This window comes from Heptranchias perlo, chromosome 37 (genome assembly GCF_035084215.1).
Source record: "Heptranchias perlo isolate sHepPer1 chromosome 37, sHepPer1.hap1, whole genome shotgun sequence".
In the NCBI taxonomy this organism is placed as follows: domain Eukaryota; kingdom Metazoa; phylum Chordata; class Chondrichthyes; order Hexanchiformes; family Hexanchidae; genus Heptranchias; species Heptranchias perlo.
This window is the reverse complement of record NC_090361.1, coordinates 10,800,293-11,040,376: the sequence shown is the minus strand read 5'-3', so window position 1 is coordinate 11,040,376 and position 240,084 is coordinate 10,800,293. Positions and strand designations below refer to the sequence as shown.

Here is a 240,084-nt window from a genome sequence, read left to right as displayed (position 1 = left end):
GGTGCTGCGTAATAGTGAGTGATCTTTGCAGCATGATATGACTTGGATCAACGGAGGGAAAAAGTGGGAGCATTAAGATATATTGCTATGCCATTTCACTGACCATCAGGTTGCTCGCTTCCTCGCTCTATGACCTGTTACTTGCTTGCCTGCTTACGGGCTTCTATGTTTTTTAATTTTAAGCTAAAAATATAGCTTTTGAGCTGCACCTTCTGAAACCCCTCTGCCTCTCCACCTCCCTCTCCTCCTTTAAGACCCTCCTTAGAACCAACCTTTTTTTTTTGGACTCTCCTAATATCTCCTTTGTTGTCTTGGCATCTATTTTTTTGATTCTGTGATGCTTTTCCTGCGTTAAAGGCATTATATCATTGCAAACTGTTTTGTTGTTGCTGTTGCATACTATCTTATAAACGCCCATGACAATTTCTCCCTCCCCCTCCTCTTCTTAAGGCAGTAACTTATGGTCGGATATGCTTCCATGGACGTTTTTTGTGTCTCAGAGTGAGACATTAAATCAAGGCCCCATCTGCCCTTTCAGGTGGAGATAAAAGATCCCATGGCATTATTTCGAAGAGGAGCAGAGGAGATTCTCCCCGGTGTCCTGGCCAATATTTATCCCTCAACCAACATCACTAAAGCAGATTGTGTGGTCATTTTCACATTGCTGTTTGTGGGCGCTTGCTGTGTGCAAATTGGCTGCCGCATTTCCTAAATTACAATAGTGACTACACTTCAAAAGTATTTATTTGGCTGCAAAGCGCTTTGGGACACTCTGAGCTTGTGAACGATGCTATATAAATGCAAGTCTTTCTTTTTTTTCTATGTCCAAAGAGGTATTCTTTAGAGAATTACATAAAAATGACAATATGAAAAGAGGCATTTGGCCCAACCAGGCTCTGTTGGTGTTTATCTACGTGAGCAGACATCCCAATGCCACGTGTCCACCATGTTGCCATATCTCTTTTATAATGTTTGTGTCCCAGCAAATACTAAGCCCAATTATCACTAGTTCCCAATCACCCAGTTGATTTAACAAAAGCCAAGAATTGAACTTGGGACCTGCCTGCTGTGTTTGAGTTCAGGACTACTAAACCGATCACAGTTAGTCAGTGTCGTCTTGGGAGCCAATGGAAAGGTTGTAACTTTTTTTGGTTCAGGCCCCCCTTTTATAAGTGTGTGTGGGGGGGGGGGCGGTAAGGGTGTAACTTCATATATTTAAAAACAACACATTTAGAATCAAAATAAATAAAACAAGGTCAAATAATAATTTCATTCTCCTGATCGGGGATGCACTCCAGTCCTTGCGGTGCCCACCAATCACGGAAATCTTTGTAGCCATTGCACATATGCAAAGTTACAATTAATAAATACATCTAATAAACCATGGACCATACAGATCTGCTCCATGAACAACAAACTAACAACAGTAGCTGCACTTTTCCCCCCAGATACCTGAACATAAGTTGCTATGGAAACCGATTTCTCCTCTTTTATGTGCAACCCATAATAATAACCCAAATCAACTAAAGTGCACCCGTTTTAGAGGACCACAAACAATAATCACCCAAAAAGATAAAGAAAACTTATCAAATTAAATCATAATATTATTCCTGACGTCGACTACTCTTTTAATTCAGGTCCCCTTTTTTTGAAAGGGGGGGGGGTTAAGTAGTAACTTGAATTTTTAAAAATAATTTTTTAAAACCCACAAATCAGACCCAAAGAAAAAAACAAATAAACGAGGTCAAAAAATAATCTAATTCCCCCGATGGAGGATGCACTCCGGTCCCCGCAGTGCCCATCGTTCGTGGAAGGGTAGTTGCACTTTTAAGCGAACGAACGTAGCAACTTTCAGCTCGCATCTTATTATGCAAATTAACAGCAAGACGTAATCTGATTGACGGTTTCGTGCTACCAATCAGAGATCGGTTGCTGCCCTGAGTCGGCTCACAGAACACACCAATCAGCGGCGGTGGGCGGTTCTTCCGGAGCTAGAAAATTCTGCAGGAGCGGGGCAAGGGCTTTTTTGAATTCAACGAAATCAAAATGGATTCTTGGTACTCGGGTAAGCGTTAAAACGGTTTTCTCTAACTTTTTAAAACGGTTCTCATTCTGTTTACAGAGACGTCTTTAATAAGTTCCGCTTTTAAGGGGGAAAGAGTTATTTTTGTGCGTGTAGGAAAACAAAAATGATTTTAATTTCCGCCTCAGGCGCGTCATGCTAATGTGAAGCCAACCTAACGTGTTGGTATTAGTTGTCCAACCCACGAATTCCCTGATTGGCTGGAGGCCCGCTCGTGTCGTGAATGCTCCTGCACGATTGGTTGAATGGGGTGTCAATCAATACTACTACGTTAGGTTGCTTCAACGCTTTTGGGGTTATGTCGTATTTTTTTTTAAAACGACTTGGCTTTTATTCCGTTTTCTTTTTAAAAAGGTCGTGTATCGAAATATTTAGCTCCTACATTTTTTTTAATAGGTAGGAACAGTTATTCGATCTTGAAGTAAATCGTTCACGATCAGTGTTCGCATGGGCGGTTTAAGTATTTCGATTCTAAATCATTTCTTTTATTCGCCTATAATTTATTTTGGCGATGTGTGTCTTGTTTTTTTTTGAAAAGAAAGTTCGTTTCCCGATGCTCGATGAATGTTTCGAGGCCTAGGCTGGAGGATTTTAAAATTTCTCAAGACGCTACAAAATGGCGGCACCTAATCAGCGTGGATTGTTCCAGTAGCGCGCGCGCCCCGCGCCGTGTGCGCGGGCGCGCTCTGGTCAAAAAGTGACTCATGCGCGCGCCCGCGTCCAAGCCGTGCATATTGGGGATAAAACTGGGACAAAAATCTAGTGGCGTGACTTTCTGAAACATGCACTGGAAATTCACATAGGCAGTTGACATTTGTCTTTCCTGATCAACTATTCTAATCGTACTCCCTCCTCAACACGTTTGCCTTTACATGTGCATTTTATCTAACCTAGGTATTCTTTTAGATTGTAAGAACATTTTGCTAAACTGGGTAGATAGCCTGTAGCACTGAAGGTTGCAGGTGCTCCGGGAAAGATGTGCACGAATTATATATTCTAAAAATAAAATCTTGATGTTGTAGTAGGCTGCTGTCACGTTTGTAGGGCTATTTTTTACATTACCTTGGCTCCCAATGCAGTCTTGCTCTTCCACAAGATTTAGCAACCGAGGGTATTAGGATACATTGAGTTTCAATGCTGCAGGCTTTAGAAATATGGCAAAGATGGCTGCTTGATGCTTAAGTGTTGCCTTTGTTTTTTAAAGGGGTATTATTTTATATTGGCGAGCTCCTCTCGGTCAGGGGGTTAAATTATACTGTTTGAGAAAACATCGAGGACAAATCCCTGATCTGTCTTTGAAGATCTTGGCTAGGAGGGTCCATGACCACAGTTGTGCTCCAGTTGGTTTGTGTTCCTGATTAGAATAGGGAAGACTGGCTAGGATTCCTTTTTTAATATGAATATGGATTCTGGCTCAACAGAGTGAGCATTGATTTCATGCTCTCCATGGACCATTGTTGAATGGTCTACTGGTACTTGATATTCAGATTCAGTTGGGGCTTCTCCTTGAGCTGTATCCAGCATATGTTGTTGCCTTCAGTAGAGGTAAGGCAAGAAGAAATCTGATGGGGAGGGATAGAGGGGAAAAAAATATGAAACAGCATTTGTTACCGGTACATAGAAGATGATCATTTTACTTGGTAAGAACACAAAGTATTTAAGATCTGTGTACATCTTTATATATGATTTAAAACTATAGGAAAAGTAACTTTCCCTGATGGCTGAGAGTAAATGCAATGTCTCCGTCTTTGCCACTGGAATCCTAATCTATGCCTTCATCACCTTGAAGCTAGACATCTCGCCTGCACGAAGGTTTGCATCCCTATTGCCTTTCCCTTGCCCAGCTCCACTAGTTGCTTGTGTCCCAGACAGGTGATGTTACGATTCTTGTCCTCTCCTTTATGTCCCTCCTTAGCCTTATCTCTCTGTCTCCATGACCTCCAACTGCATTTTTTTAATTCACTCATGGGATGTGGGCATCGCTAGCAAGGCCAGCATTTATTGTCCATCCCTAATTGCCCTCGAGAAGGTGATAGTGAGCCACCTTCTTGAACCGCTGTAGTCCGTGGTGAAGGTACTCCCACAGTGCTGTTAGGTAGGGAGTTCCAGGATTTTGACCCAGCCACGATGAAGGAACGGTGATATATTTCCAAATCAGGATCGTGTGTGACTCGGAGGGGAACATGCAAATGGTGGTGTTCCCGTGCATCTGCTGCCCTTGTCCATCTAGGTGGTAGAAGTCGCGGGTTTGGGAGGCGCTGTCGAAGAAGCCTTGGTGAATCACTGCAGTGCATCTTATAGATGGTGCACACTGCAGCCACGGTGCACCGATGGTGGATGGGATGCCAATCAAGCGGACAGCTTTGTCCTGGATGATGTTGAGCCTCTTGAGTGTTGTTGGAGCTGCACTCATCCAGGCAAGTGGAGAGTATTCCATCACACTTCTGACTTGTGCCTTGTAGATGTTGGAAAGGCTTTGGGGAGTCAGGAGGTGAGTCACTCGCCACAGAATACCCAGCCTCTGACCTGCTCTTGTAGCTAGTGTTTATGTGGCTGGTCCAGTTAAATTTCCAGTTAATGGTGACCCCCAGGATGTTGATAGTGGAGGATTTGGCGATGGTAATGCCGTTGAATGTCATGGGGAGGTGATTAGACTCTCTTGATTGGAGATGCTCATTGTCTGGCATGAATGTGACTTGCCACTTATCAGCCCAAGCTTGGATGTTGTCCCGGTCTTGCTGCATGTGGGCACGGACTGCTTCATTATCTAAGTGGTTGCGAATAGAACTGAACCCTTTGCAATCATCAGCGAACATCCCCACTTCTGACCTTATGAAGGAGGGAAGGTCATTGATGAAGCAGCAGTAGATGGTTGGGCCAAGGACACTGCCCCGAGGAATTCCTGCAGCGATGTCCTGGGGCCTGAGATGATTGGCCTCCAACAGCCACTACCACCTTGCTTTGTGCTAGGTATGACTCTAGCCACTCTAGCATGCCCTTATGTGCATCCTCTGCTCCTGACACTGCATTACTACTCTCTCTTATAATTATCTTCAGGTTCCTGCGTAAATTCATCTCATGGTCTTCTAAATGACCCTGCTCTTTTGAGCTTGCGCCTCTTCCATTCCTTCTTGAAAGGGCTTGACAGGGTGGATGCTGAGAGGCTGTTTCCCCTGGCTGGAGAGTCTAGAACTAGGGGGCGTAGTCTCAGGATAAGGGGTCAGCCATTTAGGACTGAGATGAGGAGGAATTTCTTGAGTTGTGAATCGTTGGAATTCTCCATTCCAGAGGGCTGTGGATGCTCAGTCGTTGAGTATATTCAAGGCTGAGATCGATAGATTTTTGGACTCCATGGGATTATGGGGATCGGGCAAGAAAGTGGAGTTGAGATAAAAGATCAGCCATGATCTTATTGAATGGCAGAGTGGGCTCAAGGGGCCGTATGACAATAACTAGGAATGGAGGAAAAATTGGAGATGTGCCTGAAGGTATAGCTGAAGATGGGGAGAAAATTAGCATGGCAGTGGGGGTTAGGAAGAGAACTTCAGAGTAATGACTGAAGGCACCGATAGTGGAGCAGAAGGGAAAAGGCTTTGAAATCAAGCTGGGTGAATGGAAGCCAGTGGCAGTCAGTTGAGTTCTGGGATTAATTTTTTATAGCCTTAACACATTTTTTTAATTTGAAAAGCGGATTCCTTAGAACCTGCAAAAGATTGGCTTCAGTGGGTTGTTATAAAATAGTTTTTATGGGTGCTGGCAGAGCCTCGATTGCATTTACAGGGTGAGCCTCTTCCCTGACATCAATACTTTCTAGCAGATGCCACTGGAAAGCTGTCAGGAAATTTAGCTGAATTGTTCCTTCCTTTCATCTGAGGTACTGAACTCCATTGTAATAGCCTTGGGTCCATTCAGCTAACTTGGGATAGACCAATAATCGAACAAATCTCTTGACTATATGATTCAGTACTAATACATGTGTATTTAACAGCTGAGCCAGCAGAGAAGTTCAAATCTATTTAGAGTTGATCGTAGGCAACTTTTTGGGTTTCAGTAATAACTGTTCCCTGGTGGAAACGTATTCTAATTGTGCCATTGCTTGTATGTATTGTATAATAAATGAAGTTAACAGTAGTGAGAAATACTGACTAGATAGATGCTATTTAAATGCTCTTGGTTGTGTTTTATTGCAGGCTATGGCGGTGATTCTTGGAACACTGGAGCCACCAATTCTCAAGGTAAGATTTTCCTTTGGTTTCTTGGTTGTGTATCTCCTAATCTCAATATATTTAAAAATGGGAATATCACACTTCTCTACTAATGCAAAAAGAAATTAAATGCTAGTTGCTTTTGAGTTCTAACTAGCAATTGATGAACTGATACCACTCTGCAAAGTTCCCTGAGCAAACAATTAAACTCAGTGATATGAATCTTTGCTCCACTCAAGACGTTTGTGTTTGAGGGACACTGTTCCATCTTAGCATGGTAAAATGCTCATCAGATGTGGCTGAGCAATGCTATGGGAGGTGTGTGTGTCTGCGTGTGCATGTGCATCTCCGTTTAATGTACGACCAGCACACTTTGTTACAGATGCAAAGCAATCTTTTTTTAATAAAGAATTGTTCAAGAAATCATATTGTGCTGTTGCTAACTTGGAGGAAACAATTCCATCTGACTGACCTTAGAATATGCCCAAGATGTAGTGAATGCAAGTTGATCTCATGCGGTATACTTAATCCTTGTGGCCTAAAGGGACAAGTCACAAGTTGCACCCTGTCTACAGAATATGATTCTCATTACATGAAATAATGATTCTTTCCTACTAAAACAATGCTAACTCACTAGGGATCAATGTCTCAACAAGATTATGCAGAGTCATGGACTCTTCCAGACCAAGAATGTTAATTTGTTGAGCTAGCTGTTCTCAGCTGGGTGACAGTGGGAGGCCCTCCCAACTTGCCTCAGTGACCCTGGGTTACAGAGTGAAAAAATGATCAAGGATTCTACTCCTCCTCATTTTGTGATGGCTGATGGGTGTCTTTGTGGCTGTTGGGTGAGGCCAGGATCCAGCTTTTCTGTGATTTCATCCTTTGCACAGTTGTATAGCGTACTGTTACCTGGGCATGTTTCCTTTCATTGTGTTATGTCATATAATATCTTCAATTATGTAAATTTGATATTTACATAATTTAAGGGCTCATTGAACAGTTTTCACTAGTAGGTTTCCTTTGATGTATTGAAACCTCTCCTGCAGGTGCTGACCTCTGGTGGGGCATGGTTCCATGCACTCTTCCAGGTACTCACCCTATTCTTCATGTGAGGGCACCACAGCAGAGCCCAGTCCTGATTGCACCCAATGTCCACATGTACCTTTTTAGGATTTCAATACTACTTGTGCTCAGCATGAAGAGACCGTTTCAGAGGCATGCCCCTGATTTAATGAACTGATACGTCACAGTTTGCATGTATTAAGCTCGGAGGTAGTGTGACCGCCATAACCTCAACACTGATTCTCTTTGAGACACTGGCAGATAACGCTCTTGACAGACTCTATATCTGTGAAGTAAAGCTTAGAAGTAAAATCAGATTCTCACTATTTCCACCATAAGTCAGCTGTCTGGTGTGTGTAAGTTCACTCCAGAGCCTAGTTATGGGTCAACAGTTATACCCAAACTGTTGTTTTGAAGCCAGAACTAAAATATTTTTTATATTTTTGTCTTTCCCTATTGAATACAGCTATCCTACACAGTAAGGTCCTACCCCATTCAGGACAAAGCCAAGCTGGTAACATCTTTTTACAGGACCCTGTGTTGTGATAGACAGTCGTAGATGATTGGTTGTGTTTCCTGCAGCCAGATAAGCATTGTTAAGACATTCTTTCATTTGTGTGACTTGGTTATTAATGATGCTTTATTTGGAGTTGATTCTTTTCCTCTTAAATTACCCCCCCCCCTTCCCCTTTTTTAAAACAAAAAGTGACAACATGCTTGGCAAAGTGTCCAATCTTTTGGAGCTGGAGGCATAAAGCAATACATGTCAAAACCAATGAGTGGGCCACATTTTATTCTGTAGAAGTGCATTCTACTATAAACAAGAGTCTTCCCCCCCGCCCCCAAGCTTACACTTTCCTCACCCCCAATCCCAAAAGCTTGGAAACCTCGGCGCTTTAAACTTCCCAGGACTGCCAAAGGCTACTCTTCAACTAGCAGGCAGCCTTTTCCACTCTTGCAGTTCCTAGAAGTTTAATGAACTATAGTTAAAGTTGGCAGTCTAGCAAAGGAAACAGAAACCAATGGGGGCTTTTGAGACTTCATTTGGCCTGGGTGTCTCTTGCAGATTTTCTATATATCTGACTAGCATTTTGTGCTTCTTTCCCCTCCCTTCGCTCCATGCCTTCAGCCGTCTAGATCCAGTGTTCTGGAATTCCCTCCCTAAACCTAAAGCTCTCCATCTCCCACTTTTAAGGCCATAGAACCATAGAAAAGATACAGCACAGAAGGGGGCCATTCAGCCCATCGTGTCCGTGCCGGCTCCAAGAACAACCAGGTGCCCATTCTAATCCCACCTTCCAGCACCTGGTCCGTAGCCCTACAGCTTACAGCACTTTAGGTGCAGGTCCAGATACTTCGAGAGTTGAGGGTCCCTGCCTCTACCACCAATTCGTGCAGCGAATTCCATACACCCACCACCCTCTGGGTTTTAAAAAAATGTTTTTCCTCATGTCCTCTCTAATCCTTCCGCCAATCAGCTTAAATCTATGTCCTCTAGTTCTTGAATTCTCCGCTAGGGGAAACAGGTACTTCCTGCCTACTCTATCTGGGGCCCCTCATAATTTTGTACACCTCAATCAAGTCTCCCCTCAGCTCCAAGGAAAACAACCCCAGCCTATCCAATTTCTCCTCGCAGCTGCAATTTTCAAGCCCTGGCAACATTCTTGTAAATCTTCTCTGCACTCCCTCTGGAGCAATTACGTCCCTCCTGTAATGTGGTGACCAGAACTGCGCACAGTACTCCAGCTGTGGCCTTACCAGTGTTTTATACAGTTCCATCATTACAGCCCTGCTTTTGTATTCTATACCTCTCCTAATAACGGAGAGCATTCCGTATGCCTTCTTCACAACCTTATCTACCTGTACTGCCACCATCAGAGACCTGTGCACATGCACTCCAAGGTCTTCCACTTCCTCTACCCCTCTCAATATATTCCTGTTTACTGTGTATTCCCTTTTACTGTTTGCCCTCCCTAAGTGCATTACCTCACACTTCTCCGGGTTGAACTCCATTTGCCACTTTTCCGCCCACTCCACCAACCCATTGATAAGTTCTTGGAGTCTACAGCTATCTTCTTCACTATCAACTACACGGCCAATTTTTGTGTCGTCTGCAAATTTGCCAATCATGCTCCCTACGTTCAAGTCCAAATCATTAATATATACCACAAACAGCAAGGGACCCAACACGACCCCTGTGGTACACCACTGGAAACAGATTTCCATTCGCAAATACATCCATCGACTTTTACCCTTTGTTTCCTGTTACTGAGCCAAATTTGGATCCAATTCACCACATTTCCCTGTATCCAATGGGCTTCTACCTTTCTGACCAGTCTGCCATGTGGGACCTTGTCAAATGCCTTACTAAAATCCATGTAGACAACATCCACTGCACTACCCTCATCGATCCTCCTCGTCACTTCCTCAAAGAATTCAATCAGATTTATAAGGCATGACCTTCCCTGAACAAATCCATGCTGACTATCCCTGATTAAACCATGCCTTTCCACGTGACAGTTTATCCTATCTCTCAGTATTGATTCTAATAGTTTGCCCACCACCGAAGTAAAACTGACCGGCCTATAATTGTCTGGCCTTTCCCTCGAACCTTTAAAATCTCCTCCTTTAAAATCTATCCCTTTGACCAAGCTCTTGGTCAGCCCTCCTAATACCTTCATCTTTGTCTCGGTGACCGCTGTTGTCTGATTAAGCCTTTGTCAAGCACTGTCGAGCATTTTTCTACATTATATAAATGCCAGTTGTATTTACTGGCTAGTCTGTTTTCAGCCAGCAGTAAATAAATTGCTGTGACTGCTGCCACAAGTTTCCATAAATAAAAACGTTGTGTTGAAATGAAATGAAACCATTCTTTGGCTCTGCACTGTGACAGACCAATCATCTCAGCCCCAGGACATTGCTGCAGGAGTTCCTCAGGGCAGTGTCCTCGGCCCAACTTTCTTCAGCTGCTTCATCAATAATCTTCCCACCATCATAAGGTCAGAAATGGGGATGTTTGCTGATGATTGCACAGTGTCCAGTTCCTTTCACAACCCCTCAGATAATGAAGCAGTCCATGCCTGCATGCAGCATGAGCGGACAACATCTAGGCTTGGGCTGATAAGTGGCAAGTAACATTCACGCTTGGCCAGTAACATTCACGCTAGACAAGTGTCAGGCAATGACCATCTCCAACAAGAGAGAGTCTAACCACCTCCCCTTGACATTCAATGGCATTACCACTGCCGAATGCCCCACCATCAACATCCTGGGTGTCACCATTGGCAAGAAACTTAACTGGACCAGCCACATAAATACTGTGGCTACAACAGCAGGTCAAAGGCTGGGTATCCTATGGCAAGTGACTCACCTGACTCCCCAAAGCCTTTCCACCATCTACAAGGTACAAGTCAGGAGTGTGATGGATTACTCTCCACTTGCCTGGATGAGTGCAGCTCCAACAACAGTCAAGAACCTCGACACCATCCAGGACAAAGCAGCCTGCTTGACTAGCACCCCATCCACCGCCCTAAATATTCACTCCCATCTCCACGGTGCACCGTGGCTGCAGGACAAGGGCAGCAGGCACATGGGAACAACACCACCTGCACATTGCCCTCCAAGTCCTAATGACGTTCTTTCAAAGAGACTAATTTCATCAGTATTGAATAAGTTTATATTTTCCCACATTTTATTTTTGTTGTGTTGAGACCTAGATGCTTGCAGCTCCAGCTGCTCTTGACCATTGTTTTAAATTTGCCATCATTTAAAGAGGAATCAAATTTATCTCATGCTCTGACCTCACAAAAGTGTGCCATTCTGGGAGTTCAGGAGCCACAGTAATGCAAGTTGTATTAATGGATTTAATGTGTTTACTGTTAATGTATCATGATATCCACACAGTAGGATTAAGTGATAATCCAGTTTAATTCCTGTAAAACGGGTCTATGTCACAAAAGTTGCTTCTGACGCTTGACTTTGGAGGTGTATGTGTACATCTGGGATAGCTTTTAAATCTAGGAGTTATACATCTTTGCTAAAAACAATTCTCCTTTCTCCTTCAGAATATGATGGCTATGATTACAGTTATACCCAGGATACTATACCCAGTTCGGCAACAAATTATGGCTACAATGCTGGCAATAAGACTTGGGAACTCCCCAAAAATACAGCCACAGACACGATCATTGCTAAGATCAACAAGCGCTTGGACATGCTTTCTCAGCTAGAGACTGAAAACCAGGTGCAAGACACTTACCAGGACAACAGGTATTTTCTGGAATGTCGGTGCAAACAGGAAGAGTAATATATGTAAATATCTTTTAAAGGCATTGCACCCAGACAAGAACACATTTCCTCTGTGTATCAGTGTGTTCTTTGATGGAGAGTTTCAATTGTAAAGGTTTAAAAGTAAACATTCAAAATAGTTAATGGCAAACTTTTAAATTCTGGAGAAGTCAAATCTTCTCGACTAGAATAGTTGCTCTGTTTTAAAATCAGCTGTTCATCTATCGTTCAGTCTCTCCCACACTGGTTATCTTTTCAATGGGACTGCTCATTTGACAAATGTGGGTCATTGTCATTGGAGTCTTTCTAAAACTTGCTGTAAATTTTAGGATTTAGTGGAGACATTTAGAGAAGTTTCCTGGAATTCACTTCCAGGAAAAAGAACAGGATTTCACAATCATTTTTTGGGTGATGGTGTCTGACTTAAACAAGCTCCTCTTGACGGTTCCATGCAGTTTTTGAATTGGTAGAATTAAAGTTTGCAGTGAAAATTATTCCAATACGATATGTTTGTTGGTAATATTGATGTTTGTTAAAGCTGACATTTTTTACCAAGTAGATTAATATTTAGATCTCTGTTCTGAGAGAATCCAGTAGCTGAATCAGTAAAATTACTTTTAATTTATTTGCAAAATGATTAAACAGGTTGTCAAAAGGCTTCTGAATTGTAGATCCTTTAAATAGTTGGTAATTACAAAAGTTGCTATCTTTCCAAGCTAATTGCATAGCCCCAATCTCTGGTTAGCATTTTTTGAGAAACTCTAGGTGAAGCAGTGTGATACAGGATACCACTCAAGTTGAAAAGAGTAAAAAGAGGGACAAGTAGCAATTAGGTGAAGCTTGGGTTTTGAAAGTCTGAAGATTGTTTGAGGAATAAAGGTTTGAACAAGTCCTGGTGTCAGGAAACTGAGATGAGGTGATTTCTAAATAGTGTGGATTTTTGTTAGACAAGGGTATTACGGGTTACAGAAGCAAGGCAGGCTGATGGAGTTAAGGTACAGATCAGCTGTGATCTAATTGAATGGCGGAACAGGCTCGAGGGGCTGAATAGCCTCCTGTTTCTATGTGGGGAAGAGACTATAAAATCATTTTGCTGTTGCCGGCACAGTGCAAGCCTGTTACAACGTGCCTTAGGTCTATAGCTCATTGATGCATCTCGTCCAAACACTTCAATTGAATTTTCATCAAATTGAAGTTTTGTAAAACTTGTCAAGATGGACCAATTATCCAAAGGAGAATTTTCAAGCTGTTGATAGGAGTGTTGTCTTGCAGAGTTGCCAACCATCAGTTTTCAGGGACATGACCCCTTTTTTAAACTTGAATTTAACATTTTCTTTTTAGCATTAATCCTAGTTACATGCAGGGTGATAGTTCCCCAGATGAGTACTGTTGACCCAGATTTTAGTACATGTAGCTGCTCCTTATCCCATAGGAGATTTGACTATCAAATTTTAAAATGGGAAATTTGAGTCATTGGCACAGAAAGAGTGGGATGGAGAGAAAACAGTCACCCTAAATGCTTGAAAGGTTGGCAGCTCCTGTGCTGTGCACACCACTCAAGTTTTTTCCTTCCATGTACTGCATGTGCTCAAACACCCTGGTGTATTTACAACCCCATTTACACAATCTGATTAGTTACTGATGCAAAACCAATTTGCTTAGTGCTCTGAACTCCACTGCTTCTTCCCATTGTCTTGGAATTCAGACAGGTAGTCCAATATAACATAAATGATCCATTCAGAGCAAGATGCTACATTTAAAATAGTGAAATTAATTACACTTGAAGATCCCCTTGAAGCTGGATTTGAATTCACTCTAGATTGGCAATGTAAATGGGGCTTTAGCAGGGTATCTGCAGTAATATCTGTACTTGGTGGCATAGAATGTGTAGCATGGTGGAAAAATCCCCATCATTTCTGCTGGCTGTAAGGAAGAGATCTGGTTCTCAAAGGTAATGTGTCCAATATTGTCAGGTAAATGATGTAAACACAAAAGCTTATAAGCCAAACAATTCTGTTTTATGTCATTTTAAGGTTGCCATTGAGTTCATAGCTTCTGTAATTCCATTTCCCCCCCACATATATAAGGTTAACATGGCATACAACTTTAAAATGGCTAAAATCCAAAAACTGGTGGATTTTTCCATTCTGCTGTTTACTATATTGCAACACGCTAATAGATGGCAGTGTGTACACAAGAAGCGTGACCGCACTGCCAAAAAACTATAGAACGTGGTTCATTATAAAGTATGTTGCAGTTTGTTAACCCATGCTGTGAGATTTATCCATTAAACTTTTCAGTGACCCATTTTCTGCTATTGTAATCAGCAGTTTAGTAAATGCAATAGAAGTGTTTTAGAGGCTGGCCATTTCAGCCAGTGCTTGTTTACTTATTGCAAACCACATAGGTTCTGTGATTAGCTAAAATGTCATTAGCTGAAACTATGTTGTTTAGTTTTTTTAGTCTGCTATCACTTCTTGGCAGACTTACATGGTACTTTCCAGCTACTGACCAGATTCCTTACTTGCTGTGCGACTCTTTCAGGTTTACACCTTACGAGTCCTACGACTCCGGGTCTTCACTGAATGACCGTGATCTGTACAGATCTGGCTACGGTTACAGTGAATATGGGGCTGATTATAACGATTCCTATGGAGGTCGCTATGACCACTACGACAGCTCCTACGGGACCCGCAAAGATCAGTTCCAGAACAGAGCACGTGACCCATACGGCCCTACTAACCAGTGGGGCCAGAACTGGTCTAGAGACCGGCCTCCATATAACAGACCCAATCGGAACGACCCCTTCATGTCACCTGCAAGTTCCGGGCGAATGTCTGCACGCTGGAATGAGCTGTCGATGGGAGGCAGGGGCCCCAACGCCGCCACCGCCTCCTCCACCAGGAACCTCCCTTCGCTCTTCTCCCCAAACATTATCCCCATGGACCTGTTCAGAGTTCAGGGATCGGGAAGACCATTAGGAGGTGGCAGACAGCGAAGGAGAGACAGGAATCGAAACAGAGGCGTAAGTACCTTTTTAATACTTTTTATTTTATCCAGTAATGAATAGGTAAAATGAGGGATTGGGAAAGTTAATCATGTTTGTTTGTAGTGGGACAGTCGTCTTTGTTTTTTTTTGTTTAAGTATAGGGTTTTTCATTTTTTTTATTGAAATGGACCAATGTGATCTTCCAGCAGTTTGTCCAAAAAATTTCATTTTCATGTACAGTATTTCAACTAGTGCAGAATCGAAGGTGCTAAAAGAAAAACCTAGGATGTCTATAATCCAAGTCACAGCACCCCTTTGTTAAAAGCCAGAAATCTTCAGTGTACTATCATAGCATTAAGTGGTTATTTAAGTCTTGAAAATCATTAACAGTGAACAATACCAATTTTCACAACCTGCATTCAGTATTAAATCAGCTATGAGTCAATCCTACTTCAAACTAGGGTATTTGCACGCAGATGCTTACTAGACTGAATATACAATTTGTGAAACAGATTTTATAGTTTCTGTCTTGGATTACAAAATGAACATTTCCTCCTCTAGTGTCTTCATATTATAAAATTCAGGAACTGAATATTGAGTCCTGCTTGTTAACTTTTTTCATCAATTGATTTTTTTCCCCCCTAAATACTGTACTAAATTTATGTATTAAAAATGTTACCTCTAGTGCTCCCAGACTGTTGGTGATGCAAAATGGTCTTGAAATGCTGAGTGTTTCTGATCTGTATTTTTTTACTTCCAGCCTGGAACTGACCAGCACATTCCAATTTGCAGATTAAACAATTAAACCGAACACAATTAGCCTTTGCGGCCTGTAAAGGGGCAGGGCTGCACTGTAGAATGTAATATGTTTTGCATTAAACAGTGTAATGTATCATCTGCCTTACCATCAGCAGTGCCACTGCAGATCTGCTACTTATTAGTTGAGTGTGCAGTGTAATTTGAAAATACAAGGGCTTTTTCATCATATTGTTGTAGCAAAATTATCTAAAATGTCTGTTAAATGTTTTGTGATTAATTTCTACAGTGTAAATAATGTTCTAGTTGAAGCTGCTTAGTAGGCTGCAGTATCCCTTCTCTAGTCACATTTTCGAATTTGAATTCATTTTCAGAAACTTGATTTGCCAGCCCTCTGAATTCGGTAACTTTTTAAAAAGAAAAACTAATTTACAATGAAATCTTTCCACTCACAAAGGTAGCAATGTTTGTTTCAGCATGCATAATAATGTGATAACCATTGTCTTACTGAGTTTAATAATGTGGTAACAGTTTCAGGCAGGAGAAGCTCGTTGATCCATCTAGCCTACCTATCCACAGTATTCCCTTGGAGCATTTCTAATAACCCTGAATCCTATTTATTGACATGAATCTGTCTAATCTCTTGAAACCCAGTAAGCTTTCTTGTTCCACCTCCCATACCAGTAATCTGTTCACATACTCGCCACCCTTTTAGTTTAAAAAAAAATCCTCCTGCATTTTCTGTCTTTTGTTGTTCTAATTTGTAAATATGAACCCTTGTGTTTAAATTCTGTACACAGGAGAAAAGATTACTTGGATCCCATTTGTCCAAATCTTTCATGACTTTAAAAACTTCTCTTGAGCAAAAGACTCTGTCTAGTCAATCTTTCATCATGCACCATTCCCTTGTTATGGGATCATCAGTGTAGCCATTCTCTATCTCCTCCAATAACACTATAATTTTTGAAGTCGGGAGACCAAAACTGCATGCAGTACTCCAGATGTGGTTTCACCAGGGTCACATACAGTTTTAAAATTACCTTTCTGGATTTAGATTTTATACTCCTTGCTGTGCATCCCAACTTTCTGTACTTTTTCTTTTAGACAGCCTGGGAACCTTGTGCTGATCATTTTAGTGACCTGTCCACTAAAACCCCAAGATTGCTCTACTGCTCTGATGCCTCCAGTACATTCCCATTTGGCATATAATCCACATCAACCGTCCCTCTGCCAAATCTCATATCTTTATTAAATTGCATCTGCATTTCATTGTCCACTGATCCCAATTTGGTATTGTCTGCAAATTTGGACACTTCGGACATGATTCCTTCCCCTCTCGTTAATAAAAATTATAAACATCATCAGCCCCCACACTGAATCTTACGGCACTCTACTGGTAACTGACTGAGATCAATAGATTTTTGTTCGGCAAGGGTATGAAGGGATATGGAACAAAGGCGAAAGAAATAAATATTTGCATTTGTTTGGCACTTTTCATGACCCCAGGACATCCCAAAGCACTTTACAGCCAATTAAGTACTTTTGAAGTACTGTTGTAATGTAGGAAACACAGCAACCAATTTGGGCACAGTAAGGTCCCACAAACAGCAGTGTGAAAATGACCAGATAATCTGTGTGTGATGTTGGATGAGGGATAAATATTGACCAGGACACCAGGGTAAACTCTACTCTTCTTGGAAATAGTGTCATGGGATCTTTTACGTTCACCCAAGAGGGCAGATGGGGCCTCATATAACATCTCATCTGAAAGACAGCACACCCTCATTACTGGGCTGGAGTGTCAGCCTGTATTTGTGCTGAAGTCTCTGGCGTGGGACTTGAACCCACAACCTTTTGACTCGGGTGAGAGTGCTACTCACTGAGCCACAGTTGACAGATGGATGGAGTTGAGGTACAGATCAGCCATGATTTAATTGAATAGTGGAACAGGCTCAAGGGGCTGAATAGTCTACTCCTGTTCCTACACCAACCAGATACCTACCCATCCACAACTGCTTGTTATCCACCCACCCACCAACCAACCAACCATTTGTCAGTCCATTTCAATACTTGCAAATCTATCCCATGGGCTTGCCCTTATGTAGTAGCCTATTATGCATGAAGTGTCAAATGCCTTCTTGAAATCCAGGTAGATAATATCCACTGTTCTCCCTTATCTAATAAGCCTGTTATCTCATAATCAGGCATAACCTGCCACTCCTAAAACCATGCTGACTGATTCCCCTCGAGATGCTTCCTTATGTTATCTATCTTAATACTTTCAAACACTTTCCCAACAGTGGACACAAGGCTTGCAGAGCTATAATTTGATGATTCATATCTTGCCTCTTTTTTGGAGATGGGAGTCATGATTGCTATTTTTCAAACCTTTGGGATTTGGCCTAAATTCGGTGAACTCTAGAAAAATATCCACAAGAGGATTCTCAGTTGTTTGAGCCAATTCTTTCAGAACCCTGGGATGAAAGTTGAAATTAAATTCTACCTTGAATTTCAACAATCTCCCCAATATGCGCGCTGTCGTGATTTTAAAACTTTTCAGTCTACATTCACCTTTTAAACATGCCTCCAATTCTGGCAATTCTCCCCCATTTCTTTTGTGAACGCTGTTGAAAAATAACCTTAAGTACTAAGGCAATTTCGTAATCCTCGGACACCACTTCTCCATTGTCATTTTCTATGGGCCAACCCCTCTTTGCACCCTTTGCTTACTCTAGTTTGTTGCTTGGTTTGCAATTAATCTTTATGAATTGACAGGCTAGAATAAATGCACTGCATTACTTTGTCCTCTAGTTTGCAGGATTTGTGCATTATGGAGTGTTCCAAGGAAATGTTCTTTTTGAGCATAACAAGTAATTTCCTTACAAGAAGAAAGGTATTAACAAATTGTTAATAGTGAGATAATTTTATAAGTAATATGGGCCTCTAGGTGCCAAAAAAAGGGATGCCAGATATTTTGCCTTGCGATCCAGGAACCACCAGCTCATCGGCTTGATCTCCTGATCCAAAATAGAATCTGCTGGACATTTCACTTCACTTTAGTAATCGGTATTTGGATCCAGCCCCGCCACTTTTTTATGTGGCTAAAACACTTTTTTGTTTACTATTTTCATGTTAGGAAATTGCACGTAGGATGTTAATATCTGTTTTTATGTTGACTTTGAAAATTCGTTCTCCAATTCCAGTGTTTGCCAGAATTTAGTGCTGACTACAGGATTTTGCTCTACTGAACCTTGTAATAATTGTGAATATTTGATCTTTTAACTTTTTTTCCCTCCTGTCTTTTTCCATATTTGTGTCAACCTATTTTGTAGAGGTAGCAGATTATTGCTGGTGTGTTGGCACTTTAGACTACCAGTGGCTGGCACATAACATGAGCGACTACGTTGCTAATGTGTTGTACTTAGTCACAGACAAGTGTCGATCTACTATTCTATATTCCATGAAACTGGCAAAAGCATTTTCATGGTATCCATGTTTCCTCTTTCAAAAGAAGTGAGTGCTTTCTCTGTGGCGACAGAATGGTGCTCATCACAGTCACGAGTTGACAAGATCCAGAATATTATAACTAAGTTTGTGGGAGTGTGAGATGCATTGCACCATGCAAAGCTACTTTCATGGTCTGTATATAATGCATTTGATTAATGTATTTCTAATTTGTGACTGGCATTGACTATGAAACAGGGAATGTAGTCTGTCTTGTACTGCCAGACCAAAAAGTTAAGTGGTTTAGATTTGAAATCTCCACTTCTGAGAAGTGTTCAAATGTGATCAGTGATATATAATCTGACTCTTGTACAGCACTATCACTATTTCAAACAGTGGTCTTGATGTTGTCTTGGGCTTAACTTCAGCTTGGATGGGGTTTGTTCTGTCTGGGAACAAGCCATCCCGAGGGCAAAAGTCCAAAGTTAGAGTGCACCAAATTTATTGAATGGGAAATGGAAACTGCACCTAGTTCGACTCCTGTTATCCATGGAGGCCACAGCATTAAATACTGGAGTGATTGGAGACAGCTTGCACACATCATACAAGCAAGATGGGAGACCGATTTGACACGTGATTTTTTTTTTAATGCTTTCAAACTACTCATTGGTGCCTGAAGTGTGGGAATTGAAATGTCTTTGATCTTTAACAGATGAAGAAAAAGGATGCAGGCTTTGGTAGGAAGAGGAAACAGTCCACAGCTAGTACTGATGAACCAGAGAACAAACAGGCAAAAACTGAAGATCCTAATGGATCCGATGCAGGTATGCTTACATCCCACCCCAGCCAATTTCCTCCACTCGTTTCTGTCCCTCTTAAACTTCTCTCTCCAAAAATTGTTGACTTCTTGATGGGGTATAGTTGTTGTAAGCTGGATAGCCCGGTGGTGAAGGATAGAATACTAGAGCCTGGTCTTCAGTTGCTTCCAAGCCTTTATTCACAGAGATCCACATCCTAAATAAGCTCTCTTTTATATATTGATATGAGGGCCCCAATTGATACACACCACCTGAATACAATTAACATTAATTGATGTAAATCGCATGGATACAATTAACTATGATTGGCAGGCTATTTGAATACACATGGCATCACAGCCCAATCTCCCCTCTTTATCTGATGTGTACACGTCAGCACTTCCAGCAAGGTTTCCAAGATGGCAATTGGGAGTGGGAGTCTTGGCTGCTTCTCCTTTTGTCTTCACTTCCCCTGTATGTGCCACCCCCCCCCCCCCCCCCCCAAATCAAACTTGGAGGGGGGAATACCCTGGAACTTGTCCCTCTGGCATGTTGAAGTACAGATGATACATTTTTGGGCCTCCGTGTGAGAGTTATTTTTTACATTCTCCTCAATCATCTCTTTAAGGCACTGACTCCCTTATTGGAGTATAGCTCCATATGAGATCATTTATGAGCAGTGAATGAGTGTTGGCAGGGCATTAATACTAGCATGTAAATGTGGATGGAAAAAGTTGGCATTAAACTTTGTTTTTTGTTTGGCTATCTGATAAGTAGTTGCTAATTGGGAATAAAGATTGAGTTCAAGTCAACAATTGTGGACTGGAAAGGATTAAAAGTATTGTAGGAGAGTCCCAGGTTCAACCATGGTCTGTTTAGTTAGCTGATATGACCAGAACAGCAGCAATATAGGGACACATCACCACAGACAGGGAAGGGAAAATTGGTCGAGTTTCTTCCTGATTGTATTACAGTGACCTCTGCTGGAAATTCATGTGAATGCAGGATGAAAACAGGATTAGACTCGCTGGGAGGTACTGTACAGTCCCATAGCCTGTCAAGAATGATTTTCTTTATCTTTGAACTGTTGGAAGAGCTTTGGAAATAGCTTTTGCTCAACATGCCAACCAATATGCAACATTCTGCATGCAGTCATGTGCTGGAGCCCATACCTGTCATTCTGTGGCTCGCCGACCGTAGCTCTGCCATAAGCAGTCTACATTTTTAGCTTCCACTATTTTGAAATTGCATTCTTTAGTCTTCAATATTTTGAAAACTTCTATAAGCTTGTTACTAATAGTTATAGGTATGAATGTTTGTAGAATGATTAAATTGATCTGTTGGGATGAGAAGCTACCCCATTTTTAATTGTTTGGACCTCCTTAATCATGTGCATCAGCATTAATTTAAGTTTAGGTGAATGATCTGTGAAATGCATCATCCAACAGCATTACCTGTTTCAGTGTACATCCTCCTGTCGTCTTAAAATGACACTTTCTTTCATCTCTACAGAAGATGATGGTGGTGAATCTGGAGATGGTGCTGTAAGTAATATTTACTTTCTGCTACGAATGATAATTTCCTACTAGTAAAAGCAGAGCTTGCCCACAGTTGCTTGTGAGGGTGGGAGATGGATCTTTAGGTTAGTGTTCTGCGAGAATGTAGCTGGCCTATACCCTGTATGGTTGGAGAGGTTTAATTCTGATTGATTGGTATGAAGAAGTTCAGCCTCTGTTCTTCCATTCGTATAGGATTGATTCTGTCATCCAGTGGTGTTGAGAGAAAAGTGAAAGTCATATAATAGTGTACTGTACCACTGTTAAGTGACCAATGTATTCAACGTGTGGTCTAATATGCCAAATAGCGGCAGCGAACTATATGAATGGGTTGAGGTGATTTTACCTCTAGTACTTTTGAGGTGAACAGTCAAAGTCTTGATGACCACTTTTATATTGTGACTGTTGGTCCCTGATGTGGATTTGATTCCATCAGTGATGTTCCCTAGTGTGATCTACCTTGTTCCATTATCAGTCAAGACTTAGTTTTTCATGAATCTCCAGATCTACCTTTTCTTTGGACCCTGTGGGAAACCATTAGCGGGCTTCAAATGTAAAAGTGGGAGAGATGCAGAGAGGTATTTCTGATGCCACTCTCCCAGTATCTGGACACCACCATCACAGTGAGGGAAAGTTCTGAGGTTCTTCAGAAATTGACGAGTCTTTGAACACTGGGAGATGTTAATTAATACTGGCATGTGAATGAGAAAAGTTAGTATTATATTTGCTTGGCCATATTATATAGTCCATTACTAGTCAATTTTTCTTCCTCCATTGCAGGGATGTATTCAATTTCTGCAGTTAATGTTTACAAAACTAATTGTTATCACCAATGTGCTTGCTTTGAACATTGCAAAGAACATTAATCACAAACAGTTCACTTGAGCAAAGCATCAGACGCTTGTCAGTGGGACTATTTGCCTTTTGTGTAATTTAAACCAGATCTTATAATGAATCTCAATGTCTCTGAATACAAATTAACTGCCCACAAATGGACCATTACTGGTAGGGAGTGTCTGTATCATGATGCATAAGGCATCACAACTATATAGAATAGGCTAGGTGGACCAGTTAGTCTTTTCAAATAATCGTATATGCGGTGTTTCCAGTAGCGTAGTGTTCCTTAGAGCATAATCACTTTCTTACCCTGATGGGGGTCCAGTTTTAAGAATAATGCTCATTTATTTTTTCCAGACTGGTGAGGGCAAGGAGTCGGAGGACAAGAAACCAAAGCGCTGTAAGATCAGGTTTCTTTTTGTGAAATTCCATCCTTCTCCCTCCTGCCACCCCCACCCAAAATAGCACATCTGAGTTTCTCTTCTGTTGAGCTTTTTATGTTGCTCAGTCTTCTCTTCTTTCAAGCACCCCCCTCCCCCCACCAGGGCAGAGTGGCATCTAAGTGTCCACTGTTGCTTTTTGTTGCTGGCTTTCTCACAGCCAACTTCCCTCCACTTGGGAATTTGTCAAACAAGTTAGTAAGATTCAGAGCTTGTGATTCTTGACTAGCATACCCCGTTCTGTGATTTTTTTTTAAAATATTCTGTAAATGTTAGTCAAATTCCTAACTGGCAATTTTTGCAAATTAGTTCCAAATCAAAGAGTAAAAATAATGTTAAAATTTTGCACCCATTTATGTTCTGAATTCACACAAGATCTTTTTTAAAGAACTGTTTGCTTTTTTAATATTGCTGTATAATATGTAACTGGGTCAAAATGTGATACAAATGAAATGTCACTATTTAAAATGTTACAGTTAACAAAATGGTTTTAATAAAAAAAAGTGTGTGTGAGGAATGATATATGGCAGTGAGTAGATTGACTTCCCAAATGGCATAAACCAGAGCTCGAGGAGCAGCAACAACTTGCTTTTATATAGTGCCTTTGAGGTAGAAAAATGCTGCAAGGCACTTCAGAGGTGTATCAAAAAAAATGAATGTCGCGCCAACAAGGGTACTGAAGGGGTGACCAAAATCTTAGTCAGAGGTGGATTTTAAGGAGGGTCTTCAGAGGTGGAGGGTTTAGGAAAGGAATTCCAAAACGTGGGGCCTAAAATGGCTGGTGGCACGGCTGCCAATGGCAGGACGGAGTGGGGGAGGAGGAGAGATGCACAAGCTGCTTATTAACATCAGCTGAACCCCAAGGTAAATCTAACTCAGTACTCTGCTAAGAATTTGTTTTATAATCTCAACAGTAGAGAGTGGGAGGGGTGGAAAAGTTGACCTGTGTTTCTGATTTTGGTCACTGTCCACTGACTCCTGCTGGAGTGATTAGTATTGTATAATGATCACTCAGTGATTGGATAGTCTACTTAGGTTTGTGAGAAAAATAGCCACTTGGGTACGAACCCTGAAGAATGCTGGTGCCCATGGAACAGTACCTCAGCTGGAGTTGGTGCCTTTTAGGAGCGCCCCAGAAAGAATTCACAGGGGAAGGAGGGGGGCTATGTAATTTTAAAAGGGTAATAATTTAGATAATTGGGTAATAGATGTTAGTAGTGTGGGACCTTAAGATATTTTGATGTGAACTGTACCATATACTAATTGTGATATAGGAAGGATTAGTCTTGAAGGTAAATGCGGAGGAACTGGATGATTACTACCTAATGTGTCTGAAATATTGTGGTTTTAATTAGTTCCTACGATGCAAGAAAAGAAGAAGGCGAACAAACCAAAGAAAAATCGGGATCGTCTTGCAGAAAGGTGAGTAGTAGTGGCAGTGTGAATAGATTGGTGCTGCTTCTATTGTTACATTGCTCAACCTGTGACGTTTCTCTTTATGCACCATGTTCTTTTGTGTTGCAGAATAATGTATGCCTGCTCCGTTTGCAAGTTCCGAACCTTCGAAGATGAGGATATTTCTTCCCATGTGGACAGTAAGTTCCACAAGGAAACTTTCAAGTTCATTGCGACCAAACTTGACAAGCAGACTGCTGACTTTTTGCATGTATGTATCTGTGTGGTTCTTTCACCTTTTGGTTTGCATAAATATGGCTACTTTTACCATGTAGTTTCCAAATTCCCTTTTTAAATTACATTTGTGTATGGATAGTCAACATCAGTCTAATTGTATATTAGAGACAATATGTAGCTCTTAAAAATAATCATGTAATTGCTTTTTTCAAACAGAGGCTGTTAATGAAATATAAAACACTGTCCATATGAAATGTGCTTATGTTTGAATCTCTTTCAGGAGTATATCTTAAACAAGATTCAGAAAACTCAGAAGCGTCGGGAGCAAATTGGAGATAAAACTATTCTGAAAAAGCAGCTTATGCAGCAGCAAGACTTGCTGCAAGGTATGTTGGACTTTGTGTAAATCATCCACTCTATATAAATGATGCAGACTTGTTCCTGCAAATGGGATGATACGCTCAAATCAGAATGTTAGCTGAGATTTGGCTTTTCAAGATTAATGAAATGCACACAGCATACAACAAGGCAGTGTTACTCAGACTTGCTGCTTCTTAGCCGCTGGGTCGTCTTTCACAAACTGGTTGTAGAATGTTGTATTTTTGCTGGTGAGGAAAGGAAATACTATTGAGATATGGGGCTATTCCAGTGCCCATGCAGAACTCTGGGAAAAACCATTGGTCCAATATTTTTAATTGAGCTGTGTACCCTGCTCTCTTTTCCCCCACGCTGCTTCCTGTGGAGAAGAGCTTGACCTTTGCGTAGCACGTGTCCATTTGGACATGGTCAAAATCCACAGGTCAGTGAGGAATAGCAGATGCAGATCCATATCCCATCACAACTACTGCTTGGGATTGTATCCTTGGCAAAATGTTACAATTAGTGGTGAAGAAATAGTGGGCTGTAGACCCAAAATGAAATTTTGCATTAAACAGTCTCTGCATACGTGTCAATGGCACAGGTTATTGCATATAAATTATAGTTTGGTTACAAACTGCAATTCCAGTAAGTTTCAAAACATTTGGATGGCACTTTCACAGCATTGGAACAAGGTTTGAACCACGATGAGTACTGAGTTCCAGTTTACTCTTGATATATATCAGGACAACATAAATTGGTCTTGACAGGGTTTTAAGATCAGACTGATACAATTTGGAATTGCATATATATATTCTCATTTTTTCAAACCTTGTATGGAGGGAGGAGATTCTTCATTTACTTACAGCAGTACAGTGTAGATCTATATATCCTTATATAAACTCCTTATTTTTATATATATACATTCTAGTTCTGCAGTTTGGAGTTTGTGTGGGAGAAATGGGGAGAATCCAGAGTAGCTTTTAAGATGGTCACTGTTGAATATCCAACCTATGCAATGGCTTGTATACTATATTGTATAATTCTTCTTATTGGTCACCAGCTAATAGAGGAGTCTGGTTAAACTGGTAGACTTGGATAGAGGCCTAAATGATCATTAGCTGATCAGTATAAGCCAGTGTTGTCCAATAGAAACTGCTGCCTAGCCATAAGTGTGGCTATGGTGACACTGTTTTAGCCATGTGCATTAATTTTAGTGGAAAATGCTGTACACAATACAGATAAATGTACTTCACACATGTATATTTACTTAACAAACACCTACCAGCATTGTGAAATTTTGCAGTGTGTCTCTCACCAACATTTGGAATTCTGACATGAATTTCAGACACAACACATCTTTGTGCAGCTTCTGGGTTTTTGTCCAGCATGTTGCAAAAGGTATTTTGACTTCAGTGATTACAGAGAATATTGACTCACCAGGAGATGCACCAGATCGTTGGTTGGTTTGGTTTCTTCTGGCCTAGTGTGGTTATTAGTCACGCTGACAACGATGACCGCTCACCTCTGTCCAATGTTGCTGGTGTTTCCATGATGCTGAAGTCCAGCATTTTTACCCGTGTTAGGAACATAGGAACAGGAGTAGGCCATTCAGCCCCTCGTGCCTGCTCTGCCATTTGATAACATCATAGCTGATCTGTGATCTAACTCCATATACCTACCTTTGGTTGCCAAAAAGCTATCTTATCTCAGATTTAAATTTAGCAATTGAGCTAGCATCAATTGCCATTTGTGGAAGAGTGTTCCAAACTTCTACCACTCTTTGTATGTAGAAATGTTTTCTAATCTCACTCCTGAAAGGTCTGGCTCTAATTTTTTAGACTGTGCCCCCTACTCCTAGAATCCCCAACCAGCGGAAATAGTTTCTCTCTATCCACCCAATCCGTTCCCCTTAATATCTTAAACTTCGATCAGATCACCCCATAACCTTCTAAACTCTAGACAATTTGTGTAATCTCTCCTCATAACTTAACCCTTGAAGTCCGGGTATCATTCTAGTAAACCTACGCTGCACTCCCTCCAAGGCCATTATGTCCTTCCGAAGTTGCAGTGCCCAGAACTGCTCACAGTACTCCAGGTGCAGTCTAACCAGGGTTTTGTATAGCTGCAGCATAACTTCTGCCCCCTTGTACTCTAGTCCTCGAGATATAAAGGCCAGCATTCCATTAGCCTTATTGATTATTTTCTGCACCTGTTCATGACACTTCAATGATCTATGTACCTGAACCCCTAAGTCCCTTTGGACATCCACTGTTTTTAACTTTTTACCATTTAGAAAGTACCCTCTTCTATCCTTTTTTGATCCAAAGTGGATGACCTCACATTTGCCTACATCGAATTCCATTTGCCACAGTTTTGCCCATTCACCTAATCTGTCAATATCCCTTTGTAATTTTATGTTTTCATCTCCACTGCTTACAATGCCACCAATCTTTGTGTCATCAGCAAACTTAGATATGAGATTTTAATAAATATTGTGAATAATTGAGGCCCCAAGACACATCACTGCAGGACTCCACTAGTCACATCCTGCCAATGTGAGTACCTACCCATTATGCCTATTCTGTCGCCTTTCGCTCAGCCAACTTCCTAACCAAGTCCGTACTTTTCCCTCTATTCCATGGGCTTCTATCTTAGCTAACAGTCTCTCATGTGGGACCTTATCAAATGCCTTCTGGAAGTCCATATAAATAACATCCATTGACATTCCCAATTCCAATGTCCACTACTTTAGTCATCTCTTCAAAAAATTAAATCAGGTTTGTCAGGCATGACTTACCTTTCACAAATCCATGCTGGCTCTCTGATTAACTGAAAATTCTCGGTGTTCAGTCACCCTATCCTTAATTATAGACTCCAGCATTTTCCCCACAACAGATGTTGGCTAACTGGTCTATAATTCCCTTTCTTAAAAAGCGGAGTGTCGTGGGACGGTTCCTGAATCTCGAGAACTTTGAAAGATTATAGTTAGGGCATCTGCAATGTGCTCACCTACTTCCTTTAAAACCCTGGGATGGAAACCATCTGGTCCTGGGGATTTGTCACTCTTTAGTGCTATTATTTTCTTCATTACTGTTGTTTTACTTATGTTAATTTTATTGAGTCCCTGTCCCCGATTCAATGTTAGTTTTCTTGGGATTTCCGGCATGCTATCGTCTTTTTCTACTGTAAATACTGACTCAAAGTAATTATTCAACATGTCTGCCATTTTCCCATTGTCAATGACAATATCCCCACTTTCAATTTTTAAGGGGCCAACACTGCTCCTGACCCCACCCTCTTTTTCCTAATATAACTATAAAAGTTCTTTGTATTAGTTTTGATATCCCTTGCAAGTTTCTTTTCATACTGTTTTTGTAGCTCTTACTATCTGTTTTGTGACCCTTTGTTGATCTTTGTATCTTTCCCATTTGCCAGGATCTGTGCCATTTTTTGTCTTTTTGTATGCCCTTTCCTTATGTCTTATACTGTCCTGACCTCTTTAGTTGTCCATGGCTGTTTTTTTTGGCAAGTAGAGTTCTTGCCCCTCAGGTATAAACCGATTCTGTATCACGTTAAATGTTTCTTTAAACATTTCCCACTGATCATCAGTCGTTTTACCCATTAACAGATGTGCCCACTTTACTGTGCAAGGAATCTTACAACACCAGGTTATAGTCCAACAGTTTTATTTGAAACTGTTGTTGTAAGATTCCTTACATTTGTCCACCCCAGTCCATCACCGGCATCTCCACATCACTTTACTGTGGACAGTCTCTGTCTCATCCCATTGAAGTCTGCCTTACCCAAGTCTCGAATCTTAGCAGCTGACTCACTTTTTTCCCTTTCAAACACTACCTTGAACTCGATCATGTTATGATTGCTATTGGATAGATGTTCACGCACAGTTAAGCCGTTAACTAAATCTGGTTCATTACTCATTACTAAATCTAGTATGGCTTGTTGCCTCTAGAACATACTGCTGTAGAAAACTATCCCAGACACACAAGAAATTCACAACCTTTCTGACAGTTGCTCGTCTGCTTTTCCCAATCTATGTTACACAACATTTTAACCAATAATGAAGGAAGTAAAACACACAACGATGAAGAAACACTCGGCCACTGCTTTTCGTCTTACCATTTTACCAACAAATGCACAAAATGGTTAACGTACACATGGATATGCTATGCAAATGAACATCAAGATCACATGGCCAACAATGATTTCTATTACTTCTTAAATTGCATTTTTGATTAGCAAATTATCCACATGTGGCTAGTGTCTAAGGTGTTGGACAACATGGGTATAGGCAATCCCTGATTATTGCTGAGCAATGCTGGTCAACACTCACTGCTACTTTAAACAACTGCTTAATCTTCTCCCCATCAATGTTGCTTTCATTACATCCTGAGTAATGAGTGCAGTGCTACTCAGCACTAACCAACACCATAAACTGTTGGGACAACCTGCTCACTGGCAAGATCAGAAACTAGGAAACATCATCACGGGGTGGCATTTGGGTGAAGAAATTGTGAGGTTACCAACACAAACCTTAGCACAACCAGTGGAAAATTCATAATTAGTGTAAAGGGGTTTTATTTATTGTAATTCGAATGCTGTGATCACTGTCAATCCCATAGTACTGATTCTCTTTTTTTCTTTCCTGCCCCCCCCTCTTCTTTCTCTCCTACCTGTCAAACAAAGAATCCATTTGAATTTGTTCAGCTGTCCTTTATGCTGCATCTAATACTTTGTAATTGTGTTGTAGATGTTGGTTTGGAGCATTTCATGAAAAAGGTGGAGGCAGCACACTGTGTAGCCTGTGATCTATTTGTACCTATGCAGAATGCCCTCCTTATGCGACATCTGAAGACGGCTGATCATGGCAGGAACCGCAAAGTAAGTGCTCTGTAGGACAAGCAGTAGATTATCCAGGTGCCTAATCTTGTTTTTTGAGCTGCCAAAAACCATCTATCAAATTCCTTCTCTTTCCCCTGACCTTCCCTCATGGCTTCCTTACTTAAACCAGCTCTGTATGGACCAGAGGTCACAGGTTCAATTACTAGTCTGTAGTGAGTTAGCTCGAGTGGCAGCAAGGGCACTGATACTGGCCAGTCTAAGGTCTCCTTTTCTGATGGCTATCCATTGACTGCCTTCTGGGAAATCCATAGATGTGTGAAAAAGGATTGAGCATGGTTATGACACTGACAGTTAAATACCCGACAACAATCACTGTTTAGTACTAGAGAGCATGCGATGGCTGTGGATCTGTAACCCAGCAAAAAATCAACTCTTTCAAGACAGGAGGGCAAAACAAGTGCCACATTTGTATGCCATGGGTTTTTTCCGGGCTGTGATTGGAACCACAGATTATGAGTGAGACCTTTTAGACAATGCATGTATATGGAAAGGAAGGCAGGATCAAGTTTGGTTGCGATGCCTCTTCGTGAAGGTAGCAGGCTGACATGTACTGTCTAAACTCATACACAAAGAATGGCTGCTTAGACACGCTACAAAAGGGTTCCTGTCCTGTCCCTTCACGGGAGTGCTGTAAATGATACTTGGATAGGTTGGTTTTGTGCAACAAGTGTCACTCTTTGGAGTTGTTTTGAATTAGATCTGTATCTTAAGCTTGTCTTTAGTTCTGCTTAATGTTATATATCTGAGGATTTGTGCAGCACAGAGCATAATCACTGGTGCTACTGTATGAGGTGCATGGGAAGTCCATGAATGAGAACAAATTATCTTTTGATATATCTTGCTCCTTTTGAAGTTTATCCTTAAGTTTCTGTCCTGTTGCTGTTGTGATTTGGAGTGCTTGTGTACATCAAAGTACTACTTTGCTGCAAGTACAATTTTTCATGTAGGCTGGCTGCATTTAACAGTTTCCCTCTGGCTGCACTCGTGTCAACAAGCCTCTTTCCCTTATCCAGGGCAGCATTGTAAACCCATGTTTTCATTGGTTTAGGATTCCGGCCAGTATCATTTGTGTAAATGTGGGGAACTGGTCCCTTGAGTTTGGTCTCTACAGGTCCCAAAATGGGCCCCAGTCCACCTACAGAGTACACGCCCCAATCCAAATATAAAAACAGAATAATGCTTTCCCAAAAATGGACTAAGTACCTCAAGGTCTGGCTGTGCTACATGGTACCAGGATGGGGTGGGTTAGAAAAAGGAACAGTCGTGTGCCTCTTTTTAATTCATAACTGCCTATCCTAAAATATGAAATTAAATAGTTCTGGGTATAGTCTTTATTCTAACTTGACTTCCTCAGGTATGGTGAGGGCAGAAATTAAGCACTTTGTATCTAATCAGCCAGGCTTTCTTTTGAATGTTGTTTCTACTATCTATAAGAAATGAATTGATTTTAAAAAGTGACTAGCTTACTTGGATTGCCCTTTACCATCTCTCTTCCTTACCAGGCAATGATTGAGAAAGCCAAGAAGGGCAGCCTTGTTGTTGCTAGGAGTGTCCTGAATAACCGCAACATTGCAGCAATGCTAGAAAAGTACAAAAAGGTAACTGCACCGTTTCAAGCGTAATTAGTTCTATTATTGACAACATGGATAGTCTTTAGCACCAAACTGTGATTTCATATAGGCATTGGTATATGAGCACTAGCAAAATTAGTTGGTTATTCTGGGTTTGAAGCTTGGCCAGATTATACCCTGGTGATCACATTGCTATCTTGAAGACCTTGCTGCCTTACAGATTTTGTTACTGCTGAATGTAAACCACATGATGGGACATACATTCACTTTGTGATTTGGGCATGTTCCAATGGTTATCTTAACCAATGTTTGTCAGTGGTCAGTTCAGTCAATGGCTAAGCCTGAACAATCTGATTTAACTGCTGTCCTCTGGTTCTCCTCTTTAGTGTTTAATTTAAAGTACAGTTCAGGCTTTTTGATGCCGTGTCTATGTAAAGGTAAAAATACAACCAATTGGTGTCAGAAAAGTCAGTGTTCCTACGAATGCCCATTAGCATTCTGAAGAGTTTCAATGGCAGCCAGCAAAATCTAGATGGCTCACTAATAGGTTTTTAATTTGTGATTTATTCTATAACATTTTTTAAGAACTTGTTAGGTAATGGTCATCTCAATGCTTTATCTGGAGCTTCCTCTCAAGTCTTGAAGCTCTTGAGTGGGAATGCTATGAAGCCTTAGTGAATGAATTCTATTCCTCATTCATGATGGTCACAAGTGAAGGGTGATTTGAGACACTAATGTTTGCTGGTATCTCCAAGATCAATTCAGATATTTTTCTGGGGGGGAAATAAATTGGACCACATTTCAAATGAGAGAGACACAATTTTTGGACTTTAAATTTAGTGATATGAAAAAGCATTTGTGTTTCTGGTTTTAATGGAGCCTCTTGAAAAGCTGACCACTTCATCCCCGTTGGCATTAATAAGTCTCTGAGTAAAGAAGTCTTACTACAGTTGTACGAGGCATTGCTGAGACCTCACCTGGAGTACTGCGTACAGTTTTGGTCTCATCTTAAGGAAGGATATTCTCGCCTTAGAGGTGGTGCAATGAAGGTTCACTAGATTAATTCCTGGGATGAGAGGGTTGTCCTATGAAGAGAGGTTGAGTAGAATGGGTCTATACTCGCTGGAGTTTAGAAGAATGAGAGGTGATCTCATTGAAATATAGAATACGAGGGGGCTTGACAGAGTAGATGCTGAGAGGTTGTTTCCCTGGCTAGAAAGTCTAGAACTATATGGGGCATAATCACAGGATAAGGAGTTGGCTATTTAAGACTAAGATGAGGAGGAGTTTCTTCACGCAGAGGGTTGTGAATCTTTGTAATTCTTTACCCCAGAGGGCTGTGGATGCTGAATCATTGAATATGGATAGATTTTTGGACACTAGGGGAATCAAGGGATATGGGGATCGGGTGGAAAAGTGAAATTGAGGTCGAAGATCAGCCATGATCTGATTGAATGGCAGAAGAGGCTCGAGGGGCCGTATATATAGCCTACTCCTGCTCCTATTTCTTGTCATGTTCTTTCAGGACTTCTATTAAAGCCTGCTAACTATACACCTTCCTTTTGCAGGGTGAGAATCCATTCACTGATGACCCAGACAAAGATGAGGAGGATGCTGTTGATGAGACTGCTGATGGTGATGGTATGAAGGATAGCACTCTGAATGATAGCACCATGGATGTTGAGAACAAAGAAGGGGAGACTGAAGATGCAGAAGACAATACCATCACTGCAGACAGAATAAAGGAAGAACCTGAAGATGTGGAAGATTTCACAGAAGAAAAAGCTGGGGAGGCAACAGAAGAGGAGACTGGGGAGGCAACGGAAGAGGAGACTGGGGAGGGAGAAGAAGGAGCTGGGGGGGAGGTGGCAGCAGTAGGAGGGGCTGGAGAGGTGGTTAGTGAGGCAGTTAGGGAGGCAGATGCAGCACCAGCAGAAGACAAGGAGTTGGAATTGACAGCTGAAGAGGAAGATGAGATGTTGAAGGGAGATGAAGAACAGGTGGAGTAGATTTTAGTACAACTTTCTGCAGACATGCAGATATATATAATTCTATCCCATACCAGCTATTGAGGTTTATACTAGTTTAAAAAATTCATTGTTTTTAACTTGCCAGTAGATTTGTGTTCACTTGCTGTATTGCAGTTTCATCTGATATGGCTGATATGAAGTCCAGTTTTTTCTTACATCTGATGTGAATTTTTTTTTAATAAACTTCGGTTTCTGTAATGTGATTAACGTGGTGTTCAATTGACCCTATTAACTTTTCTTTAAGGACTGGCATGGTTTGTTTGCAGTAATCGAAGCTTAAGTGATCTTTAGTAACTCATAAGGAAGTCTGGCTGTGTTGATTCCAAGCTATCCAACCCAGAATTATTCCCAAGTGGTCTGATAGAGCAGTTGCAAAGCTAAGATACTGGTTTTAAATTTCTCATTTGGTTTGTGTACAGATGAGGTGTAAATATGCAGCAGGATTTGGGTAACTGAAATATTTTGTTGCATTAATTTAGCTCTTTTGCATGAAGATGGTGGTGAATGGCACTTCTGAGCATGTTGCTTTGTTTTAAATCTGATTTTGTAACTGCAACAGCATTGCCTGTGGTAAAGCAGCTATTGTGAAAATCATCTAGAATGCATTCCTGTAAGGTATAGGCTGCCTCTTAAGGGTTCGACTGACCTTTTACATGCAAAGGGGTAAACTCCTTTCCTGGTGAGTCTGATGAGCCTGCCTTTATTGAATTTGCACCTCCTTTGTTTTCAAACCTAATGCAGATCACTGGCTTGTGAACTGGAGGGCCGGGTGATTCAAGTACACTTCAGTATTGAGCGACCTTGAAATGAAAACAGGTATGGTTTGGCTCAATGGGAATGCAGTGTGGTTTAGCATTATATAAACTGCAGGAAGTAGTTGCATTTTTTTCTTCCTATGCTGGGTTTATTCCACCCCTGCTTTTCTATGCGACAGTAACTTTATTTAGGCTATTTAAACGCAATGTACTTGGACTCAACTTCATTGTTTTCAATTTTATACACAACTGTAAATCAGTTTGTAGCAGTGTTAATTAAAACTTCCAATGCAATCCTCAGTGTCTTGGTTCTTAAAGTTCCCTAATTGGTCTATTTCTGTTGACCTATTGCATGTGAGTGTATTGAGATTTTACTGGTCTGTTTTTCACTGGGAATATAGGACACTTGGCAGCCAAGCTGGAAACTATCACTCCTGTACACTAACAACTTGTATTTACATAGCCCCTTTTTAATGTCTAAAAGACAACCCACATTGCCTCAGAGGTACAAGAAAATGGATGTTTAGCCAAAAGAGATTAGTGACCAAAAGCTTGGATGGCAGTGGCTTCTTGAAGAAAGGTGAGGATTTAGGAAGAGTGCCAAAGATTTAAATGAGTAGCAGGGACAAAAGTATGGGAGACTTAATCTGGGATAGGAAACAAGATTATGAAGCCAGCTAGGAGTGCAATGGAAGAAAGTTCCATCAGGGTTTGGCAGTAGATGGGCAGAGGGAGAAGCAGGTGGTCTTTGTAATGGGGAGAGATTACATGGGATTCAAGCTCAGCTTTGGTGTCCCAGTTCCTGATTCAGCCTGAGTCAAGGCAGAAGATGATGGCCTCAAAATAAAATTGCAAATACAGGTCCTTCAACATCTGGCAAGAGAAAAGATGGACAAAAGGGTTACAACCATATTTTGAGTAAATGTTCATACTTCATTTTTCAGTTCAAAGATGTTGATGGGCCTGTGTATTTTCAACAACTGTAGCTTTATGTAGTTGTGTACTGGCATACTCCTGTACCCCTGCTTTGCTATCTTCAAAGAGTGAGATTCCTGCTTCATCTAGGAATAACCTTCTGAAGCAACAGTTTATCAATTGAGGTGCAGATAAAAATCAACATGTGGTTAGTAGAATATTTTATTCTACATTTAAACACACTGCCTAATCTGGGTGTGTACAATTCAAACTGCTGGTGCAGTCACAATATCTTGAGCACACAATTCACAACTTTAAAAAAAAATACATTCTAATTAGTACTAGTTTGAACAGATTGATTTCACTGTACAGACAAACTTTTCATAGTTTTATTTATTTGGAGTAAATGGATACACAACCATCCGTAACATGTACAGCAGTAACAGTTTGTAGCTCTGAGGCACCAGCTTCTAGTTTGGTTTGTTTAACCTCAACAGTTCAAAAACAAAAAAAAAGTTAGTGTGGAAAGGTGAGTCAGAATGGGCTGTATACATAAATGTCTGTCTTGAAGTTTTTTCTTGTACTAAATTTATAAACAACTCCCAGTAAATACAGCCCTAAATAGCTGTATGCACAATCAAGTGTACATATTTTAAAAATTATAAAATGCAGTGTCTACCTAATTACAAACATGTTCCACTGAACCCAGCAACAGAAGCTGGACAACTCAGAGGATAGGAGTAAGCAGCAGCAGTGAGACTAAAGGATACACTAAAAAAAAATGGAAACACTTTTCATGTCAAACCTGAGTACAAGAACTTACACCATAGCGATCAGGCATTGGCTTTGGATATCAAACATTAACAGCCTTGTTCTTACAATGATTAATCTCTAATGGTCCTCATTTTCAATCTGATCTGTATTTAGATTACCAACAGCAAAGAAAAAAATGCCAATTAATTTGGGTTATAATAAGGTTTTATTGTGCCCTGTTTGGAGAATGTTTATATACATTGCCAAAAGAAAATCATGTTAGTTTAATTTAACTGTGGAGGTAGACCAACAATGCTGGCTACCTAGTACCCAATATATACTTCCTGCCATGGTGTGCAATGCCTTAGTGTTCCAAGTGCAGGGCAATACTGAATGAAGACTTGCATTAGAAACACAGATTTACAGTAATGGAGAGCCCTGGCTTTCACATCACACTGTGCTAAAGAATGGAAGGAAGCATATCTGTGCTTGGAAAGTCACTACACTAAAGGGTTTGATCTGCCCAGAATAAACTGAAGATAAGCTTGTGCACCTCCTAGAGGCTAAGAGAAAAATAAAGTTGACCTAAGGAGAGGGAGGAAGAATGCTGACCTATAGGAATGTTAACACCACACGAAGCAAGGTCAATAAATCCTAGCAATGTTCATTTGCTTCTTGACAGTTTTATTCTAGCAATTACATGATTGAGGCAAAAACATCAATACTCTTAATACTTCACCTGCCTGGCCAGAATGCACCATCAGGGAGTTTCTCTATGTCCCACCATACCTGAATAGTGGTTTCATGGTCAGAAAGGTGCATCTTCCCATGCATGTGCTCCATTAACACTAGTCTTTCATCTGGTCCATGAATCTTGCTATCAAGCTTATGACATGTACACATACCAAACCTTGGAGCCTAACTACTGCCACACCCCCCCCCCCCCCCCCCCAAATATGGTGGGACTGTATTCTAGTCACTATAAATTGGTTAAGTACTATAATTGACTCTAGAAAAGAATAAGACACAGGTAAAGCACAACTATTTTACACAGTACAATTGGAACTAAAATATCTTTTTAAAATAGACCTCAAAATGCAATGGCTAATATAGGGATATATGTTTTAAAAATCTTTGTTCTATGCTGGACATTCTTGCCTTTATATAAAAAAGCTTGTCCAATTATTCCTTGTGTAGCTGGCATCAGAGAAACTTCATTTAAGACCATGAATTAGAATTACAAGTGTAAAAGTGACTTTTAACCTACAAAATACGTATATACAAAAGCAGAATTTGACAACCTTTCTTTGAACAGTATTAAGGGAGGGGTGTTTAATAATAGAATGGACTGGGCATCACTCACACCTACAGGTAAGCTTTGAAAATTCAGAAATGCTACCACAAAAATTGCACAATCAGGCTACACTTCACTTGATATTTAGCATTCTTTAAAAGAGGTTTGTTTTCCCCAGAGGAGAGGAATACAAAAAAGGCAACCAAGTCCCAGTTGATGTCAATTCCCGAATAAGTCTCCACATCCCCAAACTGAGGAATTCAATGGGGTTGATAAGGAAACCTCTAATTGCTCAGGATTTCTTTTGACACTGCAGCTCAGCAAAATACAATCTTGGCTGGCATACTCTGGTCAAATGTAATACCACTTACTCCTTACGGCTCTATTCGAGTCAGTTCAGCCTGTAACTCATGACTCTCCCGCTTCCAGTGAAAGGCTGTTCTGTGGCCGAGGAACCAAACATTTCAAGGGAGCAAAAATCACGAGCACATCTGCCAGGCAAGTTCTGTATTCTGGATAGAGTACCACAATTTGTTTTTACAAGCAATAGTTCACAAGGTTTGCAGTGTACCGGTCATTAAAAAAACACCATGGCTCCAATCAGTATCGAGGACAAAGTGCCATTCTGTTCTACACAGCAACACGTGCATTCACAATGGTACTCTGTAGAACTCTGTGTACTGGAATAACAGCAGCAATAAAAGCTGGAAACGCACAGCAGGCTAGTCAACACCTGTAAAAAGAAAAGACAGGTTAACATTTTGGGTGTGTGTACTAAAATAATCAGCACTCAAAGATATACACCCTAAACGTTAACCTGGATGTTCATTTTACAGATGGGGACTGGCCTGCTGAGTATTCTGGCATTGGCAGATTTTTTTTAAAAATATGTTTGCAGATACAAGTCAACAACCAAACCCACTCTGAATGAAGCACTAGGGGGGTTATTTGGGGGAGGGGGCAGGTAACTGTGAAATTAATTCTCATCAAAGCTCTGTGGTAATTTTACGTCCTGATTCACTACAGGGATCTCCAAGCAACCCAACCCCCGCCATCTGCTCTACACTACACCACAGCCTCTAACGGCTTATGATTGGAAAAACATTATCAGCAAGCTTCTTCCAACGATTTCTGCAACCACAAAGCAGTAAGGGGGACTGGAATGAGTGCAGGGGAAAAATAAATTGAGTTTCTTGGCTTTGGGTGCAGTAGAGGGCATCCCTCAAAGCAACAGTTCACATATCAGCAGCTTTTGAGAGGCTACACAGTCCAAAAATTCACAGCTGTGCATTCGGACTTCCCAAAGATAGTGGATATCACTTCCTCGTATAGGATCATTCTCGAGAGATTCATCTCGAATGTTCCAGATGGTGGGCAATTTCAGTTTCAGACTACGCGCCCAAGAATGTTAACAAATCAGATCACTCTCTGCTGTATTTAGGCCTGCTAGGTAAGTGGGTGTCTGTGTTCAAGGAAGCCAGATGCTGTAAGGGCACTGCCATTAAATCACTTGCACAAATCCCTATCATTGTGCGGCTCACAATCTCCTCTGATGTAACTGACTAACCCAAGAGATCCTGAGGGCAGCTGGGACATTTTAATTGTGAATCCTGTTAGTTATTACACAGCAACACGAAAAGTACTGACAGTCAGCATCCATGGCAACAGCAGCTGTTGGCCCAGTAACAAGCCCAACATCAGATAACATTAAAACATTAAAAGTATTATCACCAGCAGCACACCACAGAGAGATAACAGGGAAGTAACCGAATCTGTGGTGGTTACAATTGCTCCGTTTATACAGCACCATCAGAACCTCTTGATCAGATCCCTCATTGTAATCACTCCTATATATCCATCCATTCCATTGAAGCATCCTAACAGAAGTGATTTAAATAGACAGGCTCAATCTATGTAATTTAAAAAAATCAACAGGTATTACACATTGCCTTTAGACTCATTTGTATAGAAAGGGTTAATGCTAAAAATTCCCATGCCTGCATCTAAAGCATCTTTAAATTACCTTTTTAATAAAGTTTAACAAAAAAGAAATTACCTACTACTTATTAGTTAGCCAACCCATTATAAGCAGGGAAGTGACTAGACAGCACAAAATCTTCAAGGGAAAGGATAACCCATCAGCCCACTGGATCCCATGCTGCCTGCAACACAATCCGACACACGACCCTGTGCCCCACAAACTGGCAACACCCATCCCACAATCCGACACAATTACCACGACTCGCAAACCAGTCTTAACACCTACGTACTACAACCGAGGGGAGGGAAAAAGGAAATGAACAAATGCGAACTTTCTGAAATACCACTCATCTGTAAGGGCATTACCCCGTTCAGATGGAGACAATGCAGTGCCATGTTTCTGCCAGCAGATGGTGATATAGCAGCGCTGATACTGTTTTACTCAGCACCCGGAAACAGGAGGCAAAATTTACCTCTAAAACATAGTGGGTATGAGCACAAAAAAATTTTAAAACTGTGGTGCTGCAAACTACACAAAATGCAAATCCATTCTCACTGTGGTAATACTTGTATTAAAAAAAGGATTGGGTTAAAATACAAACACAGTTGAGAATCAAAAATATTCAACAATACATGAAAGAACCAGGTCAGGGTACAAGGAATAATAAGCATTTTAAAAGTTACCACTGCATCAATAAAACAACAATAAGAAACGCAGCAAAATACCAACACATCAACCACCAGTATAGGCACCATCTGTATAATCCAGCTCCAAGAAACTGTAAATGTTCTGAGTCCCAAAATATTCCTTTAAAATTCCTCTCAGACTCTTAGAACAACCACGAACGCCTCTCACTTTTAAAGTTGGTTGTTAGTTTCTTCCTCCATCACATCGAGTTAAGTCTGAGCCTTGCCAAGTCAGTCACAGGGCTCACCTCCGCAATAAGCAATGACCTACACAAAAGATTCAATCCTCAAAACCAGCAGGCTGTTCATTAACAGTCAACGCCAACTACCCAGACGATTCCTTTAAAGTTTGGGGGAAAAAAATTAACTAGTCATCTCTACAGCATTTCAGGGACTGACCACTGAAACTTCAATAGTAACTTTCAAAAGGGAATGGGATAAATACTCGAGGGGGAAAAATTTGCAGGGCTATGGGGAAAGGATAGGGCAGTGGGAATAATTGGATAGCTCATTCAAAGAGCCGGCACAGGCACGATGGACTGAATGGCCTCCTGTGCTGCATCATTCGATGAAACATCACATTGCTGTTTAAACTTATACCTGGTAATTCCCCTGTGCTTATTCGTATCGAGATTGGGGGGGGGGGGGGGGGGCGGGGAGAAGAGGAGTTGGGAGTTAAAGCTAAACAAAGATATGTTATACTTCAGGGTCCAAGCCGAAAGTCCCACAGAATGGGTGATCACGCCAGCCACTACATAGCATGGGGAGGAAAGGTTTAATGAATCCCGTCCAACTATTAATTCAAGGATAAGGACATGAGGCCTCCAGCATTCCGTTAAATGCCAAATGAACCACCCAGTGGGCTGCTGACAATGGGTCACAAATCTGACTGTTGCAAGGCAAGCCCTTCATTATATTTAACTAGAACTTCAGCAAAAACAAGCTTCCACTTCTCTGCCCAGCGAGTTATTGTTTGTCCTAATAAGGCATTTGCCCTGGTTGTGCATTTTGCACCTACACACTGCGAAATACTTCAACTGCCATTGGGCAAGGAATGGAAGGGAGCCAGTTTTATAGCCATAAAACAAGATTTCCAATCCATTAGCCAGCACAATTTAATGCCCATCTTTTCACATTGCTGCACTGTAACTGAGCAGATCTTCTTGGTGTGAGCTGACCGTAACAACCGGCTCAACACAAGTTCCTGCATTGGCAGCCATTTGTGATCAGAGGCGCCGAGTGAAACCAGCTCCGAAGGTGCATTTTGGTGTTTCCATCAGCACTGGCACACGGCTGTTTACCGTCCCTAAATAAACATCTTTTCTGAGAGGTAATCCTGGAAGGTAAAAGGCAGTTCGCTGAGATTCACCTTAATCCTGATTTTTTTTTAAACATAGAATGTACAGCACAGAAACAGGCCCAACAGACCGATGCCAGCATTTATGCTCCACCCAACCTTCTTCATCTAACCCCATCAACATATCCTTCTATTCCCTGCGTTTATCCAGCTTCCCCTTAAAAGCATCTTTACTAGTCGCCGCAACCACTCCTTGTGGGAGCGAGTTCCATAATTTAACCACTCTCTGGGTAAAGAAGTTTCTTTAAAACTGGGAATGTAACCAGAATTTGATCCCGTTACGAGCTGTACCAAACTTCGCAACCCGTGTGCTCGAAAGTAGACAAGCACGCTGACTCAATCAGAGGCTGGTTCTGGGGGGAGGTGCCTTCCTGTAAATGGCAGCAACTGAAACCCCAGGGGAGATTCAGTCAGGGTTTTCAGGGCTGTCATTCGGATTTCAGTAAAATTTAATGGTGGGCATGTTTAAATCTTGGTATACAACGTCTATCTGAATTGCGAGAAGCACCCAGCACTACAGTGATGGGTCTGCCTCCATGTTCCAAGTGCAGAGCATTTTGAGAGATGCAACACTAGAGTGAAGCACTAGTGGTGACAGGTTTGGCAGTGAAGGAAGCGATTTCAGGTGCTGAATTAAGAGCATCACACAACATCAAATGTATTAAGTGTGAGTTTTCCTAAAGAGCATTGACACCAATACACTAAATAACACAAAATTAAAACTATTTCTACTGAAATGAATGTTGAAAGTGGATTGGTGGTCTGAATTTCCACCAGTTCAGCCGAGGAGCTTTTGTAAATGTGCTGACACACAGCAGTCCATTCTCAAAAAAAAACCTTATTCTGGGATACCCAACAACCAATCTCATAGCACCTTTGGTTATGAAGGTATATTTCAGTACACTCCAAGTTACAACAATACATAGTCACAGCAACAAACAGGTAACAAGATTATTTTTTTTTTTGGTCACAGAGTGTCTGATTGCATTAGATGCACAGACCCACATCACAACACTGAAAATAGATAGTGACCACAAACAATAGGTTTTAAATCGAACAGTTTCAATAAAAACAAACGGCCTTTTGTGTCCCGCTTACAAACCAAAAGAGGCGTTTCTCATACAGACAGGATTTTTTTTTGGTGGGGTAGAGAGGGGAAGAGGAAAAGAAAAATTTGAATGTGACGAGCATCTTTCTGGTCAGCAGCCTCGCGAGAACTCTTTCCCCTCTCCTCCCCCACAGCTACATTACCTGGTTTGCAAAGGACCGATGACTGGTGCATTATTGTGGCAGCAGGAAGGACACTTGGAAGTGTTACCGTTTACTGAATGGAACGAGTAACCCTGACTGTGTTCGTTTAGGCAACGGTGAGCGTAGCGCCCGTCGGGAGGCTCGGCCCATAGGGGAGGGGGGGGGGGGGGCTCGGCCCGTCAGGGGGGCTGCACCGACACTGTGGCCCAGTCAACCTAAAGCTGCATCTTTCACGGCCTGCTTCAACTCACAGCAGGTCAGACACAAGACAAGAGGTCCTCGGGTGTGAAAGGGAGCACAACTAAAGATTTTAAAACCAGTTTTTACACTTAGCTAAGACTCAACCGTCATCCAGCACATACAAGAGGACAAAAAGAAAAAAAGCACCTTTACAGTACGACTACCAAATACACTTGCATTTTTATGCGCAGATGTAATGCCACTTTGTGACCTAAGCACTTCTAAAAACAAATAGGTCCTTCGCTAAATATTAAAAGAGCAACTAAACTCTATAAAACATCCAACAGGACGGGTTATAAACATGTCACTGACCGAAATGCAGATTTAGTAGCTCGGAGTCAGAGGAATAAACTTGCCCTTTTAGCCCCATGACCGTCTCATCCATCTCTCAAGCCACATGCCCATGGACAGTTGCAACACAAAAGGACATAGCTTGGTCTACACGTGGACAATACAATTCTCCACACGGCAGGATGTGGTAAGGGCGTGGCAGCTGCGGAGTTACCATTTTAAAAACCTTCCTGCGGATTCGAACCAGAAAGCAGTGCTTTTTGCTCAACTTGTACAGGTGTAAGGGTGTTAATATTTTTTTATTTGGCTGCCCGAATTCGGTTTTTAAACACTGAACAGGACTACATTCCTGCTAAGGTGGGAAGTGTGTAATATTTAATGTGGTCCAAGCTCCCCTCTTGCAGACAGCGTTAAAATACACGTCTGGTCACTGCTGTGCTGTCCAACCAATCTCAAGAAGGGTCCCAGCCGACATGTTAACCCTTCAGATGCCGACAGGCCTGCTGTGCATTTCCCGCGCCTGTTTCCGTGTTCTAGTGTACCGTTGCAGCACTTATCTCCATTTCTGCTACTGCGGGCTGGCAGCATGCAAAGTAACCGCCCCAGCAGCACCCCGAGGGCAAAGGTCAGGTACTCCAGCGCACATCGTTTAATACCGAACCAGCCAGGCATAGCCGCGTCACTGCTCAGACCATTACCCTGCAGGTTTAGGTGACCCACGCCCACGAGACTGGCAAGATTTGTGATCCCTCAGCTTCACACGACATAGTGCTCGTCATATCCAAACCTTCTGCTCACAGCTGCTTGGTTTTGCCTTAGTGCAACGATCTGGAGCTCAGCATCAACCATGCAAATGGTTTTTTTTTTGAAAAATTATTTTAAAACTTTTATTTCCTGCTGCCCTTGATGTGATTTACAAGGAGAAACACTTAATAGTTTTACTCTCCTCAACTGGGCAGAGTGTTTAAAAAGTGGATTTTAAAATAACTGCCTTTTTGTTTCCCTTCTCTCTTTCTCTCTCCCCCAAGGCATGGATTGATGCACTAATCTATTACCTGGGGGTCCGAATGGGCGCAGTCAAATGGATCTCAAACAAACCATGCCACTGCCCCAGATTACATAACTGCCCAATTACAATGCTGCGTGCCCTCTGCCCCGTCCTCATGCAGTGCGACTCCCCCTGAAGTGCACTGTGCTACGTAGCTGCTTCTAGATTATATAAAATTAATCAGGGCCAAGTTGTTCTTCTGAACATTCTAACTGTATGAGGCGAATGCAGAATTACTCTAAGGAAACCCATGTAAGGCAGATACTTCCATCACTACACAGAGGTTTAAACGTTCAAGGCAAAGAAGAATCTTTCCAAACTTCACTAAACTATAAGAACATAAAATCAAGTTTGTCTTGGAGACAGACTGTGACCGAGGTTCTGCCCCATTGTACCCACATTTCCAGGTGGGCAGCGGATTCAGCCTATTTCTCTGGCTCGGCGGATACAGAGATCTCTTCGCGGGCAGTCTCGGCCTTTGGGAAGTTCATGTCCAGGATATGTCGTTGCAAGTGTCTCACCCATTCTTCCTGAATCGAGAGGGGACCGTGGAACTCCACATCACAAAATCTGCACAGGAAGGAAGATGCATTAGGAGCTGATCCAATTAGCTAATTTCTTTGCTAGAAAAAAATGCCACCTTCCCCGGTTTTCTCGCCCCGTTACCTCACCCAAGTGGCCAGTCTCCATGTCTAAGCCAAGACACTGCGTGGACCAGCAGGATATTCAACTGTGAAGGGCATCACAGCCAAATTCCACCCTCTCCTGACGTCTATGTGTCATTTCCAGCAGGGGTTATTGGAGTGAGGACCGTGGCTCTTCCATAGCCCAGGGACATGAAGGTCAATGGTAGCACCCCAACTGCTTCCCCAGCTGGGATCAACTAACTCAGAAAAGACTAAGAATTGAATCTGGGACCTTCATGTCTGTATAGTTTAATGTTGATGTGGAGATGCCGGTGATGGACTGGGGTTGACAATTGTAAACAATTTTACAACACCAAGTTATAGTCCAGCAATTTTATTTTAAATTCACAAGCTTTCGGAGGCTACCTCCTTCCTCAGGTGAACGATGTGCTTGTGAATTTAAAATAAAATTGCTGGACTATAACTTGGTGTTGTAAAATTGTTTACAATAGTTTAATGTTAGACTGGGCAGTGCCTTCACACGTAAGATCTCCATGGTATGATATTAAGTAGTACGGTTTCACATTTCAGGTCCTTGCTTTGCTGACAGCAGGTGTTATGGCAAACCGGTCTATTTAACAAATCACTCGGAAGTTTACAGGTGATAATGAACACAGGATTACAGGGACATAATTCAATAGATATTATACACAGGATAACACAAAGGTTGGTGATGGTTTTACATCTGGAGGAGGTTACAGAGATAGGGGAGGAACAATGCCATGAAGGGATTTAGACAAGAGGATGAGAATTTTAAATTGGAGGTGTTGGGGACTGGGAGCCAATATAGGTCAGCAGGGACAGAGGAGATCTACAGGTGAGCGGGATATAATACAGGCAGCAGAGTTTTCGATGAACTGAATTTACGGAGGGTGGAGGATGGAAAGCCGGCCAGGAGAGCATTGGAATAGTCAGACTAGGAGGTAACAAAGGCAAAGATCAGGGTTTCAGCAGCAGATATGGGAACACACACAGGAACAGGAGTAGGTCATTCAGCGTGTCGTGTTACAAACTGCATAGCCAGGTGGTGAAGGATAGAATATTGTGCCTGGTCTTCAGTTGCTTCTAAGCCTTTATTCACAGAGCTCCTCACTACACCCACACCACACACTAGATTAGCTCTCTTATAAATGGATACAAGAGAGTTCCTAATTGATACACACTACCTGAATACAATTAACACTACTTGATATAAATCATATGGATACAATTAACACATCAAACCCATTCCGCCATTCAATTAGATCATGGCTGATCTGTACCTCAACTCTATTTAACTGCCTTTGATACCCTTGACTAATACAAATCTCTGTCTCAGTCTTGAAAATTTCAATTGATCCAGCACCTACAGCCTTTTGGGGAAGAGAATTCCAGATTTCCACTGCCCTTTGTGAAGAAATGTTTTCTGATTTCACTCCAAAATGGCCTAGCTCTAATTTTAAGATTGTGTCCCCTTGTTCTTGACTCCCCCACCAGAGGAAATAATTTCTCTGTATCTACCCTATCTAATCCTTTTAACATTTTAAACACCTCAACCTTTTAAACTCAAAGTAATACAAGCCAAGTTTATGCAACTGGCCCCCATAATTTAACCCTTTAAGCCCTGGTGTTATTCTGGTGAATTTGTGCTGTACCCCCTTCCTGGGGTGCAGTGTCCAAAACTGAACACAAACATAGAATCATAGAAATTTATGGCACAGGAGGTGGCCATTCGGCCCATCATGTCTGCGCCAGCCAAATCCCACTTTTTTGGTTCGTAGCCTTGTAGATTACGGCATTTCAAGTGCATGTCCAAGTACTTTTTAAATGTGATGAGGGTTTCTGCCTCTACCACCCTCTCAGGCAGTGAGGTTCTGACCCCCACCGCCCTCTGGGTGAAAAAATTTCTCAACTCCCCTCTAATCCTTCTACCAATTAATTTAAATCTATGTCCCCTGGTTGTTGATCTCTCGGCTAAGGGAAATAGGTCCTTCCTATCCACTCTATCGAGGCCCCTCATAATTTTATACACCTAAATTAAACCTCCCCTCAGCCTCCTCTGTTCCAAAGAAAACAATCCCTGCCTATCTAACCTTTCCTCATAGCTGAAGTTCTCCAGTCCTGGCAACATCCTCGTAAATCTCCTCTGTACCCTCTCTAGTGCAATCACATCTTTCCTGTAGTGTGACCAGAATTGTACGCAGTACTCTAGCTGTGGCCTAACTAGTCTTTTACACAGTTCTAGCACAACTTCCCTGCTCCCATATTCTATGCCTGGGATAATAAAGAAAAGTATCCTGTATGCCTTCTTAACCACCTTATCTGCCTGTCCTGCTACCTTCAGGGATCTGTGGACTTGTACTCCAAGGTCCCTTTGTTCCTCTACACTTCTCAGTATCCTCCCATTTATTGTGCATCCCTTGCCTTGTTTGCCTGCCCCAAATGCATTACCTCACACTTCTCCAGATTGAATTCCGTTTGCCACTTTTCTGCCCACTTGACCAGTCCATTGATATCTTCTTGCAGTCTGCAGCTTTCTTCCTCACTATCAAGCACACGGCCAATTTCTGTAGAATTTTCCAGCCCAACATTCCATTAGCTGTTTTGATTGCTTTTAATTATTTGTGTAGATGGACACCCAAATCTCTCTGCTCCTTCACAGTTCCTAGTTTCTAACCATTTTGAAAATACTCCAATTTGTCTTTCTTGGATCCAAAGTGGATGACCTCATAATTGCCCACACTGAACACCATTTGCCACAGTTTTGCCCACTCATTTAATCTGTCTATGTCCCTTTGTAACTTCCTGCTTCCATCCAGACAACTTATTGTGCCTCCTTAACTAAGTGTCATCTGCAAACTTGGATATAAAACACTCTAGTCTTTCATCCAGTCATTGATAAATACGGTGAAAAGCTGTGGCCCCAGTACTGATCCTTGGGGAACACCACTTGCCACATCCCACCAATCAGAGTACATTCCCTTTATCCATGCTCTCTGTCTCCCACCTCCCAATCAATATCCAACCCATGTTGCTCTGATCCTGAAGCAGTGGACGGTTTTGGCAAAGGAGAATGAGGTCCAATAGTGCTTGATGTTTGTCCAGGCAGATGTGGACTAAAACCAGTTGTATGCCAAATGCACTCAAGTCTGCACCCCTTGGACTTGGAGGCCAGGATGGGGGCCATTCCAAGGGGAACGACCAGTAGGAAGAAATTAAAGGTTCTGCTGCAGACAAGGGCATCAAAGGTGTAAGGGAGTAGTTGATTAGATCAACAGCTGCAGATGTATTGTGGCAAATGGAGAGTAAAAGGCTAGGTAGTTGGGAGTTTGTAGAACAGTTGTAAATGACTTGGGAGAGAGATTTTTCCAGGGGCAGACGCAGAAGGAAATGCAGTTGGAGATTGCCAGTGGTGAGGGAGACAAGAAAGTGGTCAGAGATGGCCTTCTCTGTGATCAAGATCACGGCAGTAGAGAGGCTATGTGAGATGGTGAGGTTGAGGAGGTGGCCGTGAATATGGAGGGACAGGTTTATGGAGTATAGAAGGGCAGTGCAATCAGAGGAAAGAGGCAAGTGGAGCTGAGATGGAGAATGAAATCATCAAGGATGAGCCACTGCTCAGTACAAAGGGTGAGGAAGGAAAGGTGGGAGGATATCCCGGAGAAAAATTCAGGGTGGCGCTTGGGAGAGCAGTAGACAACAATGATTTTCAGGAAAAGACAAGAGGGGTGGAACAAGGTGAAGTGCTTGAAGGAGGACGCGGAGGTACCAGAGGAGTCGGGGAAGAGACCAGGGTATGATTTGGTGATAAGGGCCACATCTCCACCCTATTGGTTTGGGCAGAACAGGTGATGAAAAGTTAAGCCAGGTGGCAAAGCTTCAATAGGAGGCACAGTGTCACCACCCAACTGCCAAGCTTTCGTCAAAGCAAGGATGTCCGTGCAATCATCCATTATAAGGGTCTCGATGGCAAGGGCCTTGTTCACGAGTGCACAGACATCCTGGAGCAAAGTGCGGAGAGGAGCTGTCATTGTTGATCCATTGGCAGAGTCAAAGGAAGCAGGAAGGAGATGAATGGAGGGGCTGAGATGACAAAAACTCAAACAGTGAAGGATAAGTCTTTTATTAATGTCAGCTCACTCCCCAAGATGCATTACTTGAAACACACTCCACCCTAGTGTTACACCTCATATGGAGTGCAGCGTTGGAGATTTGGGGGAATGCTTTATTCCCTCTTGGCAAGTTATTTTGTACTAATAGTGGTATAATTTAAACATTGACATTTCTACAATCAAACTATTAATAAATATTAGGATTTATTTCCACTGTGTTACTGGAGAGTAAACACACTTTTAATAATACCTTCTTACTGTTAATATCTATCCAATATACGCAACCTGGCACCACACTAAAGGTCCCATTGCATCAACCATTGTACAGAAAGGTGGCATAAACCAAGCTCCCTTTTTGTCCCACTGCTTTCATCTTCAAATAAGTGACTGCAACAGCGATAAAGCAGCAGCTCAGTGGATAGATGTACTACCTGGTGCCAGGTCCCCGGTCTGTTTTGACCTGGCGGCTTTCAGCTAAGGTAGGGACTAGGAGGGCTAAGAAGGGCCTCAGCATCCCACGAGTGGAAGGAAATCTGTCAGGGTTCCTGCTCCTAACCGCCACCCAGTTATTACCTGCAGAAAAGGGAGCGTGTGGGCAACAGGCTCAGACAAGATTGAGCTCAGCTATGATGCCTTCCAAAGTTGAATAGTCTGCTGACAATCTGTAGGCTCAATTGTGAAAAATGAGCCCCTGGATGAGATACAGGAGTACAATCAGCATTGGTGGAACTACAATCCCTACGAAGTTCAATTACCCCCATCACTAGGCTCAACATCCATCCTCTCCATCTACAGGATACACTGCAGCAACTTACCGTTATTCCGACAGTATCTCTCTCCCTCCGACCTCTACCACTGAGAAGGACAAGAGCAGCAATGTCGTGAGAACACCAAGTTCATCTCCACGCCACACTCCATCCTGACATGGACATGTATCCCTTGGTCCTTAATGGTCACTGGTTCAATAAACTGGAATTCCTTACCCAACACCATTATGGGAGCACCATCCCCACAAGGACTGTAGTGGTTCACGTAAAAGGCCCAACACCACCTTCTCAGGGAATAGGCAATAAATAGCAGCCTTGCCCACATGCCAAGAACAAATAAAACAAAAGGCCAGCTCTGATTTCCCCAAGGACACCGCGGATAAATGTATTCCATTGCACTTACCTGCATTTCAGAGTGTAGATGTTTCCTATAAACTTCACCAGTGAGAGGGGTTCAGGTTTCGGCACTGGAAAGATCACAGGTCTTACTCGGAGAGGTCTTGATTCCTCTGATTTTGGCCTGAATGTCTTGGGCACCTTCCCTTCCTCACGTTTCGGTGACAGGTTCTCTGTGCATACCACTGGCTTTTGCTGCTTACGCTCATAGTCTGGACACGAAAGAGAAGCCGTTAGCTTGTCGTCTCATTCGATGCGTAAAAGTCAGATCCGTTTCAACCTTATTTTATAAACTGTTGGGAGACGTTTTCAAAGGTAACTTCAGATGTAGTCACAATTTACTGAAAACCTGCCAGTACAGTTAAACCCTCCAAAGATCACATTGCTCAATAGCAACTCAATAAGAAGTCCTATTTTACTTTCATGGAAAACCACAGCTTAAGATTGCATAGAAATATATCTGCCTATACGTAGAGGCAGTCAGAGGCATCCGGAATGAGAGACGCCCTGCCCTTATCAAGGAGCTGATCGTTGCTACACGCCTGATCCAATACCCGTGGGCAAACGAAAACACACAAAACAGTTTAAGAGTCGGTAGGCACCTTTGTTCATGGTGGATATGTTTTAAACAGAGAGCGTACTCCGACTACATGTAAATGCGAACTATGTTCAATCGATCTGTGCAGGAACATATCAAGTTACTGCACCTCTCAAGAGTTTTAAGATATTCTGAAAGTATGGCTGCTTCCAATACTGAGTATTGGGAGGAAAAAAAATGATTTTCAGAACAGGTATGATCAGGGCACAATATCCTTCTGGTCCATGCATGCGGTCATTTAGAGGGTTTAACTGCACTTACCGGACAGGACGGAGGACCATTCCACATATGCCATGAATCGAGTGGGTATAAAGAAGTCATTTATCAGAGTTATATCCCCGCAAAGTGTCTTTTCACATTTAGCGCCACACATTTTTTTTTATTACAAGTTATGCTCTAAACAGGAAAGAGAGAATCGGTGGAATTTCTTCTACTTCTTTTCCAACTGTTAACCAACCTTTCACTGAATTTGTTGAACCCTGAAAGTTATGTTTGCAAGGTGAATATTATGCAGGGTTTTCTAAGCTGCCAAACCGCATGCAAACGGGGCTTGATCTTATCTTAACACCGTTATAGGCTTACTTACACATTACAATGATTTATACACCCTGGCTCAGTTTCTATACAGGGGAAGAGTGCGAGAACAAAAAGGTACAATAAATACAATCCACTCACGTGCAAATTAAAACAAAAAATTATATACATAAGCAAGCAAAAGCTGCAACTAGTCCCTGAACTTCTAGGGTTAGGCTTTGCGTTCTCAAGCACGTCATGAAATGGACGCTCATTAGGGGATCAACTTCGTGTCGTCTGGATCACAGCATGTATATCACACACAGTTTCCTTTACAGTGCATTTCAATTTAACAAGCTTTTTTCTTCAGCACTGTCAAAGTTTACATTGTTTTTTTTTGGTTAAGTTATACAAAGCCAAAGGGTCTCACATGTGTCGGTGAGTGTAGGTTCAGCCTTTTCGTGAAGTTCCTCGAACTGAGACAGACTCGGTAACTTCCTTTTCAATCCAGATTTCAGATGGCCACGCATGTGGTTCGAGAGGCCTACACCCGTGGTTAGTGTCACTCCACAATACTCACAGGTTCCTAACTTGACTGGGTGCTCTGTTGTCCAAAATGAAATTAAGATTCAGTTACCACCCTGCCTTCCACAGTTTGATTCCTAATTTAAATTGAGGTTCTGGCAGGTCTCAACCTAGTTCCCAGTGGTCATGAACCCACAGCACAATAAAGGCTCTCAAATTTAATACTGACTGCCTGCAGTCTCTTTACTGGGTGCCATGGGAAGTGGAAATAGAAATGTCACCATGTACCATTAGGGGCTGCTCTTGGAAGTCAAGGATTGGTAAAGACAGTAGGCGTCTGGGGTGGGAGGGGGCAGGGAAAGAGAGCTAGGGTAAGAGCTCTGTATTACGGGTGATGCCCTATCTGACTAGGGGATGCTCAGCATGGTCACTGAGTGCAAAGCAGAAAGATGCTCCACTTCCAATCACTTATCTCTCACACAGACACACACACACATACTCAATCACTCTTCAACCATGCATCAAGCCAGGTATTTGGAGGAAGGGAAAAAAGTTGCAAAGTAAAGGAAGCCCCAGAGTCCACTCAGTGATTAATCCTATGACCAGCATTTACCACTGTACAATTATTTCCTTTCAATTTTTCCAACGTTCTTCACTGAATTTCCTTTCAAGATGGTGTATTGGATAAAATATGGATGTAAACTTTCATTTCTTTAAAAAAAAATCAGAATTTCATGCTTTTTGATTGAGTCTTCATGTTGATGTTTGAGACTCTAATGGATTCTTGTAAGCAATGTAGACACAAACCAATGGAAATGCTGGATCCTCAAAAAAAAAGGCTGAGCAGCTGAAAGACTTCAATGTGACAGATGAAAGGAGCACAAAGCTCATTAACCAACACCACTATTACTACCATGCTCTAGAGGCATGGAAATGATTTTGCACCTGCAGTACAGCAAACGAACAACCACAGTCCCACAATCAACGGATTACAGTGCAGCTCCTCCCCCAGAATTGACCATTACAGTGCAGCTTCTCCCCTAAATGCCCATTACAGTGCAGCTCCTCCCCCAGAATTGACCATTTCAGTGCAGCTCCTCCCCTTAAATTGCCCATTACAGTGCAGCTCCTCCCCTTAAATTCCCCATTACAATGCAGCTCCTCCCCTTAAATTGCCCATTACAGTGCAGCTCCTCCCCTTAAATTGCCCATTACAGTGCAGCTCCTCCCCTTAAATTGCCCATTACAGTGCAGCTCCTCCCCTTAAATTGCCCATTACAGTGCAGCTCCTCCCCTTAAATTGCCCATTACGGTGCAGCTCCTCCCCTTAAATTGCCCATTACAGTGCAGCTCCTCCCCTTAAATTGCCCATTACGGTGCAGCTCCTCCCCTTAAATTGCCCATTATGGTGCAGCTCCTCCCCTTAAATTGCAGCTCCTCCCCCAGGATTGACCATTACAGTGCAGCTCCTTCCCTTAAATTGTCCATTACAATGCAGCTCCTCCCCCAGGATTGACCATTACAGTGCAGCTCTCCCCGACAACCGCCCACTAGTGCACTTTGGAAAATGTTCAGAGTCCCACTCCCAATCCAATAGTATTTGGGCTGGGATCCTGACCTGTGCTTAAAACCCCAACAAGCTTTTGTTGCATGTGTGTGTTTCAACGAAGCCTCGGAGCTGTAATTAAAGTTACATCCAGCGAGTGCATTGAGACTGTGGCTAAAAGTTCTCATATATCAGTGTACAGCACAAGATAAAGCCCATTTTAAAAGCAGCGTTAAGGAGAGTGAAACTAAACCAGAGTAAAACTTCAAGCCATGAACAAATGGGGCTTCTTTCTCCCCCCAATATGGAAGTACCTTCTGGTCTGTGTTTGGTGGACAGTTTATACATAGAGGTAATCTTATAGCATAACCCCTTTGTGGACCAACATGCTGTGTTATAGAAGGCAGGATATGGGTTGGCACCTAATATTTCTCATTGACAGATTACCTCACAGATTACCCAACCTCGGAGAGAAAATTGAGTTCATGTCCTCGCAAGGGAGCAGCCAGGTGAAGAGTATGGGAAGATACCTGCTCTCAGCCCCAGTGATCTTCATGGCTACCCATAAATAGCGGGATATAGTAACTCTCAAAATTTTGAGGGGTATTTGGAGTGTATTAGATGAACTCCCTCCCTTCCATTCCGCACATTGCCCAATCCGAAGAGAGGCAACTGCTGATGCTTGTTCTCTTCAGCCAGCCTCCAGAAGGGAGTGGGAGAACCACTTAATTTTCACAACTGAAAATTCAACTGTCAACCCACTGGTGCACAAGCATGCATACAGTCCGGGACACGAGTTATAATTCCACTTGTTGTAAATGACCATTCTTGGCTCTTGGTTTTTAGTGGGGAGGTTTCAATACAGAAGCCATGTGCTTACTGTAAGGATAGCAGGGAGGGGGAAAACGTCAAAAGGAAGAATCACTCCTGCCACCCTCTCACGTCATCAGGTCAACTGCAACAAAAGAAGCCCAGGAGCAGGATGCTTAACCTACTCAGCCAGGTTTGGTGCACGAAGGAAAAAAGAACCTTAAACAAACACACTATTCAAAGAAAAGTGCACAGAGGCGCTCACATGCATGCTATCTCAGCACGGCTGCTGATCAACAATCAGCCGTAAGAGGCATTAAAAGATACTGGGCCAATGAATAGTGACAAAAGCAGAATATGAAGGTGCAATCCTATTCATTTAAGAATCACGTTTTAAAATGGAGCATGCAAAATAAGAGATTAATGTCAAAAAGCAAAGAGAAGGATAACCAAAGGGTTGGTACAGAAAGTAACCACTGCACAACTATGTCAAAGCAACTGATCCTGACTGGGGCAACAGCACTCTAAACCAGAGCAGCAGGAATGCAAAGTAACTATTTCCCCCTAGTGGTAAGTTCCCAACTATAATGGGACCTCCAGGAAAAGCAGTAAACAGAATAGGAGAGTCTCGACTAATATTTACTCCACTAATCAAGTTAATTTGAGCCAATTTACAAAGCTGCTGGAGACATCAAAAAAATGTTATGCTAAATGTTTGTGTTCCTTAGCTCAACAAATCTTTGACAACAAATATTACAGGTAGTCTAGAAGATGCAGTATATAGGCTGTGATCTATCTCCTTTGTTGTATAAAGCCACTAATCACCCTGTTTAACCCAGGTTATACTGGGTAGGATACCAACTCTCCTATCCCACTGACGGCTGCTGCTAACTTCTTGGTAACAAGCTGCATGGGAGGATCTCCCTTGGGAGGCATCTGTATTGATACAGATATCAATATTATTTTATATTACTAAAAGGTTATTGCAATTTAATCAGATCCAACCCTTATTAATTTTGCATATTTAATTTCTTGTACTTTCCTGTTTGGGGCTGAGATCTATTTAAAAAGGATAAGTTTAAAGGAAACTAACTCAGTATTCAGATGAATGTTTATTGTGCCATTAAGGCAAAAGGTATCAGTGCCAGGCACAAGGTTACCTACCTTCAGTAGGGTCTTCCTCATTCTTCGAATGTAATTTATCCTCCATGTACGTTAAGGACTGACAAACCATCCAACTAGGGGAAAACTACTGAGAAACTCATTTTCTACACTACAAAAGCCACACACATCTTTCTGTTCTGCATAAAATTGAACCTACAAACCAGTCTCTCAACCTAATTTTTTCCTTTCCTGCTGGGGTACGGTTTCACAGGGGTTGTCAGCCTTCCACTGCCTTGACCAAAAGACCATTCTTCATGTATAAACCTATTCAACTGCAGGGGCATCACAACTGACCCAGTTCTGTTCTCACCCAACATTCACACATGTATATTTTCCAACAGGGGTAAACTGGTCAACAAAGAGAGGGAACCCTGGTGGATTTATTTTCCTAATCCATAGCCGAGGGTGGCTAAAGCTAACTTGTACTGCAATTGCTAGGATCCGCTAACTAAGCACAGACTCGGGATCAAACCAAAGACTTTCTGGTCTGTATGATTTAGTACTACATTAACCCATCTGCGTGCTCTCCCCATTTCTGTTTCACAATGAGAAAGACCATACTGAAGATAGGCCCCTTGCCCTTTTGTTCATTATCCATGTACAGCAAATATACTGAAGTAATATCAGAAAACAAAGTGGATTAACTATGATTTGGCCCAACGGTCTGCCTTAAGAATCAATGTGCCAAGAATGGAAGTCTCTTCTTTTGAAAACCAATCCAGAATAGACTGGCTCCACAGGCATACTTTATAAATGTGATTCAACACAGCTCATGTAGAATGAGCTTTCACTGAGGGATGCAAGCTATGACCATCAGAGAATACAAGATGGTGTCTAGGTTTATGCAATTCTCAACTGTTGCTACAATACACCAGAGCTCTTGAAGTCATGCAGTGAAATCTGTACTCAATTTCTGCATTAGAAACAATTACTGCACAACAACCTCATAGGAAAGATGAAATTCCAAGATAAAATTAGGTAACTCTAGAGGGCCAAATAAAAACACAGTGGATCTGCCGTGAGAGCTTGGAAACGTCTGGATTGATGTGCCGAAACTAAATCGCAGGTGTGATAGCCTTAAGTGCAAAAAACTTAAGGTCGTCAATTGAAACAGGCCCAATTAGGATTACGGAGGAGGTGCTGGAGGCCCTCATCAATGTTGAGGGTCAGACAAAGGCTTGATTTTCCTGACTCCTTTCATGAACTTGATGCCAGAAGATACTCATCTCTAAGGTTGAGATTTTAGTTCACTTGCTGGAGACATACTGCCTTGGTCATAGAGAGATGGATGTTTTCAACTTCAATCCAGCAGACAGTATAGATCCATATCATTGCCCAGTGTTCTTGAAACAGGTCAGCCCTGCAACTGAGTACAACGTCTTGCTCTAAACAAATCTCATTTGGGGCGCCTGGGCTCTTCTTCAGATAGAATGACGTCCTCCAATCTTCAAGGAAATAAATCTTCCACAGCAGAAGGTGTGATATTTGAAGCCTGGTGCAGCCATATAACGGAGCAGTTTAATGCTCCAATCAAGAGACCACATTCAGGACCAAAAACTTTCATCAAGTCAAGAGGAGGACTCCCTGAAGCTTCACAGGTTGGAGTCAGCCTATTTGAGTTCAAAGTTTACTTTTGACTTTTTCTGGGACAGCAACCACTGCTTGCAAGACTTTTGTGTAATGTGGGATGGAATGAGTAAGAGATGGGAGCGCTCGATGCTCACGATTTCTGAGTAAAAGCACACACATTCTGGAGTGCATTTCACTATTGCAGAGGGATGTCTCCACTACACAACATCCCTTAGTACCTTGGCTAAGATTTTTCAATAAAGCAAATATTATTTTCTCTTACCCAAGTACAATGCACTAAATTAAATATTCTCTTTAGATTCCCCTTTCTATAATGTTCTATTCTCCTCTTACAAAAATGTATCCAGGAATAATAAATTTTGGGAGCTTTCCCCCTTTTTTGAAGAAGAGGGTACTTTGCAGGAAGTAATAAACTTTCTAGATTGTATTTCTGGAGTTTCCCTTTAAACCTTCTTTCGTTGATAGACTGGTTAATGATAAAAGACAAGTAACTCAACGGCACTGTTAGAGACACTATTGGAAAAGGCATATGATCCATACACAATATAAAAGCACCTTGAAAGGTCACCAATATTGCAATTTTTCTTTCTGTTTCAGTCTTCCCACCCAACTTTGCCAGCTAGCGATAAACTTGGGACTATATTTTGCACAGTATGTGCAAGATACTGTTAAAAAAAAATTGGACTTTCACAAGGTTTATTTTAGCAGATTTCAAGTCAGGTTAAAAAAAACCATACAAATATTTGTCCCATCAATAATCTGACCATCATGCACTTGCTAAGGACAGAAACTAAAAGCAGGAATTTGTCTCATTCCCTCTGACAAAGACAATTTAGCCCTACATAAATTTTTCAATTTATAATATGGTCATTCTGTATCAGTTCACCATTTCACTAAACATATCTGATAACTTCAACCTTTGATTAAAAAGTTCTGAGCACAAGACTGGCTAATCAGACCAAGACAGTTTTGGCCGCTGCTACTGGACATCAGTTTACCCACTGAACATGGTAGCTACCACTCTCGTTAGATATTAACACGTTGCTCCAGACACAATCCAAGGGCGCTTTAGTTCAAGTGGCCATAGTACTGAAATTTCACACATCCACTGAAGCCGTAGTAACAACACTGCACAAGGCGGAGACATCTAGGGTATTATTAATGCAGAGACTTGGGAGATTCTCCTAGAGCATTAACCGCCCGTATAACAAGTTTCTCGTGTGGTTCCCAAAGACTGCTTTACATAAAACAGAAAATGCTGGACACGCAGAGAAAAAGCAATGTTTCAGGTGGGACCCTTCAATCAGAACTAGGTTGAGTTCTGATAAGCCCCAACCAAACCGTAACCTCATTCAGATGACCTACTGTTACCCCAGTGTTTTCTGTGTTTATTTTGGCCATTTGTTTTTTTAAAAATTTCTAACCTATACTTTTTTTTATAAAGACAAATTAGATGGTGCCTGAAACCTTGCACCAGCAGGAGCAAAAGCTCCAAAAAAATAAGCTGCCACGCTGTAAAAATATGCTCAGGGGTTTCATTTCCCTGTGAACTTTATCTGGACTCCAATGTAAGTATTAAAACATTACAAGTAAAGATCTCACACATTTACACTGCATATGTGTTATCTATATATTTATTCAATTCAAGAGGCTGACCAGAGTAATCCAGGGCTTGTGAGATCGGCTTTTTTCTTCGAATGTACATATGTACTGTCAATGTAAATTAATTCAATGAGTAGTACCTACACCACCAAGGGATTTCAAACAGAGAAGTGTTGTGCCATGCCCCAGGAGTCCCCGGAGAGGCAGCAGGGGGACCAAGGTGGTATCACATTCTCCTTATATTCTATCATAGCCTAGCAATGACACACAGATACCACCATGGGAGGATGACACCGTTTCTGTCCACAGATAAGAAGTGTATAAGTCTTCTTGGGACTACAGAGCGATCACAGAACAATTACTTTTATAGAATTCCTCACAGTAAGAGCTTCCAACTTGCTGATGACCCATTTGCTAAAGGCAATGAGTAGCTGAGATATACAAACCAGGAAGGTGCCAGGTTCGATTCCCAGGTCTGTGAATCGGGTTAGCTGAAATCAACCAGGGAGGTAGGGACATTCCAATTGGCAGCAGTACCCCTGAGTTTTGAGAGATGGGGAAAAGGGGAAAAAAAAACAAAGGATAAGGTTCCTGCTCCTGATTACTATCCAGCAACCTCTAATAAAAGAGTGTGTGTCTCTATGTGTGTGTGTTGGGCACAGCTGTAATTCCGTTTCCTTCCCCCCTGCCAAATCCCGGGGAGCTGCGCTCACCATCTAGGGTCGCACATGAAGAATAACGACTTGTATCAAAATATCAGAGAGTTACCAGCGCCCATCAAGTAGTTAATATCTTCAGGAAAGCAGAGGGAAAAGACGGACAGAAAACTAACATCAATTCCACAAATGTCAGCAGCTCTTCTATACCTCACCCAAATGGCCATTCTTCATATATGACCTAGACAGGTCCTAGACAGTGTGGTTAAATGACCATGGGTGCGATGCACATGTTGCAGCCAAGCCCAAACCTGTCCTCACTCAACAGGCGCAAGAGAAAAAGGTTTGAATTTCCTGGTTGTGTGTGTCTTGGTAAACTGAAAACACATATTTACTATTGCAATACTAATATTACAGATGTCACGAATACTGGCAATACTCTAAAGTTTGAAACGGTCCACTACATTTAAAAGGGCGCTGTTGTGTGTTTTAACAAGAACTATGCAATTACAACAATGTTTGGTAAAGACAGTCAACACATTTTAATCAAGACAGTGTGGTAAATATGATTTCCTTTTAACGCCAACCCTTTCTCGGAGGGGTTTATGGTAATAGTTACTAGCTAACTGTAGTCCTCGCACTCCAGGTGATTTCTGGCCTCGTTCTCATGCTAATCTGTTCATTACTGACCTAAATCATCTCAGTTTACAAGGAAGTTTAGCCATTGTAAGTTCATTCTTCTCCATTTGGCCATCATCCAGTGGAAGTGCAGAACATTCGTTTGAATATTAACTTTAAACTGATGACTATGTAATTATATTACAAAGTGCTTGGGCTTGTAATTTGCACTTAAAAACGGGGGAAACATGAATGGTAATAATCAGATGATCAAATCCAAGAATGAAACTGGAATGGCCATCTGAACCCAGAGCAGAGATTACAGCCCTTTAATCACTTGCCTACCTGTAATTTATGTAGTTTTTTTTTTGGGGGGGTGGGGGGGTGGGGTTGGGGAGATCTGGGTGGCTGGGGGAAAAGAGAAATAGGTTGATTAATGAGTTTTCGGTGCTTATTTGATGCCCTTGAGCATCACTGTGCATGTGTATGCTTTAGGTATAACGACTGTGATGCAATCACCACAAGCAATGATGTGCAGGGAGAACAGCCCACAGGCAATGCTGTGAATTATTACACAAGCAGTGCTGTTTGGACAGAACACACAAAAATTTCAGACATCAAAAGCTGGAGGCTTGCTGGGTGAGACAGACTCCAAGCAATAGCCACAGTACTTACTTGGCTTAGTTCAACTATTCAGTGCAGCTATCTATTCAGATATTTAGGGTCAATTAATGTTTCAGAGCCCTGGTGTAAAGATAACTGTTTGCATGTTTCTCCTGAGTTAGTCTGAGCTTTTCTGTACTCTTACAATAGGTTAACATGGCTGTTTTCAACTACAACTGCTCTCAGTGGACAAGTCTTTGTTGAGAAGGTAGGGAAAGGTGGGGGGGGGGGGGGGTGGTGAGAAGGAGGAAGAAAAAAGTGTTCCCACTTCTAATTACTATTCAGTGACCCTGCACACCGTGGCCATCATGAGCATAGAATAAGGCTTGGCTGCGACATCTCCCACAGTCATATAGCCTGCTGTCACACAGATCCAGGTCCACAAAGTACTGCCACCTAAGTCAAGATACTGGAAGACTGTTCATGGCCAGGAATTACATGCCAGCCAGAGTCACTATCTTGAAGGGGGAATATGAGAGGGGGAAAAAAAAAATCATGAATAGCAAGCGAGACAGAACTTCATTTTGGAGGAGTCAGAGTTTTGGAGATTTAGTGCAGTACAGCGGCGTGATTACCTTACAAAACGTATGTAACCCAGGAGAATGCACAAAAAGGTGCAGAACCGCAGTGTGGAATTGAATTACTGCTCTTATTCCAAGGTAAATTAGGAGTACCACAAAAGAGGTGCTATTGCAAAATCATAAAAGAAAATGTCATTAAAAAAATTATTTCAAAAAGAGTATAGGGAAAAGACTGGGGAATGCGACTGAGTGACAAGATTTTCAACGGCCAGCAAAAGCAAGACGGGCCAAACAGCCTCCTTCTGTACTGTAAAAGTCTATGATTCTAAAGCACACTTTCTCTGATTCACTAACAGATGGTCAAAAATCATTAGCCCCCATTCATCCCTCCCTCCCTCCATCCTAGGAGAAAGGAAATAGAGCAATGGTGGAAAAAGTTGCAAAATGTAGGGAAATTGAAATGATTTATAAGTCCTGGTTCAATAAAAATTCTACGTCAATGGTTTATTTTAATGAGCAGAGTTACACTGCACTTAAAGATGCATGCATAACAAATTGGAGATTCTGAATGACAATTACAAAGAAAAATACAAAACAAAATTCAATACGATGTACTGATGTGGATCTAGGGATGTTATTATGTAATGACAAGCTCACCTGGTTAAAAAAAGGTATTAAATGGTGGAGGCAAATATCAAAAAACAAGAACAGCTCAAACAGGAAATCCCCTTGAATTTGCTGCCGGCAGAAGTGCATTAATCCATTTCCTTAGGAGTTTATAATTATGGACAACACTACATAAGCATTAGTGCTATAAATTACACGTGACTGTACTAGCCTGTCGAGGATTTATAATGTGGGGGGAGATTTGTATTGTTTTAAAGGATATGACTGACAACTAAAGGGTAATCCTCACCCCATCCAACATTGCGACTTTATTCAGCAGCAATGATAGTTTAAATAAGGACTTCTACATATTGTAAGATCTGCCACGAAGGTCGTGATAGGTCAGATAAGGTGTTACTGGAGATTAACTATTTGCCATACTAAGCCCCCCCACCCAGCCTTCTGCACCAAAACCACTGGTAACTGATGTGTCCATTTTTAGAAGAGCAAAACCCTTTTCTTTCAAATATAAAGTTGAAGTCCTTACTTTTGTTAGAAGCCACATACATTGGTTAAAACTAAAAGGAAGGGCTTCACAGGAACTGGCTCTTAAAGTGGTAGGTCAAATCTGAACAGTTGGCCTGTTCTTATTTGCAGTTCCAACCTACGCCTTTAAGATGAGAACGCTGCACAGAAACAAGTGTCCAATTTTTTTTTAATTCTATAAAATAGTTGCTCAAATACCGAATACAAACTTACTTCTCTTTTTCTTTGGATGTGGCTCATCGTCCTCAGATGGCATAGAGGAGCTCGGGGTGCACTCGGTTGTGCTGCCTTGGCTCAGATCTGTGGGAATGTAGCACTCGGTCGGAGGCATTTTTTCTGTCTCTGGATTCTTCTGTGCCGGTGAGGCCGGAAACCCGAACTCTACTGTTTTGGGCTCCAACTTCACAGTCTTACCCCCTGGCAGTGAACACAGCTCCCCCGGCAACTCCTTAACCATAGATTTGATATGGTTTCTGATTGGCTTTGGAAGAGGGCGGTCCTGCACACAGTTCAGAGAGGCGCCCATGCTAATGTTGGGCTTCTGGCGGATCCATTCCCTCAGGGTATCTATCGGCGAGCCGTTGATGTGCCATTCAGTCACCCCGAACTGTCGGAGATGGGCTCTGGCATGGCTGGCTAAAGCTTTCCGGTTTTCAAAGTAGTGGCCACACAATTCGCAGCAAGTATCTGCGGCTGCAAGGAAGAGACCAGGACACAAATCAATGTGTTAATGTGACTCCGACTGCTTAGTGGTGCAGCCATCTATTTAAGTCAAATTAATGTTCAACAGCCTTAATGTAAAGACTGTGGTTTGCTCTGTGCTTGCTGAGCTGAATATTTTACAGCACAGAAGGGGGCCAGTCGAGCCAGCGTGCCTGCACCAGCACTTAAATATTTATCCACTTAGTCCCATTCCCCAGTTCTTTTCCTTATCTTTTTAATTTTTCTTTTTCAAATATTTATCCATTTCCCTTTTATTAGCTATTATGGATTCTGCTTCCACCACTGTTTCTGGGAGGGCATAGCACCTGCTAACAACCCTGTGTATAAAAAAAATTCTAACCTCACCCTTCGCCTTTTTGGTGATAACAAACTTCTTCGCTCTAGTTCCCAACTTCCCAATACAGTGTCAGCCGTGGCTCAGTGGTAGCACTCTAGCCTTGGGGTCAGAAGGTCGTGGGTACAAGTCCCACTCCAGGGACTTGAGCCCATAATCTAGGCTGACACTTCAGAGCAGTACTGAGGGCGTGCTGCAATGTCAGAGGTGCCATGTTTTGGATGAGACATTAAACCGAGACCCCGTCTGCCCTTAGGTGGTAAAAGATCCCATGGCACTATTTCGAAGAGCAGGGGAGTTCTCCCCGGTGTCCTAGCCAATATTTATCCCTCACCCAACATCACTAAATCTGATTATTGTCGCATTGCTGTTTGAGACCTTGCTGTGCGCAAATTGGCTGCAGCGTTTCCTACATTACAACAAAGACTACATTTCAAAAGTACCTCACTGGCTGTAAAGCGCTTTGGGACATTCTGAGGTCACGAAAGGCATTATCAAAATGCAAGGCTTTCTTTTATAGCCTTTCCCCATTTAACTCATCAAACCTCTCAATTTTGAACACCACTATTAGATCTTGTCATCATTCTCTGTTTCAATGAAAAGAGTCCCGGGAGATAATGCAGATTCCAGTGCTGGAATCTGCAGAGAGGCATATTATAGATTTCAGTTTAGGCTCTGCCGTAGGCCGAGTGAGTAAAGAAAATGGCCGGTGTTGTACCAAACCACAATGGTCTCTAAGCTTAGTTAGCTGATCTCAACCAGGGGAGCAATGGGAACATTACCAGTGGCCTGAGCCCCTGGGCTAGGCAGTAGGGATGAAAAAAGAAATTCAGCTAGGATTCCCGCTCCTGATCACTCTACAGTGACCTGCACTGGAAAGTATGCATGTGAGGACCTTGTGCAAGGTCAAGATTGGGTTCGGTTGCGATGCCCTCAATCTGTAGATACCCTCAGTCTAGGGTTCCCCATATGAAGAATGCCCACACAGAGTATGTGCAGAGGACTGCTCCCACCCTTAGACCTGTAACCCAGCAAGAGTTAGTGCCATAAGGAGACAAGGAGAAACTGGAAAAAATAAAACAAAGAATGTCTTTTCACAACTGAAATTATTTATAGATTTTGTTTTATTAAACATCATTACGTGAGTGATGGTTCTCAGTTATTTCTTCTGCCTGTTCTGAATCATCAGTACCATTAGAAAATATGTAATTGTGAAGAATTTCACAAGATTAAACAGGTGAGATGCCTGTAGTTTCAACCTACCACCCACCCCTAATAGGGAAGGGGAGATGCACCATTATAATCAGAAGACTTGCTGACATTTAATGGGATGGAAATGCTTTCTCAGCAGATCTCAGATTGAATTCTTTCCCACCCTGTATATTTCTAATGTCAAGAATTAAACAGAATTGAGCAAACACATGAAACCCATATTGCAGAAACTCACACAAAAATCAAAACTTTACCCCGAGTATAAAGGTAATCAAGTAGAAACTCCAGGTTATCAATGCAGCACCAAAATATAACAGATTTAAAACCCGTTATGGGCCAAACTTTTTAATAGAAGTGAATTCTACTTTTGGGAATAGAACAGTAATCTCACCATTAAGGCCTCTTTTAAAATGTAAGTTCAAATCAAAGTAAATCTTATGCAATTATTTGTTTTGTTGCAAATGAGTTAGGTCCAGAAACCTTCCCCTTGTCCTGGCCGGCCTCCCACCTGGCACCCTCCATAAACATGTGCTCATCCAAAACTCTGTTGCCTGGATCCTAACTCACACCAAGTCCAGCTCACCCATCACCCCTGTGCTCACTGACCTAAATTGGCTCCTGGTCCGGCAACGCCTCGATTTTAAAATTCTCATCCTCGTGTTCAAATCTCTCCATTACCTTTTTCCTCCCTATCTCTGTAATCTCCTACAACCCTCCGAGATCTCTGCACTCCTCCAATTCTGGCCTCTTACATATCCCTGATTTCCTTTGCTCCAACATTCTTCAGTTGCCTAGGCCCTAACCTCTGGAATTCCCTCCCTAAACCTCTCTCTCCTCCTTGAAGATGCTCCTTAAAACCTACCTCTTTGACCAAGCTTTTGGTCACCTGCCCAAATATCTCCTTATGTGGCTCAGTGTCAAATGTTCTCTGATAATCCTTGTGAAGCATCTTGGGATGTTTTACTACGTTAAAGACACTGTACAAATGCAAGTTGTTGTATATTTCTTGACATATCAGTATCCTTTCAACCATGCAATCAATCTTTTCCCCTGCAAAGCTGTGTAAAGCAGCTTTAGCTACTGTCCTTTCCTTCTGCATTCCTGGGGTGAACTTCACCGTGTGGCCATGTCAGTGTATGGTGCACGGAAAGGCACAGCAAACAATAGCATCGATGTAGGTTTTCTTTCTCATAATAATGAACTTACATTTTTAAAAATCATTTTGGGAGGGAACTGAACAGCAAGAGAAAGATCTATGAAGTAGATGGGAGGAGAGCATGGCTTCAGCAATCTGGTCACTGTAGCTCTCAGTAACTCAATTAAAACAAAAAGGACACAAATCATTTTTTTAAAAAAGCCTTTTAAAAACATTAAGAAACTGTCCTTCCCAGAAGGTAACCTACCACCCCAACCTGGTTTGGCCTACACTTGATTCTAGTCCCATACTACATTGTTGTCTCTGAATGCCTTCTGAAGTGGCCTAGCAAGCCCTTCAGTTGTACAACTGCCGATGAAGGCAGCCCAACACCATCTCAGGGCAACTAGGGCTGGACGATAAATGCAGCCTTTTCAGTGTCACCCACATCCTGGGAACTGATTTTAGAAAAAAAATGGGTAACTCTGAATCTCCCAACTTCTTTACTACCAGGGCAGTATCTCCAGAGATCGGTAACAGTAAAACTTGGGTGTAAGTGCACCAGGGTGTGTCAAGATGCAGGCTTGTAGCTGGATTCCCCACACAAGATTCCTAATCTCAGCTGCGCAGCTCAGAGGATGCAGAAGAGGAGGCCAAGCATTTACACCACAGGGAAGTGAAATATAAAAGAGAGATGGGCTTGGGGATCCCTGGAAATTTTCCTTGCAGCCAGCTGCTGAGCAGCAGTGCCAGAGGGACAAAGAGCAGCTTGTCCATCGGCCCATTGTTTGCAACTAAATGTACAACATTGTGAGAGCAAAGAGAAGGCAAGGACAGAATAAAAAGATGCCTTTATGGTCAAGAGTTTCGAGAAACCAAATATGCAAAATCTCAAAGTAGTAGTAAGAATATTCAAAGTAGTCTGACTTACCAATTACCGGAGCTGTCGTCACTTTCTCCTGCGGGGACCACGTGGACTTTGGCTTAAACAAGCCTGATTCTGGAGTGTAGCTGGGTTTCAATTCTGGCGGCAGGCTTCTTTCTTCTAGCACGGGTTTCTTTAGTGGTGCAGTTGACACAAAACCCATCGGTATCTTCTTGCCCAGTGGTGATCCAGTTGGATGCTGGCTGTTGGGCGTATAGGTTAACACTTTCCTTGCTGGGGGAGACAGATGCTTTTGGTGCATCTCCTTAACCGGAGATTTGACAATCTGTCCGAACGGCTTGGCAATGGGTTTCTCCTCATACACATAGTTTTCAGGTTCCCGCTGTAGCTCCCGTTGTGCTGGCTCGTGGCCAAGTGGCTCAGGCTTCCCTTTTCTTTTCATCAGCTCCTTCAGCGTGTCAATTGGCGAACCATTCACAGTCCACTCTGTCACCCCAAACTGCCTCAGATGTGACCGGGCGTGGCTCGACAGCCCCTTACGATTCTCAAAGTATTCACCACAGAATTCGCAGCGGACATCCTTGCTAGGTTGATCAACTGTTACCAAACAAAAGAAAAAAGAAAATTGACCTCAGTTTTCTTTTGGAAGGGTGGAAGGAACGGTGAGGTGAATTTAGAGTTAAAATAGGGGGCATCACCGACAGCAAATGAAGTACGTCCCAAATTTTCTCAGGTCACCCAGCAGCAGCATCATCATCGAGCACCCTCAAGTTAGATGCAGAGTCTAACCTAGATGCCATTTCTCAGTGAGACATTTCCATTTCCCACACCAGCCATCCTTGTGGCCTCCTGAGCAAGATTACCATTTTAGTGCCAAAGGTTAAGTTATATACTTCTATAATATGGGCCAAAGCTGATATTACCATAAACCATCAACTTAGGACTCGTATGGCAGAGAGGAGGAAATTGGGGATTTTCACTCCATTAATCAAGATTCAAAACCTAGATCCCAGGGAATAAGGACAGAATTGTAACATTATTGTGCCTTTCCGTCTCCAAGCATTTCTCCAATTGTTCTAGTGAATGCAATTTCTACTGTTTTCACCATCTCAAAGAAGATAAATATCTTCTTTGATTTGTTTTATGAACATAAATAAAATGTGTTGGGAGAACAAAACCTACACTTTGACCAAGATAACCTGGGCAGGATTGTGGCTTCCTCCTCCTAAGGCAGACTTGCTTCTGTCTGCCTCGGTCCTGATGCTGCGTTGCACTTATGACAAACGGCCATGCAGTATCAATTGATAAATACCCATTTTTACATCTGTTTTTGCAAACAGTTGACAACGAGGGAGTTGATATCCATTCAGAAACCCACTGCTTACTTGTGGGTCTGGTCGTAAACAAAATGACAGGAGCAGTCTCTGCCCTCATGGATTGGGCTGATTAAAGTTGCCATCGGCTCATGGCTAGGTAAATAGGAATAGCTGTTCTACCTAATTTGAAAGCAGCAAAGGACTGTATTTCCAATGTTAGCAAACTTACAATTACAGTAATCTGCATAGAGATCATATTCTCTGCATAGCCTCCATCAGAACGGTGATGTAGGAGAGGAGACCTCTTCACACATATGCTCTTCTCACCAACATGGGCAAACGCCATCAGTCTGTTGTCAGTTGATAGTCAACCCTGTTCTCTAGCAAGAGACTGCATTCACCAACGTTCGGAAGAGGGATTCCTCTCAACCATTGTTACCTCAGCAATTTCACAAACACCAGAATCAGATTCATCATCCAATGGGGAACTCAAGCTATCCGCCTCAAGGCATTTTCTTACTGTAGCCTTTCAAGAGCCCTATAGTCTCCTTCATACTGCCATTACTCAGTTCTCGACATATGGCTGAATACCATGTCATGTATGTCTAACAATGGAACAATTATGAATGATTACCAAGCTCGAAGGTCTCCAATCAGAGGGGCAGTAGGAAAACGGGCAAGAGCTACGGATGTAATGAATGAATTACATGGAATTTTAAAGAGGAAGGCTAAAAAGGAAAGGAATTCAACTATTTCACAAACTTATCCTCCACACACACTAGCACTGCATCACAGTACCATCAACAGGGTAATTCAATGATTTGATCTTAAAATTAGGTTTTAGCAACGTACCTCAGCAAATCTTTCTTCGTGGCAGTAAACAGTAACATTTAGAGAATGCATGGCAGCTTACAGATATCATGTAAGGTGACTCTTGTTGCAATGCAAGATTTGCCCCTGCACCTGACAACAGATCTGACCCTGAGGAACAGCTAAAGGTCAGTCTAACAGAACATTCTCACATAAAAGGCCCCATCAGAGCAATGTATAGAGAATGTCATTTTCGAAGATTACACTCGTGGAATCTAAATGGAGAATCCATTCTTGATGGTGAACCTGGTCTCTGCTCAGGAAATTTGCTGCAATATTCAGAATGGCTGCAAGATCGCATTTGAAAGACACAATCAAATTCGGAATATACCAGTGTCAAATCTGCAGTAAAAGAAAAACTGCAAAATAAGATGTTGAAGATGCATTAGTCACGTGGCTTAATGAAAATCTCGGCCAAAATCCCAATCGATCGCGACATGTTTATGGAGAAGTCAAAAGCTTTTGCCAATCAGCTAGGCGTGGTAAATTTCACCTCCAGCAATGAGTGGTTTAGTCGCTTCAAGGCCTGGCATGGTGGGGTGATCCAAGAAATTTGCAGTGAGGGTAAATCTAAGACCTGTCTCACCACAAATGAGCGGAAGACTTGTAGTCCCGTAGAATTTCATGGATACAATTCGAGTCATGTTTACAACGGGCGAGACAGCCTTGTTCTTTAAATGCACCCGGGACAAAATCTACTGCATCTAAAGGCAACTGTGTACTGGTGGTAAACAACATAAGACCTTGTTTCAACTCTCATCATTGCCAACATGACTGGAACAGATGAGCTACAGCATCTATTGATAGGAAAGTCAAAAAACCCACGATGCTTTAAGAAATGTGAAACATCTAACAGTCGATTATGAGGCAGAGGCCAAAGCCTTGATGGCATCTGATATTTTTAACAAAATGAATCCAAAAACTCGATCATAACAAGACGACGCTTGGTTGGAAAATAGTCCCATTAGTCAATAACTGCTCACCACACCCTCATGTCAATGGTTTATGAGCCATTAAGTTAACGTTTCTTCCTCCAACTACCACATACCTTAATCTAGCCAATGGATCAAGGGTTTTTTCAAAACCTTAAATACCACGACCAAAAGTTTTTAAACTCATAAAATGTTGGCAGCCATCGATGCCAAAGAAGAGTTTACAGAAAACCTAATGGGGGCAATGCACAATGTAAAAAAGCTTGGACATTGGAAAAACAACAGACAATTCAAAATTGTTTTATGCGTGCTTTTTTCTGCAACCTGCATGATGATGATGATGACTTGTGAAGATTCACAGTTGACAGCAAAGATGCTGACAATCAGATTCTGTATGAGGCTCTTCGCTTGCAAAAAGAGTTCACAACCTTTGGATGTTAATGTCAGTGCACCACCGGGGCACCAGCAGATGAAGAGATCATCGCCTCAGTAAAGAAGGGTCAAGACGGCGAGGAACCTGAAACCAACGAAGAGTCCAATGACGGCAATATTCTGCACATGACGAGCAAAGAAGCAGGCGTGAAGGATTGCAGATATTTATTTCTCAATCACAGCCATCAAAAGAAATAGAAGATGCAGCAAAGTATCTGGATAAACTACAAGCGCTAACCCAAAAAGAACAAGTGTCTCATTCAAAACAATCTACTCTTAAATGTCTTTTTTAAAAATAAGTTAAGGAAAATTCACGTAAATAAATATACAGAAATTTAAAATTCTGAAATTGTGTGTCAGTGATGCTCCCCAACATGTCGTCAAAAGTGAATAGGACTGTCCTTTGTTTCAGTGACATACTCTCACTATATTGATGCAATGTTCCCTTTCTCTCCCTTCAACAGATTATCATCCTACTAGCCACTGTTCATGTGAGATTATATACTTAGATCAGCTCGGCTATTTAACTGTCGATGGCATCACCCGATCCCATTCGCAACAGACATTCACTTACATTTCCTAGCAGAGATCACTGTGTACAAAATCAGAGAAGAAACCTTGGTTGATTTTTTTTCCCTCTATCCCAGCTGTGGAATGGTGAGGCAAAGTGTTGGACTCCACTGAGACTATCTAAATCAGCACAGACCGAGGACTGAACCTAACTCTTTCCTGAGCTGTTCAATGATACCATACTGAGCCACATCATGACGCTCCTTGGAGATTTCCCTACATGGGTCTTTCCAAAAAGCAATTTTGCTTTGTTTTGAGGAACGGTCAGGCTGTTTTAGAACTTAGCTGCCCCTTAAAAGACTTGTTTGCCCTTGAAGCTCTGCTGGTGCATGTTAAAGAGCTTCAATATCTCAATCTGATCCTGTAAGTATTATTTCCCTTAAACTCGCCTAAAGGTTCACGAGTAAACCAGAGATGCACAGCAAGGTATGTTTATGGAAAGGATTTTCTGGGCAACAAATGGCATTCCCATAGCCTACTTCTGAAGTGCAATGGTCTGCTTACCCAAGGGCCTAGCATTTTTTTTAAAACAACAAATCTGCGCTACTCATTGGAGAACTTTCACCTGGTGAAAATTCATCTTCAACCAATAATTTCACGGTGTCCTCATTTCCCTCCAAAACCATTTAATCTTTGGACTAAGGTGCTAGCCTCGGCTCAGTGGTAGCACTCTCACCTGTGAGTCAGAAGGTCGTAGGTTCAAACCCTGCCCCAGGTAATTGAACACAAATCTAAGCTGGCATTTCAGTGCCGTACTGAGGGAATGCTGTACTATTGGAGGTGCTGTCTTTCGGATGAGACGTTAAACCGATACCCCGTCTACCCTTTCAGGGGAACATAAAAGACCATGGCACTATTCAAAGAGCACGAGAGCTCTCCTGGCATTCTGGCCAACATTTATCCTTCAACCAACATCACTAAAAAAAGATTACCTGGTTATTTACCTCACTGCTGTTTGTGGGATCTTGCTGTGTGCAAATTGTTGCTGTATTTCCCTACATTGCAACTGTGACTATGCTCTGAAGTGTCTGGAGATGTCCTGGGAATGTGAAAGGCACTATATAAATGCAAGTTCTTTCTCTTCCTTTTCTGAGGTGGAATGGGGTGGCTTGGGCTCACAAAGTTCTTACTCTGGACTGAGAATTCACCATATAGCCAGAAGGAATACTTTCTGGGCACCAAAGTCATCGGGCAACTACGCTATAAGTGAGAAATAAGCAGCACATTCCTGCCACCAAACTCAAAATCCAGTAAATACGTCAGCCGCAGCTACCCAACTAAGTTGATGTTGATTAAGATCAACACGCATGACTGCATACCAGTACTGACCAAACGAATGATAACATACCAGCTGTAAAAAGCAGTAGCCAAGTTTGCATTAGTTAGATTGCAAATCTAATCCCTGTGTACTTGGGGTTGAAAGAACCAGTCTCAGTCTGGTAGACAACAACTGCTAGCTGAGCCTTTGAAAACGATCTTTCTCTGGAAAAGTATTCTTATAAAATGCTAACCAATGCTCTTAGTGAGAGCCAAGAAGATCTAAATAGAGTATTTACAATCTCTATGATTGAATCTGCCTCCACCACCTCCTCGGGCAGTGCATTCCAGATCCTAACCACTCGCTGTGTAAAAATGTTTTTCCTCATGTCACTTTTGGTTCTTTTGCCAATCACCTTAAATCTATGTCCTCTGGTCCTTGACCCTTCCGCCAATGGGAACAGTTTCTCTCCATCTACTCTGTCTAGACCCTTCATGAATTTGAATACCTCTATCAAATCTCCTCTCAACCTTCTATGTGGCAAAGAGAACAACCCCAGCTTCTCCAGCCTATCCACGTAACTAAAGTCCTTCATCCCTGGAATCATTCTAGTAAATCTCTTCTGCACCCTTTCTAGGGCCTTCACATCTTTCCTGAAGTGCTGTGCCCAGAACTGGACACACTACTTCAGTTGTGGCCAAACTAGTGTTTTATAAAGGTTCATCATGACTTTCATACTTTTGTACTCTATGCCTCCATTTATAAAGCCCAGGATCCCGAATGCTTTTTTAACCACTTTCTCAACCTGCCCTGTCACCTTCAACGATTTGTGCACATATCGCCCCAGATCTCTCTGTTCCTGTACCCCTTTTAGAGTTGTGCCCTCTAGTTTATATTGCCTCTCCTCGTTCTTCCTACCGAAATGTATCACTTCGCATTTTTCTGCCTTAAATTTCATCTGCCACGTGTCCGCCCATGCCACCAGCTTGTCGATATCCTCTTGAAGTCTATCACTATCCTCCTCACTGTTCACTAACCTTGCAAGTTTTGTGTCATCTGCAAATTTTGAAATTGTGCCCTGTACACCCAAAGAAAAGCAGTGGTCCCAGCACTGACCCCTGGGGTACACCACTGTACACCTCCCTCCAGTCCGAAAAACAACCATTCACCACTACTCTCTGTTTCCTGAGCCTTAGTCAATTAGTCAATTATGTATCCATGTTGCTACTGCCCCCTTTATTCCATGGGCCGCAATCTTGATGACAAGCGTACCGTGCGGCACTTTATCAAACGCCTTTTGAAAATCCATATACACCAGATCAACTGCATTGCCCTCATCCATGCTGGCTTTCCCGAATCAATCCACCCTCGTCCAAGTGGACTGTTAATTGTGTCCCGGATTATCGTTTCTAAAAGTTTCCCCACCACTGAGGTTAAACCAACTGGCCTATAGTTGCTGGATTTATCCTTGCATCCTTTTTGAACAGGGGTGTAACATTTGCAATTCTCCAATCCTCTGGCACCACCCCCGTAACTACAGATGTTTGGAAGATTATGGCCAGTACCTCCGCAATTTCCACCCTTACTTCCCTTAGCAACCTAGGATGTATCCCATCCGGACCAGGTGACTATCTACTTTAAGTACAGCTAGCCTTTCAAGCACCACTTCTTTTATCAATTTTTAATCCATCCAGTATCTCAACTATATCTTCCTTTACTGAGACTGTGGCAGCATCTTCTTCCTTGGTAATGACAGAATGCAAAGTACTCATTTAGTATCTCAGCCATCCCCGCTGCCTCCATGAGTAGATCTCCTTTATGGTCCCTAATCGGCCCACCCCTCCTTTTTTTTTGTTCGTTCATGGGTCGTGGGCGTCGCTGGCGAGGCCAGCATTTATTGCCCATCCCTAATTGCCCTTGAGAAGGCGGTGGTGAGCTGCCTCCTCTTACTACCCATTTACTGTTTACATGCCTGTAGAAGACTTTTGGATTTCCTTTTAAGTTGGCAGCCAGTCTATTCTCATACTCTCTCTCTCTCTTTGCCCCTCTTTATTTCCTTTTTCACTTCCCCTCTGAACTTTCTATATTCTGCCTGGTTCTCACTTGCGTTATCAACCTGACATCTGTCATACACCCCTTTTGTCTGTTTCATCTTACTCACCATCTCTTTTGTCATCCAGGGAGCTCTGGCTTTAGATGCCCTACCTTTCTGCCTCGTGAGAATGTGTCTAGAGTGTACCCGAACCATCTCCTCCTTAAAGGCAGCCCACTGTTCAATTACCGTTTTGCCTGTTAATCTTTGATTCCAATTTACCCAGGCCAGATCTGTTCTTATCCCATTGAAATTGGCCCTCCTCCAATTGAGTATTTTTACTTTAGAGTGGTCCATGTTCTAATAGCAAATGTCATTCTGCAAAATAGCCCAAAATCTATTCCCAGCCATGAGAGAACTTACAGACCCTGTCCTACCAGTGCCCTCGATGATCAATTCCCTGACCAATTATATTTCTCTTTGACCAGAAGTACTTTTTTTTAAAACTACAGACCCAAGTCCAAACGTTCCATAAGGTAAAGCAGATGAAATGAACAAATTTCAGCCTTTGAAGATCATTTTCCAGCATGTGAGATGTTCTTAGCAAACCTTTCTCAAATTGCAGGCAGGTTTGCACCCTTCAAAACCGTGTGCCTTGAACAGAAACTGTTCATTGCCCGAAGTACATGATGTGAAGCACAGAACTTGAAACCCAGGGTAAGCATTTATGTAAACCAGATTTGATCTGACTCATTACACTTCTCATATTTTGAAGTCCACTGTGGAAAAAGAAATAGGGCTGGGACTTGAACTGGGAATTTCTGAAGCCACAACCCACTCAGAAGAAAACTGCAGCAGTGCCGTTTGCCAACAGGAGAGAAAGAAGAGGAGGGAGTCTGAACCCAGGTTTATAATGTACCTCAAATCACATGGCTCTCGTGAAGGTGGAGAGAAAGCTTTCTAAAAAAAAAGACAATGTCCTGAGATTTCCTCTACTGGATAAATACAGATTTGACTGTCACATACAAGGAAAATAAATCAATGAAAGAAGAAAGTCAGAGTTCCACAAACGAGCCCTGTAAATGGAAACGTATTGAAGATTGTATATACTTTACACATCTGGAAGTACTTAGCACGGATCGTAATTACTGAGAATTAACTTTTTCCTTTTAAAGGTTGTGCATTGTACTTAAAACTTCCATTTGTTTTAAATTAAAAATGGACCACACACAGGAGGGTATAAATTTTTTTTAAAATTCTTTGCATATCAGGCATGCAAATTTTACGGCTCTGTGCACTGTGATAAAACAATTTCTAAAATCTGCATGCCCACGTTTGGGCTTCTCAGAGAGAATGGACAAAAGGGAAAGCACGTGTATTTTTGGTCGCTGCTCTGGGTCTGCATGTTTTGTTATTTTATGCATTACTCCACTTCAGCCAGCAGGTGACGCCACTGAGCAATACAAGCATTCCAGTGCAGAGACTGGTTACTGCAATATACATGGAAAAAAAGGGGCGGGGGATTCAAGAGGTAAAATAATTAAGGCCGGAGGGCAGATAGATTCAGATAACCGCAAGACTGATTTATAAACATTATCTGAAGCCTAATAATCTTAACAGCCCACAATATTTTATAATTCATATTGCTTAAGCTGTCTTTTATTCCATATATATGTACCATTTAAACTGAAACTTCTAACCCACTTCTATGTAAATCATTATTTTCCACTTATTTCCATTCGCACAATAATTTAATTTTCTGCTTGACTATGGTAAAAATACACTAACTGTCTCAGCGACAGGGAATTAAAAACCTACTTAAACTGAGGGGTGAAGTATCTCCTCTGGGTGACCACATTTGTTCTGGTAAATAACCGGCACTCTTCAGCGAGGTTGCTGGCTCTCCGGGGTTATATTCTGTTTTGAAATCTTCTTGTTTCACTTTTTTCAGTGGGGTCGTTTTCATCTTTTTCATCGGTGGTGGGGAGAGAAATTGCCCCTGAACCTTTTTGGGTACAAGTGATCCTGATGGAACCTGCCTGACGGATGGAATGGTCAGGCTGAACTTGGACGATTTGCCTGGAGTGGGTGAGAAAGGTTCACTCTGCAGACCCTGCACCGGTGATTTCATACTAGTCGCTGCTGGCTTTGAGGTCATTTTGAGCCCGGGTGAGCCAGGTGATTCTAGAGGATGCACTTTCCTTTTCATAAGCTCCTTCAATGTGTCAATTGGCGAACCATTAACTGTCCATTCAGTCACCCCAAATTGCCTCAGATGTGACCTCGCGTGACTCGACAGGCCCTTGCGGTTCTCAAAATAATCACCGCAAAATTCACAACGCGTCTCTTTGCTAGGCGCTGAGTCAATTGCTGTAAATAAAAGAAAGGGGAAATTGCAATGAACATATTAAACTAAGCAGTGGAAGAAAGTGGCTCGGGTTACTATCATTCATTCCCTCCCGACACAAAGGGAAACACTCAGTTTTCACTTGCCACACCCTGGGCTTGATACAAGGCTGCATATGGAAAGTCGCAGGATATGTATTCACATCTATAATTATGGTGTATTATCTTAGTACTACAACACTGTCACCAGGCCACCATCCCAAAACTCACCTCACCTCCCCACCCCGTAAATTTCCCCCCCCCCCCCCACTTTCCCACTGAATGCATGGACATAGCAGCAGTCTTGGGCTCAATTCCACAAGCAACCTTCAGCCTAGACAATCAGTGCCAGAAAGCTACTGAACCATGGTGGGGGAGCATCACAGTGAAATCTGATCTCACCCAAAATCCAAGTACACATGCTTTCTAGCAGGAGTCAATAATCTGGAACAGGAATCCTGGATATTTTTTCCCGCCCTCCCTAATCCAGGGGTGCTAATGAAATCAACTCACTCAGCAGTCTTGGGATTAAACCTGAGTCCTTATGTTCAGTAAGGCTCAGTACAACAGGCAGTGCCTTTACCCATTAAGCACAGAGGGAGCTGAAGAAGTTGTTAACTGATTTTTCTCCCAATATCTCATTATAAATAGGCCAATAAGAGTGGGCAAGTCAATTATTCCCATGCATCAATGAATGCTGCAAGATCTTCGAGAGCTATCGGACGTGACTTGCATTCCAATTCCAACTCCCACCCCTGTTGGTGAAGTACATGCCCTCCACTCACCACCCCACCCAAGAGTACAACTGAAATTGAGAACTTGCTGTGTGCATTCTGACTCCATGACAACTCATTTGGCACTTCAATGCACCAGAATATTTAAAAACATTTCTATTCAGTTCTAATCAATTCACATCATTATGTGCTTGTTTTTCTATGACACAGCCACTACCTTCTGCACTGCTGCTTTCAGACATAAGGCAGTGCATTCTAATATTACAGATTTCTAAACAAGGTAAGCCTAGGACAGAAACAGTTGTGATAATTCACCTGGCACATTTCTCTGAAAAAGCTAGGTGAAGGCACAATAAAATATCAAAAATACTGTACTCAAAAACTGATTTTTCCTAGGGTGGATAGTGCTACATTGTGAATGCCTGATGAGAAAAGCATCACGCGACAGATTGCTCAGTCATTACCTCATATCTACCCATTACCACAAGGCACATATGATTTCTAAGTGTCAGCTTGGCTCACTGGTAGCACTCTTGGCTCTGAGTCAGAAGGTTGAAGGTTCAAGCCCCACTGCAGGGCATCAGCATATAATCTAGGCCAACACTTGAGTGCAGTACAGAGGTGCCGTCTTCCGGGTGAGACGTTAAATTGAGGCCCTCGTCTGTCTTTTCAGGTGGATGTAAAAGATCCCATGGCATCTTTTCGAAGAAGAGCAGGGAGTTCTCCCTGTATCCTAGCCAGCATTCATCAACCAGCACCACTAAAACAGATTAACTAATCTTTCATCTCTCTGCTGTATGTGGGACGTTGCTGAGCTACCCACAAAACAAAAGTGACTATACTCAAAAACAAAGGTAACTCATTGGCTATGAAGCACTTTTGGGCGTCCTGAGGACATGACAGGCACTATATAACTGCAAGTTCGTTCTCTCTCACCTGGCTGAAAGATGACCAACGTGGTCCTAACCAAGACCAACACACCTTTTGACCTTTTAGACTTGGAATTTGAACCTATAAAGCCTTGCAGGTCTTGGTTTATGAACAAATGCTTCCTGTTACTAAGCCATCAGTTCACACTGCCCCCTCAAATAATGTTGAATGTTCACATACCATTTTCCATCCATCCTTACTTTAATGTCTTCCTCTTCCCCATTCCAATTAACCCGGCCTGGTGTTCTCAGTAGGAACAGCAGAATGGTTTGGCGCACAGGCGTCCGTACAGATGCCATCAACTCTACCCCTTAGGTCAATCTGACCAGACGACCAAATATCCGTGGATTACAAAATACAGTATCTTGCCCACCTATCACTAATTAAGACCTTACACAGATTTATAGGCGATGTTGGCCAATATGTTTCTGAAGTCAGCCCATTATTAGGTCCCGAAGCCTCAGAAATCCCAGATTCCATATGCACTCCCATAGTGACTTGCTTCAGCTTTTTCTGTGTTGACAGTGAAGGGGACGTTAGAGATGTTTTCTTGTTGACTGGTGTCCCTAACTCCGATTTGAAATTACTCCTTTCCGCTTTGAGGGCAGACACTTTAGGATAGCTGTGCGGCTTCTTCACCGGCAGCATGGATGCCAAAGCGCTCTGTATCCCTTTTTTCTTAATGAATTCATTTAGAGCTTCAATCGGAGATCCTTTAGAATCCACATCCACCGCTCCAAAGTGTCTCAAGTGAGCTCGGGAATGGCTCGACAGCCCCTTCCGGGTTTCAAAGCAGGCACCACACAACCGACAGCTTATGTGTTCACTGTTTACTGCTGTGAATGAAAGAGAGAAGTTGTATTTAACACCGTTAGAACGGCACCTGTGTTACGTTCATTAGCCTCTCATACACTACATCAACCTTGCTACTCCAAATATAATCTAAGAAGCATTGTGTAGCTCTAAGCAGTAACTCAGTAACCAAACTTTACAGAATTTAGATGTTGTGGGTTTAAGTGATGATGGAAATTTAGAGCTGAAAAGTAAATATCTGACATTGTACTAAGCCAGACCGACTTGGAAGGTCCCAGGTTCATTCCTTGGTCTACGTTATCTCAATTCAGCTGGGGCAGTGGTAGTGCCAATAATTGATTTGTCTCGCTAGCTGTGGACAGAAAATTAATCAAATCAGCCAAGGATTTCATTCCTGATCACTCGTCAGGAGCTCTTGCTAGAAGATGCTTGTGCACAAATTCTGGGCGAGGATACCGGGCTCAGCTGTGACATCCATGTAGTTGCACAGTCTGCCAACTTGGGCGAGCGCTGGAGTGCTGCGAGCATGCACAAAGCCCCAGCCAGAATGTGTCGAGAGTGTTGCCACTGCATTCTTGACTCCCCACATGGCAAGCTTCCGATCCCAACAGTGTCGCTGTGGGTAAAGAGGGAGGGATAAACAACTTAACATATGCCACCCATCATTTGGTGTGCAGCAGCAGCTAAAGGCCACAAGCACACCTTCAGGTCGTCCTCTTGACTGAAGGGGGATTGAAGCGGGAAAGAAATGGAATTGAATAAAATTAAATTTAAAGAATATGCACACAAAAACCTGTGCAATGAAGTTTCACAATAGCAGCTTTTTCATCGGACTTAGTAATAAATATTGTGAGCAGTGAATCCATAATAATCACTGACTTTTTTGGGAGGTTGGGGGCGGGGGTGCAAGAGAAGAAAGGACTGACATGAGCACTGACCAGTTAGTCCTTGCTTGTTGTTATTGCAGTTGAGTGGGCAACAATTATAAAGCAGTTATATTAGTAGCATAAAGAGCACACTCCACACCTTTGAAACCAGCAAAGTATAGTGCCAAATACAGTTCAACCACTTGCAGTTCAGCCCCTCACAAAATTAAAAAGTAGCAGAAGAGGCCATGGAACTTATACAAAAAGCAGTCAAAGAATCAAGAAAAGCAGACAGCCGCCACCATTATAAAATAAAAAGCCACGAAAGTATACAGAAACACAAAGCACTGTAGACAACAGGTTCCGAAAGCACAACCATGCAAACAGCAGCATAGACAAAATGTATACAGCTAAGCAAGTGCCAGAGCAAATGTGAACAGCCATAACTTTCAAAAGCAGTTCCAATCACAAAATGCAGTCTGAAAATGAAGTAAGTTGGTGCCACTGTCAGGTTTATGCACGTTTAACACCTCTAAATATTTGGGTATTTCTGACATCATGCAAAATTACAATGGCCAGCACATGAAGTTAGCAAATGCACAGAGCAAGTTCCCATCAATTTTAATATTGAATGACGAATTTAACACAAAGCTGCTACTCAAATTCAGCCACCATTAAATGCAGACTTTAAATTTCCAAAATCACACTTATGGTCATCACTGCCCAACATCGAAAGGAAACAAGAACCTGTTGAGATAAAATCCCTTAGCAAGCTCTCTAAATAACTGCGACAGAACTAATATTCAAAAAGAAAATCAAGAAAAGAAAATGTCAAAAAGGACCATGCCACGCTGGCAGCTACAGTACAAGGACAGTGGACTCTCCACCAAGAGAGTTAAGTTTGAATACCAATCTCAACTGGATGCAAACTCCTCCCTCCAGGGGAAGGCAGTGTCAACTGGAAGAGGAATGTGAGGGGGGCAAGAGTGGCCAAGAAAGGAGCTCCTTCCCACAACATTCAAGACACAGGTAGATTCACAGAAAGCCAAGTCTGAAATGTGCAGCAACTTTGGAACATCTTCACGATATTGGTAACATCTACAAGGTAAAGAAAATCAATAGCAGATTCCATGAACATCCTATACTTATCAAAAACCATAGGATTTTAAAAATAACAGACTACTTACCTTCGGTGTACTGGTCTTTTGAATTAAGGTTATACTCCACACATCAAGAGGAAAGATTACGCAATCAAGAAATGTCTGAGACACATCTGTCTCTAAGACTTCATGCAGAATCCACATGATCCTTCCTTAATGCACAAGAAATCACCTCATTTCTCAAGTTAGTTTCAGTACTCTCAACCAGAGAGCAGCTTGGGACTATGTACACCATGGATGCTTATGGTCCATAGGAATAGGAAAATCCACAGTCTTTGCTATATTGGAATGGATCTAATAAAATATTGGAAGGCTGGAATCAAATGGGCTGAAAAGCCTTCTTCATGTGAACCTATCTTGTGAAAACCAAATATAAAGGAGTTTACTATTGCTAGAACCAGTATTTGAATAATAAAAAAGGATTAAAAACTCAAGTTTACCATAGAACACAAAACCATGCCCCATGCATCACATTAACCAATATCCTCCTCCCCAAAATATAGGTAAAACGGCTCAAATCTTCACATCTGTTTTTACAGCAGGTATGTGTTGATTTTTTATTTGTAGAACAATGGCTCTTTCACCAAAAGATGAGTAATGTACCTTTAATTATACTCCTCATACTGTGGGTAATGTCCTTGTAAAGGGCCCACTTTTGGAACAGGTACCATGCTCCTGCTAAAATCTGACACTATGTTCTCCTTGTCCATCAGAAGTTAGTTATGCCATGCCACCAGATCTTTTGCACCAATATCCTATTTCTAAAGGTACAAAGGCAAAGCGTATTGGAGCATGTATTACATTTATTGATGCAACAAACCACTGTAGTCGCATTTCTCTGCAAAGCAGACGCGTCGTGTGTCTGTAGTAGCAACAACACTCTTGATTCCAAATCATTTACTAAACTAGGGAGGGCTGTCAAGATGGACAAATTGGCCAGAGACCTACAAAAGCAGTTGGATAAAATCTGCAATTGGGCAAATCACTGGCAGATAATTGCAATGTACTACAAAATGGATGTCACAAGAATACTAAGGTTGGTATAGTAATAGTTAAAAGCGAAGTAGAAAGGGATCTGGGTCTGATGGTAAATTCAGCAGTTAACATATCAAATTACCTTCAAGTATCAATGAAAGTAAAAAGAATGCTTAACTATATAGCTAGGTCAGTTGAGTATAAGGTATAAGATGATGTCATGCTAAAACTATGCAGTGCCGTGGCCTGACTACACTTTCGTTACCAAGACATTTAAGCCATGGAGGCAGTGCAGGGAAGAGCGACAAAGCAGATCCACAGCAAGAAATGATTCATGGCAACACTGGAGAAATAGGGCTCTTTAAACTTGAAAGGAGGCAACTGAGAGGGGCCCTTATAGAAGTATACTAAGATAAGGTAAACAACCTAGATAAGGTAAATCCAGAGCACTATATCACCACATGCTAGGATACTAGAATAAAGGAGCGTAAATTAAAATTGGTGATAGGTAAGTTTAGGACAGAGAATTAAGAAGAGTTTCTTCATGCAAAGAGCGTCAACACTTGGAATAGTCTTCCAGGTAGGGTAGTGGAGGTGAAAACCTTACATACATTCAAGAGCCCGTTTCATCATGTGAATGGGAAATGTAATTTGTTTTGGATGGATGAGCTCATCTATATCTACCTTGTGATCTACTTATCTGGCAGTTTTGGGTTTCCCTATACTGTACTCTGAAGCAGACATTAGTTACAATAAGCAGTATCTGCGGAGAAGACAAGAAGGGTCCTTCAACTAAAATATTGCTTCAATTTGTCCACTGCTAGAAGCAGTGTCTGTTCTCTGTGGCTTGTAAATTAAGCCGTAAATATAGACTTGGGTCCGGGGCTACAAAAAACGATACCAGTCAGCAGCACTAAACTCAAAGCTAGGCTTTTGCCGTAATCCTAGTGCGTGGTTTGTGATTAATTTATCTTTGGACATAAGCACCGTCTAGTAACATCCGAGATACGTGCCTGATAAAGATTAGGTTGCACAGTTCTGTGAATTTTGGAAGCATTGGTGCAGCTTCCATGGTATGCATTTGGATGAGCTAGCCATTTATGTATAACAACACATGTAATCCTTGTAAGAGCAATGGTACTAAAGGAAGATAAAACCATCAACGACCATATCTCAGCAAAGCTGAAGAATAGCAAATTGGTAATGAATGCCTCTCAATGGAAATATAATTACTTTTAGTGCGGGCGCTTCTGTTTTGAATTCCTAAGAATCCAAAAAACAGTATTCGCATTTAATTAAAGTTTCCTCTTTAAGACAGATAAGACCATGATTTATTTCTCAAGAAGGCGGAGGGAGGAGGAAAAGAATGAATAAGCGTTCAAAAATGAGAGGAAACCCCAACTATGAATTTACCACAGCAATCACGATCTTCTAACTGCAGAACTTGAGCAACTATTCTGATACCAGGATTTTCATGACTGTTGCTGGGCGCCAAGGCTTTGGCAGTACACATTCAAATGAGCCAAGATGCCAGGAGTTAGCTCCTTTTTGTGGTTGAGACCAAGGACTTCATCCCAGGGATGATAACTTGAGCCCTGCCATTTTAGTTGAGGCTGGAGATAAAGCTTATCTACCTGAAGCATATTCTTTTCTGTAAGTGCAGTGTGTCTGGAGCTGGCACATTATGATACAGAGCTGTTCTATTTTTTGGTAGCTGTTTGCCAGTTTATGTCGAGTTTCTACGGCTTGCAACTCCTTTCTCCAGAAGGACTTGATTGTGGAACTATTGCACGTTCCGAAGCCAGACCTGAATCTGATATGAAACAATGGGGACTTAATGGAAGGTTGTGTAAAATACTTATGAAATGAACCACATTCGATCCCACACATCTTGTCTACTCCCATGGACAAAGGTTGCTTGTTGATGGCCTCTGTCCAATTTTCAATTTAAAATAAAATTGCTGGACTATAACTTGGTGTTGTAAAATTGTTTACAATTTTCACCCATGAGAGAAGGAAAGACTGATGTACCTCTAATGCTTTGAGAGCCATCAATGAATCTTCCTAATGCTCAGAGGATGTCAAATTTGAGACAAAGCTACTTTAGCACCAAACTTGTAAAATTAACTTCTCTCTGGCTCTGAGCTAGTTGAAATATCCTCTGTGGGATGTATATCCTCCTATTCCTCCACCTTTTCTGAGTTAGGCTCCCCAGGGCCCTCCTCAGTTCAAGCTGAAATGCTAGACTGCCCAGGGAACAGATCGCAACCAATCTACAAAATCCTGCTCAAGGAGTGCAAACCCCTGCAATGTCCGTTCCTCCATCAAGGGGCCAATGAAGCAAGTCAAAACTATGCCTGCAATGTTTTTGTGCAACATGCTCTAAGTCAAAGATTAATTCAGCTTACAAGAAAATTGTGGCAACAAGGAGTAGTATAGAGATCTGCCAAAGTGCTGTGGCTTTGTATGCAAGCTCGTTCTGTCTAATATATTTAAAAGCAGAAGCACAAAACATTCTAGCTCTCTCATGAGGTTGAGATTATACACACTTAACTTTGGGACGCGGATATACCGAGGCCTATGCACGAAAGGGACAGTCTCACAAAAACTGTAAGAAATTAAACAGGCTTTTATATTTGTTAATGAGAAATCTAGGTGAATGGCCAAGACCCATAGTGTAAAATACCACCAAGGCAGAACACCACTAGGACAAACAGTGAATCAAGAATTAGCTTGTTAAAAGCCTACAGATTTCAGAAGGGAGGGAAGGAACCCTAAGGATGATACAAAATGATGACGTCCTGGGAAAGAATCAGTGATGAATCCTGATTTCAACAGTGAGGCTGAAAATTCTTGTGGGCATCGCTACTTACCCATAATACGCAAGAGTATAATGAAGTTAAACTTCTCTGCTTCAATGCAACAAACTCTCTCCCTCTCAACAGCTGAACAAATAGAGTGAATGGTGACTAATTTATTTGGTGTCTCAATAAATTAACTCAATTCAGCCATGTTTGTAATTAATGGGGCTTGAAAAAAGTAAAAAAAATTACTACTAGAATTTTACAAATTTGATCACCGTAAAAATCTAATAGTGACCACAACTTACTGAGATTTAAAGGTGTATTGTCATCTTGGGGGGACCAAAACAGTTTCTTCGACAGTAGCTCTCCTGATGTCTGAGGAGTGTTCATCAATGATCTACCTGTTTTCCCTTGCTCTGGAGATTTACTGGACATTGGCTTTGGTAAAATGGGATGCACTTTCTTGAGTGTCGATGATCCTGTCTGAGACTGGCCCTTGGGTGGACTGTTCATGCCCAACTTTGGCGATTTAGCTGTATGTGTTGTTTCACCCTGACACTCCTCCCCGAGTGGTTTGTCAAGAGCCTCTGGTTTTAAACCAGTCATGTCCTTTGGTGTATAGCTCTGCGGTTTATCACTAGCCAAAGCTGAGGGTAAAACACTAGGTATCCCTTTTCTTTTCATCAGTTCATACAATGTACCGATGGGGGCACCACTGCTTTCCGAATCCGGCACTCCAAACTGCCTCAGGTGGAAGCGCGCGTGGCTTGACAATCCTTTACGAGTTTCAAAGCAGGTGCCACACAACTGACAGGAATTCAGCACTAAAGCAAAAAACACAAAACAAACACACAGTCAATCCTGACACAAGCGCGACGTTTTGATAGTTCTAACTTGTTCCCAACATGGTCAGTACTGTGCTTGTTGAGCCATGTCCCTGAAATATCCACGACTGACTATAAACAACTTACATTTTCTATCCTGACTTGCTGCATACAGTGGAACAGGATTCACTGCATGGGTTGAAGGAGTACGTACTCTGCGGTGACGGTAGCTACCCATAAATCATCTCAATGGAGTAAAAATAAAACAAAATGAACTTGCTTCTCAGGATATCTGCATTTACAGGACTCTTCCCTGGAATCTTGTATTCATCTGCTTCATGATCAGACAGAAGCAGTTCATCTTAGATGATGACAGCTAAAAATGCCTGACAGTCCATCCATTCAGGATTACTGGTGGCAGCATCTACAGTATATTTGTAGGCTGATCATGGAATCTCTTTTCATCTCTAAAGTTTCTGTTGAGTATTTACTAAAAATAAATTGGTGAATGTTATTTCTTAAAATTGTTTCCTGAGATAATCCTGAACCCCCCCGCCCCCCACCTCCCCTGCCAACCACTTCATATCCTAATCGAGCACAGCAAACACCCACTGCCACCACACAAACTCGCTGTGCAGCTGTTTTGTTTTAAAAGTCACTATCACATCCTTTCTCTTGCCCTATTAGTTTTCCCCACTCCCTACCTACCCCCCCACCCCTCCAAATTAGGAGCAATCTTAAGCTCTCATTATAACGCATGTACTTAAGACCTGGTACCACCCTTACTGCTGTTAAGAACGTAAGTGTAGAATGAGAAAAGGTCCTTTAGCACAGCAAGCCACTCATTTCTCAGAACATGTACAATTCATACTATCATTGACTTTATCCAACTCATTTTGTTTCCTCAAGAAAGCTTCTTTTAAGTTTTTGACTGCGTCCAAATCCTTTTCACCTTTTTCTCCAATGTTTGTATCTTTTCAGAAGATAAATGCCCAAAACAAGGCAACATGCCAAGTATGATCTCCCCAATTTTTCAGATCATTTCAAAGTCCTTTAGCTTACTCTATTAAGAATCTGCATATAGAGCAGAATAACCAATGGGACATTGTTAGCACAATATAATGGCCTTCAACATCTGCCTACGTCATAGTCAAGTCATTTACAGTTATGTTAACAGTCCACCTTTCTTATCTTAGGCATTTCTAGAAAAGATAAACATTTCAACACCCCATCTCAATATCTGGCTGTTTCCCCAGTTACTAAGCACCTGTAAATCTCCAAATATCAATCACCTCTGAGCATTCTACTTTTCTAAACAATTTTGTCTCATTGACAAGTCCAAGACATTCTACTTACGATACCTTTGTAAAGGTTACATTATTATGCACAGGAGGATTTCCAGAACTAATGCCATGGGGTTCTGTTGGCTACAGCTGCCCAAACAGAATGATTACCACTCAGAACTACTTTAAAAAAAAAGTTTAACCTCTCATTCTTCCGAGGACATCTTAGAAACACTTGCATGTTGTTAGCCTGTGGGTTTGTGCTTATGCCCATCCCATCATCGAGTTACTCATCTCAGTTCCATTTCTATAGGGGAGCACTGAGGTTGTTTGTTGCTTCCAAGAGGGTGGTGGAAGATTCCATAGGGGAAAATGAACCCGAGGCACGAGTGTGTGCATCCTCAAACTGGTTTCAGAAAAACACTGATGAACTTGCAAGCAGGTTGCCAACTTCCTAGGCTGGTGTGCGAGGCGAATGTCGCCCCACTAGTCCCATCTATCTTTACCTGTCTTCGGGTCAGATGCAGCGATGCACAATGAGCTGAGAAAACTGGCGAAAAGATGGGCAGGAACACAACCATCACCTCACCTACACAGTTAACAGCAGTCTTAGTAGCAGCAAGATCTCTACTGTTTTTTCATATAACAATGATATTGTCAATAACTCCAAATTGAAGCATATCTCACCTTTACAAGAACTAAATCATTTAGTATAACTGGAGTTAGTGAACACAGGATGCTTTCTGCATCAAGTTTCCTCCCTACTCAGTTATTTGTAAAATGCGAATGATACCGAGCTTTTTATTCTAGTTTCACATTACACTATACTTGTCTAGACAGTGACTGTGTGTGCACAGCACCAAGAGATTGAATTTCTCTTAATAAGTAGACTATGAATACAGTGTGCTGTTTGAAAGACAAATAGTATATTATAGTGACACGATCACCACCACCAAATGCCCATTTCATTTCCATGGAACAATATGCAAGCTATAAAGATAATTTTCACTTTCAAGCTTAAACTCAGATCCTATTTGAGTAATATTTTGGCTAAATTCAGCTTTAGTTCTTTAAATAGTTCTGCAGTAGAACTCAAGCTACTCCTGTTCAAGATAAGGACCCTATTCAACACTCCCGAGGTACAGTTGTACAGACAATTTTTGTGAACAAGAGCAAAGCCACCTAGCGGCATCAGTACAGAAGGCCTTTCAAAGGCTTTTATTTACATTTTTGTGAATTTCGGAGGCAATCAAGTTAAGGGATGCTGGTACTCGAGAATGAAGCACTCAATTGCAGCGACTAGTGTCACATCAAGCATTCGCAGGTGAAATGCAGCATGATCCAGATTCAGAATAAAGACCCTCTGCAGTTTCCCAACAGTGTGCTTTAGCTTCAAACACAAGAGAATAACCACCCCCTGCAGACGTGTGACATTTTCTATTTCCTACACTAGCCATCCTCCTGCCCCAAGTGAGAATGAACGTTTATCCAGTTAAAGATTTACCTGTGTCCATTAGATTGAGGCTGCCCCAAGTTTATTTTTAGTGGGACCATTATAGGCAGCAGAGATGGTTTCATCCCATAAATCTGGGCTGGATTTGAATAAAGCTCCCAATGGTGAACGGGTAAATCCTAAACCTCTTGGTTTTGCCAAATTGAAAAGAAATATAAATACTTCAAAATTTAGAAAGGGATTGCAAGCTAGAAGAATTTTGGTCCCGTGCGACCGTGCATCGGCACTCCAATGTACGTCGCATCGACAGCACAACAGGTCAGCACCAATCGATCACCATACATAAGCTGCCAACTTCATCCACACACAAAACGATGTAATGTGGAGATGAAATAAAAACAGAAAATGCTGGAAGTACTCAGCAGGTCAGGCAGCATCTGTGGAGCGAGAAACAGAGTTAATGTTTCAGGTCAATGACCTTTCATCAGAATGAAATGTGAAGATGAAATGCTTTCAAGCATGAGATCCTGCCATGCCATCCTTGTGTCTCTCCTCGCTGCTAATTCAACTGTTCTGGCAGAGAGGTCACTAGAGACCAGCTAGAGACTGGCCCACAGCTAGGGGAACCCGCCAAAAAATGTTTTAGGAAACAGACAGAAACAACAAAAGGGGAATATAAATGCAATACATATTTTAAGACAAATGGTGAGTTCTGCTTTGTGCAAGTAGCAAGACAATCAACGTACTTAGTCGCTGCAATTTGAAAATTAGACATGGAGTATTGGGCTTGGGAACAGCATCTTAAATCCAAAATTGAAGTGTTGTATTTTCCTCCCTTAAATAGCAAATCAGGCACAAATCATGCAGTAAAATTAACACTGCTGTTAACCAGGTACTGGAGCTAGTTTTACTTCTGACAGAATGTTTTTGCCATCTCTGATGCTTCAAGAGAATTGCTTTAAACTCACGTTTGTTGGACTGTAGCGAATCCTCGCCCTGGGTCACCATGGCAATTTTAGGAAAAGACTGCTTGGGATGCACCGGAGTGGTTTGCGAGTTAGCGTCTATCGTTCCCATCAATCCATTTTTCTCCTGGAGTTCAGATTCTCCAGAACTATGCCCAGATGGCAATTCTAGCTCCAGAGTGGACACTTCATCATCATCAGGATCAATTATCACCACTGAAAAAAAAATTAAATTGAAAATGATTTCAGCAGTTAAGATGCAACGTATTGCTTTCCTATAGGTCCATTGTCCAAAATTTTAAATTGGAATGCCCAAGATGACAATACAAGGGCTGTTAAAATCCCCCACCCTCAAGGCACTGGCTGTATAGTTGCATGAGTAGAGGTCACCCTACAATAGCTTACTCAAGTGGCCATGCTTCATCAGTGAGTTCAGACAATGAGGGTCACTGGGCTATTTGACCACAGACAGCATAACAACAGAGCCTAGTACTCCCCTTGTGAATTGCAGCGATAATTAGAAAACAATCGAGAAATTGAACCGCGGTTGATTTAGTTCCCCCCCCCTCCGCCCAGGGTTATCAAGGCTAATGATAGTGTCCCAATGGCTGACACTATGAAATCAACTAACTCAGCACATCAGGGATTGAATTAGTGATCTTCTGGTTTGTGTGGCTTAGTGCTACCCTGGATGATGTCTTTAAGCACTAGGATATGGGGGAATTGCCGAGTTGTTACATTTGAATTAAAAAGTACTTAAAAGTATAAGCAAGGGTGATTGTTGTCGGCGTCACTTGAAGTGATCCGCAATCCAACTCATCCTTAACTCAGAATGGTCTTCTGGCTGAGCAGTAATTCACAATTTTAAAAGTGCATTAAGACTTTATATATTATACAATAAAATATCTCAATTATACTTGTGAAAGCAACAGTTTTCTCCATAGTTCCAGTTTTGCCACAAAAAAATACAGTAAAAGATTTCACTGAATAACGGCCTTAGTAGTGGCAAAATCACATCAGCATTAGAAGTAACAAGGATTCAAAACAAAAATGTACAACACCCCTAACTATGAACTCTTTCGACAAGATGCTTAAACCCTGGCCTCTGAAAAGAATCCTTATATACTGCCTGCACAGTGTTTTTATTAGGGTGATTATGGGTGTAAAATGTTTATACTATATCCACCTGAACTGTGAAAATCACCCAGTGGTACAATTTGATTACACCCTTTCAAACTTCGGTTGCGTCTGACAGTTGTTGCGGTGGGAACAATTTAAGGCGATGATCCAAGAGACTTGTACAACATTAAAGATCATTAGATTTAGTGTGATTTTTCTTAGAAAATTGATATAAATGTGCCAAGTCAGCCTGGTGACAACACTACAAGTGTGTATGTTCAATTTCTCTCCCTGGCAACATTTTATCAGTACCAGAGGTACATGGTAATCAGTGTAGTTTCACAACCACTTTGGAGGTGGGTGGGGACTCATCTCCAGGTTGCCTCTTGGTCTATCTTCGTATTCTCTGGTACATTTTCCAACAAACTCTCTTAAAACCTCCCATTTCTCCTTCAGGATCCAAATGTTTATTGCCCTCCCAGGACCCTTACCAAAATGTTCTCCCTTTTCTCATTCAATGTTTGCAGTGTGATGGCTCATCCTCAGCACCTGGAACCTTCACACAAACCCAGTGTTTCACAGGCGTGGCATCCTGTTTGATACTGAGCTAAGCTTTAAACTCCAGTCTCTCACCGAGACTGCACTCTTCCACCTCCAGAACTTCACCTGCCTTTGCCCCAAGCTTGCTCCACTGGCGTTGAAACCCTCATTCACCTTGATGATCAATTCCTCCAATGCTCTCCTCACCAGAACCACATCTTCACAAACTCCAGCTCAGGACTCCATAGCCCATGTGCCCACCCATGCAAAGTCCCTTCTCTTACATCTTGCTGCCCTTTTCCGCATCTTCAAAAGCCTTCTAAAAACCTTTGTCCACGCCTTCTGTCTTCTTCCCCTCTCCCATTCCTTAATTTTTGCTGAGTCCACCTCTGCCATTTTCTTTCAAATCAGTAACACTTTGGAAATACAAGTTGTTGTTGAAGCAGCATTGAGTTGGCTCATTTCCATTGGAAACTGTCCAAGCTCTGGCCTATTGGTAACCTCCACCGCAGAAAACAAAAATGAAGCAGAGATAGAACATATGAATAAAAGAGAGAAAAGCATGATGAAAGGAGAAAAGCTCCTGTATCTAGGAACATGGCAGCTCTGAGAGGTGAAGAGCCAGCACACACAGCAGGTCTGTGACAGACTCAGAAGGGGTGTGTGGATTTATACAGGCTGGGAGTCAGACAAAACAATGATTTACATGGAAAAGCACTAAAATGTCTGCCAGAGTTTTTAATAAAAACGTTGTAAAAAAGGAACCGAAAGCCTTTACGACCCAAGATCAGTCATTATGCTATGAAACTAGGAGCGGCTGAAAGTTGAGCCTGGACAAACCAGGTCATTTGGAACAAAGCAGTTTTATATTTCACTGTTTTAAGGTCACGTTTAGTTCTCTGCTAGACATAAAGGTGCCCCAAATTAAACCAAAATGCAATGAAACATGAAAAAAAGGCTGGCTGTCCCTATTTCAAAGGACTAAACATATGGATATTTGAAAGAGGCAAGTTTTGAAGATGACAAATGAATTGTAGAACAGACCTTGGTGGATATAACGTTTCAGCTTTGCAACTGTTCAGCATCGCGCAACGCTGGCGACATATTATAATTCATACAAGCAGCATACTGCAGCTAATAAATTAGACCAAATGTTTTTAAAATGTGTTTTCATAAGAACATAAGAAATAGGAGCAGGAGTGGACCATACAGTCCCTCAAGCCTGCTCCTATAAGATCATGGCTGATCTTCGGCTTCAACTCCACTTTCCCGCCTGATCCCCTTAGAATCCAAAAAATCTATCAATCTCAGCCCTGAATATACTCAACAACTGAGCATCCACAGCCTTCTGGGGTAGAGAATTCCAAAGATTCTCAGCCCCATGAGTGAAGAAATTCCTCCTCAACTCAGTCCTAAATGGCTGACCCCTTATCCTGAGACTGTGCCCCCTAGTTCTAGACTCTCCAGCCAGGGGAAACAGCCTCTCAGCATCTACCCTGTCAAGCACTCTCAGAATCTTATATGTTTCAATGAGATCACCACTCATTCTTCTAAACTCCAGAGTATAGGCCCATTCTAGTCAATCTCTCCTCATAGAACAACCCTCTCATCCCAGGAATCAATCTAGTGAACCTTCATTGCACCGCCTCTAAGGCAAGTATATCTTTCCTTAGGTGAGGAGATCAAAACTGTACACTGTACTCCAGATGTGGTCTCACCAAAGCCCTGTACAATTGCAGCAAGACTTCTTTACTCTTGTAAGCAATAACGGCCAACATACCATTTGCCTTCCTTTTGCTTGCTGTACCTGCATGTTAACTTTGTGTTTCGTGTACAAGGACACCCAAATCCCTCTGTTTTTCTATTCTTCCTATCAAAGTGAATAACCTCGCATTATACTCCATCTGCCACCTTCTTGCACACTCACCTAACCTGTCTGTCTATATCCTTTTGCAGACTCTGTGTGTCCTCCTCACAGCTTACATTGACATCATTTCACCAAATACAACATTCAAGCCATACTTTTGGCACCACCCCCCCTACACCACCCCCCCAAAATTCCGCCCGTCTGCATGCATTTTGTTTTACAATTAAAGCCAATCCAGAACTGCACATCCTTGGATAAACTATTAAACAAATGGCTGCAAAAGGTGTGCCAGAGACAGAATTCATCTGATTTGAAACAACTGTCAGTTAAAGCTTGGGAGTAGGGCCTGATCCGGATGAAAGAAGAAACATCTAGCAGAGAGCGAGACAATCCAGTTCACTGAATTAGCCACAAAGGTGATGGTCCTGCTCTTAAAATTCAGGAGCTTCAATTTATTATTCAGAGCACTAGGGTTGGGGGGACGGGGGACAAAGTATTTGGATCCTCAAACTGTAGCTATAGGCATGATATACTTCATGAAACATTAAAAACCATTGGGTCTAATTTATTACATGCACAATGTTGCAGGTGTTTAACACAAAATGGCTGCCAAGGCTTCTATGTAATTCTTTAATAGGTTAGATAGGTGGTTGAAGGAAAAAGGAATAAAGGGATATGGGCGGAAACACAGGATTAAAACTACTGCTCGCGTGAAGGGACTAGCTGGGTTGAATGCTTCTGTGTTGTAATTTGTATGTAATTCTATGCAATTATCAAAAAATGCTCATTAGCTGCCAGTCAGCAGCTTTAATTTCTTTTTGATGGTTTTGTCATAATTAGTACTGTCACATTGTGGATTATACCACAAGCATCATTTCCCAGGGGACATGCGATTCTGACCAGATGTCGAGCTATTGATGACACAATCACCACTGGCAATCAAAAAATATTTTTCAATTACATTTCACCAAAGGGCAAAATCAGCACTGCTTTCATAATCTTCTACTAGGGATAAACATCTAAAAGTTTTTAAAGTGTGAACTCCCACATAGATGCAACTCTACAGAAACGCCTGTGCTACACAAAGCATCTGCCCCAGGCTGACTCTCGCCAACAGCTTTAAAGCATAGAACGTGGTTATGGGTTTAGAGAGGCACACCAGTTAAGCATACAGATATTCCTCATTTGTGTTTAAGGCTGCGGGCAACTCAGTAGAACAAGTTGCTCTTTAAATGTGAACCAATCAAACTATTGCGGTCTGAGAAAAATAAAAGGAATTGAATCTGAAGTGCAAATTCCCAGCTCAACATAAAACAACTGAGCACAAATCTCATCTCACCAGCACCCAGTTAATATGAGCAGTCAAAAGGACAGTTAGTTCTTTGTCAATATTATACAAATATACATACAGTTTAAAAGCAAAGTTTAGGAAATTCACAAGAAGTCGAACAGAAAATGGAAACCCAAAAAAATGGGACTGGAATTAAAATATTGTACTGGCCCCCATGGTCTGTGCGCATTTGAATTTTTTTCAAAAGAAACATTAACTATCCTTCAATCAACCGGTTTCCAAACAAGCTGAAACACTATTTGCATTGGACAGCACTGTATGGCCTCACATATACAAATGTCTATGGAAAAACTTGCAAATAAGATTCAGAATTTTAATATCAAGAATGAATCTGCTTAGATACCAGGTTCAACTGCTCAGATTGAAAATTTTAGGGCATTGTTATATTACAGCTACAGTTTTGAGGCCAATACTAGCCTAAAGGAGATTGCAAATTCAAACTTTACTGCCAGCTTTGTGTCACTCTGGATTTGCTAACCAGCATCCAAATGCTAGTTAGTATCAGCAGTTGTGGGAACAACATCTTCCCCAAGTTCCCCTCATCCTGACTTGGAACATAGTTTTGCTGTTCTTTCATCAGCCCTGGGTGAACATCTTGGAATTCCCTTGTTAACGCCATTGGGACCTGTTGCAGTTCAAGGAGAAGACCAACCATTCTACTCAGGATAACTGGGGATAGGCAATAAATGCACCCTTGCCAGCATCACTGACATCCCCAGAGGAAATAATAAAAAGCCAACAGAACAGTTAGCCCATTGCCAACATTATATGAATACATGTAGTTTAGAATTCTGGGAAGTTCACAGGTTGTTTTAGAGAACAACAGGAACTTCTTCAAAGTTTGCTTTGTACCTGTTGATTGTATCATGACCAGTACAAAGCTGAGAGACTAGTTGCTCAAGCTAGTCTGACGGCGTTAGTCAGAATTCCATTTCATGTCAATGCAAACTCGGGTGGTACAACAAGCCTGTTGAGTTCCGAATCTCCATCCAATTTCAGGAGATTATGCACTGCGTTTTCATTGAGGAGGTTAAGCATTTTAGCAACTGGCAAGATACAACAGCAATGGTCTAAAAAGACTCGTGACAAGGATGAAATTATGTTTAAAAGGTGAACTGAACTACTAACAAGTATTGGTAGAAAACGGTTATCTGAAAGAGAAGGAAGCATTCAGTTCCACTATACCAAAATACTGTGCAAAATAGTGAATGAAAATTTAAACAGGAAAAGTGCAATTTTCCTTGATGTACCAAATAACTCATGACTGGAACACTAAAATTGATGGTGGCAATTTTTTTGCTCCAGGTACTTACAAAGAGAGAGATTCACCAGTTTAACTCTCACTCCACTGAAGAAGAACTTTACAGTTAGCACAACAAATTGCGTGGCTAACCCTTTGAGGGTTAAGCTTATGTCTGTAGTATCTGATTACTTGTCTTCAGTGTTAGATTGAGCCATATGTTCAAATCTCCCAACAGATGGTTGAAATTTCTGTTAGGCACTACAGAATGAATCCAAGCTGTCCAAATTGGCCAGTATGTGTCAAAATGAACTTGAATCAGCTGCTGCCAACTGGTTTCTGCACTAACAGTTTGTTTAGTCGTAAAATCCACAGTGTGGTGCTCCTGTGCCAACACCAATATAAATGACCTGAACTCTATCAGTAAATGCCAGGAAAGCCCCAGCAGTATCATTAGTTACTTTGGGATTTCTGTAGGAAACCATGGCATCCCCACATTCTCACACAGAATGTTCTTCATTAGGCTCCTCATTTTCATTTTTTTTTAAATGACAATTTCCCAATTTTTTTAAATAACAAAAAAATCACCCAAAAACTGACAGACTTGTTAACTTGTAACATTTCCCAAAATTGCAATACGTCTATCAGTCTTACAAGATTTGGTGTTGCTGTTAGCCGATTGACCGGGATCTGAAGATTCTCTGATTCAGTCTGCTGGGTGCATCAATAGGTTCACCGATAAATTGATTACTCACCGGGGGGGGGGGGGGGAAGAGACGAGAACGCTGATACATTGCCCCCAATTGGGAAGCAAACGCCTCCACTTTACGCTCATCTGCTCTTGTATTCTGCTATTCAGTTGCAGAATATTTAACTCCCATTTGAGCTCTTGAAATATCTTAGTCATTCAGATGCAATAGCAAAATTGATGAATAGACTTTGTGACCAAATCATGTTGCCAATTCACTCTGATTTGTTCAATCCACCAACAGCATTGCTCACTTTGAGACACCCAATATGATCAACCTTTCCTGATTCCTTTGACTTTTCCTTAAGAGTGGAAAACAGTGGAAAACAGATGTTCCTATAAATCAGCATATCATCTCCAACCCTACAGATCGTCAACCAGGACTCAGCTGGCCAAGTAGTAGTTGGGCTCTTCTCAACTGTCTTCGTGCTAGACAGGGAACGTGCACCTCAAATCTTCACCTACGGGGCCTTTGTGACAACAAATGTCCTTGCAGACAAATAGAAATCATGTCCCAACTATACTATGAGGTGACCTACGTGCTTTGCACGCTGGTGATAATGCTCTAAAATGGCTGGAATTAAATGCTGAGTCTGCATGCCCTAAATAAATACAAGATTTAATTCTGTGTATCCTGGTCAGCAGCAATAGGAGATGGTGCTGCAATGATATGTGGCTTTTCGTTCATCTTATCTACAATGCGCCATCAAATTCTTTTTTGAAAATATAGTCTGCAAAGAAATTTTTTAAAAACCTAGAAAGTACTTCAAAAAAAATATAACCAGCAAAGCCATACAGAGCCTATACAGCAAACCTTTGTGGGTTATTTGACTATGGCACTCGTCACACACCTCCACCATAAGGAGTCCCTGGATTATTCAGAGTTGGATCTCTGACTGATCACAACCCTCCACCCTAGGCTCAGCTACATGGACAACTGCATGTTCCATCACCACTATGAGAACCATTAGTGCACTTACACCCAAGAATCAAACCTAGAACCTTCCTGCTCTGTATAGCTCACCATGTTTTACATGGCTCACAATTATAATTTTATATTAAGAGAGATAAAAACTGGAAACTCGAGAAACACAAAATGAAAAACCCCATTTATCAAACGTACTCACTTCCCCACTCACACATAAAACATTGTGCTCCAATAAGCAGTTACGACATGTTACAAACACATGGCGATAAAGGAAGTATCTATTTGTGACATTTTATGTAATTAGTAATGTTGTCACTAAGTATATCAGCACCAATAAGTTACAGGGAAACCTCACATTACTCCCGTCAATATCAGTAACAGACTACCAATACTTCTGCCTTCTCCAGTGGTATACTGTTCACAAAATGTTCTCCACTCTCCAGTTATAACTCAAATTTAGAAAGATAAAATCTAAAATTGTACTTTTTTAAAAAAAAAGTCCAAATGGACATAGTGTGAAAATGTTATTTTCTCTTTATACTTTACTGAAATCCTAGCAACATAAATTAGATTTGAACACATCTTGGCATTCCCCAGCCACACTTAATTCCAGACAAAATTTAGCAAAAGATCGTTGCAGATCTGATGTTCTGACAGTAAGCGTCTGACAAAATTTGCTACGGTACTGACAAAGCATGCAACATTACTCCATTATAAAACTCCTTTGAAGCAACATCTAAACAGCAATTGACTTCTAAGTAGGCCAAAATTAAATGGCAATGCTTTGCTCTAGCTTTTAGATGTCAAAACTTAACGTTACGCAGAGTTCATTGCACTTGAGTGACCCAAAAGTACAATATTTCCTGTCTGACTCAGAGTGTGATTTAAAGGGACACTTTTGTAAACAGGATAATGAGAGCACAGTGACACAACCAGCTACTATCACACCACAGATCACCTCTGAATGGGACAAATATCTAACCCATCACTAAAGCACCTGTAGGCCATTCTTTCAAGCCAGTTATCACACGGATGTTCCCCATTTAAAACAATGTTTAAAACAATATTTGTTCACCACACATAAAAGGGACAGGAACAAAATAGATGCTGAAGTTAACAAACATTTGTTTCATTTTCCAAAAAGGTGCAATTTTCAAAAATTGCAGCTCTGGGTCACATTAGTACTTGATGCACAGGCTAGAAATGGTCAGAGTTTTTTTCCTGTGTATCTTTACCTGCCCTTGTCACAAGGCGAGTTCAGTCCTAACTTTGAAAGATATATTAATCATTAATAATTATTTGGTTGAGGTTGAATACTAATTCTCTTCAGTGTTCCGATAATCTATCAGCAAAATCCACAAGCTAACATCCCAATTTGTTAACTGTAACCTATATAAGCCCACCGCATAGCATTTCTCAACTTTTTTTAAAAAATCACTGGACCCCATTTTGCAAACTCAAATTTTCTTGACCACCCCCCCCCCATTCCCTACAACAGTGACTAATTGAATACTAAACATCACTCAATCCTGCCCCACAAATTCTTTTCCCATTCTCCTTAGGTGCAACTCCCCATTGCAGGCATAACAACTTGCATTTATATAACGCCATTAACAAAAAAATCTCAAGGTGCGTCAGACAGGCACAAGGGAAAATGGATGTGAAGAGATTGGAAGGGAAAGTGGAAAACTTGGTCAGAGAGATGGACCTTGGAGCTTTTCGACAGTGAAAAAGAGCTGCCGAGGCAGAAAGGTAAAGGGAAGGAGTTGCAAAGAGTGGAATCGAGGCAGCTGAAAGCTCTACCACCAACTGTGGGACAAAGGAGTGCAAAGAAGCCCAGAATCAGAGGAACAAAATGTTCAGGCGGGAACAAAGGGCTGTAGGAGACTGCAGAAATAGGTGGAACAAGATCATGGAGAAATTTATAGACAAGAACCAGAATTTTGAATTTAATGCATTGGGGGGTGGGGAACCAGTGTAGGTCAGGAAGGACTGAGCTGATGGGTGAGCAGGACTTAGTGCGGTACAGGACATGTTCGGCAAAGGTGATCAAATAGTCATGGAACACAGTGGTATGTCATTCAATACATGGTAAGACTATGTGGAGGAACCTTGCTGCTTACGTTTGTTTTGAAAGTTTTATCTGGTACAAATTGCCCTCCTTGAGAATTCTGGATTGGGTTAGTTGGAAGCAATGAAGGTGTAGTTGCGCATAGTACATTGGAGGGAAGGGGTGTGATGGGTTGAGTGGCTGTTTCCTGTTTCATGGCTTCTTAATTAGCATCCTGTTCACAGAAGCGTTTTCCTTCCCCGACTCGTTCCTTGCTGCCAGTCCCAGCTCCCACCTGATTCTTTTTGCTTCACTCCAGGAGCACCGCAAGCAGGAATTTCTGATCTCACAAAAACTAATTTGAGTGATCAAGAATTCCTACCTGCAGCAATCTGTTCACGGAGCAAAGTAACAACATCAATGAAATGTTGGGACTGTCAGCACTGTGTACGTTAGAAAGCAAAGCAATTACTTTACCTCAATGACAGGAGCTCACTCCACTCTGTCCCACCCCCAACTGTTGAGAACCACTTCTCTAAAATCAGCTTAAAATACATTCAAGCCTCATAGTAAGCTTACAAGACAAAAGACAAATTCTACACCCTATTCTCTGGTAGCATCTCATTTTAAAAAGGAGTTTATCTTTAAAAAAAATCAAAATATTTAATGTTTCGTTTCAGGAAGGTTTTTGTTTAAAAACCATGCCATGACATTACATGGTTGTAATAGCTTGCAAGAGTTACTTGGCCCAATAGCATGAGAAAGTTGAACTGAAATACAGTTGAAGTGCAATGATTGCAAACAGCACCTTAACATTGAAGCAAGGGTGTATACCTCTGCCACAATACACTATAAAGAAGATGGTAAGCCCTACACATCTGGCAGCATCTGGGACCCTAGAGCTGCCTTTGCAGATACACAGAAGTTACAACATGCAAATAGGCCATTCAACTCAACCAATCCATGTTGGCATTTATCCTCCACGTGAGCAAACAGTTCTAATCATATTTACCCACTCTGTTCCTATATCCCTTCAACTCCTTTTCCTTCATCCAATAAAATCTTGAATGCTGCCATATTTTCTGCCTCAACCACTAACCCTGGAAGCGAATTCCACAGCCTCACAACTCTGTGTGAAGTTTCTCCTGCCCTCTGTTTAATCCTGTATCTATGGCCCCTCATTCTTGACCTCTCAACTACTGGAACCAGTCTGCTTCGATCTATCCTTTCCATAATTTTGAACACTTCTATTATATAGCCCCATAATCTATGTTGATCCAACAATTAGAGGATCCAATTTTTCAAATCTCTTTGTATGATGTAGAAAATGCAAGCCTTTTCCAATGGGGAAAGAGGCACTCAGAGCTGGCAAGTCCCCACAGCCAAAGTATAAAAGTATCTTAAAGTACTCCAGGTACATAACATAGGAACGGGGGTAGGCCATTCAGACCCTCGAGCCTGTTCCGCCATTCAATGAGATCATGGCTGATCTGTATCCTAATTGTATCACTCATTAGTAATTCAGCATGCTCAACAGAATCAGGCTCAAACTTCCTTAAAGTAACTTCCATTCTATATCCTCCCCACCAAGATATCAGCTAAGAACGATTTAGATGGAACTATTCAGAACAAAAAGTGTTTTTTTTAAAAAAGTCAGTAATATTGAAAGTCACCCTTTTAAAAATAAAATGATCGATATTACTTCCTTATATACAAACAAAACCTTACATCATCACACTGGTGAACAGGAAACACTCATTCTGATAATCTCACAAAACCGTTTGGATCTGAAGTAGAAAAACAATCAAGTTCACTGTATTCATGTGTGTTCGATTGCTACACTTTTAACCACTTTATTTCTGTGCACTTAGAGGCCATCAATTCAAATAAATAAGCAGCATTTATTTACTTGAAGACTCAGCTTCTCAGACACCCTCCTCTCTAGCCTCCTGCGCTACCTATAAAAAAATTCATCTTGCCGAAAACATCGCCACTGACGTCTCACCCATCTCCCTCACAGACTTCCACTAGCTTCCTGTCTCCCAGTGCACAAATTCAAAATCCTTGTCCTTGTTTACAAATTTTGTGGCCTCGCAACCTCCTCCTGTCTTAGTTGCCAATGTGTGCCTTCCAACTTCAATGCATTTTCTCTCCCATCCCCCGGCATTCTTCACTTGTAGCAGAGCTTTCAGCTGTCTCGATCAGAGGCTTTGAATTCCCTTCCTAAACTGCAACATCTCTCCTCCTACCACTCAGTTCGTTCTCATAAGTGAAGCACCTTGGGATGTTTTACTGTATTAAAGATTATGTATAAATGCAAGATGTAGTATCTGACTCAATGATAGTCAGATATCATTGACTATCAATAATATTCAATTCTGCGACAGGATACATTAAAGCTGTAATACCAAACTGTAGTTGATTTTTAATTTCATTTAGATTAAGAGCTAAATCTTTTTTTTGGGGGGGGGAAATGGAAATAATTCTTGCTTGTGTCATCTTTCAGAAAGATATTTTAGTCTTGGCAGAAGCTAGTCAATGAAATGCATTGTGTGTTAAGTCACCCCACTGTTCCCATCACTTCATTCATGAATTCAGTTTTCATCTTCTAGAAGCAGATGTGGAGTGCAGAGATCAGTAGTGTGAACACAAAATACAATCCTCAAAAGCCTCAAATATCTTAATCACACAATAGAGTTTCTCTCTAACCCTTCTCCCCCTCCCCACACCCTTATTTCCAGATCAGGATAACTCCTAAGTATAAACACAAAAGATATGTTGATGTCATATACCTTTCGTTTAGAAAACAACAATTAGTCAGGAATGCAATCCAAGGATTTTAATACAAAGATTTTGTTTCAATTAAACTAATTTAGCCTTGCAGGAATCAACAAGAAAAGTCACTTACCCATAAATGCAGAACCTTTACATATTGCCTGTAGGAGGATCTTTTTTGCTATCTAGTTATACATTAAATAACTGAAATATAAGTCAGCAGTCTTATTTAAAAAGCAAACTAAATGTATACTTGCCAGCTTTAGAAAAATGTAACTTCTCTTTCCAAGAAGCTCTAATTTATACAAAACCAGATGCACGTTATGAAATATGAAAATTAATATCCTCAGCAAGCATGACACGTGAGCACCAATTTTATCAATTCACCCCAAATGCTTTTGGAAAATCCAAAATATTAAACTGAAAAGTATTCCTAAAAAAAAACCAAAAAGTATTGATATAATTTCACTTTCCTTGGTTGATTTCTTTTTAAATTGCATTTTCTGTAATTAATTACATTACTGATGATAAATACTTCAATCTGGAGCCAAAACAAGTGGAGGGAGCTGCGAGTGTGAGCCGGGCCTGTGTTGGTGTTGAGCCTTTTACAAAGAGACGGCTGGAATCGTTGGAAATTGCCTTGAGATTTACAGGGATTGAGGCGGGAGGCGGGTTCTGGAAGTTTCCGAGGGGTTTAATCCTGGGAGGTGTGTACGGGGTCGAGGTGGGTATCAGGATCACTGAGAGCCCAGGCTGCTACAGGTGACCCGGGGCAGACATTGTTTAACCACCCCCCCCACTCAGTGACCAACCGCCACAGTCACAGCCCCGGCCCAACAAACTGCCCTCGGGAAAAGGCCGCATTCCCTTCTTCTCCACCTTCCCTCCCCGGAATCCTCCTCCCCCCGCTCCCCCTCTCTCCTCCCGGCTGCCTACCCTCGCCTGCGCCGGCCGGTTCCTTCATTTTAGGGCAGTCGCGGGGCTCGGCCTTTGTCAGGTTCTCCAGGCTGGAAGCAGCTGCAGCGGCGGCGGCCATCTTAGGAGACGGAGAGCGCGCGGCCAGGCGGGAGCGAGCACGGCGCACTCGATCGGGGGGGGGGGGGGAGAAGAGAGGAGGGCCAGGCTAAACCAGACGAACACCCATCGCCGATCAGCCAAGTGACGTCACCATTGGCCAACTTAGCCCCTATCGTCCCATTGGGATCTTCACTACAACAGTGCAAAAAATTAAACTCTACAATATTTTCTTCATACCAGAAACCAGCAAATTACAGTAGTAATAAAGAGATGCAATTATTATGAAAGCAAAATGAATTTATTTCAAAAATTAAATTTTAAGGAATACTGTTGGCTTCTCCATGGCAAATTGGATAAATGCATAGTGCGTTGGTTGGTAAGATCCCAACTCTGTGCCACAGGTCTCACTGCCCCCAGACGAGGGAAGGTAAGAATTAACCAGAGTTCTCAGCTTCTAATTGGTCTCCAAGGACTCTCCTTGAATAGTACAGGTGACTGGGTTATAGCCAAATTGGCTTGGCTTTGATACTTTACCTTCCCCAAATGATTGAGAAACTGGTGCTCATACATTAAGTATGACCATTTAGTACTGGAGGAGTGCTAGTACCTGTGGAACTGTATCCAAACACAAATCAGCACCTTCAGGAGAGGAGAAAATTAGAGAGAAAAGGATTTTCAAAAAATATATACTAGCCACAGGGAGAACAACCAAACATCATTTCCTTCTAATGATGTTTCAATGCATTTTTCTTTAAACAGTGAGTACTCATGACACCATGATTCAGGTTATTGGGTTGGAGGAATTATTGACCTCAAGTTGGTCCTGGGGAGCTAAACATGCTAATTAAAATTACTAAAACTTTGATGGTTCAACATCAGCACTAATATTTTATTTTACTTAAAGTAATTTTTTTAAGAAAATACTTGATCTCTCATTGCACATTGCAAAAACTGCCACTTTGGAATCAAGATTCTAACAGTTTGCCATCCCATCATTAATTATAGCACTATGGTAGCCTCCACATTCAAAGTATCATCGTCCGCCATTTCCGCCACCTCCAGCGCGACCCCATCACCCAAACACATCTTCCCCTCCCCTTTCAGCATTCCGAAGGGACCACTCCCTCCGCGACACCCTGGTCCACTCTTCCATCACTCCCAACACCCGCTCTCCTCCCGATAGCACCTTCCCGTGCGAGCGCAGAAGATGCAATACCTGCCCTTTCACCTCCTCCCTTCCCACCATCCAGGGCCACGAACATTCCTTCCAGATGAAAGAGTGATTCACTTGTACTTCTTTCAATTTAGTATACTGTATTCACTGCTCACAATGCAGGAGACCAAACGCAGATTGGGTGATCGCTTTGCTGAATACCTCTGCTCAGTCTGCAAGCGTGACCCTGACCTGCCGGTCGCTTGCCATTTTAACTCCCCGTCCCATTCCCACTCTGACCTCGGCCTCTTACACTGTTCCAATGAAACTCAACGGAAGCTCGAGGAACAGCATCTCATCTTTCGATGAGGCACTTTACAACCTTCTGAACTCAACACTGATTTCAATAACTTCAGATCATAAAACACTGCTCCCATTTTTTCGGACTGCAGATGCTGGTAATGGTTCTGATGTTGCCATTTACAGCTCCTCAAGACCCATCTTTTGTTTCTTTACTTGTTCCATTACCACCCTCCTTGCCTTGCACTATCATCCCTTTTGTCATTAATCACTCCTGCCCTCCACTCCAACAGAGACCTTCCCTTTGTCCTTTCCTTTCCCCCCCCCCCCTTTCCCAGACTCCGTACTTGCTTAAAAACTATTTAATCTTCAACTTCTTCTAGTTCTGACAAAAGGTCGTCAACCTGAAACGTTAACTCTATCTTTCTTCACAGATGCTGCCTAATTTGTTAAGTATTTCCAGCATTTTCTGTTTTTATTTCAGATTTACAGCATCTGCAGTATTTTGCTTTTGATATGGTAACCTGTACATACTTTTAACAAAATAATTATGAAGTTGTTCAAAAATGGATTGAGCTGAAAATGAAAATCACTACGTTAAAAAAGTCTTAAGAGCACATTTGAGTTATATACTTCCTTTAACATCAGTTGATAGGTCTTGTGTGTTCTTCAGTTACAACATGTCAAATATTGATTTTATTGTACACAATACCCATGTTTTAGAGTACTGAATAGTTTGATGGGGAGTGAACCTTACAGATGGCCCTGGTTCTAATGAGTGGGTTTAGAGTTTAGGCATTCTAATGGCTACCTGTTGTACCACTGTCCGTTGGGTTTTTTGGTTGTGTTGCAATGGCATCATGAGCTTCCAGTCAGGTGGGTAGGTATATGTTCCCCTATGATAGTAACTGGATTTATAGTACCAGCCAGTCATTTGGCAGTGGACCAAGAATAGGGACTAAATTTTGAAGAAGTTCTCCTGATGCAACCTCAGTAAGCATATATTTTTGAGGCAACCCACATCAATTGGGTCCACCTGCTACCATCTCAATGGGATCCCTATCAGGCTGTGATTAGGAGCAAACCCACCATTTCCTCATTTTAACCGTGTATAGTCCAGCTCCATAACTCGTCCAACCCGTGTATTTCAATTATGCCATCAACCACGAGTCTTTTTCCTCTCTCTTTTTTCCTATTTGAAGATGTGCATCTTCCTCAGAATACCAACAGCAAGGGTAGCCAACCAATGACAGCTACGTGCAACTCTTCTATGGTTAAAGTGCAGTTCTTTTGAACGTTTTATTCAGTTTCCCTGCTCACACACACAGCCCTGATATGGGAATGCAGATCAACCACATCAAAATAAGTAACCTTCCTTCCATTCAGACCAAGTATTTTGAATTAATTTTATTATGGTAGTATTTATTGCTGGGTGTGCAGTAGAAACTGTGTTAATCGCAGCTACATTACAACTTACCAAGAAAGACAGGGATCCTAAACATGGGGTTCCATCTTTGTGAAAAATAACTGTTCTTTTTACAATTAACCTTTTTTGTTTAAAAATAGGAAATAGACTTTATGCCTTTCTTAACCAATCCTCCAATCCCAAATGTTAATGTTGAAATAAATAGGTTTTTTTTCTATAAAAGCAGTTAATGTATTAATTGCAATATTCTACCTCAAATATCAGCCGTCATCTTGCTGATTTCGGCATGAGGTAGGTTGTAACGAAATAAGGTCTTTGTAAAATGTTTCTTCTGAGTTGATTAGTTTCGGGGGGGGGGGGGGGTGGTGTTGGGGGTTAATAATTAAGAGTTTTTAATATCTATTCAATGTACAGTTATTGAACGATAATCTATTATGAATATGGCATCTGTAGGTTGTGATTTAGGACCTACAGATGCCATATTGTTTTCCCTCCAAACTATTTTCCCCGCAGCTTTTCTGGACTACTATTTTTTCTCTCTCTCTGCCTCTTTGTCATGTACAAAAATGCCCTGAACATATAATGCTGTGTATGACATAAAATGAGATCATCATTTGCAATCCTTAGCCAGTCAACAATATCTCAAAAAGATTAGAAAGCCCTCGAAGCTCTGGTGATAATCTACACGTCCAAATTCCAGGTTTATGGAACAAAGACATGTGTGAGTGAGAACATGAGAGAGGGAAGGAAAATGGAAATGTAAGAGCTGAATGAGAGAATAGGGAAAGACAGAATAAGGGATGGGGGAAAGAGAAAACGAGATAGAGGTGAGAGATGGAACAAGACTGACAGAGAGGGAAGAACTGGCAAAAAGGAATGAAAGACAAAAAGAGAGGAATAAAAGAGAGAGGATGATAGAGCATAAGAGCTAGAGAGAGAATGAAAGATGGATAGAGGCAATGGGAAAGACTAAGTCTGGAAATATGAACCTTTAATCCAGATTTCAAGTAATCAGTTAGAAAAAAAAAGAATTTGCATTTATGTAGCACATTTCACAACCTCGGGATGTCCCAAAGCGCTTTACAGCCAATTAAGTCCTTTTTTGAAGTGTTGTCAGCATTATAATGTCGGAAACGCAGCAGCCAATTTGCACACAGCAAGGTTCTACAAACGGCAATGAGATAATGACCAGATAATCTGTTTGATTTTTAGTGATGTTGGTTGAGGGATAAATATTGGCCAGGACACCAGAAGTACTCCCCTGCACTTCATCCAATAGTGCCATGGGATCTTTTACGTCCAACTGAAAGGGCAAGCGGAACCTGAAAGACGGCACCTCTGACAGTGCAGCACTCCCTCAGTACTGCACTGGGAGTGCCAGCCTAGATTATGTGCTCAAGTCTCTCGAGTGGGGCTTGAACCCACGACTTTCTAACCGTTGTAAACAAAGCAGTTCAAAAATCGCATCTATGGGCTAGGCTTCAAAATTTGTTGTGTAATATACTTTGCTTACAGTGAAAGAAAGAACTTACATTTATATAGCACCTTATCACATCTTCACAACCAATGAATTACTTTCGAAGTGCAACAACTGTTCTTTTGCGAGCAAATGCAGATGCCAATTTATGCACAAGGTCCTACAAACAGCAAATGAGTTAACTGACCCGTTAATCTGTTTTTGATGGTGTTGTTGAGGGAGGAATGTTGGCCAGGACACGAAAGAACTCCTTACACTTCTTGGAATAGTGCCATGGGATCTTTTACATCCACCTGAAACACCAGAACTGGCAGATGGGCCTCAGTTTATCGTCTCATCTGAAAGATGGCACATTTGACAATGCAGTGCTCAGTCAATACTGCATAGATTACATGCTCACCGCACTTCAAAACAAACTCATAGTTTGATGTGCTTTGAGATGTTGTGATGTGAGAGGGTACTGTATAAATATGTACGGCAGGTGTTATAATAATGCACTATATCTTTTCACCTCTGACATTTTGGGGATGAACATCCCTTTCTTGCTGTAAGGGTCCCACAAGAAATGGTTTGGCAGTCACAATTAGGCAATTGTAAACGTGTGCGTACACACACAAAAATCAACACAAATTGGAATTTCACTCAGTAAGGCAACAGGATGGCTGGTGTAGGAAATGGAAATGTCACACGGGTGCACTCTTCCAAACATATTAAGGCAGAGCAGAGGGAACTTTACTCTGCATCTAACCTGCGGTCGCTTGCTCTTCACACTGGCTATCTGAAATGAGAAAGTGTCCCATTCCCCAATGCTCATGAAATTGAGTGTGAAAATGCACGAGAAGAAATCAGCACCCAAGAAGGGCGCCAGGAAAGCCATCAATAAAGCGCCAGCAAAGGGCGGCAAGGTGGTTGAGGAAAGAGAGTTACTCCAGTTACATCTACCAAGTGATGAAGCAGGTTCACTCCGACATTGGCATCTCCTCCAAGGCCACGAGCATCGCTAGCTCCTTTGTGAACAATATTTTCGAGCGCATCGCAGGTGAGGCTTCCCGCTTGGCCCCATTACAACAAGCGCTCCACCATCAGCTCCCGGGAGATCCAAACCGCTGTGCGCCTGTTGCTGCCCCGGGGGAGTTGGCCAAACACACCACGTCAGAAGGGACAATGGCTGTGATCAAGTACACCAGCTGCAAGTAAAACTTTGCAATGTAGTGAAAAAAAACACATCCCTTAGCTTGATGAGTACAAAAGGGGGATTTAAACAACAACCGTACTGTGACTAAAGAGACAGGATAGAGGAAGAATCAGACATAGTGTGCAAACACAGCTGTTGTCAATCTGCAAGAGCAAACAAGTTGCAAAATGGTATGCACTTATGTCAACTCCAAATACCCACTCACACCCAAAACATGCGGTCTGGGGTTAAATGTGTGTCCACCTCTCCGCCACACACTCTCCCTTTAAGACACTTCTTAAAACCTACCTCTTTGATTAAGCTTTTGGTCGCCCGTCCTAATATCCCACATGGCTCGGTGTCAAATTTTGTTTGATAACGTTCCTGTGAAGCGCCTTGGGACGTTTTACTACGTTAAAGGCGCTATATACGTGCAAGTTTTTGTTGTTGTTGGAACACCCTCTTAAAATTAGACAGCCCTGTTTTTATTTTTTTACTAAGTGCTGTAAGCCACTTTTAATACTTTTAAAATTAATCTTTAAAAAATCTACTTACCACTGCCAGGCCTGCCGATCGGAGCAGCCATTTTGTACAGTATTTCAAATCAAATCTGGAAAATAAAATTTTCAGCAGCTGTGTGTATCCCATCCCAACACCAAACGATTCTCTTATAATAAAAACCTCAACTACAAGATTAAAGGACCACTTGGAAGAAATGTCCCTTCTTGGGAGTCCCTCAAAGATTATTTTCCAGAAGTGAATGAGAAAATTGTACGACGCTTTTTTTAAACCCTCCCCTCCTTCTCTGGAGGTGCTGACTCTTGCTGGGATGAGGTTTTGAAGGCTGCCATGCTCTTTCTCGTACCTCAGTCATTCTTCGTGTGTGAGCACTGGTCTGTGTTGAATTAGCTGGACTCTGCTCAGATGGACCCAAAGATGATACACCAGGCTACTGATGAGCAAATAAAATAATCAACCAAGGTTCTGCCCCTGATCAATATCCAGTGATGCCCCTCTCCTGGAATGTGGTCTTGTACGGCTGTTGGGCGAGAGCAGGATGAGGTTCAGCCGTGATGCCCAAGGTGGGTGAATAGCCCAATAAAGCTCACACAGGAAGAATGGCTACTCGGGCAAGGAACTAGAGCGCTGTTGACACATGTGGAATCATATACCAGCAAGAGTTACTGGGGTTGAATTTCCGCAGTGGGTTCTCCTGATCGGCCGCTGTAGCTCGGGCGGAAGATCCACGGAAACCCCAGGGGAACGGCGCAGTTTCTCTGGCGTTTCCCCGGATCTTCCGCCCAAGTTATGGCAGATTCTCTGTGGGAATTCAACCCCACTGTCTTCAGGAGAGCAAGGGAAGAACATTGGAGATGGAAGGAGAGGGTTCCTATTTACCGTTATCTTCTAAGGAGATAATGATCAGATCACATGGTCCTAATCAGATCAGCCATGCTCTAATTGAATGGTGGTACAGGCTCCAGGGGCTGAATGGCCTCCTCCTGTTCCTAGATGTGTATTCGTTTATTTCCTTCAGCAAAGAGTAAACAGCACACATAGTGAAGAGCAGTTCCCTCAGAACTCCATGACACTAGTGTTTATCTGGGTCAGATTGTGTTGGCCAATTCAAGAGGGAACTGGATAGATATCTGGCAGATAAAGCAATTAAATGGTATGAGACAGAGTAGTATATGGTATCTTTGAACTTTGATGGTGTCCTCTAATCCTGAACATACCTCTGCTGCTGTCTTCAGAGACCAGTATGGGCTGTTTTGTCTACTCTTTTCCCCTACATTTCAATAAATAATAGCCAAAGACCATGAGTAGTCTTCAAGCGAAATGGAGTTGGAAGACGGGGGATAATTGGACCAGACGTAATTCAGTCACCATTTTAAAATCATGCATTCTGTCCTTATTTTTATGTCACTTATTTGATATTATTTATAGGTAAATAGCAGGACATAATGGCATTTTGAGAAGTAGAGTTGGTTGGAGAGTAGCGTCGCCAACACTGGTTGGACATATTCCTGGAGCTTTCATGACATGACCTCCCGCCTCCAACCACCCTGCCCAGTCAAACTTTCTTTTTCCCGCCCCATCTCAATATTTTTTTTCTAACTAATAAACAAAAGTGTTCAAAGTAAATGATTAAAAAAAAAATCAGACTTTAAAAAAAATTCTGCCGTGGCTCACAGCAGTGTCCAGGAGATTAATTCCTGGAGACTCCAGGATAATCCTGGAGGGCTGGCAACCATACTGGAGATTGGAATTTCTCTGCAGTGCAGGCTGAGAACTGAGGAGACTCAAAACTGAGGCGCTTTGGCCGCACCCCTGGCAGGAAGATGTAATTACAGTATGACAAGTTTACACGGACAATTTCCATTCTAAAAGTGGACATAGGAACTCATAATGGAAAAAGTTGAAGGAAAATGCGCATAGATGTACAATTTTTAATATATTAACAGATTCTGGAAAGCTTGACCTGCTTAGACACCTAGGAAAGTTGACAATGTTGCTGTGGAGAAACCTTTATTGAAAGATTTATTTAAAGCATTCAAAAAGGATAATGATGCAGGGCTTGTTAATTTGAAAATGTTAATTGTTGCCATTGTTCTTAAACCCACCACTGATAGTTTGAAACACTGTGAACAGATCAATGGATCAAGCCATTCCATTCAACTACAAGCATCCTGTGGGGCTCTTTACAGTACATATCTGTTTGGCAGCTAAAATTATGTGGGCAAACACTGTTTCGAATCCTGTGAATGTCTTATAACCCAAATGTAATTATGAGAATGTTTCAATGTCCTTTATTCTGGGATATCTTCCAAAGGTTTTGGAGTGATATCTTGGGTGGTATTACACAAAGACAGCAGTCAGTCTAAAGCCAGCAGTGATAAGACCAGTTAGGAGGTTCCATGGTAGCGGACAACAGAAAAAGAAGTGAACAACTGTGTTTCAAGGGTTAGTGCAGGGGAAGTGCCTTTGTCATTTTGACTCAGAGGAGAAAAACCAATAGGGTCCCTTAGGCCTCCCCTTTCCTCTGCTATGAAGAAGGAGGAGAATATTGCTGTAAATCTATTGTTTTAATGTTCAATTAATTTGTCTAGTGATTGATAGCCTGAGCTGCAGTCTGATGTAGCGTAAAATCTTCTGCTCACCAAACATGGTGACACGTGATGTGTTCCTCGAAGACGGAATAAATCGACAAGGGTTCTCAGTTTGACTCCTGGATCTTCCTACATTTACCTAAGAGTTGGGCAGGTAAAGACACACTTTGGTTTGTAGGGAACGCGAGGTCAGCTTACAGGAGTGGCTGGTGTCAATGAACCCAAGGAAATATCTAAAAAGCCCTAAAAATGCAAACGAAGAAGTGTGTGAAGTACATGTTTGCTTATTCACAAAAGTGTGCAGTGATGGAGTGTGTGTCTGCCTTTTAATTAGTGTGTGCTGTTTATATGGATGTTGAAGATTTCATTTAATTTCATTAAAGGAATAGGATAGCATGGCCAAGTACTTTCAGTATTATGTACATTCTTTCTTTATCAATGTTATGGCAGAAAATGGTGTAAAAATCCCCTGGCAACAGATATCCTTCATTTTATTACTAATTTTCATTGCCATGAAGACTGCCATTTCGCATCTCCCTTACACCAGGCAGCTACTCCACTGATAACTCCAGTGTCAGACACATCACGGAGCTGCTCCATTGGGAATTCCAGGGACCAACATCTGGAACAGGTTTAGATAATGATTAGGAGGTGTCCCAAGCTGAGAAAATTCAGTGCTTGTTGGTTACCTTTTCCAGTACAGACACCTTTGAATCAGCAGCCAAACTGATCCCAGCTGCCAATCTCCACCATTCCGTGGATGGACCCGTAACAATCCTCAATAGAGTGGCTCCCTGTGCCAATGTGGGTGGCAGGCTTCCATGGGACTGAAATCAACAATCAAGAGAGGTAGCATAGGGAATCAACGGCTTTTTGCAAGACATTGCTTGATTAGGGAGCGAGAAGACCCATGCACCATATTTATTAAGACTGTGTCACGTGCAACTAACGCAATGATCTGTTTCAGCACAATTTATGTCATTTACATATTATTTAGAATTTACAGCACAGAAACAGGCCATTCGGCCCAACAGGTCTATGCCAGTGTTTATGCTCCTCCTCGAGCCTCCTCCCTCTCTACTTCATCTAAACCTATTAGCATATCCTTCTATTCCTTTCTGACTCATGTACTTATCTAGAACCCCCTTAAAAGCATCTATGCTATTCGCCTCAACTACTCCATGTGGTAGCAAATTCCACATTCTAACTATTCACTGGGTAAAGAAATTTCTCATGAATTCTTTATTGGATTTACTAGTGACTATCTGATATTTATGGCTTTTTTTTCTCCTTCTCGTTTGTGAAAAAATGAAAAAAGGCTCAAAGTTTTTTCATGTCAGCTTGACTGCATCCCTGACACGCATCCAGAGCAAACAATCGCTGCCCCTCTCCTTAACACCTAGTTCAACTGCAGTCACTGGATATTCTTACCAGAGGCATCTCACAGGCTATAGGATGTCATGCTGCATCCAGGGACCAGCAGTTTAAACAAACTCACGATCATATTTTCACCAATGCCTGAATAACTGGCTTTCTCTGCCACCTCTATCCAATGAGACTAACTCAATGTTGGCAGCACTAATATTACAGAACCTCCTTACCTGTGTTCTTTCAATGTTCTCAAATAATTAATATATGTTAACCTGGTGTTGCACATGGGGTGTGAAGACTAAGTGTAGTCTTTAGGTAAAGTGGAGTTAGAGGGTCTCCACCCATAAATTCAAAATCACAGTATTATTTGAGCCCTTTCACTAAATTACTTTCCAAACATCATTAAAACACTGTGGCCTATAAATTCGGCAGCACACCGCCCTCTTTTCAGGTACTAACCGGCCTACTCAGCCCCCAATATGGCAGGCAGGAAGCACACGCACAATTCGGGCCAGAAGTGCACTGACCGCCATATTAGGAAAGGACGAAAAATTGTCGCCCAGTGCCCATGCCTGAAACAGGCATTAAGCCCCTTATTTGCATATGCAAAGGGCCTCCCCGCCCCACCCCGCAAGATTGGTTTGCCTTGAGGCAGCTGGCGCTGGCCGCACTCAGTAAAACCAGACCTTGGGACCGCCTGCAACCAACAAGGTAGGTTTTTGATATATACTTAGCTGAATGTCGAGCCAGAAGGAGGAGTGATCCTCCCAACCCCCAGATTAAAGAACGAGGGCCACCGCACTCCCCTCCCCCGATCGCTGCTGCTCCCCGATTCTCCCTGGCCTCCACTTCACCCGCCCCCCCCCCGCCGCCTCCAATCTCCTCTCCCCTGGCCTTCGTTCCCCCGCCGCCCCCCTTCCAATCTCCCCAATAATGGCCGCACCTGAATTCCTATCCCTATATTCGAAATCAAATGGTAAAAGTTTCTAGTGAAAGTAACTTGGTAATATTTTTTTCTTAAAGTACCAATTATTTTAATGAATACAGCAATCCCAAAACATAACTAAATTGGAGCAATGCAACTTTAAAAGAAACCACTGTTTTAAGATATTCTTTAAAGGACACGCTGAAGTACCTCAGACTTTTCACTTCTCCTCAGACTAGACAGCAGCAGGGGAGTGGGGAAAGGATATACAGATCAGGTCAGATCGGGCAGAGAGAGGCCGCGTGTGAGGAAGGTGGGACATCACTCTGTGAGTGCTCTCGGGGGGAAGAGAGGGGACAAGTTTGGTGTGGGTCGGGGGAGCAGAGGGGCTGAGTGTGAGCGGGCTGGAAGATTGGTGCAGGCCTTTATTAATTTTGCCAAAGGCAGGTTCTGGCAGGAACGAGAGTCATTACCCTCAGATCCTCCTGCTCTGCACCTAAACACGATGGTCTTGCAGATGGCACCTGAAATCAGAAATGATGGGATGGATGTCTCCAGAGGCACTGCCCCAGACTGGACTGTAAGGTGCAGGAAATCCCGGTGCAACACTACGTCCTTTTAAATTTGGCTGGAAGAACCAGTTTAGGTACGCTTATGACTATCTTACAAACTGGGCCAACCTGACCTGGGCTGTTTCAGTAATGAGACCACATCTCACAAACAAACTGCCTCATCCTTCCTCCCTGAGCATATACACAAAATCCTCCCAATCACAAATCCCACCCACTCTACTGCCATAAATACAAGGTAGGAGAGATTCACACACACACACTGTGCAGAGTCCTCTGGCCCTAGATGGGTGGGGACCAGTTCCCTGGGGAATCTATTCCCCCATCCTTTGGAAAACTCTCCAAATATCTGGACGGTGCAGATTTTTTTATTGCAGATTTTTTTTATTGCTCACCATCAAATCAAGTCCCTCATTTTCATGGATTTTGCCCAGATACGATTATTAAACGATACAGAAAAAGCTTTGAACTTGACTTCAGCAAAGTTGCCCTTGCATGAGAAACCCAAGTAAAGGGCCAAGCATCAAGGTCAGAAAGGGTAGGTTGCAGAAGACAAGATAAATCAAGAAGCTTGATGCCAAGCTTGGGTATTAAATGACTGTGGATTGAGGAGGAAGGGAAGGCTGAGGGAGGCAAGGAGTTGCACAGTCTCGAGGTCCAAAGACACGACGAGTCAGAATAGGCAACGGGTACGAAAAGTCCTGATTTCAGCACAGTGAAGATTCAGTGAGGAGGAAGTGTACATAGCACAATGTATTTGGAGATTAAAGGTAATGAGAGAGGAATTTTAGAACAACAATGATTATTGTGGAATCAAATAGTATGCAGCGAGAGGAAGAAAAGACATTTTTTGTAACGATCCATATAGACATCAGCTCACCACGAGGACCTGTATTTTCTGTAGGGGCACCAACTGGCCCAATTATGACACTTAAATGAGCAAATGTACCCTCAGAAGAGTCCAAGTGAATGTCAGGGGACTCTTGGCAACATGTAAGCAGGGTGAGCAATACAATTCACACGGACCCACATACAGTACTCACTGTGCAACTCACCCTTGTTTCTCAGTGGCGCTGAATGGCTGTTTGCGGGCGCAAGCAACTTGGCCAGCGGGCGCGGCTTTGGCGCCTCCGACCCTGCCGCCGTGGCTCCTGGCCCATAGCCTCGGGGTCCTTTGGGGGCAGCGTCGGGCAGGGACTTGCCCTCGGTCAAGCCAGGCAGGGCCAGGTCCTGAAGGAGCTCGTTCAGCAGGTCAATCGGGGAGCTGGTGGCGCTCCAGGTCATCACGCCGAGTTCTCGTAGGTGAGCACGGGCGTGGCTCGACATCCCGGCCCGGGAATCGAAACTGGCGCCGCACAGGTTGCACTTTTCCACGCTGCCGCCGCGGAACTTCAACGCTAAGGAAAAAAAAAGACGAGCAAAATCGTAAAGGGAGTAACGCTTTCTTTTTTAATAACACCAATGAAACATTCTTTCGCAAATCACATCTTAAAGATACCTAGCGATTTGGCTACAGGTCTAAAAGTCTGGTGTTTCGCCTACACCAGACATCGCGCTGGCAACATGCACATTTCTGCACCCGTCTCTGAGCACATCTGTCTCGATATTTTTTCCAAATCCCAGGGGCACCCTTCCCCCACACTCACATCCCAGTAACCCCCCCCTCTTTGCAAAAGAATAACCTCTAATTCACCGCGAGCAATAATCCAATAGTAAATCCTATAGAGGGAGTTAAAAACAGCAAAATTCCCCAGCCTTTTTGCCTGATTTTTCCCAACTTTCTTTGCTTGAAGATGAGGGCGGTACAACTCCACAGGTGACAGAAGCCCCTGGGGTACCTCACCCAAATTGCCATGGCGTGTGCCTGGACGGTGAACGTTAGCAGGCTATTTGACTGAGGAGGGCATCACATTGGATCCTATCCTCATCCAACCTCCTCACATGTGGACTTTCCAGCAGGGATCACTGGATAGTGAGCAGGAGCAGGAAGCCAGGTTGATTTCCTCCTTCTCCCCACCTCCCCCCTCTCTCCCCAAGCATGCCAAGACCAACTAGAGCAACCCCATTCTCATCCAGAGCTAAAGCCCAGACTGGGCAATGAACCTGGGACATTCTTGGTCTGTAGGGTTCAGTATAAACCATGCTATGCATTTCCCAACTGGGCAGCCTTTATTTTAGTGTTCAAGTCAAACTCTGTAAATTAATAAGTCAGAGACTGCAGTCTACTCAATGTACTGTACAAGCAAAGTGACAAAGAGATTTACCTTTTCTCTTCAGCTTCTGTAATGAGAACTCCTTTTCAATAGCAGTGACCTCTTCTGCACTAATGAAATGGCGCGTATTGTAGCTGATGCCAACTCGTTTAAGGTGTCCTCGTACATGATTGGCCAGACCTATTCCAGTGTGGAATTTATCTGGACAGTAGGGGCATTCTCTCTCTTCCAGTGGGAACATGCGTAACAAATTCCTGCTCAAGAGGTCTTTAGACTTTTTCATCAGATCTATTGGCAGATCTTCACTGGGTACATCCCAAAAGCTACCTTTGTCTACCTGTGCGTCCATAGAAGAATCTAATTCTCTTTCTTCAGAGATGGGCTCACATTGAGAATAGCTTCCCATGGGTTCGCATTGTAAACGGGTTTCCTTGGGCTCACATTGTGAATAGATTCCCATAGGTTTACGCTGTGAATGGCTGATCATGGGTTTACATTGTGAGTGGCTTTCCTTGGGTTTACATTGTGAATGGCTGTTCATGAATTGTGAATGAGTTTCCATGGGATTACGCTGTGAATGGCCTTCCTTGGGTTCACCTTCCGAACGGCCCTCCTTGGGTTCACCTGGCGAACGGCCCTCCTTGGGTTCACCTGGCGAACGGCCCTCCTTGGGTTCACCTGGCGAACGGCCCTCCTTGGGCTCACCTGGCGAACGGCCCTCCTTGGGCTCACCTGGCGAACGGCCCTCCTTGGGCTCACCTGGCGAACGGCCCTCCTTGGGCTCACCTGGCGAACGGCCCTCCTTGGGCTCACCTGGCGAACGGCCCTCCTTGGGCTCACCTGGCGAACGGCCCTCCTTGGGCTCACCTGGCGAACGGCCCTCCTTGGGCTCACCTGGCGAACGGCCCTCCTTGGGCTCACCTGGCGAACGGCCCTCCTTGGGCTCACCTGGCGAACGGCCCTCCTTGGGCTCACCTGGCGAACGGCCCTCCTTGGGCTCACCTGGCGAACGGCCCTCCTTCGGCTCACCTGGCGAACGGCCCTCCTTCGGCTCACCTGGCGAACGGCCCTCCTTCGGCTCACCTGGCGAACGGCCCTCCTTCGGCTCACCTGGCGAACGGCCCTCCTTCGGCTCACCTGGCGAACGGCCCTCCTTGGGCTCACCTGGCGAACGGCCCTCCTTGGGCTCACCTGGCGAACGGCCCTCCTTCGGCTCACCTGGCGAACGGCCCTCCTTCGGCTCACCTGGCGAACGGCCCTCCTTGGGCTCACCTGGCGAACGGCCCTCCTTGGGCTCACCTGGCGAACGGCCCTCCTTGGGCTCACCTGGCGAACGGCCCTCCTTGGGCTCACCTGGCGAACGGCCCTCCTTGGGCTCACCTGGCGAACGGCCCTCCTTGGGCTCACCTGGCGAACGGCCCTCCTTGGGCTCACCTGGCGAACGGCCCTCCTTGGGCTCACCTGGCGAACGGCCCTCCTTGGGCTCACCTGGCGAACGGCCCTCCTTGGGCTCACCTGGCGAACGGCCCTCCTTGGGCTCACCTGGCGAACGGCCCTCCTTGGGCTCACCTGGCGAACGGCCCTCCTTGGGCTCACCTGGCGAACGGCCCTCCTTGGGCTCACCTGGCGAACGGCCCTCCTTGGGCTCACCTGGCGAACGGCCCTCCTTGGGCTCACCTGGCGAACGGCCCTCCTTGGGCTCACCTGGCGAACGGCCCTCCTTGGGCTCACCTGGCGAACGGCCCTCCTTGGGCTCACCTGGCGAACGGCCCTCCTTGGGCTCACCTGGCGAACGGCCCTCCTTGGGCTCACCTGGCGAACGGCCCTCCTTGGGCTCACCTGGCGAACGGCCCTCCTTGGGCTCACCTGGCGAACGGCCCTCCTTGGGCTCACCTGGCGAACGGCCCTCCTTGGGCTCACCTGGCGAACGGCCCTCCTTGGGCTCACCTGGCGAACGGCCCTCCTTGGGCTCACCTTCCGAACGGCCCTCCTTGGGCTCACCTGGCGAACGGCCCTCCTTGGGCTCACCTGGCGAACGGCCCTCCTTGGGCTCACCTGGCGAACGGCCCTCCTTGGGCTCACCTGGCGAACGGCCCTCCTTGGGCTCACCTGGCGAACGGCCCTCCTTGGGCTCACCTGGCGAACGGCCCTCCTTGGGCTCACCTGGCGAACGGCCCTCCTTGGGCTCACCTGGCGAACGGCCCTCCTTGGGCTCACCTGGCGAACGGCCCTCCTTGGGCTCACCTGGCGAACGGCCCTCCTTGGGCTCACCTGGCGAACGGCCCTCCTTGGGCTCACCTGGCGAACGGCCCTCCTTGGGCTCACCTTGCGAACGGCCCTCCTTGGGCTCACCTGGCGAACGGCCCTCCTTGGGCTCACCTGGCGAACGGCCCTCCTTGGGCTCACCTGGCGAACGGCCCTCCTTGGGCTCACCTGGCGAACGGCCCTCCTTGGGCTCACCTGGCGAACGGCCCTCCTTGGGCTCACCTGGCGAACGGCCCTCCTTGGGCTCACCTGGCGAACGGCCCTCCTTGGGCTCACCTGGCGAACGGCCCTCCTTGGGCTCACCTGGCGAACGGCCCTCCTTGGGCTCACGTTGTGAATGGGTTTCCTTGGGTTCATGTTGTGAATGGGTTTCCTTGGGTTCCGTGAAAGAATTCAACTCCTTTTCATCTGGGATGGGCTCACATTCTGATTGGCTTTCCATTTTTTCAAGCAATATTAAAGGAGTCATCCTCACTAATTGTTGATGCTGGTCAACTGGAAGATCTTGTGGAATATTAATGGTTGCCAGCATATCTTTTGTGCGTTTCTTGACTGTTCTAGGCCTGCAAGAGGCAGCAGTTGGTTCTGTCAACCTCCTTCCTTTCTTAGCATGAAGACTTTTTATATCACTTATCTGAATACGAAATCCTGTTGATCCTGATGCTTTGTGCTTGAGATTCTCTAGTTGACCTTTAAATAAAACATTGCAAGTTTTATTTCCTGCAGCCCCCTCTTCATAGGTCTTTACTCTCACAATGCCCTTGTGGACTGGAGGTCCACTGTTGGTCGTTCTGGATGAGAAGTGGTCAATTATTATTTTTCTGTACGTTAAAGCATTTCCTTGATTTGCGCCACCTTCTCCATCCACCTCCATTTTCTTCTTTTGCGGGCCACTGGTGGGATAGATTGCCCCTTTTTGTGGACTATAGCTTTCCTTCGCCAAGGGGAAAAGGACTGTCCCTTTACCTTCTCGCAGGTCCGAGTACTCGGACAAGCCCATTGAGGGCTTGTACTGCGCATTGGGAAGCCTGGCCTGCTTCGTTATGCCTACCAGGGAGTGCATTTTTAGCTTTGCGTTCTTCCTTTCAGTGACGTCAAGCGCCGTTTTGTTCATCAAGCCCCCTTGGAACATCAGAGGATGGTCACCTTGATAGCGAGAAGGGCCTTTTGCGGTCAAAGGCAGTGACATTCTCTCCGGCTTGTGATCCAAACTACTGGACGGCAGAAACATTTGAGAGTTTTCACATTTATCGGATTGGCTACGCAAATCCGCAGCTCCTTGACTGGTAGATGGCCTGGCCAACCTCTCCGGAGGGCAGCCCGGTTTCTGCTGATAGAGGTGTTGTTGGCTGAATTTCATATGGTCTTTATACATACTCTCAACTTGCTTGGTGGACAGGCTTTCCTTGTTCACATGCAGATTCATTTTGGCGCTCTGAGGTAGCATCCTGGGACCGGGTGCGCGCAGAGCCTTGCTTTTCTTAACCGGATGAAAACGCAACTTGTGCTCCTGAAGTTCTTTGGCCGTGGCTGCCAGGAACTTGCAGAGTTGGCATGGGTGAGATGTCTTGTTGACATGCACCTTGGCATGCTCAACAAACAACTTTGTGGAGTTGGTGCCAAACGTGCACTGAGGGCACTGCAGTCTGGCCGGGTGCCCCTCGCTCCATGGGTCTTTCAGCTCCTGTATGGCCTCCATGAAGCTTGCCCTGCGCGCCTGGTGAAGACTCATGTGCTTCCGAAGGGAGGCCGGGTCGCAGAAGGCGTGACCGCACTCGTGGCAGGTGAACGGACGTGCCCCGCCCGCAAAACCTTCCTCACTCTGCCCGTCGAAGTGATCGAGCATGTGCCTGTGCAAGTACTCCTTGTCCTGGAAATAAACGCTGCACTTGGTGCAGGTGTAAAGAGATGGTTCACCCAAGGGCATGGGGTTACTTGCTGCCACGTCAACAGGTGCCACACAGGACTCTTTCTCAGTGTCGCACGCACTGGGCAAGGTTTGCCCTGGTGTAGGTGTCCATAATGGCTTGACACAATCCACTTGGTAATCCCTATTGATATTCGGGTATTTACTGACCTTGATATGCTCGTCTGAAAGGTCTGCTCTTGGCTTAAAGGTGTCCTCTGATTCCATTCCAGCAACGTCGGATAAAAGCGTTGGGGTCTCTCTGGTAATTGCTTTACATTCTATTGGCAATTCTTTGCTCGACGACACTTCCAACCCTTCTGCTGCTGTCTCCTCATTTTCACTTCTCTCCCTTAAAAGCGACGGTGTTTTCTCTCTGGCTACTTTAGACATTTCTGAAAAATCATCTAACTGTATAATATCTCGTTGCTGCTCTCTGCTTGTGACTGAAGCAGCTGGTTTAGCAGAGGAGACTGGCTTAAAGAATTCTCCTGACTCCATATTCTCTTCAGAGACTGGTCTCGCCTCGTTCTTGGGCAGACAGAGTTGTTCAGACGTTGCTTCTGAGTCACGGTCAGGGCTTGCTCCTGCTCCTCCTTCCGCTGCTTTCACGTTCTTCGCCGTAAATGTCACTGCCGGTCGACATATGGTTGCCGTTGAGGTTGAGGTTGAGGTTGGAACGGAGAGTTCCCCTGAGGTTGAAGGCTGCACTGACACAAGACTTGAGGCATCAGCTGGAGAAGACATCGCAACTTCGCCAACGACCTCCTCGTTTCTTGTAGGACTAACGTTCGGCCCGGTTTGGATCAGCACAGGTTCAGTCAAGGCTTCCCCATTTTGACTAGGAAGCCGATCCTGAGATATCTCTTTGTCATCGGGTAATGGTGCAATGGCAACGAACAAAGGGACTTCAGGCTGAATCGCCTCAGTCTCCTTTTCAGTAACTTGGGCAACCTGGCCAGTTAGACCAGGCCTCTCCACGCTGCCCAGGGCTGGAAGGCCAAGAACGGCGCTACCATCGAGGCTTGACGAAATTTCGTTCGATGGAACAGCTGAGGTAACCCGTGAAGATTCTTCAGAGATTTTTCCAGTGAAATGAGAAGGCTTTTCCACACAGTCTGTGTCTGGTGCGGTCGAACAATCCCACGACGCAGCTTGACAAAGGCTCAGAGTGTAATTGGTCACTGAGGTATTGGTTGGTTCTACGCTGCCACCATCACGCTGCTTACTGAAGCACTCATCCATCCCCAACCTGAACGCAGACACAGATTGAGACAGCATTATCAAGAGAAGCAGCAACTCTCATTTATTTTGTGCATGTGTCTTCATCAAGGTGATTGATGACTGTGACCTTCTCCCCACCCCTTACTTTATATCAAGCGACAGCATCAAGCATGCGATACCATTGTTGCAGCAAAAAGGGCTCCTCCCCTTTTCCACCAATTGTGCGGCACAATCCAGTCTCAGAATTTAAAAAGAAAACCCCCCTCCTCCACCAACTACATATATTATGTGACATTAAGAGGTTATTTGACTAAAACCGAGCTTCAGGACTTGGGCAACTGTCGACACACACACAATCTAGTCCCTTCATCATCTTATAAACCTCAATCAAAATCACCCCGAACAGAACTGCTCTTCATCAATGTAAAAATAGATACCAACAGTTTCCTTCATTCCACCTGAACTATCGACTTAAGTAGTCTTAATGCTTGGATCCTTCTCCCCCGCCCACCCCCATAATCTCGCCTCTTACTAAAGCACTGACTCTTGCTAGGGTGCAGGTTCACAGGTGTAGGCCGCCCGCCTCACCCAACTACTCACGTGACCCAAGTGAATCTCGTCACATGCAATTTCCATTGGGGTGGGGGTCACTGGATAGCAATCATAGAATTACATAGAATTTTACAGGACCGAAACAGGCCATTCAGCCCATCTGGTCTTTGCCAGTGTTTATTCCCCACACGAGTCTCCGCCCACCTTACTTAATCTAACCCTATCAACATATCCTTCTATTCCTTTCTCCCTCATGTACTTATCCAGCTTCCCTTTAAATTTTTTACGCTATGCGCCTCAACCACTCCATGTGATAGCGAGTTCCACATTCTCACCACAAAGGGATCAGGAGCAGGAACTCTAAGCTGACTTTACTCTTCCCTAGCCCAGGGACACCAAGGCTACTTGTAATTCTTCAACAGGTGCTGCAGCTGACTTACGAACATTTGACATTGACAGGCAGGAAATGACCAGCTGGTCCATCAAGCCTGCCCCACACACCATGACTAAACGCTTTCTCTCCCTCACCCCGCTTCCCCTCCTCCCCTTCCCCCAGCCATGTCATCTCCTGGGAGAGGCAAAAAAAAAACCCCAGGGCCAATAAGGGAAAAAATATTCTAGAAAATTCCTCTCCGACCCCCTCAGGCAATCGAAACCAGTCCAGGAGATCATATGGACCAAATGTAATCTGTAAAGACACGCCAGAACAGTCAGCATCTTCCCGGCCTTCGTGGCATTGTACCACAAGGTAATGCGTTTACCAGGACCCGAACTAAACAAAGAATACAAGAAAAGGAAGTTCTATACTTGGTTTTACACTTACTGACTGGGCTCCTTGTCCTGTGAGGGGCTGAGATACTGATAGCATAAAGTTGCTGGTTCACAGTAGTCCGGATATGGCTTCATTTCTGCTGAAAGAAATTCAATAAGTTCGTATATAAGCTTGCTCCCCACTCACGTCGTCAGATTAGCAGGGTGTTCAGTGCAATGAACCCAAGGATCTGCCGCTAGTTAGCAGGTTGCTCCATCCTTCTGGAACGAGGAACATAGGAACAGGAGTAGGCAATTCAACCCCTCAAGTCTGCTCCACCCTTCAATGAGATCATGGCTGATCTGTATCTTGGCTCCATATTCCTTAATACTCTTGGCTAGCAAAAATCTATCGATCTCAGATTTAAAATTATTAATTGAACTTGCATCTACTGCTTTTTGTGAGACAGAGTTCCACACTTCCACCACCCTTTGTGTGAAAAAGTGTTTCCTAACTTCTCTCCTGAATAGCCTGGCTCTCATTTTAAGGTTACGTCCCCTTATCCCTCTACTGACGGTGTTGATTCTGGTTTGGGGTATGATTCTACACACACAGGTTGGCCTCTTGTAACTCAGTCAAGTGGGGACTATTCACCAGTGAGCCTGGCCAGTGAGTATCAATCACAGTGGGCATCACTGCAAAGCCCGATCCTGTCTGCACTAGAGATGGCGATCGCCAATGAAAACAGTAGCCTGCTTTTCTAGGGACATTGAGGACGATGGTAGGGCCTTGCTGAGATCCCATACACACACACACACACACAGTGAAGGAGCAGGGAGATTTAGGGGTCCACGTACAGAAATCAACAAAAGCTAGTGGACAAGTACAAAAAATAATTTAAAAGGCTAATGGAATGTTGGCCTTCATATCTCAATGGGGCTGGAATACAATGGGGTGGAAGTCATGCTACAGTTGTAGAAAGCTCCGGTCAGACGCACCTGGAGTACTGCATTCAGTTCTGGGCACCGCACCTCAGGAAGGATATACTGACCTGTGATAGCAAAACAGCTAGAAATGCAGTAGTGATAGGGGATTCAATATTTAGAGGGGTTAACACAATCTTTTACAGTTCAGTTCAACAATACCAGAAGCTTTGAGAAAGGGACATATCACATACATAGTATTTACAGCACAGACACAGGCCATTTGGCCCAACAGGTCTATGCCAGTATTTATGCTCCACATGAGCCTCCTCCCACCTTACTTCATTTCTCCTTATTAACATATTCTTCTGTTCCTTTCTCCCTAAGGATGTTCAGTTGTTGCGTATATTCAAGACTGAGCGCGATGGATTTTTGGACTCTAAGCGAATCAAGGAATAAGGGGATCGGGCGGGAAAGTGCAGTTGAGGTCGAAGATCAGCCATGATCTTATTGAACGGCAGAGCAGGCTCGAGGGGCCGTATAGCCTATTCCTGCTCCTATTTCTTATGTTCTTATGTTCTCATGTACTTATCTAGCTTCCCCTTAAATGCATCTATGCTATTTGTCTCAACTACTTCATGTGGTAGCTAATTCTACATTCTAACCACTCTCTGAGTAAAGAAAGACTGGAGGTGACTTTGCAAAGAAGAGGGAAGGGGGTGGGTGAGAGAGCAACCAGTCATCGTTGGTCCATTATGAGCCAATGATGTAAGTAATGGAAAGCTTGAAGTCCTGCAAGATGAGAAAATTAGGAGCAGGAATTCACAGGTGGTAATGTCACGATTACTAACCCAGACATGCCCCAGATTAGAAAAGGACAAAGAGATTAGGGAAATTAGTGCATGACTAAAGGAGTGGTGTCAGAAAGAGGGATTCCAATTTGTTGGACATTGGTACCAATTCTGGGACAGATGGGAGCTGTTCTGCAAGGATGGGCTAGGTCTGAACAGGGAGGATGCTAATGTACTGGCAAAGTGGTTAAATAGGGAAGTAACGAGGTATTTAAACTAATAAGGGGAGGTAATGGCAAAACAGAACCAACCAAAATCAGCTAATAGCGAAGGAAGAAATTGATGAGGATAATATTCATACAGAAAACGATTTAGCAAGAGGAATTATGGAGTAAAGGAATGAAATAAAATGGGCTAGTTAGAAGCAGGGAAAAGACTGAAGTAAAAGTTAAGAGGTAGCTTAGACAAAAAAAAAAACAGAAAAATTTTCAAATGCACGTACTGCAATGCACGGGAAATAAACTGGGGGAATTGGAAGCAATTACTTTACAGGAAGATCTAGACTTAACAGCAAGGTGCCACAAACAGCAATGATAATGATCAGATATTCTGGATTTTCTTCCAGTGATGTTGGTTGAGGGATAAATATTGGCCTGGACACTGGGGAAGAACTCCCCTGCTCTTCTTCGAAATAGTGCCATGGGATCTTTTAAGTCCACCTGAGAGGGTTTAACCTCTCATCCGAAAGATGGCACCACCCACAATGCAACACTCCTTCAGTACTACACTGAAATGTCAGCCTAGATAATGAACTCAAGGCTCTAGAGTGGGACTTGAACAAAAGAAATAAATGAAATGCAGCTAGCACAACCATGTAGAATGTTACAAAATATAAAAGCCTCTTGGACAAGTCTTTTTTCCATTCATCAGATTTACCTTCAGATCCATCTATGTTCGACTTTCTCACTGTACTTGTTGACTGTAGTTCCAGGATATCAGCTAGCATACAGTATACAGGTTTTTGCTTTCAAAGTTACCTCAAAAAATGTTATAGTTCATTCTTTAGCTGGTTCTCATGGCTATTTAAAATTTGAATTTCTTTCAGTATTTTCACTGGAGGAATTTTAATTCTTTGTAATCCCTGTCCCTCCACTGGAAAATTACTAACAGCAAGTCATGGCATGCTTTTTGAATGGTCAGTCTGACAATCAGTCATAAAAATTTCAAGTAGTTGTAGGCATGCTGAGAACTGTTTCTTGCTGTCCAGCTAAGGCTTCTCACACAGGCACAGGCCTGGAGTATGGTTATTAATGATAAGCCACTGAGAACTTGGTGGTGGTATGGCAGCTCGGTATGGGCCAGCAATAAACGTGGAACAGGTCGACAGGCAACACTTTGTGTCGTACATACTTGGGCCATCTCCCTGATAAAGGGCAGTGTTTGGCAATGTCCTTAAGGTGCGCCATCTTCTTTCACATCCGTTATCGGCACTGACCCTGGCTGCCAGGCACTGCTGCCCTCTGTGGGGGCGGGGGGGGGTGCCAAGCTGAGCAAGCCTCTACAGCACCAGACAGGGGATCTGGGTGCAGAACTGCTTCAACCCTTGACCACTGTTTCCTGCCTTCCCTTGTGTTTTGCCACCCAAGTCCATTGACCCTACAGCCCACGGACAGTGTAAAAAACAAAGAATATTTGTACCCTTTGGAAAGGCTCAAACAATCCCCCCCACCCATCCCTTAAATTACTACCATCATTTCAAATTATGGCTGGAGCCCTTCAAAGTCTGTGTCTACATGCAATTTCCTGCCTCCCTCTCCCCCACCAAATATTGGCCAGGAGGTCACCATGAATGAATAATTGGGAATGATTCTAGGAAAACCTGGGAAGTCGGCTCAATGCAATAGGGGCAAGCACTAAGCTTGCTGCTCCTCTGTGGTCTTTGGAGCACGTATTGTAAAACTCACCTTAGAAATACAGAGAGAGGAAGAGGGAGGAGCACAGAAACATGCACATCAAGTGAAAGGCACACACATGCACATTGCTGGCCCGCATTCTGCTTCGAAAACAAAACTGCTAAGACTCTCCAAAATTACAATAAAATCTGGAGCACACATTACAACTTCATCCCGTTCTTCATATTCTGTAATACAAGGGGTGTTACAATATAAACCCACAAGGCTTTAAACTGTAAACGAGGGGTGCGGCTGACATGTCAGACTTTTATGGTAACTGGCCCGGGGATTAAGAAATTGTTTTCCTTTGTTGTCAGGAAGGCAAGCTCAAACAGCTCACATTCCAGAGGAACAACAGTTGGCGCAGCACTGGCCAGAGGCTGGTTGGAGACAGCACACCAGGGCCCTATCGCTAGCCCACACACAAAATCAACAAGCAGGAGAGAAAGTGGAGTCCCAACCACATTGTCAGTATACGCGAGACGCATGGAGTACATCTGTACTGTTCGAATCACACCCCTCCACACTAAGTCAGTGTGTCAGCCGTGGCTCAGATGTAACACTCTCTCACCTCTAAGTCAGAGGGCTGTGGGTTGCTGTCCCACTCCAGACACTTGAGCATATAATCTAGGCTGACACTCCCAGTGCACCACTAAGGAAATGCTGCACTGTCGGAGGCGCCGTCTTTCAGATGAGACGTGAAACGGAGACCCTGTTTGCCCTCTCACATGAATGTAAAAGATCCCATGGCACTATTTGAAGAAAAATAAAGTTCTTGGGGAAGTCCTAAAGTTGTGACAGGCGCTATATAAATGCAAGTTCTTTCTTCGTTGGCATCCATTTCTCCCTCTCTAATCCCACAGTAACAACTGTGTCCAACCTGGGTAGGACAACAAAGGGAATTTAGGAGCCACATGCAAATGAGGATCGACTTGGTGCATTTCCAACTCTGGGCTTGAATGCAGGCCTGTTGTGGTCAGGTCATGCTAATGCAGTAAGGGGGTGCCCTAATAAGGTTGGATTAAGGCAGACTTGAGGGAGCTTTATTTACAGTAGAGTGTAAAATGTTCACAGTTTGCATGCACTCTGTACTATTTGCACAGTATTTTTACTCACACACCCCCTAGGACATGGCAATAGCTGGAGGCCCTGTAAAACCTTCACCAGTACTCACACATCGCTTCATCTCTTCATGAGAAAACTAAGCGGCCTAGTCCCAAAGGGCCAGCCTCCTCACTTAACTACCCGCAATAAACTCTGGTCTGTTGTCTGAGGTAATTATGTATACTAAGCCCAGACTGGATCAATGCAATTACTAGACATAATAAACCATTTGAATGTACCGGGAATTAGTCTGAACCTAAGAGAGCGTTCCCTTTAACCAGAGGCTCCAGTTAACTGGCTTGCCATATGCAGGTAAATGCCACCCAGAATGTTTTGGGCACCATTCCTCCCCCTCCTCCATACCCTCCCCGACAGCTTTTAGCTCAGACTTAAGTACTGATATGTGCTGCTCAAAGTCACTGAGGGACCCACGGATAATGTGTACCACATGCCAAGGTCATGGCACTCAGTGTTGACTAACGGGCTCTCTATATTTTATTGTGCCTCAGGGTCCCAGGCTGCCGGAACCTTCTGTTCTGTGGGATGGATTTCCTCACAGTCGGAACAACAGAAATATAACTGTGTACGTGTTGCCTTTGACCTCACATAATCCAGGCTGACACTCCCAGTGCAGTACTGAGGGAGTGTCGACTGTCGGGAGGTGCCGTCTTTCGGAAGAAATGTTAAACCAAGGCCCCTTCTGCCCTCTCAGGTGGATGTAAAAGATCGCAAGGCACAATTCCGAAGAAGAGCAGGGGCATTCTCCTCGGTGTCCTGGCCAATTTTTATCCCTCAACCAACATCACTAAAAAAAAGATTATCGGATCATTTATCTCATTGCTGTTTGTGGGTTCTTGCTGTGTGCAAATTGGCTGCCACGTTTCCCACAATACAATAGTGACTGCACTTCAACGGAACTTCATTGGTTGTAAAGCGCTTTAGGACTTCCTGAGGTCTTGAAAGGCGCTATATAAATGCAAGTATTTCTTTTTTTTTCACAGCAGAAACATAAAGGTGCAATAGGACCCCTGGCAGCAGATCTGAAGTGTTAGATTGTATAAATGCAGAGATTAGACAAGCGTGTAAGAAGGGCATAGTGGTCTTAATGGGGGACTTTAACCTTCACATAGATTGGGAAAAGCAGACTAGCAACTGTCAGAAAGGTAGTGAATTTCTTGAGTGTGTTCGGGATAGTTTTCTATAGCAGTATGTCCTAGAGGCAACAAGGGGGCAAGTCATACTAGATTTAGTTAACGGCTTAACTGTGCGTGAACATCTATCCAATAGCGATCATAACATGATCGAGTTCAATGTAGTGTTTGAAAGGGGAAAAAAGTGAGTCAGCTGCTAAGATTCTAGACTTGGGTAAGGCCAACTTCAATGGGATGAGACAGAGACTGTCCACAGTAAACTGGGCAAATCTGTTAATGGGTAAAACGACTGATGATCAGTGGGAAATGTTTAAAGAAACATTTAACGTGATACAGAATCGGTTTATACCCGAGGGGCAAGAACTCTACTTGCCAAAAAAAACAGCCATGGACAACTAAAGAAGTAAGGGACAGTATAAGGCAAAAAATGGCACAGATCCTGGCGAATGGGAAAGATACAAAGATCAACAAAGGGTCATAAAACAGATAGTAAGAGCTACAAAAACAGAGTATGAAAAGAAACTTGCAAGGGATATCAAAACCAATACGAAGAACTTTTATAGTTACATTAGGAAAAAGAGGGTGGGGTCAGGAGCAGTGTTGGCCCCTTAAAAACTGAAAATGGGGATATTGTCATTGACAAGGGGAAATGGCGGACATGTTGAACGATTACTTTGCATCAGTATTTACAGTAGAAAAAGAGGATAGCATGCCGGAAATCCCAAGAAAACTAATATTGAATCAGGGACAGGGACTCTATAAAATTAATATAAGTAAAGCAACAGTAATGAAGAAGATAATAGCACTAAAGAGTGACAAATCCCCAGGACGAGATGGTTTCCATCCAAGAGTTTTAAAGGAAGTAGGTGAGCACATTGCAGATGCCCTAACTATAATCTTTCAAAGTTCTCTAGATTCAGGAACTGTCCCTCTGGATTGGAAAATTGCACATGTCACTCCGCTTTTTAAGAAAGGAGAGAGAGGGAAACCAGGGAATTATAGAGCAGTTAGCCTAACATCTGTTGTGGGGAAAATGCTGGAGTCTATAATTAAGGATAGGGTGACTGAACACCTCGAGAATTTTCAGTTAATCAGAGAGAGCCAGCATGAATTTGTGAAAGGTAGGTCGTGCCTGACAAACCTGATTGAATTTTTTGAAGAGGTGACTAAAGTAGTGGACACGGGAATGGGAATGTCAATGGATGTTATTTATATGGACTTCCAGAAGGCATTTGATAAGGTCCCACATGAGAGACTGTTAGCTAAGATAGAAGCCCATGGAATTGAGGGAAAAGTACGGACTTGGTTAGGAAGTTGGCTGAGCGAAAGGCGACAGAGAGTAGGTACTCACAATGGCAGGATGTGACTAGTGGAGTCCCGCAAGGATCTGTCTTGGGGCCTCAATTATTCACAATATTTATTAACGACTTAGATGAAGGCATAGAAAGTCTCATATCTAAGTTTGCCGATGACACAAAGATTGGTGGCATTGTAAGCAGTGGAGATGAAAACATAAAATTACAAAGTGATATTGATAGATTAGGTGAATGGGCAAAACTGTGGCAAATGGAATTCAATGTAGACAAATGTGAGGTCATCCACTTTGGATCAAAAAAGGATAGAACAGGGTACTTTCTAAATGGTAAAAAGTTAAAAACAGTGGATGTCCAAAAGGGACTTAGGGGTTCAGGTACATAGATCATTGAAGTGTCATGAACATGTGCAGAAAATAATCAATAAGGCTAATAGAATGCTGGCCTTTATATCGAGAGGACTAGAGTACAAGTGGGCAGAAGTTATGCTGCAGCTATACAAAACCCTGGTTAGACCGCACCTGGAGTACTGTGAGCAGTTCTGGGCACCACACCTTCGGAAGGACATATTGGCCTTGGAGGGAGTGCAGCGTAGGTTTATTAGAATGATACCCGGACTTCAAGGATTAAGTTACGAGGAGAGATTACACAAATTGGGGTTGTATTCTCTAGAGTTTCGAAGGTTAAGGGGTGATCTGATCGAAGTTTAAGATATTAAGGGGAATGGATAGGGTGGATAGAGAGAAACTATTTCCGCTGGTTGGGGATTCTAGGAGTAGGGGGCACAGTCTAAAAATTAGAGCCAGACCTTTCAGGAGTGAGATTAGAAAACATTTCTACACACAAAGGGTTGTAGAAGTTTGGAACTCTCTTCCGCAAACGGCAATTGATACTAGCTCAATTGCTAAATTAAAATCTGAGATAGATAGCTTTTTGCCAATCAAAGATATTAAGGGATATGGGCCAAAGGCGGGTTTATGGAGTTAGATCACAGATCAGCCATGATCTTATCAAATGGCGGAGCAGGCACGAGGGGCTGAATGACCTACCCCTGTTCCTATGTGCACATTTGAAATGTTACTTAGAGAACTAATGTTAGCGAACTGGTGACATAAATGGGAGGTGTATTAAGTTCTCTTTCCTTTAATCACAATTTTATGATGAAGTGTGAGAGCTAACTACAAGATAAACAACTTCCAGAAAATAGTGTAAGAGGATTTAAGAGTGTGGGCAATTGACCAAGAGCTCAGGATCACTTCAGATGGCTGATCATTTTGCAGTCTCATGAGTGCCAAGGGTGCGACAAGCAGGTGGGAAGGCAGAGGAACCGAGCCAACAAATGATTCACTGAACTGAGTGACTAGCCTGGGAGGCAGAGAATGCATCCCAGCAAATCGGAGGGGGCTGCGGGTGACCACGAGCGATCTAGCAGGCGCAAAGGCATCAGAAGGGAGCACCTTCACCACACGGACTGCAGCAGTTCAAGGCGGCGGCCCACCATCACCTTCTCAAGGGCAACTAGGGATGGGCAACAAATGTCAGTCTTGCCAAAGGCAGGTATATGGAGTTAGATCACAGATCAGCCATGATCTTATCAAATGGTGGAGCAGGCACGAGGGGCTGAATGGCCTACTCCTGTTCCTATGTTGCCAGCAACGCCCATATCCCGAGAAGGAATAAAACAAAAAGTAACAGTCTCAGAATAAGGGGTCAGTTCTTTAGGTCTGAGATGAGGAGGAATTTCTTCACTCAGAGGGTTGTGAATATTTGGAATTCTCTACCCCAGAAGGCTGTGGATGCTTAGACATTGAGCATATTCAAGACTGAGATCAATAGACTTTTGAACTCTGAAGGAATCAAGGGATATGGGGACGGGCGGGAAAGTGGAGTTGAGGCCAAAGATCAGCCGTGATCTGACTGAATGGCGGAGCAGGCTCAAGGGGCCGAATGGCCTACTCCTACTCCTATTTCTTATGTTTTTAACAAGGCAGCTGTTGGGGTCTGGAGTTTACAGTCATCCAGGTGATATTTTCACAATGGAATGGAAGACTTTCCAATCTGGCCACCCAATATCATGCACTTCCAGATCAAATATAGCACAGTCAGATAGAGAGTAAGCCACCATTTGCCCCAATGGGCTTGCCCTAAACCTCAGAACAGCACTCGCTGTTGCACTTTCAACACCACCTACATTGTGGCCTTTCTGAGAGAGACTGCCATAAAATCATAGAATCTTACAGCACAGAAGGAGGCCATTCGGCCCATCATGCCTGTGCCGGCTCGTTCAAAGAACTATCCAATTAGTCCCACTCCCTCCTGCTCATTTCCCTTAGCCATGCAATTTTTTCCTTTTCAACTATATATCCAATTCCCTTTGAAAAGTTACTGTTAAATCTGCTTCCTCCACCCTTTCAGGCAGTGAATCCCAAATCATAACAACTTGCTGCTTTAAAAAAAAAATTCTCCTCATCTCCCTCGCTGGTTCTTTTGCCAATTATCTTAAATCTGTATCCTCTGATTACCAACCCTCCTGCCAGTGGAAACAGTTTCTCCTTATTTACTCCATCAAAACCCCTCATAATTTTGAACACTTGTAGCTTAGTGGCAAATTAGGTACAGTCGGGCCTGTTTCTGCGCTGTAAATTCTATGTAATTATGTCGTTTTGCATTGCAGGCCCACGCCCACTAGGAACTGGATTAAGATGACCCCCATTCATTTCACGTGGGATGGTTGTAGCCAGCAGAGAGGAGACTGTTTAAGATTGACATGTATCAACACAGTTCCTATTTGTAATCCAAAACAAAGGACTGTCATGCTGACTGAGCAGCTATCTTGAAGGTGTACATTGTGTGCCAGCAATGTAGCAACTGTAGTACAAGTGAAACCACAGAGTGGCTGAAGGTTTTATCAGCAAAAGGATACTTTGTAACAAGATTTCATTCAGGGCAGGCAACAATATTTGAAGAAACTTGATATGAAATCATTTGACAAGGGGTGCAATAACTGGGCCTACACATTAAGCAGTACAGCACCAAACCCCGCGGGTGACTTTCCCTGTGGGTTCTCCCGCTGGCCTGCGGTAATTTTGGCACGAGAGCCGCAGTAACCACCAGAAACCGTACTAGCCAATATTTTTTACAAACATACAAAATAAACAGGCAGGAAAAGACCAGCTGGTCCATCTAGTGTGCCTCACACTCACGATGGCTGGAGCATCCTGACTAGACACTCCCTCCCCCTCCCCCTCCCCCCCCCCCCTCAACCATATAATCTCCTGGGAGAGGCAAATAAAACCAGAGAAAAAACCCAGGGCCAATAAGGGGGAAAATACTCTGGAAAATTCTTCTCCGACCCCCTCCGGCGATCAGAACCAGTCCAGGAGATCACATGGACCAAGTGTTATCTGTTGATCCACTTACCTTCTATATGATGCGATCTCTGCCTCAGTCAGGAACCAGTCCAGCTCCCTCTTGCAGCTAACGTGGATTGTAAACTCTCAAAACATGCAAAGACTAATCCTTAAAATAGGGAGCCAGTTTCTCCCAGTGGCTCAACGAGTTCCCCCAGTGAATATTGATCACAGACTAGGAGGGACCCAAGTTGAACGCCCTGTCTGTATTGAATTGGCCGATCTCAGCTAAGGCAGGGATAAGGTGCTGCAACCGTCCTCCGCGCCCAGATTACGAAGGGAAAGAAACATCAGCCACAGATCCCACTCTTGATTGCTATCCAGCCACGCCTGGTAGGAATGTTTGGACATCAGGGGAGAATAGGATCAGGGCTTGGCTGTGACGTTCCCTGCTCTCTAAGTGACCTGCCAACACTCAATGTCTAGACTCCCACAAGAATAATGGAGGGTGCTCAGTACTGACCCCAGCAAGAAGTTAATGCCTTCACGGGAAGTAGGGAGGAGTAATCAGCAAATTTTTTAAAATTTAAAAAGGAAGATGTTTCCGATTTACTTGCAATTCCATCAAGCACACCCGCTGTTGACTACAAGATACGTCTTGACATGCCTGCTCTCGGACGTGTGAAAATACATCAACAAAAGTTCAATTCTGCATTGAATCCTTTAGACTTACCAGGAGTACAATCCTTCCCTAAACTTGTCAGAGCTTGTTCTGTTTGATAAACCTCTTTCACTGACAGCATTTGGTCTTGAGACGCATTGACAGAAATCTCAGTCACGGCCGTTCTCTTGCAGCTGTCTTCACTTCTTAAGGGTATAACACCTGAAGAACGTTCCATGTTGCTTTGATGCTCAAGTGATCCTATAACCAGCTCTGTATCAGACCATGACTGGAGGACATAGTGTGCGTTATTGATAGCCTTTCCAGTGCTGTCACTTGGTGTAACATCTCCAACTTTGCCACCATCAAGGGTACTTTGACTAAAACATACCATTTCATCATCGTCTCTTGCGCAAGCAACCTCAAACTCATACGACATTGGATCGACTGAAGTGTTCAAATCTTCTTCTGGTTCACAGGATACATCAAAACTGTAGGATACGGGATCCAAAGAAGTGTATTGGACTTCATCCTCTCCGCAAGCTACATCATACTCATAGGTCATCTGGTCCAATGAAGAGTATTGGTCTCCATCTCGTTCACAACTTAAATCAAACCCATACAATATCCGATCTACAGTAGTGCTCTGAACAGTATTTATTGTGTGAATGTCCTGCTCCTCTTGGATATACGGTGCCATCAACGCCTTAGCTCCTACTTCCGACACGTTCAAATTTATCCCGTCTAAAATATTCTCGGGCAGGCAAGTGGAAAAAGAACTCAAATGGTTATTTGAATGGTCACCCACGTTTGCAGCAGAAGTCCTCAAATTCTCAGTTAGTGTGGAGCGCGTTGCAACAGGTCCGAGCTTGGCTATGATTGGTCCTTCTTCTGATCCAATTGCTTCTTTGTGTTCAACACTGCCTTGTTGCTCTAATGGACTAACTGGTTTACAACCAGAAGGGTCCTCCAACTGGGTTTCGTATTCCACCCTTGACCTTGAGCTCAGAGGCGTCCTCATCAGCTGGTCGGCACCTGTGATGTCCTCAAGGGGTGCACTGAGGGTCTGTTCACATTGCATCAGACATGTATTCCCACCACTTAACTCTTCCATGTCTGGCTGGTCATTCATGTTACTGACACACAAGCTGCTGTTGTCCTCTCCTCCTGAACCAGCATTGATTATTTGATCTCCAGACAGATTCAGCACATCATCCGGGCTGCAAAATCCCTTGTTGACATTGGTCTGCATTTCTTCATCCCATAGTATTAGTTCCTGATTATTATTCTTCTCCATTGAATTGATAGAACAACAATGCCCTCTTGCAAAACGGTTTGTACTTTATGATCAAAATTCCTATGCAACTGGAAGAGAAAATATTTAGAACATAAGAACTTCGAGGAACGGGTAAAAAAATAGGCAATTTAGACCCAACAATCCGGTCTCTTATGCACTGAGCTCAAACCCACCAACCCACTTTTTCAGCACATCCCTCAATTCCTTCTCTCCGAAACACATCCTGCTGCCTCTTTGATTCTACAATGTCTGTAACTTGAGTGATTTTACATAGAGCATAGAAGGAGGCCATTTGCTGGCTCTTTGAAAGAACTATTCAATTAGTCCCCCTGCTCTTTCCCCATAGCCCTGTGAATTTTTCCTTTTCAAGTATATATCCATTTCCCTTTTGAAAGTTACTACAAAATCTGCTTCCACCACCCTTTCAGGCAGGGCATTCAAGATCATAACAACTAGCTGCGTAAATAAAATTCTCCTCGTCTTCTCCTTGGTTCTTTTGCCAATTATCTTAAACCTATGTCCTGTGGTTACCGACCCTCCCGTCACCAGAAACAGTTTCTCCTTATTTACTCTATCAAAACCTTTCATAATTTTGAACCCCTCTATTAAATGTCCCCTTAACTTTCTCTGTTCTAAAGAGAACAATCCCAGCTTCTCCAATCTCTTCACATAACTGAAGTCCCTCATCCCTGGTATCGTTCTGGCCATGTGTCAATTGACCAACTGTTTCTTTATGCGTTTTGTGGAAGTCTAACACAGAATTTTGAGTAACACTTGAAGTGTAACAGAAAAATGTGACAGACAGGCAATTTGCACCAGATATAGTGTAAGCAAATCTACCATTGCAATGCTCACGTAAGTCAGAGGATACACCGTTTCATAAGAATAGTAAATTTATGCCATGCAAAACACAATGTATTATTCTTCTGCTGAAGTGTAGGTGTGTGTTTTTTTAAGGGTACAATGTTTAAGTGATGGACCTGAAACGTTAACCCACCCATCTCTCCACAGATGCTGTCTGACCTGCTGAGTGTTTCCAGCATTTTGTATCTTTAGTTCAGATTTCCAGCATCTGCTGTATTTTGTTTAATTGCTGTTAAGTAAACAATTGACCTCTGTGAGTTCACCCAGTAAGAGGCTGTTGAGGTCAGGGCTTGGTAAGTTCATATGGAGGTCAATATAGCTACTCCAGCTCTAATATTTTCTGTTCCTCTGCTCTGCATCAACTATGATCCAAGAACTCACCACAGAAAGGAATGATGCAGGCAAACCCACTCTACAACACAGTGAGAGAATGCTTGGACATGCAGCCCATAATGTCATCCATTAAACTCCACAAACATTGAACAAAAACATAGGTACAAAAATCAGAACACACCAGAAGAAATTCGTCCCGCTTGATATCTTCTCCTGGGGGCATTGACTCACGTTGACCCTATGGGTATTAGTAGCCTTCCTTTACCTCGCCTAATTCATCACATCTGGTGCCGAGTGCTGGTAGACTATTCGACCGTGGGTGCATCACAGTCGAACCTCGTGTCTGCATATTTTCCAACAGCGGTCACTGGCTTGGGATCAGGAGTGGGGAGTCTAGCTGATTATATCTCTTTTTAGCCTGCCTCAATGTCCTGCCTGCGATGAGCTAAGTACGCACAGATTGCGGACTGGAACTGGTTGTATAGTTACCCATCAAGCCATCGAGGGGAGCTTTCTACAGCAAAAATCTGACCATGATTTTTGCAACTATTTGATGCTTTTCAGTGAAACTCACTTTCAAGTCCAGCGAGGGAACTCTCTTCTGGCTGAACATACACAGTCAATCAGCCCACAAATGTGGCCAAAATCAACATCCAATTTAAACATTAGAGGTCAGCCTTGGCTCAGTGGATAGCATTCACGCTTCTGAGTCACAAAGTTGTGGGTTCGCGTCCCACTCCAGAGACTTGAGCACATAATCTAGGCTGACACTTCAGTGCAGCACTGAGGGAGAGCTGCACTGTCGGAGGTGCCGTCTTTTGGACGAGACATTAAACCGAGGCTCCGTCTGCCCTCTCAGGTGGACGTAAAAGGTCCCACAGCACTATTCGAAGAGCAGGGGAGTTCTCCCCGGTGTCCTGGTCAATATTTATCCCTCAACCAACATCACTAAAAAAACAGATTATCTGGTCATTATCACAATGCTGTTTGTGGGATCTTGCTGTGTGCAAATTGGCTGCCGCGTTTCCTACATTCCAACAGCGACTGCATGTCAAAAGTACTTCAATGGCTGTAATGCGCTTTGGGACGTCCTGAGACGGTGAAAGGCACTTTATAAATGCAAATCTATATCCAGCATTAATTGAGCCTCCCGAGGTGCTTCGCGGCCAAAGAATTGCTTTTCAAGTGCAGTCACTGTTGTAACGTATACAAATGCCACAGCCAATTTGCCACACAAGGTCCCACATCAGCAACGACATAAATGGCGACATAATGGTTATTTTTTGTGGTGTTGATTGAGGTATGAATGTAATCTTAAAAATTGCTGCAGTTACAGCTTTCCTCAGTTATAAATGCTTGTTAACATGTCCAACCAGGAGAACTCCCTTGCTCTTCTTTAATTAGTGCCATTTAAGCAGGCAAGCAGGCAGGACCTTGGTTTAATATCTCATCTGATGGCACCGCCTTCAACACTGCACTCGCATGTCAGCATAGATTATGTGCCAGAGCGGGGCTTGAACCCATGACCTGCTCACTCAGAGGCGAGTGTGTTACCCATGAGCCAAGCTGACATCTAATGTCCAGAGACCAACTAACAAGGTAATGTTCTGCCAGGGAACTCATCTCTTCTAGCATTTATACCGTACAGGATAAATATAATTTCAATGCAATAGATTTTATTTCTCAAGGAGATCAGATTTCAGATCCTGAAACTATTTCACTTGAAAATTCACCCGAAGAAAACGCTCAAAGCACAAGCATTCTAAACCAGCTCTCCAGATGGTGTAGGAAGTAATAGGAGCTAGCCATGCCAACAAAAAGGCCCCGGTTCAATCTCACCCAGAGCACTACAATTTTCCTATTATCCTCAGCAGCCAGAAGAGGGGAGGGAAGAGAGGGCTACAGCAACAGTAGCTCTTAACTTCAATGCAACCATTCCTGATGAAAAATATGTGTGTATGAATGTCCAGTGCAGAGAGGGTAGGGACAGGGAGTCCAGCCCTTCCCACGTTCGATTGGCCCGCCCACCCTCATTGTCTAGGCTCATAATGTCACTACAATGTCACTACAATGTCTCAGTGTTAGCCGTGGCTCAGTGGATAGCACTCTCGTCTCTGAGTCGGAAGGTTGTGGGTTCAAGCCCCACTCCCGAGACATGAGCACATAATCCAGGCTGACACTCCCAGTGCAGTACTGAGGGGGTGCTGCACTGTCGGAGGTGCCGTCTTTCGGATGTTAAACCAAGACCCACGTGCCCTCTCGGATGGATGTAAAGGATCCCACAGCACTATTCTGAAGACGAGCAGGGGAGTTCTCGCTGGTGTCCTGGCCAATATTTAACCAACAGAAAGAGATTATCTGGTCATTATCACATTGCTGTTTGTGGAACCTTGCTGTGTGCAAATTGGCTGCCGTGTTTCCTACAACAGTGAATACACTTCAGAAAAATTACTTCATTGGCTGTTGAAGGGGTTCCACCTGCAGAACCACACGCCAGCATGGAGCCCGGGGGGCAGAGAATATGGGAGGTGAGCAAAAAGAAGGAACCAGCAAAAAAAATTCAAAATCCTTACCATATTTTTATAAGTTAATTAGCACTTCTCTGCCTCCAGTTCCATTGGAACCAACCCACAAAGGAACACCATGCATCATTAAACCCGACATTTTTACGCCTTCGCCTAATTAACCTTTAACACTTACTGTAAATAGCACACACTATGAAAACCTGTGGGATATGATCTACATGCCACATGCCAAACTGACCATAACTTAGGTCACCTTATATATAAATCACGTCCAATGGGTCTTCACAACATTCTCCCCATTTCCACTGACAGATCTATCCGTATCTGGACCCGATTAACAGCTATACATCACTCTGCACAGATAGGGACAGAGCCTGTGATATTCCTGGTCTGTGTAGCCCAGTTCCGCACCGGAGTGCAGTGAAATTCTCTTAAATTTCAAGCAAGCTCTGAAGACCGCACAGGCCACTTTCTACAAACCTTACTTGAAATTTGGGTTGGATCACGTCGCACGAGAGGAGCTTTTGGCACATGACTCGCCTTATAGAGGGGGACCGCTGCTGACTGTCAGGACTGCTTTAATCGATGGGGGGGGGGAAAGGAGGTCTTAATTCCATGAGGACCAATTGTGAAGAAAAACATCTCCAAAGGTTGTAGATCTTTTGGTACGACTAAACCTGATCCTACTGTTACACAACACCAACACGCTCACACTTTCCAGCAAAAGTTATCTTTTATTGGGTGGCGACTCTGCTGCGATCAATTAAATGGGGGGGGGGGGGGGGGGGGGGCAAGAACCCATCGGAACCCCTTTTTAAAAGAGGACAACACTAACAAATGCTGGGTCAACCATGCCCCTCCTAGTGGCCATCTTAAGAATTGCACTAAGCAATCGCATTATATTTGGGATGACCTGATTTTTATCCCATGGTCCCGAGTCCCAATTTTAGCCGAACGGAATGACTATTTACTTTCTTCGGAAAACGGGAACGAAGCACTCAATCAAGATCTCCTGCGGTTTGGAGAAATATCCCCGCCTACCCACACCAATGCTGACCTCACTTCACCAAGTTAATCATTTCCCTCCAGCTACCCAACACCGTCATGCCCTGGGCTTCGAAGTTGAAGGAAATAAAGGCTGTGGCGGGGGCGGGGGTGAAGAGAGAAAAGTTAATGGCTGAGTAGTAATAATCAGAATTTATGAATCGCACCCAGTGATTCAGATAACATGTGAAATGTTTACTGTCAGCTGAACCCCAAAATTGGAGCATTTCCATTTTGATACTTACAGCAAAAAAAAAGGAAATCTGACCTGTTGCTCTGGTGTTTGTGGAAGGCAAGATTTTATCAGTGGCAGGTATCATGGCTGACAGGCAAATCTCAACGGGCGGGACCCTCCATCACAGTGATCATCGCTGCTGAAGAATTGAATCTGTGGCAACATCAATACAAGATTACAGGAATTAGTGTGCTATTTATACAGGATACAGAAATACCACTGTTCTAGAAACACATAATAGTTACAACACGAAATGTTGTGTTGTAGGCCATTTGGCCCAACCAGCCCTTGTCTGTGATTGCCTTCCATGCCAGCAAATACTTCTAATGACATTTACCCACCTTGTTCCCATATCCTTTCATCCCCTTTTCCTTCATCCCCCTCTCCAATCTATTCTTGAATGTTCACATAGTTTCTGCCTCAATCACTAAGAAGTGGATTCCACATCCTCGCAAATCTCTGGGTGAAGAAGATTCTCCTGCCCTCTGTTCTAAATCTTACATTTAATCTCGTATCTATGGCTCCTCATTCTTGACTCCTCAACTATTGGAAGCAGTCTGCTTCTAACTACCCTACCTCCATCCTTTCATAAATTTATCCACTTCTATCAAATTGCCCCGTAATGTAAAAGGACTCCATTTTTCAAGTCTTTCTTCATATTTAATTCTCTATACCAGGCAGCATCCTAGTGAATCCGTGCTGTACCCTCTCTCGAGCCTCAATATCCTTCCTATAATGAGGAGCCCAATAGTGCACACGGTACTCTGAGGTTTTTATATTATATATAGTCCTCCCTTTCTCTCCTCAGTCGTGCTGGGTATGGTTCATGGGCAGTGGGTGCTGTCCAGTATATCACAGCCAAACTCGATCCTACCGTTACCCAACACTGACTCACTCATACTTTCCACCAAAAGTTACTATGCAGTGTGCACTTCCCGTTTGTATCACAAGTGCTTCCTGTAACACCTTCCCCTTCGCACATTTGGGTGTGCCATATAATGCACCATGAGTAACATCACGGGTATATAGAGAGATATACCATCAGGTATATAGAGAGTGGGAGAGTTAGAAATGCACCGGTCACAATTCTGCTATCACACCAGCCACAGAAAATCCCTATTGATACAAAAGCGTGAATGTCTATAGCCTGCGGTTGCCCACTGTAATCAGACTTACGGTTGAGAAAGGCATGGATGTTAGGGAACTTGGGGAAATAAATAGTGATGTCTTGAGGAGTGTACATATTACAGAGAGGGAGGTGCTGGAAGTCTTAACGCGCATCAAGGTAGATAAATCTCCGGGACCTGATGAAATGTATCCCAGGACGTTATGGGAGGTTAGGGAGGAAATTGCGGGTCCCCTAGCAGAGATATTTGAATCATCCACCGCTACAGGTGAGGTGCCTGAAGATTGGAGGGTAGCAAATGTTGTGCCTTTGTTTAAGAAGGGCGGCAGGGAAAAGCCTGGGAACTACAGACCAGTGAGCCTGACATCTGTAGTGGGTAAGTTGTTAGAGGGTATTCTGAGGGACAGAATCTACAGGCATTTGGAGAGGCAGGGACGAATTAGGAACAGTCAGCATGGTTTTGTGAGAGGAAAATCATGTCTCACGAATTTGATTGAGTTTTTTGAAGGGGTAACCAAGAAGATAGATGAGGGCTGTGCAGTAGACGTGGTCTACATGGACTTCAGCAAAGCATTTGACAAGGTACCGCATGGTAGGTTGTTACATAAGGTTAAATCTCATGGGATCCAAGGTGAGGTAGCCAATTGGATACAAAATTGGCTTGACGACAGAAGACAGAGGGTGGTTGTCGAGGGTTGTTTTTCAAACTGGATGCCTGTGTCCAGCGGTGTGCCTCAGGGATCGGTGCTGGGTCCGCTGTTATTTGTTATTTATATTAATGATTTGGATGAGAATTTAGGAGGCATGGTTAGTAAGTTTGCAGATGACACCAAGATTGGTGGCATTGTGGACAGTGAAGAAGGTTATCTAGGATTGCAACGGGATCTTGATAAATTGGGCCAGTGGGCCGATGAATGGCAGATGGAGTTTAATTTAGATAAATGTGAGGTGATGCATTTTGGTAGATCGAATCGGGCCAGGACCTACTCCGTTAATGGTAGGGCGTTGGGGAGAGTTATAGAACAAAGAGATCTAGGAGTACAGATTCATAGCTCCTTGAAAGTGGAGTCACAGGTGGATAGGGTGGTGAAGAAGGCATTCAGCATGCTTGGTTTCATTGGTCAGAACATTGAATGCAGGAGTTGGGATGTCTTGTTGAAGTTGTACAGGGCATTGGTGAGGCCACACTTGGAGTACTGTGTACAGTTCTGGTCACCCTATTATAGAAAGGATATTATTAAACTAGAAAGAGTGCAGAAAAGATTTACTAGGATGCTACCGGGACTTGATGGTTTGACTTACAGGGAGAGGTTAGACAGACTGGGACTTTATTCCCTGGAGAGTAGGAGGTTAAGGGGTGATCTTATAGAAGTCTATAAAATAATGAGGGGCATAGATAAGGTCGATAGTCAAAATCTTTTCCCAAAGGTAGGGGAGTCTATAACGAGGGGGCACAGATTTAAGGTGAGAGGGGAGAGATACAAAAGGATCCAGAGGGGCAATTTTTTCACTCAAAGGGTGGTGAGTGTCTGGAACGAGCTGCCAGAGGCAGTAGTAGAGGCGGGTACAATTTTGTCTTTTAAAAAGCATTTGGACAGTTACATGGGGAAGATGGGTATCGAGGGATATGGGCCAAGTGCAGGCAATTGGGACTAGCTTAGTGGTATAAACTGGGCGACATGGACATGTTGGGCCGAAGGGCCTGTTTCCATGTTGTAACTTCTATGATTCTATGATTCTATGAAAGAGAATGAAAATCAGGAATTTCATCCTGGGTTCTGCCCTGTAGTCTGAAATTGGCAACAACTGACCAATCAGCAAACTCCCCTCACCAAAGAGCAATTAAACCCTGGTTGACCTCAACTGGTGTTTACTGAACAGCGACTAGACTCTTGTGGTCTTAAAAGGGGAACATATGCACCTTAGCAGAATACATTGTGCATTACATGATACAAGAATCCTGCCCTTATAGAACAGCACATCAATCACTTACCATGAGCAGTGCCAAGGGAAAAACACTATTATATGTAAAAAAATAACTCTAGCTTGAATCCATTATACATGAGACATCACAATTTACTACAGATGTAAAACAATTTTTTTTAAAAAGAAAAAGAAAGCCATCAGTGACCTGGCACCTGAAAATTACAATCACTTTCTAATTAGCAAGGTTCCCTGATCGAAAAATAAATAAACTGATAGTACTGCAGCTGTGTTTACTTAAAAACAATTAAGAGTTTTGGACAGAAATCTACCTTAGTAGATGAATAATGCATTTTGCATTACATGATGGAACAGCCCAGTCCTTATAGACAAGTGCATCATCCGACTTATCATGAGCAATGCCATGGGAGATCTGCCAGTACAACATACAGAAATATCACTGTTCCACACAATATACAGAAATATCATTGTTCTATATATTTTGTTTAATCCTCCCCTTCCCTCTCACCGGGGTAATGGTTCATGGGTGACAGGTGCAGTCCAGTATATCGTAGCCAAACCCAATCTTACCCGTACCCAACACTGACACGCTCGCACTTTCCAGCAGAGTGATTAAGAGTGGGAACATTGCCCAGTTGCCCCCTCCCTAGCCCAGGGCTGTTGAGACCAATTATTTTGCCCCAACCACCTGCCCAACTGAGATCCGATAACTCAATACAGACTTGGAATGAAAATAGCACTGTTCTATGTATATATAAACCATACTGTTCTTTTACATATAAAGAAACAATGCCGCACTCTCATATTCATATATTAAAAACCGTGCATGTCTAAAGTATAACAATAGCTACAGAATGACAACATTGCAAAAGACGAACAATTCCCTTATTGTCCAGGTGACTTCACCTGGACTTTTTTTAAAAAAGCACTTAACAGTATTCTGAATGACTTATTTTAACCACTGTGTGATTGATCACAGGCAAATATTAAATCGGTCGCAACTTCAGGGTTTTTTTTTGCAAGGAGGGGATGCGAACCAGACAATGCAATGATAGTCACCTATATACGTCACAGCCCCTCATTCGTTTCGCCTCGAGTCAGCGCTCGACTGCGAATCGCCCCTGCCCGATCACAACACAAGATCACAATAGACACCGTGCCCTTGGAAAGCACAATAACACCACCCAAGGGTTGGGTGGGGAGCCCTTTCCTTGTAGGACCACTTCGCAGCGGTCTGTGTGCCAAGCTTGCACAGTAAAGCAACTACAATAAGCAACACTGTCATTCCTCATTTCCCAATATTAATTTCTATGCACCTGAAAGTTAACCATACAGCCAAGAAATGAAAGTACAGCTCAGTGCTGTGTCACTGTGCAATGAAAAGCACTTCAATGTCAATATGCACTTTTGCATTCAAGACAATCAAATCCCACTTTTGTTTTGCAATGGGATGAACTACATACAGGGCTTTGGAGAAAGGTAGCTTTTTTTTTGCATCTGATGTCCCTCAGGCTGCACTCTGTCCTTGCTGGGTGCCTGTGCTCAGTGCCTGCTGATGAATGCTGCCTGCAACTGCAGACCCTGCTGCAACCTCAGTCCTTGGTCCATTGCAATCCCAGCCAAGTGGCATCCATTACTGCCTGGGAATCCCAGGCTCAACCCCAACGCGCTGGGCGGACATCCCGCCCACCGCCGCCTCTCATTGGTCCGTCGGGTGTCCATCAAGCCCGGGACCCGCCTCTCCGCCGCTCCGATTGGCCGGCGGCGCGTGAACGGACGGACTCCCGGGCGGCCGCCGACTGTGATTGGCCGGGCCGGCTGTCGGTCACGGGTCCGGCGCCGTGTTTCCGCTGAGTGCGGTGCGGCGGCTTTGCGTTGCGGCGAGGCGCGGTTGTAAACAAACAGCGGGTGCCACACATGGAGCGGGAGGGGGTGCAGGCCGGGGACTGGTGGCTGGGGCCCGCCCGGGTGATCGGGGCCCGGGAAGCCTCCAGTTGCCCCTCCCATGGCCGATCAGCGGGCGGGGCGGTAGAGAGAGGGGGAGGGTTACGAGCGGCTTATCACCCCCATCAGCACCATAGAGTTTGAGGCTAAACTCTTGCCTCCTTCTCAGTCCCCAAAGGCATCTAATTCTTCACGTGTGAGGTTAGGACAGTGAATGATGTCGGGCTGTTCGACCGTGGGGGGAGCACCGTATCCGAACCCCGCCCCTTCCCCCATTCATTGCATTGAAACAGAGCTTTTCAAGACCTCAGGGTGTCCCAAAGCGCTTTACAGCCAAATAAATACTTCTGAAGAGTCACTGTTGTAATGTGGGAACTGTAGCAGCCAATTTGCGCAGAGCAAGATCCCACAAATAGCAGTGTGATGTTGGTTGAGGGATAAATATTAGTCAGGACAAACATGGACGAGAGTGAGGGACACTTGGTGGCGATCGTCACCCAGAGCCCTGGCTAGAATTGCCCCCTTCCCCAGCCCAAGACTGCTGCGTCCACTGTTTGCAGCTCCACCCCGTTGGAGCTCAGGTTGATGATGTGTTCTGGTTTTATGCCGCTTTCTTTTCCACGCACCACAGATTGCAGTATAAAGGTCATGCAAATGATTATTTTGCCAAGTCATATGTGTGCTTTTTGCTGTTGTTCATGTTGCATTTATAACTTGTATTTTTATCGTGCCTTTAACCGTAGTAAAATGTCCCAAGGCGCTTCACAGGAACGTAATCAGACAAAATTTGACACCGAGCCAAAGAAGGAGACATTAGGACAGGTGACCAAAAGCTTGGTCAAAGAGGTGGGTTTTAAGGAGGTTTTTAAAGGAGGAGAGAGAGACGGAGAGGTTTAGGGAAAGTATTGCAGCGCTTAGGGCCTAGACAGCTGAAGGCACTGCCGCCAATGGCAGGGCGAAGTAAGTGGGGGATGGACACGAGTCCAGAATTGGAGGAACGCAGAGCTCTTGGAGAGTTGTAGAGCTGGAAGAGGTTACAGAGATTGAGAGGGGCAAGTCCATGAATGGATTTGAACACAAGGATGAGAATTTTAAAATTGAGGCATGTGGGAACCAATGTTGGTCAGCGAGCAACCCTCCTCTAGTTAACTGATCCCATCTCATGTCCTTTTCATCCCTGCATTTTATCCTCAGGACCATACAGCACAGCTGCCCTGAACCAGCATGTTAGATTGACCCATTGATGATTCTCCCTTTGATCTCTTCCCCAACCCTGCACACACCCCCACTCCAAGATTCCACAAACAGCAATGTGATAAAGACCAGATAATCTGTTTTTAGATATTGGCTAAGACACTGGGGAGAATTCCCCTGCTCTTCTTCAAAATATTGCTATGGGTTCTCTTACGGCCACCTGAGAGGGCAGACAGGGTCTTGGTTCAACATCTCATCTGAAAGACAGCACTTCCAACAGTGCGGCACTCACTCTACTGCACTAGAATGTCATCCTAGATTATGTCCTCAAGTCTCTGGACTGGGGCTCGAACCCTTGACCTGTCTAACCCACAGGCAAGAGTGCTACCACTGAGCCAAGGCTGTCACCCAAGTACTGCATACCTTTAAAGATGATAAATATATACCTCCTGCCTTTTTTTGGCCCTGCCGCTATTGTCCCTCCTGAATCGGTCCTCCTCATCCAATTCATGCAACAGCCAACTGTGAGAACAACCAATGGGATGCCCATCCTCCCAGCCTTGTTCAAGTGCGACCAAAACCGCAGCAGAAATTAGGAAGACTTTAGAAAAGCGTGGGTTTTGCAACCTGAAGGTTTCAGCAAAAGTGTAGAGTTGCTGCAGTGCATCCTGTGGTTGGTGCACACCGCAGCCACGGTACGCCAATGGTGGAGGGAGGGGATGTTTAAGCTAGTGGATGGAGTGTCGATCAAGCGGACTGCTTTGTCCTGGATAGTCCAACTGCATAGCAACTCTGTCTCGCTCTGCAAAGAGACAAATAACTGGTGCATCAGTTCACACTCTTGAGGATTGGCAACCCTAGCTAAGCCCCTCTGCCCATCTGCACTCAATGCCTTTATTTAATAGCAAGTCCCATGAGGTGCGAAACATAAACCAACTCAACACCAACACACATTTATACAGCACCTTTAATGTCGAAAAAATCTCCTACTTCACGGGCATAAGGAAAACAGATACCAAAGCCAACGAAGAGATTAGGAGAGGGTGACTAAAAGCTTGGTCAAAGAGGCGAGTTTCAAGGCGGGTCCTAAAGGAAGTGGAGAAGTGTAGGGAATTTGAGAGAGTGGGAGCTCGTTAGCTGAAAGCACAGTCACCAATGGTGGGGCAAAAGGAGGGGGAGATGATCAGAGTTGCTAAGCCCCCATTCAGCTGCAGTCTGCCCCTTCCACAATCTCGTACTGTGCATCCTCCTTTAAATAAGAAAAACTCTCTGGAGTGCCTCTCTCAGCTGATGTCGTTAAGTAATAATGATCTCGAGTGCTGTGGTGAAGCTTGTTGCTGAGGGGGCCTGGCCTGCTGCTCCTTGGGTTGTGGCAGATCTATAACGAGAAGAAAAGGGCACATGACAAGTACAGATGCAGCATTAGGCATGTTGTTAGTGGAAGGAGAATACAAAAAAAAACATTTTATGGTGCACCACACACATTACAGCTGCCAACACAAGGTTTGCGATTTCAATTGGACAAAATCAGAAGTGTGTCCCTCTCCTCTAACTTGAACATCACCATGATTGTTACAGCTTCCCAGCTACTGACTTCCTTTATTGTATCTTCAAATTGGGGACGGGCTTCACTTGCTGAGGTTGGGGTTGCCGACTGCGGTTGGACGTATTCCTGGAGGTTTCATCCTGCCTCCATCTGCCTCACCCAGTAAAACAGCTTTATTGTCCCATCTCCAATATGTTTGTTTAATGCCCCTATCATTTTTTTCTCCTGGGTTGCTGGCGGCAGTGTCCAGGAGATTAACCTTTGATTCCTGGGGAATCCAGGGCAATCCTAGAGGATTGGCAACCCTAGCTGAGCCCCTCAGCCCAGCTGCACTCAATGCCTTCTGTTTTACGCCAAATTTTTCCGTAAGGAGAAGGCAATTCTGCTTTGGACGAGCAGATGTTTTGTGCTGTGTCATTTTTAGGTGGTAGTACAGTTTTCGGCCCCTGAATGTAAAGAACGCTGCCAACACAATGTTAAAAGAATGTCTAAAATCTGACTGAGTACAATGCTTTCCTGGCTGGCCTCCCAACTTGTACTCTGCTGCCAAACTCGCACCAAGTCCCGTTCACCCATCACCCCTGCACTCTCTGGACCTACATTGGCCCTGGTCCAGTAATGCCTCGATTTCTCATCTTTGTTTTCAAATCCCTCCATGGCCTCGCCCCTCCCTATCTCTGTAATCTCCTCCAGCCCTACAATCCTCCGAGATCTCTGCACTCCTCCAATTCTGGCCTCTTGCGCATCCCTGATTTTCTTCACTCCATCATTGGCGGCCGTGCCTTCAGCTGCCTAGGCCCTAAGCTCTGGAATTCCCTCCCTAAACCTCTCCGCCTCTCTACCTCTCTCTCCTTCTTTAAGACGCTCCTTAAAACCTACCTCTTTGGTCACCTGTCCTAATATCTCCTTTGTGGCTCGGTGTCAAATTTTCTTTGATCATCGCTCCTGTGAAGCACCTTGGGACGTTAAAGGTGCTATATAAATGCAAGTTGATGTTGTTGTACGTGCGAATAGTTGTAGACTTTCCCAGCTGCATCCTTCAACATGATCCCTTTGTTGCCAGCTGTACGAGTTCTCAAACATCAGTTATTTCCCTCCATGCTGCAGTTGCAGCAGGATACTGGACCAATTCAGGTCAAGGTACTCCAGCAAACTTGTCTGATACTTGGAACTTTGATTGGCATTTAAAGGCTCTACATTACAACAGTGACTACATCTCAAAAATACTTCATTGGTTGTAAAGTGCTTTGGGACGTCCTGAGGACGTGAAGGGTGCTAAATAAATGCAAGTCTTTCTTTTTACTTTCACACTCCTTCTGCTACTATTTGCACACTCTGTACCTGCTACTGTCCTCACAATTACTCCGCTCACTTTCCCACACCTGTGTGAATGGGGTTAGTCCATTGGAATTCCATAAAATGGGAGTGAATGGGAAGGAGTTAGTCTATTGGAATTCTATACATCAGGAGTGAATGCAAAAGGGTTTGGTCCATTGGAATTCTATACATTGGGAGTGAACGGGAAAGGGTTTGGTCCATTGGAATTCTATACATTGCGAGCGAATGGGAAAGGGTTTGGTCCATTGGAATTCTATACATTGGGAGTGAATGGGAAAGGGTTTGGTCCATTGGAATTCTATACATTGGGAGTGAATGGGAATCTATGTTTGTATCAGAATTCTTTTTTAAGTGGAGTGAAATATAGTAATATAGAATTCGAGAAATTAACCTCCCCCTTATTACCTGTATATATTTGAATATTTCTCTTAATTTCTAGAAACAATAGTGACATTTGCATCAAATTCCTCTCTCTTGTTTATTTTAAGTGGGTCGCACCTCCATTAAAGACAAAGAAATTTGATACTATTTAAAATTTATTGTCGCTGGGTCAGAATTCTGGAATTCCCACCGTGGGAGCACCATCACCACAAGGACTGCAGTGGTTCAAGGAGAAGCAGGGACAGCTGGGATGGGCAATAAATGTGGCCTCTGCAGCATTGCCCACATCCCATGAAGAATTTTTTCAGAAAGTGTTGTGTTTATATGATAATATTGCATAGCGCAATGTCCAGGCTAAGATTATTAATATGTCTGTGGCACTCAGCTGAGGCCAAATTAGAGAAGCAACTCTCTTCTTAACTGTTTGAGTATTTAGCACTATTGTCTCCCAAGATGTAGGGAGAGGCGAATTAAGACAAATTATGGTCAACTAAAAATGAGGAAGGTGTGCACTGACTTTGATCTTGTCCTTACCCAGTTCCTACAGACATACACAGTTCCAAGAGAAGAGGTCAGGTATCTGCAATGGGAACAACAGCTGATTTTCCCCTCCCTAGCCCAGTGGCGCTAAGGCCCATTCTAACATCCCAAGTGAGTGAGACCATCTCTTCAACTGTGCCTTCAGTCTTCACTTTCAGATTGGTGTCCAGATCTTCCTCTCTCAATGTTAATATGTCCTGCGATGGGTATGTGAAGAATGAACTGACAGGTTGCCCTTGCTTCGGTTGCGTGGGGGGAAATGCCTGGAAGTCGAGGTGACGATAGAAGAGTGAGCGAGGGTACCATGGAGGCAGAGATGGGAAGGGAAGGCGTACCGGATGGTGGGTTCGAGTTGGAGGTGAAGCAAATGATGGAAGATGATCTGGCCGAATCTAGGGGAATGGAAGGTGAGGAGAAGAGGGACCTTGTTATTGTGCAAGAAAGAGGAGGTGAGAGTGGAGGCATGGGAAGTGGAGCAGCCACAGTCAAGAGTCTTGTTGACCACAATTAAAGGAAAAAACTTGGCGGGAGGAGTAGAAAGGAGAAAGAAGGACATTTGCTCTGATACAAAAAGTGAAGTCATCAAAAAAAGACTTGCATTTTTCTAACACTTTAGAGTGAATTATTCAAAATGTCGTGACTATTACAGCAAATAAAAGAAACAAAGACTTGCATTTATACAGCACCTTTCACGACCTCAGGACGTCCCAACGTGCTTTACAGCCAATGAAGTACGTCGTCACTGTTGTAATGTAGGAAACGCAACAGCCAATTTGTGCACAGCAAGGTCCCACAAACAGCAATGTGATAATGACCAGATCATCTGTTTGTGAAGTTGGTTGAGGGATAAATATTATTCAAGTCACTGGGGAGAACTCCCCCTGCTCTTCTTTGAAATAGTGCCATGGGATCTTTTACATCCATCTGAGAGGGCAGACAAGTCCTTGGTTTAACAGTTCATCTGAAAGATGACACCTCCAGCAGTTGCAGCACTCCCTCAGTACTGTACTGAAGTGTCTGTCTAGATTTTTGTGCTCGAGTTTCTGGAATGGGACTATGAGCCCACATCCTTCTGGCTCGGAGGCAAGAGTGCTACCAACCAAGCCACAGAGACAGGGAAATTAAGAGAAAGGGATGAAAGCTTTGCATAAAGAAAGTCTGGGAATAAATGTGATCACATAGTTGTGGGAGTCTGTGGAAAGCTTACTGCCAGATGTGGTGAGAGATGTCCAGGAAGTTCAACGCTGATGGAACCTTAATGCGCCCAGTTGCGCCACCTGCAAGTATATAATGGTACTGCAACTGTTTCCAGTCACATGGCTTAATAGCTGTAAATTTTCAAACCATGTTTAAACAACAGCTGAATTTAGATTGTAAAAATCAAAAGTTTTATGGAAACAAATTGAGATTCTACTTTTTATTTGTTTTTTTTTTCAATTTTTCTCCTCCCCTTCTCATGAAGGCGCTGAGTCTCACTGAGATACAAGCGGGTAATTTTATCCTTTCCTGCTCGGCGGGAAACTGACGGGATTGGATCGGTCGCCCATTTTACATCCCGCTCGATTTGACTTTTAATAGACTAGGCGGGGTGTAAAATGGATATAAAATTACCCTCGGGATTTCAGGTGGGCCACCCGCCTTCCAGTACTTGACCTGTGGCCATACTTCATGTGGCAGCTGAGAAAGGGAATGTTGGCAGACTGTGAGGGCCTTCATAGCTGAGCCTGATCCTGTCCATAGGCACACACATAGACACACACACACACATAGACATACACACGTATACACACACACACATAGACATAGACACACACACACATAGACACACACACACATAGACATACACACGTAGACACACACACACGTAGACATACACACGTAGACACACACACACACAAAGACGTACACACATAGACACACACACACAGATACACACACATAGACATACACAGAGTCACACCCGTAAACACGCACATAGACACACACGTAGACACACATAGACATACACACATAGACTCGCACACGTAGACACACACACATAGACGTAGACACACACAAAGACATACACACGTAGACACACACACATAGACTCGCACATACGTAGACACATACACACATAGACACACACACAGACACACATGTAGACACACACATGGAAATGCACACACATAGACACACACACACACGTAGGCACACGCACACGTAGACAAAGTGGCATTAGCAGAGCAGAACCATCTCACTTGGGTAACAAGGCACCAGCTGAATGGAGATCAAGGAGAGAGAATTAAATATATTATTTTTAAATTTCAAAATTTTTGTTGCTTGCACTTATCTTCTAGAAACTTCCACTTCAGATAATGTTTGATGTCTCACAATTTGTAACACAGATTAAATCTTATCTGGTCTGCCATATTCAAACTGGACCTATACAATACACTGTAGGGAGCTGAAAGGAGGCCCTATATCATAGAATCATAGAATGATACAGCACAGATGGAGGTAATTTGGCCCATCATGCCTGTGCCAGCTCTTTAAAAGAACTATCCAATTTGTCCCACTCCCCTGCTCTTTCCCCATAGCCCTGAATTTTTTTCCTTTTATATATATTAAGAAATGAAAGTGAAATATTAATAATTGATCTATAGAAACATAGAAAATAGGAGCAAGAGTAGGCCAATCAGCCCTTCGGGCCTGCTCCGCCATTCAAAATGATCATGGCTGATCGTCTAACTCAGTACCCTGTTCCCGCTTTTTCCCCATATCCCTTGATCCCTTTAGCATTAAGAAATATATCCATCTTCTTCTTGAATACATCTAATGACTTGGCCTCCAATGCCTTCTGTGGTAGAGAATTCTACAGGTTCACCACCCTCTGAGTGAAGAAATTTCTCCTCATCTCGGTTCTAAATGGCATACCCCGTATCCTGAGACTGTGACCCCTGGTTCTGGACTCCCCAGCCATCGGGAACACCCTCCTTGCATCCAGTCTATCTAGTCCTGTTAGAATTTTATATGTTTCGATGAGATCACCTCTCATTCTTCTAGTGAATATAGGCCTAGTCGACCCAATCTCTCCTCATAAATCAGTCCTGCCATCCGAGGAATCAGTCTGGTAAATCAGTCATAGTGATCTATGCTACTGATAAATCACCCATCGCATTGCTAATGGGAAGTGGGAGGGTATAGTGTTCTTTATGGAAGTGGTGTGATGTTCGTAAGTGAGAGGATGTGGTATTTGTGTTGATTATGAGATGTTTATGGGAGGTGGTGTGGGAGCAGTTCAGGAAACTGGGGAAGTCAGGTGCATTGTAGGGTGGTGAGCAGTTTCGGGAGAGTAGGGAGGAGTTGGAGGAGGAAAGCTTCTATAAATTGGGGGGAGGATATTTGAGGTGGAATACTGAGAGGTGAAGGGGTACAGATGTGTAGTGGATAGCTGAGGGATAGGGGGTGCTGTGGGTAGTGAGTATTATGGGGGATTGGGGTCGGCAGTAACCTAGGTGAACTACGAGGGGCAGGAAAACCTGACTCAACTAAACACCTTATTAAATTAATTCGCTGGATTCCATTCATTTAAAATCCCTCAACCATCATCACTAAAAAACAGATTATCTGGTCATTACCACATTGCTGTTTGTGGGACCTTGCTGTGTGCAATTTGGCTGCCATGTTTCTACACTACAATGGTGACTACACTTCAAAAGTACTTAATTGGCTGTAAAGCGCTTTGGGATGTCCTGAGGTTGTGACAGGCGCTATATAAATGCAAGTTCTTTTTTTCTTTTTAAACAGTGTTTCCCCCGATTTATCTTAAGCAACATCATGGGAGATCCAATAATAATACACAAAAATTTTGTCCAAACACCAAACAAAAGAAACCTTTTACTTAATGCCAGGTGCTTCTGAGCTGCAACCTCAGTTGCATTCATTTCCCTTGCTAAGCAAGAATTGAACTTTGATTGACCTGAAGTTATGTTTACTTAGCAATTTCCCCACTCAGATCGGAGTTAAAATCGTGGCTGTGGCCTGTTGACATTATCAGACCCAGACCTGCATGTTTAAAAAAGGACCCCGCTGGCTTCAGCCAGGAGCCTGTGCTGCCTGCTCAGAAGGGCGGGTTAAAATTGAAGACGGCAGGATCCAGGTGGGATATCGGCAACAACAACTTGCATTTATATAGCGCCTTTAACGTAGTAAAATGTCCCAAGGCGCTTCACAGTAGCGTAATGGACAAAAATTGACACCGAGCCAATGAAGGAGACATTAAAACAGGTGATCAAAAGCTTGGTCAAAGAGCTAGGTTTTAAGGAACATTTTAAGGAGGAGAAGGTTAGGGAGGGAATTCCAGTGCTTAGCGTCTAGACGACTGAGGGCACGGTCACCAATGTTGGGCGGACAAGAGGACAGAGTTGGAGGAACGCAGCGTTCTCGGAAGGTTGTAGGGCTAGAGGAGGTTACAGAGGTAGGGAGGGGCGAGGCCAGGGAGGGAATTAAACACGGGGATGAGAATTTTAACATTCTCAGCAGTCACCCAGTCGATTTTATCTCCCTATCTGTCCGGTTTCCGCTGGGGAGGTGGGATTAAAATCCACCCCCTTATTTGGCTGGCACAATCTCTCAAACTTCCCTCCAATTGCCTGTATTTTCTTTTCAGCTTTATCACTGGCCGCAGTAAGAAGTGTTGCGACCCTTAAATCTCTCCCCCTTTCTCTACAGCACCTGTACCTAGCCCATAATCCACTCACGTTTGGTTAAGCTCCTTCCAGTTCTGTGCTGAGTCTCTGAATAGAAGATACAAATGTGATAATCTTAGTGTGGCAATCTTAACACAATCATTCCAGTCAGCAGTTTTAAAAAAGTTTTTTGGGGGTTTGGTTTTCTGACAGCGTATAATAAAGACTTGTATTTATATAGCGCCTTCCACAACCTCAGGATGTCCCAAAGCACTTTACAACTAATGAAGTACTTTTGAAGTGTAGTCACTGTTGTAATGTAGGAAACGCGGCAGCTAAATTGCGCACAGCAAGTTCCCACAAACAGCAATGTGATGATGACCAGATAATCTAGTTTTAGTAATGTTGGTTGAGGGATAAATATTGGCTAGGACACGGGGGAGAACTCCCCTGCTCTTCATCAAAATAGTGCCATGGGATCTTTTACGTCCACCTGAGAGGGCAGACGGGGCTTCGGTTTAACGTCTCATCTGAAAGACGGTACCTCCGACAGTGCAGCGCTCCCTCAGTACTGCAATGGGCGTGAGAGCCTAGATTTTGTGCTCAAGTCTCTGGAGTGGGACTTGTACCCAAAAATCTTCTGACTAAGAGGCAAGAGTGCTACCCACTGAGCCACGGCCGACTCAGATGAGCTTTTGCTACGTGGTGCGCATTGGGCAGGTGGTGGAGCTGCTGGCACCAACGAGAGGCACAAACCATTTTGATGGTCGGGCCTCAATTGCCCATGTTCATTGACAGCGTGCTGATTTGGAGGGCAGGGTATCTGGCCCAGGCCTGGTGCCTATTTAAAGTGAGCTTGCACATAAGATGTCTCCTAATTTGTCACTTATTTCTCTCGCAAATTTCGAGCTTTGGCTGAGAGATGGTTGTTGCCAGGGCAGCACGATTTAGTGATGCTGGAAGTCCTGGTGGAGTAGGTGAGGGCCCAGAGACAGGTCCTGTACACTCTCAGATGGCAGATGGGTGCCCAGGCAGTTGGCCTAGAAGGAGATAGCTGAAAATGTTAATGCCAGAATCATCATCCCCAGGACATGGGTGCAGCGCCGGAAGAAGTTCAACAACCTTACTGGGACAACAAAGGTGAGAATGATGTCTTGCTGTCTCTTTTTCTCAGGATTATATTTTGCCACAAAATACCTCCCACCCCCCCACCAGTAAAGATGAAAGAAATAACTTGCATTTATATAGCAACCAACTATCACTGCAACAATACCAAGTGTTACCAAAAATAAATAAAACATTTAATTAAGGACTTTTATTCCGAACCTCCCTCCAAATGTGGATAATGGTAATGTCTTTCCAGACGTTGTTACTGTTTACATAAACATGGCCCTATTTCAAAGAAGAGCTGGGGAGTTTCCTCTGGTGTCCTGGCCAATATCCCTCAACCAACCATTGGCTGTAAAGTGCTTTGGGATGCCCTGAGGTCGTGAAAGGTGATATATAAATGCATGTCTTTCTTTCTTTTCACATCCACATTTCAATAACAAATATGAGTTTCACTGTTTTTGACTTGTAAAAGATCCTCAGGAAACTGTTTCACTTTCTGCCCCTTTTGATTGGGTCAATGTGAGGGAGAGATAATGCAGACAGTGACTAGTATCTGCTTACATTGGGAGCCAACAGATCAGAGCGGAGGATTAGGGACACCCAGAGAAAGAAGGTTTTAACATCATGGGAATCAACTGCTGCTGGCCATTTCTGGGTAAAAATTATTCTTAAAATATTTTTCCAATTATCTCTCTTCTCTTCTCTTCTTGTCTCCTCTCCTCTCCTCTCCCCTCCCCTGCCCTGTCCCTTTCCCTCTCCCCTCCTGAAGGCACTGACTCCTGACAGTTATGGTTCCACAGATGCCAGCAGTCCTCTGGTGCCTTGCTCAATTGACCGTTCTTCAAGGATGGGCCTAGAAAGTGAATTTTGCAAGGTATTCAACCATGCAGGGCACCACAGCCCCCAAATCCTGTGCTCATCTCATGTTTGCCTAGAGTAACTGAATGTTGACCTGGGGCAGGAATCGTGGTGAATTTTCCTCCTCTTTAGCTCAGGACAATTGAAATCAAACGCAGCGCTCCAATAAATACCCCAGCTAACTCAGTGGAGACCAAGAATCAAATCTAGTCTTTGTGGGGCAAGTACTACATTGGACAGGGTCTTTACATGCTACATTGTCCCATCAAGTACACCTCAGTCAGGTACAGCACAGGTTAGATACAGAGTAAAGCTCCCTCTACACTGCCCCATCAAACACTCCCAGGGAAGGTACAGCACAGGTTAGATACAGGGTAAAGCTCCCTCTACACTGTCCCATCAAACACTCCCAGGGAAGGTACAGCACGGGTTAGATACAGAGTAAAGCTCCCTCTACACTGCCCCATCAAACACTCCCAGGGAAGGTACAGCACAGGTTAGATACAGAGTAAAGCTCCATCTACACTGCCCCATCAAACACTCCCAGGGAAGGTACAGCACGGGTTAGATACAGAGTAAAGCTCCCTCTACACTGTCCCATCAAACACTCCCAGTTCTGATGTTTCTCTCTCTCACAACACTTGCCTTGTGGCCTCTCTGAGTGAGATGGCCAAATCACTGCCCGGAGTCAGGGCCAGTTTCAGTACTGTGGGCCAGTAGTCACTTGCGTTGATGATGGGAACGAAAGCCGAGAAAGAGTTTTATTTTCAGCATTGACGGTTCCTCGGCTATGGGAGCTCGACATTAAAAAAAAGTTTTGAAATTTTAAGTGGTGAGGCAAGTGTAGGAAATATAAGAATGAGCAGAATTAATTTGTTTCCCCAGGACGTTCCAATTATTGTGAAATTGTGTTGATCCCACTTAGTCATCGAATGCACTTGATGTTGGCAAGGATAACAAACCACTTTTTATCTTCACAAACAAAGTTGTAGCTGGCCCGTGAGTTCACTAAAATTGCCCTTAAAGGGGAACTACATATTACTGACTTGACCCAGAAGGCAATAGGGACAACTTGCATTTATATCACACCTTTAACGTAGAAAAACATCCCAACAAAGGGAGATACCTGTACACTTACTGGTGTTTCTCAGTTACCCCTTCTTTTCTTGTTTTATGTTTAGAACTGCAGATTAGGGGCAGCCAGAGAACAGTCATTGTTGGGTTGAAATCGCACCGTGGGATATTAGTAATGAACTTATGCAATTCCTCTTACCGCTATTGGAATGAATTTTTGAAATAAGTTGGCTGACACCTTTGCTAAAATAGCAGGCAAAGGAATTTCATATGAGCATCTTAACATTCTAATGACTATTATCGTGAAGCATGATTTTATCCCATTTCATGGAATCATAGGATCATACAACAGAGAAGGAGGCCATTCGACCCATCGTACCTGTGCTCTTTGAAAGAACTATCCAATTAGTCCCATTCCTCTGCAAATTTTTCCTTTTCAAGTATTTATCCAACTCCCTTTTGAAAGTTATTGTTGATTCTGCTTCCACCACCCTTTCAGGCAGTGCATTCCAGATCATAACAACTCGCTGCTTAAAAAAAATTCTCCTTAACCCCCAATGGTTCATCTTAAATCTGTGTCCTCTGGTTACCGACCCTCCAGCCAGTGGAAACAGTTTCTCCTCATTTACTCTATCAAAAATTTTCATAATTTGAACACCTCTATCATATCTCCCCTTAACCTTTTCTGCTGTAAGGAAAACAACCCCAGCTTCTCCAGTCTCTCCACATAACTGAAGTCCCTCATCCCTGGTATCATTCTGGTGAGTCTCCTCTGCACCCTCTCCAAGGCCTTGACGTCCTTCCAAAAGTGTTGTGCCCACAATTGGACGCAATGCTCCAGCCGAGGTCTAAACCAGTGATTTATAACGGTTTACCATAACATTTGCAGAGTACTCTGTTACGTTTTGCTTGTTTTTAACTTTTTTTTTGACATTCTCTCATGGATGAGTCCCAGAACTTTATGTCCCAAAAACCGTTTTCACTGGCCCAGATAGCTTGGTCTATATCTGGAATCCCCAGGGATCAAGCAGAGAACCTTCTCCAGTTTATTTCAGCTATCGGTTTTACCAAGTACTCTCACATGTTTGGAAGGCAGAAAAATTAGCAAGGCACTAGATCTTGTTTTAGTCTTTAACTGCCAAACAATTTCTTTGAACAGTAAAAGAACCCGAGAATAGTAACAGTAATGCAACATATATTTGTACAGTAGTTGTCAAGTTTAACTGGCCTCCTGTGTGGTAGAAAATATAAATAGTTTGTAGCTGCTGTGCTAAACTATAACATGAGTTCATTTTCTTTTCTCACCCTCTATGGATGCCATCTGGAATGACCATCTCGCTGTGAAGGCTTCAGATAGACTCTCTGAATTGAAAAAGACAGGCTGCTAAAAACCTTCAAAAAAGGATGCAGTGAATTTAAATTTTGTTAAATTCAGCAAGAGCTGCCATTTAAAAGTATATTTGAGCAAATAACACAACAGTTGGTATTTGAATTGAATGGCTTAGCATTTCCCTTAAGCTTCCGCCCAACACAATTCGGCAACAATTATATCGGAATGAGCTGAAGTATTCTTCTGTGAGGGAAGCTGATTTTTTAATCCCCTGTGCACCATGACAGAATTAAAGAAACCAGCACCATACTAAATCATAGACAAAAAATGCTTCATTTTTGTCTTGCAACTCTCCCATGACACCATGAAACTTCAGTCAATTGATGGATTGACCTATTTGTGCTATTTTCCTTTTAATTGCTATTCCTACACTGGTAGTGCATTGTAGTAATTCCATGAAATGTCTTGAAGGCAATGTATCATATAGGAACATAGGAACAAGAGTAGGCCATTCAGCCCCTCGAGCCTGTTCCGCCATTCAATTAGATCATGGTTGATCTGTCTCTTAACTCCATCTACCCGCTTGGGTTCCGTAACCCTTACTACCCTTGCCTAACAAAAACCTATCAATCTCAGTTTTGAAATTTTCAATTGACCCCCCAGCCTCAACAGCTTTGTGGGGAAGAGAGTTCCAGATTTCCACTACCTCTTTGTGTGAAGAAGTGTTTTCTGACATCACCCCTGAACAGCCAAGCTCTAATTTTAAGGTTATGCCCCCTAGTTGTGGACTGTCCCACCAGAGGAAATAGTTTCTCTCTATCTACCCTATCAAATTCTTTAATCATCTTAAACACTTCAATTAGACCACACTTCCATAATGGAATACATTTGTAAATTTCTGTATTCCCACACTGCGGTGGATAATTCCCTAATACAGTGAATCACATTAATGTCCCCTTAAACAGGCAGAAGGTCAGGTTAGATGCTGGCTGAAGGTTTTGTCAGTGTAGTGATCTTGCTGTTAGGTAGTTAAATTATATTATTTACAGTCTGCTCCTGATAATTCAACATCATTTTGTATGCTAACAATTTGAAAGATGTAATGATAAATGTCAGCCATGGCTCAGTGGGTAGCAATCTTGCCTCTGCATCTGAAGATTGTGGGTTTAAGCCCCACTCTGGAGACTTAAGTAAATAATTAAGGATAACATCAGTGCAGTAAGTAGTTCTCCTGGTGTCCTTAAAGGCTTAAATTATGAGGGCCAGCTGCATAAACTTGGGTTGTATTCCCTTGAGTATAGAAGGTGATCTAATCAAGCTTTTTGAAATGATAAAGTGATTCGATGAGGTAGATACAGATACTATTTTCTCAGGTGGGCGAGTCCAGAACAAGGGGGCGTAGCCTTCAAATTAGAGCTAGACAATTTAAGCATGAAATCAGGAAGCACTTTTTCACACAAAAGGTAGTGAAAACCTGGAAAACTCTCCCCAAAAAGGCTGAGGGAGCTGGGGGTCAGTTGAAATTTTCAAGACTGGGATCGATAGATTTTCACCGGGTAAGGGTATCATGGCTTATGGAGCAAAGGAGGGTAAATGGAGTTGAGGTACAGATCAACCATGATCTAATTGAATGGCGGAACAGACTCAAGGGCCTCCTCCTATGTCCTGGCCAACATTTATGAAAATCTGGCAGGCTCCACCCCGGGTGGCGATCTGCTTCGCCAGGTTCCCGCCCATGCGGTGAAGTTGAAAATTACGTCCTCCCACCGCTCCCCGCCACAGTGCTCTTTCAAATCAAAAATAAAACTAAACAATCACAGTCAGGAAACATTGAGTTTAATCAGCAAAATCATTCTGGCAGAAACAAATAAGATAAGTCCTGGGAGTTGTAAAATTGAATTCAATAAATCTGGTCATTTGGGATTTGGCACCAGGAAAAATGACCATGGAAGTTGCCATTTTGTTGTAAAAACCCAACTGGTTCCCTAATGCCCTCCAGCCACTCCTACCCATTCTGGCCTACATGGGTGTCTAGTCCACACCATGTGCTTGACTCTCAATACCCTCTGAAGTAGCCTACAAACCAGTCCTTTTTGTAGTATGGAGACCAGAACTGTACACAGTGCTCTACGTGTGGTCTAATCAAGATTCAATACAAGGTTAACACAACTTTCCTGCTTTTCAATTCTATTCCTCAGCCCCTCCTCCTCCCTCTTTGGTACCTTGTTTACCCATCTGTAAGCGACTCTGGTAAATGGTAAAAAGTTAAAAACAGTGGATGTCCAAAGGGACTTAGGGGTTCAGGTGTATAGATCATTGAAGTGTCATGAACAGGTGCAGAAAATAATCAAGAAGGCTAATGGAACGCTGGCCTTTATATCTAGAGGATTAGAGTACAAGGGGGCAGAAGTTATGCTGTAGCTATACAAAACCCAGGTTAGACCGCACCTGGACTACTGTGAGCAGTTCTGGGCACCGCACCTTCGGAAGGACATTTTGGCCTTGGAGGGAGTGCAGCGTAGGTTTACTAGAATGATACCCGGACTTCAAGGGTTAAGTTACGAGGAGAGATTACACAAATTGGGGTTGTATTCTCTAGAGTTTTGAAGGTTAAGGGGTGATCTCATCGAAGTTTATAAGATATTAAGGGAAACAGATAGGGTGGATAGAGAGAAACTATTTCCGCTGGTTGGGGATTCTAGGAGTAGGGGGCACAGTCTAAAAATTAGAGTCAGACCTTTCAGGAGCGAGATTAGAAAACATTTCTACACACAAAGGGTGGTAGAAGTTTGGAACTCTCTTCTGCAAACTGCAATTGATACCAGCTCAATTGCTAAATTTAAATCTGAGATAGATAGCTTTTTGACAACTAAAGGTATTAAGGGATATGGGCCAAAAGCAGGTATATGGAGTTAGATCACAGATCAGCCATGATCTTATCAAATGGCGGAACAGGCACGAGGGGCTGAATGGCCTACTCCTGTTCCTATGTTCCTATAAAGGTCCTCATCAGTAAGAAGAGATAAATTGCTTCCCACGACAAACAGGGAAAGCGACTGTAAAGTGACGACAATATGGCAACATGAGGTTTTACTGGGTTCAACCCTAATTTTGGAATTCATCTTTTGGTAATTATTGGGGGTAATTTTGACTTTGGGCGATAGCGTAAATCGGGTGATATTGGATCAGCCGCCCATTGACTTCAATGGAAATGAAAATCCGGAGAGAAGTACATATCGGCTGATCTGATATCGTCCGTTTTACATTATCGCCCAAAGTCAAAATTATCCCCCTTTGAGTTTAATCAGATTTAACAACAACTTGTATTTATATAGCACCTTTAATGTAGTAAAACATCCTAAGGCGCTTCATGGGAGCATTATTAACCAAAATTTGACACCGAGCCGCATAAGGAGATATTAGGACAGGTGATCAAAAGCTTGGTCAAACAGGTAGGTTCTAAGAAGCGTCTTAAAGGATGAGAGAGAGGTTCAGGGAGGGAATTCCAGAGCTCAGGGCTTAAGCAGCGGAAGGCATGGCCATCAATGGTGGAGCGATGAAAATCGGGGATGCACAAGAGGCCAGAATTGGTGGAGCACAGAGATCTCGGAGGGTTGTAGGGCTGGAGGAGGTTTTAGAAATAGGGTGGAGGTGAAGCCATGGAGGGATTTGAAAACAAGGATGAGAATTTTAAAATCGAGGCGTTGCCAGACCAGGAGCCAATGTAGGTCCACGAGCGCAGGGGGTGATGGGTGAACAGGACTTGGGTGAGTTAGGATAAGGGCAGCTAAACCTTAGATCTCAACCCTAAGATCAGAAGCCTTAACTATGAGAGTCCCAGGTTCCATCCCCAGTCTCAATGAAGATGGCAGAGGAACCACTAAATTAGCCTCAGCGTACCTGGGTGATGGAGCAGGAAAAGAAGTCCTGTTCCGGGTCTTTATTCAGTGACTACAAATTTGTGACTCTGCACATCAGGTGAGGAAGCTATCAGCCTCAGCTGTGCTGCCTCCCATGGTCGAATAGGTGACACTCAATGTTAGGGCTTGCACATGAAGAATGAGTGAATAACTGGATTGTTTCTGTACTCCAGCATGAGTCAACACTTTCAGGAGAGGAAGAGAGAAAATTGGAACAAAAAAGTCTAACTGTTTAATTTTTTTCTCCTAGTGGCCTGCTGCTGCAATATTTTGAGGCCATGTTCAGCCCACGCTATGAACTGTGGGGCAGGGTATTACTATGATCCTTATTGGTATTGCTTAGGTAAATGTTAAACAAGGTCTGGTGACTGCTGTGTGATTGAAGTCAAAGTGAGTAAGGACGATCATTCAGCAAAAAAAAGCAACACTCTAAAAGGATAGTTTTCTCCTGAGTGTGTGTGTTTGTGTTTTTGTGTATATGTGTTTGCGTATGTGCAGTTGTGTGCGAAATTGCGTTGTGTACATATATTTGTGTGCGTGTATATGTGTGAGAGGGTGTGTGAGTACGTGTGTGTATATGTGTGCATATATGTATGTGTATGTGTGTGTATGTGTGTGTGTGTGTATTTTTTGTGGGTGTGGGTGTGTCTGAGTATGTGCATGTGTATATGTGTGTGTATAGCTATGTGTGTATATATGTGTGTGTGTATACGTGTGACATTCACACGAAGGCCTGGGGTTTATACGAGTCTGTAACCTAATGTACAATTGAATGTTATTTGTTCAGTGACAGCACCATACCACTTGGTGAATCAATTCTCTCAGCTTCCCCGTAGCGTAGTGGGGACATGCACTATGAAGTGCGGTTCTGATCGACACAGTGTGCCAAGGTCCCTTAATTGTGCTGACAGTGAGGACATTACCATTGGCTTCAGTATCGCTGGGCGACAGAGGGCAAAAATCTGCCCATTAGGGAATATACACCAGGTTGGTGTAGGACTGGAGTCACATATAGGCCCAGACTGGGTAAGGACGGCAGGTTTCCTTCCCTAAAGGACATTAGTGAACCAGTTGGGTTTTTACCACAGTCCGACAGCTTCATGGTCACTTTTACTGGTACCAGCTTTTTATTAACAGATTGGTTAAACGGAATTTAAATTCTCAAACTGACATGGTGAGATTTGAACTTGCATTCTCTGGATTATTTGGCTAAGGCCCTTTGGCATAGTCCCTGTAGACCCGTGCGTTAAGGCACCCCAGCCTGTGCTGTCAGTTTCCGCCGGGGTGGGGGGGAGGCCTGTTTGATGAACGACCTCCTTCCACCTCAGAACGGCCCGTGACCTCTGAGCGAGCGGGGTCAGTACGAGGCCATTCCCCCCCGTCGAGAATGTCCTCGGCCACAACCTCTTTGCTGCTGAACGTCCATCACTCCTGGTAAAGGAGCCCTTACTGATCCGGTGGTGCCGACAGCTGCTCTAGCGGCTGGTCAGCGTCACATTTCCTTCCCCACCCTTCTGCCGGCCGCCCAAGATATGCCCATAGTACTGTGGGCAGCTGCCTCTCGTATGTCAATGAGGTGACCTCCCCCTAACCCAGTGAGGTCAGGAGCGGAGGTCAACAGCGCGCATTCTGCCACACTTAACCCCCGTAGGGCGGATTTACGCCTTTATGGGACCCCTTTTATCCAATTGCTTGTTTTGACTTCAAGAAAGCGAGCCGCAAAATTTTCTGGCACAAAAATCATGGATGGCAGGGGGAAGTAGGAATGTGGGGCATAGCTCTGCTCTGCCAGGTCTCTCCATCTTTCAGGCCGTGATGCAAAACTCCGATGGAGGGGAGTTCTTCTTCCGACCTGCCCCCACCTCTGCCTTGATGACATTGTAAGAGGTAGGACTGGTGGAATGATGTCTCCCCCACCCGCCCTCCCGCCAGCCTCGCCTATAAATTGCCTTCGTATGTGAGACAGGCGTACTCACTCTACAAGAGGCATAAGGTGGTCGGATAATGCCAATCCCAAATGGTAATCAATCTTAGAGCGATCGTTTGCTGTTCGGAAAGCGACAACTAAATTTAGTTCTTGTTCCTCAAGCTCTTGGGACCAGTTCGGCCAGATCGGCCTGTTCCCCCTCCCCCATGATGGATGGCAGGGGGCCACTCATAGATTTTGGAACCCCCTGCAGAGCGGACTCCCAGGGAGTACGGTGAATGGCACGGCTGCCTCTATGCCAAAGACCCATCCCTGGGATTTGGAACGGGGTCAGAGCTGGGGAAGTCTGACCGGCAGAAGTTCTGTCCCGTCGCACTTCCGGGAGCTAGGCCATGTATCCTAGCTACAGATAAATATAAGATGATCCATATTGGTGAATGCATAGGTGATGAATGGTTGTCGTTTAGCTAAGGTGATGAAGCAGCAGGTTCTGGGTGTGATTTTGAAACTTTTAAGCCCACTCTCAGACATGACCACATAATCCAGACTGACACTCTAGTGCCGTACTGAGAGGGGTCAGCTTTGTTGATAGTCCCATCACCTTGACGAGAATATTTAGAAGCAGAAAAGGCCAGCGTTTATGTAAAACACCAGAAAAGCACTTCACGTACAATTAACTACTTTGGAACGTAATGGCTTGTTATATCGGCCTTTTTCAGTAATTTTCCAGATTTTAATTTTTTTAATTCATTCTTGAGCATCGCTGGCGAGGCCGGCATTTATTGCCGATCCCTAGTTACCCATGAGAAGGTGGTGGTGAGCCGCCTTCTTGAACCGCTGCAGTCGTGTGGTGAAGGTGCTCCCACAATGCTGTTAGGTAGGGAGTTCCAGTATTTTGACCCAGCGACGATGAAGGAACGGCCGATATATGTCCAAGTTGGGATGGTGTGTGACTTGGAGATTCCCTTTTCTTGTGGATAGAAACCACAACCTTTCTTTGGAACATCAAGTGTATTCATGCCCCAAACAGAATCCTAATCACTTTCCTCAGGCGGGCAGCTCCAAGTTGAGTTGTGGGTTCCTGGCTTTGTACAACAAGACCATCTCTCTCTTCTTGCCGTAGGAATTTGGTGTGAATGCCAACCTTACCTGCTGCTCTACCATTAGTGGCACAGAATTCACTTAATCTTAAAATTAGAACTAGGCCATTTAGGAGTGAAATCAGGAAGCACTTTTTCACACAAAGGGTAGTGGAAATCTGGAACTCTTTCCCCCAAAAGGCTGTGGATCAATTGAAATTTCCAAGACTGAGATCGAAAGATTTTTGTTAGTTAAGGGTATCAAGGCATATGGAGCAAAGTTGAGTAAATGGAATTGAGGTACAGATCAGCCATGATCCAACTGAATGGCCGAACAGGCTTGAGAAGCAGAACACCCTGCTGCTGTTACTATATTCCTACCTTCTTCAAGGCTTTCCATCTGTGCAGCATACTCTATAGTTTTTCCATGCCCCAAACAGATGCGTCCTTGCCATCCTGTTGAATCAGATGCCAACTCACTGTCGTGCTTTTTCCACCCAAAAGAGGATGCCATCATGGGTTTGTTGCAGAGCACTGGGGATGTCACTCACCAAAACTATGCACATAGCTAGAAGGAGACCTGCAAGACAAGACAATTATGCAGGCAGAGAAGACCAAAGAGATGGCAAAAGATGGCTGTACGATGGGCAGTAATGCCCATTTGACCATCTCTAGCAACAGAGTGCATGTCAGACAACTTTGGTCAAGGACTGTGCACAACCTTAGACATGAGGGCGACACTTGAAGATGAGAGCCAAATTGAGGGCTATGTTGTACTATGGGTCAATTCTAACTGTGAACAAGGTCTAGACTGTTTCATGTAGAACCCCCTGCAGCCACCAGCAAGGAGCATTTCAATCATTAATTTGAGGTAAATTCAAAACAAGGTATTAAAGGTTGGTGTGCAATCTGTGGTCCTCACACAACATGTCACAATACGCCTGGACCCTTCGACTGCACCTGCAACAGAGGGTTTAACTCATCCTCTGGGAATTTTAGCTTTACTGATGGGACAAAGTGTGAAGGTAAGGAGTTTACACTCTCAGGTGCAGCATCTTCCCTTGTGGCTTCTACTTTTGGATTATTTTGGCGTAAGTTGTCATTGTCGGTGTAACACTTTCTGTGCCGTAAAATCCGACGGCCAGGAATTTCCGTGTGGATTTTACTGTTCTCCCACTGGAACTTTGATGTAATCAATGCTGAAATTATAGTGGATTGATGTGATTTTTGTTCATCTTCGCTGAAGATGTGGATGAATGTGAGGACAAAGATGTGTGCAGCAAGAATACAACATGTCACAATACAGTTGGGAGCTACTACTGTATCTGTAAGCAAGGATTTTACACAGAGCCTGGAAAAACCCACCTCACCTGCAAAGGTAAATGAATGATTGATACTAAGAGAGCTGTATATAAGGAGAAACGTGAGGGGGGGCAGCGTAGGAGTTAGTTTGAGCCCATTATTGGGTCTAGACTCGCCACTGCGCGAGCAGCACGCACCTGAATGGAGAGGCCTGAGGACGAGGAAATTGGGCCTCAGGCCTCATCTACACCTTCAGGGCATGTTGCGCCTCCACAGGCAGCTCGCCTCATGAATTTCAGCCCGCCCGCAGTGGCCCGCAGGTAGGTTCCGGGTCGGGCAATGAGGGAAAGTGGGGGGGTGGGGGGCGATTGCCAGGACTGTGGATTCAGGGGAGGAGGGGGTGGGGAGCACTCCTACACCTTCTGGGTCCACAGAGAATTTAAACTCACCTCTAGTTGGCGGTCACAGGGGCTGCTGAAGAATCCTGCTTCGGGCCGCCAGGTACCAGTTTTACACAGGGGTCCTTCCACTGGCATTCGGCCCCTCATTAAGCTGATTAGTTAGTGTGGTTTGCACCCGTTTTATGCCTGAAAAACAGTTTCTACCCTGTGGTGTACACTCCTTCAAACAGGAGTCAGCTTGGCTCAGTTAGTACCACTCACACTTCTGGATCAGAGGGTTATGGCTTCAAGTGCCATGTCAGAGCCTGAGTGTACAGCCTAAGCCGACGCTCCAGTGCGGTACTGCGGGAGTGCTGCATTGTTGGAGGAGCGTCCTCATGTTAAACCAAAGTTCAGGTGGACTTTAAAAAAACTGTTGTAGGAAGATGGGAGGGTTTACAGGTGAACACTGAGGTAGACAAATCTCTAACTATTGTAATTTCTACACCAGAGCGACCTCTGAAAAGCAGAAGAATTCCACCCTTACACAATGTAATCCGAAGCATTCACAGACCCTAGAGCATGTACGTGACCCGTATTGTCCTATTTCCGACATCCAGCTGCACTGTTTTTCCAGTTCGCAAACCAATTTTCCTTTTACATAGAATTAGGTAGAATTTACAGCACAGAAACAGGCCACTCGGCCCAACAGGTCTATGCCGGTGTTTATGCCGGTGTTTATGCTCCACACGAGCCTCCTCCCATCTTACTTCAACTCACCCTATCACCGTACCCTTCTATTCCTTTCTCCCTCATGTACTGATTTAGCCTTCCCTTAAATGTACCTATGCTATTCGCCTCAACCACTCCACGTGGTAGTGAGTTCCACATTCTAACCACTCTCTGAGTAAAGAAGCTTCTCCTGAAGTTTTTCCCAGTTTTCCTTCTGCCTCTCCTGAAGCCGCTGCCTGATGTTCTTTGGCGAGAATGCGTTTTGCTTGAACATTCCTCTCACTTCATTTGCAGAATTTTCAAAGTTTGGAAATAAAATAGAGGTTTGAAGTGATGTTGAGTTTTATTTAATTTAAAAATGCAGACCATTTTGCAGCACCTAGTAATGTTCTGTAACTTTGCAGGCTATTTTCAGTTTGTTTGCCTACTTGATCACAAGATAATTGCCGATCAGAAAGGCCATTCGGCCCATCTTAATTCATCCAGCCAATGACATCCTAATGCCCCCCACATCATATCATCGAATTGTTCCTTCAATGGTTCCGGGGTTTTGCCCCGTTTGCCCTCTCAGGTGGATCATAAAGTTCCCAGGGCACTATTTGAAAAAGAGGAGGGCAGTTCTCCCCGGTGTTCTGGCCGACATTTATCCCTCAACCAACACCTAAAAACAGATTAACTGGTAATTTATTTCATTGCTGTTTGTGGGGCCTTGCTGTTTGCAAATTGGCTGCCACGTTTCCTGCATTCCTGCGTACTTCATTAGCTGTAAAGTGCTTTGGGACGTCCTGAGGTCGTGATAGGCATTATATAAATGCAAGTCTTTTTTTCTTTATTTAGACGGTACTTGCCCATCTGTCCCATGCTAATGAGGTGCGCTATCACTAACTCTGTGAACTCCAGTGGGGTCAGTGCTGGAGGGCACCATCAGGCGCGATCCTAACATCACCACTGGAATTTGACCTAAAGGAACTTTAGGGCCTTTATTTTCAGACGTTGTAAAGTCTGTACTCAGGGTTTTTTTGGGGGGACTGTTGGTCATCTTTGGCTAGTTTTCCTGTAACATTCATCAGTGGGAAGGGTTGTTGTTAAACTGTTCTGTTCCTCTTTCCCATTGTCCAGTCAAAATCGGTGGATGCTGAGTTTTGCTCCATGATGAAATCATAGAGTCATAGAAGTTACAACATGGAAACAGGCCCTTCGGCCCAACATGTCCATGTCGCCCAGTTTATACCACTAAGCTAGTCCCAATTTCCTGCACTTGGCCCATATCCCTCTATACCCATCTTACCCATGTAACTGTCCAAATGCTTTTTAAAAGACAAAATTGTACCCGCCTCTACTACTGCCTCTGGCAGCTCGTTCCAGACACTCACCACCCTTTGAGTGAAAAAATTTCCCCTCTGGACCCTTTTGTATCTCTCCCCTCTCACCTTAAATCTATGCCCTCTCGTTATAGACTCGTACTTTCCTTGACGACGTCTGTCAGAACTTTAATGTCACAGACGATACCCAGGTAAGGAATTACAGGCCCGACATTTTTTTTTGATGCAAAAGTGATGCAGTTCTGGTGTAGAGGGCCAGAATTTGGGGCGTTATTCAGATACATACTGGAGTTCCACCCATTCCAAACTACACACCAAATTCCGGTCGAGTTGGCTGCCGGCAGAAGTTGCGCCCACACCCAAAGCCGTACATGTTTGGAAACAACAGGATGATGTGGGCCAAAGCCACTGTCTGTCATTTACACCAGGGTTGCACCTGACTTAGGTTAAGCCTGTAGAAAAGAGGGGTACGTTAACTGCATGACTTGTCAAACCAGGAAATGGCTGAGTTCACAGGCTTTCACTGCCCACAAACTTTGTCTGAAACATCAGCTTTGACTGAAGTGATTAAAATCGTAGAATCAAACAGCACAGAAGGAGGCCATTCAGCCCATCGTGCCTGTGCCGGCTCTTTGAAAGAGCTATTCAATTAGTCTCAAGAAGAATAATCTCAGAAAATTAGAAACTGTTCACAACTGTGCAGCTGAAAGGATTGGCAGTTTCTTTTGGCAGTTTCAGATAAGTCTTTTGCTTCCTACTGTTCTGTCATGAACCCCTACCATGGACATCCCATATATATATCCTTATAATGGAGGCAGAACAGGAGCAGGAGGAAGAGGAAATGAGAGAGGCATGCAGGAGAAGGCTACATTAGAGGGGAAGAAGACCAACCAGGAGACATCTTCTCATTGGTGTCTACAGACCACACCAGCGATATCTCAGAAGAGTTCTGTTTCAGCAGGCAATGGCTCAATAAGGAAGCCCGTCCCTCCTGCTCCGTATTTCTGCTCCAATGTCATGCAAATCCGGGCTCCTTGAAGTTTACCTCCCGTTGCAAACTGACCACCAAACATGCTCTCAATCACAAAGCGACAAAGAGCAGACTTACTTCAGGACTCAGCACTCCGTATCACAAAGCGTTTTTACTTCCAAATATAATTTACAACGTGCTTCTTATTACCACCATGTCAGAGCGAGCCTTTGGCTCAGCTGTAGCCAATCCCGCCTCTGAGTCAAAAGGTGCAGGGTTCGAACCCCTGCTCCAGACGGTCCCGGCTAGTGGAGACCGGAGCTCCAGACGGTCCCGGCTAGTGGAGACCGGAGCTCCAGACGGTCCCGGCTAGTGGAGACCGGAGCTCCAGACGGTCCCGGCGAGCGGAGACCGGAGCTCCAGACGGTCCCGGCGAGCGGAGACCGGAGCTCCAGACGGTCCCGGCGAGCGGAGACCGGAGCTCCAGACGGTCCCGGCGAGCGGAGACCGGAGCTCCAGACGGTCCCGGCGAGCGGAGACCGGAGCTCCAGACGGTCCCGGCGAGCGGAGACCGGAGCTCCAGACGGTCCCGGCGAGCGGAGACTGGAACTCCGGCTCTGAATTCTGTGTTGACATGCAGCAGTATAGGACTAACCACTGTATAGGGCTGGTGTAAAGATGGCTACGGCCATGGAGGGATGGTCCACGCCTGTCAGACTGTTAATCAGCCTGCGAATCCTTCCACTATTTCACACTCTTCTCCAAGAGAAGAGTGTGAAGATACAACAGCAATTACCATGCTTGCCCCCGGTGACTCTTAAACCTATCCTGGTGCTGCAATCAGCTCAGAAGGAGGCCATTCAGCCCATCATGCCTGTGCGGGCTCTTTGAAAGAGCTATCCAATTAGTCCCAAGAAGAACAATCTCAGAAAATTAGAAACTGTTCACAGCTGTATAGCTATGGCTCAGTAAGGAAGCCCGTCCCTCCTGCTCCGTATTTCTGCTCCAATGTCATGCAAATCCGGGCTCCTTGAAGTTTACCTCCCGTTGCAAACTGACCACCAAACATGCTCTCAATCACAAAGCAACAAAGAGCCCTTGTCTCAAGGCCCAGGAGTGTTCTTCACCAGGCTTTGTCACCATTGCCGGTACGAGGGTAGCCTGCTCCTATATCCTGACACGTACATGAGCAACCATTCAAGCGGTTAGCTAGGAAGGTCAGGAGAGAGGATGGCATCATTTGGGAGACTCTAGCCGTGTCACTTGTTCTGGGTCCTGGGTCTGAGTGCCCACTGATCAGCTGCAAGGCAGACCTGATGGTATCAGTTAGACCCTGCCGACCCTGAGAGGTGTCTCCCCACCCACCCCCCCACCCGTAGCCGCTGCTTCCCAAAGGCATAACGGCAGCACTGGAGGAAGCAGGCAACCTGGGCAATAAGGATAGCAGCCAGATCGAAGGAACGAGTGGCAAGCGTCAAGGAGGTGGACATCAGTGCCTTGTAACAGAGATATGGAGCAGGAGGGAGGAGTTGTTTAGGGCCGCGGTTTGGAGACCCACCAAGAATTATGTGCCATGCTGTGCCATGTAATACTATGTTATGCCATGTTATGCTATGTTGTGCCATGGAGTGCCATGTTATGCTATGTTATGCCCTGTCATGCCATAGTTTGCCATGTTGTGCCATGGAGTGCTATGTTGTGCCATGTTATGTCATGTTGTGCCATGTTGTGCCATGTTGTGCCATGTTATGCTATGTTATGCCATGTTATGCCATGCTGTACCCCATCACAAGGAACAGAAAAGGGTGGGGCTGATTTTTGTCTTGTCACTGCTATCCTGTAAACCAGTGGGGGAGGGGGGGGTTAGCCAGATGAAAAATTACAAAAAACAAAGTCCCACTGACTCACAGTTTGAGGTCAGCCCATTCCGATTTTCGGGTGGACCTTGATTTAGGTGGGCAGCATTCCCAACAGAAGCAGACAGGGGCCTAATTAACATATGCAAATAGGGGTTAATTGGTTCAGTTTTCATGTCAATCAGCGCTGCCACTGCAACTATCTCTATGGGGGAGCTATTGAGTCGGGGAGGGGTGCTTGGGGGTCAGCGGAGGTCTCAGGGGTTTGTAAGAGAGAGGAAAGTTAATCTCAGTTATTGAGGCAGAAATGTAGGTTAATCGGCAGACACCGAAAGGTGGGGGAAAGGGGGAGAAGAGAAGGATTGGGAGGGGACGGGGAGAGGGGGGGAGGGAGTGGGAAAGTGAAAGGAGAGAGAGAGTGCAAGAGTGGGAGAGGAAGATTGCAGGAGAATCAGAGGAAAGGGAAAGAAAGAGAGGGTGGGAAGAGGAGGGGAGAGAGACAGAGAGGAGGAAAGGGGAGAGAGAAAAGGAAGAGGAGAAGAGGGGAGGTAGAGAAAAAGAGAATGGGACAAGAGAGAGAGAGAAAACAGATTCAATAACTTATGAAGCAGTTTTTTCTTATCCTTAGGTCATCACTGAATTTGCAAGTGGCCTTCTTAATAGGAGTTCACTGTTGGAGAACACGGAGACAACTCAATGGCTAGAAGTAGCAGAGGCCATCTTAGACCTCTTGGAGAACATGGCAATGGCTGTTGCTCTGACTTTGCCCAATCCGGGAGCAAAGACGATATCAGAAGAATCTTTTGGTAAAATATTATTCAGTAAAAATGTTAACTATCTGCGTCACTAGTTGTTGGGTTGACACAGGAGCATTCTGTGAAATTGTCTTGCAGTTAGGGGAACACCAAGAATAATGAACAGAACAACTGTTCTGTTAATTGCTTTTAGCTACTGGAATTTTTCAATATTTTCAAGAAATCAGTTTTATTGGTCTTAAAGTTCCTGAGCGTCAATTGGCACTTTTATTTTTTAAAAATGTAAGCAATATAAACGATTAAAATGTTGATACTTGATATAAATCTTGGAAAATATTTCCTAAAACTGTGTCTGAGGAGCAAGTGGAAACATTAAATGCTATAAATTAGGAGAGCAGTTAGGAAACACTTCTTCATGCAAAGGGTGGTAGAAGTGTGGGACTCTCTCCCACAAAAGGCAGTAGATGCTAGCTCAATTATTAATTTTAAATCTGAGGTCGATAGATTTTTGCTAGCCAAGGGTTTTAAGGGATATGGAGCCAAGGTGGGTGGATGGAGTTATGACACAGATCAGCCATGATCTCATTGAACAGGCTCGAGGGGCTGAATGGCCTCCTCCTGTTCGGATGTTCCTATGTTCCTAAATGGTGTGGTACCGAGTCACACAGATGAGGCAGGCCCCAGGTTGAGAACATGTGTTTACCTCATCTCAGCAGCAATGGGGCTGAGGAGCATCAATGTCAGCCAGAGTCCCTGCTCCTGGTGGCCGCACAGTAACGGTTGTTGGAAGGAGCACGCGCGTGAATATTGTTTGAGGGCGGGCTTGGGCTCACTGCACAGCCTGCCTCCCCTCCACCCCACCCCCAAAATCAAATAGTTTGCTCATGCTCAATGTTCACATTAACATACATGTCAGCCGTGGCTCAGTGGCAGCATTCCCGCCTCTGTTATCGGAAGGTCATGGGTGCAAGTCACACTCTGCTTCACAGGCACTGCCATCCTCCCAGATTACACCCAAGCGGTTATCCTCCAAGAGTATCTCTAGACTGTGGGTGTTGGCAAGCTATTTGACCTTGGGGACCATTGCAGTTGAGCCCTCTCCTGTTCACACGCATCAGTCACACGTTTACATACTTTCCACCTGATAGCGAGGAGGAGCAGGAACCCTGGTTCATTTATTTCCTCCCAATTCCGGAGGCACTGAGACCAACTGTGGCACTCCTACTGCTGCCCTGACTGAGATAAGTTATCTCAGTTACCTGGGTTTGAACCTAGCACCTTGGGGCCTAGATTGCACAGTCACGAATTACATTGATCAAATGGAGCTCCCGGGGAGCTGAGCAAGAAAGTTCAGAGAAACAATGGCCATAGAGTTCTTGATAGAGGCAAGAAAGCTTGTGGCAGAGAGGCAGGACAAGCAATGACCATAGAGTTATCAATAGAGGCAAGAAAGCTTATAACAGAGAGGCAGGACAATTCTTTTTGGCACTGCATACTTCGCAGGATCTTAACTTTTCTCTTAGCTCTTGAGACCCAGGTGTCCGGTGGGCAAAATATGAGTGCGGATGACTTGGTGAAAATACATGTCTGGAACAACACCATGGAGATATCCTGGAGAACAATCACTGGAGCAAAGTACTCTGGTAAAATTCTTGGCCCTTTTCCATCACAGCTTGTATTTTGCAGAACTTGTGTGTTTAGAAGTGATTCACACATTTGTAAAGATGTGCTGTGGAAATCTAGTTTCCTACTGTTTTTTATTATTTCTTCGTGGGATGTGGGTGACACTGGCAAGGCAGCATGTATTGACCATTCCTAGTAGCCCTGAGGGCATTAAGAGTCAACCACATAGTCCCTAAACATTTCCGCCTCTCTCTCTTCCTTTAAGACACTCCTTAAAACCTACCTCGCTTGTCCTAATATTTCTTTATGTGGCTCGGTGTCAAATTTTGTCTGATAATTGCTCCTATGAAGCGCCTTGGGATGTTTTACTACGACAAAGGCGATATATAAATGCAAGTTGTTATTGTGGGACTGGAGTGACATGTAGGTCCGATCAGGTAGGGCTGGCAGGTTCCCTTCCCTGTAAGATATTAGTGAACCAGTTGCACATTAGTGGACCAGCCCCACAGCCAACTTGGAGCCACCCAACCCCAGTGAGGTCTCTCGCCCATCTGTGTGCCCAGCAGTGGGATTTTCCCAAGGCCATGCTTTGCTAGTGACACATATAGCAGCTGTACTTTGCGCCAGCCTTTACTTTTACTGTGTATATTGACCAACTACACAGAGAAACTATTTCCTCTGGTGAGGATTCAAGAACGAGGGGACATAATCTTAAAATTAAAGCTAGGCCATTCAGGAGGGATATCAGGAAGCACTTTTTCACACAAACGGTAGTAGAAATCTGGAATTCTCGTCCCCAAAAGGTTGTGGATGCTGGGGGAAATGTAGTTATCAAGACTGAGATCGACAGATTTTTGTTGGGTGAGGGTATCAAGGGATAGGGAGCAAAGGCGGGTAAATGGAGTTGAGGTACAGCTCAACCATGATCTGATAGAATGGCGCAGCAGGCTCGATGGGCTGAATGGCCTAATCCTGTTCCTAATGTTCCTAAATGTTGGGCAGGACACTGAGAAAACTCCCTATTCTTCTTTGGGTAGTTCCATTGAGTTTTTAATGCTCACCTGAAGCACAGGACATGGAGGTGGGCCCTTGGCTTTCTATCTCATCCAAAGAACAGCATCTTCGACAATGCTGAACTCCCTCAGTATTGTATTGGAGTGCCAGCCTAGATTATGAATTTAATCCCACAAGTTTCTGGCCAGAGATGGGAGTGCTATCAACCAAGCCAAGCTGACACATTGCCAACAGACTCTGTGTCAGCTGGAGGAGGTTGACAGGACTCTCATCTCTCTGGCCAGAAGGTATGGGATTGGATTCACTATCTAGGCTGGCACTACAATGCATTCTTAAGAGTGTATTGTTGGCAAGGACCAGGGGTTGGGCTGTACAGACACACCGAGGAGCTACCTTGCCTGGGCTCGTGTTCAGTTGGATCATTATTCTTGTGGCATCAGCGGTAGATGTTTATCTTTTCTCTTGCATCCATCCAAGTCTCCCTGAGTGGGAGCGTACTGTGGTGTTTGGTGAGGGATGTCTTATTGTATAAGGCTGCAAGAAGGCATGTTCCAAACCTTGTGTAGAAGCCAAACATCACTCACTGTCAATGACATGTGTCTCATAATTGATTAATGTATGTGTTTGTGGTAGGTGGGGAGTGGGTAAAATTAGCAGTTCATTCCAAAGCCCAAGTCCAATTTATAGTATTCCACTAATTCACAGTAAATTAGTGCAGCAATGAAATTGTACGCTGAGAAGTGTATAATCATAAGAAAGAAAGATTTGCTTTTATACAGCGCCTTTCACAACCTCAGTTCATCACAAATGCAGCAACCAATTTGTGCACAGCAAGATCCCTCAAACAACAATGAGATAATGACCAGGTAACCTGTTTTAGTGATGTTGGTTGAGGGATAAATGTTAGCCAGGCCACCAGGAAGAACTCCCCTGCTCTTCTTTGAATAATGCTACAGGAAAGGCCTCAGTTTACTATCGCATTCGAGAGTCAACCCCTCCGACAACATAGCACTCCTTCACTGCAATGTCAGCCTGGATTATGTGTTTAAGTCTCTGGAGTGGGACTTGAACCTATGACCTTATGACTCAGAGGTGAGAGTGCTGCCCGCAGAGCCAAAGCTGCCACCTATTTATAGTTAATAGATATCATGCTAAGTGATATTTAGTAAATGTGCTCATGAGCTCCAGTGGCAGTGTATCATTACTACTTTAACCTTTATTTTATATTACATTTAAGAACTGCCTAGTTTTGATGCTCAGACCCATTCTACAATGTATCATTGTGTTGTAGACTAGAACGTATAGCCAGACCCACTTCTGCTGCCAGTGTATTTCAGATGACTTCTCTTTACGTTCACTAATGTCTGAACCATTATGCACCATCAGAGTTTGCTGCTGTCTCCTTACTTGTATTCAGCAACATGGAATCCATTTTGAATGGCGAGATACGTGCAGAAGGAATTGAACAAGCCCACACAACCGAGAGGACCACCCCGTTAAACTCCAAGGTGATAACAGCCACAATCAGTAATGCAGCAACCGGGCATCAACTGGAGGAAATGGTCAATTTCACACTGAAACTCAACCAGGTTTGTAAATAAGACTTTTTGGGTTGGCCAATGTTAATTGTTTTCTTCCCGTAGTGCAAATGGCAGTCAGAACTCTGAACTATTACCTGAAACTCTGATGGTGCGAGCAGGTAAAAAATCCTAGAGTGAAACTGAGTCACGCAGACCAGGAAAGTCCTAGGTTTGACCTTGGTCTGTGCTGAGTTAGCTGGGACAGTTGGGTGCTAGGATTGGCCTTATTGTGCCCTTGACTGAAGAGGGCAAAATCAGACAGGGTTTCTGGTCTCAATTACTATCCAGTGATTTTATGCTGGAAAGAGCACATCTGCTAACCATAGGTGACAATACGATCTTACTTGGCGGTGAAGCCCCACACAGTCGAATATCCCACCGATAATGTGAAGAATGTCAATTTGGGCGAGGTACTGAGCCTGAGCTTGGGACCTGGGTTCAATTCTAGCCAGTCGTGAGGGTCCTACATGAAATGAGTTTGGGTAGTTTCAAGTCAGTTCACGGTGGACACGGGTCACTAAATTGCCAGGAATTCAGCAGAAATTGGCTCTCAATTCACAGCGATTCAGAGAAGGCATGTGGCAGGGGAAATATGAAATGCCACACAATAGGGAGTTGGCGGTAATGGCATTGAGGCACATCAGAGGAAGAATTCCTCTATCACTATTCCTAGTGACGTTGTATACCCATTCTTTTAGAATGCATTCATCATTTTACAAGAAATAGAGATCAGAGGAAATTCCTTGTTATTGGTACAATATAGAGGGAGTTTTACTTTGCATCTGACCTGTACTGTACCTGAACTAGAAGTGCTCAATGGGGCAGTGTAGAGGGAGTTTTATTCTGCATTCACCCGCACTGCACCTGATCTGGAACTGCTCAATGGGGCAGTGTAGACGGAGCTTTCCTCTACATCTAACCTGTACCTGACCTGGTGGAGCATTGTAGCGGGAGTTTTACTCTGCATTTGACCTATACTGTACCTGACCTGGGTGTGCTTGATGGAGCAGTGTAGAGGGAGCTTTGCTCTGCATCTGGCCTATACCGTACCTGACCTGGGTGTGCTTGATGGAGCAGTGTAGAGGGAGCTTTGCTCTGCATCTGGCCTATACCGTACCTGACCTGGGTGCGTATGATGGGGCAGTGTGGGAGGGAGCTTTTGGTGATGGTGCTCCCACAATGGTGTTAGGCGTGATTATGTGTCTAATTTCTTACCTCCAGGAGTTTACTTTGAATTGCAATGGCCATAAGGACTGGGACAATGTTATCTGTTTAACGGTTCAGCAAAGCGGGAATATTTAAACTTGTGGGAGGAAAACGTTTTTTGACGATGGTTAAAAGAGTTTGTTCTTCTTCATTGCAGGAAAACAGAGTCAGTGAGAAGGTGGAGTGTATTTACTGGAAGAAAACAGCAGCAGAAGGTTTCTGGTCCTCTGAGGGCTGCGTGATGATTGGTTCCAATCAAACCCACGTAAAGTGCGGATTTAACCACCTGACAAGCTTTGATGTTTTGATGACACCGATTGAGATAGAGGTGAAGCTTCACTCAACAGAAAAGCTACGGTCAGACAAAGACAGAGGTAAACTCAGAGAGTTAGGGATTGAGAGAGAGAAAACAGCTGGAGGTGCCGTCTTTTGGATGAGACGTTAAACCGAGGCCCCGTCTGCCCTCTCGGGTGGACGTAAAAGATCCCACGGCCACTATTGGAAGAAGAGCAGGGGGAGTTCTCCCCGGTGTCCTGCCCAATATTTATCCCTCAACCAACATCACTAAAAACAGATTATCTGGTCACATTTAGAATCAGTGGAAAAGAAAACGGCCAGGGTGTAAAATGAGCTGCCCTTTCGCTATCACCAGTTTGGCCCTGCCACCCAAGATCAATTTCAGCCCCCCCATATCCAACTGGCACAGACTGCTGCTGGCTGTGCCCTCCAACCTGATCATAGTGCCCAGTACAGGACATGCCAATCCAATATGGGGGAGTCCAAAACTAGGGGCCATAAATATCAGATAGTCACCAATAAATCCAATGGGTCAATTCAGGTGAAACCCCTTTACCCAGAGATTAGTGAGAATGTGGAACTCGTTACCACAAGGAGTAGTTGAGGCGAATAGCGTAGACGCATTTAAGGGGGAGTTGGATACACACGTGAGGGAGAAAGGAGTAGAAGGATACGCTGATAGGGTGAGATGAAGAGGGGTGGGAGGAGGCTCATGCGGAGCATAAACACCGGCATGGAGCAGTCGGGCCGAATGGCCTGTTTCTGTGCTGTACATTCTATGTAAAATATAGTACTGCTTAGCTGACCACCTCACAGCTGTCGCCTGGCATGTTTTTACTGGACGTGATTCCCTCTTTGTACTTGCTGCAGGATGATTTGGCCATACTGGTGATCACCTGGGTCGTTCTCATCATTTCGCTGCTGTGTCTTGCCGCCTCGATCCTTATATTTATCAAGTGTCGCTCAATCCAAAATGCCAACACCACCGCTCACAAGCACCTGAGTGTGAACCTCTTCCTGGCACAATTTCTCTTCCTGACAGGAATAAATGTGAAACACAAGGTAAGAAATCCAGTCTGTAGGCTATAACCTGCCAAGTCTACCATCAGTCAATTAGGCAGCATGACCAGGCTGCCCATAGATGTCACAGGTCCTCACCGTCACTTTCTCCCTCTGCCTGCTCATTCCATTCAGGCCGTCACAGACACCGTGCCACCATCTTAGATTTGACCTTCCAAGAGGTCGTTTCCCAGCCGATCCTCATTCCACCACTCTCCGAGGGTATCAATCTTCAGCTGCACAAGCCCTGACCTTTGCATTGTCTCCCTGTATCCTCTATCACAGCAGGCAGGCCACTCCTTTACAATACTTCAGCGCTGGTAATTCTGTCCTCCAGCTGATACCCAATATCCTCATCGCTCCAAAATCAACCTTATTTTGCCTTATTCCCTTGCCCTACGATGCATGCAGGATTTCACATGTCACTTATTCCCCTACCTAGTCCCAAGTTCAGCCAATCCTGCTTCACAGCCAGTTACTAGGAGGCCCCTCACTCTGGTCCCGATCCTGGACCTGGAGTAACATTCTTTCTGACCTGTCCTCCCTTGCTGCGGGGAAGATACAGACCTGTGGGAAGGAGAAGGTTTGACCCTGTGCCCCACCATTCAGTTCCCTTTTGGTTATATTTTTATACATTTCAAACAGAGAGAGGTATTTGCTGGGGAATATTATTGACGTCCACCCAGTGGCAATGGGTCGGAGTTGATTTAATATCCATGGTGGGCTCCTGATGGGATTCTCGTCGCCAAGAGGGAGTCCACTATTGCCCGACCACAAGATCCCGGCGGTGCTGCAGTGCCAGAAGAGGCAGCCGGGCATTTAAAGGAGTTCTGCGTCTGTCTGTGCATCGCTGCCTGTCTCTGTGTGTTTATCTGTGTGTCTCTGGCTGTGTCTGGGTGTCTATCTCTGCCTGTGCCTGTTTGTGCGTCTCTGCTTGTTTCTGTGTGTCTGCCTTTGCCTGTCTCTGTGTGTCTGTTTATGTATCTCTGCCTGAGTAGGGGTGTGTCTGTGTGTGTGTGTGTGTATTTCCGTCTGTCTCAGTGTATCTGTCTGTGTGTCTTTGCCTGTCTCTGTGTGTCCGTCTGTCTGTCTCTGGCTACGTCTGTGTGTCTGTCTGTGTGTCTCTGCCTGTCTCTGTGTGTCTGCCTGTGTGCTTCTGCCTGTCTCTGTATGTCTGTCTGTCTGTCTCTGGCTACGTCTGTGTGTCTGTCTGTATGTTTCTGTCTGACTCTGTGTGTCTGTCTGCGTGTCTCTGTCTGACTCTGTGTGTCTGTTTGCGTGTCTCTGCCTGTCTCTGTGTGTCTGCCTGTGTGTTTCTGCCTGTCTCTGTATGTCTGTCTGTCTGTCTCTGGCTACGTCTGTGTGTCTGTCTGTATGTTTCTGTCTGACTCTGTGTGTCTGTCTGAATGTTTCTGTCTGACTCTGTGTGTCTGTCTGAATGTCTCTGCCTGTCTCTGTGTGTCTGCCTGTGTGTTTCTGCCTGTCTCTGTATGTCTGTCTGTGTGTTTCTATCTGTCTCTATGTGTCTGTCTGTGTGTTTCTGTCTGTTTGTTTCTGTCTGTCTCTGTGTGTCTGCATGTGTGTGTCTGCCTGCTCCGTGTTTTTGTTCACCTAGGACTAACCATTGCCCTGATATTTTGTCCAGACTGTCTGTGCCCTGGTTGCAGGATGTTTACATTACTTCTTTCTAACGGTCTTCGCCTGGATGTTCCTGGGTGCCTTGCAGCTTTTCATTATGTGCAGACACCTCACAGTTGCCAAGTTTACTCACACGCACCATCGTGTGGAGATACCTGTACCCTTCCGGCTACGCTGTTTCTGCACTGATAGGAATTATATCGGCAGCGTCACGTCCCAGTGGCTATGGGTCTGAAAAATAGTGAGAAATTTTAAATCTAGTCAAAGTCATAGAATCATAGAAACAGCACAGAAGGAGGCCATTCGGCCCATCGTGCCTGTGCCGGCTCTTTGGAAGAGCTATCCAATTAGTCCCACTCCCCTGCTCTTTCCCCATAGCCTTGAAAATCTCTCCTTTTCAAGCTTATATCCAATTCCCTTTTGAAGGTTATTATTGAACCTGCTTCCACCACCCTTTCAGGCAGTGCATTGCAGATGCATTGAAAAAAAGGTCTCCTTGTCTCCCCTTCGGTTCTTTTGCCGATTATCTTAAATCTGTGTCCTCTGGTTACCGACCCTTCTGCCAGTGGAAACAGATTCTCCTTATTTACTCTATCAAATCTGTTGATAATTTTGCAGCACCTCTATCAAATCCCCCCTTAACCTTCTCTGCTCTAAGGAGAACAATCCCAGCTTCTCCAGTCTCCCCCACATAACTGAAGTCCCTCATCCCTGCTACCATTCTAGTAAATGTGCTGCAGTCTCTGTCAGAACTCACAGACTGAGGGTTATCCAGCGGCTCGGTTGGTGAGGGATCCCCGTGCCACATGGATCAGGAAGGGCTTGTCCTACTGCTGATTGTTCCTGAGTCAGCGGATCTCAGCTGAGGCAACGGTAGGGAAGCTGCAATTGGCCTTATTGTCGTAGGCCATTGAGGAGATAGTCATAGGAACAGGAGGAGGCCATTCAGCCCCTCGAGGCTGTTCCGCCATTCAAATAGATCATGGTGGACCTGCACCTCAATTCCATTTACCTGCCTTGGTTCTATATCCTTTTAATACCCTTATTCAACAAAAATCTATCGATTTCAGTCTTGAAGTTTTCTATTGACAGTTTTTTGGGGGAGAGAGTTCCTGCCACCTACATCCCTACAGCTGCTCACTGTGCAACAATCTTGCTGAAAGGTGAACGGGGCAGATCTTGACTTTGTGCAATGGTGTAAAACCTGTCATAACGAGTCGGCAGCCCGTTTCACATCTCTCCCCGGTTTTTATTTCCGTTGGCTTCAATGAGAGATGTGAAACGGGTTGCCGACTCGCTACGGCACGTTTTACACCCTCGCACAAAGTCAAGATCGGCCTCCAGCGTGTGTGTGTAAAAGTCGGGTTAGGACCAGGATTGTGCCGTCCACGATGCCCACTTTGGACACCCTTTAGGTGTCAGCCGTGGTTCAGTGGGCAGCCTCTGAGTCAGAAGGTCATGGGTTCAAGCCCCCCCCCGCCTCCGGAGACCTGAGCACATAATCTAAGCTGACATTCCCAGTGCAGCACTGGGAGGTGCCCTCTTTCGGATGAGACGTTAAACCAAGGCCCCACCTGCCCTCTTAGGTGGACGCAAATGATCCCATGGCACTACTTCGATAAAGAGCCTGGTGTCCTGGCCAACATTTATCCCTCAACCAACATCATTAAAACAGATTATCTGATCATTATAAATTTTTTGTTTGTGGGACCTTGTGCGCAAATTGGCTGCTGCATTTCCCACACTTCAAAAGTACTTTTTTGGCTGTGAAGAGCTTTGGGATGTCCCAAGGTCGTGAAAGGCGTTATATAAATGCAAGACTTTCATTCTTTCTTTATAAATGGCCGACTGACACTCAGTAATTAATTCTTTGGTCCTCACAGCTGCTGGCTGAACCTAGAGTCGGGATTTCACTGGAGTTTCCTGGGGCCAGTCTGTTGTGCGATCGTGGTGAGTTTCTCAGTTCGATTGTTTTCTCTTTATGCTCCATATTCACTGAGTTAGAACATAAGAAATAGGAGCAGGAGTAGGCCATACAGCCCCTTGAGCCTGCTCCGCCTTTCAATCAGATCATGGTTGATCTGCATCTTAATTTTGTCTACCCGCCTTGGTTCCATATCACTGAATACCCTTGCCTAATAAAATTCTATCAATCTCAGTTTTGAAATTTTCAATTGACCCCCAGCCTCAAAAGCTTTTTGGGGGAGAGTTTCAGATTTCCACGACCCTTTGTGTGAAGTTCATGTCTGATCTTCCACCTCAACTCCACTTTCCCACCCGATCCCCATATCCCTTGATTGACTTATTGTCCAAATATGCATCGATCTCAGTCTTGAATATACTCAGTGACTGAGCATCCACAGCCCTCTGGGGTAGAGAATTCCAAATATTCACAACTCTCTGAGTGAAGAAATTTTTCCTCATCTCGGTTGTAAATGGCCAGGAGTGAAGGCTCCAAGTGCAGGGCCTCACTCGACGTTATGGAGCCCCTCCCAATTTTCTGACCTCCCTATCTGATTGTCCAACCTGCCCTTCTGCCAGCTCCGATTCCGTACTGCAAAGGTTAACTGGTAAAATTTACCGGATAACTGTTTGAAGTAGCACAGCCTTCGTGCAAAGGGAAAAGGCCAATCGGCCGACGGGCACTCGGCCCTCAGGTGTGCTGGGCGCCTCTTTTGCATCCTGTGCCATCTTACACCTGAGCAACTGGCTTTAAGCTCGGGGCCTGAGAAACTGCCTTTAAGCTCAGGGCCTGAGAAACTGGCTTTAACCTGAGGGCCTGAGAAACTGCCTTTAACCTGAGTGCCTGAGAAACTGGCTTTAAGCTCAGGGCCTGAGAAACTGACTTTAACCTGAGGGCCTGAGAAAATGGCTTTAACCTGAGGGCCTGAGAAACTGGCTTTCACCTGAGTGCCTGAGAAACTGGTTTTAACCTGAGGGCCTGAGAAACTGCCTTTAAGCTCAGGGCCTGAGAAATTGCCTTTAAGCTCAGGGCCTGAGAAACTGCCTTTAACCTGAGGGCCTGAGAAAATGGCTTTAACCTGAGGGCCTGAGAAACTGGCTTTCACCTGAGTGCCTGAGAAACTGGTTTTAACCTGAGGGCCTGAGAAACTGGCTTTCACCTCAGGGCCAGAGCAACTGGCTTGTGCTTGGTGCATTAAGACCCCACAAAGTATGGAAATGAAGCCCCTCAATGTATCCTGAACAGCACTCCAGTCACTCAGCACCCAGGTAAAACGGGCACTGACTGGTAGGCCCATTCAGCCATATTGAGTCCTTTTCTTAAAGGGGGATTGACAGTTGTTATAATTAAGTTGCTACAAGTTAATGCTGCGAATTGTCGGTTTATGTGCTGCCTTTCTCTTTTGTCAGTGTTATCATGTTAAATCTGTATCCCATCTCCAATCTGTGGGTGGGTTAGCAACAGAATTCTATGGACCTGATAATGCAGTCCCTGAGCAGACCCTTCTGGAGGCTAGCACTGCTTAGATGCTATGAGCACCTTTACACAGATAAGATGACCCCAATCCCAGCCTAGGCCCCCACTTGGGTTGGCTAGTTTGCATGGTTTCAACCTACATCGGATCCCCTTCACTTGGGTTTCACCAGGCACACCTGCATCTATCCTACACCAGGTCTCTTTGAGGGCTGAGGTCACAGGACCTCCTGATGTAGGCAGTTCCTGCCCCCAGCCCCAGCCCCCTCCTCCATCGATAGCCATATTTGGGGCAGGCAGAGCCTCTACTCCCACCAGGCCACCGCCGATACTTCAACACTAGGCCGGGAGCCTGAATATCTGGATCCCGGCGGAAAATCCAGATCTTCCGAAGTTACGGTGAGAGTGCACCGGAAGGACCGTGGATTTTCAGGCCCAAAGTGTGTGAGAGGCATACAGAGAGAGAGTGAGAGACTTACAGGGGAAAGAAAGAGAGGTGGGGAAGAAGGAGAGATGGGGAAGAAAGAGAGATGAGAAGAATGTTAAGCAAAGGAAGAGAGCGAAAAAGAGTTGTGGACAAAGCTATAGAACAGAGAAGAGAAAGTGCGAGAGGAATACAGAGAGAGAAGGAGACAGAAAGAATGGAAGATAAACAACGAGAGTGTGAGACAACGAGAATTAAGTGTGCTGCGTGCCGTTAGTTTAGAAGGTGTCTGTCTGCCTTCGTTCAGTCGAGCTCTTTGTTTCCGCTCCTTCTCCAGGTGAACATGGTGCTGTTTGTCTGGACACTCTGCTTACTGAGGCAACACTTCTCTGCACACAACTCGGACGTGTCGAAGATCAAAGACACCAGGTACTTTCAAATCACAGCGCTGTTCATTTTTAGTCCAGAAGCAGCGGCTTCCCCTAGAGTGCTTGGTGAGGTTCGATTGCACGTTCACGTTGATGGCTGAATGATGCACAACTGCAGTCAGACTCTCAGTCAGAAGGTTGTGGGTTCAAGACTCACTCCAGGCGCTTGAGAACATTATCTAGGCTGACATTTGAGCACAGTACTGAGGAAGTGCTGCTCTGCCGGAGGTGCCGTCTTTCGGATGAGACGTTAAACCGAGGCCCTGTATGCCCTCTCAAGTGGTCGTAAAACATCCCATGGCACTACTTTGAAGAAGAGCAGGGGAATTCTCCTCGGTATCCCGGCCAATGTTTATCCCTCAACCAACACCACTAAAACAGATGATCTGGTCATTATCACTTTGCTGTTTGTGGGATCTTGCTGTGGCTGCTGCATTTCCTACATTACAACAGTGACTACACTTCAAAAGTACTTGATTGGCTGTAAAGCGCTTTGGGACATCCTGAGGTTGTGAAAGGTGCAAGTTTTTTTTATTACCATGGGGTACACTAACATAAATGCTTTTTTCTTCTTTTGGACAGAACCTTGACACTTAAGGCAGCTGCACAGATGTTTGTTCTGGGATTCACTTGGACCTTTGGGATATTTAACGTCAGTGGGAGCACCATGTTTTTCTCCTACATATTCACTGTCATCAACACTCTCCAGGGCCTGTTTATTTTCATTGTTTATTGTGTTTTCAATCGCCAGGTAAGGCCAGCTTCACGACAGGTAGAGAACACATGAGCTTTTCCAACTTCTGATACATTTGTAAAGCATCAAAGGCTAAATTTACCAATCGCGGTGAGCGTGGGCCAGAGATTGGCTTCGCGACAAAATAGACATCTGGCACCAGATCATTTAGGGTATCTTTTAATGAGCTGTTCCCTCTTTCAGTATTCTCACTGCAAGGAAACCGGGCCATTCTTGATTTCCCTGCTGTCTCATGTTGCAATCCCCTGGGTCCCATATGCCAGAGGCTCAAGTCTCTCATTTGCCTTTGATGTTACTGGAGTCAATGGCTGAACGTTTCCTATTGTAGATACACTTCCAGGATGCATGATCCACAGAAACGTGTTGTTCTCATCTCCTAAACCATGCCTTCCTGGCTTACTTAACACATTAAGAAGCCTGGTCAAGGATAGAGGGCATCTCCCAAAAGTTAGACAAACCGGAGATGGGCCGCCATGTTAACCCTACCTTGCGTAAGTTTTAAATTCACACAGGACGCAAATTATTAATGTATATTTGTACACAATGCTAATCCTGCTCATATCTCCTTTTATTATAGGGACATAGGAATAGCAGGAGGCCATTCAGCCCCTTGAGCCTGTTCCGCCATTCAATTAGATCATGGCTGATCTGTACCTCAACTCATAGTATCATAGTATCATAGTAGGTACAACACAGGAGGAGGTCATTCGGCCCATCGTGCCTGTGCCGGCTCTTTGGTAGAACTATCCAATTAGACCCACTCCCCATCTCTTTCCCCATATCACTGTAAATATTTTCCATTCAGGTATTTATCTAATTCCCGTTTGAAAGTTACTATTGAATCTGCTTCCACCACCCTTTCAGGCAGCGCATTCCAGATCATTCCAGGCTGCGTAAAAAAATGTTTCCTCATGTTGCCTCTGGCTCTTTCGCCGATCACCTTAAATCTGTGTCCTCTGGTTACCGACCCTTGTGCCATTGGAAACAGTTTCTCCTTATTTACTCTGTCAAAACTGTTCATTGTAAACAATTTTACAACACCAAGTTATGGTCCAGCAATTTTATTTTAAATTCACAAGCTTTCGGAGACTTCCTCCTTCCTCAGGTAAATGTTTCAGGAGCTCCTTGAAGCCTACGCATTTATACATATAGAACAATACATGGTGTTTACAGACTGCCCCTGCAACTGCCCGTTGCCAAGGCAATCACCGTGTTCAGACAGAGAGGTGTCACCTGCAGAACCCCCGAATACACATTCAACAAAAAAACAAACAGGGAAAAAAAACAGAGAAAAGAAACAGAGAGAGGCAGAAACATCTGGAAGGCAGAGAGAGCCAGCAAATGACCCATTATATTAAAAACAGATAACATTTGTTCGCTGGTGGGGTAACGTGTAGCGTGACATGAACCCAAGATCCCGGTTGAGGCCGTCCTCATGGGTGCGGAACTTGGCTATCAATTTCTGCTCGACGATTTTGCGTTGTCGTGTGTCTCGAAGGCCGCCTTGGAGAACGCTTACCCGAAGGTCGGTGGATGAATGTCCATGACTGCTGAAGTGTTCCCCGACTGGGAGGGAACCCTCCTGTTTGGCGATTGTTGCGCGGTGTCCGTTCATCCGTTGTCGCAGCGTCTGCATGGTCTCGCCAATGTACCATGCTCTGGGGCATCCTTTCCTGCAACGTATGAGGTAGACAACGTTGGCCGAGTCACAGGAGTATGAACCATGCACCTGGTGGGTGGTGTCCTCTCGTGTGATGGTGGTATCTGTGTCGATGATCTGGCATGTCTTGCAGAGGTTACCGTGGCAGGGTTGTGTGGCGTCGTGGACGCTGTTCTCTTGAAAGCTAGGTAATTTGCTGCGAACGATGGTCTGTTTGAGGTTGGGTGGCTGTTTAAAGGCGAGTAGTGGAGGTGTGGGGATGGCCATAGCGAGGTGTTTGTCCTCATTGATGACATGTTGAAGGCTGCGGAGAACATGGCGTAGTTTCTCCGCTCCGGGGAAGTACTGGACGACAAAGGGTACTCTGTTGGTTGCGTCCCGTGTTAGTCTCCTGAGGAGGTCTATGCGATTTTTTGCTGTGGCCCGTCGGAACTGTCGATCGATGAGTCGAGCGTCATATCCCGTTCTTACTAGGGCGTCTTTCAGCGTCTGTAGGTGTCCATCGCGTTCCTCCTCGTCTGAGCAGACCCTGTGTATTCGCAGGGCCTGTCCATAGGGGATGGCCTCTTTGACGTGGTTAGGGTGGAAGCTGGAAAAGTGGAGCATCGTGAGGTTGTCCGTGGGCTTGCGGTAGAGTGAGGTGCTGAGGTGCCCGTCTTTGATGGAGATTCGTGTGTCCAAGAAAGAAACTGATTCTGAGGAGTAGTCCATGGTGAGCTTGATGGTGGGATGGAACTTGTTGATGTTATCGTGTAGTCTCTTTAGTGATTCCTTGCCGTGGGTCCATAGAAAGAAAATGTCGTCGATGTATCTGGTGTATAGTGTTGGTTGGAGGTCCTGTGCAGTGAAGAAGTCCTGCTCGAACTTGTGCATGAAAATGTTGGCGTATTGGGGTGCGAATTTGGTCCCCATGGCTGTTCCGTGTGTTTGGGTAAAGAACTGGTTATCGAAGGTGAAGACATTGTGATCCAGGATGAAGCGGATGAGTTGTAGGATGGCTTCCGGAGATTGGCTGTTGTTGGTGTTGAGTATTGATGCTGAGTGTTGAGCCTTGGGAATGTTTTCACCCTGTTAAAGGTGCTGTGTAAATGCAAGTTGTTGTTGTACAGGTAGAGATGCACATTCCATCATTTGTCAGTGGCCCAGGAAGCTAAGGTTTGCGAGTGGGGCCATGACAGAGACCCTCTTCTATACAATCTAGTGCTTTGCCTAGAGGTACGTGAGGTGTCTGGTTGCTGAATGCCCATAAGAGCCTCTTGGGATTGAGGTGATGCTACTCCCAACCCTAGCATTATTTTAGTGCACTGCACTAATGGGAGGTAATGGCGCCATGACTGACCCATAAGAGCAGTAAACGCCTTGAGGTGCTGCTTCCACGTGTGTGAAACTGTAGAGTTTCCATTACAGAAGGCGCTATATAAAGGCAAGTTCTTACTTTACTCTGCAGCACCACACCTCCAGCATTTGAAACGTTGTTTTGAACACAGCGATTGTCTGAATTATACTCATTTTCCTTTAAGGTGAAGGATGAATGTCGGAAATGGTTTACCAAGGCACAGAAGAGTTCAATCACCAACTCCTCAAACATTCAGATCAGTGCTCTCGAGGTGAGAGATATTACACAGAAAGACAATTGATATGCAATAATATTGTATCTCTAGTATTATAAAACACTTTACCTCCGGATGCACTGCCTGTTCACCAGACTCCAGATGCCACTCACAGTTTAATGCAAATTCCCGTGCCTCTAATTGACCTCAGGATGTGTCTATTGGCAGGACACATGAAGATGGAGGAGAACCTGGGACCTCTGCTCAATGAGATCAAGGTTCTCCACCTTCTGTTGGTGAAGTTTTGAGGGGTGTCAGTGCTGGGGAATTAAATACTTTGACTTATTGCACCCAGTGTCAGTAGGAGCACTCCCAGCTCAAGTTTCGTCCGCTTACACGCAGAGTAAAGCTCCCTCCATTCTGCCCCAATAACTCCCACAGCTGCACAACTTTGACATTCAATCTTCCGTGGCAGCCTTTATTGTGGCTTCTCTCAGTGCGTTTCCCAGTTTGTGCCAATCCAGATCCAAATTAGGGGCAGGTTTGGGCTGTGGGCCCCTCTCAGTAGGGACTGGATTCATGCACGACCCCTCAGAGCTGGCAGTGGGAGGAGGGTTTTCTGTCCCATTAGGTGGGGCTGGATTGAACCCAAGATGGAAAGAGAGAGAGAGAGAGGACTGGCAAAATCCCATCACATCCTGTCGAGCTGGGGCCAAAATTCCGCCGATCTGCTGCCTTAACCCCAGCTGGAGACCAGCAGAACCCCGCAGGAAAACGGCGGTGAGCCAGTTGTGCTGGGGCTCCATCGGTTCTACATGTTTCTTACCCTGAGGGCCAAAGGGGTGGAGCCGGGGCGGGGGTTGGTGGGGAGGAGAATTTCCCTAAGTCTGAATTTGACTAACCCTCCCCGACTCAATTCTTCCCTTGATTTGTTTGGCTTGGCTCCTCTCCTCAGCAGTATGGCAGAGATTTAATTCTCCTACTTTGGTGCACTTTAGGGGATTCCCTAAGCCCGGATTTCCTGCTCCTAGACCTGGTCGGGGTCCCAGTGTAGCAGTGGCGTTCTTAGGCCCCGCTGGTGGCCTGGACCCCTGAAGTTTTAAATATTAATGCAGATCAGCCCCCTTTCTCAGGAGGCAGTTAGGAACAACGGCGGGGTACTGGGGTCCCTCCAGGGCCAAGTGGGTGCCAGAGTTTCCAACAGGCATGGATGGGCAGGCGGGCACTGGTGATGCGCCCAAAGTGGTGCTTATGCCCATCGACCCATACTACTGAGATGCCCTCCTGCTGACCCTGCGGACTCTGGAGGGCACCCTCTGACCTGGCATAACTGATGGGATCGCGACACGAGGAATTTCAGGACTGTATTGGTTTTCTTAGAATTAGAAAGGGACAATTAATAAACAATCTTCTTATTTTTTTGTCTGGGCTAAAGCACGTTAACAATTCATCTCCAGCTGGAGAGTTCAAGACTCGATGACACCATTTGTCTCATTGATTTGTGTGTGTTTGTCTTTATGTGTGAGTGAATGAGTGTGTATGAATGAGTGTATGTGTGTTTGTGTGTGTGTGAGTGAGTGAATGAATGTGTGTGTGTATGAGTGAGTGTGTGTGTTTGTGTGAGTGTGTGTGTGTGTGTGTGTGTGTGTGTGCGTGTGTATAAGTGAGGGAGTGAGTGAGTGTGTGTGATATAAATATACTAATAGATTTTTGTTTTGCTAATTTTTAAAGTTTTGCCTGGCTATCTTCCATTATTTTGCTCATGTTGGTGTTTGTGAGATAGTTGACTGTGGGGGCCATCACAATTAAGGTCTCATCTGACGTCCATTTTTTGCACACTTTCCATCAGGGATCCCTGGATAGTGATCAGGAGCGGGGATGCTGGCTCCCCTCCCCAGCTAGGGGCCATGAGGCCCATTGTAGTGCCCCTACTGCTATCCAGGCTGTGAGCAGCTAACGCAGCACAGACTGGGGCCTGAACCTAGAACCTGGTTGGTCGGCGTGGTTCAGTTCCACACCAGCCTCGGTACGTGCCAGGTATGGAGGGAACCGGGAAATAGGGGGAGAAGCATGTGCGGGGAGATGTGCATGAGATTTACTCTGGGACCACCACCAATGCCTTCCTTTCTTCTCCCCTCCTTAAAGGGGAGGTCCCTTCACCAGGTCAAGGCTAAGATCAGGAACTGAGCAATTGGAGAATGGCGGGGGCGTGGGGGGAGGGACCCATGTCCTACCATTTTGTAACACAGCTCGCTGTGCTGAGGCCCCGTTGTATTACTTGCTGAGCTGGTTAGTCCTGAAAAGCTTGAGTCCGAATTGGCCAAATGGCAGGGCCTCCTCGCAGCCATCCCTTCTATTCACTTTTGATGAATTTACAATACTGTAGACTTCTTTGCACCAATTTTCTCCCCTCCTGGTCTCCCGAAGACAGTGGCTCCTCGCTGGGATACATCCACGCGCTCCTTGTGAGCCCAGACAATAAGTGTTAGCTGTCAGTGGAGGGCATCAAAGCTGAACCCTACCTTGTCCTAACACAACACATGTACACACACATACATACACACACTCACACATATGTACACACACATATACATACATACATACACACACTCATACATACACGTACACATATACATACGCACACATACTCACACAAATGTACACACATTTACATACGCATACATACACACACATGATTTTTTTTTCCAAAAAATATACTTTATTCATAAAATTTGCAGCAGTTCATACAATACAGTTGTCATATCACATTCCAAACGTACACAATACAGATTATACAATTTGCAGGTTACATCAAGTACAGTTCAATGAACACATTGGACATAATTACAGTTCAAGACACTCGAGGGTGCCTCATTGCAATACACTCAATACACATTTTTGATAACAGGTACGTTACAGATTCTTTACAGGTTCATTACAGATTCATTACAGTTACATTACATCAATTAAAATTTTACATTCTGCCCGAGGGGGTTTTTCCCTGATTGCAGCCCCTCGGTATACAATGGCGGGAAGGCTCTAAACGGTTGCCTTTCCCCACAGAGCCTTTGCGGCGGCCGCACCCATCCTCAGTGCGTCCCTCAGCACATAGTCCTGGACCTTGGAATGTGCCAGTCTGCAACACTCGGTCGAGGACAGCTCCTTGCGCTGGAAGACCAGCAAGTTTCGGGCAGACCAAAGGGCGTCTTTCACCGAGTTGATGGTCTTCCAGCAGCAGCTGATGTCCGTCTCGGTGTGCGTCCCCGGGAACAGCCCATAGAGCACAGAATCCTGTGTTACGGAACTACTCGGGATGAACCTGGACAGATACCACTGCATCTCTCTCCAGATCTTCTTTGCAAAGGCACATTCCAGAAGGAGATGGGTGACGGTCTCGTCTCCACCGCAGCCTCCTCTGGGACAGCGCATGGTGGCGCTGAGAGTCCGGGAGTACATGAAGGATCTGACGGGAAGGGCCCTTCTCACCACCAGCCAAGCTTACACACACATGATACACACATACGTACACACCCACATGCACATATACATACACACATGCACATACATACACCAGACACATACATACACACCAGACATACCTCCAGACACATACATACACATACACCACACACACACACACACACACACACACCAGACACATACGCTCATGCACACACACAGGAGTCACAGTGATCAGGAGTGAGAACCCTGCTCATTTTGTTCAAACTGGAACAGGGATACTGAGGCTAATTTTAGCATTCTTACTGCCACCTGACTGCGATTGGCTAACTCAGCACAGATGGGAGCCAAACTGGGGGTCTTCTATTCAGCTGCAACCTCCCTTTACAAATTGACCCATCATGGACGGCAGTGTAGGTTTTGATCACAGACTTTGCCTTGCTGTATTTGTTTAAACACCAAATATGTAAATATGTATTTTCATGATTTACGTATAAGCATCTGTCAATAATCTGTCAATATTATAGTAAAACTATGTTTGTTTGTAAAGGAAGGCATTCTTGAAAATTGCTGCACTGTTTAAGGGTTAATTAAAATTGATATAATCAAATTGTATCTTAAAATAAAGCTTTTTGTACACTGACACTGTTAATACTGTGATAGTTGTAATGTGTAATACTTAAGAGTAAATGAGATTTTTTTTTGTGTGGCTTTGAAAAGTGGGATGGGAATGACTATTATTGGCCAGAGGAAACCCCTCCTCCTTCTCCCCTCACCCGCTTCCAAACCACTCTGCTAACTGAGCTCTCTCTTCAGTGCTCTGGTGGGAGCTGTTCGCCTCAAACCTATTGCCAATTAGCACTGTTATGGGAACATCTCCAAATTACACACTCAAACATGAAACACAATTTATACATATAAACAGCAATGAGATAAATAATCTGATAGTTGAGGGGAAAGTGTTGACCAGGACACATCCCCTACTCTTCTTCAAAAATAGTGCCATGGGATCTTTTACATCCACCTGAGAGGGCAGATAGGGCCTCAATTTAACGTCTCATCTGCAAGACAGCACAGCCACTCCCTCAGTACTAAAGTGTCAGCCTGGATTATGTACTCAACTACTCTGGAGTGGGGCTTGAACTTATGACCTTCTGACTCAGAGGCCAGAGTGCTAACACTAAGCCCAGGAGTGCTAGATAGGATAAACCTGATGAAAGAAGGCTTACATTGCAAAGGAATATACCAGGCTGGACAAGACTCTAGCAATCGAAACCAGTTAGGCCCAGTGAATATTGACTCGTTAAAAGTTATGTCTTTTAGAACTTTTAATGAGTTGATATTCTCTAGAGCTTTATGTCAGTGATTTCTATATTGATTATGATGCCTTTATACATGTTTCGGTGATTGGAAATCTGAAAGATTTATTGCGGAAAAGACAACGACTGTTAAAACAACAAGGGACTGGCATGAACCTGGAGTTTAAACTATTTTACGCAGACAAGACCAATGGGTTTTTGTTTGTTTATCTTTCCTAGACTCGGACATGTGGGAGAAAGGTGAAAGTCACACTGTCAATATAGGAGAAACCTCTTTACCCAAAGAGTGGTTAGATTGTGGAACTCACTACCAAAAGGAGTAGTTGAGGCCAATAGCATAGATGCATTTAAGGAGAAGCTAGATAAGTACATGAGGGAGAAAAGAATAGAAGAATGTGCTGATAGGGTTAGATGAAGTAGGGTAAGAGAAGGCTTATGTGCAGCATAAACACCAGCATAGACCAGTTGGGCTGAATGGTCTGTTTCTCTGCTGTAAATTCTATGTAATCCTATGCCGTGTCATTCATTCCCTGGAAAACAAGACTTCACATCTCCCAGTGGTCAAATGTCTAGGTTTACAGCATGCTGCTAATTCGTTAATCCTAGCACACACACTTTCCATTGAAGTATCCCAGAGTTAACTCATGTTGGAAGAATTCGCATTTTAACCTAAGGAACAAGAAACTTTTAAAAGAAAACACACTTTCTGCCTATCACAGTTTACAATCTAATCTCAGCTATTGGTTTGGTTAAACGACATTCCAATTTACAACAGTCGCAGGCCTCCAATTTGCTGCAGTTACGTTACATTACATCAAAACCACTGCGCAGAAACAGGCCATTTGGCCCAACTGGTCCATGCCGGCATCTTAGTGCCTTTGCATTACGGCCATGCATGCATCCCCCGTTCCTCCCAAAGAAAGAAAGAGCTTGCATTTCTATAGTGCTTTTCACAACTTCAGGACGTCCCAAAGCGCTTTACAGCCAATGCTTTGAGACTTTTGAAGTGTCGTCACTGTTGTAATGTAGAGAAATGGGGCAGCCAATTTGCGCACAGCAAGCTCCCACAAACAGCAATGTGATAATGACCAGATGATCTGTTTTCAGTGATGTCGGTTGAGGGATAAATATTGAAGGGATAAACTCCCCTACTCTTCTTCGAAATAGTGCCATGGGATCTTTTACATCCACCTGAGTGGGCAGACGGGGCCTCGGTTTAATGCCTCATCCAAAAGGTGGATTATGGGTTGTTGTGACTAGAGCATATACAGATACTTTTTCTTGTGCCCAGAATGGAGCTTCCTATCAGCTGAAGGCACTCACAGATAGTGTATTCTGGGCGATCAATAAATCGGGTTATTGTTTCTACATTGCACATTGCTTTGTGATATTTATAGAAGTTAGGTAAAATGGTAGCATGCAACAACAACAACTTGCATTTATATAGCGCTTTTAATGTAGTAAAACGTCCCAAGGCGCTTCACAGGAACGTAATCGGACAAGAACTGTCACTGAGCCAAAGAAGGAGACATTAGGACAGGTGACCAAAAGCTTGATCAAAGAGGTAGGTTTTAAGGAGCGTCTTAAAAGAAGAGAGGCGGAGAGGTTTTGGGGGAGTGAACTCCAGAGCTTAAGGCCCAGCTGGCTGAAGGCACAACCGCCAATGGTGGGGTAAAGCAAGTGAAGGATGCAAAGGAGGCCAGAATTGGAGGAACGCAGAGATCTCGGAGGGTTGTGGGCTGGAGGAGGTTACAGAGATAGGGAGGGGTGAGGCCATGGAGGGATTTGAACATGACAAGAATTTTAAAATCGAGGCATTGCCGGACTGGGAGTCAATGTAGGTCAGCAAGCAGAAGGGTGATGGGTGAACAGAATTCCCTGCACACTCTTGCCCCAATCTACCTGGGTGACCTCCTCTATCATTATGCCCTGTTCTGAGCCCTTCAGCACTCTAAATCTAGCCTCATGTGCATCGCCCCCCTCGCTCTGCTCCGCTATCAGTGACAAACCATCCAGCTATCTCAGCCCTACTGTTCTCCCTAAATCCCATCACCTCAATTCCTCTCTCCCAACTTTCAACATTTCAGAATCTCCTTATTTGACCGTACTTTTTTGGTCACCTCTCCCTACTGCCTCACCTACGCTCCGCGTCCATTTTTGGCGTTTGCGGAGGTGCCTTTGGGTGTTTTTCGTTGTGTCAGAGACCTTTGCCTTTTTGGTAGGAAAGCTAGTTCCATTATTTGGTTGTGTGATGGATCTGATCATTCAGTTTCTCATCCCGTGAAGAAGGGAGGAATGAATCAACCTGGGTCAATCCCTCAGTTAAAATAGCAACCAAAGGAATGTCACACCAACGCATTACCTGTTGGTTGGTTTATATCGCCCAACTATAACTTCTAGGCCGGCGTATTTTGACTGAATTGGAAACCTATGGTACACAAAGCTGCAGTGCCACTAAAGCCCCTTTGGTGGTGCTGATTAGCCACTTTTCCTGTTGCACTGTGCATCAGCCCGTACTGTGCACGTACCTGTGTCTGTTCACTAGTGTGTACATCTCCGCTCTTCCTAGTGCTGTAGGTGGCAAATTTGAGGTGTCAGACACCAATCATAACCCTGGGACTATCCTTCAGCTGAAAATATGTTCGTGCCTGATCTACAACCTGAGTTGCAGTGTGTCACTCCTGTTCGACAGATTCTCACCAATGTCCTGGTCCATGTGTAACATTTTCTATGGTAGTCATGATGTGGAGATGCCGGTGATGGACTGGGGTTGACAATTGTAAACAATTTTACAACACCAAGTTATAGTCCAGCAATTTTATTTTAAATTCACAAGCTTTCGGAGACTTCCTCCTTCCTCAGGTAAATGTTTCAGGAGCTCCTTGAAGCCTACGCATTTATACATATAGAACAATACATGGTGTTTACAGACTGCCCCTGCAACTGCCCGTTGCCAAGGCAATCACCGTGTTCAGACAGAGAGGTGTCACCTGCAGAACCCCCGAATACACATTCAACAAAAAAACAAACAGGGAAAAAAAACAGAGAAAAAAAACAGAGAGAGGCAGAAACATCCGGAAGGCAGAGAGAGCCAGCAAATGACCCATTATATTAAAAACAGATAACATTTGTTCGCTGGTGGGGTAACGTGTAGCGTGACATGAACCCAAGATCCCGGTTGAGGCCGTCCTCATGGGTGCGGGACTTGGCTATCAATTTCTGCTCGACGATTTTGCGTTGTCGTGTGTCTCGAAGGCCGCCTTGGAGTACGCTTACCCGAAGGTCGGTGGATGAATGTCCATGACTGCTGAAGTGTTCCCCGACTGGGAGGGAACCCTCCTGTTTGGCGATTGTTGCGCGGTGTCCGTTCATCCGTTGTCGCAGCGTCTGCATGGTCTCGCCAATGTACCATGCTCTGGGGCATCCTTTCCTGCAACGTATGAGGTAGACAACGTTGGCCGAGTCACAGGAGTATGAACCATGCACCTGGTGGGTGGTGTCCTCTCGTGTGATGGTGGTATCTGTGTCGATGATCTGGCATGTCTTGCAGAGGTTACCGTGGCAGGGTTGTGTGGCGTCGTGGACGCTGTTCTCTTGAAAGCTAGGTAATTTGCTGCGAACAGCGTCCACGATATCCTTCTATTCCTTTTTCCCTCATGGACTTATCTAGCTTCTCCTTAAATGCATCTATAATATTCGCCTCAACTATTCCAAGGGTAGCAAGTTCCACGTTCTCACCACTTTCTGGGTAAAGAAGTTCCTCCTTTAAACCGTTTCCCCCCCCCCCCAATCCTGCCGCAGCTTAGATCATCCAAGGTGATTTTGGGGTACAGTATATGAGTAATTTGAGACATGACATGTGGTAAGTGTAGCATGCTTGGGAGGAACAGGTGACTTTGGACCTACGTAGACTAATTGATGGAGATTGATTGCTATGATTAATCAACAACTCCATTATCATTGTATCATGCAACTACCAGGATGGTAGAAGACAAACTAGATGGATCTTTGTCTTTTCTCGTCTAGCAATTCCTATATTATGATCAACCTGCCTCCATCCTACCACCCCTTGCATGAACCTGACAGGAGCATCACACCTTGTGGAAGCCGGGACATGGTGCTGGGCACTAATAGGGCAGCTACTGCATTCTGTCCCCAAGATTAAAACAGATAATCCAATAATTGGCCCCCGGGGTGAGAGAGAGAGGAAGAGCAGCCAGAGAGACCCCGGCTCCCCATTGTCTCCACCCAGCGAGGACAGTGGGAAAGAGCCTGGATGACGGGTGGGATGACGGGTGGTAACCAGGTCAGGATGCTCCCTGATTGAATGAGCACTGCTGGTCACACATGAAGAATGGGGATTGGGCGGGGTGTGGGAGGGCTGGGGGAAGTGGCCCCCAGCAGGGGGCAGTGTCTTTCAGGAAAGGACATTGGGAGGGGGGGGGAACGTAAAAAATTAAAAACGTATCGTTAATCTTCATTAAACAAGTAACATTTGCGCCAGATAAGTGCCAGGCAATGACCATCTCCAACAAGAGAGAGTCTAACCACCTCCCCTTGACATTCAACGGCATTACCATCGCCGAATCCCTCACCATCAACATCCTGGGGGTCACCATTGACCAGAAACTTAACTGGACCAGCCATATAAATACTGTGGCTACGAGAGCAGGTCAGAGGCTGGGTATTCTGCGGCGAGTGACTCACCTCCTGACTCCCCAAAGCCTTTCCACCATCTACAAGGCACAAGTCAGGAGTGTGATGGAATACTCTCCACTTGCCTGGATGAGGGCAGCTCCAACAACACTCAAGAAGCTCGACACCATCCAAGATAAAGCAGCCAGCTTGATTGGCACCCCATCCACCACCCTAAACATTCACTCCCTTCACCACCGGCGCACAGTGGCTGCAGTGTGTACCATCCACAGGATGCACTGCAGCAACTCGCCAAGGCTTCTTCGACAGCACCTCCCAAACCCGCGACCTCTGCCACCTAGAGGGACAAGAGCAGCAGGCACATGGGAACAACACCACCTGCATGTTCCCCTCCAAGTCACACACCATCCCAACTTGGAAATATATCGCCGTTCCTTCATCGTCGCTGGGTCAAAATCCTGGAACTCCCTTCCTAACAGCACTGTGGGAGAACCTTCACCACACGGACTGCAGCGGTTCAAGAAGGCGGCTCACCATCACCTTCTCAAGGGCAATTAGGGATGGGCAATAAATGCCGGCCTCGCCAGCGACGCCCACATCCCATGAACGAATAAAAAACAAACACCTCTCCGAACTGCACATAAAACATTGGCAACACAGACAAATACATTTTAATTTTTTTAGCACGTTAATGCAATGTACAATTTCTAATACAAAATGGAAGTGATAAGTGGTTTAAGGAGCTGACACAGGGTCTGGTTAATAGCGACTATACTGATCCCCTGTGTGAAAGGATACTCTATCATAAGAACATAAGGAATAGGAGTAGGAACTCAAGGGCTCGGTCTCTCGAGCCTGTTCTGCTATTCAATTCGATCTGTACCTTAACTCCATCTACCTGCCTTGGTTTCGTAACCCTTAGTAACAAAAATCTATCAATCTCAGTTTTGAAATTTTCAATTGACCCCCAGCCTCAACAGCTTTTTAGGGGGAGAGAGTTCCAGATTTCCACTCCCCTTTGTGTGAAGAAGTGCTTCCTGACATCACCCCTGAACGGGCGAGCTTTAATTTTAAGGTTATGCTCCCTTGTTCTGGACTCCCCACCAGAGAAAATAGTTTCTCTCTATTTACCCTATCAACTCCTTTAATCATCTTAAACACCTCAATTAGGTCACCCCTTAATCTTCTATTATATTCAAGGGAATACAAGCCTTGTTTATGTACCCTGTCCTCATAATTTAACCCTTTTAGCCCCCGTATTATTCTGGTAAATCTGCAATGCACCCCCTCCAAGGCCAGTATATCCTTACAGAGCTGTGGTGCCCAGAACTGAATGCAGTGCCCTTCGGGCAGATATCCCTGATGCTGCCTCACATTTAAAACAGGCTAAAATAGAACCAGCTGCCTGGTCATGAAGATGGAGCTTCACCCACCTCGTACCACGAGCATTCATAATACTTCATCTATTTAACGTCTTATCACTTCAAAAATGTCTGAAAGTTCACGCGATGGATTAGTTTGAAGTATCGCAACTAACTCGCGGCCATTCTGGACCAGCGGCTCCCTACCTGCTGTGACCCAGGAGGACTCGTAATATAGTCTGAGGGCTCGCCCTGGTCCAGCCCAGCTGAACCCGACCCAGCCCAGACCGGCCCGGCCCAGCTGAGCCCAACCCAGCCCGGCTCAGCCCAGACCGGCCCGGCCCAAACCGGTCCATTCCAGTCCAACCCAGCCCAGACCAGACCGTCTCAGCCCAGACCGGCCCGGCCCAGCCCAGCTCAGCCCAGACCGGCCCGGCCCAGACCGGTCCATTCCAGTCCAACCCAGCCCAGACCAGACTGTCTCAGCCCAGACCGGCCCGGCCCAGCCCAGCTCAGCCCAGACCGGCCCGGCCCAGACCGGTCCATTCCAGTCCAACCCAGCCCAGACCAGACCGGCTCAGCCCAGACCGGCCCAGCCCAGCCCAGCTCAGCCCAGACCGGCCCGGCCCAGCCCAGACCGGTCCATTCCAGTCCAACCCAGCCCAGACCGGCCCGGCTCAGCCCAGACGGGCCCAGCCCAGACGCCTTTCACGTGTGGCTCCCAACTGTTTCACGATCCCCTGTGGCCCCATTCCGGAGCTTGCTGGCCGTGGGAAGCTGGGATTCGGTGCTGCTCCCTCTCCTTTTCTTTCCTGCCCAGCCAAAGTGAAAAGAAGGAAATGGCTACTGGTAGGTGGGGCAATTAATATCTATTTCTTTAATATCTATTCCTCTCCCTCCCTCAGATTATCTCCCCATCTGCCCTGAAGACTATGACTGCTGTTGGGCTATATCTCTAGAACATGGCCTGCTGTAATAATTCACTGCTCACTAATATTGGATAAAAATGAGTTCACTTGTCAGCTCATTGACTCTTCAGACTGTGGTTGAGGGTCCCAGCCTAAGGAATAAAAGTCCCAGACCCCAGGTAACCAGAAAGGGGGCCGGTATTACTCTATGTGATGGTCTCCAGAACTCGCTGTGACTCCTCTTCTTTCCTCAGACATGCACCTTCCTCCCTCTAAGTTTGCTTTAACAAGCCAAGGAAGAACTGGGACTTCAGGAAACGGGGGAAGGAGTCTTTCTCCATTAGGCCGTAGATCCTTTTTTGGGCCGGATCGAAGCAGGAGAGGCTTGGGTTGGTCATGTTCTGGAGGACGCTCTCTCTGCTGTGGGAGTCGAGATTCACCTGAAAAGAATTAAATGAAACCATCAGTGCTTTGCTCACCAGTCCTTCGCCCTGCACTCCCCTCCCGTTGAAGGTGTTGACTCCATGCCGAGGTACAGCTCTGCAGGCAGTGAGGCCCTCGGATTGTGCGGGGACTTCTCACGGACTCCTGCCATATCCGCCGTCCTCCGGCTGAAGCGACAGCGGGAGACAGGGAGAAAGGAGTTCCCGTGGAGTTTCAGGGCCTATGTAATAGCAGGCTATTTCACCGTGGGGGGCGTCACCGCTGAGAGCACTCCTGACCTCATCGGACGAACACACAAATGCACTTTCCAGCAGGGTTGGTGAGGAGGAGCTGGGATTCTGCCTGGGTTTTCCCCAATCTCTGAGCAGTTGCGATCAGCAGCAAGTTGTAACACACTGCCTGAAAGGGCGGTGGAAGCAGATTCAATAGTAATTTTCAAAAGGAATTGGAGAAGAAAGACTTGCATTTATATAGCGCCTTTCACGACCTCAGGACATCCCAAAGCGCTTCGCAACCATGAAGTACTTTTTTGAGTCCCGTTCACCCATCACCCCTGTGCTCGCTGACCCACAATGGCTCCCGGTCCGGGAAGAACTTGATTTTAAAATTCTCATCCTTGTTTTCAAATCCCTCCATGGTCTCGCCCCTCCCTATCTCTGGAACCTCCTCCAGCCCTACAACCCTCCGAGATCTCTACACTCCTCCAATTCTGGCCTCTTGCACATCCCCGATTTTCATCACTCCACCATTGGCGGCCGTGCCTTCAGCTGCCTAGGCCCTACGCCCTGGAATTCTCTCCCCAAACCTCTCCGCCTCCCTACCACCCTCTCCTCCTTTAAGACGCTCCTTAAAACCTACCTCTTTGACCAAGCTTTTGGTCACCTGTCCTAATATCTCCTTATGCGGTTCGGTGTCAAATTTTCTCTGATTACGCTCCTGTGAAGCGCCTTGGGACGTTTCACTACGTTAAAGGCGCTATATAAATGCAAGTTGTTGTTGTTTGATTCTATGGCTCAATGAACTCGGCACAAACCAGGACCTGAACCTGGGAACTTCTAGGTCTTTATGGGCCAATATTACGACGAGTGCTATATTTGATGTGCTGTTACTCTTTCATAAAACAATTTGAGGTGATTCTTGAATTTTTAAAAATGTTCTTTCCCCCTTTTTAGTTGCTTCTGAGCTTCCCATCGTTGCTCAACCAACTGGGGCAGGTGTCAGGACTCACCAGGCCCACAGGTAGAGCAGCCGATGCCTCGCTCCCTGTATGGAAGCCCCTGGCAGGTGTTCAGCGCCTATCAACAGCAACAACTTGCATTTATACAGCGCCTCTAACACAGTAAAACGACCCAAGGCGCTTCACAGGAGCATAACCAGACAAAATTTGACACCGAGCCACATAAGGAGATATTAGGACAGGTGACCAAAAGCTTGGTCAAAGAGGTAGGTTTTAAGGAGCGTCTTAAAGGAGGAGAGCGAGGTGGAGAGGTTTAGGGAGGGAATTCCAGAGCTTAGGGCCCATACAGCTGATGGCATAGTCGCCAATGGTGGAAGTAAGTGGGGAATGGACAAGAGGCCAGAGTTGGAGGAACGCAGAGATCTCGGAGGGTTGTAGGAGGTTACAGAGATAGGGAGGGGCGAGGCCATTGAGGGGTTTGACCACGAGTATTGACCCCCTCGCAGAGCTGCAGGTCTCCCCGGACCCTCCCCCAGCCCGTTCCCTCCCCCACACCTCTCCCTCCCCCTCCCTCCCACCCCCACACCCTTGCCCCACCCACTCCCTCCGCCTCCCCCCCTGCACCGCCCACTCCCTCCCCCCCCCCCCGGCCCCGACCAGCCCCTCAAACCCCCGTCCCGCCCTCTCCCTCTGTCCCCCCTGCCACCCCACCCCCGACCCGCAGGCTCTCGACTCTCGGCCGAGCGAGAAAAAGAAAATGGAGAATAATCCGAAGCAAAAAAGGAAACCCTGCCTCCTTTGGGGCCTGGACCGCGACAAATTCATTGTAAATCTTCTGGGCCTTGAGCGTGAGCTTGGGGCCGGCCTTCGTGTTCCTGTACTCCTCGCAGGCGAGCCAGAAGTCGATGTTCTCCTCACTGAACTCGGAGCGCAGGAACGCGCGGAACGCAGTCACGCCGCCTGAAACCGGAAAAAGAGAATTGGTCTTTGCTTTTCGGAGAAGAATTCCTTTCATTCCGAGAACTGTAGACATGCTACGCGTCCATTTATGAGGCATGGTGCACATGCCCTCCTTACAGTCTTGCTACGGTACACACCCCCTTGTGCTTTACTTTTTTTTTGCTCCCTTCACTCTCCTCCCACCTTCTCCTCTAACTCAACAATGGCCCCCCTAACCCAGTAATCGAGCCGCGGAGAGACACCCCTCCAGAGCTGCAACACACGAGTTAGGGTCAGAGCCACAGGTTTTGTGGGAGTCTTTGAAGGTGGGAAGAGAGGCAGTGAGGTAGGGTCGCCAACTCTGGTTGGACATGTTCCTGGAGGTCTCATCACACAACCTTCCGTCTCTCAATGTCCCGCCTCCACCATTGGTTGCCCAACATGTCCACCCACGCGGCCCTCTGCCTTCCTGCGGCCAATTGGGAAGCGAACAGACTCTTCGTCACCTGACTGGATGGTTCTCAACTTCAGTCAATCAGCCCATTTTATCCCCAACTCCAATGTTTGTTTTATGTCTAATAAGCATTGAAAGAAAATTTTTTAAAAAGCCCACAATTTTTTTAATGTCCCGATGATTTTTCTCCTGCGTGTTTTGCTCGAGGCAGTGTCCGAGAGATTAATCTTCAATTCCTGGAGACTCCAGGACAATCCTGGAGGTTTGGCAATCCTACAGTGAGGGGAAGGGCCTTCAGGAAAGTAGGCCCAAGATGGCTAAAGGCTCTCCAGCAACAATGGGGCGAAGGTAAGAGGGAGGTTCACAGAAGTTTAGGGGATGGTTACTGGCTGTGATGTAGGGCTGGAGGAAGAGATGATGGTAAGGGGGACAAGGCGATCAAAAGGTTTGTAATGTTTAATGTTGAATTCAAGGCGCTGGGCAACTTGAAGCCAGTGTTGGTCAGTGTGGACAGGTGTAGATTAGATGGTTTGGAGTGTACAGAGGGCGGGATTCAGGGGGCTGGAGAGGAGAACCCAAGCCTAGGAGTAACAGAAGCATAGGTGAGGGTCTCTGGGTGAGGTGAGATTGCAGAATGTGACTGGTGTATGGATCCACGGTACTCCACCAGCTCTCCCCTATCTCACCCCCATTCCCAATCTCCATTACTAGACCCAGAGCGTTGGCGGGCGATTCTAGTGCAGGGCCATTCATGGCTGAGTCTAGACCTCCTGTTGCTTTGAGGTCCACTCACAAGCTCTTTCCAGCTGAAGTCACTGAATAGTGGTCAGGATTGGGAACCCATTCCCCTTCTGAGCCTTGAGATCAGCTAACTCAATACAAACCATGGGCCTTCACCGTGACTATGGTTCAGTACCACAGCGTTGAGGGTGGGGTGGGGGGGAGCCCAGTATCAGTCCTTTTGGTGAGAAGAAAGACTTGCATTTATATAGCACCTTTCACGGCCTCAGGACGCTTTACAGCCAATGGAGTACTTTTGAAGTGTAGTCACTGTTGTAATGTAGGAAACGCAGCAGCCAATTTGCACGCAGCAAGGTCCCACAAACAGCAATGTGATAATGACCAGATAATCTGTTTTAGTGATGAGGGTTGAGGGATAAATATTGGCCCAGGACACCTCCCCTGTTCTTCTTTGAAATAGTGCCATGGGATCTTTTACATCCGCCTGAGAGGGCAGACGGGGCCTTGGTTTAACATCTCATAAGAAAGACAGCACTTCCGACAGTGCAACACTCCCTCAGTATACACTGGAGTGTCAGCCTGGATTATGTGCTCAAAGTCTCTGGAGTGAGACTTGAACCCAGGACCTACAGACTCTGAGTGATTTAAAACACTGCCTTCTTGGGTGTCAGCCATGGCTACCCACTGAGCCATGGCTGACACCCAAGAAGGCAGTGTTTTAAATCATGCCTGCGAGACCTGAATTTTGGGGGGGGGGGATGGGGGTTGTGGGGAGGAGTTGAAAGTATTATAGCCCAGCGATTGTTGGAAAGAAAACATGTTGAAGAACTTGTGGTGAGGTGTAAGATGTGGGGAGAGGCTGGTAATGAGTGCCACATGCAGACTTTCTGCACAGCCTCAAGGTCGGGGGCAGAGAGGGGGGGAGAGTGCTCTGAACAAACTGAAGCAGAGACGTGTTTGGAAGCACGTAGCGAGCCCACCCTTAGGATTGTGATCTTTGCCCCCTTCCTGTTAACTCTTGGGCTGCGGCCTGCCTACAACCCCCTCCCCTGTTGCTGTCTGTCGATATTTCTGAGCACTCACACTGACACAAATCGACACACATACACACTCTGACACAAATAGACACACACATACACACACTGACAGAAATAAACACACACATACACGCACTGACAGAAATAAACACACACATACACACACTGACAGAAGTAGACACACATACATATACTGACACAAATAGACACACACGTACTGACACAAATCGACACACTCATACACACACTGTCACGAATAGACACACAGACACAAATAGACACACATATACGCTGATACAAATCGACACACATACACACTTTGAGACAAATAGACAAACATATACACTCTGACACAAATCGACACACACATATACACTGACACAAATCGACACACACATACACACTGACACAAATCAACACACACATACACACACTGACACAAATCAACACACACATACACACACTGACACAAATTAACACACACATACAGTGACATAAATCAACACACACATACACACTGACACAAATCAACACACACATACACACTCTGACACAAATAGACACCAACATATACACTCTGAAGCAAATTGACACACATACACACTCTAACACAATACGCACACATTGACAAAATTAGATGCACACTCACTCACTGATACAAATACACACACTCACACTGACACAATTACTCGCACACTCACCCACTCTGACACAAATAGGTGCACACATATATGTTTTCCACTCTCTAGCCACTGGGACTGAGGTTAATTGTACCAGCCCAGCTAACAGCACAGACCAGAGGTGAGGCATGGGATCTTCTATTCTGTATGGCTCAGTACAATATAAGGTGTTGAGAAGGGTAAACCATGACCCTTTTTGGGTCTGGAACAGCTCAGCACATTTTCTTCATGTTGACACAGTGTACAGGTGACGTGCTGAGGCTCTCACTATGCTGAGAAATGTTGCGTGCTTGTTAGCAAACAAAGAAAACTTTCACTGAGGAGAAAGACGCCCCATTAAGCACAATCCCCACACACACAGACTTGGTTGCCCTGTGAAGAGTTCATACAGTTTGAGTGCTTCATATTGAAGGTGGCTTGGCTCAGTTGGTAACACTCTCGCCTCTGAGTCAGAGACAGCAGGCCGAAGCCCAATCCAAGGCTCGAGCACATAAACTAGGCTGACACTCCAGTGCTACATTGCTGAAGTCGGGGATCCTCCAGTGATTTAGGTGGGTGTTAAGGATCCTAAAGCCAAAGACTGTTCCTCAACCAACGCCATCAAAAAGCAGACTGACTGCTCATTTTACCTCATTGCTGTTATGGATCTTGCTGTGCGCAAAATGGCTGATGGTGTCTGCCCTGCAGAACAACAGTCACCTCGCTCCAGTATAATTCATTGGGTGTGAGCATGTTTCTGAGAGAGGTTATCAAGCGCTATATAGATGTGAGTCTTTCCTCCTTTCGCACTTACGTTTGTGGTCCAGCAATTTGTCCAGCGATTCTCCCCATTTAAGAACTTCATCTGAGTAGGTTCTAGAACAAAAATGAACCGAGATTATTTTATCTAAAATCCCAACAACCACAATAACTTGCATTTATATAGCACCTTTAATGTAGTAAAACATCCCAAGGCGCTTCACAGGAGCGATTATCAGACAAAAATTGACACCGAGCCAAGAAAGGAGACATTAGGACAGGTGATCAAAAACTTATAGATACTGCAGTTGGCTGGGGGTGTGGATACAATTGGTTGGGAATGTGGATACAATTGGTTGGGGATTTGGATACAATTGGTTGGGAATGTGGATACAATTGGTTGGAGACGTGGATACAATTGGTTGGAGACGTGGATACAATTGGCTGGGGGTGTGGATACAATTGGTTGGGAATGTGGATACAATTGGTTGGGAATGTGGATACAATTGGTTGGAGACGTGGATACAATTGGCTGGGGATGTGGATACAATTGGCTGGGGGTGTGGATGCAATTGGTTGGGAATGTGGATACAATTGGTTGGGAATGTGGATACAATTGGTTGGGAATGTGGATACAATTGGTTGGGAATGTGGATACAATTGGCTGGGGGTGTGGATGCAATTGGTTGGGAATGTGGATACAATTGGTTGGGAATGTGGATACAATTGGCTGGGGGTGTGGATACAATTGGTTGGGGGTGTGGATACAATTGGCTGGGGGTGTGGATACAATTGGTTGGGAATGTGGATGCAATTGGTTGGGGGTGTGGATACAATTGGTTGGGAATGTGGATGCAATTGGCTGGGGGTGTGGATACAATTGGTTGGGAATGTGGATGCAATTGGTTGGGGGTGTGGATACAATTGGTTGGGAATGTGGATGCAATTGGTTGGGGGTGTGGATACAATTGGCTGGGGGTGTGGATACAATTGGCTGGGGGTGTGGATACAATTGGCTGGGGGTGTGGATACAATTGGCTGGGGGTGTGGATACAATTGGCTGGGGGTGTGGATACAATTGGCTGGGGGTGTGGATACAATTGGCTGGGGGTGTGGATACAATTGGTTGGGGGTGTGGATACAATTGGTTGGGGGTGTGGATACAATTGGTTGGGGGTGTGGATACAATTGGTTGGGGATGTGGATACAATTGGCTGGGGGTGTGGATACAATTGGTTGGGAATGTGGATGCAATTGGTTGGGAATGTGGATACAATTGGCTGGGGGTGTGGATACAATTGGTTGGGAATGTGGATACAATTGGTTGGGGATGTGGATACAATTGGCTGGGGGTGTGGATACAATTGGTTGGGAATGTGGATACAATTGGTTGGGGATGTGGATACAATTGGCTGGGGGTGTGGATACAATTGGTTGGGGATGTGGATACAATTGGTTGGGGATGTGGATACAATTGGTTGGGGATGTGGATACAATTGGCTGGGGGTGTGGATACAATTGGTTGGGAATGTGGATACAATTGGCTGGGGGTGTGGATACAATTGGCTGGTGGTTGATGGAATTGCAGTTGTGCCTGGGCAATCAAGTCTTATCCGGTCTAACAGAAAGTGCACTGCACCGTACACTGTACGACATGACTCCAGCTGACACTCTATATTTCACTCATTATTGCCCACAGTTTTCTATTCACACAATCCCACTTGATGCTCTACAGTTACTGCACTCACCCCCGGCTCCTGGTCTTCCTCTCGGTCCTGTTTGTGGATAACGTGGAATCTGATTTCTGCAGCAGAAACCCCAGTCGAGTCCGGACCTCTTTAGCTCTGTAAGTTTAAGAGAATGAATGTTGGTCTGAGGGAGAGGCAAGTTCAGCTCCTTCTGTCCCGTCTACACATAGGGGTGATCTTGTTTTACCCGTTACTCTTTCCCTAGGAAGGTATCAAGATTAAACCTGGATCAATCTGGAGTTAGTTGATCTCAGCCAGGGTGGGGTTGGGTGGGGTACTGCAGAGAAGGTTAAGGGGAGATTTAACTAAGGTGTCCAAAATTTTGAGACGTTTTGAGAAATACTTGAAAAGGAGAAGTTTGTATGGCTATGGGGAAAGAGCAAGGGAATGGGACTAATTTGTTAGCTCATTCAAAGAGCCGGCAGAGGCATAATGGGCTGAATGGCCTCCTTCTGTGCATTATGATTCTATGATTGACGGCAGCTGTAAACACGGCCACATGTCGGAGGCACCGAGCACGTGGTATTTGGTGTGCCGAAGTCAAGTGGCCTGTTTCTGTGCTGTTGGTAGTGACTTATCCCAGACCCCCTTCACTTATTTCAACACTTGCTGCTTAGTGTGAGTGAGAAGTAGAAGGTCTCAGTCGTGGGGAGCTGTGGGAGGTGGGGTCGGGAGGGGGGGGGATATGGGGAGCTGTGGGAGGTGGGGGCGGGAGATGGGGGATATGGGGAGCTGTGGGGGGAGGGTGGGGAGGGAGGTTGGAGAGGGAGGTGGGGAGGAGGGTGGGAGGGTGAGTGTGGGAAACAATGATGCAGTTTGTCACAAAAAATTAATAGCAGCCTGTTCAAGTGAGCACTTGGAGAGGACAAGTGTAGATTAGAGCAAACACTCGGCCTCCTTGTCACTGCAGATCCCGAGTAATCTATAAGTACTTGTATCGAACCTTGATTAGACCACACTTGGAGCACTGTAAACAGCTCTGGTCTCCATAATATAGAAAGGATATGGAGGCACTGGAGAAGGTGAAAAAAAGATTTACAAGGATGATACCAGAACTGAGAGGTTATAACTATCAGGAAAGATTGAACAGGCTGGGGCTCTTTTCTCTAGAAAAGAGAAGACCTAATAGGTCTTATGAAGGGGTTTGATAGGACAGATGTAGAGAAGATGTGGGGGAGTCCAAAACTAGGGGTCATAAATATAAGATAGTCACTAGTAAATCCAGTAAGGAATTCAGGAGAAACTTCTTTACCCAGAGAGTGGTGAGAATGTGGAACTTGCTACCACAAGGAGTAGTTGAGGTGAATAACATTTATGGGGAAGATAAATAAGTACATGAAGGAGAAAGGGATATGCAGATTGGGTTAGATGAAGTAGGGTGGGAGGAGGCTCGTGTGGAGCATAAACACTGGCATAGACCAGTTGGGCCGAATGGCCTGTTTTTGTGCTGTAAATTCTATCTAATTCTTTGCAACGTGTAGGGGAAGGGATTAATACTCACTCTCCAAAAACCATCTGAACAGTCAGTCATCGGAATTCCTATGGGAAAAATATTTTGATCTCACTGGGATTTCGTAGTGTTGCGTTTATAAAAGTCCCTCTCTCCCCATCAGTTATCAGGTGCTGCGCTCTGACAAAACACTTGATGCCACTGATTGTATTCCTAGCTATGGCAGCATGTGTCACAAATGAATGTGTTTCCTCTCTTCTTGTCTGAAGGTCCTGACTCTTGCCTGGGGTACAATTCTAGGGTCAGCCAGCCGTCCAACGTCAGTGTTGACAAGCTCTTCGACCATGGGGGGCCTGAGACTGGCCCTGTCCTCACCTGACATGCACACAAGTGTGATACGTGGAAGGTGTCATTTGATATTGATCGGGGGCAGGAACCCTGGCCTGATATTTTCCTGCTTAGGGATACTGAGGCCAAACACATCACCCTTATCATCATGCTGGCTGAGATCGGAGTTAAATTCTTATTTTGAACTCGTTTAGGTTTCTTTGAATGGAAAGCAATAACTTTATTAAAGCTTAAAACATTATATAAAGCAACAGCTTAGTCTCTGCTCCCTCTTCAGTGCTCTGGTGGGACCCTTACTGGAGTAAGGGAAAATCTAGAAATGCTCACACTATATTGTAACAATTAGTTAATTCATCACAGACGAGAGATTCAATCTGGCTCTTCACAGGTCTCTATTGCTCAGTTACCATAAAGAATCTTACCCAAGTTACTTGTGATGGTGTCTAGTGCTCGTTAATTCTGTCTCAGTCAAGGACCTGTAACTAAATTGTATAAATCTTTCAGAGATTCAGAATAACACATCGGTGAGATTTCCCCTTTGCACAGTTCTAACTGTAAATTGTTAAATCTTTGATCTTCTGAATTGTAATTTGCTTTATTTTAGAAGTTATCAGAACAAGATTAGAAGTTACACATTTTCTACAGAGGGGGAGAAAGAGGCAGAGAGAGAGAGATAAAGGCAGAGAGACACAGAAAGAGAGGGAGGGATAGAAAATGAAAGATAGAGAGAAAGACAGAGAGAGATATAAAGAGAGAGACTCAGTGAGAAATAGAGTGGGAGAGAGAAAGTCAGAGAGAGAGACAGGCAGACAGAGAACAGACAGAGACAGAAAGAGAGACAGACAGATAGAAACAGAAGAAACCCGTCCCCCTCGCTACCTATCTCTCCACCTTCAGAAATCTCCTCCAAACCTACCTGTTTGACCTCCCCTGAGTCCATTATTGCTAGTCCTGTTCAGTGTCAGTTCCTTACCCTCTGCCCCATTGTAAACCATCTTTGAACATTCTGCTGTACATGCAAGTTGTGGTTGGTGGAAAGTGCGTGTGAGTGAGAGAGAGAGAGAGGGACAGACAGGATCAAGCTCAGTTGTGATGCCTTCCATGGTTGAATATCATGGCAATGCTGTCTAGCCTATTATGCATGAAGATTGGCCACCCATTTGAGTTACTGGACAAACTGGTACTCCAGTGGGAACAAGCGCCTTCAGGAGAGGAGGGGAGAACATCTGGAATGAATATAAAGGAATCCCTGCTGCTCAGTCACCCCTCTGCCACATAGCGAGGTGCTCCCTACCTTTCCAAACATGTGGCCGGCAGCGTAGCAAGCCCTTTGCACATCTCCGCTCCTTCACTCGATCAAACCCCAGAGCCTTAGCCAGGTTCTTGCTCTTGTTGCTGCAGCTCCCTCTCGCTCCCCCTGCCCTTGGCTGGGCCCCTGTTATTTTCCTCTCAGCTACTTCCTGCGCAGGAGTCCGTTTAAATAACTCGTGAGGGACCTGAGCCAGAACACTGGCCAATCAGTGGGCCCCAGATAATGGTGTTTTCAAGGCCGATGTCTCTCGGGCTTCCAACTGGGATACGTGTTTGTTTTTGGTAGACGTCAATCTCATGTGCACGTGTCCCATCACTTGACGTCCTCGCTTTCCCTGAATATTACTAATTATTTACAGCAATGAATGGTTTTGGTGCCTGAAGCACTTTTAACTGTTTCAGCCTAGCTCAAACCCGACGAATACAACAATCAGCACAGACCAGGAATGGGAACATGAACTCAGGCACACGATCGACTCCAGCCTGCCCTGTAACATGTCAGTGATGGGAACGCTCAAAACAACAGCGAGAACAACAACTTACATCGGATTACATAGAATTTTATAGCACAGAAACAGGCCATTCAGCCCAATGGGTCTATTCTAGTGTTTATGGTCCGCACGAGCCTCCTCTCACCTCACTTCACCTTCAGGGGAGTCGATACCCCCAGGGGAGTCAGTACCCCTACCCCCAGGTGAGTCAGAGCCTTTAGAAAAACACACAGAGGGCAAACGCCTCACCAGTCCATAGAGCTGATCAACTAGAAGCTCTGGGAAGCTCTTTATCAATAAAAAATAAGCCTTGTGTTGAGATTGTACCCGTTGCAGTGCTTCTTATGGTGAGTTATTTCTGAAGTGCATTGAGTGTAGTTATTTGGGAGACAGAGCAGGCCATCCTGCACCAGTACAGCCCCATAGACAGCAGCGAGATCAATGACCAGTTGCCGTTTTCTGGTGGATTCGGTGGAGGGAGGGACATTGGCCAGGACACCGGGAGACCTCCCTCGCTGGAGATCTCCTCGCGGCCTCTCCCACTCCGTCGCTGGAACTTCGGCCAAGGTCAGTGTGAACCCTGCTTACTTGCGTAAATAAGGTTTGCACCCAACTTCCGTGTAGTCCCTCAGTACTGCCCCTCCGACAGTGCAGCACTCCCTCAGTACTGCCCTCCGACAGTGTGGCGTTCCCTCAGTACTGCCCCTCCGACAGTGCGGCACTCCCTCAGTACTGCCCCTCCGACTGTGCAGCACTCCCTCAGTACTGCCCCTCCGACAGTGCAGCACTACCTCAGTACTTACCCTCCGACAGTGCAGCACTCCCTCAGTACTTCCCCTCCGACAGTGCGGCACTCCCTCAGTACTGCCCTTCTGACAGTGCAGCGCTCCCTCAGTACTGCCCCTCCGACAGTGCGGCACTCCCTCAGTACTGCCCCTCCGACTGTGCAGCACTCCCTCAGTACTGCCCCTCCGACAGTGCAGCACTACCTCAGTACTTACCCTCCGACAGTGCAGCACTCCCTCAGTATTGCACTGGAGTGTCAGCCTAGATTTTGTGCTCAAGGGAGAGTGACAGAGAGAGAGGAGGGAGAGATTGAAAGAGGAGAGGGAGGGAGAGAGGGAGAGAATGAAAGAGAAAGAGGGGAAAGAGTGCGAGAGGGGAGGGAGAAAATGAGTAGCAGAGGGGGAGAGTGAGACGTGGAGGGAGAGAACAAAAGAGAGGGGGGAGAGAGAGTGAAAGAGTGAGAGAGAGAGAGAGTGAAGGTTAGAGATAAGTGGATTGCCAATCAGATGATGAAGTGTTTCTAACATCCCATCCAAAGGTGCAAGAAGAGCGTCTCCCAGATTGGAAGCAGGATTGCAAGCAGACCATGAGGCCACAAGTATTCTGTACATTTTCGTGGCTAACAAACAGTCTAAATGAAATGTCTCTTGAACATTTGGTATCCTGCAGCTGTATTCAATAAACATCTGCTGCAGTGAGTGACGAGCACTGTTGATAGAAGTCGACACTAATGGGTTCGGGCGCTAATGGCTGAAAGCCATTCGTTCCCAATGCAACGTACTCAGTATTAGCACCACCGCAGATTGTGGGCACCAGACGTCTTTAACATATCTCTGTGGTTGTTCTCATTTATAATACCTCAAAGCTTGACGCCATGAAACCTTCTCCAGTTGGATTGTGTTCCCATGTTGCAATGTATTTTTTGTCATAGAGTTTGACTTGTGTGTCAAACTTCAGAATCCTTGCCCAAGGCTTCAAGTCTTGCTCCACCCTTGCTGTATTCTCAAGACCTACATCCCAGATCACCACCTCTGCACCTTCAACTCTCATCTACTGAGTGACTCCTCTCCTCCATCGCTTGGAATTCTCTCCCTAAACCTCTTCATCTTCCCACCTCTCTCCCGACGTTCAGTCTCTTTCAGACTTACCTCTTCTGACATCGTTTGGGCTGTCTTCTCTCCCACTTCCTGCTTCGTGTCCACGGGTCCCAGTGTGAAAGTGCCTTTGGGCTTTTTGCTACAAGACAGGTGTAATATAAAGGAAAATTATTAATGCTGCGCCCAATTGTTCAATCGCATAGTATTCTGTGTTTTGAGGTTGTTGTTAATTCTCCTGCCACTCTATCCCCTTCTCTTGTACTTCTCCTTGTTTCTTGATTTTTGTCTTTATGTCGACAGTGTTTACAACTCAACAGCAACAACTTGCATTTATATAGCGCCTTTGACATAGGAAAATGTCCCAAGGCGCTTCACACGAGCGATTATCAAACAAAATTTGACTCCAAGCCACATAAGGAGATATTAGGACAGGTGACCAAAAGCTTGGTCAAAGAGGTAGGTTTTAAGGAGCGTCTTAAAGGTGGAGAGGTTTAGGGAGGGAATTTCAGAGCTTAGGGCCTAGGCAGCTGAAGGCATGGCCGCCAATGGTGGAGCAAAGAAAATCGGGGATGCGCAAGAGGCCAGAATTGGAGGAGCGCAGAGATCTCGGGGGGTTGTAGGGCTGGAGGAGGTTACAGAGATAGGGAGGGGTGAGGCCATGGAGGGATTTAAAAGCAAGGAAAAGAAATTTTAAAATCGAGGTGTTGCCAGACCAGGAGCCAATGTAGGTCGGTGAGCACAGGGGTGATGGGTGAATGGGACTTGGTGTGACTTAGGATACAGGCAGCAGAGCTTTAGATGAGCTCAAGCTTAGAGGGTGAAAGGTGGGAGGCCAGCCAGTGGTGCATATAGCACAACTCTGACATATTGCAGGAGTGGTTGACATATTTAGCTGGTTTGGTGGCACAGATGTTGATGCCATGGATTGATAGGCCATAGGTTCATGCCAACATTACCCATGTGGTGGGCCCCTCACCTCATTATTTCTTGCATTTCCTGCAGGTTACTCCCAGCATCGAGCCCAGGAAATATACCATGGGTCAGATGCAGGATCAAACTCCCTCTGTGGCATCCTGTTAATCAGTCTGTGGTCAGGCACAGCACGGGTTAGGTACAGAGTGAAGCTCCCACTACACTGCCCCAACAATTAACTCATTCAGTTTGATGATTTAATGTTCTAGTTGGTCTCTTACGAAGAAAAGAACGTTTTAACCAGAGTAAGGTTCATTTTAATTGAGCACTTTTATTCTATTCCGCCTCTTCCTGAACACTTTGGACTGTGAGTACGAACTGTAAATAAGAGGGTCTTTCATCCACACACAGGGCACCAGGCACCAGACCCAAGGACCAAGTTCCCTGATCTGTGTACGAGTGAAACAATCAAAGGCTGAATGATTTCTTACTGAGAAAGTACAGAGGGCCCTCGGGCAGTGAGGCTGGCATTCTCCGCTTTGATGCCAACCTCAATGTTGTTTTTAATTAAAAATCCTGCAACCTTCTAGAATCAACGGAAACTAGATGGACCGAAGAGCCTCTTGACGTCTCTGTTTTTTTTTTCCTCCTCATTTATTTGCGGCTTATCCATGAAACCAACAAGATGATGTTTCAAATCCTTTCATGTACAGAGGAGCATCTTTACGTGGCTGGGAGACTCAGCACGGCCCAGGAGTTTTCTCCCTCATAAACCAAGGGTGTTGATGCACCCTGACTGAGATCAGTTAACAGCAAAGACAGAAATGGAACCTGTGATATTTCTGCTCCGAGTGGCAAGTAACCTCGCCGTTTTAGCACCTCCCACCAGTTACCGTCTGGAAGCCAGGAGCAGTCACTGGATGGTTGCTTACTGAGTGGATGTGACCGATACTGTCAATGGCACTCACTCCCCGTTAATAAACAACACACTCTGCTCTCACTGCCCGGGGTTGAATTGTGGACAGCAGCACGAAATGCACTCTTACTGAGTTCCTGCTGTTTGACTGCTTGGTTTGTTTTTAATCCTTTCTCGGGATGTAGGTGTTGCTGGCAAGGGCAGCATTTATAGTGCCCTTGCCAGCAACACCCAGGTTGGGGGAGGACGGCGGGTTTCTTCCCCTGAAGGTCATTCGTGAGCCGGTTGGGATTTTACGACAATCCGACAGCTTCATGGTCACTTTTACTGACGTACTTTTTATTTCCAGATTTTTTAAAAGCTGAATTCAAATTCTCAGATTCCCATGGTGGGATCCTAACTCACGTTCTCTGGATTATTAGTCTCCTGTCGATTAATAGACTGAACATGCCGGGGTTCTATTCTCTAGAAAAGAGAAGGCTGAGGGGTGACCTGATAGAGGTCTTTAAAATTCTGAAAGGGGTTTGATAGGGTCGACGTAGAGAAGACGTTTCCACTTGTGGGGGAGACCAGAACTAGGGGCCATCAATATAAGATAGTCACCAATAAATCCAATAGGGAATTCAGGAGAAACTTCTTTACCCGGAGAGTGGTAAGAATGTGGAACTCGCTACCACAAGGAGTAGTTGAGGCGAATAACATAGATGCATTTAAGAGGAAACTAGATAATCACATGAGGGAGAAAGGAGTAGAAGGATATGCTGATAGGGTTGGATGAAGTAGGGTAGGAGGAGACTCGTGTGGAGCATTAACACCGGCATAGACCATCGGACCGAATGACCTGTTTCTGTGCTGTAGACGTGATGATTTTCAGATGCAGAGTTCATGGTACTAATTACATGCCCTAGGGTATAGAGGCCTCTCAGTGGTCCTTACCCTGCTTAAACGGTATCTGTTTGGTTGCCGAGCAACCAGTGTTGATGTGTTGATGCCCTGGGAGAGGCTGCAACCCATTAGTTGGGATTATTTCAGCGGAATGGATTTCACAGAATGAAGCCTTTACGCCAAGGTTCTGTCACAAGTTTCCTGCTGGCTTCCCCACCTTTTAACTCATTAGTGCCCAGGGTTCAGTGATGAAATGCACCACGTAGTGTGGCACAGAGCTATACACACTCGAGGGCCCTTGGTGCCAGCCAGTCAGCTGATCTCAGCTGGCCCGGAATTGGGGAGTGGTTTTGAGCCAGGAAGGGGGAAGAATAAATCGTCCCACTCCTGATTTTTACCCAGTGACCCTGTGAGGACAGGATATGAGCCCCCCATGGTTGAGAAGCTGAAACTACAATAAAATAAATGCCAGATAAGGAGAATTTGACTATGTCTAAGGCAAGTGGTTTCTCATGGCCTGTGATGTCCCAGGGTTGTTGAGTGATTTTCTGAGCTGTCCAATACTCTACAAAGCAGGTGATGGCTCCCATCATGAGTCCGTGCAGCCTGTGCCCAGTGAAGTTCATGGGCCAGTTTTCCACCTGTTTTACAAACACAACACAAGCTTTGTACTCGGACCCTCCCTCCGTCCCCCTCGGAAACTCCCTCTGTCCCCCTCGGACCCTCTCTCCATCCCCCTCGGAATCCTGTCCATGTGAGCTATGGCTGAGTGGGTAGAACTCTTGCCTCTGATTCAGAAGGTTTGTGCGTTCAAGTCTCACTTCAGAGAACTTATGCACATAATATAGGCTGACACTCCAGTGCAGTACTGAGGGAGTGCTGCACTGTCGGAGGTGCCGTCTTTCAGATGAGATGTTAACCAAAGGCCCTGTCTGCCCTCTCAGGAGGACGTAAAAGATCACATGGCACTATTTTGAAGAAGAGCAGGTGCCAATATTTATCCCTCAACCAATACCACTAAAAACAGATTATGGTCATTATCACATTGCTGTTTGTGGGATCTTGCTGTGCGCAAATTGGCTGCCACGTTTCTTATATTACAACAGTGACTACACTTCCAAAGTAATTCATTGGCTGTGAAGCACTTTGGGACATCCTGAGGTCGGGAATGGCGCTATATAAATGCAACTTCCTTCACAAATGGGTCAAGGATATATCTTCACTCCCAATGCTGAGAGACTTACACATCACTCAATGGGATTAGGATTTAAAGTTTCGCTGTGAGTTTCCCGTATCTCCAAACATTGGGGAACCCTCCCCTCTCTCCCAAGGCCCTCCCTTTCCTCCAAGGACCCTTGCCTCTCTCCCAGGACCTGCCCCTCTCTCCCAGGGCCCTCAGAACAGCAAGTTTCACACATATTGATGTAGTACCTAATACTTGCCACCAGAGGGCCCTAGCGAGCTATGGAAACGAATGGAATCGCCCTCTGTTGGCCAACAGTGGTCCTGCAAGCCCGTCCTTTGAGTGCTGGATCTCAAGGGCAATGGGGAAACCCCCCAAAACGGGGGCGTGGGGTTCAGAACCACAGAACTTTCAACCAAAGTTCGATTTGCGCAAGAATAGTTTTGTTGCCTCTACCTCATCCAAAACTCTGCTCCCTGTATCCTAACTCGCACCAAGTCCTGTTTTCCCATCAACCCTGTCCCCGCTGACCTCCATTGGCTTCCGGTCTGGCAACACCTCAATTTTAAATTGCTTTCAAACCCCTCCACGGCCTCGCCCCCTCTCTGTAACCTCCTCCAGCCCTAAATCCCTCCAAGATCTCTGCGCTCCTCCAATTCTGGCCTCTTGCCCATCCCCGCTTTTCATCGCTCCGCTATTGGCGGCCGTGCCTTCAGCTGCCTAGGCCCTAAGCTCTGGAATTCCCTCCCTAAACCTCTCCGCCTCTCTACCTCTCTCTCCTCCTTTAAGACGCTCCTTGAAACCTACATCTTTGACCAATGACCTATGTGGCTCGGTGTCTGATAACGCTCCTGTGAAGCGCCTTGGGCTGTTTTACCACATCAAAGGTGCCATATAAATGCAAGTTGGATTCTAGGAGTAGGGGGCACAGTCTAAAAATTAGAGCCAGACCTTTCAGGGGCGAGATTAGAAAACATTTCTACACACAAAGGGTTGTAGAAGTTTGGAACTCTCTTCCGCAAACAGCAATTGATACTAGCTCAATTGCTAAATTTAAATCTGAGATAGATAGCTTTTTGACAACCAAAGGTGTTAAGGGATATGGGCCAAAGGCAGGTATATAGAGTTAGATCACAGATCAGCCATGATCTTATCAAATGGCGGAGCAGGCACGAGGGGCTGAATGGCCTCCTCCTGTTCCTATGTTCAGGTGGGTGTTAAAGATTCCATGACACTATTCAAAGAAGAATAAAGGAGTTCTCTCCGGTGTCCTGGCCAATATTTATCCCTCAACCAACATCACTAAAACAGATTAACTGGGCATTCATCTCATTGCTGTGTTCAGGAGCTGGTGTGCAACATGGTTTAGCCGGATAAAAATAATTTCTTTCATTCCTTGAATGCTGAATGCTCTGGGGTGTCTCTATGAGATGTGGTAATACAGATGTGAACTTTTAATAATTACAGGGAGCCTATCAGCAGACAGTACAAAGTAACACTGTGCTTTGGAGGGAACAAGGAGCGTATAGAAAAGTGACAATAAAGACAGAGGCTGGATAAACGCCATTTAAACACTGTCAGCTAAGATGCTAAAATAGGCGTAAATTCCCTTTGATGATAACTTTTTAAAATCATTACACAGCATCCAAGTAGGGTAGTGGTTATGTTACTGGACTAATAATCCAGAGAACATGAGTTAAAATCTCAGCATGGCAATTTGAAAATTCAGTTTTTAAAAATCTGGAAATAAAAAGCTGCGACCGTAAAAAGTGGCCGTGAAGCTGCCGGGATTGTTGTAAAAACCCAACCGGTTCACTAATATCCTTTCGGGAAGTAAACCTCCTCTCCTTACGTGGTCCGCCCTGTAGCTGACTCCAGTCCCACACCAATGGTCCTGTGAAGTGGCCGAACAAAACACTCGATTGTATCATAAAAAAGTTACCAGCATTTCAAGAAGAAGGCCCACCACCACCTTCTCAAGGGCAACTAGGGATGGGCAATAAATGCCGGCCTTACCAGCGATGCCCACATGCCAAAAATGAACTTTTAAAAAAATCATAGAATCTTACAGCATGGAAGGAGGCCATTCAACCCATCGTGCCTGTGCTGGCTCTTTGAAAGAGCTGTCCAATTAGTCCCATTCCCTTGCCCTTTCCCCGTAGCCCTGCAAGTTTTTCCCCCTTCCAAGTATTTATCCAAATCTCTTTTGAAAGTTACTATTGAATCTGCTTCCACCACCCTTTCAGGCAGTGAATTCCAGATCATAACAACTCGTTGAGTAAAAAGATTTCTCCTCATCTCGCCTCTGGTTCTTTTGCCAATTCTTAAATCTGTGTCTTCTGGTTATCGACTCTCTTGTCAGTGGAAATAGTTTCTCCCTATGTACTCTATCAAAACCCCATAGAATTTTGAACACCTCTATTAAATCTCCCCTTAATCTTCTCTGCTCTAAGGAGAACAATCCCAGCTTCTCCAGTCTCCCTACATAACTGTGGTTCCTCATCCCTGGTACCATTCTAGTAAATCTCCTCTGCACCCTCTCCAGGGCCTTGACATCCTTCCAAAAGTGTGGTGCCCAGAATTGGACACAATACTCCAGCTGAGGCCTAACCAGTGATTTATAAAAGTTTAGCATAACTTCCTCGCTTTTGTACTCGATGCCTCTGTGTATAAAGCCAGAGATCCCGTATGCTGTTTAACAGTCTTCCAACTTGTCCTGCCACCTTCAAAGAGAAATCTTTTCTCTGCTTTGTTTTTTATTTCCCTGTCTCACCAGGTTTGGTGCTTCCCAGTAACTTGCTATAGGATGCCAACCCTGGATTATTTAGCTGACCTGAATAAAGATGTGTCTGACTCCGGCAATTCAAAAAAGAACAGTGCTGCAGTGAGCTGAGAGAGCTGCAGGGGGAGCTCTTCCACAGGCCAACTTAACAACAGCAACAATTTGCATTTATATAGCGCCTTTAAGGTAGTAAAACATCCAAAGTGGCTTCACGGGACCGATATCAGACAAAATTTAACATTGAGCCATATAAAGAAAAGACTTGCATTTATATAGCGCCTTTCATGACATCCCAAAGCACTTTACAGCCAATGAAGTATTTTTGAAGTGTAGTCACTGTTGTAATGCAGGAAACGCAGCAGCCAATTTGTGCACAGCAAGATCCCACAAACAGCAACGTGATAATGACCAGATAATCTGTTTTGGTGATGTTGGTTGAGGGATAAATATTGTCCAGGACACCAGGGAGAACTCCCCTGCTCTTCTTCGAAATAGTGCCATGGGATCTTTTACGTCCACCTCAGAGGGCAGAAGGGGCCTCAGTTTTACTTCTCATCTGAAAGATAGCACCTCAGACAGTGCAGCACTCCTTCAGTACTGTGTCAGTCTAGACTATGTGCTCAAGTCTCTGAAGTGGGACTGTGAACCCATAAGTGAGAGTGCTACCCACTAAACCACAGTGGATAACTTCTGGACTAATAACAGGAAGAGTGATTGACATGTGGAATAAACATAATGGAGCAGTGGAGGCAAACACCCTGGAATGATTTAAGAAACGATTGGATGCTACAATGGGGGGACATCAGAACCTTAATGGATGGATGGATTAAGATGGGCCGAATGGCTTTCCTCGTCTCTAATAATCCTTTGATCAGGTTTCTGGCTGGGAAATATTCCTGAGCCTGAGCAGTGAGTTAGGAGATAGTGTCACAGCCCACAGTGCCTCCTCTTTAAAGAATCCATGGCCTTTGACCTCTGTGACCTGGGTTAAAATCCAGTCCAGTTTGATGGGATGCAAGCCTCCCCCATCTGAGAGTGTAAGGGTCCTGCTTGGGACGGTCACAATTCTCCGATTCCCAGTGGTAACGGGCCCACAGCACTACATTTTGGTAGGAAGAATAAGGAGGCCACATACTGCTCGGATAATAAGAGTCTAAATGGGGTAAAGGAGCAGAGGGATTTAGGGGCTCAGATACACAAATCACTAAAAGTAGTGACGCAGGTTAATAAGGCTATAAAAAAATCAAACCAAGCAACTGGGGTTCATTTCTAGAGGGATAGAATTGAAAAGCAGGGAGGTTGTAATGATCTGGAATGCGCTGCCTGAAAGGGTGGTGGAAGCAGATTCAATAGCAACTTTCAAAAGGGAATTGAATAAATACTTAAAGGGAAAAGATTTACAGAGCTATGGAGAAAGAGCAGAGGAATGGGGACTAATTGGATAGCTCTTTCAAAGAGCCGGCACAGGCATGATGGGCCGAATGGCCTCCTCCTGTGCTGGACCTACTATGATACTATGAAGTTATGTTAAACTTGTATCATACCTTGGTTAGATCACACTTGGAGTACTGTGCACAGTTCTGGTCTCCATATTATAGAAGTGATGCAGAGGCATTGGAGAAGGTGCAAAAAAAGATTCACAAGGATGATACCAGAACGGAGAGGATAGACTTATCAGGAAAGGCTGAACAGGCTGGGGCTCTTTTCTCTAGGGAATAGAAGACTGAGAGGTGGCCCAGTAGAGGAGTTTGATAAGCTAGACATAGAGAGGATGTTTCCACTTGTGGAGGAGACTGAAACCAGGGGCCACAAATATAAAATAGTCACCAATAAATCCAATAGCGAATTCAGGAGAAACTTCTGTACCCAGAAAGTGGCTACAATGTGGAACTCGCTCCCACATGGAGTAGTTGAGGCAAATAGCATAGACGCATTTAAGGGGAAGCTAGATAAACACGTGAGGGAGAAAGGGGTAGAAGGATATGCTGATTGGGCAACATGAAGTCGGGTGGGGAGGAGGGTCCTGTGGAGCATAACCGCCAGCATTGGCCAGTTGGGCCGAATGGCCTGTTTCTATGCTGTAGATGTAATTCGGCACTGAATGGAGATCTCGCTCCCAGACGCAGCAGGGAAGGCTGCTGTGGGGAAGGGGTGGGGGAGCTTTACTCTGCAGCGGGCCTGAGGGCGCGATGCTGACGCCAGCTACCTGAAGAGGAGACGACCCCTGCCCTCCAGAACCGAGAAACGCAGCCCCAAAAATAAAGTAAAAAGGGACCTGATCGTTCTGTGCATCACTGGGAAATAAAAGAGAGTTTATAGTTCTGTCAGATCCCCGGGGGGAGAGTGTGTGCAGTACAGGGACGGTGCCGTACAGGCACAGGATGTACACTGCAACTTTGCTCTGAGTTGGCTGGCCGGTCACACAAGTACAAAGTCTCACCATAAATACATAAACATCTCGTCTTATCAGCTGGGAGCTGGCCCTGGGAAAAGAACAGCGGCAACAAGGAATGTCAGTTATACAGGATGGGAACTGAATGACGGGCGAGACGGAAATAAACCTCTAGGGGTCTGGGGCCAGGGTCTCGGAGAGCCATGGACTGCTCGATATAACTTTGAGTTCCTGTTTGGTTCCCTCCACCCCAGATGCTCCCCCCACTACCTCCCTCCCTTTACCGAGGGCCATTATCTCCCGGGGGAAGACTATTCGCAGAGCACCAGGGAGTCGGGAGGGGGTGGTGTGGGCAAGGAATTGGCACTGTCCTGGCAGGGGTTGAGGAGAAGGCTGCCCGCGCCTTTGGAGCAGTGGGACCCAGGACCCCCCCCCCTCGAAAAGATGGATGTTTGAGGAGCATCATTAACAACAACAACTTGCATTCATATATAGAGCCTTTAACATAGCAAAAACATCCCGAGGCACTTCACAGGAGCGTTATGGGACAGAACTTGCCACATGAAGAGGCGTTAGGACAGGTGACCAAAAACTTGGTCAAAAGTGGTCAAAGGAGCGACTTGAGGAGGAGCGAGAGATGGCGAGGCGGAGAGGTTTAGGGAGGGAATTCCAGAGCTTAGTGCCTAGGCAGCCGGGGGGATGCGCAAGAGGCCAGAATTGGAGGAGCGCGGAGGTCTCGGGGAGGTTGTAGGTCACAGAGTGCAGGCTCGGAGGTCACACAGCAACTGACAGGTGCGACTTCAGAGTCTATGGCAACAAGGGGGAATCTCTATCTTTGCGGCGGACATGAACGGAGCTTGTGTTGGTTTTTTGTAGAAGATGTATATATATATGTATGTAGACGGGCATGACAGGCCGACAAACAGTGTGCTTCCTGCCTCATCGAGATTCCAATCGCCAGCAGCTGCTGCTCAGAAGGAAAAGATGACAGGATCTCTCGAGCCTGTTGTACCTGAGATTGACTCTCTTTGTGGCTCTGTCTGTCAGCGCCTTTGAAGCATGTGTTACGGAACCGATGAGTCGAGGAGCAAGTGTTCACTTCACTCAACGGGACACCGTTATTGTTCAATGGAAACTCTGTGATACTGAAGCTCACTGGAGAGGGATGTCTTTGATATTCAGAGGTCGGATGCAGGCTCTCTTGTGGAAATGCAAAAAAAAACATCAGTCCCCGTTCTGTGCTGAGTTAACTGGTCTCAGCTGATGCAAGAAAGAACTTGCATTTATATAGCGCCTTCCACGACCTCAGGATGTCCCAAAGCGCTTTACAGCCAATAAAATACTTTTTTTGAAGTGTAGTCACTATTGTAATGGAGGAAATGTGGCAGCCATTATGTGCACAGCAAGGTCCCACAAACAGCAATGTGATAATGACCAGATCATCTGTTTTTTAGTGATGTTGGTTGAGGGATTAATATCAGCCCAGGACATCGTGGAGAACTCCCCTGCTCTTCTTCCAATTGTGGCCGTGGGTTCTTTTACATCCAACCGAGAGGGCAGACGGGGCCTCGGTTTAATGTCTCATCTGAAAGACGGCACCTCCGGCAGTGCAGCACTCCCTCAGTACTGCACTGAAGGATCAGCCTAAATTATGTACTCAAGTCTGTGGAGTAAGGCTTGAACCCATGACCTTCTGACTCAGAGTTGAGAGTGCTACCACTGAGCCACGGATGCAGCAAGAAGGGATGGCCTCGGTTTTCCTGGGATTCTCATTCCTGATGGCTATCAAGTGAGTCCCATTGGGAATTGTGTGTGTGTGTGCGTGTGTGTGTGCACGCGTATGCACACTGAGTGAAGGCAGGATCGAGCTCGGCTAGGATATGCACACTATGGTCGAATAGCGTGCTGGAATTCACTGCCACGGCTCACCCGGGATTGACCGCCACTGTAACGAGGTACCGGAGGGCAGCCGGTTCCCATGGAAACGCAGCCCAGCAAGGATCAGGGTCATCAAGGGAAGTGCGAGGGAGGGGAAATTGGCAAAGAAAAGTCTTAAATAGAAATAAAATGGAAACATGGCCAAATAAGAATAGGAGATTACATGGGCAAATGGGTAAAGTCCCCTTGAATAGTTTGTTAACACATGATCAAATAGCCTGACAGCGCAGAGGTCCCAATAGGCTGTACCGTGCAGTGATGTATAAAACAGAAAGAACTTTGCATTTATATAGTGCCTGTCACAACCTCAGGACGTCCCAAAGCGCTTTACAGCCAATTAAGTACTTTTGAAGTTAGTCACTGCTGGAATGTAGGAAATGCAGCAGCCAATTTGCGCACAGCAAAGTCCCACAAACAGCAATGTGATAATGACCAGATAATCTGTTTTAATTATATTGGTTGAGGGATAAATATTGGCCAGGACACTGGGGAGAATTTCTTTGAAATAATGCCATGGGATCTTTTACATCCACCGGACGGGGCCTCGGTTTACATAGAATTAACAGCGTAGAAACAGGCCATTCGGCCCAACAGGTCTATGCCGGTGTTGATGCTCCACATAAGCCCCCTCCCACTTTACTTCAAGGTTTAATGTCTAATACAAAAGATAGCACCTCCGGCAGTGTTGCACTCCGTCAGTACTGCACTGGAAGTGTCAGCCTAGATTATGGGGCTCAAGTTCTCTGGAGCAGGGACTTGAACTCACAACCTTCTTGACTCAGCAAGAGTGCTACCCACTGATACCTAGGTGCTGAGGAGAGGCTGAACCCGATCACCAGGGGGAGTGTGAGGGTCACCCACTCCATTACACCAGTCGATAGTGGCTCACATTGATATTCTAGTGCACAATCGCAGTACGCCTTTGTGCCACCCGGTCCTGACGACAGCATTTATTCCAGCTCTAAAGATACTGGAGTTAGCAGGCTGTTCACTCTCGGTTACAGACAGACAAGGGGCAGTCAACCATAGTTTAGTCCTCACACATCTGCTCATGAAGGGTTAAGTTTTTCTTTAGATAACTCAGGACTCATCGTTCCCTCATTTTCAGGTAATCAAGAAATTAATCTGTAAATGGAAACTGTACAGAGTATCTTGTAATAAACACAACAGATGCTGTTAATTGACAGCTCGCTCAATAGCCGTGGAAAGGAATTATGTCAGGATATCTTTCAATCTCATTCCCACTGAGGCACTGGCTCTGAATGTCCCCATCCTTTCATTCTACAGAAGCTTTGTTGCTAAATGTCAGCTGGCTCTTTGTGAGGGTTGAAGGGTTGATTGACATGGACTGGTAGCCACTCCCCCTTATCGGAGCCCTGCTGTGTATATATATCTCTGTCCCCTCAGCTTCAGTCAGAGCTGCGACACCCAGACTGGCGCTGAGTAAGGACGTGTCTTGAAACGGAATCTCAGCCAGAAGATTGTTTCAACTTTATTTTCCTGAAGCTTAGAAACAATCAGCGGTCAAGATGTGTCGGGGCTTGGCTGCCTTGCCCAGCACTTGCATCGAGAGGTATTTGCCTTTCCTTTTTACCTCTTCAGCTGCAGTTGGTATGAACGGTTGGTGCAGTTGGCACAATTGGTCAGTTGGTATAGACTATGTCAGTATTAGCTCAGTGGGTAGCATACTGACCACTAAAAGGTCATGGGTTCAAGTCCCACTCCAGGAACTTGACCACCTAATCCAGGCTAACTCTTCCAGTGCAGTATTGAGGGAGTGCTGCACTGTCTGAGGTGCCGTCTTTCAGATGAGATGTTAAACCAAGGCCCCATCTGCCCTCTCAGGTGGATGTAATAGATCCCAGGGCACAATTTCAAAGAAGAGCAGGGGAGTTCTCCCTGGTGTCTTGGCCAATATTTATCACTAAAACAGATTATCATTTCATTTGCTGTTTGTGGGACCTTGCAAATTAGCTGCTGCGTCTCCCTGTGTTGGTTGCGTGCTTGGTGTTTGCTCCTTGCATGGGCCACAGAATAAACACTTTGACATGGCAGCAATAGAGAATGCCGTGATAAAACGTGGGCATAGCTGGGCTCACTGACTCCCCCCTGTACAGTTCCATCCTCTGGCATCTTGCCCAATGGAACCATTCTTTATGTGAGAGCCCAGTCACTGGGTGCCAGCTCGGTTTATCTCTGCTCTTTGATGCTGCGTCACTAACGCGTGGGAATGTCTCTATCTTTCTCTGTTGCAGGGCCAAAGAGATGAAGTTTCATCTGGGACATTTCCTGCACAAATCGAAAATCATCAGTGACTGTGACAGCGTTTCTCCCGTCAAACATGAAAAAGTTACAAGAACGACTAAGTGAGTGTACAAGAAAAGAATCCAGGAGTCGCACACACACAGACACACACAGGCTCACACAGGAGCAGGTGCACACACAGACACAGGGTGGAGACCTGGGCCAGCAGACCCCAGACAGCCCCCTCCTCCCGCCAGCATGCGGCCCCACTCATAGTTTCGGGGTTACAGACGGGCAGCTTATTCCCCATCTCTCCTGAAGGTGTTGACCGTTGCTGGGGTACAGCTCACAGGCGTCAACCAACCTTCAATACCTCACCCAAGTGGTCAAACATCATGTCAGCCTATAATATGGATATTCGACTGCGGGGGCATCACATCGAAGCATTCGTTCCTCCCCATACACAAATACACACGCACAAACACACACACACATTAACACACCCTCCTCAAGTAGGGGTCACTGGACAGCCATCAGGAGCAGGATTCCTGCCTGATTTCTTTCCCGCTCCGTAGCCCAGGGGCTCTGTGGCCACAACTGCAGCCCCAGCTGAGCTCAGCAGACTCACAGGCCGGGGACGTAATCCTGGGTCCTCCCAGTCTGTTGGGCTCAGCCGCACACTGGGTAAACGGGGGAGAATCTGCCCCTGTTTGAGAAGAGCGCCTCCTACCGCACCAGCGTGGGATTTTCCACTTTGCGAGTGAGGGGCGATGATTCACTGGGGGGGCGGGGATCCAGTGCGGGACGACACTCCCCGAAACTCATCTCGTGCTTAGAGTCAGCGGGGGGGGGCTCTCACTCCAGAGGCTGTACGTGAGATACTAACGTGAATGTGTTCTCAGTCTCCTGTCTTCACCCCTCCAGGCCCAGCTCTGAGGACGCAGTGAAAGGAAGTCAGTTCTTCGAGAAGCTTCTGGCTAACAAACGTAAGCATCAGTTCCACTGGCTCTGAGCCATTTATCACCAGGAAATGTTTGATGTGCAGGACTGAGCCTCCTGGATTCAATTATCCTTTCAATGCCTGTCCCACTGACTCCGCAACTGCATTGTTTAATATTTTCTTAGTTCAAATGCAGATCAGATGATTTTCCCCCTTCTCTCCTGAAGGTGTTGCGTCCCCCTGGGGCACATGGTTCCCCCCCCTCCTCTCCTGAGGACTGAATCCCCCTGGGGTACATTCTCCCACCCTCCTCTCCTGCAGCCAACCCCGCTGGTCCCTCATGAGCATTCTTTACATGTGAGGCCAAGCAGCGAGTGGCGGGAGGCTATTTGACTGTGGCGGGCCTCGCAGACGTACCCAAATCAGGCCCTCGCCCAACACCCACCCAATCACACACTTCCCACCAGGAGTCACTGGACGGTGGTCCAGCCGCTGTGACCCAGTTGACACATCGCGGAGTATTTCCTAACGGAGTGAATATTGACGCTGCCGCCAGGCCGATGACGCCCCCGGGCGCTCGACATCGCTCAGCCGTTCAGGCCCGGCCCGAGTGTCAGCGCTGAAGCGTTAGACACTGTCGAGCTCTCATTCATCGACCCTGTACCATTCCCCCTTCTCACAGCGTTCGAGAAGTCGAGATGTGCAGAGTCACTTCGATGCCCCTTGTACGTTGACTTGGCGCAAGAAACATTGGATTGCTATTTAGATTTTGTCAGACTGCTTCGAAGAATCAATGCTCCCATCGACGAAAACATGTTAGAATGCAAAGGTGTTCCGTGGTTAAACTCCCCCCGACACTCCTGTCACCCTGTGTAGTCTGGCCCCTTGTACAGTCCCACATGGGAGTGTCGACTGGATCAAATGACACATTCCAGGCAAAGTGATGGGTGATTATGGTCCCCTCACTTCCTGATGGTACGACTACACATCTTGTTAGTTACACCAGGTGGTGTCACTAAACGCTGCTTTCATTAAAAGCTAGTGCACAGGTACAAAAATCGATCAAAAAGGCTAATGGAACGTTGGCCTTTATCACCAGAGGGCTGGAATACAAAGGGTGCGGAAGTTATGCTTCAGTTGTACAGAGTCTTGGTCAGACCCCCATCTGGGGTACTGAGTTCAAGTCTGGGCACCGCACCTCAGGAAGGATGTATTGTCCTTGGAGGGAGTGCAGCGCACATTCACCAGGATGATACCGGGGTTAAAGGGTTAAATTATGAGGACAGGTTGCATAAAGTTGGCTTGTATTCCCTTGTGTTTGGAAGATTGAGGGGGGATCGGATCAAGTTGTTCCAAATGTTAGAAGCATTCGATAGGGAGAAACTATTTCCTCTGGTGGGGGAATCAAGAACGAGGGGACAGAATCTTAAAATTAGAGCCAGGCCGTTCAGGAGGAGAATCAGGAAGCACTGTTTCAGAAATTTGGAACTCTCTCCCCCAAAAGGCTGTGGATGCTGGGGATCAGTTGGAACTTTCAAGACTAAGATAGATAGATTTTTGTTGGGTGAGGGTATCAAGGGATGTGGAGCAAAGGCGGGTAGATGGAGTGGAGGTACAGATCAGCCATGATCTAATTGAATGGCGGAACAGGCTCGATGGGCTGAATGGCCGACTCCTATTCCGAATATTCCTAACTTCTTCCTCATTGAAAAAAGTTGGCGAGACATTCAGCCTATTTGTGAAGCATCTTCCGACAAATTTTACGTCAAAGACACAATATAAATATTGTTGTTGCCGGGCAGGAAGGGAAGGAAAAGTCTTAGCGAGAAGGATCTGGCAGCTGGTCATAGGCAGCCTCGAAAGGAGGTCATGCATCCAGCTCCTGGCTGCAAGGTGTCAGGTTCAGGCAGAGGAAGAGAAGAGAGAGACAACAGCAACTTGCATTTACACAGCGCCTTTAACGTAGTAAAACGTCCCAAGGCGCTTCACAGGAGCGTTAGCAAACAAAATTTGACACCGAGCCACATAAGGAGATATTAGGGCAGGTGAGGTCACGGAGGTAGGTTTTAAGGAGCGTCTTAAAGGAGGAGAGAGAGCTGGAGAGGTTTAGGGAGGGAATTCCAGAGCTTAGGGTCTAGGCAGCTGAAGGCACGGCCGCCAATGGTGGAGCGATGAAAATCGGGGATGCGCAGGAGGCCAGAATTTGGAGAAAAATTAAAAGAAAAGGGACAGAAAAGTTACAGGGAAAATGGAGGTTAATGATTTAAGATTCGGGGTGGAATTTTCGGCGAGAGGTGAAGGAACGAAAATGATAGAGAAATGGTATCACCGTTTCAGGCGGCGTGACTGCGTTCCGCGCGTTCCTGCGCTCCGAGTTCAGCGAGGAGAACATCGACTTCTGGCTCGCCTGCGAGGAGTACAAGAACATGAAGGCCGGCCCCAAGCTCACGCTCAAGGCCCAGAAGATTTACGACGAATTCGTCGAGGTCCAAGCCCCTAAGGAGGTAGATTGTAACCATCGGTGCAACCATTGGGGAAGGAGTGGAGGGGGGGGGGGGGGTTGAAAAGAGTTCTTTTGTCCCCCCCTAAATATTTTTGTATGGTGTATCCCCTCTTCCCCAACCCATTCCGAATCCCGGAATTGCCTTGATGCCACTCAAGTCTTTAGAAGTGGTTGTGCCTCTGGTTCTACTTTTGATTTGGAAATTCCAGATGGCCCCGTTTGTTCACATTCTCGTCCGCTCACACCTGTATCTTCACATCTCCGTTTGTTCACATTCCAGCATGTTCACACCCCCGTCTGTTCACAATCCTGTTTGTTCACACCCTAGCTCGTTCACGCTCCCGTTGGTTCACATGCCAGAGTGATCACACTCCAGTGCCTGAGTTCCACCCCATAATTCCAGCGACAGTGCCTGGGGCCAGGAATCCATCAATGTTGCCTGTTGCTAGTGATGAACAGTAGCAAGAATCGGGGAACACTGTTATAGATGTGTTTTAAATCATAACCTCAAGGTGAACTTTTGAACTGGGATATAATTGTCAGGTTCATCTGGGTCTGGACACTGTTGGGGTGTCCCTATAACCTTGGAATGACTACTGGTGATATTGGATGAATATTTAATGAGTTCAGATGGCCCTCTAACCTCTGTTTTTATGTGGGTGTAAACTTGATTTCAACACGTCTACTAAAATAGTGGACAAATGAATATCACTCAAACATGTTAATATTGGAACGGGTAATTTCTAGGCTTTTATTTTCTGTGTTCCCTCCCTCCCTACGTGCATGTGACTCTCTCTTGAACTCTGAACTCCTATCCAAAAAACTAGGAGTGCGGAATGTCATTTCATTAAAAGTCGTTCGTCGATGCCTAAAGAAACGATGGTGTTCATCTCTCTGATGTCGTCATCGCTTCCCCCCTTCTGATATGTGATTCCCTCTTTTTCAGGTCAACCTTGACTCCTTGACCAGGGAAATTGTTACCAAGAACCTGGCTGACCCAACCACTTCCTGCTTCGAGTTGGCCCAGGAGAGAACCTACAGTTTGATGGAGAAAGATTCCTTTCCCAGGTTCCTGAAATCGGACTTTTTCTGGGAATTACTTAAATACATATAAATGGCTTTTCCTGTCGTGACTTAGGTCCTTTAAGCTACATCCTGCTGAGTCAGGAGCTTTTATGGCCCAGCTTCCATTTCACTTCTCAATATTCTCTCCACTTTTAGCCACTTACTGTGGGCCATATTTATTTTGTTCAGGCAAATATGCGAGACACCTCAGCTGCCATTTTGAGATGCACAGGCCTACTTTGGTAAGACACGTGCCTCGTTATAGAGAAAAGTACAAGATATTGGGGATAATTTTAACCTAACCCCCCTCCCCCAAGTGGGACTTCAGTGGAAGGTAAAATCAGGATGGGGTATAAAAATCCCTTCAGTTTCCCACCAGGGGGCAGTCAGGTCAAATTACCCCTACTGTCAATAATATTTTATTGTAGAAAAATGCTTTAACACAGTACTGAGGTAATTGGTCCTCCATTTTGAGGCAGGAAATCAGTTCTTCTGCGCTGTAGATCTTTCAGGCAGTTGGCTGAACACCTCAGCGGCTATTATGGTTGCCAACTCTGGTTGGATGTATTCCTGGAGGTTTCGTCACATGTTCCTGCCCCCTCCACCTCACTGCCTCGCCCCCCACCCTCCCGCTATTGGTCTATCCAACACGTTCATCCTCATGACACACTGTCTTCCCAGGCCAATTGCAAAGCGAACAGACTCTTTAAAGACTCAATTGGATGATTCGTGACTGTCAAACATTTTCCCCCTCCCAATTCCTATATTTTTATAGTAGAGGGGTCAATAACCAGGGGGCATAGATTTAAAGTGATTGGTAGAAGGATTAGAGGGGAGCTGAGGAATATTTTTTTCCCCCAGAGGGTGGTGGGGGTCTGGAACTCACTGCCTGAAAGGGTGGTAGAGGCAGAAACCCTCAACTCATTTAAAAAGTACCTGGATGTGCACCTGAGGTGCCGTAACCTACAGGGCTACGGAGCAAGTGCTGGAAAGTGGGATTAGGCTGGGTGGCTCATTTTTGGCCGGCACGGACACGATGGGCTGAATGGCCTCCTTCTGCGCTGTAAATATTCGATGATAACTAATAAACAAGTGTTCAAAGAAAATTTAAAAAAAACTACACAATTTTTTTTAATGCCCCTGTGATTTTTCTCCTGGGTGTTTTGCTCGCAGCAGAGTCCTGGAGATTAACCTCCAATTCCTGGAGACTCCAGGGCAATCCTGGAGGGTTGGCGACTCTAGCGGCCATGTTGAGGTGTGGGTCAGTGATGGAGACAACACATCAACACATTGCAAACTGTTGCAACCGGATATATGTACAAAGGATTTATCGTAGAGAGTGCACTCCTGGACCATGTTCCTCGGTAGCTGTTAATTTATATGATTTTGAAATAAATAATGCACGTTAACCTCTGTGTTGTGGTCACCTCTCATTGTCTGCAGTGGAAAGTGAGCATACATCACACCCCCACATCGAGGAATGGCAGGGTCGTTCATGCTAATAGATAAAATCTAGATTAATGTAATGGAACTTGTTTCAGTGCAGATGGAGAATGACCCCAGGATGGGATGGGATAGAGTTGATCTCTCTCTCTCTCTCTCAAAAGTTAAAAGACTTACTTTCTTGGGCCTCTTCCCGCTAGGTTGGGCCCGACAAGGAAATCACTGCGACCTTCCTCACTCAAGACCAAAGTTAAAATAGCCGTCAGGCTCTGGTGACCTCATCTGCATATTTAAAGAAGGACCCTGCCAGTTTCCGATGGCTGTCTCTCTCTTGCCTGCTCAGAGGACTACGGGAAGGGAGAGGGAAATTGGAGGGTTTAGCCTCCCAGGCTGTGCTGACCGCCTGCCCGCCCACCCGACAGGCCTACAATCGCTCCTCTAGAAACAGTGTTAAAGAACTAGCATTTATATAGCACAACCTCAGGACGTCCCAAAGCACTTTACAGTCAATTAAGTACTTTTGAGGTGTGAGTCACTAATGTGGGAAACACAGCACACAAGGTCCCACAAATAGCAATGACATAATAATCTGTTTTAATGATGTTGGTTAAGGGATAAATATTGTCCAGGACACCAGGGAGAACTCTGCTGCTCTTCTTCAAATAGTGCCATGGAATCTTTTATATCCACCTGACAGGGCAGATAGGACCTTGGTTTAACATCTCATCTGAAAGACAGCACCTCCAACAGTGCAGCATTCCCTCACTGCAGTGGGAGCGTCCACCTAGATTTTGTGCTCACAGTCTCTGGAGTGGGGCTTTGAACCCACAGCCTTGCTGACTCTGAGGCGACGAATGCTACCAACTGAGCCACTGCTGACACCAACAAACAAATTCAGACAGAGATAAACACAGAAAGAAAGACGGACACAGAGCTATAGGGATTACACATAGACAGACTGCAAAAGCTGAAAAAGACTATCTGAAAAGGAGACAGACAAACAGACACAGATAAACACAGAGACGGATGGACGGACATGGAGACAGAGATATAATGACATAGAGATAAAGGGGATACACAAGAGATAGACAAGAGAAAAAAAGAGACTTGCAGATAAACAGAATGTGACAGGTAGAAAGGGATATGAGTAAAGGCAGAGAGAGAAAAAAACAGAAGCATTCTAAATAAATTGGTAAGTGAATTCCCAGAGAGCAGGGTGTAGTCTTCAGCTGATGTTACAGTAATTACCGGATGACGAGCTCGTTCAGGCAGCTGCCAGTCCTCCTGCCCATTTGGCCCACAGGCATTGTCCTTTCTGCTCACTCATCATCCTGATGACACAATGCACCTTTCACACTTTCAAACTGCAATTACAGCATTGAGCTCTTTAAATAATGGACATGCCCACAGGGCACACTTGGGAGGTGTCCCCTTCTGGAGTTGAATGTTCTCCCCAGTTTGCAGAGGTAGTTTTAATCAAATGATATTGAGATGAGGCATTTAATGGAATGGTGTAAGATGGTTGTGCCAGACTGAAGCAAGGAAGGTACTGTTGAGATCTTTGATGTGATCTGCTACCCAGTTTTAGTTTGTTTGCTTGTTCTCCCCTCCTCTCCTGGAGGTGCTGACTGTTGCTCAGCTCTATTTCCACAGTCTTGGCTGTAATCCAATCCCTCGCCCCAGTGTCATTATTCACCTGTGAGTCCAGACACCAGGAGGGACATCAGATCCGATACCGACCCTTTAGTCAACCAAAGTCTACATGCAAACCCTTTCCAACAAGGCTCACTGGATAGTGATCAGGTCAGTCTCCGGTCAGTCTCTGATCTGTCTCGTGGACTGTCTCCAGTCTGTCTCGTGGACTGTCTCCGGTCTGTCTCGTGGACTATCTCTGATCTGTCTCATGGACTGTCTTCAGTCTGTCTCGTGGGCTGTCTCCGGTCTGTCTCGTGGACTGTCTCCGGTCTGTCTTGTGGACTGTCTCCGATCTGTCTCGTGGACTGTCTCCGGTCTGTCTCGTAGACTGTCTCCAGTCTGTCTCGTGGCTTGTCTCCGGTCTGTCTCGTGGTCAGTCTCGTGGTCAGTCTCGTGGTCTGTCTCTGGTCAGTCTTTGTCTGTCTCTGGTCAGTTTCTGTCTGTCTCTGGTCTGTCTCTGGTCAGTCTCGTGGATTGTCTCCTCTTACACCATTGCTGACAAAAACAAGCTTTTTAGTAACTTTCCATTCTCTCTCTTCCATAGTTACACAGACTGATGCCACCAAACAGCACCTGGTGTTTATGACTGTTTCCCACAGTCTCTCAAGTCCTCCTTATCTGTAGCCTTCCAAACAGTCTGCAAAACACTTATCAAATTTGGCCAACCTTCCCAGCGTGCTGTCTTGAACAGTCAGTTTAACAGTTATTTTAACCAAACTCAGCTCCTTTAGCAGGTAATTAATCCAGGGTTCTAGTCAATCCTTTAGTTTCCTTAAAATTGGTATTGAAAAATCCCCAAATTCTTCATTTGCTGAGATCAGCTAATCAGGACAGACTGTGGATTGGAGGCAGTGTCTTCCTGGCCTTTATGACTCAATGCTACACAGGGTGGTGACACTACCCACTGCCCCATGGAGGAGCTTTGAGCTTTATCCAGACAATTTATCTATTTGTTTCCTCCCAGTGACTCAGTGGGTAACACTCTCACCTCTGAGTCAGAAGGTTGTGGGTTTAAGTCTCGTTCCAGAGACTTTGAGCATAAAATCGAGGCTGATACTCCAGTGCAGTACTGAGGGAGTGCTGCACTGTCGGAGGTGAGACATTAAACTATCTGCCCTCTCAGGTGGACGTAAAAGATCCCATGGCACTATTTTGAAGAAGAGCGGGAGAGTTCTCCACGACGTCCTGGCCAATATTTATCTCTCAACCAGCATCACTAAAAAAACAGATTATTTGGTTGATATCTCATTGCTGTTTGTGGGATCTTGCTATGCGCAAATTGGCTGCCATATTTCCTACAGTACAACAGTGACTACACTTCAAAAGTACTTCATTGGCTGTAAAGGGCTTTGGGATGTTGTGAGATCATGAAAGGTACTATATAGATGCAAGTTCTTTCTCCCTAGGGTCTCCCCACAAGCCAGTTGAGAGGCAATGTAGGAGACCTGCTCATTTACCTCTGCTACTGTAGAACATTGAGACTTTCTCCTCCCCTTCTTCTGGGGAATAATTGCCTTTAATTCTCCACCTTCTCGTGGCGATAAGGCCGAGATCAGGAACTCAACGTGTGGGAATCATGAGCGGAAACCACACTGCTCCTTGATCATTTTCTGGTTGTTCAATCCAAGCTCTTTAGATCGCACGCGTTTGGAGTTTTTCCTCACACTTGTACCACCGACAACATCTAGTCTATTGTGAAGAGACATCGGAGGCACCGTGTTCACTAGCAGGAGGGACAGGGATGGGTTTTGTCCAGCGGTTGGTTCCACAAGCAGCATGTTTCAGCTGGTTTTCTGGGTCTGCCTCCTATAACAACCCTTACAAAAGGTCAGTCAAGAAGATTGGGGGACATCATCCAGGCCTTTAAAGAGGGATTGTAGATGAGGTAGACACAAGGACAAAGTGCAGTATGGAAGGGTTTTGATAGAGTATATAGGTAGAAATTGTTTCCACTGGCAGGAGGGTCGGTAACCAGAGGACACGGATTTAAGGTAATTGGCAAAAGAACCAGAATTGGAGATGAGGAGAATTTTTTTTACGCAGCGAGTTGTAATGATCTGGAATGTTCTGCCTGAAAGGGCGGTGGAAGCAGATGCAATAGTAACTTTCAAAAGGGAATTTAGATAAATACTTGAAAAGGAAAAATTTGCAGGGCTACGGGGAAAGAGTAGGGGAGCGGGACTAATTGGGTAGCCCTTTCAAAGAGCGGGCGCAGGCACGATGGGCCGAATGGCACAATTCTATGATTCTAGTAGATTTTCAACTGAGTATAAAACTGCCATTTCAGATCAGCCGCACGTTACAGAAACCAATGGGAATAAAAAGCGGGGCGGTTTCTATAACGGGGGCTGATCCGCAATGCCAGCTTTACGTGACAAGAGGAAAATCTACCTCAGAGAGTAAAGAACTGGAGGCATCAGGGTTAAAAATAACTGGAGATCAAAGGGGTCTTTAAATTCATATAATGGTGAAGTGGAAGGGAGATCCTTCAGCCCATCGAGTCTGTTCTGGTGCTAGCTCTTCAACTGGAGCTCTCCAATCCAATCCCATTTCCTTGCCCTTTCCCCGGAATCTTTTATTGTTCTTCCTTTTCAAATACTGACCCAATCCCATTTTAAGTGATGTTCTAGTCTCCACATCAATAGCCCTCTGAGGTAAAATGCTCGTTGCCCCTTAACCTTCTCTGTTTCAGTGAAAATGGTCCCAAAAATGAGCAGCATAAATATCTGATTAGGAGCAGGACTGAAGGTTATTGGGATAAGTTGAGACAGATATAGGCACGTACTCTACAAGACACGAGGGCTCCTGTACTCCCTGGGATACATTGGCTCCCGATCCAATAGCGCCTCACCCCTCCCTAACTCTGTAAACCTCCTCCAGCCCTACAACCCTTTGAGATCTCAGCGCTCCTCCAATTCTGGCCTCTAGCGCACCTTCGATTTTCATCGCTCCACCATTGGCGGCCGTACCTTTTGCTGCCTCGGCCCTAAGCTCTGGAATTCCCTCCCTAAACCTCTCCACCTCTCTATCTCTCTCTCCTCCTTTAAGATGCTCCTTAAAACCAAGGTCCATCTAGTTCACCTTCTACCATCCTGTTTGTCACCTGATAAAATGATAATGGAGTTGTTGACTAATCATAGCAACTAATCTCTATCAATTAGTCTACAACAGACCCAGATATGAGGCAAGGAAAACCCCCAGTGGTGGAGAGCTTTGGGAACCAAAGGATCAAAGTCACCTGTACCTCCTGAGCATTCTACACTTAAAAGAAATACTTGCATTTATATAGTGCCTTTCACCACCTCAGGACATGCCAAAGGCACTTTTGAAGTGTAATCACTGTTGTAATGTAGAAAACGTGGCAGCCAATTTGCGCACAGCATGATCCCACAAACAGCAATGTGATAATGACCAGATAATCTGTTTTACTGATGTTGGTTGATGGATAAATAGGAACAGGGATTGAACCTGGAGCAGGGAATGGGGACTGTACTTGAGGATTTAACCTGGAGCAGGGATTGTGGATTGATGCTGGAGCAGGGGTGGGGATTGAAGCTGGAGCAGGGAATGGGGAATGTACCTGGGGATTTAACCTGGAGCAGGGAATGGGGATTGTAGCTGGAGCAGGGGTGGGGATTGAACCTGGGGCAGGGACTTGGGATTGAAGCTGGAGCAGGGAATGGGGATTGAAGCTGGAGCAGGGAATGGGGATTGAAGCTGGAACAGGGATTGGGGATTGAAGCTGGAGCAGGGGTGGGGATTGAACCTGGAGCAGGGATTTGGGATTGAAGCTGGAGCAGGGAATGGGGATTGAAGCTGGAGCAGGGAATGGGGATTGAAGCTGGAGCTGGGAATAGGGATTGGACCTGGAGCAGGGAATGGGGATTGAAGCTGGAGCAGGGAATGGGGATTGTAGCTGGAACAGGGATTGGGGATTGGACCTGGAGCAGGGAATGGGGATTGAAGCTGGAGCAGGGAATGGGGATTGAAGCTGGAACAGGGATTGGGGATTGAAGCTGGAGCAGGGAATGGGGATTGATGCTGGAGCAGGGGTGGGGATTGAACCTGGAGCAGGGACTTGGGATTGAACCTGGAGCAGGGACTTGGGATTGAACCTGGAGTAGGGAATGGGGATTGAAGCTAGAGCAGGG

The 240,084-nt window shown here is 44.7% G+C and overlaps 6 protein-coding genes across 13 annotated transcripts; 3 read left to right on the top strand and 3 right to left on the bottom strand.

Moving 5' to 3' along the window:
* Nucleotides 1–1,977: 1,977 nt before the first annotated feature.
* Nucleotides 1,978–34,018, top strand: LOC137304506 (A-kinase anchor protein 8-like). Its single transcript, XM_067973135.1, has 13 exons — nucleotides 1,978–2,065; nucleotides 6,274–6,318; nucleotides 11,415–11,619; nucleotides 14,182–14,662; nucleotides 19,539–19,650; nucleotides 21,136–21,167; nucleotides 22,374–22,416; nucleotides 23,812–23,878; nucleotides 23,981–24,122; nucleotides 24,369–24,474; nucleotides 29,217–29,347; nucleotides 30,871–30,966; nucleotides 32,508–34,018. The coding sequence occupies exons 1-13, from the start codon at nucleotides 2,047–2,049 to the stop codon at nucleotides 32,946–32,948; spliced, it is 1,920 nt and encodes a 639-aa protein (XP_067829236.1). The 5' UTR covers nucleotides 1,978–2,046; the 3' UTR covers nucleotides 32,949–34,018.
* Nucleotides 34,019–35,014: 996 nt separating this feature from the next.
* Nucleotides 35,015–116,450, bottom strand: LOC137304504 (protein Wiz-like). Of its 7 annotated transcripts, XM_067973129.1 has the most exons (13): nucleotides 115,735–116,450; nucleotides 114,526–114,867; nucleotides 88,334–88,546; nucleotides 84,111–84,629; nucleotides 77,583–78,023; nucleotides 74,957–75,508; nucleotides 65,774–66,325; nucleotides 61,652–62,131; nucleotides 58,275–58,367; nucleotides 51,022–51,195; nucleotides 49,488–49,692; nucleotides 43,940–44,110; nucleotides 35,015–37,419 (listed from the first exon to the last, which is right to left on the bottom strand). In XM_067973129.1, exons 1-12 carry the CDS (start codon nucleotides 116,243–116,245, stop codon nucleotides 43,966–43,968), a joined length of 4,227 nt encoding a protein of 1,408 aa, XP_067829230.1. In that variant the 5' UTR covers nucleotides 116,246–116,450; the 3' UTR covers nucleotides 35,015–37,419; nucleotides 43,940–43,965. The 7 variants fall into 7 exon arrangements, with proteins under 7 accessions (XP_067829230.1, XP_067829229.1, XP_067829232.1 ...); XM_067973128.1 differs by having other exon boundaries at nucleotides 35,015–44,110; XM_067973131.1 differs by lacking the exon at nucleotides 51,022–51,195 and having other exon boundaries at nucleotides 35,015–44,110.
* On the bottom strand, nucleotides 116,304–134,966 carry LOC137304242 (uncharacterized). Its single transcript, XM_067972797.1, has 4 exons — nucleotides 133,699–134,966; nucleotides 122,454–122,538; nucleotides 116,416–121,106; nucleotides 116,304–116,323 (listed from the first exon to the last, which is right to left on the bottom strand). The coding sequence occupies exons 1-4, from the start codon at nucleotides 134,921–134,923 to the stop codon at nucleotides 116,304–116,306; spliced, it is 6,021 nt and encodes a 2,006-aa protein (XP_067828898.1). The 5' UTR covers nucleotides 134,924–134,966.
* Nucleotides 134,967–150,241: 15,275 nt separating this feature from the next.
* LOC137304241 (adhesion G protein-coupled receptor E2-like) lies at nucleotides 150,242–189,978 on the top strand. Its single transcript, XM_067972796.1, is given in 18 exon segments — nucleotides 150,242–150,344; nucleotides 166,793–166,930; nucleotides 167,152–167,283; nucleotides 167,464–167,527; nucleotides 168,099–168,171; nucleotides 169,439–169,481; nucleotides 169,777–169,832; nucleotides 173,096–173,273; nucleotides 174,746–174,865; nucleotides 177,246–177,448; nucleotides 178,803–178,973; nucleotides 179,813–180,004; nucleotides 181,647–181,777; nucleotides 181,779–181,880; nucleotides 183,523–183,589; nucleotides 185,837–185,928; nucleotides 186,510–186,678; nucleotides 189,862–189,978. Coding segments are annotated over 18 exon segments (2,151 nt in total).
* Nucleotides 189,979–199,978: 10,000 nt separating this feature from the next.
* On the bottom strand, nucleotides 199,979–212,819 carry LOC137304503 (regulator of G-protein signaling 4-like). Of its 2 annotated transcripts, XM_067973126.1 has the most exons (5): nucleotides 212,645–212,817; nucleotides 209,553–209,648; nucleotides 207,860–207,921; nucleotides 204,009–204,175; nucleotides 199,979–202,034 (listed from the first exon to the last, which is right to left on the bottom strand). In XM_067973126.1, exons 1-5 carry the CDS (start codon nucleotides 212,686–212,688, stop codon nucleotides 201,867–201,869), a joined length of 537 nt encoding a protein of 178 aa, XP_067829227.1. In that variant the 5' UTR covers nucleotides 212,689–212,817; the 3' UTR covers nucleotides 199,979–201,866. The 2 variants fall into 2 exon arrangements, with proteins under 2 accessions (XP_067829227.1, XP_067829228.1); XM_067973127.1 differs by lacking the exon at nucleotides 204,009–204,175 and having other exon boundaries at nucleotides 212,645–212,819.
* Nucleotides 212,820–227,456: 14,637 nt separating this feature from the next.
* On the top strand, nucleotides 227,457–234,210 carry LOC137304502 (regulator of G-protein signaling 5-like). Its single transcript, XM_067973125.1, has 5 exons — nucleotides 227,457–227,616; nucleotides 228,299–228,409; nucleotides 229,212–229,273; nucleotides 231,565–231,731; nucleotides 232,677–234,210. The coding sequence occupies exons 1-5, from the start codon at nucleotides 227,573–227,575 to the stop codon at nucleotides 232,842–232,844; spliced, it is 552 nt and encodes a 183-aa protein (XP_067829226.1). The 5' UTR covers nucleotides 227,457–227,572; the 3' UTR covers nucleotides 232,845–234,210.
* Nucleotides 234,211–240,084: the final 5,874 nt, after the last annotated feature.

Coding starts and splice junctions, on each gene's coding strand:
- LOC137304506 (XM_067973135.1), top strand. Junction 14,663..19,538: donor ACAGGAATCGAAACAGAGGC/GTAAGTACCTTT, acceptor GATCTTTAACAG/ATGAAGAAAAAGGATGCAGG. Junction 23,879..23,980: donor CGGGATCGTCTTGCAGAAAG/GTGAGTAGTAGT, acceptor TTTGTGTTGCAG/AATAATGTATGCCTGCTCCG.
- LOC137304504 (XM_067973128.1), bottom strand. CDS start 116,245: ATGGAAACTCATTCACAATTCATGAACAGCCATTCACAATGTAAACCC. Junction 75,509..77,582: donor AACATCGCCTATAAATCTGT/GTAAGGTCTTAA, acceptor TTTTATTTACAG/CAATTGACTCAGCGCCTAGC. Junction 58,368..61,651: donor ACATCCAAAGAAAAAGAGAA/GTAAGTTTGTAT, acceptor CTCAAAACTCAG/GGGTACTGCTGCCAATTGGA.
- LOC137304242 (XM_067972797.1), bottom strand. CDS start 134,923: ATGGAGAAGAATAATAATCAGGAACTAATACTATGGGATGAAGAAATG. Junction 122,539..133,698: donor AGGGAAGGATTGTACTCCTG/GTAAGTCTAAAG, acceptor TTCTTTCAGCAG/AAATGAAGCCATATCCGGAC. Junction 116,324..116,415: donor CAAGGAGGGCCGTTCGCCAG/GTGAGCCCAAGG, acceptor GGTGAACCCAAG/GAGGGCCGTTCGCCAGGTGA.
- LOC137304503 (XM_067973126.1), bottom strand. CDS start 212,688: ATGTGCAAAGGGCTTGCTACGCTGCCGGCCACATGTTTGGAAAG. Junction 209,649..212,644: donor CCGGCCACATGTTTGGAAAG/GTAGGGAGCACC, acceptor TTAAACTTACAG/AGCTAAAGAGGTCCGGACTC. Junction 207,922..209,552: donor AGGAAGACCAGGAGCCGGGG/GTGAGTGCAGTA, acceptor TTTTTGTTCTAG/AACCTACTCAGATGAAGTTC.
- LOC137304502 (XM_067973125.1), top strand. CDS start 227,573: ATGTGTCGGGGCTTGGCTGCCTTGCCCAGCACTTGCATCGAGAG. Junction 229,274..231,564: donor GAAGCTTCTGGCTAACAAAC/GTAAGCATCAGT, acceptor TCACCGTTTCAG/GCGGCGTGACTGCGTTCCGC. Junction 231,732..232,676: donor AGGTCCAAGCCCCTAAGGAG/GTAGATTGTAAC, acceptor CCTCTTTTTCAG/GTCAACCTTGACTCCTTGAC.